Here is a 267,433-nt window from a genome sequence, read left to right on the forward strand (position 1 = left end):
TGCAGGAAATAATACAGACGAGCATTTAAGAGTCTTTCTAATACTTTACTTAATACAGAGTTCATAACTATTGGTCTATATGCATTAGGCGAATTGAGCGGACGTCCTGGCTTTGGTATGAATATTACTTTCCCTCTTCTCCAAGCCTGTGGGAAGTGTCCGATTCTTAAGGCGGTATTGAAGATAAAATAGAAAAATTGAGGATGGTATTCAAATAATCCTTTAATGAACGAGTAGGTTAATCCGTCGTGTCCAGGGGCAGAGTGTGAGTTACCCTGTTTCATCGCGCACTCTATCTCAGATATTGTAAAAGGAGGGTCAAAAGTATGCCACGGGTAAGGACTAGCCGCAATGTTACGCATGATAGTGTGGTGCATGTTATCTTCAGAACAGCTGTCCACTACTACCAATGTATCGAGTAGTAGCCGGGCGGACTCCATTACAGAAGCTGTGCGAGTGCCGTTAGGTAAATCTAGAGGAGGAAGAAAAGTTACTTGGTGGTGTTTTTGAAATGCGGTTTTGAAAACATCACCATATAAACATTTCTTAGTGAGAAAGTCACAAATTTCTTTATCAAACGATGATTTTGCTTTCCTGATTTTGTCCTTGTAGGTTGAGAATGCATCAACGTATAATTTGCGATACATGTCTCGAAGAACGGGGTCAGCTGTTCGCTGGTATCGTCGTCGCATAGCCCGAACACGCTTACGTTCAATAGTCAATTCTGGTGTCCACCAACCATTACCTAAATTACTACGCGATGTTATGCGTCTTGAGTAACGTTGGCTTAAAGCGGAGTATATCGCATAAAACTTGTCTATAACCATGTTTAGGGCTTCAGGTGACCCAATGTTGCAGCCGAGTATCTTTGTGAACCAAGTATCGTCCTTTAATTTGTTAAGAATTTTCATTCTTCCTAGATTAGTCAATCGTTTAGCACTGCTGGTATGTGCTTGCGAAAACGAGAATTCAATGTAGTTGTGGTCCGAGAGAGTAGGAATTTGGAGAACCTTCCAATGGTAAGCATCACGAGTGAGGTCATGCGAAACCATGGTTAAATCTATCCATGAATCTGCATACGGAGTTGTGAAAGTTGGAGGGGAGTTGGGGTTGTTCAATATGACTAAGTCATTCGCCGTCACGAATTGGACTACTTGAGAGCCTCGAACATCCCCTATAGCTGGCCCCCACATTCTATGCTTAGAATTGAAATCTCCGGCTATGATGACAGTACAATCTGTAATCAATGAAACTACACATTGCAACTCATCCAGAACTGGGTCAATAGGTCTTTGCGGCGGTGCATACACAGCAATCAGTATTAATGTTTGGTCAAGGCTTTCACACTTTACTGCAACAACCAAATCTGTTACGTGTAAAGGGAAAAAGTCAAAATTAGTGTTGTGCACTAGAAGCATGACGCGAGGATTGTTTGGTGCGTGGAACTTTGTTATGGTGTGTGGTATGCCTTGAACAGTGCCTGCGCGGATGTGCGGGTCACACACGAAGGCGAAATTGAAGTGTTGTTGCGTCATGTGTTCTATCAATAATTTTGTGGCATCACGTGTATGGTCTAGATTAGCCTGTAAAAATTTTAAGTTATTGCTGTGAGTCATGATAGTTCTTATCAATTTTAAATAACAAGCGCAACGCCTTTCCTAAAACAAAAATGCGAAAAGCTGTAAGGAGCCTTTTTTCATGTATCGCAGTGTGACCCGCGCAACCAGCAAATATCTTGAGGAAAGAAATATCGTGTAATTTTGTGGAATGTGCAGTTACTTGTAAGTGTGTGTCATATGGTGTAATTTTGTGTATGAATATGCCGTAATTAGAAGAATAGCGGCAAAAGCAGCGACCTCCATGTGATCCATATAAATGAGTCGAAAAGGATGCGGGCACTAATGCAGCAAATCGTAAATAACACTGCACGTTATAGAGGCCGCTGCGTCCTTCTTTGATGTACACGCCTCCTGGATTATCCATAGTCTGTTCTGGCCCTCATGCGGGTGACACGTTCTCGTAATATAGGACACATTTCGTGTCCAGTTGGATGAGAACTAGGTCTTGCGACCTTTTGGCATTCGTTGCAAACAATTCCTGGATCGTTCATCCTAAGAGTGCATGCTTCGCCAAGATGTGTACCCGTGCACTTCGTACACACCACTTTGTCAGGTTCGTTGGCGACAGGACAGGACTTTCTTGTATGGCCGTACGTTGCACAATATGTGCACAATGGCACATGAAAGTCCTCACTCACGCTACATGCTGTCCAACCGAGAAGAACTCGTTCCTGAGCAAGCAGTGAGCGACAGGTGGAAGGATCCACTTCGAGCACATGAGTGAAGTTGCCCGATCGCTCCTTGTACGATACTGCCACTCGGCATGTGGTCGGGTCTAAATGTAGGTTCGGATTGCGCATGTTTAGCTGTGAGATGATGTTGGCGGCTGGAATATCGGAGTCTACACCAGTGAGTTTGACGCGAGGTTTTCGCTTTTGGGGCAATCGGACTGACAATGACATGCTTGTGATTGCGTTCTTTTCAAGTGCATTTTTTAACCTAGTAATAGCGTTTTGGTCGTTTGTTAATATTGTTAATCCATGACGTGTCTTTCTGATAGTCAGTTCGCCAATGTTTTCCCTAATAGGGTCAATGTTTGACTTAATAATCTTCGTGACCTCATTGGCAGGATTGGTAGACGGAATGAGTGGGGTTAGAAACATAATATGTTCATGCTCTCGCCTGGTGGTGTGCGTTGTGTGTTGGTCAGCGATTTCAGACCAGTGCGATGGCAGTACAGGGTGAGAACAAGTCTCAGGCCAAACGGGCGGGACCGCGGTAGGACGCGCCGTGCTCCGCGCGGCTGCCGCCGCATAAGTCACGGCCGTTTGGACAGGCCGAGGAGCCGAGAGTGCCGCACCGAGAGAAGCCGAATGTCTCGACAGGGCCAACTGGTGACGAAGTTCGTCCATTCGCCCACCCTGGTTTTCTGCAATTGCTCGGATATCAGCACACTCCTGTACAATTTGTCGGAGCAAACCAATGATCTGGGACCTATGGGTATTAGGTACCTTACATGAGGCATCGAATAAAATATCGTGGATCTGTTTCTGATGTGCGATCACGCGATGAAAAGAAGCTTGCGTCATTTGACCACTTTCGGCAGGCAGCCTTCCATTTTGCGCCTCACCCGTAGCAGCAGGCAACTGGATGTTAGTAACGTCGGATATTGCGGGAACGGAAGTAACTGGCGCATTCTGCAAATCTACATCGAGCAGCGCCCTGTCCCCGTCCGGCGAAAATGTCGAACCATTCGATCGAGGCGAATCCCCCGGACCAGGGTGACTGCCTGCCATTGGAGGCTGTACAGAAACGGCCTGTGGCTCAGACATACCCGAGTGGGTATGAGCCAGCCATGTTGGAACCGGCAGCCGCTGGCCTATAGTACGACTGGTAATTGCGGCCAAATGGCCACTGAGAGAGCCTCGAGTCCGTGTCGAACGGAATCCCAAGGTGTTCGAAAGCAACCCCTGAATAAATTCAGAGAGCAGGAAGACAGAATAGCTGACCTTTCGCAGCAAAAGAGTGGAGCCTGTGTGCGTCAAGCCTCTTCTCTTTCTTCGTCGTCTTCGTGTGTGTGTGTGTGTGTGTGTGTGTGTGTGTGTGTGTGTGTGTGTGTGTGTGTGTGTGTGTGTAAGTGTGTGTGTGTGTGTGTGTGCGTGCGTGCGCGCGCGCGCGCGCGCGCCTTCCGCGTCTTTGGTTTACGGCCCAGTCTACGTGTACATATTGACACGTGCGGTTCTTTTGGTTTACGAAGGAAGCCGCTATCACTTTCTGTTAAGCGCAACGCAGGCCGCGTTTATCTTGTATGCCACTCTGGAACGCGTTACGACGCGTGTATAAAAGCCGGCGCAGTGCGCCACTGGGGAGTCTTTTTTTTTTTTTCCGTCGGCCGACGACTGTTCACGCCGCTGTTGCTGTGAGTTGTGTTTGGCCCTGTTTTGCTGGGCACAAGTTCGCCCAATAAACAGTTCGCCTGACACCGCCCTGACTCCTGCGTGCTTCCTCTCAAGTGCTGCGTGTATCACAACCTCGTGACAATATATACGCTGGTCTCATGCAGCTCATTCAAGACCATGGCACCTTATCTTATCAGCTGCATGCATGCAGGTATAAGTGCAGTGGGTGACACCAGTACATAGCTCGGCATACTCACTCATGAGTACACTCACTCACACTCATTCATACTAATCTGAACGTGGTGAGTGTGAGTATGAATGAGTACTTTCAGTGGGAGTACAAGTGAGTATGAACGTGAGTGGGGGCTTATGAGTGTGAGCAGGAGTGAGTGTGAACGTGAGTGGGGGCTTATGAGTGTGAGCAGGAGTGAGTGTGAACGTGAATGAGTATTCTGAGTGGTAATAGAAGTGAGTATGAACTGAGTGACTACTCTGAGTGTGAGTATAAATGAGTATGAATGTGAGTGAGTACTCTGAGCGTGAGTAGAAGAATTGAGTATGAACGTGAGTGAGTATTGTTAGTGTGAGTAAGAGTGAGTATGAACGTGAGTGAGTACTCATGAGTGTGAGCAGATCTGAATTTGAACGTGAGTGAGTACTCATGAGTGTGAGTAGATGTGAATTCGAACGTGAGTGAGTACTCATCATTGTGAGTATGAACGGGAGTGAGTATTCATCAGTGTGAGTAGGAATGAGTGAGAGCTTGTGAGTGTGAGAAGGAGAGAGTATGAACGTGAGTACTCAGTAGTGTGAGTAGAAGTGAGTTTGAACATGAGTGAGTACTGATGAGTGTCGGTATTCGTTAGTATGAACGTGAGCGAGTATTCATGAGTGTGATTAGGAGTGAGTGAAAGCTCATGAATGTGAGTAGGAGTAAGTACAAATGTGGGTGAGTACTCATGAGTGTGAGTAGACTTGACTGCGAAGGTGAGTGAGTTGCGGTGAGTGTGAGTAGCAACGAGTAGGAACATGAGTGAGTTACTACGAGTGTTATGTTGTAGGCCCGTGTGCTCAGATTTGGGAGCACGTTAAAGAACCCGAGGTGGTCGAAATTTTCGGAGCCCTCCACTACGCCGTCACCCATCGTCATATGGTGGTTTTGGGACGTTAAACGTGAATAATTATTATTAAAATCGAAGATAACTACGCATTCTCTAGCTGCGCTTTAAGTTAGCCAGAGCCAAGCCAGAGCCAAGGGTAGGCATGATGTAAACGTATATATGAACGATCAGCGTATTTGTAAAAGAGAAACCGGGGGAAGTTAGTGTATAAACAAGTGCGGCAGACATTGAAGGGAGAAAGAAGTTATATGTGCGCGTTGTCCTAAGGATACACATACACGAAAGTGGCGAATACTCTCGGTACAGCCTGAATTTTATCCCATGAGCAGTTTAGTACCCGACAGACGTTTGCGACAAACGAAGAGATTCCATACCTGCGCACAGGCGAACACAATTTCTCACCCCATTCATTCTTGCGAGGTGCGCTTGACAAGCGTGACTACTGCGGTCCAGTGTTGCGTAATCGATGCAAAGGCACAGAGTGCCCGAACGGTGCCCTGTTCGAACTGATACAAGCAGATCTTGGGGGGTCTTGCTCCGGTTTAAGAATATCTTAGTTTTCTCCATATTCACGACCACTCCACACATCTCACAAAATTGCTTAGTCTTCTCACACACTAATTTGGTCGGCAGAAAAATACGCTATGTTTTCACTTTCGCAGTGACATATTCAAGCCTAAACGATAATAATGCATCACCATTCGTTTAAACATGCTAATCATGCAAATACTATGGGTAGCGATAGAACTGCCCCTACGGGAATCAGCAGGGTGAGCTATTGCACGTGATTTGTCATCAAGCTACTAGCCCTAGACCTTGGTAACGTGTTTTGCGTGCTTATGCAAACTCAAACTGTAGACCCGGGCGCGGATTCGCGATATCCTTCCCCTTCCAAGGCGTATATATCTGTTCACATGAAATAAACGCTCAAAAACATATAGAGCGCTAACAAACAACGTAAGGCAGACGACAAAGCAATGCGCTCAATTTGTTAGCTCTCAATGTGTTTTCAAGTTCCGTTTACCAACACGCCTAAAAAATGGCAATGCTTATTTTTTTGCAGTTTTTGTTTCATCGGTTGACGTCAGCTTTATGGGGCGTTCATTCTTAAATCAATAAAACTGTAAATATGGCTTTCCGACGTTAAGGAATTACAGGAATGGAATTGAACAGCCTGGCCATTCCCGGAGTGGGAATGGGCAAATTTTTTTTAGTTCCGAGGAATTTATTGGAATGGAATCGCGGCAAGTTTTAATTCCCCGGAACGGAATTGGAGTGGAATGGAGGCACCCATTCCACAACACTGGCGTGTGGAATACGACGAAAATCACGCGGCTGGTGGCATGCTTTTGGTTCGTCGTTCGTCACAGTACCCTGTGCCTGTGAGTCCTGGCGCCACTGCACATGATTGCATCGGCGCCTGTCTCGGCGCGGCGGTGACGGCACCTCCTATCTGTCTCTAGAGTGCGCAGCTTGTTTGGTAGTACTGCGTTCGAGAAATAGTTGTGGAAACTAGAAAGTTAGGAAGGTACGGAATGCAAATACGACACGGGACTCGGTATATTAGAGTCGGTACACCCCTCCTATCTCGTTCGTTGTGCTTTCGGCGCTGCTAACTCCATTAAAAGCATCCAAACACCACGAAGGCCTTAAAAAAAAACTAGTATGCAAGGCGTCACGCCGTATTGTTGCTTGTAAGCCTACGCGTTGTTTACGATGCACCTGCCGATCGAGATAGGTACTTTAGTACAGTCATCTTCTCGCATATCTAGTTATTTTGCCCTCAAACCTATTCCAGGACGCACTTTAAGCAGAACGAGCCGGAGAGGAGGAGCGCTACCACAGACCCGTGCCGTATTTACTTATCGTATTAGCGTAACGTGCAATGGCGTAGCAAAAGTGTAGCAAACAGCCCCCCCCCCCCCACGCAAAAATGTCCGCCTGCATGCCTGGTAACGTGATTTAACTCTTTAATGTGAGCATATTTATTGTAGATGGAGGCTTCGTGACACGTACAACGTGCGCCTGTTAATCTAAAGGCAGCCTGCGCACACATGGCTGTCGAGCTAAAACTGTGTATCGACGAGTTGAAACCGCTTTGCGCGTCTTTTTACAGTGCTCTCGTAATATGAGTGATACAATCATTCATCAAGGGCGTTTGTTTGCTGATTGCATATTTCGTCTGCACTGCTGAAGGTACAATATGTCGCTTTCAAGTGCGGTTATTGTCAGCCTTAATAACATTTGCTGCGTTATATTCAAGACGCAGCATGCGTCCTCTCACTCAAACGTTGAAAAAATTCCGTAAGCGTGCACAAAACCCGGACATTGTAAATAAATTTAATAAATTTTTATAAACTAATTTGAGGCGCAAATAGAGTGCTTAAGGGACGGTGCGTCACTTGTCAGTTCTCCTTTCATTAGCGCACAACGTTTGCCTATTAGAAGACGGGGTTCCGGCCTTGTTCGTTAAAATGTATGTTCCGAGAGAACGTATTGAGCGAGATTGCGAGGACTACATAGCTTTTTTCGAAACAAAAAACATGCACGATCGAATTTTAGTTGGTTTCGATTGCTCGTTCATTAAAGAAGATGCTCACCGAGCTTGGTTGTAGTCTCAACAGCGTAACTAATTCTTCCACGAGGCGGCGGCGTGCATTTGTTGCTGAAAGCGTAACTAAAACTTATGTTGAAGAAGCTGCTTCTATATACTCGGGAAAACAGGCCTCATGCGAAGCGTATGCCCGTGTTCGTTTTCGCGCCTTTTAGCAGCGGAACCCTTTCTGTGGATACTGAACTATAGATGACGAACAAAAATAATTTATGAAGGCATATTTCTAGTCTCAGAGGCTGCGGAATCGCTGGGAAATTGGAACCAAAGCTTGAAGTGGCGGAAACTACTCTCGTGAGAAATCTATATACACCATTTATTTATTGACCTGCTTTCGAACCGATTCTCCAGAGTGTACGAACCCTTATTGAAAGGTCGTGTTACCACTGCTGATAGAGTCAGAATACTTGCCAGTAACTGCTGAGTGCGTCAAATGACACACGCTAAGTAGCAAGTGGTTCTACAACTAATTCAAGCTATTTAGCGAACTCATGCGCTAGCTTTGCGTGAGTACTGTTAAAAATATTGAAATATTCATTGTGAACAAGTCCGATAACAATTTACGTGCTGCCTATAGTTACTGCAAAAAGAGCGACATAGAGATAAAGAGCTCAATTTTGGCATTATTTTAACAAAACACATCCAAATAACTCACCGAGCTATTCGACAGAGTAAACTGTGAAGTGCGAAAAGATTATGTGCGATCTTAAATTAAGCAGTCAATGTATGTCTCGCTTATATACACGTGTGTCAGCATAGCCAACTATAAAGTGAGACTGCAATGTGCGTGTCGAATCCTGCAAAAGACATGGCGGAAATCTGCATGAAGTTTCCATATTTATTTATGGTCATTAGGGATAAATGACAACGTGGTGATTGCTGGAGGCATTAGACTTGTCACTTGATCTGTTGTCTTTCCTACTCACTGAAAGCAGCCATAAAGAATGAAGTGTGTAGAACTGGACGTAACAATTTGGCGAGGAAACGAAACTGTCACAATAGTTTTAAAAATATTTCACTCTAAGAACTTTACTTAGACACAATAAAAAGACAAAACAAAACAACTAACAGACATTCAAGCAACTATGTATTGTCATGAGGCATAAACCATATACCGGGTGACATACAACCTGAAAATTGTAGTTTTGGAACATGCCAACCGGCAACGAATTCGCCGGACACGTTGATGTGGGCGTGTTTTGAATAACAAACGAGGCTTGTTGAGGTTCCTTACCAACCATTTTTCTTCCTCCGCCGTGTTTTCCAACCACGCAAAGTGCAGTGCCTGGTTGACAGGGCGAACGGCCCTTTGTGGCTTTCCCCGCGCGAGTTACCAGACGGCAGACCATGGCGTACACCACGCGGACTTACTACAACCTTAAAACAGTTCCCTTGTTAAAAGTGAATTTATCTGTTTTAGCAACATATGCCTTTCCTTCCGCCATTCTGCCACCCCCTCCCCCGTCACGCTTTAGAGCCCTTGGAATATCATCACTTTATGTACGCTATGGAATCACTGTGCATACCATGCACAGATCCGCGTTCACTCACTCTATTCCATTACTAAGCAGAAAGTCACCACAGATGCAGACAAATCCCCAAAACATCAACCACAAACGAGGGTAAAAACGTGCATGGCGGCGGCCCGGGCACCACGCACCGCCGTTATTGCATAATTGCATAATCAAAGTTCTTTACTTTCCCTGCTAGACATGTTCATTTTATTCAATTTCCCACATACTTACTATGCCCTACTAAGTCATCATTTGGAGCTATATCACCTATAATAATAAAACCATTATATTTATTTAGTATGTCGATGTGTTCTCCACACGGTCTATATTTTTTCCACGTTTGCGCGAGTGCGCGCACGCTGCACCATGATTATTGACGCAAAATTTATTAACGGTTAGACGAAACCGCATCTAAAGGCGGCTTATTGTGCCTTCAACAGTGCAGACCCAATGTGCAATAAGCGCCCAATCACCCTTGATATTTTATTCTATCATTCACACAACGCGGGCTAGTACAAAAACACTACCGCAACTCGTTAATTACCGTTTCATTCGGCTGTCCGCGATAGCCCTGCGTACGCACACTGCCAATGAACGTTAACCGCGTCCGTAGATCTATAAATAAGGCCCCCTGCAATCGTCAGCGCCGGCACGGAGCCAACAAAGTCTCCACGTGAGCGCGACCCACAGAGGAAGGAAAACATCCCCGAAGATGCGCACGATTTCTCGAACGCGAAACTGCCGTACGCAACGCATTCCATCTGAAGGCGAGGCAGAAGAGAGGCGCCGTCTCGACGGTCGCGCCGGGCCGCGAGTTTACAAAGGCGAGCGGATAGAGCCCCCCACAATGCACCGCGGCTCAGAGCTCTTGGAGGCTATGCATTTCCGTCGGCCGAACTGTGTCATCGCGCCGTCGCTCCCTGCACTTTCGCATAGCGTTGCCGGGAGGCTGCTGCACCAGCGGGGGCCTTGTTCGCAAAGCCCTGCCAAGGCTTTTGGACCTGCGCCGAGTTGAGTTGGATACTTGCGAAGAAATCGTGTGCGCCCACCTGTCGCCTCTCGCAACCGAAAGCCGACTCGTTCATGACGCAAGTGGGCACTGGAACGATGTGATCAAGAAAAGGAAAACCCTCTACGATTGACATCTCGCAATCGTTCATGTTTCAAGCAATGCGCGCGCCTTGTATAGCCGCTGCGCTGTGTTCCTCGCTCTGCCCAAAGTTTTGCCGGCCTGTTATCAACGATGTAAGTTTGGATGTTTACTAAGTTGTAAGCAATGAACACAAAACGACGCGATGACGTACTTGATGGAAGCCTTGCCTCGTCGCTGGTCAGAAAGGGGGTTTCGGAAAAATGACACTCCTCTACGTCGCGGTCGTAACTTCAGCGTTAATTAGCTTTAGCTGATCCTGAGCACTGACTTCTAAGCATCTTTGTACACCGTAGGCGGAAATGTTGTAGGCCCGTGTGCTCAGATTTGGGTGCACTTTGAAGAACCCCGGGTGGTCGAAATTTCCGGAGCCCTCCCCTACAGCGTCTCTCATAATCATAAGGTGGTTTTGGGACGTTAAACCCCACATATCAAATCAAATCTTTGCACAGCGTTCGTTGACATGCAGCAAGATGACCCAGGAGATGGTGGACTTATGTGCAAGTCTGAGTAAGGAGCATATACAGGAACTCTACTTCGCCAACCACCTCTCTGAGGGTCATATTATCGCGGTGTACGCTGGCGCCAGCCCGCAGTTTCCACTCCTGTGACCACAGCAGAAGATGGGGCATTTTCTGTGAGTGTCACAAACGGGCGCTGAAGAAGGCGCGCGTGTCTCTCCATTTTCTAACGGCTAAAGAAAACCAGGCGCCGAGCGGATGCAACAAAATCAGGCGAAAAAAAAAAGCGCCAAAAAACGGCGCACTAGCGCCTCCTCCCCACCTTGAAAGCGCCGCCACCACGTCGACCAACTTCCTCGGATCTAACACCGAGTGAACTCTAGAAATATCGAGAAGGAAGGAAGCCTCTTCTCAGGTTGCGTCATGGGGCGCAGAAATTACGAGACATGTCTCGCCCTTTCCCCAGCTTTGGCTGTGCGGGGCGCCGACGAAAAGCCTGGAACGTTCGAGAACTCAGCGGCTAGCGCATGCAAGCAAACAACGGAGGGTGGTGATCAGGAGGTGAAGTGTGTTTCACGCCAGTGGGCGAAGGCGTGTACTGCAGTAGCAGCGCGGGATTGGCCGATGTGTTGCCGCCAAAGAACTTTTGTTAGTGAAGTGCGGTCTGTTGACGACGCGAGAGTTTCTGGGAGGAAAAACGTCGGACGCAGTGGGACGACACCCGAGGCTGGACTTTGAGAGAGTGTTTCCAGCAAGAGAAGCAGTCAACCTTTGTTCTAAACACATCGAGTGAACTCAATTCGCTTGACTAATATTTTAGTCCTTAAGTGCGCTTGGCTTGCTAATGCGCGGAAATGTTGTAGGCCCGTGTACTCAGATTTCGGTGCACGTTAAAGAACCCCAGGTGGTCAAAATTTCCGGAGCCCTCCACTACGGCATCTCTCATAATCAAATGGTGGTTTTGGGACGTTAAACCCCACAAATCGATCATGGATTGCTAATGCATGGGATTGCGTCGTAGCGCGAGTTGTTTGTGTCCGTTTTAGAATGTATGGGAGTACATGGAGATTGATTGATTGGTATGTGGGGTTTAACGTCCCAAAACCACCATATGATTATGAGAGATGCCGTAGTGGAGGACTCCAGAAATATGGACCTTCTGGGGTTCTTTAACGTGCACCCAAATGTTAGCACACGGGCCTACATTTCCGCCTCTACTGGAAGTGCAGCCGCCGCAGCTGGAATTCGATCCCGCGACCTGCGGGTGGGAGTACATGGAGAGTTGTATTTGATAATTACCGAGTGTGCATGATTTTGTTTAGTTGTTCTGCTTATCGGAAAATCTAGCTTTAGTTTTGTTACCAGCTCTCGGCTCTGCCTCGCACTTTGGACCACAGCCGGCGTTGGTTGCGCACGGAAAAAACCAACACCGAATTGTCCGGGCTTTCGTGGTGTGTTTCTAAGTGCTCATACGTCAGCCCTTTGAATCAGCTCTGTTATCGCCTCCGTATTAACGGGAAAAGTGCCAGTGGGACATCGCTCCAAGCAGGTCGAAGAAGCCAGCATATAGGGCTGAGGAGAGCGTCCGGAGGGGCAGCACCATGAGTCCATGTCGACCTCGGCGATGACTTAGAAAAGCTACTTCGTAAATGCAGCATGCTCGTCGCAGCGTGACCCGGAGTACTTGTATTGTTCCAGTTTCAGTGACATAACGACTCGTGCCCGTGGGAATGTCCGTGAAGTGTCACGTCGTCAAAGAGGCCACTTGCAAAAAAGGAACCGAGGGGGCAGATATGCGTTACCGGTATGCTTCCGTGTTGACCATGCCGACGACCGGGAATCCGGCTAGAAGTGAATGGTAAAGTTGGTGCTGAGCCGTGGTAACCGCAGCGGAGAGACCTGTGTTTCTCTCGAAAAGGAGTGAAAGCTCGTTTCTCGTTTCTTCCCAAGTTCGGAACAAGCTCCCGTTAACAGTTGATCGGACACCAAAGGAACTCGTTACTTTTACACCTAGAAAACTGGAACGCGTCATTACATAAACGTTACTCTTGATATTTAGGGGCAAAGTTCCTTACGGTCGAGACTCGCTTGTTGGCGTTGTCGTTGTGCGCCGCGCTGACGATGACGCTCATGATCATGACAAACAAGCCCGTTCCATACCGAAAATTCTCTCCTTGCCTTCATGGCACAGCGTATGCATGGTACCCAATATATACGTCATTATGATGGTGATGACGCTGATGATGATGGAGAACGACTGGCTTTTTCAGTAGGTGACGTCTCGATATGCTCTTCGATGCATTCCGTACGGCTGGAAAGAACCAACAATCACTAGTGGAACGTGTCCAGACCTCGTATTCGCAATCTTCAGGCTAGAAGCGATATCACAAAGCAGTAGTAATTAGAGAGAGAGAGAGAACTTTCTTTGGGAAACAAATTTTTGCCGGTGTCTATATATCGCTGGCATGCTACTCTGTATAGTGATGGGGAAGAGGACTGAAATATTTCAGCACAGAGAAAAAAAAATATGAGAAAAACTCGGCCCTGTATCTGCATGTTTCACTGCAAATGTCGTCGAAATACGATAGTCTTGCGTCTGGACAGAGTGAACAAAACGTTTATTTGTTTTTCTGTGCGAGAAAATTGGTGAAATGTGTTCTGGGGGCGCTGCGTTAGAGAGTCTCGATCTGTGCATCGAAGGCAAACGAGCGCATTGAGGCACTTTAGAAACGAGCGCTATCTGGCAGTCATCTTCGAAAATGAAGGAAAGCGTGTGCGCCTGTCTCGGAGGCGATAAGGTGCACGTATAACGTAAAGTGACGGGCAGGTACCACTACCGTGTCGTCTTAGCAAAGCGTTGGAAACGCTTGCCTTTTTGAGCACCGTGTTGCATTGTCTGCGCAGCGTGATAAACGCTACGGCCCTTAGAATAACTTATGTATGCCTTCTGTAGTGCAAAGACTCAAATACAAAATATTGACATGTTGTTATGGTGCCTCGGATATGCAAAATAACTACTTTTTAATTGACAATCGCACAAGTATGAACGCTGAAACTTGAGCAATATTGATGGGCGTGGCGGGTGGCGTTGACTGTTTGGAAATCGTTACGGCGGACAAACAGACAAACGTAGAGACAGATAGATAGACAGACCGAAATTTTTGCGTCGAAAGAGTATACCAAGAAAGACTATCGTCTTTAAAAAAGTTGTCACCGAGTGAACCTGATAGAACTACTTATAATTTCTGTATCAGATATATCAAAGATTTCCTATTTGAAATATTGTATCATTCCAAACAACACAAGTACAACCTCAGGCCGTCCCCAGTATACCTCAATAAGGACAATATGACGCCCTCAGAATGTCCTCTTATGGTACTAGAATGGCACTAATACACTCCTTTTGTCCATACACATAACGACCTGAGCACATCTTCAAAAAAATTCCTCAGGGCTTTTTCAGTATCTTTTCAGAACAAATATTGCGCGGCCGGTTTGGTCTGTAGGCTATGAGACTACTTACGATTTATATCTTTTGATGATATTGTCACAGTTCGAGCATCGCAGTAGATGAGTGCAACCATTCGCGTTCGTAAAAGCCGCTACACAAGTAGCAAAAAAGCAGCGCCGTGGAACGCCGTCCAGCACGGGCCACGATGCTACGCCACGAGATCGGCACGAGACTCAAGGGGCAGAGGAAGAGACTAACGAAGTTGGAGTCGGCGAGCAAGGGACATTTTTGGCTGACCATTTTTAGTTTTGAGTTTACGGGCACAGGTTCGCCCTAAATAAACAGTTTATATAGTACCAGGTGCTATATTTATTTGTAATATTCTGGTGGACGTGCTGGGTATGACTCCAAGCCCACCACAGGCAAGGGAGAGAAGCCCAGATCCGAGCGCATTGGAGCCAGCAGAATTAACACCTGTGCACCAACGCACGAGTCGCCGAATACGTGGTGAGCAGCCCGAGTTTGGCCCCCTAATTGACCCATCAAGACCTGTCGAGGCCTCAAGCAAAAGCGTCACTGCGATGGCCACCCAGTCGATGCCATCTGCATCTCACCTCATCGCGGATTAACCACGTATACCAAAGGTCTTCCACGGTGACACCATTGAAGATGACGAGGACTGGCTCGAAGGCTTAGAGCGCGTTGCACTTTTGAACGGTTGGGACGAAGCCCAGAAACTTCGTTACGTTTATGTCGCCCTACAAGATTCGGCACTCGCGTGGTTTGAGAACGACGAAGCGTCGTTGCTGTCGTGGGATGACTTCCGACGATAGCTAATCGCAACCTATCCGAACACGGACCGCAAAGCGAAGGCAGAGGCTGCTGTTCAGGCGAGGAACCAACGGAATAACGTGAGCGTGGCCATGTACATAGAAGACATGTCTCGGCTATTCCGCCGAGCCGACCAAAACATGGCCGAGCAGAAGTTGCGGCACCTAATGCGCGGAGTAAAAGAAGATATTTTTGCAGGCCTGGTGCGTAATCCACCGTGAACTGTGGTGGAGTTCTGGTCTGAGGCAACGACCATTAAAAGGACACTACGGCAACGTGCGGGACTGTACAACAGAGACTTCGGCGTCTCTTCAGTTAGGGTGGAGTCAACAACCCTCCCCAACAACGTGGACGTCCCCTGGGAAATGGTGAGGGCTATCGTTAAGGAGGAGCTTCAGAAACGGCAATTCACCCAAAGTCCTCCAGCGATGCCCTCCATCGCGGACAATGTACGTGGAAAAGTGCGGCAAGCAATTCTTCAACCACAGCCTCAGGTGCCCCACCGCACGCAACCGGAACCTCAGCCACAGCTGTCGTACGCGCAAGTCGTATGGCAAGACATCAGACGCCCGAACTTTGCACAAGTTCTTGTTATGCCACTGACGTTTCCTTGCAGTACGCCACCGCCAATGTCAGAAGCGAGACCCCGTAAAAGTGATGTATGGCGCACTGCAGGCTGGCGGCCCCTCTGCTACCACTGTGGGGAGGCAGGTCGTCTTTATCGGACATGCCACTACCGTCGGGTCGGGCTACGTGGCTTCTCAGTGAATGAACCCTGCCCTCGTAACGGTGAGCGCCCTTACGGAATTGAAGAATTTTCATCTTCGCGCTATGCCTGACTCCAAGCGCTCAGCGACATGAATCGTGGTCGATTGTACCAATGCGCTATAGGTTGCCGAGTCCGCGCCCATCATCTACTTTCCCGAGGCGTCGTTCACCAAGCCCGCGACGGGAAACTAGAACCAGTGACCTATGGAGGCAGGGCCGCTAGTTTTCGGAAAACTGAAAACCCTCCATTGTTAATTGGATCAGACGACGACATTGACGCAATAATGAATAAGACGGACAAGTGCAGTAATGGCGACGTGACATCCGAGCTACAAGTCAAAATCGACGACGTCGAGACCATAGCGCTAATAGGCACTGGTGCAGACTACTCAATAATGAGTAGCATGCTCGCAAAGAAGCTGAAGAAAGTGCTCACTCGTTGAACCGCACCGCACATACGCACCGCTGGAGGGCACTTAGTCAGCCCCGTAGGACACCAAATCAGGGAGTACAAGGTGATATGGGATGGACATCATTTGAGGGCAGGGAAGCTAGCAGCAAGATAAAATTTGAGAAGCGATTGAGAGAAATGGGGGAAGAGCGTTGGGCTAGGAAGGTTTTCAGCTACTTGTACATGAAGAATGTCGATACAAAATGGAGGAAGCGAACCAGGAAGTTGACTGGTAAATACTTAGAAAACAGCAGGTGGCCAAACCAAAAAGAACTATCGGTTAAGAAAAAAGTGAAGGAAACGGAGACTGACATGTGGAGGATGGGCATGATTAAGAAGTCCGCACTAGAGATCTATCGAACTTTTAAGCAGGAAATTGCCAAGGAAAGGATCTATGATAATACTCGGGGTAGTTCTCTACTGTTTGAGGCCAGGACGGGAGTACTGCGAACCAAGACATATCGGGCCAAATACGAAGGGGTCGACACAGTATGCAGTGCGTGTGGAGAGGAAGAAGAAACTGCCGAACACTTCATAATGTTCTGTAAAGGGCTTCACCCTATAGTTCAGGATGATGGTGCAGAGTTTTTCAAAGCACTGGGATTTAGGGACAGCGAGGGCAAAATAGACTTTAAGCGGGTAGACTTAACTAGAAGGAGGTTATCTGATTGGTGGCTAAAGTCAAGGCACGAGTGAAAATTAAACCCTTCACTGCGAAGTACGAATCCTCAACTTCATTATTTAAAGGAAAAAAAAAGATAAACGTAATGGTTAGTTCACTAAGTATTATGGCTAGGTGGCGTTAGCCGCCGCCCGATCTAAAGGGTACAGCCACATCCATCCATCCATCCATCCATCCAGGATTGTGCACATCGAGAGTGGGCATAAAAGGTCATGTGTACATCAGCAGTTTCATTGTTCTCCCCGAACTTTCCCGTGAGGCAATTCTGGGCATGGACTTCTTGCAAGCAAACAGTGCCATCATGCAGAAACCCGAAGTTTCTTTCTCTACAGAGAATGCTGAAATCACAAGTTTCTTTCTCTACAGAGAATGCTGTTGCCGTGTGTCATGCGGAGCAACCAGTTGTTTTGTGTCTTCGTATTGTGAATGAAGGTGTGACAGCGCCACCACGTAGCAGCGTGACAGTTGCTATGAAAAGCGATGTTTTTCGTGAATATTCCGGACTAGCTGATAGAAATATCGAACTGTTACTCGCAAAGGAGTTACGCGTGGCGAGAGGTCTAGTGAACCTGCGGAACAGATATATTGATGTGCTATTGACTAACTTTACCAACTAGGTACAGCTTGTGGCGAAAGGAGCAGCCATAGCATCACTTCATGACTACGTACAAGTCTCAGATGTTTGCACCATAAAAAAACCAACAACAACTTCCTCAACAGTGGACAGTGTCCTCCAGAAAATAGATATTGACCGAGTGCTTTCATCTCTGCAGGAAGGCCAGATTGTGGAGTTGATCAAAGAATTCGCACAGTTTTTCTTCTTAATCGAAAGTCGGACGTACTCCCGTAGCAAAGCACCGCATTGTAATCGAAGGACGTGTTAGACAAGTATGTCAGCATCCATACCGACTAGCTCCGAAAGAAAGGGAGGCGATACAGAAGCAAGTACAGGAGATGCTCGACGACGATGTCATACAGCCCTCCAAAAGCCCATGGGCATCGCCGGTAGTACTTGTGAAGAAAAAGGACAACACCCTGTGGTTCTGTGTTGACTACAGAAAACTCAACGTCGTCACGAAGCGGGACGTGCACCCACTCCCACGAGTCGACGATACTTTAGATAAACTGCCCAATGCCCACTTTTTTCATCGATGGACCTTAAGAGCGGGTACTGGCAAACAGAAGTCGACGAACGAGATCGTGAGAAGACGGCGTTTGTGACACCCGACGGACTCTACGAGTTCAAAGTTCTCCCATTTGGTTTGTGTTCTGCTCCAGCTACCTTGCAGAAGATGATGGACACTGTGCTCTCCGACCTCAAATGGTAGTCATGCCTTGTCTATCTTGATGACGTAGTAACTTTTCCCACTACGTTCTAGCAGCACGTACAGAGATTGAGAACGGTACTGAACGCTATTCGCACGGCTGCACTTACGATCAAACCCGAAAAGTGCCAATTTGGATTTCGCGAGTTCCTCGGGCACATTGTCAGTTCTCACGGTGTCCGCCTAGACCAGGATAAAATCACTGCGGTTAAAAATTTTCCTAGGCCAAGAGACAAAACGGCTGTGTGACGTTTTCTGGGACTTTTGGCTTACTATAGGCGCTTCGTTGAAAACTTCTCCAAGATTGCGGAACCACTGACACGGCTTACGAAGGGAGGTGTACCATTCATGTGGCAGCAAAAACAAGAATACGTCTTCTCTGGGTTACGACGGCGTTTGCAGTCACCTCCCATACTCGCTCATTTTGATGAAAAGGCCATTAGAGACATTCATACAGACGCCAGCAACGCTGGCCTTGGTGCTATTCTTGTTCAGTGGCAGAACGGGGAAGAAAGAGTGATTGCTTACGCTAGCCTCACTCTGTCGAAAGCTGAGTATGATTATTGAGCTACAAAAAAGGAATGTCTCGCAGTTACATGGGCCATCAGTAAGTTCCGTCCATATTTATACGGTAGACCATTCCGAGCCATCAGTGACCATCATTTGCTGTGTTGGCTTGCGAACCTCAAGGATCCTCCCAGAAGACTTGCTAGATGGAGCCTACGTCTACAGGAATATGACATCACCGTAGTCTACAAGTCTGGCCAAAAGCACAATGACGCGGATTGCTTGTCACGAGCCCCAGTCCTGACCTAATCTCCTGAGCATGAACAAGATTCCGCATTTCTTGGAGCTGTGAATGTGTCGGAGATGGCTCATGATCAGCGAATGGACCCATATTTACTTCTGCTCATTCAATACTTAGAGGGACAGCAAGTCGAAGTACCATGAGTTTTCGTCCGTGGACTATGTTCCTACGTCCTGCGCAACAACGTTCTCTACAAGAGAAACTTTTAACACACCGGTGAAACATTCATACTGCTGATACCATCGCCTCTGCAAGCGGAAATCTTAGAAGCGTGTCATGATGACCCATCGGCAGGTCACTTGGGCATTAGTAGGACTTTGGCAAGAATTCGCCGGAGATATTACTGGCCAAAATGGATGGATTCAGTACAGCACTATGTCAGATCATGCCGAGAATGCCAAAGACGCAAAGTACCGCCCCTAAAGCCAGCAGGTCTTTTGAAACCGACAGAGCCTCCTAAAGTCCCAATTGAGCAGGTCAGAATGAATTTGCTAGGACCATATCCTATGCCATCGTTGGAAAAGCGCTGGATAGTTGCAGCAACCGACTACATGACCCGGTATCTGGAGACGTCATCTCTCACAAAATGAACAGCAAATCAAGTGGCTCAGTTTTTTCGTTACCCAGATAGTGCTGCGACATGGCGCACCTAATGTCCTTATAATTGACAAAGGAACTGCGTTCACTGCCAGGCTGTGAGAGTGTTATGAAACTAACGCACATCAACCACAGAAAAACTACATCCGCAAACTAACGGTTTAACTGAAAGGCTGAACAGGATGCTTGCTGACATGATCGCGATGTACGTGGACGTCGACCATCGGACTTGGGACACCATATTACCGTATGCTCCATTTGCATACAATACCGCAGTACAAGAGACAACTCACTTTACGCCATTCCAACTTGTTTATGGTCGAACAGTAATAACGACATTAGCCGCGATGCTGCCTGTCTACAGCAGGAATGAAGAGGACCCTGACATAAGCGAATATGTAGAAAGGGCAGAAGAGGCGCGACAACTAGCACGGAACCGCATCATTCGACAGCAGGACGTCGACGCGCACCGTTACAATCTAAGACGAAGGGACGTTCAGTATTCCCCTGGAGACCAAGTGTGGATCTGGACGCATGTACGTGCACGTGGCCTATCAAAAAAGCTTATGCGGCGCTATTTTGGCCCTTAAAGGGTTCTTCGTCAGCTAGGCCCATTAAACTACGAAGTGATCTCTGAAGGTCAAGTATGCACAACACGACGCATGAATCTCCCGGAAGTTGTACATGTAGTGCGAATGAAACCGTACTACGGCAGGAACTCAACAAGCGAACCGACTCACGTCGTCTAACACAAGGACAAGTCATATTGTTTAGAAACTGTCAGCCGGCTGTACTCATCGGGGCGATGCGTGCTAGGAGGGGCACTAATGCCACAGTTCGAGCATCGCAGTAGATGAGTGCAACAATTCGCGTTCGTAAAAGCCGCCACACAAGTAGCAAAAAAGCCGCGCCATGGAACGCCGCCCTGCACGCGGCACGATGCTACGCCACGGGACCTGCACGAGACTCGAGGTGAAGAAGAAGAGATAACGACGAAGTTGGTGACAGCGAGCAAGGGATGTTTTGGCTGACCATTTACTTTTGAGTGTACGGGCCCAGGCTCGCCCAAAATAAATGTATTGTATAGTACTAGGTGCTATATTTATTAGTAAAAATACTTTCACATATCAAAGAAAAAGAACGCCTGTGAGGTCTCATGTATTTTAGCGTATCAAGCAACAGAGAGTGCTGGGCTATTACAGTGAAACAAACAAAGCTTGTTTACAAATATAATTTATTTAACAGTAATTAGTCACAACTGACAGCTTTGTGAGGCATTCGAGTCCGCGTATGGTATGAAAAACGAAAAGCAATATCAACGCAGTCAACACAGCTCAATCAACCATGTTTGTAATGTTCCTTGTGGGTTTGACACAGGGTCCTCGTCACCACGTGTATCGTGCCCAATGCACTCACTATAGTGTTAGAGGCTCCGCTCTGACAGCCTACCAGTACACTCGACACGGGTCTTGAGTTGACTTTCCCGAGGTCGGGCCATGTGTGAGACGCAGAAGTCGATTCCCTGACGTTGAAGCCAGGCTGCTTCGAAGCACAAATAATCGCGATTGGCTGGTGTTCCAGGCTGCTTCAAAGAACAACCCGCCGTGGTCCATGATGAGTCTATGTTGAGCAATCCGGCGCACACACCAACACAGCAATGGACATCCCGTCGTCGTCTTGATTTACACTCTCACGCATATCTCACTTTTAAGCATGCACACAAACAAGAAATGACACGAAGCATCATTAGTACACTGCACTTTCCCCGACAGATCACATATTGACTGTCAGCTGGCTTGGAGTGGCTTGACTGCTTGACTATACAGAGCGGCGTCGCATGGTGAATGGATGCCAGCTGCTAGTTTATTACGTGCTACAACCGTGTAAACTGACTAATTCAAAATTAATATGTAAGAACACACTATTTGAAATGCAGATTTCGCAATACCAGATTCAATACCAAATCTGACTAATTACGCATGTTTCAATCAACGAAACGTTTAATTTGCAAGTTTTCTACCGAAAAGAAGCAAAGGAAGCGAAAATAACTGTCTAGCGAACGTGCGGAGAAAAATTTCACATATGATATGCATCTGCTTGGTGTGCAAAGGTCTTGCGGAATTATATGTAAATGTCCAGTGCAATGGTTTTGCCATCCCCAAAAGGTCGTTGATAAAACCTTTTCTAGACCAATTGTTGTCAAGCACTCGAAAAGACGTTTCCGGCTGAACCAGCTCGTGTCCTCAGTAATTGCCAAGGTAATTGAACTGTGCGAGGATGATTGTGTCATTTGAGGACGACCTCAGGACATCGAATGTTGTCCGGGACTAGAGCCTTCCAACAAGGCCAATTTCAGATAGGCAATTGTTTAACGACAACATGACCCGATGATGTCAGGGTTAACAAAAGCAAAATGAAATTCGCAACTCAAGACAACATACCAGTTATGACCAAGAAACGTGATATATATCTGTACACGACTTGGTACTTATTTACATGCGTGAGTGGTCCCTATCACGCGTGATTTACGGTAACACCGAATGATCCCACTGCTTCTTTCTGCTCATCAATATTCATTTCGTTGATACGCCATCATTTCTTTGTCAGCATAAAATGTCAGATAGTCCTGAGGCGAAATAACGTGAGCAATTGGAAGCTCCCGTTGAACTACATATATCATTAGAAATAATCATTGACGACAGCAGGTTACGTAGATGAAGGAAATTAAATGAACGCTCTCAAGTAAAAATTTTTAAGAACTAGCTGTGACCCTTATAGAAGCATATCTAACTGCAACTTTCGTGATCGTCTATTTCGAATTCAAGACATATACTCACAGAAGCATAGTAACTCATTCCCAAGACTTAACACGTCATGCCATCTCTCGGCGGCGGCCGGTTGCTCCACCGTAACTGAACGGGAAGCGCACGAAGAAAAATCATATCTCACGAACCAGACACGATATTGAAAACGACTCCAAGTTTATAACACTAGGGAACAACTAAAACATTTTAGGCGTAATTTCAGTAACGTGCCACTAAGTGCTTCCTTCCCAGACAATCTGAATATTTTTCCACGGCTTCTGGGAGCGGCCATAATTTAAACACACCTTGGCATTTTAAACATCGATTGCTTAAAGCTTAGAAAAGAGATTTCAAAAATGACTCCCAGTTATTTGTTGGTCAGTAAACGCTTTTTCGATTGATTCACTACGTTATTGTGTAAATGAATCTGTATAGCTTCCTCAGTCGATTTTGTCGGTCTTATAAACCCTTTTCGTAAATCTAAGGCTGGCTTTTCTGCAACGCGCCTTGAATGACGGAGAAGCCAACTAAGAATAGGTAAACAGCGTGTTGCCTTGTTTGCTAACGCTCTGACGAGTGAAACGCATACATGTGCAACTAGGGTCTCATTTCCACTTAAAGGACGTCAGGTGCCGCCATTAGTTTGGCGAATATGCAGTGCAGGAAAGGGAACTTGCGGATTACGAGAAGGGCATATTTGTTGTTTCCATGCCCCTCATCTGCATCGGGGTGTTTTTGAACTGCTCGCGGCTCTCACAATCTTTTTCAATGCGTGTACTTTGCCTCAAGTTTACTTTTTCACGTATTACCAGTATAAAAATCACGAAGTTAAGACTGCGGTTCATGCACCAGATAGAGTACTAAGGATTGCTGCACTAAAAATAGAATAGGTCGTGAACAATATCAATCGGGAACACCGTATCATGCAAGAATACCTTAATTGCGAAGCATTTCTTAATGAACTTCAGCGACTTTGAGCATATCAGTCGATCTATTTAGCCGCCTACGACTTTGTGCTCTCTGGATCAAATCGTTCATGAGGTATCAAAATTGTCGTGGCATAACATAACGATCACAAATGACAGGCCATATTGAAATCATGACTTGCTTGTCATGAACACCATTGTTTATATGCCATAGTCATGGTGCTCTAGCGGCCGTTCTATTTACTTTATATATACCAATTTGTATGATGAGATACTTGTGCATTACTAACATAAATGATATGTATAAAGGGAAAATCGTGACGTGCACGTCATGTAACATGAGCTATGCCATGCACATGTTGTGTACGTGGCTGTTTGGCTAGCTTGCCATGTTTCAAATTTGGAATTGGGTGACGTGGCTGTATAACGTGACTGTATTATTGCAGGCGTTAACATGATAATCATGACATCTATGGGATGTACAACATGATTTACGTGTCATGTTCCTGGTGCGCTCACGACCATGTTGCCAGTTTGTACAATAAAATTGATATTGCGTGATATGACGGTTAACAAACGTGTCTTACCATCATGTCTAGACATGTAAATTATGACATACACGTTATGTAAAACATCACTTATTTCTTGCAGGCTGCTTTGCATTACACCAGTGGGGTATGAATGAGCAAAAAAAAGCTAAATACGTTAATCGTTGCTTCACCAAAAATGAAATGCGTTACCGCCGAGCGTTACACACACACACACGCACACGCACGTACACACGCACCTACACACGCACACACGCGCACAAACACACACACACAAACACACACACACGCACACGCACAAACACACGCACAAACACACGCACACGCACAAACACACACGCACAAACACACGCACGCACACATGCACAACACACACGCGCATAAACAGACACGCGCATAAACAGACACGCGCATAAACACACACGCGCACAAACACACTAACACACAAGCGCACAAACACACATGCGCACAAGCGCACAAACACACACGAGCACACGCGCACAAATACACATGCACACGAACACACAAGCGCACACGCGCACAAACGCACACGCGCACAAACCACAAGTGCACATGCGCACAAACAGACAAGCGCACAAACACACAAACACACACGCGCCCGCAGACTAACACGCACAAACGCGCACACGCGCACCCTTACACACGCGCAAAAACACACACGCACACAAACACACACTGACAAACCCACACACACACACACGCACAGAAACACACATGCACACACACGCACAAACACACACGCACTAACACGCACAAACACACACACTAACACACACGCGCACACACACAAACACACAAGCGCACACGCGCACACACTCGCGCACACGCGCATGAACACACATGCGCACAAACACACAAGCGCACACGCGCTCAAACACATGCGCACAAAAAGTGTTCGAACTCACAAGCGCACAAACACACAAGCGCATACGCGCACAAGCACACATGCGCACAAACACACAAACACACACGCGCACAAACGCACATGCGCACAAACACACAAGCGCACACGCGCACAAACACACAAGTGCACACGCGCATAAACACACATGCGCACAAACATACAAGCGCACACGCGCATAAACACACATGCGCACAAATACTCAACCGCGCACGCGCACAAACACAAGCGCACACGCGCATAAATACACATGCGCACAAATACACAAGCGCACAAACACACAAGCGCACACGCGCATAAACACACACGTGCACAAACACACGTGCGCACAAACATACAAGCGCACACGCACACAAACACACACGCGCACAAACACGTGCACACACGCACAAACACACACGCGCACACACGCACAAACACACACACACACATACACACACACACACACACACACAGAGAGAGAGAAGTAGCGCGTTATCGTTTCAGTTACCGAAAGAAGTGATGGACGGTTACCTCTGCGGTTACACCGCAATCATAAGTTTTAAAATGGGTCTTTGGTGCAGGATCTCAAATAAGAATTTTTAAAATCTCAAATTTATGCTTTCGCATGAAACTTCTAAACTAAGCTAGGATCATACCCGTAATGCACATTTGGTGAGAAATATTTTGACAAATGTACCGAAACGTACCAATGCTATATTTTGGTTGCTTGTACAGTTAAAACTTCGAGTGATGGCTTCGGACTCGAAGCCATTTTTCTCAAGGTGACCTATACACAACGCGAGATCCAATCACGTATCCAAAAAGAAAGCATCATGCAACTCTCAAGAAATTTACTGTAATTGGTCTTTTTCGATTCATAACAGCTTATTCACTGGAGATCACTTCGATATTGTTCACCAGGTGTGCCAGTACAGACAATCAGGGAGGCCTGCATTGGCGCCTTTCATCATTTACTTCTTTTTTAGCTGGGGTATCTTTACTGGTAAAATGAACACATTTTGTAGAAGTTAAGGAATGCGTGAATGTCATATTCACAAAAGACATGTGCTAAACATTTCATGCTTATTTCAACCTGTAACGTTAACGCGAAAGCTTGCGAGCGTTCATGTGAAGGTGTTCAAGCTTCGTACTGTGCTCAGGAGTCATATGGTGGTTTTGGGACGTTAAACCCCACATATCAATAACAATAACTAAACACATAGCTGCCGTAGGAGAGACAAAGAAGTAAAATTTGTTTTGAAAACAAATTTGATAAGTCCTATAAAATTTGTACGCACCAGCTATGAAGAAATATTGCACATTTAGGCATTTATAAAAATACTTTTTTGCACTTTGAAAGTTTCGAACAATGTTGTTTGCTCTTTGCTGTGCATACATTTCATGCACAAAGTGTGTTCCTCGTAACGGTAATATCTAGATTTCATATCGTTTTCACGCATAATATAATAAGCACCAGCGGTTAACCTTTTCTAGAACATATTTTAAATCAATTGTAAAATGACGCTCATGTACTCTAAGCGCACCACATCAATTTGACGTTTGTAACGTCTGCCATACTCCTTGCATAGGTGGATGGTAATGCGAAAATCGAGCGTAACCCACAGACATTCGTCGCGGGTGCTTCAACATTTGTCGCTCTGAGGTCCCTGTTCTTCTCGCACTTGACTCTCAGCCGTAACTGAGAGTCAAGAGTCAGTTTTTTGTTATCAACATAACTTGCATTGACATCACTATTGTCACCATTCTCAGGTAACAGCTATAGTCGGGATGCTGCGTGAACTCTTGCTTAACCGCGTGGAGCAAGAAATGGTGACATCAGATTAGTGCTGAGGCACCTTTTAGTTCTTTGTGCTCCCGCTTGGCGCGGCTAACTAGCGCAAGAAAGCGGGGAATGTCGTCCCTTGCACTGGCGATCTGAAATGCAATAAAAAGTCATGGTGGCCGCCATCTTCTGGTACTCAGCTCAGAGAACCTGTCTGTGACGTCACATGCAAGTTATGTACTCGCAAGGCGCGCCCGGTGCACATGCAGAGCGTTGAAGCACTTGCCTGAAACACGACCGTCCTGGTCGCAGATATATAAAAAAAAAAAGGTTCTCGTGCGGAAAATGTGTAATAAAAAAAGCTTGTGGTGGGTTGGTTGCTACAATCTCGCGTTTTTTTTAGCAAAAATTTACCCCCGGTTGTTAGCATAGTTGCGGCACCTTATGCTCGAATGGAATCTGGATCTGGAGCCTGTTTGACAACGGGAAAAACCGGGCACTTGTGCATGGTAAATTATTTCGTGAGTGTGGGATGCATCTCTCAAACAAGGAAAACTAGAGGCAGAACATTTTGAGCGCAAAATTAGGAAGTCTTTAACGTTGTCGGCTTACAAAGAGAGGTGCTTCTGTCTACACTTGATGCATTTTCGAGAAGTCAAGGTTTACCCCAAACTGAAAAAAAAAAAACGAACACGGACAGCCTTGATGACACCATCTTCAATTTGCATAGTGCAAAACATTTAGTTTTTTTTGCGTAAACAATAATGCAAACGGCGACGAAATCAGGATGGTGTCCTTACACCAAATAGGTTCTCGTTCACAAGTGCAATGTTTACATAAAATGTTTGCTCAATACTAGAAAAACTAGAATGAGGTGTGACAGTGCTGCAGTGGGCATTGAAAAGCCTTTGTGCGGCTCCCGCTTCTTCGCTGGAATGGTGAGGGGTGAATTTTCTTGGAGCTATAAAAGCAGTTCAGGAACTCGAAGTTCTGGTAGAAAACATGTTCATGGGGAAGTATTTTCAAAGCTTACGTAAGTGGGCGCTCGCTATTTTGCAGTGTACATTGTGAGCACCCAAGATTTCATTGTCTCAAATTTGGGTGCACGTTAAAGAACCCCAGGTGGTCGAAATTTCCGGAGCCCTCCACTACGGCGTCTCTCATAATCATATGGTGGTTTCGGGACGTTAAACCCCACACATCAAGATTTGATTGTAATTACTTTTGGCTGTTTCAGGTACCAGGGGCCAATACGAGTGAGCTATAATAGTGTGGCGCTTTCATTTTTACTGGACTCAAAGACAATCTCAAGTAGTGATTAAAGATCATGACCACCGCTCACAGAGCAATAGCCAAGGGTTTACACACCCCTCCGCCCCATTTTTTTTTTGTTTTTTGGAAGAGGCACGCAAGGCCGTAGGTGGCCTGCTCGGTTGGCGTGGTGTACAAAATCCCGCTTAGTTGCAGTAGGGCCAAACAGGCCGGTGCATAAACGCAGAATGAGGTAGCATAAAGTTACTGTGAAAGATAGAATTTCGGCACGTTTGCATGTGCACTGCGGTTCCTGCAAGTGCGAGCCTGGGTTTTCCAGTGCATCCGTTCTTGGAAAGAGCATGATGCCTTAGTGCGTGAAATCACAAAAATGCACCATATTAAAAAGAAGGGAGATATGCGTGTTGGTGATATCTGTTCCTCTGAATGGTGTTGCATTCAATTTCTTCGAATCTCTTTTGTTTAGTGGCTTCTCGTTGTCAATCTTATCGCGTGTATTCTGACGAGCATGTGAGGCGATGAGCGCCTCACATTTTCGTCATGGTTGCAACGGTTATATGTGTCGCTGATGCTCTGAGAATAAAGTAAGGTGCGAGTGATTCCCTTATTGTTCTGTCCTTAATTTTTTTCTTCCTAAATGGTACGCATATTTTTGCATTTCAGTAGACATATACCAACTAGCCTAAAAAAAGGAAGTTTTATTACTAAGCCAAGGATTACACGAAAATTGTTTCGCAGCTTCTCTGGGCAACCCGAAAGATGTCGACGTTTCAAGTTTTCACGCAACTTGTTTGTATGAAATACAATATAGATAGCTCGCTCGTGACGTCATGGTCACAGCTTCATAACGTACTCGTTTACCAACATGGCACCCTTGATGACGTAAAGGCAGCATAATCGCAGCGCGTTCAACCTGCATCAATATATATGATGACGATGCGGCCAGAATTTTGTTGGCCTCTGTCTGTCAATAACCAGAAAATTTGACAGCACTGGAATAAGCACAAAAAGAGAAGCAAGCGCTGACCTTCGTGTTTGTTCCCGCGCAGTCCATGCTTTCCTGATAATGAAATAAATCCCAGCTCGCCGAAACACTCCCTTTAGTCGGTTTCGTCAATAACGAAAACTTGCAAGGGACGTAATGATATCATTAACACGTGACGTCAACAAGCTCGTGTGTGCCATGTGGTGCCCAATATTTCAGTGACGTCGGTACAAGCCATCTATCTATACAAGGAATCGCTCTTCTATGCGATGCCATATGCAGTAATATATATATATATATATATATATATATATATATATATATTCAGCAGGAAGTTCAAGGGGTCTGGTACGTATAAAGAACACAAGCGAGTACACGTACGAAAGAGCAATACTTTTATGCCAACGTTTCAGCCGTGGCACGGCCTTCGTCAGGGAATGACGAAGGCCGTGCCACGGCTGAAACGTTGGCATAAAAGTATTGCTCTTTCGTACGTGTACTCGCTTGTGTTCTTTATATATATATATATATATATATATATATATATTATTTTTCTTTTTTGGAGGCTTCAACCGCATGCGAAAAAAATGTGACTGTTGAAAAAAGAGGTGCAAAAGAGCATCAACACTTCACAAAGCTGGCGGAACCTTCATTCGGGCAAAATACTTCATGTTCCACTATATTTAGGTTGTGAAGATATTTTGTCGTTTCGACATTTTAATGTTTCGCCATATTGATTTTACGGCATTTCAAATTTCGGTTTTTGCTCAATTTGGCTTTCTATATTGTCGCTGTTCTAAATTTCAGCGCTTATTCCGCTTATTCGTCATTTTGAATTTTGGCGCCTTGCATGCCTATCAAAGCGCCGATAATCAAGAGGCCGAATTATGAAAAGGCCCATTGAGAGAGCACCCGAAATTGCAACGAATTAAAAAAAAACGAAATGCCGGAAAGACATAACGCTAAGTATCACGTCATTCATTGATTCTGAGTTCGGAGGAAAATTTTAGAAGACGCAGTGTGGTGCGCTCCCATGAAGGAAAAGCAAAGAGGGCGCTTGAGCCTTGCTTCCCAGGGTAGAACGCGGTAGCGTATCAGGCACATCTCAACTACTAGCCTGGCCTCGGTGCGTGCCTCAAACATGCTATGAGACAGTGAATGACTATGAACGTAACATTAGCGTATCCTAGAATGTCTACTGCAAGTATACAGTCAAGTGCGCGCAAAAATTCTTCATTTGGTGAACTAGTGAAGGGGCCACTACGCATCGTTAGGGTAACACGCGAACCTACGCAGCTGATCACTTTGCTGATGCTGTAGCAGCTGATGATGATTAAATAGGTCTGAGAACTTTATAATGAACGGCCCTTCAGAATGCCCACTCTTTGCACAATTTAGTTCCTTTGACACCAAGCGCGAGTGTACGCTTCTGCGCAGTAATATTACAGGAGTTAAGGAGGTTCTTTTCACTACATGATATTTGTGAAAAGAGGCAGACAGATGTCGGTGTTGTGAGCTAGGCTACGAACTATATATTTTGTCGGAAGCTATTTATACTGACAGGACTTTCTTTCTTGCTTGACCCGTTACATTTGGCTCATGCCCACTACGGGTTTTGGCCCGTAAACCGGTGGTTGATATAAAGGGAAAAAAATTAACAAGAACAGGTGCAACTATCTCGTGCTTGGTGCGTCATGGCCTTCTCCTAGTCGAATTCTGGCAGTCCACGCTATAGCGCGCTACGCATTTTTATACTGAAAGCAGTTTGAAGAAATATTGCGGCTTTGTGGTAGAACACCTGCTTGCCCCACAGAAAGCATGCCTTGCGCCCATTTTGAGTGATTTTTTTTGGCCAGCCGTGATCGTACCATTCAAAATTGCTTGGAATCCACAACTGTTAAGAAAGTATTCCGCTATGTTGACCACTTCTTCGTGTTGTTTCAAGTTGGAACCTCGTCGGCCGTTTCATCTTTGACTAGTACTTTAGAAATTTTCAGTAAGTGCCTTTCTCTGCTTATTATAACACATGATGTTCCGCACAGAAAAACCATCAGGTTCCTAGATTTGCTGTTAACGTTCAGTTCTTCCCAAGTGTGTCGGGCCTAAGAGTTGTGCGCAAACAAGCCAATCCTCCCTTTTGGTTTGGCACATTCGAAAGTGGTGAAGCGCGCTATTGCTAAGACTTGCTATACAAACGCTCTGCGAAGGTCCTGCCTTCACATGATTCGGTCCAGCTTTAATCAGCAAACTAAACGCCTCACTGATGCTGGTTTCCCGATGTACGTTTTGACCGCCGTTGCTGAATGTCTACTCAGAGAAATCAGAATGAGCCCAGAGAGTAGTGCTCGAACCCGTACAAAGAATAAGGGACTGGAGAAACGAAACTTTGTCGTTATTTACTATATCCATGGCATCACCCACAACCTCAAAAAAGTGGCCAGCAGGTGCGACGTAGACGTGGTTTTTTTTTTCTGCCCCAGAAAAGCTGGCTAGGTTGTGGAAGGCCGTGAATCCTGGTTCCAGGGGAGAGCGAGGCTGCAAAATCAAGCATCGGAAAAGTATATGTTTCATGCATAGAAGGGGTGGTGTACTCTCTACCCCTGTTCTGCGGCAAGTGGTACGTCGGCCAAACAGGCAGGTGATTAAATGAGCTGCTGAAAGAGCACGCTCACAATGTCTCTTCTACAGTATTGGGCCACCTCGGCATTCATTGCCGAGACTGCGGTTGTGTCCCCGACTTTCAGCATTGTACCGTCATTAGGCGTCATCGGGACCAGATGATACGAGAAATTTATGAGGCTCCAGAAATCGAAAGGCTGGGCAGTGCTTGTGTCAGCAGGCCTTCGATTGCTCTATCACAAAAAGAAATAGATTTTCTTCAGAACGTTGGCACATGTGTTGTTCATGGCGTGTTATCACGAAGATTATTCGGTTGTTAGGTGAATTCTGTTTTCTTCGATTTGTATTTTATCGTTTTTTGTCAGATACTGCTCAAGTATGTATTGCGCGGTTCCAGCAAATAAGTCTTGCTGTAATTCAGTGCCGCTGTCTGTCTCCTTTTTTTGTCCCTCGTTATTGGTGCTGTTTTTTATGTGAATCATGTCGTACCAACTCGCCCAAGCAACCACGTTAGCTACTTATAACACAATGTTCATAAAAAAACATACAGAAAGGTACATGTCAAGCAGATCGTCACAGGTTCTAAGGTGCCAGCAGATAATTCCATTCCGAAATGGTCCGTGGAAAAAAAGGAAAATTTGTACTTGTCTGTTCTGGCATAGATGGGTGTTAGTTCATCAGAGCGATGTTGCCGTGTTTCCCTTGTGAAAAGAGGACTTACATAAAGTGAAGGGTCGAGGTTGAATTTGTGCTTAACTAGTTTGTCAACATTCCAGGCGGTACATCTGTCTTCTTAGTTGAAGAGAAGCAATGTCATTAGCCAATATTAGTTGGGATGGCAAGTCTTGACGTTTGCGTTTATTATGAATAAATGAACCGCTTTTCTTTGTATTCTCTCGAGCTTGTTTATATTTAGTTTAGTGTACGTATCCCACACAACGCAGGCATATTCTTGTTTCGGGCGAATGTAGGTTAGGTAAGAGAGTAACTTTACTTTTGAAGGGAAGTTTCCAAGTTTATGTCACAGGTAAGTTAGGATGCGGGATGCAGTGGAACACGTGTTTTCGATGTGAAGGTTGTAAGAAATTTGTCGGTGAAAGTTACACCAAGGTATTTATAATACTTAACTTGTTTCAGTGGAAGAGACCCCATTTTGTACACGTAATTGAGGGAATTTGTTTTAAGAGTTATGCAAAAGGAGACTGTTTTGTCGGTTTTCGCTGCCATGCCCCATTTTTTACAGCACTAGGATATGGTGTTGAGGCTGGTTTCTAGAGCAGTCCATCAGTGATGTTGACAAATAAGAAACTTGATTACATGTATTCGCGATAAGCGTTTTTGTAGTTACGCACGGAAGAAAAAAGGGAATAAAAGCAAAAAAGGGGGAAAAGTATAGTTTAGTAATGTGCTGATGCATGTGCGTTGGTTATAATTCATGGTTGTGAGAGCTATATGCACATGTGACGTGTGGCGTTGTAGAGTACTTACACTAGGGGATCTGCGTGTAATAAACAGTTGTGGAAAGTTAGCGCTGTGTTGTCTTGAATGTGCCTTCTCTTATTTGTGTCCTTTCTCTGCGCTACCATGTATTATCATGCTGAAGATACTCTGGGAGATAATCCTGAACTTGAATTGGTGAACACGCTATGAAAGTAGTCCTTGAAGTTTTGTGCGATGGTGTTTAGGTTTAATAACTGCACCATTAATTGTGATTTCCCTGACAGGCTGCTTGCTTTGGCAGATGTATTCCGAAAACTTATCCGGTGTATTTTTATGAAGTCGGGCAATGTTGCAGTGAAATAGAAGCTTGGTCTAGTAAATAATTTGATGCTCCTGATACTTTTCATTTGATTGATCAAAGCTGTGGATGAGCCAACCACGTCGAAATTTCAGTATCGTGTGCACTTTACCACAATCGGGTTCGGTCCATGCAATGGCGTTTTCACGAGCAAGTTCGTAAGCGCTGTTAAAGCTCATTCGAATAATCAAAGCTGTGGTTGAGCCAACCACGTCGAAATTTCAGGATCGTGTGCATTTTACTACAATCTGGTTTGGTCCATGCAATGGCGTTTTCACGTGCAAGTTCGTTATCGCTGTTAAAGCTTCAAGAAGGGCCATCTTGGCTCGGTGCGAGCGGACGCACCTCACATCGGCTCCGTCGATGAAGCCAATTTTCGCAGGACCACTCGACTCCGTACAGACAAAAACTGTACGATCGGTTCCAGCTTGACGTCCGGAGCACGCACATAGCAAATTTGGGGGAGTACGCCTGTTTTTACGGATTTTACGACCGATTTTCGTCGGCCAGCGTGGCGAGACAGCTGAGCCTAACCGATCCGTTAGGCCTAGCGATGGCTTCGCCTCGGACCGCGCCGGCGGCCCCGCCGCGAGCGAAATGACGGCGCCGGGCCCCTCATCTATGGACACCTCCCCACAACGGGACTTTCAACCGATTCTCGACCGGAGTTCGGGACGAATGACCATCACCGTCGCCTGAACTTCAATCGACGAGACGCCGGACGGCATCGCCGGCTGCGTGGTGACCACCCAGCGTGGCAAGAAGACCTCGGACAGCGCAGAAACTCCGCCTCAAGTCTCGGCGCCAACACCCGGTAAGAGGGCAGCCCAGCCAACCCGGGCACAGATTATCAAGAGAGTCAATGCGAACTTCGCGAAGACGGCACGCATGCCTTTCGTGCCGAGAGGCGAGTACAAGATCGTGGTCAGGCCCCGCGGGGGACTGCTTGTCGGTAAAGTAATGATGCCGGAACTCGTGCGAGCCGTAGCGAGCGCGGCAAAGGTGAACAGCGAGGAAATCCAAAGGGACACGGTCTGCCCGAACCTGGCCCAGAACATTATCGTAATAAGCACGCCGGAACAGGCACGGGTCAGCCAATATGCGAGCGTCCGAGCCCTGGGAATCGGCGGGCAGGCGTATGAGGTGTTCGCTTATGCGGCAGCACCGGAAACCATGGTAAAGGGCGTTATTGGAGGTATCCCCCTCAGCGAGATGCCCGAAATGATTCGAGCAAACGTCGTCAACGATTACAACGACACGGCGCTCGAAGCGCACCGCATTGGAACCTCGCATGCGGTGATCGTCCTATTGAACGGTAATAAGGTCCCAGCTTACGTAAAGTATTGAGGAGCCTTAACCTGGTGCAAGATCTCCCGGCAACACAAGGAAGTGTGTAAAACGTGCGGCCAACTCGGGCACCGCAGGGACGTGTGCCCCCCGGCCAAACGTAAAGCTATGCTTCGCGTGCGGGAAGATGAACCCTAGTGACGACCACGAGAAGGAATGCAAGCCCCGCTGCAAACTATGCGGCGAATCGCACCCCACGGGCACGGGAAACTGCGAACAAGTTCAAGACGCCATTCCTGCTGCGCAAACGCGAGCGTGAACGCAAGACGGCGACCGAAAAGGCGGGGAAAACCGGCCAGAGCAAATTCAGATTCTCCAGAAAGGACGACTCTCCCGCGCTCCCAAAGAGCGCACAGAGGGAGAGGAGGAACAGCCGCAGCGAGAATAGGGAGACAGCGCGCCGCCACGAGCGCTCAGCGAACCGCAATATGCGGCGCAGCCTCTCACGCGATCGCGCGTGGACTGACGTCGTCAAAGGCAGTGCGAAGAGCGAAACGAACACGAAAACGCGCCAACGCTCGAGCCCGCCGGCGAGGAAACCGCAAAACGACCCGCTAACAGCCAAGATGTTGCAGCTCGAGAGCATTATCAAGCTGATGCGAGAATCCATGAGGCAGCAGCAAGAGACCATGAGAAAACAAGCCGAAATGATCACGAGACTCACCTCGCAACAGCCCCGGTCGGGCATGCAGTGGAGAGAGAGAATAAACTTTATTGAAGAATTAAAATTACGTGACTAATCCCGGGTGGAGCCTTCTTGTAGAGCCCCACTGGCCACAGCGGCTCGCCGGACCTGGTCTAGGGTCACCAGTTGGCTCCCCAGTGCCAGCTCGGAAAGCCGTGCCTCCCAAGACCACGTTGTGAGTGTTTGTAGTGAGCGCACCAACCTAGATACTGCATTGGCTGGCCGCTCGGTACATTGGTAGGTTATGTGTGTAAGTGTGGCTGTGTGGTTACTACACCATGGGCATACCCCTGTTGTGTATATCTGTGGAAAAATTGCGTGTAGTTTTGATATGTGGGGGTATGTGTTCGTTTGGAGGCGGCACCAATCCCGGGCTTGTTGGCTGCTTAAGCTCGGATGTGGAGGGGCGTACGTGCGTCTTGTAAGACGTTGGTTTTCCAATATCTGCCTGCTTGTTACACTTTGCTCTTCATGATGCCCTGTGAGGTGTCCTGAGGAGAGTCCTGCGTCTCGGCCAGTAAGTCCGCGAGCTACGCAGTTTGCCTCCTCGTTCCCCCCCAGGCCGTCATGCCCTGGGCACCAAGTGACGCCATGTGCCTCCATCAACATGGACCCCAAAATATCAGTGGCGCACCTTGGAAGTGTGCCTCAAGGTATAAGCGACATGCAGCTTGTGAGTCTGTCAAAATATACGCTGAGCGCCCCCTTCTTTCGGCTTCTCTGATTGCCAAGGCTATGGCTGCTGCCTCTGCGGTGGCACTTGATCTGGTGCGTAGGGCCGCGCAGGCCACGACTTTGCTTTGGTTAGTCACTGCCAATGCATATGCTTGTTTTCTGGAGCCTTGTGGTGGCGCGGGATAAAGACTGACGTCGGTAAAGTAAGCGTCTGGATCGCTACTTCTCTGCAGGAGTTTTCGTGCTTGCGCTTGACGGCGCTTTTTGTTGTAGAGCGGGTGCATGTTTTTTGGAACTGGTTCCACGATTATTTGATCACGTATTTGCTTGGGTACAATGACTGTCTCATCGCCACAATATTGAGGGGTGAGAGGGTATCCCAGCCTCTGTAGCAGTGTTCTTCTCTGGAGCGTAGTGGTGAGTCGTTCTCGCTGTGCGATTAGCGTGGCGGCGGCCAATTCTTCATACGTAATATGCATGCCGAGTCCCATGAGTTTTTCTGTGCTTGTGCTGTTCGAAAGTCGCAATGCTGCTTTGTACGCAATTCTGATGAGTCTGTCAATCTGCTCTATTTCGGGCTTGCGTGTTGATTGAAAGGGAAGAGCGAACGTGACTCGGCTGAGAACGAAGGCATGTACAAGGCGTACCGTGTCGGCCTCGGTCATCCCATCATTACTTCGCGCAATTCTAGCTATAAGGGATGCAATACTCTTTACGGTGTGTTTGAGTTCGCCTATTGCAGTCTTTACGCTGTTGTTTTCTTGCACGTGCATGCCTAATATTCGAGCTACTGGGGTCCTGTTGATGATCTGTCCGGCAATTTCTAGCTGCAGCGCAGGTGCACGGTTGGACCGAGTGCGTGGGGGTCTTATTTGCAAATATTCCGATTTGCTAGGTGCGCACGACATGCCTGCAGCAGTGAGGTAGCCTTTAATCATGTCTATAGCGGTTTGCAGTACATCTTGTCGTTCTCCATAGGAGCCCTTTGTTGCCCATAGCGTAATATCGTCCGCGTAAAAGGCACAGCCCAGGTTTGGTACAGTCTCCAGCTGGAGGACTAGTTTCCGGAGGCCGATATTGAATAAAAATGGAGACAAGATGGAGCCCTGAGGTGTGCCTTTCAGTGGGAGGTCATATGGTGATGATTTGGTACCAGCTATGCCAATCTGCGCCTTGCGATTTCCAAGAAAATCAGAGGCATAGTTGAATATGCGTTGTCCGCATCCTATGGCTGCAAGACCGTCCAGTATGGTAGAGTGCGCAGTATTATCAAATGCTTTTTCGATGTCGAGTTTAACGAGTAGATTGTTGAGACTACCTGGCGCTGGGTTAAGCACTTCCTCTTTGAGCAGTAAGAAGATATCCTGGGTAGACACTCCTCGCCTAAATAAAGTGGAATGTAAGCGCTACAGCAACAGCGACGCTCGCCCTATCGGACGCGACGGCCATGTCACCGCCGCCACCACCGCCGCCGCAAGGGACAAGACCCCCAGGCGAAAGAAAGCCCGTCGCAGCTCAGTGAACGAGTCGGACGAGGAAGAGGACCTGAACATGGACAACGACGCAGACGAAACCGCATCCGTCTCGTCGATCTCAACGCAGCTCTCCAAGACCATAGAGGGCCAGGAAGGACTGAACTGCGGAGCTAGATTTATTAAGTTAAGTTTATATTTGACATTATTTCGCCGTACATTACGTATATTCTCAACAAATGTATCATTAAGGCAGTGTTTCCTCGTGGTATGCAGCTTGCGCGTGTATCAGTAATTTATAAAAAGGGTGACAGAAATCAATTGGGAAATTACAGACCAATATCTATACTACCAATATTTTCAAAACTGTTTGAAAAAGTTATTTATAAGCGCTTCGTGAGCTTTGAATCTAAGCATTCCCTAATTAGCGACTCTCAATTTGGTTTCAGAAAACACTGTTCGACAGAGCTCGCGTTACTGGAACAAAAAGAACACATTCTAAAGGAACTTCACAAAAATAAAATAGTTATTGGGATCTATGTCGACTTTACGAAGGCTTTCGACCTAATAAACCATGAACTATTGCTGCGCAAGTTAGAGCGTTGCGGATTTCGTGGACATGCATCTGCACTCGTAAAATCTTATCTTGATTTCCGTAGGCAGGCAGTTGTTGTAAACGTATTCTTATCCGATACACGGCCTGTTCAGTGTGGCGTCCCACAAGGCAGCATTTTGGGCCCGTTTCTTTTTAACATGTTTATAAATGATATTGTGCAGGCTATACCCTTCGCAAAAATTGTATGCTACGCTGACGACACGAGCATATTTCTAGCTGGAGATAATATAGGCGAGTTGACAGAACAAGCAAATGACGCACTAGACAAACTTGATAACTGGACACGAAAGAACGCATTACAGATAAACAGCTCAAAAACTAAAGTTGTAATCTTTAGAGGAAAAAACAAAAAAGTCGCATTAACAAGAGATATATGTTTTCAGCGTATTCCCCTAGAAATAGTGCCATCGATTAAAACATTAGGAGTTATGATAAATCAAAAACTGTCCTGGGACGACCATGTAACCTATCTTGGTAGCAAGCTGTCGCAGATAATAGGCATTGTTTACAGAAAACGTGAGATGCTGCCGCTGAACGTGATGATCCTAATGTATGTCTTTATTTTATTCTCATCTAAACTACTGTCACTTAGTCTGGGGCACCACGACACAAGAAAACCTAAACAAATTACACGTCCTACAAAAAAGCTTCTTACGCGTAATGGAAAACCTTCCTCGCTGGCACACAACAACCGAACTTTTTACCAAGCACAAAATTGTGCGAGTAACTAAATTATATGAGTATCGTCTTTGTCATTCCTTCAAGCGTGAAATCAAGTATAGTACATTTTTACTTCGTAAAATTGCTCTGCTAGAGCCGCGAAAACATATATGCAGAACAAGAAATACAGATATATAGCACGTTCAAACATACAGAATAACTTACGGCACGCAAACCCTGGAAAACCAGCTTCCGCGACTGCTCAATAGCTTCGCAGCTAAAAACGCACCCCTTGACAAATAAAAAGTTATCATTTTTTCTTTCATAATTCCTGTTATCTGTTTGCTCGCGATTTCTGTGCCTTAAAAGTGTACTTCCTTGTATTGTGTCTTTCATTTTTCTTTTTATGTTATGTTATGCACATTTGGTTTTTTATTCTGAATCCTTGCTGTTCGCCAAGTTAGGGGTCAGCAGCTCAGTCAAGCTGTTTTTTGATCCTCGGATTTTGCAGCTTTTACTGCGGGCCCCTGTCATCATGTACACAATGATGATGAAATAAACGTATTATTATTATTATTATTATTATTATTATTATTATTATTAGATTCAAGAAAATCTACAACCGACTAAACAGGCAAGACCGTCGCATTAACGAGATCTCGCAGAAGGGTAGACAACGTGGCGTCGGCAATGACCAAGTTTGAAGCAAGGGTAGAAACCCGCATAACTACGGGCTTCGAAGAGATGAAACTCTTCGTGGTTCAACTACTCAAAGAAGAGCTGAGCTCCCTCGGCCTCGGTAATCGCAACACACCCGGATCCTCTCTTAACCATGGACAGAGCAACTAATCAAGCCTAACTAAAAGTGTGGCACTGGAACGCCAATGGCCTCCGGTGTCGCAAGGCAATACTGCAACAGCCCATACTGTCACGTATACAATACAAGAGGGGGAACACACACAATGATTTATTGAGGGCGAACTTGTGCCCAGAAAAGTAGTTATGTCACAAAGAAGAGTCCGCTAAAAGCGTTCCGCCTACATGTCCCTTTCTGAACAACTCATCCGTCAGTCTTCCCGGCTCGTGCTCCTCCACCCGAGGCATGAGCTGCTCTGCCCAAGATGCGTGAGCAGGCGCGAGACACAGTAGACGCCCACATAGCGTCTCGTTGGTTGCGAGGCACCGCAGACGCCCACATAGCGTCTCGTTGGTTACGAGGCACTGTAGACGCTCACATGCTCACATAGCGTCTCGTTAGTTGCGAGGCACTGTAGACGCTCACATAGCGTCCCGTTGGTCCTCTTTGTAAGATAATTAGTAGGAGCAATCTCTGTGGCATAACTCCCCCTGCGAAATGCGCATCGTCTCGATGCGTGAATTCGGAAGGTTAATAGTCGAGGGGGGTAGATGGTTCATTCTCTTTCGTGGTATGGCTTCATGCGGACAACGTGGACGACCTCCGCATGGTTTTGCCGTTTCGAGTGCTCTTGTCCGTCAGGGATTACTTCATAAGTTAGGTCACTTAGCCGGCGAAGGACCTTGTATGGACCAAAGTATCGTCGAAGGAGCTTTTCTGACAGGCCGCGGCGTCGTATTGGTGTCCAGATCCATACTTGATCACCTGGCTGGTACTTGACTCCCCTGCGGCGCAGGTTGTAGTAGTCCGCATCCTTGAACTGTTGTTGACGTATTCGGTGCCTTGCCAACTGGCGTGCTTCTTCAGCTTTCTGCAGAAATTCGTCAATGTCAGATGGCTTGTAGTGGTCATTGTCGACTGGGAGCATGGCGTCGAGAGTTGAATTGACTGTGCGACCATAGACAAGCTGAAATGGGGTGACGTGGGTGGTCTTTTGGAGGGCCGTATTATAGGCGAAAGTTGCGTAAGGCAGGATTTCATCCCAAGTTTTATGCTCCAAGTCCACGCACATCGACAGCATGTCAGCGATCGTGTGATTTAGGCGTTCCGTTAACCCATTCGTTTGGGGATGGTACGCAGTGCTTTTCCTATGGCTGGTGTTCGTCATTATCATCAAACATTGCATCAACTCTGACGTGAAGGCTGCTCCTTGGTCGGTGATTACTACCTTTGGGGCGCCATGTCGAAGAACTATGCTGTGCATGAAAAACTTGGCTACTTCAGCTGCCGTTCCTCGCTCAAGGCCGCCTGTTTCAGCATACCGCGTTAAGTAGTCGGTGGCGACTACGATCCACCTTTTGCCCGATGATGACATTGGGAAGGGTCCAAGAAGACCCATTCCAACATGTTCAAATGGGGTAGCAGGCGGTTCTATGGGCTGGAGCAGGCCGGCCGTCTTCAGTGGTGGTCTTTTGCGCCTTTGACATTCGCGACATGTCTTCACATATTGCTGCACGGACGCCAGCAGCTTGGGCCAGTAATACTTCTGATGAATTCTGGCAAATGTCCGCCTGACGCCCAAGTGACCAGACGATGGTTCATCAAGACAAGCTTCTAGGATTTCGGGTCTCACTGCTAACGGAACAACGAGTAAGAACTTCTCTTTGTTATGCCCGAAGTTCCTTTTGTATTGCACATTTTCACGGAGACAGAATGAAGATAATGTTCTCTTAAATACACGTGGGACCTGGCCGGCACGCCCTTTGAGGTGTTCGATCAATGGGAGCAGTTCTGCGTCAGTTCGTTGATGCTCCGCAACATCTGAGGCTTCCATCACACAGAGAAGTGTCGAGTCGTCTTCTTCTGAAGGAGTAGAGTCAAGGGGCGAGCGTGATAAAGAATCGGCATCATTGTGTTTTCGCCCAGACCAGTATATTACAGTAATGTCGTATTCTTGAAGTCGGAGGCTCCATCTGGCAAGACGTCCCGACGGGTCTTTTAAGTTCGCCAGCCAGCAAAGTGAGTGGTGGTCGCTGACGGCACGGAACGGCCTTCCGTAGAGGTATGGTCTGAACTTGCTGATAGCCCAGACCACTGCCAAACACTTATTTTCTGTCGCGGAATAGTTTTTTTCGGCTTTTGAGAGGGTTCGGCTGGCGTAAGCTATCACTTTTTTCTTCTCCATTTTGCCATTGTACGAGTACAGCGCCGAGACCAATATTGCATGCGTCTGTATGGAGTTCCGTGTCAGCGGTCTCGTCGAAGTGGGCAAGGATCGGCGGGCTCTGCAAACGTTGCTTTAATTCGTTGAAAGCTGTTTCTTGTTCTGCACCCCAAGCGAATGATTCTTCGTCTTTTGTGAGTTTGTTTAGAGGTTCGGCGATTTTCGAGAAATGTTCTACAAATCGTCTGTAGTAAGCGCATAAGCCCAAATATTGACGCACCTCTTTCTTGTCTCTGGGCTTTCGGAATCCTGCGACCGCCGCAGTCTTGTGAGGATCAGGGCCAACACCTTCCGCGCTGATTACGTGTCCTAGGACACGAAGCTTGTCGGAGCCGAACTGGCACTTTTCTGGTTTGATTGTCAAGCCGGCCGACTGGATAGCCTGAAGCACTGACCGCAGTCTCTCTACGTGTTGGTCAAACGTCGCAGAAAATACCACAACATCGTCCAAGTAGACTAGGCATGACTGCTACTTCAGCCCCGTGAGGACACTGTCCATCATGCGCTGGAATGTCGCTGGCGCACAACAGAGGCCGAAAGGTAGTGCTTTAAACTCGTACAAGCCATCCGGGGTTACGAAAGCGGTCTTTTCACGGTCTCTTTCATCCACTTCGATTTGCCAATATCCGCTTTTTAAGTCGAGCGAAGATAAATATCTGGCGTGCCGTAGCCGATCCAATGTGTCATTAATACGCGGTAAGGGGTATACATCCCGCTTGGTTACGCTGTGTAGTTTCCGGTAGCCTACACAGAATTTTTTTTTTTTTTCAAGTCAAGTCAAGTTTATTTCCAACAACATCAAGTCGGAGGTCCTTAGGCGAAAAGATGTCGGAGACATCTTGAGAGAGCCCAAGAACCCGTTCCAGAGCAGCAGGCATTTTACAAAAATATCGCGTAATTCACTGTACATGCATAAGCCAAAATGAGAGCTTAGTACTTTTTCCTTTTAGTGAACAAAATACATACATAATTTCACGTAGGTCGCATAAATCTTGTAGGCACATGCGCAAAACAACAATTCTTATACAAAAAGGAAAGAAAACATGTAAAAAACATGATAACGAAAGATAGCTAGTGCTGTTTGAGCAATTCCTATGCGTGTAACAACATACTTCGTACATGTTTCTTGAATATACGTTCAGGCAGTTCGAAGTCGATACTGGTTAAGAATTTGTTCAATATTGTTGGTATCTGGTGGTGTAGAAGGCATTCTCCGTAACGTGTGCGAGAAAAGGGAACTGGTCTTAGTTGATTTCGGAGAGCGTATCGACAGGAGCTGTCAATTGAATGCTGATGAAGTTTGTTTTTCTGAATATAAAGTATTAGTTTATATGTGTAAAGGTCACTTGCTCTAATAAGATCATGATTTATAAAGAGCTGATGAGTACGTAGTTCGCTAGGAAGCCCATAAAATTTTTCAAATATTCTAAGAACCTTTTTCTGTAACGTCTCTAGTTTGTTGAGGTTCTGAGCAGACGTTTTTCAGAATCTCAAGTGTTGTCTTTTTTTCTCACGAGAACTACCGGCGATGCCCACGGGCTGCTAGATGGCTGAATGACATCATCCTGCAACATCTCCTACACCTGGCTCTTTATAACCTCTCGTTCCTTCGGCGAAACTCTGTAAGGGTGTTGATACACTGGCCTGGTTGTTTCCTCTGTTATAATCCTGTGCTTCACGATCTGCGTGCGACGTACTTTTGATGAGGTGGAAAAACATTCTGCGAATTCATCTATCAGGTCTTCCAGTATTTTCCTCTCGGTTGGCGATAGACTTCGACTGATTGAAACTGATGTTCCAAGGTCATGCGTAGTTTCCGAAGTAGGCGGCTCTGACGCAATAGCACATAAGTCGGTAACTTCAGTAAAGCTGTGTAGAAAAGCGATGGCAGTGTCTTTTGCGACATGCTGAATTTAATTTCCGAAATTAGTGAGGAGTACGTTGGCAAGCCCATCACGTAAGCGAGTAATGCCTCGAGCTATGCAAATACGTTTCTTTAGCAGCAGCTCGGCATTGCCATCCGCTATTCCTTCAGAGTCGACGAATGCATCATTCCTTACGCCAACCAGGACGCTGCATTGTGGTAGCACGGTTACGTCGCCGTCGATAGCACGCAACGCAGAACTTCCCGTCTCCTCGTCTATGGCCAGCTTTTCCGAAAAAGAAATACTAGAATTCTGCAGGTTTATTGTGGCGCCGTTATCTATCAGGAAATCCATTCCGATTATCATGTCTCTCGAGCATTCTGGCAGAACTAGGAAATCAGCGACATAAGTGGCACCCTGAATGCCGATTCTGGCGGTGCATCTTCCCAAAGGTGTTATCAGATGGCCCCCAGCCGTGCGTATTTTTGGTCCACTCCAAGGCGTCAAACCTTTCTTCAAATCTTTTGCGATTGCATAGCTTACGAGTGAATAATCGGCACCAGTATCAACCAATACGTTAAATTCCCGCCCGTCCATAGTAGCACGCAAGTCTGAAGAAATTTTTCTTTACTTGTATTCGTCGTCATTTTCTGCTCGTCGCTGCTTCGCTGGGGCCTTGACGGAAGATCTTTGCTCGGTCGGACATCAGCGGCCTTGCCTCTCCAGGTCGCTGGCTTCAGTTTTCCTGACGCGGGCATATTGACCGATGGTTTCGTGAATTTGGTGGTGAACTTGAACGTCGCGGACTTGGCGATGGATAACGATTTGGTGCTGGTGACCTTGGCTGGTGCTGGAAGCTAGCGGCTGGAGATCCGTGCCTTGAAATGTACTCCTCTATTTCTATAGGCATTTCACCATTACGCGGGCATGGAGCATACACAGAAAACCCACGCAGACCGACCCTTCGGTATGGACAGTGTCGGTAAAGATGTCCAGCTCCTCCGCAGTGAAAACAGAGCGGTGTCCTGTGAGGTGTGCGCCACACATCGCTTTTCCGTGGTCTCTGCTCTCCGAGAAAAGGTGGGCTGGTCGAAGCTGACTGGCGGGCACCGGGAGTCGCGAACGAGGCATTGTGGACGGCAGGTTGGCGTAAAGCGTCTGCGTACGTTGGTATATGGCGTTCCTGCAGGGGTTGTTGAAGTCGAAGGGGTTGCACTTCTGGTTCCGGCTGAAGAATGGCCTGCCGTACTTCATCACGGATGACGGATGTGAGAGATGAAACTGTCGGCATTACTTGCGGTTGGAGAATGTTACGAAGCTCCTCTTCGACGATGGAACGCACCAGCTCCCTCAGCGTCTCGTTGCTGCTGTCTCGCTTCGCCAAAAGGACGCCCGCGGGCTCACTACCGGCATCCCGATTGTAGTGAGGGGCACGCTGCTGCAGTGCTCTTTCTATGGTCGTGGCTTCTGTGCGGAATTCAGCAACGGTACGAGGAGGATTGCGAACCAGGCCTGCAAATAAGTCCTGTTTGACTCCACGCATCAAATGGCGCACTTTCTTTTCTTCGGTCATGTTCGAATCGGCTCGTTTGAAGAGGCGGGACATGTTCTCGATATACATGCTGACACTCTCGTTCGTGTGTTGGTTTCTTGATTGAAGGGCATTTTCTGCCCTTTCCCGGCGATCCGTGCTGGCATACGCAGCAAGCAACTGCTGCCGAAAGTCTTCCTACGTCGCTATTGCCCCTTCGTGGTTCTCAAACCATATTCTCGCTCCATCCTCCAACGCAAAGTACACGCGGCCCAATTTCCTCGCCTCATCCCAGGCAGTGGTCCTTGCGACCCGCTCGAAATGCTCCAGCCAGTCTTCCACATCTTTGTGCGCGTCACCGTGGAAGGCTTCAGGTAAGCACGGGGAAGACACGATGAGCTGAGATGTTGAAGCTGGATTGGCCATTTCTCTGAAATTGGCGGTTACCGCTGCCCGTGTTGCTGGAGTAGTGAGGAGTGGTCCAAATTCAGGTGACTCACCTCGGAGGCGGCAACTTGAACGCTGGTGTACTGGAGTAAGTTCGCCAGGCTCCAATCGCTGGGGGTCAGGGCTTCTTTCTCTTGCGCCAAGGGGACTGCCAATCATACCCCGCACCTCCACCAGAATGTCACGTATACAATACAAGAGGGGGAACACACACAATGATTTATTGAGGGCGAACTTGTGCCCAGAAAAGTAGTTATGTCACAAAGAAGAGTCTGCTAAAAGCGTTCCGCCTACGTGTCCCTTTCTGAACAACTCATCCGTCAGTCTTCCCGGCTCGTGCTCCTCCACCCGAGGCATGAGCTGCTCTGCCGAAGATGCGTGAGCAGGCGCGAGACACAGTAGACGTCCACATAGCGTCTCGTTGGTTGCGAGGCACTGCAGACGCCCACATAGCGTCTCGGTGGTTACGAGGCACTATAGACGCTCACATAGCGTCTCGTTAGTTGCGAGGCACTGTAGACGCTCACATAGTGTCCCGTTGGTCCTCTTTGTAAAATAATTAGTGAAGCAATCTCTGTGGCAATACAACCCATGGACGCGCCCCCGGACGTGATTATGGTCCAAGAAACACTCATGGAAAAGCTCCCGAAACTCCCAGGGTATCACGTTCACGCGTCGCCTCCCAGTGCATGCACTAGCAACGCCGGTGCGGCGCAGGGGGTCTGCACCTTCGTCCGCAAGGGTCTCGCCCTCATCAAGCTCGACCGCTTCCTCGAATGCGACACAGCCCTAGAGCTGTGCGCAGTCGAGGTCGTGATCGGAAGGAAGAAGCAGGAATCCGCCTTCCTGGTAAACGCCTACAGCAACCCGCAACATCGCGGCCAGCGCTTCAAGACGCTGTTTCACCAAGCCAGGCGGAAAGCCGTCGACGCACCGGTGCTCGTAGCGGAAGACTTCAACTCGTCACACAATGAACTGGGCTAGCCTCGCACGACTGCCAAGGGACGAAGTCTGCTCGAAGAGGCCGTAGAGGCGGAGTTCGAGCTCCTCTCGGACCCGCAACAGCCGTCGCGCATCGGCACCTCGATCACTAGGAACACCACCCCGGACCTTGTATTCGGACACCTCCCCGACGACAGACCGATAAGCTGGCGCAACACGGGACATAACCTGGGCAGTGACCATTATATTGTAGCGCCCTCGTTCGGGCGGCGCGCAAACCGGAGAGCGCGCGATGGCGACAGAGGAAAATAAAGAAGGCGCTAGGCCGTGGCACGTGAGGCCACGGCTCATGTTCCGGGGCTGGCTTCGGTTATCGTTCAGGCGTGTCTCTCTTTCACTCCTGTGGCATAAGCCTACAATATCATAGAAGTGGAAATCCCACTGAAGATTCGGAGCAAACTGCCCCCGACTCGGAAACACAAGCTCACGGTCTAGAACGCGTTTTGCCAGCAAGATATCGCGCCCACCATCGAAGACCTCGAGGAATGGACGCGAAGCCTGGTAGACGCCGCAGAACGTGCGAGCACAGAAATAGAGACGGACGACACGACCTCACCCATGGACACCAAGTTGGCACACCTGATCGAAGCGCGCCTATCCCTTCAACGCCGATGGAAACGAATACGTCACAGCAGGACTCTGCGAAAGCGCATCGCCCACCTAGGCAGGGAAATCGAAAAGTACAGTCGACAGCTCTGCGCGCAGCATTGGCATGCCATCTGCAACGAGGCGTATGGCCAACTCCACACCAGCCGCACGTGGAAACTGCTACGACACCTGCGCGACGAGACGCAGAGTAAATCGTACCGGCAACACAGGCTGGCGCAGATCCTGCACGCAGCGATCAAGGAGCACGGAGAAGACGAGGTGGGCAGACGCCTCAACGACCAATACCTCCCAACCAGCGTGCAGACCCGACACCCAGACTACACGGGACCGGAAAATCCCACACTCGACGTGGACATAGAAGAGTGGGAGGTCTGCCACGCAGTGCAGGCGCTCAACTGCAAGTCTGCGGCGGGACCGAACCTGATACACAAAGCCCTGCGCAACCTCAACGACGTGGCTATCACGGCCCTTACCGGATACTACAACAAGTGCTGGCGTTCAGGCACCCTGCCAAAGCAGTGGCGCACGGCCCGCATGATACTGATCCACAAGCCGAACAAGCCGCCCGGCATCGAGAACCTCCGCCCGATCTCCCTCACGTCGTGCGCGGGCAAGGTACTCGAGCACGTACTTAACAAACGCTGGCAATGGTACATGGAAGACAACAACGCGTATCCGGCGACGATGCTAGGCTTTCGGGCCCGGCTGAGCACGCAGGATGCGATGCTGCTCATTCAACGAGACCTGCTCGAGTCCCCCAGCAAGACCGATTGCATTACGATCCTGGGCCTCGACTTAAAGAGCGCCTTTGATAACGTGAAACACTCGGCAATCCTGGCACAGATCGCGAGACTCGGACTGGGCGAACGGACCTATAACTACATTCGAGCCTTCCTCTCGGACCGAGCGACGTGCCTCTGCGTTGGACACCTGCAACTAGAGGAGCGAATGTTGGGCAGCGTCGGCACACCGCAAGGGGCCGTCATCTCCCCTTTCCTGTTCAACACAGTCATGATACCGGTGGCCGAACGCCTCGCTCGACTACCGCACGTACGGCACACGATCTACGCCGACTACATCACCCTGTGGACGACCGGAGGCACGACCGCCCGCACGGAGGAATCGCTCCAAGAGGTGATCGAGCAGATCGAAGACTGTCTGCGCAGAACGGGGCTCAAATGCTTCCCGCAGAAATTGGAGCTACTAATACTTCCACCACCCGGACACTGACTGGCGCAAGTCAGCAGAAGCGGAGGTGGCCAAGATCACGCTTCGGACGGAAGACGCCACCACCATTCCGCACGTCCGAGGAATCAGAGTGCTCGGCATGCACGTCGACGCCGGCAACGGGAACCATACGGCCCTCAACAGGCTTCTGACGAAAATGGGGGTGGCGACCCGCCTCAGTTTGTTTCAGTTTATTTATTTTTACTTTCGTACAAAACATACATGCTTACATAAACATACAGAAGGAGGTCCCAGAGCACTTGGCTGAAGGAAGACCTCCTGTCAGAAAATGTGATAAATATGCACAAGTGAAATGCAGCAACGTGGAATAAGTTATACAAATAAACGAAATAGACTAAAGAAAACAAATTTTAACAATCATAAGTACAAGAAAACACTGCAAAGAACATATAAAAAATAAAAGGAAAACCCAAATATTATTGACGAAACGAACAGAGGAACGAAAAAAGGAAGAAAAAGATGAGTGGCTGTGGCACCATTAAGAGTACATGAATATGAACAGGTGTAGATAATATTGCACATCTTAGAATTTTATGGTATCCAGCAGAAAAGTAAATAATGTGTTTTTAAAAATAGCTAATGATGAAGACTGTTCCTGGTTGATAAGGACGTGAAATAACCAGAGTGTTTTTCATAATTAGTATGGACTAATGGCAATAATAAATTGTTGTTAGCTGCAAATCTTGTTCGGTTGGTGTTTACTAGAACAGCGTCTGGAAATACGTTTGGAAATACTATGTTTGGAAAGCGTCTGGAAATACTAGAACAGCGTCTGCAAATCTCCACCAAATGAAACGGCATGAGAGAAGCCAACGTCCTGCGACTGCTGCAGTTGTTTGTGACGAGCCACGTATTGTACGTCGGCGCATTTCACGGATGGCTGCAGCACGAGCGGGACAAGATCAACGCAGCCATCAGGAAGACCCACAAGTCCGCCCTGGGCCTTCTCGCAAGCACGAGCAACAACTCCCTTGCCCGACTGGGGGTACACAAAACCCTAGAAAAGGTGAGCGAGGCCCAGCGCATGTCGCAGCTCGCCCGCCTCGCAACGACCACTGCCGGCAGAGAAATCCTCCGAAGAGTCGGCCTGCGCCCGCCCAGAGCCGACGCCGCCAAGCATCAATACCGACCGCACACCTACGTAGCGGTGGTTGTCCGAGCCACGGACAGCAAACTGCTTAACGCCTGCAGCGTCCGAGCAACGTCTGCGGAGCAAGCGGAGGAAGCCGCCATCGCCCTGGCGCTAAACGGCACACCACAAGTCTCCACCATCCTGAGTGACTCCCGCACGGCCATCGCCAATTTCGGCCGCGGGAGTATCGGGACCCTGGCATCAAGCCTGCTGTCGAGAAGCAAGTCGACCACGACACATCTACGGTGGTTCCCGGCGCACGTCGGAGCCATCCCGGGCGGAGCGGCCAACCGCAACCAAAGGGCGGACGCCGTCGTACGCGAGCTCGCGCACCGTGCGGCGCCTCCCCGCCCCTCGGACGCGGAAGAAGCCGGACCCCGGACTCGGACCCATTACTCGACTACGGCAGCATCCTTCAATGGTACCGAGAGGGCCGCCTAGCGCTTCCCGGGCCTCACCCGAGGCTGGGGCGGCTTGAGGGGGTCCTCCTGAGACAACTACAGACCGGCACGGTGCTCATGCCTGCCCTGGCCCGACACGTGTGCCCCGGACTCTACGAAAGTGCGAAGTGCAGTATCTGTGCGCGAGAACTGGCAACGCTGACACATGTGTTGTGGGGGTGTGACGCGTGTGCCGGGGGAGTGATCACCGGCGCTCTACCACCGGACATTGTGAACCACATAGGCTCGCCCGATCACGAGGCGCAGCTCAACGTCATCCAGCGGCTTGACGCGGCCCTGGCTCGACAAAAGCGAACGGAGCAAACTCCTAATAGCTCGCGCTGGGCCTGCCGTCGTTGAGGTCTAGATAGACAGGAGGGTGCGGAATCCTGCGTGGTGCTCTCACCCTCCCCACGCAGGATTGCCCAATAAAGTCTATTTCTCTCTCTCTTAAAGTTTCAACTAGACTCGCAAAGCATCGCACTAGTCTCAAATTCGAGAGCAAACACCACTTTAGTGCTTACAGATAGAATATAACTTCAGATTACCTTACCTTTACGCCCACCGTGACTATTCAGCAAAGGTTCGTAGACAAACCCACTAGTCAAGGATTCAACGATTTCTTGGCTTTGATTCGTTCGTGCGTCACAAAACTTGTCGTATATGCACCAAGCAGTCTTTTATGTTCCAGAGTTCCACTTTAAAAACAAGTCTGGTGTCAAGTGCGACCTTCGTCAGAATGAGTGGGTCAGCGCGCAATGCAGAGAGCCACTTACTGTTTAGCATCGGCGTCTGATTTCTCGGCGTACGTGCTCAAGCGAGCCGAGCATGCATCACCCATGGCTGCAACAGCTTCATGAATTGTTAATCTCGTACTTTCTAAATCCAAATAAAAAAAACGGCATATTCACGGGGTGAATGATGATGAATGGGCGAAGCTCCGGAGGGATTCATCGGTAAACTGTGAATCTTCCGTGTAATTCGCCCAGTCGATCATCATGTAAAGACGTGAGAAACGCTGTGTGTGTATATACACAAATCAACTTTTATTTGTTCTTAGACGATGGATGGCTTGCGATGTCCCTTCATTATGACGGCTTTATGGTCTGTGCCTTGCGCTCTCTCCGCTGTGCAGCCTTATCCAACCGGCGACTCCGAGCGCGCGCCAACAGCGAACGGATTTTATTACAACGCTCCCCCTAGCGTACGTCACCGCACTAAATCGAACGATTGCCTTCAACCAATGACACGCGCCATATGTGACATCATTCCTATTTTATAAGATCTCGCGTCTTTCATCAACTACAAGTACCGCTTTCTAGTTTATAACATCTTGCATCTTTTCATCATCAGGTACAAGTACCACCATCTAGTAAACACTACAAGAACTAAACGAGAGGTGGCTACATACAGGAGACGGTATCGCCATCTAGTGAACACTGCAAGAACTAAACTAGAGGTGGCTACATGGATGGATGGATGGATATGGCTGTACCCTTTAGATCGGGCGGTGGCTAGCGCCACCAAGCCGTAATACCGAATGAACCAGAAACTATATTTTTTTTCCTTAAAAAAGAGTTTGAGGATTCGTACTTTGCAGTGAAGAGTTTAATTTTCACTCGTGCCTTGACTTTAGCCACCAATCAGATAACCTCCTTCTAGTTATGTCTACCTGCTTAAAGTTTATTTTGCCCTCCCGGTCCCTAAACCCCAGTGCTTTGAAAAACTCTGCGCCATCATCCTGAACTATAGGGTGAAGCCCTTTACAGAACATTATCAAGTGTTCGGCAGTTTCTTCTTCCTCTCCACACGCACTGCATACTGTGTATACCCCTTCGTATTTGGCCCGATATGTCTTGGTTCGCAGTACTCCCGTTCTGGCCTCAAACAATAGAGAACTACCCCGAGTATTATCATAGATCCTTTCCTTGGCAATTTGCTGCTTAAACGTTCGATAGATCTCTAGTGCGGACTTCTTTATCATGCCCATTCTCCACATGTCAGTCTCCGTTTCCTTCACTTTCTTCTTAACCGATAGTTCTTTTTGGTTTGGCCACCTGCTGTTTTCTAAGTATTTACCAGTCAACTTCCTGGTTCGCTTCCTCCGTTTTGTATCGACATTCTTCATGTACAAGTAGCTGAAAACCTTCCTATCCCAACGCTCTTCCCCCATTTCTCTCAATCGCTTCTAAAATTTTATCTTGCTGCTAGCTTCCCTGCCCTCAAATGATGTCCATCCCATATCACCTTGTACTCCCTGATTTGGTGTATTCCCGTGAGCTCCTAAAGCAAGCCTACCTATTCCACCTTGCTTAATTTCTAATCTTGCTTGAACTTCTGATCTCATGCACAAGACCGCATTGCCGAACGTCAGCCCAGGAACCATGACCCCTTTCCATATTCTTCTCACAACATCATACCTATTGTAATTCCACAGTGCCCTATTTTTTATGACTGCTGCATTCCTGTTACCTTTAGTCGTCACGTATATTTCGTGTTCCCTCAGATACTCGGTCCCATTGCTTATCCATACGCCAGATATTTGTATTTATCTGTTATCTCTAGCGTGACCTCCTGTATTCTAAGCTCACTACCTTCGTTGTCATTGAAAATCATGACTGCTGATTTTTCCTTACTGAATCTAAAATCTAACCTATCTCCCTCATTACCGCAGATGTCCATCAATCTCTGCAAATCTTCCTTGTTGTTGGCCATTAGCACTATATCATCTGCGTACATGAATGCTGGTAGTGCCTGATCAATAAGTTTTACTAGTTTGACTAAAGAGAGGTTAAGCCCAGTCCACTTCCCTCTAATTTTGCCTCTAATCCTTGTAGGTACATCATGAATAATAAGGGTGACAGGGGGCACCCCTGCCTAAGCCCCCGTTTTACCTCTGCAGGCTTGGATACCTGTTTTTCCCACTTTATAACTACCTTGTTACCTTTATAGATACCCTTTAAAAGATTAGTGACTACATGTTCCACGCCTAGTGTGTCCAGTATTCCCCACAATTCCTCTTGAACCACGCTATCGTACGCTCCCTTTATATCCAAAAATGCTAGCCACAGGAGCCTGTGTTCCTTTTCTGCTATTTCGATGCACTGCGTCAGTGAGAACAGATTGTCTTCCAACCTCTTGTGTTTCCGAAACCCATTCTGCAGTTCCCCCAGCACCCCCTCATCCTCTATCCACGCCTGCAGTCTTTCCTTTATAATCTGCATCGCCAGCCTGTAGACTACTGATGTCACTGTTATAGGGCGGTAGTTGTTTATGTCAGCTTTGTCCGCCTTTCCTTTATAGATCATGCTCATCCTGCTAAGTTTCCATCCATCGGGAACTTCACCATCGATTATTATTGCGCTCACTGCCTCTCTCAAAGCCTGCTTAGACTTTGGACCTAATGTCTTTATCAGCCTAATTGGAATGCCATCTGGGCCTGTTGATGTACTACTAGGAACCCTTTTCTCAGCCCTTTCCCACTCTTGTTGTGAAAATGGAGCCATTGCACCACTTGATTCGTCCTTGTCTATTGTGGTGCATAAAGTACTTCTTTGTTGAAATTTTTCTGTCACTTTTGTTCTTATATATTCAATAGCTTCGTCCCCTTCTAGCCTAGCACCTTGGGCTGTAGTTATAAATCTCTGCTCTAGGCTCGTCTCATTTCTTAGGGAGTTTAGATGGTTCCAAAATTTTGCAGCTGCCTTTCTATCTTTTTTATGTACTTCTGCCAGCTACTGAGCTCCCTTCCTTCTAATCTTTTCATTGATCAGAAGGGATGCATCCCTTCTACAGCTTAGAAAGGTTGCCCATTTTCGTTCAACATCATCTGTCGGTTCACCCCGCTGCTTAGCATGTCTGTGTTCCCTAGAGGCTTCCTGACGTTTTGCTATGGCTCTCTTAACTTCTTCATCCCACCAACTTTTGGGTTTGTGTCTTCTTTTCCGGTGTGACTTGTCACGCGTCTTAGCAAGCTCTAGCTCAAAGAGTCTAATTAGATTCGTGTATGTCCACACTGTCTTATTATCCTCCGCGATTACTTTCTCAATTTGTTTAGTGGCTATTTCAATTTGCCTTTCTGAATAAAAATTTTCCTGTAGTTGCTCATCTTGTCTCCTTCCCACTTTCACTCCTCTTCCAAAACTTAGCTTGATACGTTTGTGATCGCTACCCAGACTTCTGGAGCCACCTTCATCTAAGTGCATTCCCCTGAGCTTATCATACATCCTATGTGACATCAGTGCATAATCTATCGTCGACTGAAGCCTTCCTACCTCCCATGTTATTTGCCCTTCACACTTCTCGGTACTGTTGCAAATGATCAAATCAAGCCTTTCACACATATCCATGATCATTTTGCCTGTCGGGTTGGTATACCCATCTATATCTTCTATGTGCGCATTCATGTCTCCTAGTATAATTATCTCGCACTCTCTTCCTAACTCCTGAATGTCCTTTGATATACACTCTACCATTGTCTGGTTTTCCTCTCTGGCCTTTTCTTCCGTCCACAAGTACACGAAACCAAGGACCGTCCCTACATACAAGGGACGGTACACTGCAAGAACACTGCAAGGACTAAACTAGAGGTGGCTACATACAGGCTACAGGGGACGCACAGCCCACGCCCTAAGGAGCTTCGCCCCTAATAAAACAAGAGCAACGTGCCCGTAGTAACGTGTGGGCACTTGTTTGAGCCACCGGTCTCAATTGCCGGTATGCCGCCGGCCGCCGGTGTGGTGGCCTTCAAAATGGTGGCCACATGGTTGCCAGCGCAGCTGGCGCACTTTTTGCTGCAGTGCCTGCCAAGTTCACGTCACGTGAATACTACCTATAGCGTAATAGTTCGAGAACTCATGTTGCCCAATCGTGGAAAACCACTGTAGCGAGACAGCATCCTTGAGAGTATCACTATGGCAGCCGTAGAGTTTAGCTTCTCGTTGCTTAGCCTGTCGCATTCATTGTCACCGAAGACGAGGGCACGCCAGCCGTGCGCCAGCGAAAGCAGTCGGCAGCCACAGCAGTGGCTATATGCAAATTCTGTGAGCTAGTTCAGCTCTGAAATGTCACGTCAGGGAACAGAACATTAACAAACAAATAAACTACTGAAGGTACGCCCGAGACCACCTCGCAAAAGTGAGCGTTGTCTCGTTGACCTGGCAATTCGCCGAACTAAACTCGGGTCCTGATAGCAGATTGCCTGGATACGCCCGCAATTTATGGCAGTCGACCAAAAAATGAGGCAATCAACCATTTAGCCAAATGTCAGATTCACCGTAAAGTATATTATATATACAATTTTGATGCATGTAAAATTGCGACTATTTGACAAAATAAAGTTGTAATGAGTTTTTGGTTTTGGTTATTTCTCCTGCTCACCAAGTCCCGCTTCAATCGTCGGCGGGCGTTGATGCACGTGGCAATAAGTTTACGATATTTTTCGGCCCAAGTTACACGGTGTGTTTAATTATAATTTGATTATCAATCGGCGAGAGGAAGCCAAAATGCGTTGCCATAGCCAACAACGCTTCTCTAGAAATATTAATGCCCCAGTCAAAAAACGTGGCTATGACATTTTAGGAACTAAAGCTAGAAGCGCGTGCCGCGTTTTCCGCACTCAAAAAATCTTGACGCGCTGCGAACGCAGGCGTTGCTGACGACCACGTTAGTTTTCATTGAAACGGCACTGAAAACATTGAATTAGCGTCGTCCGAGTGATAGATAACCTGTGGCTTCGCCGGAACAGCGGGCGCGCGCCGTTGTTATTAGTGTGGTCGGACGCGCCTCGCAAGCGAGCCGAGTTGTGCCCTAAACCTAAACCCAATGAAAAAGAAAAGGGGGGGGGGGGGGGTGCAGCGGTTCGACTATTTTTCGTCCCTGTGTGAAGGCGTGAAGAACGCTTCTTAAGCCACCTTTGCCGCAGTACACTTGTGTCCTCTGCAAAAAGCATAGTCAGATTTGAAAGGGGCTTTTAGCACTAGTCATGGGACATAATACATTTTAGATGCCAAGCAGCTCTTTGACTGGTCTGTGCAGGTACGTAGCCAGGATGTTTTTCGGGGCGGGGGATGGCAAGGCCTAATTGTTCGAAAGAAAATGTTTGCATGGAAATTCGAAAGAAAGTTGCCCGCAAATGTACAAGGCGCTTAATATTAGAAGAAAGTGAGAACAAAGTGAAATGTAGCACAAGAGACGAGTTAATCAGTGATGGGAAAGAAATTTTGACCTTGCAGTACAGCTTGTGGGTGTGGACCAGAAAGAATGCTTTCCTGCCACATAATTTCGAGCAAAAATGATCATACAGAAAAATCATACGTGTCCGCGCTATCTTGCTGCCAAGGAAATGATACTGACCGGTTGAACTTCAAAAGTAAACATTTAATAACACGAAAAGAATGCAAAAGCTACTCGATACACACTGTGTGGGCACACGCACTGCCCCTAACCTTCACCCCGCCGGGCACATCCTTCCCGCGCGCACTGCGGTCTGTTGCCGACTCTTCAAGCCACACCATGGCTGCTAAAGCCTGTGAGTGCCCCATAGACATCATTGGTGCGCAGCATGTGTCACGCTAGCCGCTTGACGGGCGTCATTCCCCACATTCCCCTCTTGTTAAGAAAAAGTTCGCTGAAAGACTGCGATGGTCGTCACCTTCATAGTCTTTCAAGGCGTCGTTCCTGTATTTGACCTCCGCTGATGCAGACCTTGCTACTGATGCAAGGCTCAAAGGTGATGTTGAACTAGCTGTTGCCGCCGAATGTGGGGACGAAGTCTTCCTTGTCGCCGTTGCTGATGCCTTCATACCAATCACAGGTTTTCCTTTGACGGCGGCCTTGCTATTTTTGTGCCAGTGGCCGTGGTTCTGATACCTTCCGCGACGGCAGCTCCACTGGCGGTCTGCGCTGGGCGGCACTAGGCTGATGCTCCGTGTACTCCACTGATGTAGTAAGCTGCGATTAGGTGTTCCTCATGCTCTGGTAGTGCTTGTTCACGTTTTCGGCGGGGCTTACCTCCCTGGAGCGGCAACAGAGGGGGCCATAGTTCTTTCGGCTGCGTTAATCTTGGCGTACACCACCTTGTCGTGCACGGTGGCTTGTGGGCTGCTCGTGATGTGCTGGCCAGACGCTTCTTCCAACGATTTCGTACAAACTTGATGACAATGGTCACCTTCGCCGCTTTGCTCGCCAAAAGGCCGGCAGCCTTTCTTACCGGCGCGTCTGCCTTTTTGCTCGTTACTTTGTCTATTTCGGTGGCATCGTTTAGACATCGTTGACAGCTACCACTACTGCAGCCTTTTTGGTGATGGCTGTCTTGGCCCCAGTAATCCTAGCAATACTAGCAACTGCTTTACCGTTCAGACTTCGTTCACTTCCGCTATGAACATGATCGAGTCCTCGTTCTCTACAGCATTCACGACCTGGGCCTCCTTCGCTTCGGCGTTGGCGTCTTCATCCTCCCTCGCTGCCGTAATTTCTGCCACGTTTTTGTCCTCAAGCTCACCGCCCCCTTCTTCGGTGGGCCCGCTAGGGTCCACATTACCCTAGTTTCACTTTTCGCCGTCGTCGGCCTGTTCCGGCTTGCCTTCACCGAACACTCGAATCGCTGCCAACTTTCTGCTCGTAGTCCCGTGCAAGCCTGATTGTTTGCTGAGCCAGGAGTGTCGCCCGTCGACCCTCCACCAGGGTAGGGACCACAAGTTTTTTCGCCTCAAAGTAGGCCGCACTCATTCCGTTCATGTGCTGGAACGCCTTACGAAAGCCTTGCATCGCTGCTTCCATCTTGCTGGATGAAGACGGCATCATCCACGTTGGAAGCTAGTCGAGACTGAATATTTATTAACACAAAAAGAATGCAAAAACTAGTCGATACAATGGTGCGGGCGCACGCACCTTCATCCTGCTGGGGCTGACCTTTCCCGTTGCCGACTGTACAGGCCGCACCACGGCTGCTAGAGCCTGTGAGTGCCCCATGGACATCATTGGTGTGCAGCCTGTGTCAGGCCAGCCGCTTGACGGATGTGATTTTCACAAGAGTGAGTAACGGGTAAAAGAAAAAAAGAAGGGATTGTGGGAGTGCAAGGGAATTGGTCTTTCACTTACGCATGCGCGTGAGTGGACGACAGAGTGCTAAGAGTTTTCGAATTGTCTACGAAGTCATGCATTCTCTCGGTATTCAAGTCTGCAGGTGTTGTGGCAGTTTAGGACATAGACCCGCCTTCTGTTAATAGAATGCTTCCTTCCTAGAAGGACGATATCAATAAAAACTGCATAAGCTTTCTGACAATAGTTTTTTACTTCATGTTCTGCTACTACAAGCACACTGTGGTGTCCAGAACAAAAGTCGGTACATGGCCTTAAATGAGAAAAAAAAGGGCTGTAATTTGTCGTACGCTGTATGGCAGTATTATATGCGAACGTGACGAAAGGAAGTATAGTGTCCTAGTCTTTGTGATCCGGTTGAACGTGCATGGAGATCATGTCGGACAAAGTTCGGTGAAAACGCTCAGTCAGACCATTAGTTTCTGGGTGATACGCTGATGTGGTCTTGTGGATGGTGTTAGAGGCCTGGAGGACTTCAGCAAGGACGTGTGAAAGAAATGTCTTGCCACGGTCACTAAGAAGCACATGCGGTGCGCCATGTCGTAAAATAATGGCGCGAAGAAAAAAATCAGCGGCTTCAGAGGTAGCACCAGATGAAAGAGCTGCCGTCTCCGCTTAGCGAGTAAGGTGGTCCACGGTAGTAACAATCTAACGGTGACCGGCTGGCGTAAGCGGAAGAGGTCCATATAAGTCTATGCCCACAAATTCAAAGGGAGTGGACGGGCATGGCAGTGGTTGCAATGGTCCCGCGGGAAGACACGTGGTACGTTTGCGGTGCTGGCATGACGCACAGAAAGCGACGTACTTGGCGACAGAAATGGAGAGGCCAGACCAAAAGCAGGGAGTCTTGAGGTGGTCGTAAGTCTTGTGGAACCCTAAGTGTATTCTCAATGGTTTATTTCGGCCAGACGCTCGTCAGACGATTTCGGCCAGACGATTTCGGCCAGACGCTCGTCAGCCCAGGGACGGGGAACGACCCCACGCTATCGCAAAATACTTGGCAAGTCTACCGTCTCCGAATCTTCAGTGACGCAATCACGCTCTCTGTCTCCTCGACGCTCTGCGTCCACGAATCTATACTCTACTTTCGCCGATGTTGTTGCGGGATGATCAGCTAGGTCCCCAAGTCCACGCTGGGGAAACTAGAATCAGCGGCCTTCGGGGGTGGGACCGCTATTAAGCTATCGTCAAAACAGCCTCCTCCGACCCATCCGCCGACCTTCGACGATTCCTTTCAGCCGACACCTCACATCGCTGACGAACCCGTTTCTGCTGACAATGCCGTTCTTGTCGACAACCATCCAGTGACTGCTCTGGTTGACACCGGCGCCGACCACTCAGTTATCAGCGCTGAACTTGTGGCAGAACTCTGGAAAGTTACGACTTCTTGGGGGCATGGACCAAACCTTCGGGCAGCAGGTGGTCATCCCTTGACACCAATCGGGAGATGCAACGCAAGGCTGCAAATCTATGAGTCGACGTTCGTCGTTTCTTTCGTTTTGCTTCCCGAATGCTCCCGGTAAGTTATCCTTGGCATGGATTTTCTTCGCGAGCACAGCGCTGTTATAAATTATCGAGACTGCCTCGTTACGTTTGCTGACGACTACGGCCCGAAGCCTAGTGATACCGATCCGCAGAAGACTGCGCTTCACATTGTCGACGACAACGTCACACTTCCGCCACGCACCAGTATGTTCGTTACTGTACAGGGTGACATAGATCATGACAGTAGTGGTATCGCTGATGCCAACCCTTCGGTGCTCTTGTCTCGGCAAATCTCCGTTGCCCGTGGCATAATTGAATTTAAATGTGGGACGACTGAGTGGTTGGCCACCAGTTTTAGTGGAGCATACCAACATTTGGCCAAGCGAACAACTATCGCTCATTTCGAGTTCATTGACGACGAAGCGTGTACGTTGATAGCCCCAATTTCTGCAGCCGTTGAGAGTGACACCGTGTTGGCCAATACAGTCGATGTCAGTCCGAAGCTGTCATGCGCGTAGAAAGAGCAAATCCGCTGTATCCTCCTCATATTTAGCGACTGTTTTGCCTCTACATCCAAGATAAAGCAATCGCCAACCATAAAGCACCACATTGTCACTAACCATGCTGAGCGACCCATACGTCAGCACGCCTACCGAGTATAACAAAAGGAACCAGAGGCAATACGTTCTCAAGTGAAGCAGATGCTCGAAGATGGCGTAATCTAACCCTCGAACAGTCCATGGTCATCCCCCGTCGTACTAGTAAAGAAGGACGGTACTCTCCGATTTTGCATCAATTGCCGCAAACTCAACAAAGTCACAGAGAAAGACGTTTATCCGCTTCCGCGTATCGACGACTCACTAGAACGCCTCCGACGCGCCCGATACTTTTCCTCTATGGATTTACGCAGTGGCTACTGGCAGATCAAAGTTGATGAACGCGACCGAGAGACACAATTATTCCGACAAATTGGCATGGATCTACTCGGACCTTTTCCCAAGCCTCGTGACGGCAACCGCTGGATTGTAGTCGCTACTGATTACATGACGCACTACTGCTAAACGAAGGCATTGCAACGTGGCACCGCAATTGAGACTGCTCACTTTTTTATGAAGAACATTGTCTTCCGACATGAAGCACCAGCAGTTGTCATAACTGATCGTGGCACAGCTTTTACCGCCCGGATGATACAAGATGTCGTGCAGCTTAGCGGCACAGTACATCGAAAAACTACTGCATACTACCCACAAAGCAACGGCCTTACAGAGCGACTAAACAGGATGATCGTCGACATGCTATCCATGTACGCTCACCAAGACCACAAAAACTGGGATGACATCCTTCCTTACGTCACGTTCGCTTACAACACCGCTGTGCAAGAAACAACTGGATTCACATAATTCTGGTTGCTTCACGGTAGGGAGGCCACTACAATGCTGGAGGCCATGCTTCTACCAGACAGGCACCAGATTAGTGTCAGGACGAACGAATTTATCAGAGTGGCAGATGCAGCTCGTAAGCTTGCAGTCGAACGAATGCACAAGCAACAACGTATCGACTCGCTGCGGTACAATGCTGGTCGTCGCGATGTCTCTTACCAACCCGGAGAACGAGTATGGTTGTGGGCTCCCATTCGACAACAGGGCCGGTCGGAAAAGTTGTTACACCGCTATATTGGTCCCTATAGAGTTCTCCGTCGTCTCAGTGAAGTGAACTAAGATGTTCTTGACGAGGACATGGCTCGTCAATCCCGCCGTTCACAACAGACACACGTCGTGCATATTTCGAGAATGAAACCGTTTTACCAACACTGACTATTTGTGAAACTTCTTTGAGTAGACTTACAGTGATTTTGAATGCCCCGCCACGGTGGCCTAGTGGCTAAGGTACTCGGCTGCTGACCCGCAGGTCGCGGGATCAAATCCCGGCTGTGGCGGCTGCATTTCCGATGGAGGCGGAAATGTTGTAGGCCCGTGTACTCAGATTTGGGTGCACGTTAAAGAACCCCAGGTGGTCAAAATTTCCGGAGCCCTACACTACGGCGTCTCTCATAATCATATGGTGGTTTTGGGACGTTAAACCCCACAAATCAAATCAAATCAAATCAATCGGTGATTGTGAACACCCCCTTGTGTACTGCTTATTGTATGTGTTTTCTTTTCATCTGGCAATGATGTTGTGACATTGGGACGATGTTCTTTGGGAAGTGGGGTAATGCCACTACTACAAGTTCTACAAATATTATTTTCATAGATGCTGCCAGGATTGTATGTGCCGCTGCTCAAAAGAGGACGAATATGGACTTGCAGAAATAAACTATGAAGTCGTATTGCCGTTTATTGAATCAGCTTGACGTCCTTGTGTGCTATTATCTACAGGTTGCAGTTATGGTGTAACGTGACAATATATATATATATATATATATATATATATATATATATATATATATATATATATATATATATATATAAACTTGTGTGTGTCTGTTATCGGATGGATGAACGTATGAAAACCTATTTGATTCAATGTGTCGACCGGGGTCTGGCTTTTGTCAGAGAAATTGTGGCAAAGGCAACACTGCGGCTGAAAGATTGCTACATAGATGTCACAAAGAAAGCTCTTCAAGAATATGTACGAGCCTGGCACCCTTTAATTTGCGACAAGACTTTTCAAAAAGTTCAGCCCCAAGTGCCTACGTGCTCATCTGTACAAACTGTGAGCAATTTACTAGCGTCCTTTAGGGTTCACGATGTGCGCTCCTCTTAGCCATTTCGTCTACTTTAGCACTGTGGGTTCCCTCACTGCTTTTGAGATGGTTCAGAGGGTCTAGGCCACTACGTTGCTCGGCATTGCGGGACCCATCTCGGAACCAATCTGCAAAGCAATGAGTACAACGCGCAGTTATGACGGAGGCACAAAGTCTACTGGCCGCGCTGTTCATATTCAAGCGAGCGAGAACGAGGAACATCGGATAGATGCATCGGTTGTAGCAGTGGTGATGTTGCAGCTTTTTGTACGAGCTGCGTTCATATTATCGACATTGATGTGCGCTATGGCTCTGCAGTTCTTGTGGAGACACTGGCAGCAACTGATGGCATTGAACATAGCGCACTAATATCATCATTTAGCCACCATGTTGTAGCACCAGAATGGTGGTACGCTTTGTGTCTTGTAACTAGTGCAAGCCATCTTATGAAGTTTTGACCAAAACCTTGTCTACGGCTCAAGATTGCCACTCCGCGTGCGTCTTGACGTGGTCCAGGAGCAAGTTTAGCTGGTTGCTTGATATTCATCATAAATGTCAACTGCTCATGTTCAGTCTCTCTTCCCATCTTTGCTCGTGTGCCAACTTTAGGAGCCCTCATTTTGCTGTGGACATCGAATGTTTCTTCGGGGGTGCAACAGCTGCGCAAATAGCGCCAATTTAGTACTACTTCGTTTTTTGGCGCCTCGTGGCGCCAAAACATTAACATTTTCTCAAGACGCTGCGCCAAAAGGCCCGACCTTGATAAAATATGGTAGCGCAGAGAAAGGACATGGAAAAGAACGTGCCTTCTTTTGTCCAGGTCCTTTGTCTGCGGTGCCATATGTTATCATGCTACCATATTTATTTTTATTTGAAGATACTGCTTGCCTCACATCTGAGGCTGTTGCAGGAAAGGGGGCATCTTCTTATCAACAAGCCCGAATCGCCACCTTTATACCCGACCAGCCTCAAAAATTTTTTCAGTTGCGCCAATTTCAGCGAGAAATGGAGGCCACGTTGGTCACCTGTAGTTCGCTTCACTATTGAATCTAAGGATCCAGGCGCGTAAACCGCAACCCTTAACTACAGTGTCAGATTACACCAGGACACTAACGAAACGCAAGCAACCAGATGAAGTAACAATGCCTTGCGCCCTTCGATCCGCTTACCGCTACGCATATCTACCGGCGGGACGATGAAACTTCACAACAAAAATGCGTTGCCGTAGCCAGAAACATTTCGCGGGGATTATGAATTTCCTAGTCAGCAAACGCGGCTATGGCATGCTAAAAATTCAAGCTGGAAGTGTAGGCTGCTGGTACTGCCCGTGAACAAAGTCGCCGTGCTGCGAACGCTGGCGTTGCTGGCGACCTCGTTAGTTTCCATAGCAACAGCACATGTGATAAATATCGCACACCGTCGCCGGGCCAACGTGCGTGTGCCGTCGTTACATTAGACAGTTATAATATACCGTGCTTACTGGGATACCGGGCGTACCCAGATAGCACGATCGAAGTGCGCACGCACACCTGCGTACGTTACCCGTACCGCTTGCCGAACGGGCGCTGTTTTCCAGATTTGACGTTACCGCGTTCACGTAGGTGTACGTAGTGCACGGAAAAGATGGCGGTGGTGATGGTGAAAAACTCTATCATAAAAAATAGCGTATGAGCCCCCGAAAGGGCCTTACAGACTAGGTGACCTCCTCCGTTCGGGACGTCATTGGACAATACCGACGCCCTTGCTCGGGCAGTCAGGGGCTGTTGGGCCCCAAGGTCAGAGCAGCTAAGCAGCGTCGCCTATCAGTCCTCTCGCGTAAGGTTGGGGAGGGGGAAATAGCTGGGTTTAGCTGACAGACCCGCACCTTGTGGTAGGCATCGGCTGTCTGCCTACAGTGCTTGCACCTACCAGTGACTGTGGGGTCAAAATATTGTAATATCGCTGGGCGTAGCAACGTGTTTGTGTGGAACCGTCGTAAAATTCTTTCTCCCGCCTTATTCAGACCACGAGCAGGGGGTGGATACCGGCGATGCAGGGAGCGATATTATTGCACGATTTCTTTGTACGTGAGCAGCGGTGGTTGTGGGGCCCAGTTCATAGGGCTCGAATGAGATACCTGGGGAATGAGCGATCGGGCAGCCGCGTCTGCGGCCTCGTTCCCTCGAAGTCCTTGATGACCTGGGGTCCATACCACGCGTTTTGGAGTGGGTTCGGCGAAACTCGTGCTCGCGCGCAGAATTTTGTTGACAGGGGGTGAAATTTCTTCTGCCAAGTAGCGACTGCAAGCTTTTCGGGAATCGTTAATGACTATATTACAAGCGCCGTGCGAGAGACCTAATGCTATAGCGACCTCCTCCTCCTGTGTTGATTCGTGAGCCTTAAAAGAAAGGCCATCCATTTGCGTTTTTTTGTGGAATACTGCTGCCGTATAGTAACCCCTCAGTGAAGGTCCGGTGACGTCCACGTAGTAAAACCCTGTGTTACTGCCATATCGTGTTTCCAGCGCCCGAACGCGCGTTTCCCGTCTTCCCTTGTGTAGCTCCCATTCCATGTTTTTCGGCAGAGACTGTACATAAAGTTTGTGCCTCCAGAGCTCCAGTACCCTGAGCGTGTCCTCTGTTTGAAACTCGTAATGCATGTAAAGACGAGCGAGAAGACGCTGCCCTGAAGGTGTTTGCGCAAGGTTTACTAGATGGGCTTCCATGAGTTCTTGCACGGAGTTGATCACGCCAAATGCGGTCAAACGTGCATTAGATGTGGTGATTGGAAGACCCGGAGCCCGTTCGTTGACCGTATTTCTTATAGCGTCTATGCGTTCAGTATCGTGCTTGATAAGCCGGAGATAGGAAATGGAGTGCAGAACTCTGCTAGTGACGAAGGCCTGAGTGAGCCTGAGAGGGTCAGACAGAGGGGTATTTTGTCTTTCAGGTTTGCTATGATATGGATGAATTCAGGTTTAGCTGGCCGCACTGGAGCCCGCACGCTGACGCCTATGAGTCGAGAGTGGAGGCAGCCTGTAAAAACTGGCCTCAATTTCTCCCAAATTTCCCTGTGTGCTTCATACCGGAATATCATCAGCATATAACGCACGTTGGATACCTGAGATTCGATTCAGCTCCCTCGGAAGGTACATCAAGGCGATGTTATAAAGTGGTGAAAGTGCCGCTCTTTGTGGTGTGCCTCTCGTGCCCTTGAGGTAGGGACCGTATTTGTCGTCCTCAGTTCGAAGATATGCCTCCTTATCAGACAAAAAAATTTTTATGTGCAAAAAGGTCCTTACACCGCAGTGTGGTGTTTACATTAGCTAGAATAGCACTATGTTTCACATTGTCGAATGTGCCTTTCTGGTCTATAGGACAAGGATGACCTTATCGTTGCTGCGCATAGTTTCAGGCTGTATTACTTCACGGTGGAGTTGTAGTAAAACGTCTTGGGCTAACTTGTGTGGTCGGAAGCCATACATTGTGTCAGCAAAGGCACCTATGCCCTCTACATACCATGAGAGGCGTTCTCGAATCATGGTTTCCGTAAGCTTTCCTGTGCAGGATGCAAGAGAAATGGTACGCAGGTTATCAGTGTTGATAGGTTTACCTGACTTTGGTATAAAAGCAACCAGGGCGGTCTTCCAGTATTTCGGGATGGGTTGACCTTTGCAGATGGTGTTGATATAATCGAGGAGATACATGTACGCTGAATGGAGAAGATTAGCAAGTAGTTTTACCGTGATGTCTTGGCCTGGCGCCGTGCCCATTTTCATATTACCAAGTGCCGCTTTGAGCTCATAGATTTCAAAGAGAGCGTCCAGTTCGGTGTTCGGTTTGCCTGTGTATTGATATTCGGGTCCTTGTGAATCTAGAATTCGGCAGAGATATCTGTCAATCAGCGTATCTGTGAGTAGTGCATTGGAAACCATGTAAGGCATGGCGGAGTTGGCGTTGCGTTTCCCCTCTGGACTGCGCTGGGTCGATGCAGCTTCGAAAGAGTGTCTACGTACCCCTTGAATTCATCTGTTCACCAATAGTGTTGCACTTGTCCACCCAGTTTGCGTCCGCAAGTTGGGCGGCATATGCTTCAGCTTCTTCTGTGAGCACTATAATGCGGAGTCGGAGTTTATGGTTGTGTTTTTGTTTTTTTTCATCGCTAGGCTAGGCTACGACGTGCCTTCCATAGGTGCAACAAATGTGGATATATCGCAGGGATTGCTTTGGTGGTGTGTGAATTGCGGGTGTGTTGTTTCTGCAAATGTCAAAGTTGGTTGGCCCATATGACATAGCCCTCAGTGTGAAGAATGCAGGGCGTTTGTTGCAGGCGGAAGGTGTGCCAGTTCGTGATTTTTGCTTGCGCCTGTCATCGCTTGGCTGCGCGGGCAATGAGAGTGAGTTTGAGGATGCAATGATCACTGCCTAATGTGTCGCCCATGTTTTCCCACGTGGCTTGCTTCGTATTTCGAACCAAAGTAAGGTCGGGGCACGCTTCTCTCTGAACGGAGTTGCCAGTACGCGTTGGGTTTGTTGGGTGAGTGAGGAGCGCCAGGCTGACCGTGGAGATAAGCTCAGAAACCTTACGTCCTCGCGCCGTTTTCCATTCATAGGCCCAATGTTGAGTGTTCGCATTAAAATTTCCCAAGATAACAAGTTGGTTGGAGCCTGCCACATTGAGTTCGCGTGTGAATATTTCTGTAAACGTAGCTTGCTGCCGATGAGGGGCGCAGTAGATGTTTAGTAAGTGCGTTGCAGGGTCTGCACGCTTGACCAGAAGAATCGTAACCATGGTGTAATTTTGCGGTGTCGTGAACTCTAAATCGACGTTTTGAGCGGTGTGAGTTTTGTGGACTGAAATGCAGGTGGATGGCTTATTATTAAACGTCAATTTGGCCTCTAGTGCAGGTTCTTGTTGCGTGATGACCGCTGGGGATGTTCCCAAATTTTGAAAGTAGAATTGCAGGTGCCTGCGCTTTTTGCGGTGGAGAAAGCCCCTGGAATTCCATTGGAAAATTGTTGGTCTATTTGGAGTTGTTGGTGAAATTTTTTGTTGGTCTTCCGCTGTGTAGATATCATGATGCACTATTATTCTTGAAGGGTATTGATTTAGGCGGAGAAGACTGCGATTCAGCTGTTTCCAATTCGGTGCTTCGTGAGGCAGTGTCTGCGTTGTCCGGGCGAGTGAGTTTACTAACGTGATATGATGCCCGGGGTGAGCGTGCGCGACGTGTCGCCCGTGGGTTGGCAAGGAGCCATTGCTTAAAGGGACACTAAACAGGTTTTGAATGCGCCAATTTATTGCCAATTTGGTGTCCTCGTCCTCTTACATGTCTACAGAGGTTTTTACGCCATGTTCTATTAAACAATGGCGCTATGAGCGAGCAAACTTTGACCAAAGAAACGCCCCCCCTCCCCCCGGGCACGCGCGTGCGCATGGGCGAACCACGGGAGAGATAGACACTTGGGGAGGTGACGTCATGAATAGATGAATGGATGTATCCGGTTGTGCCCTTTAGATTGGGTGGTGGCTAACGCCACCTAGCCATAAAGTTAAGTACTATCATTTTGTGTTTAGATTGAATTTCACTCGTGCCTCGATTGTAGCCACCAATCAGTTAGCCTCCTCCTGGTTATTTTTACCCATTTATAGTATATTTTGCCCTCACTGTCCCTAAACCCCAATGCTTTGAAAAAATCGGCGCCATTATCTTCGACGATAGAGCAGAGCCCTTTACAGAACATTATCAAATATTCAGCCGTTTTCTCCTCTCCACACGCGCTACATACCGTGTCTGTGTTTTCGTATTTTGCTCGGTACGTCTTGGTCCGCAATACTCCCGTTCTAGCCTCGAAGAGCAGAGAACTACCCGCAAATTATCGTAGACCTTTTCGCTTGCAATTTCCTGATAAAAGTTCGGTAGGTCTCCAGTGATGATTTCGTAAGCATTCCCATCTTCCACATGTCCCTCTCTGTTGCCTTTACCTTCTTCTTAACCGATGTTTTAGATGCGGAGCATCTAATACTCGAGGCTTGTAGTGCGGCGCCGTCCGCAAGCTTCCTCCTCCTTCTTCCACCATTTGGCCATCCCTTCCTCCCCTACACACCGCGCGCGCTTCACTCCTCCACCATCTGTGCACCCTTCCTCCTCTACACACCGCGTGCGCTTCTCCTCTTCACGAACATTCGCTAGCTGTATAATGTAGCGCGCATGCGCCGTCACGCTTCGAGAACATCGGCAGCTGACGCGCGCGCATGCGCCGTTGCGCTTCTCCCCCTTCTCGAACATTCGACAGCTGACAGTGCATGCGCCGTCGCGCTGTATATATACTCAAGGTCGGCGCTCGCTCGCTCAGTTGCCACTCGTCGGTTGGTTTGTACGGCGCGTCGACGTCCAAGGTCGTGGTGAAATGAATTCCAACGAATCCACAAACACAATGATCAACGTCCCTTCGACCAGCGCCGCCCTTTCGCATACGTGTGTACGTGTTCACTCATTTAACATCCGCTCCTACAACCACGTTAACCAATTTAGCCATCGACCCAAGTAAGTCGCAATTTAACACCCCATTTCACAACCACGTTAACCAATTTAGCCATCGACCCAAGTAAGTCGCACTTTAACACCCCGTTATATGCTCCGCATCCTCCTCAGTGTTCCCCCGAGGGAAGCTGCGGGCAGTTTTTTTCTTTTAGCTTGGTATTCTGTTGTTGTATAAATACTTGCTTGACAGTTTTCGAGTTCGCTTCCTCCATTTAGCACCAACATTCTTCATGTACAAGTAGCTGAAAACTTTCCTAGCGCGACGCTTCTCTGCCATTTTTCTCAATCGCTCCTCAAATTCTATCTTGCTGCCAGCTTCCCTGCACTCTAGCGATGTCCATCCCATGTCACAATGTACACCCTGATTTGGGGCATTTCCGTATGCTCCCGAAGCTAGTCTACCTATGCCACGTTGTTTAATTTCCAATCTTGCTTGAACTTCTGACTTCATGCACAAGCACGCATTGCCGAACGTCAAACCCGAGACCACGACACCTTTCCAAATTCCTCTCACAACGTCATACCTATTGTAGTTCCACAGTGCCCTATTTTTCATTACAGCTGCATTCCTGGCGCCCTTAGTCATCACGCATCTTTCGTGCTCTCTTAGATACTCAGCCCCGTTATTTATCCATACGCCCAAATATTTGTATTTATTCACTATTTCTAGCGTGACTTCCTGTATTTTGTGCTCACTGCCTTTGGTGTCATTGAAAGTCGTGATTGCCGATTTTTCCCTGCCGAACTTAAATTTAACCTATCTCCCTCATTACCACAGATGTCTATCAATCCCAGCAGATTTTCCCCTTTGTCGGCTATTAATACTATATTATCTGCATACATCAATGCTGGCAATTACTGTTCTATGTGTTTTCTTTGCTTGGCAAAAAAAAGGCTGAAGCCGAGTCGACTCCCCTCTAATTTGGCTTCTAGTTTCTTGAGATACAGCATAAATAACTAAAGTGACAAGGGACATCCCTGCCGAAGCCCGTGTGGTATCTCTATAGGTTCAGATACTTGTTCTTCCCATTTGATAATTACCTTGTTACTTTTATAGATATCCTTTAAAAGGTTAGTTATTCCATCTTCCGCATCTAGTGTCTACAGTATTCTCCACAAGTCTTCTTGAATCGCACTATCGTACGCTCTTTTGATATCCAGAAATGCTAGCTACAGGAGCCTGTGTTCTTTTCCCGCTATTTCAATTCACTGCATCATTGAAAACAGATTGTCCTCCAATCTCCTTCGTTTACGGAACCCATTTTTTAATTCTCCCAGCACCCCCTCATTTTCCACCCATGCCTGTAGTCTTTCCTTTACTATTTGTATTACCCGCATGTAAACTACTGATGTCACTGTTATAGGGCGGTAGTTGTTTATATCAGCTTTTTCGCCCTTTTCTTTAAAGATCATGCTCATCCTGCTTAGCTTCCACCCAATGGGAGGTTCGCCATCTATTATTGCATTGCTCGCTGCCTCTCTTAATGTTTGTTTAGAGTCCTAGTTTCTTTATTGCATTATTGGGATACTGTTAGCGCCTGTTGATGTTCTATGTGTGCGATGTGCTATGGGATGTGCCGCATAGTGCCACGCAACAGTGATATTAGGGAGTGCACTCTGTTTTAGTATCCTTGGTGATTATTTTCTCAATCTCTTTAGTTGCTATTTCTATTTTTCTTTCTGAATAAATATTACCGTGTGGTTGCCCATAGTGGCACCTTTCCGATTTCATTTCTCTTTCAAAACTCAGCTTGATAAGTTTGTGATGACTACCTAAGCTTCTGGACCCATATTCATCTATGTTCATCACCCTTAGCCGATGATACAACTTATGTGACATTATTGCGTAATCTATCGTCGACTGCATCCTTCCCATGTCCCATGTTATCTGCCCTTCGCATTTCTCGGTGCTGTTGCAAATGACTAAATTATGCATTTCACACATATCCATTAGCATCTTGCCTGTTGGGTCAGTATATCCATCTATATCTTCTATGTGCGCATACATATCTCCTCATATAATTACTTCGTGATATCCTCCTATTTCGCCAATGTAATTTCCTATGCACTGCACCATTTGTTCATTTTCCTCTCTGGCTTTTGACCCTGTCCACAGATATACAAAACTTAGGAGGGTCATTTGCCCTGCCATTCTTGCGTTTAGCTATAAATGTTCCTCGCACTCCTGCTTGACCGTTTGCCAGTCTGTGCATTCATGAAGTAATGCCCCAATATCATCCCCCTTTCTGCTGCGTTCTGTTCTATTACACTATTCCCATGCGTAGTCCGGATTGTTTGGTGATTGTTTCATGTCCCTAAGATGTGTTTCTACAAAACCATATACCATCGGCTTCTCCTCTCTTAGCTGTTCTTATATAGCTTCTCACTTCAGCCTATTCCTCCCACCCTGCATATTAATATACCCTACCTATGAATTGGCTCGGCCGTCGTGGCTACGTCGATTTCTGCCCCAGACTCTACGTGTCCTAGATATTGGAGCCACTTTGAAATTGTATTTGTCTATACGACGTGTCAAAGACTCTCCCTGGTTATTTTCCTCGTTACTAGCTATCCTGGACCCCGAAGGGCCCGCGTGCCTCCCCCCCCCCCGAAAACCTACTGCGCGTCCTGCAAGTCACCAACCCTCCTCATGACCTAGCCTCCCATCGAATTCAGTCTCGTTGAAAACCACCCCACCTATGTACCTCTCTGTTTATTTCCACCACCTGAAAGCTTTTATCTCGACTCATCAGCCATATCTCTTGGTTTGCGTTGACAACATTCTTTGCAGGTTGCTGTCAGGCACCGGTAACTCCGGTGTCGTGCATATCACTACCTCTACTCGAGGAGAAAGGCGCTCATGTCATCGACCCTTTCGCCAGTGTGGTCGCTAGTCCTTCCCATATCTTCATTTAGGACATGGTTTAAACCGCCTGCAATTATCACGAGGTTTCGACCATCAGCTGCTGTTTTGAGTTTTGCGCTCGCTTGCCTCGTGACTGCTTCCAGCTTGCGTCCTGAGAACGTACCTACTGCAACCCTCTCGTCACTCTCTTCCCCTCTCTTTGATTGCTTCTGTGCATCGATTTATATTCAAGCCCCCGACAATTATCGCGTGCTGTAACTTTTCAGCTGGAACGTCCTGCACCTGGGGGTTACTTGCACCTCTGACGCCGGCGGCTTTGTCCCCTCCCAACCCCACCACTACTTCGCTGAAGCTTGGTCTTGCGACCATTGAACCGGCTGAACCTGTTTTTTTCCGAACTTGCTTGCTCTTTCTTCTCCGCCGTTTTCGTTGCCGGTGCCCTACCGTTCTCTCCGTCGACCGCTCCTGTGTTCACCTTCGCTAGTGCCTCCTCGGCGGATCTGAGCCTTTGTCTCATAGCCCTCGTTTTTTTCTGCTCTGTCGCCAACACAGTCTCCAGCTCGGTGATTCTCTTCAGCTGTTCACTCTGGGCAACCATCATTTTCTCCATTTTTTTCCTCGACCTCACATTGCGTACACTTGGCGTCAGCTTTATCTCAATTCGCGTCTGCATTTGCGTTCATTTTCAAACCCAATATGCTTTCGGAACATTTCACAGCCTTTTTAACCATGTCTTTCTGACAACAATTGTCCTTATGAATTGTCCCACTCGATAATTACAAAACATGGCGTACGACGAATCCTGAACTAGGTAAAAAAGTCTAAGCTATTCTACAAAAATTTGCGTGTTCGGTGTACGTGCACCTCCCCCACGGGGTGACAAGAGAAAAACACAAACAAAACACACACGCACACGCACAAACAAGTAAATACCTGGTGACTGACCCCAAAAAAGCCGTACTATGCAAGAAGTGCTACAAAGGTCTAAACTGCTGCCTTATTAAATATAAAAGCAAGCTCGAAACATGCAAAGCCTCTTACCTGCGCGGTCGATCGGGAGCGCTCAAAAAACACGTCCATCCACCGTGCCACTCTGAACTGAACGTCACCTTCGTTTACTTCGCGGTTGTGGTTTCTGCTGCGATCTGCTGCCTGGCGAAGCATCAGTTCTGCCAGTTCGTGGGGATTTCTCGCCATTGCACTGTTCTGTTCTTCTGATGCGAGATTTTCGCCATCCGACATTCACTAGTTATGCGGAGTTACGTTATGCGGAGTTACTGCGCGGAATATGGCTGCCGCAGCACTTACGTTCGCAAAGAGGTCGCTTTTCACAAGTTTCCTCGGTATGCAAAGATAGCTGCAAAATGGACCGCTGCAGTTAAATGAAAATACTTTGAACTTACGAGATGAAGCGTGCTGTGGCGGTCGCGAATCTGCCGAATTTCGAGGCAGCAGCAGCACTTCTCCCCATATGCATGGAGTGCGTGCACGAGCACCCATAGCGAAAAGACATGTACAAAGATATGAGTCCGCATATTCGAAATCAGCTATTCTGCACGGCAGTCGCATGCTTCTAGTGCAGCTAATGCACCGTTTGCATTTTAACACATCATCAACGTGGTATTTGGCAGAGTTTAGAAAAACAACGGTATTAATTAAAAACCAAATTGCAATATATGAGCCAAACTATTCTTGCGCTTTTCAGCGTAGTTCAGAGCACATATTACCACTGCGGCAAGAGCGGCACTGGTCTGACTCTTTTTTTTTCTAGGGGTAGCATACTGATTCATCGCGTGCGCCTCGCCCGCAGCGAAGTACGATACTGACTACATTAAGAATGCTTCACTATGAGTTGTGACATTGTGACAAGCTGCCACTCTAGCGTCGCCAGCGCGAAGTCGGCGACGGGAATGACAGCAGGTTAGTTCGTTCCGAACGCAAGCAGAGACAGTGAAGAGATCAGAGACGTGAGAAAACAAAACAAACTTTACTCTAGTGATATTGCAGCACACGGGATCTAGTACAACACTTCAATACAACTAACAAATACATCAACACTTGATACAACTAAAAAATCTATAAAGAAAACAATAAATCAGCCTATAGAGAGAACTATTACAAACTACACAACTAACAAGAATAGAACGACGGAGGAGAAAGTTCAAAGATATAAACAGGTGAAGGCATACGTGTGGTGACCGGCAGCGTTGCGTCCCTGATGATCGGATGCGAGAAGTCGAAGAGAGTTCTGGCACGACTGCGATGTCGGCGGTGTTGCAACGCTGGTGGCTCCGGGAGGCTAGTGCTTGCAGGTGACTTCGAGCAGGTTGAGCTAACTCGAAGCGACGTCCCGATGTCTACGTTGCAGACATTAATATCGCGTCACAACTAGACGAACGGCTAAGTTTACATGGCCAGCCGATACAGAGCCACACTAAAAACTTCTAGAAGAGATGCTTGTTGATCTGTTTCTACACCACGTTGGTCAGTGACTAGTCTGCCTAGCAGGGCAAAATCCTGCGCTTAAATCCCCCTCGTGTCTTCTCGTTCTTTTCCTTGGGGACAAGAGACCTCTACATGGGTCCAATCATGCGCGTTTCATTGATGGAAACTCGGCCCCAAAAATATATTGACCCCACCCCTTTTTAATTAGGAGAGGGCCCTCAACTAGCGAGAGTGACAACCTGTTGGGGTGTTGTCATACGACTTGCCCACCAGAGGTTTTCCCACGGTTTCCCCCGTGGGAAATGGTCAGATTGTTTGGCTCTCAGCTGGTGCGTCCCGTAGTGTAATCCTTGTTCGGGGTACATCGCAGTCTAATCCTTGTTCGCAGTCTAATCCGTAGTCTAATCCTTGTTCGGGGCACTGAAGCAGGATGTGCTCGGTGGTCTCCTCTGGTCGACTGACGAACCAAGTGGAGATTAGTGTCCTGTTGACCTTGCTGAAAAAAATGCAGTGGGGCACAGAACACTGCAACGGCGGATAGCCCGAACACGAGAGAGAAGGAAAAAAACAGTTCAATTCAACCAAAAGAAAAGAGGAAAAAAAAGAAGAATAATGTTTAGCCGAACACACAGGTGAGAGTTCCGAGGAACTCGATGTGTGAATCCCGTCGCTCTAGTTCGCCGGAACGATTGCCTCATGTGCAGTGGTAGCCGCCACACACAGGCCACGAACCGGAGAATCAGGGGGTAGGAACACCATCACTGCGCGGATAGCTGCTACAAGTGCGGAGATCACCGCGTCCATCGGGTTCGCCCCGGAGTCGGGGCAATCCAGAGGAGGGGGCGAAGGGGGACTTGTGGTTGCAGCAGTCGCACTGGTAGGAGAGCGAGGAGGAGGCACCGACGCCGATGGACGACCGGAGGTGACAGCGCCCCGAAAGGAGCGGCCATGGACGACTTCTGCGCTGACTCGCTTGTCGATGGTGTTGACAGCGGTTCTGGCTTTCTCCAGTGCTTGGCGGCGCGTCACGGGGCCATCCGAGGAGGCGATGATGACGGCGCCCTTGCGCTGAATTTGCCAGTAAGGGCAGCGCGGTTCGTTAGCCGGATGCGTGCCACTGCAGTTAATGCAGCGAGGGCGCTCCGCGGGACAGGGCGCGTTGGCGTGGCTTCCCCCGCAGCGGAGGCAGCGTTGGTCCCGCGAACAGGTCGCGGTGGCGTGGCCGGAACCGCCGCAGCGGGCGCACTCGAGGGGCCGTGGCAGGCGAGGGCGGACAGGCCGGCGGAGCTTGAAAAGGGCCACAACCGGCGGGACCATGGTGCCCTGAAAGGTGGTCGTGAGGCACCTGCCTCGTCGGACGCAGGAGAAGACCGGGACAGCTTAGTCGAGGCTGGCCACGGTTTCCTCCAAGTCAAGGGTTGCGTCGACGCCATAGACGGTGCCGACGCAGCTGTTTCCCACGAGGAGCTTCCCCCCGACGTGGGTGTCGCAGATCCGTCTCACGTGGAGCAGGGGTGTGGGATCCGCGAGGGGCTGGATGTCTACAGCGACGACTTTGCGCCGAAAATTGACGCGGACGTGTCGCGTGGCCAAGAAGCCGGAGAGGAAAGCACCGATGGCTTCGCGGGTCATGGCGAGGTAGTTGGCCTTCTTGCCAACTGGGCGGTAAAGGATGGTGCCGCCATGCTCTCCCACTGCTGCAGGAAACGTCGGGGGCTGTGTGACGGGCTCAGGAGCTGGGTCGGTGTCCAGTTGAGCGGGGGGGGGGCGAGTTGGTGAGCTGAAGCGGAAGCTGGGGGGGGGGCGCCAGTTTCCTCCCATGTCGTGTCGTGACTATTTGGTGACGACGACGCTGGTGTTTGGTGTTCCCATGAAGAACTAGAGGCGGACGATTCGTCCGTCTCCGAGGGATTTGCCCGAGTCGGCGCGGCTTCGATGGAGCGCTCTTCCTCACGCGCGCCCGAAGGCGAGCTTTGCGATTTTGCTGCCGACGGTCATGGTCGTCGGTCGCGAAGTGTCGGTGTTGAAGACGCATCCTGAAGCTTTTGCTGCTTTGGGTGGAACTCAGCCTTAAGGTTCTGGTTGGCCCGAGCTCGGTACCGAAGTACAGGCGGGCCCATGACTAGGGGAAGCCCTCAGAAGGGCTGTGCGCCCGAAGGCGTGAAGCGGGCGTCGAAAATAACACACGGGAGGAGCGAAAAAAATGCGACTGTCCCGGAGAAAAAAACTCGCGAGCGACCTCCAGCTGATGTTTCTGCACGCTGCCCGCGCGTAGTGGCAGGCATCTTATACATGCCAGTCTATGTTTCCGACGCGGGTGAAGGTTGCTGGTGGAGACTCGCTTTCCTGTGCCGCTTCAGTCGTCGCCCTTAAAGTGGTGACCGGCTCGAACATGTACGGATGTACAGCGAACCTTGTCCGACTTTCACAGTTCACCATACTTACAGCAACTGCCCGATTTCAACAGATTGTGGTGGTGGTGGTGGTAGTGGTTAGAAGAGGGAAAAGGCGCCTAATTTTTGCTGCAGTCCGGTAGTGAGCACGGCGCAGCGCCTCAATAGATAAACACGGCATTGACTGCCGGAGAGCGCAGTCAGCTGTACTCATCTTCCTGACAATGACGTCAGTAAGATTCGGACAATCACAGCCACGGCGAGATTTGCGATGGCGGCCGCCGTGCCTGCTGCTAGTTTTCGGCAAAATGAAGTTATTTGCGTTGGTTTATGCAAATTTTCGACTTGATTTTCGAGTTCGCCGCATGAAACGACGTATCATGACGTCATAATCTCGATTTTTAAAAAAGTGTTTCAGTGTCCTTTTAAGTTGTGTAGTGACCTGATGTGTCTCCTGCTGAGTTACTTGCTGGATCATAACAGGAATGTGCTTCAGCTGCTTCGTCATGACCTGGAGCTAATTTTCAATGTTAGGGCGGCGCCGCTCATGATTGGCGAGAGTTCTAGCACTTGTGCTTGTTTGGGGACGGGACACAGACGTGCTCGCCGTGCACTCTGACACCGTGTCTTCGGGGTATTTCATGTTAGACTCTAGACAGGAGTTATAAAGTGTGCCTTCCTCTGGGGCCTGAATTTCGCTGATAGTTGCGCATTGTGCTTTTCAAGGAGCTCTATCTCCTTCGCATTTCGAGTTCGAGAGGTGTAAGGTGGGGAAGGTTGGTAGGATGGAAGGCGACCCCTCCGGAGCCGCTCACCTCTTTGTGTTGTTACTGTTCCATTGGAGGGAATTCGCTGGGGTTCATAGCAGCAGCTGTTCTGGTACCCTGGTCTCAGATCTCGGCTGCCTTTGAGGTTTTGTTTCGGTTCCTTCCGAAGGCGGGCACCTGTATTGCTGTTTTCAGGAGGTGATTGACCCCCTTTGCTATGATGTGTCTGCTCCTTGTGGTGGTCAGGTTGCTGGCAGTGAGGTCGTGCAGACTTCCGGGCAGGCCGAAATTTCCTCTTGCATGCAGCTGGTGGTGGTGGTGAAACATTTAATAACCATTAAATGGTTACAGAGAGGTGATTGGGTTGGGGCCTTATTGGCCTCCTACCCTCACAGCACTAGGTGGAACCTCTATTCCGGAGCTCCATTGTCAAGCAACGCCGCCCCCGCCCGTTGAACCAGAGCGTCTTGGGCCTTCAGGTCTTGACAGCCGAGCAGGGCCACCTCCCAGTCCTCTCTCGTGGGGTCGAGGTTGGGGGGGATAGATGGATTAGACTGGCACGCCCAGACGATGTGGAAGGTGTCAGCCACCTCACCACAGAACTGGCACGTGCCATCAAAGGATGAATTGAAATGTTTTAGCACCGCCGGGCACAGTGCAGTATTGGTAAACAGTTTTAAATGGAGGCGCTCGTCAGCGCGATGCAGTCCCTTATAAGGGTCTGGATAGCGCTGGTGCTCCTCCTTGTAGTAATTGGTAATATCTTTGAATGAAAGGGCCAAGTTGTCTGATCGAGAGTAGGCTTCCAAAGACAGGGAAGAGAGAGAATAGCCCGGGAAGAGAGTGCGCGGGCGGCTTGATCGGCCTGTTCGTTACCCCGAGTCCTTGGTGACCGGGTGCCCAAACCAGATTTCGCGCAGTTGGATTAACGTATCGGCAGCTAGGTTCGTGTATGCACTGAGCAAGTGGCGAAGCCCACCCTAGCTGATAGTTCCGACAGGCCCCTCGTGAGTCAGTGATAATATGTTTAGAAGAAGGATAGGTGAGAGCCAGAGCGATGGCAATCTCCTCCGCGTGTGTGGTGCTGTAGGCTTTGAAAGTGAGCCCGTTTACGGTGTTTGTGTTGTGTATGACTGCGGCCGTATACCACCCCCCTTGGTGCGGGCCGGCAACGTCCACCTAGCACACGTGTTCCTTTCGACCAAAGTGTCGCTGAAACGCTTCCGCGCGCGCCTGGCGGCGACCACTGTGGTTTTCTTTGGACATGTTGCGGGGAAGTGGTCGGACCCGGAGGGTGCGTCTCCAAGGTTCTGGCACTCTCACCCGTTCCTCAATATAGTAATCGTGTTTGATGTGTATTCGGTCCAAGAGGCGGTGACCGCAATGGGTCTGTTCAAGGCGCGTGTATTGGTTAACGAGGTGGGCTTCTCGAAGTTTCTGGTAGGTATTCACCACGCCTAGGTCCAGAAGTCTCTGGTTGGACGTGGTGATAGGGAGGTCGAGAGCCCGCTTGATAACTTTACTGTGGATGACCTCAAGTTGATCATCCTCGTGTTTGCGTAGGTGCAAGTAGGGAGTAGAGTAGAATATTCTACTCGTTACGAAAGCATGGGCAAGCCGCATTGCATCCCTGCTTCGTAATCCGCCCCGATTGTTGGAGACCCGGCGTACCATACTGCCGACCTGGTCTCCCACCATGCGAAGTTTGGCTATTGTGGTGTCGGCCTTGTGTTGGTGGTGTATGAAGAGGCCAAGGACGTGGATTTCCTTGGCCTCACGGATCGGTCCCGAGGGAAGACTGATATGGAGCTGAGTTGTGTCCTGAGGAGAGGGACGTACGTGCACAAATTCTGACTTAGCCGGGGCACACTGGAGTCCGCAGTAGGTTGCGTAGCCGTCGACTACAGTCCCTGCTGCTTGCAGGCATGACTCCATGTGACTCGGGTTACCTTGCGTGGCCCAGATCGTGATATCATCCGTGTAAAGAGCGTGATGTATCTCTGGTAGAGAAGCCAATGTGGGGAGAAGATGAAGCATGGCTATATTAAATAGGAGGGGGGAGAGTACTGCGCCTTGAGGAGTTCCCCTCGAGCCGATGACGTAAGACCCATGTTCCTCATCTTGTATGCGTATGTAGGCTTGACGGTCTGTAAGAAACTGTCTAACATAATTGAATGTTTTATAACCACAGTTTGTCTGACTGAAGTGGTCAAGGATTACCTCATGCTTCACGTTGTCGAATGCCCCTTTAATATCCAAGGCCAGGACTATCTTGTCATTGTGGGGGCAATAAACAGGATCTAATATGTTATGGTGGAGCTGTAGAAGTATATCCTGGGCTGACGTCTGAGGGCGGAGACCAAACATGGTGTCCGCAAAAGTGTGCAGCGTTTCTAGAAACTCGAAGAGTCTGTCGCGCACCATCGTTTCCATCAGCTTGCTGACACAAGACGTGAGGGAGATGGGGCGAAGGTTCTCCACGTCAATAGGTTTACCTGCCTTCGGGATGAAGGTCACGAGAGCTGATTTCCATTCAAGAGGGAGAGGAGTTTCTCCGTCCCAAATCTTATTGATGTATTTGAGGAGCGTGGCGTAGGCTGCGTCGGGAAGATTGACCAACAGTTTGACCGTAACCTGGTCACGCCCGGGTGCAGTGCGACACTTCATCTTGCGTAAGGCCGCCTGGAGGTCGTGGAGCTGGAACGGGGTGTCCAACTGCGTGTTCTTTTTGCCTGCGCAAGAGTATGCGGCCGTCCGAGGGTCCTTGGTGGTGCACAGGTATCGGTCCCTGAGCGTGTGTGCCAGCTATGTTGTCGTTCCTGTAAAGTTGTGCATGACCTTATGTAAGGGACGTTGAGTTTCCGTGCGTGTTTGTGTTGGATCGATGAGAGCGCGAAACAGGCACCACGCGTTGCGACCAGACATCTGGCGTGCAGCCGTGTTGCACCTGTCCACCCAGTTAGTGTCGGCTACCTGAGCAGCATATTCCGCAGCTTGCTCCGTGAGCTCTAGGACGCGTTTGTTGAGGCGTCTGTTATGTTTCTGTTTTTTCCATCGTTTGGTGAGGCCGCGGCGGGCCTGCCAAAGATGAAGGAGGTGGTTGTCCACGTCCGTTTGAGTTTCCGTGAGCTGTATCAGCCGTTCGTGTTGTTTCAGTGTAGACGTCAGTGATTTAGACCAGGTGTCATATCCCGACTGGAGAGGGTTTACGATAGGTAGAGAGGTGCGGAAAGTTGTCCAGTCTGGGATATGAGCTTGTGTAAGTGGGCGTTTTAAGGGACGCATGTACGCGGTTGTGTTTAATACACAATGATCACTACCGAGATTGTCCTGTGTGTTCAGCCAGTCGGCATGGCATATGTTGCGTGTAATTGTGAGGTCCGGGCAAGTATCTCGTTGAACAGAGTTGCCTACACGTGTTGGGCTGGCGGGTACAGTGTGGAGGGTGTGTCCAAGTGTTGAAAGATGTTCCGCAAGCTTCCTTCCACGCGTTTCCTCTCGCGGGTAACCCCATAACCTGCTTGGGGCATTGAAGTCGTCGACGATCAGGAGTGTCTCTTCCTGCCACCTGCATAGCTTGTGTGAAAGTTGCGCTGAACGTGACGTTCATAAGCTTTGGGGGACAGTAAATGTTCAAAATATGAACAGGTAGGTCAGATCGCCTTATGGGCAGCACCGACACCATCGTGTATGGGAAAGGCGGTGTTGTGAGGAGTGTGACTTCCTGGGCGGTATATTGCTTGTGAACAAGTATACATGTCGCCGGGTTGTGTTGAAATGTAGTGTAATTTGTGAGTTTGACGTCCGTGCCGGGTTCCTCAAGGGCAACCACGGCAACGAGGAACTCAAAGGTCTTAAGATACAGGCGGAAATAAGCCCGCTTCTTGTGGTTCTTGAGACCTCTGCAGTTCCACTGTGTTAGTAACAACGGCTGAGTTGCTCTGACTCGCCACCTACGGTTGGGGGCCATGTTCGGATATGGAGGGTGGGGTTGTGTCGTGAAGATTACTCAGTTCACTAGCACCCTGTGCTGACGTGCTGGAGCCTTCAGAAAAGTCAGACTCGTCTGGAGTTACTTCGTTAATTTTTGAGGGATGATTAACGTCCGTAATGGGCCCTACGCGCTTAAGGACGCGTGGATTGTCTTGTATTCACTTTTTGATAATGTGAGTTACAGTTTGTGTCACCTGTGTGATGACAGTCTCCATCTGATACGCGACGGTGTCATGGATAATTTTGGGGAGGTCAGCCAATTGTGTTTCTATTGCATTCACCTGGGTCTCCAGGGCCACGACGTGACTCTCTACAGTAGTAGGAATCTCCCTGTCGGTTGTATTTTCCTCTTAGTCGCTCAACGAGGGATGAGTAGTGGGATTGGTTCTGAGCGAGTCAAGTTTGCTGGCTAGTTTTTCGTTCTGAGATCGTAAAAGGGCGAGCTCGTGCCTGAGTTTTTGTGTTTCGGTAGTGCTTGTGGGAGAAGAAGGTGGAGAGGAGGCGACCTCCGCCCAACTCTCTACCTTGGGTTGGTTGCGTGCAGCGTTGCCAGATGGAATGCCGAAAGCTGGGGATTCCGCCGCGCCAGGTGGTAGCGTTGCCGTTGATGCTTTGTCAGGGGTTGGCGCTTTGCCACTTGACCGGCGTTTTGGTTTTGTTGGGGTCCCCGACGTCCTGCACCCTGGTTGCTGAAGCCTGATGAATTTTTCAGTGCATTCGCGGGAGCTGGTGAGGTGCGGACCCCCGCAAACTATGCACATTGGGTTGCAATCGTGGGGGCCAACCCCTCAGGACCAGCGCCCACGTTTTGGCCACAAAAGCTGTATCTTTCGGTGACCGGGTTGGGACAGATATCCGCCCGGTGCCCCAGTGTGCCACAATGGTAGCACGCTGGCACTGTCTTCTTGTACTCCCTGACGGGAGTCAGTTCTGCGTTATAGTGGACGAAACGCGGAACGTTCCTTCCCGCGAAAGTCAACACAGCTACGTTGGAGTTCCTCAACTTGCGCGCATAGACTAGTTCACCACCACGACCCTGCACACTGTGTTTCAGGGACGCACTGGTTTCGAGGTTGTGCACAGAAATCACGCCGCGACACACATCACTGGTGAGCTTGAGGTGACCGCGAAGCGGCAGCGGTCCTTTGCTGGTGTTGATTTGAAAGTCCGACAGCAGTTTCTGAACCACCTCGTTATTATGCGTGCCACAGATGATGATGTTTTGCTCTCAATGGGGAGAAATGGTGATGTCATTCATGTGCTGCCTTCAGATGAGTTGGGAAATGGCAGCGTCGAGCTCACCTTGTTGAAACGCTGTCTTGAGGGCTACTGTGATGCGTGGCTTGAGCACGATCACGTAGTCGCCAGGATTCATCCTGACCGTTGGTTTCGGCGTCCACTTGGAGACTGGTGAAGTCTTTTGTGGAGCTTTAGGAGATGGAGCGCGACCGTCTCCAGTGGTTGAATTGTTGAGAGGAGTTTTCAGTGCAGACGCTCCTTCCGCGTTTCTTCGGCGGCGACGCCGACCCTCGACAAGTTGAAAAATATCGGCTTGCTCCGCCGAAATAGTGGATGGACCGTCGTCTGATTGATTTGTCGGGATATATGACCACGACAGAGTTGTAGGGTCGTAGCCACGTTGTTCAGGCAGCGCCATGTTGAGGAGTTGACTGGAGGGCGTCTCCGCATCCAGCAGCGGTGGAGCCGCAGCCGTGAGGCTTAGCTCGTTCGCTACGTCGTGATGCGAAGTTGCTCGAAGTGGCCGAAAATTGGGCGCACCTGAGTAAGATTGGTGTCTACAGAACCTTGCTGACTTTGCAGATGCAGTCGCACAAGCTTTAGAGCAGCCACATTGAAAAGAGCACAGTTCCAGCCGAAAATCGACGGAGCCAATGGGTGTCGCGTCCGATCACTTCGCGAAGCGCACGCGTCTTTCAGCGCGTCCTGTAAGATGACCGTCTCCGCAGAGGAGACATATTAGCTGACATTCGTGTTGAGCCGCGGCGCTAGAAACGTCTTCTGTGGTTTTACCGCACTGGTGACAGCGGTCATTTTCCGAGTGGCCAACCGTGCTGCATTTGTAGCACGCGGGAATCGTCTTCTTGTAGCGTTGCACCATAACGCACAGTTGATGTAGCGTGGTAGCTTTCTTCCAACGACTACCGCCACAGGAGATTGCCCGACCTTCCGGGCGAATGCAATTTCACCTTCGCGCCAGTATAGTTCGGACTTGAGGGACTCCGATGTTTCATCTTCGCGGACAGAGATGACGCCGTGGCACACCTCCCCGTTGATTTTCAGATGACCTCTAAATGAGTAGGATGCCTCTCCCACTCGCAAATCGAAGTCCTTGATGAGTTGATCGGCGACACGCAGTGTTTGGGTAGTGCACACCAACACATTTTCTTCCCAAATAGGCCACACATTCAGGTCCCCGGCAGTGACTCCAGTGATGCGGCCGGCAATTGCGGTGCCAGCGTCCCCGTGGCGGAACACTTTCCGAATGTCTAGCGTAGTACGCGGCTTAAGCAAAATTATCATGTCTTCGGAGCGCACGTGAGGCGCCTGAGCCGGTCGCCACCGCGCGAGTGTGTTGCGTTGAGACTAAGGTACACTCTAAGGCGAAATGTTAAAAAAGTGTGTGGTTCGTCCTTTTGGGGACTAATGGGGCTGCCACAACCATTAATCGTTTTAAGGACTAACCGCAATGGGTCTAACAGTGAGTCCCCACAAACGAGCTCAAGTGACTAACATTTAGTCCTCTCAATTACACGTTAGTGAGTTACCGTTAGTCTCACAATCCACCTCAGAGGACTAAAGTTTAGTCCTCACATTTGCACCTTATAGGGCAACTGTTAATACCCACATTTACGCCGTACCGGGCAACGGTTTGTCCTCACAGTTGTACCTTGCCGGACGAACGGTTGATCCACTCAAATACCTCAATCGGATGAACTTTTGTACCCAGTTCAAACATTGTTTTTTGTTTATTTTCCGCCAGGCCTAATACTTTTTTCGCCTGTTTTTCTTCGCAGTGAGCAACAAGTCGCGCAGATAAGAACACGCAAAAAAGTAGTTAGCCACCCATCTGTAACTGCTTTCGCAGTCACGGCAACAACAAAAGACAAAAGTGAGACACCGAAATCTTTTATTTTTCTACGTACACACAAACTTTCTCCATTCTCTAAAGTGAATTCATGGTGAAGTGCACAAGTCCAGTCTCGTTATCAAATCTTGTTCACTCCTTGTGGAGCTCCTCCGACGGCAGCGATAGATAACAGGCATTGCAGACTCGAGCACACGCAGCCTTCTGTCTGTTTTGTTCCCACCGCTGCACGTACAATAATGTAGTAAAAAATAGTTAGACACACGTAACAGAAGATGAAGATGCACGCATATGACAAATACCTGCACGTTAATATAGAAACAAGGGTTAAAATATGACACACAAACAACTTTACCTTCACATATCGCACAGTCCGTTCGAAGCTGCTCTGACGAAAGAGACGGATGACATGCATCGCAGACGTCAGCGACACATTCTTCAGCACGGTGTGTGCCTACGGCTGCACAATAAGTATGTAAAATAGTGAGTCACACGTGTCAGAGGATGAATACAAATGCATATGAGAAATACGTGCAAGGTGAAATGGAAACATACGTCAGATATGACATGGTAATAATTTCACCGTGATGTCACACGTCGTCAAAGACTCATTTCGATCCCCGTGGCGCAACAGCTTAGGAGCGGCGGCCGCAGCTGCAACTCCCTGACCTTGCGTGCTGCTAACTAGTCGGCGAGTCCTAAGCGAGCGACGTCGTTCAGCTCGAGCAAGCGAACGTGAGATCAAACACGGCGCTGCACGGAGAGTGTCTGCCGCCAGTGAACTTTGAACAGGAGAGTGAGCGTACGATTGGCCGCCGCCACGAACAGCGCCGAGCTGGTTTGGAGCTAGTGCCGAAGAAATCGACGGTAATGCGGCCCTTTTCCACAAACTCGAGCGAGTGCAGCGCGCAAACGCGAGTCCGCCACCGTGGCCAACGGACGGCGCCGAGCTGCTTGCGACCGACTGACGGGAAAGCCAACTGTATTGTCGACCAATTTTCAGTGAGTTCCGACGCTAGCGAAAGCCCCGCCAGCCCGTGCTGGTGCACTTACAGCGCGTGACATACTACAACCAAGCTCTTTACGAGAACACGCAACGTGTTTTCAATGACTCCCAACGCCGCGACTAGGTCTCAGCTCAATATCGTCAGCCCGGAGCTCATCGCGGCGGCGAAGACAGGCAAGCACACGATGAGCGAGCGCACGGGAGGCCGACGGCAATGGCGGCCAATTTCCAGGCGGTCGCAAAGTGCAGGCGAACTGCTGACGCCGCAGCTGACCTTCGCGATGCATTTCTTTCGTGCGTGCGATATACAACACGACCAAGCCCGCTGCCGGCAAGTGCGATCTGTATCGCACACGCGACAAGTAAAGTAGAATAAAGAATGATAACCTCTTGCTTAAGAATCCAGCGCTGATTTTTGCCCTGAGTCGGACTGAAGTATATATCCGGTAGGCCTGCTGTTTTCTCGGCCGCCATATTGGCCTTTCCAACTGTTGCTGTCGTGTGTTGGTCGTGACTATCCTGAAGCCAGAGATATACAGTGCGGCGTGGTGACGTGTAGAGACTTGCTCCAAACTTCTTGGGTGCAGCGAAATGCAAAGGGAGCAGCCCACGCTCATCCAAGCGTACACACAAGCAACACGTCGTAATTCCAAGATCGTCGTATCCAGGCGGCCGTGGTCGAGCACTCCAAGCGCGACGCAACGTGAACCGTTGCCAGCAAAATACGGAGAAAGACTGAGCCAGCAGAGGAGGAGAATGACGGCCAGTCACCTTGGCAACGCTTTTTGCGCTGCCTGCAATCCCCGGGTGGTTCGTCCCTTTGGAGCGTGTTTGGAGACTAAGTGGTTTCGCGCGGCACGCTTCCCTCTGTGGTTGCTCCTTAACGGTCTATCCGTTCATCGCCCGTGCCTATTGGGCCCCGTTACTCCTTTTTGGGTAATTTTGCCTTAGAGTGTAGGGCACTGATGCCCTTTGCTGAGGTGGCGTCGGTTGAACGCGCTTTTGCAGGGAGAGACCGGCATTATTTTTGCAGACATCTTCGGATCTTGTCGTGCCTGCCGTTGCTGATGAAGGCGAATCAATGTTTGGAGGCATTCATTTTTAGTAGGGGCGTCGTCTTCGGCTGCCGATACTTGAATTTCGGCCCACTGCATTGATGTGGGGTCGTATTCAACGATCTTATGAGCCGCCATCGTCGGGAGACGCCGGCGAGCAGCCGCGCCGTGTCTCCCGTTAAGGAGGCGGCGCGCTGCGTCCGAGTGGCGAGATCTTCAAGTTGGCGTGGAAATTCCAAAATTTGTCTTACCTGCATAAATGTGGTCTCCGCTGGTCCCTCTTGACGTTAGGAACACGAGGAAACTATTTTCATTTGGCAAGGCTTTGGGTCTGCGAAAATATTGAACAGTTGACGGAGCTGACGGGCCGCACGTCCACTCGCGTCATCCCTGGCTAGCTCTCCAAAAACATGGTGGCTCTCTTCGACGCCCGCTCGGAAGTGATTTTCGCGTAGTTGTTGAAAGATTCACTTTGTTCGCAGCAAACGATTGTTTGAAGTGGCTTCGCTTGCCTTCAGTTAGCTTCGACGACCGAATATTACGAATAAGTTGGCGCAGTTTTTGAGACAGCTTCCCATTTTGTTCTTGTCTAGGCCTAACTACAAGATCGATGACAAACAAATCGGCAACACAAATATTTCTCGTTTGATTCCGGCTGCGGCGGCTGCATTTACGATGGAGGCGGATATGTTGTAGGCCCGTGTGCTCAGATTTGGGTGCACGTTAAAGAACCCCAGGTGGTCGAAATTTCTGCAGCCCTCCACTACGGCGTCTCTCATAATCACATGGTGGTTTTGGGACGTTAAACCCCACATATCAATCAAATGTTTCCCGTTTGATGTGTGGGTGATGATTATTTACTTTCATTATTACTAAAATAAACTTGTAACAATGCTTTGCGTGGTGACATAAACAGAATTCTCGTTTTCTTGTTGTTTTTTCACTGATCTTAAGTCTCAACTCTCCGACAGGTGGCACCACCTTGCCTTCTGGTGCACGTAAACGCTATCCCGCTTAACTATGAGACGCTGTCCGCTATGAACGTTTCCTCCATGGTAACGACATTCCCTTAACCTTTGCTATCACGCTAACGTTAAACAATAACTGTCGAATATCTGTTCGAACGCGTCTTGCCAGCGAGCGGAGTTGCGCCTATAAAGGTAACCCGATCGCGAGAAAAAAAAAAGGGGGGGGATAGTGTCTAGAAAATTTCTTGGCCTTGTACAGCGCAGAACGTCACCACTTTCACCGCTGCACAACAGTGCCTGCGAAAAAGCGTATTAAGGTTTGGAATGTGCGGTTAATGTTATAGTCACGAGGTACACAGTTTGTTGAATTACTCATGCGTGTATACGCTGCAGAATTGTGAGTACTACTATAATCGTTGACATCGAAAAAACGGTTACTGGCAATAATTTGGAGCACTGTATGATATTTCTGCAGCCCAAAAAAATGAAGAATGCTATGTTCCAGTGTTTTCCTCTTCGACACTCCTACTCCTCAGTTTTATGAATATCCTGAATCTCAAAACCACTAGCTTGGGAGATCCACATTTTAATTCCCAGGATCGCAAAAGAGTTGACTGGTGACATTGGTGTTAGTTTGGACTTGATCATTGTTTGTTGTAACGGGTAGTTTAGAATATTACTTTTATTGATATAGCAGGGATCACATTCACTGTGCAAGATGTAGGGAGTGTTGAATGATTTTTGGATATTTTTTTTATAAATGTAAGACTTCGTTTTTATGCTGCTCCAAATTTGGACTTTAGTGCTCCAAAAACTGCTCTGAACTATTTTGGCTGTTGCACTCTGGCTGTTTTCATATATACCTAGCCACGCCGCAGCACCCAGACAGGGCTCATTCTGACTACAAATTTTTTGTAATGTTGCAGTTCTATTACATATGATATTGGAACACGTTCCTAGCGCACTCACTAATTTGCCCCTTCTGGAGAAACGGTGTTGACTTTTGCATTTGTTCATTGTTTTGTTCGGCATCGCATTGAAGCAGTGTCTGCATAATTTTTGCAGGGAGTTCACAGTGAGCTATTTGGCACGTGATGATGAAGGAGGTGACACATACCTTGGCCTGCTCTCTGACTGGGACCTGGACGCTGCCTTTCTGAGCTCCTCCGAGCCTTGCCTAAAACTGCGTGTCGAGCCCAAGCCATATGACAAGAGTGTGTAACTGTTTGCTGTTTCTGAAATCCTTATGAACAATTTTCACTTTGTATACGAGAAACACTGTCAGTGTTGCATTGTGGTTTTATTTATACTCTGGCGATCTTTTCACAACTTACTTCGAACTGATCATGAAAAAGCCCTTCAGTAGTTTTGCAAACAAAGTTCGAATGACTTGGTTACCAGAGGTTTTTGTTTCAGAAATAACCTGTCGCAATTTTTTTTCGAATGCCTCAATTATTAGTGGAGGAATGCAACTTTGTCTCAGGGATATGAGTGTTTTGCTCTTTTTTAATTTCAACGAGCATGCTAGAGGCTACACAGGGAACTGGAAAATTTTAATATGAACCGTGAGCATTTTGTCTTTTTTCTTTATGCATGTTCGCATACTGCCGTAATAATTATGAGCGTGCTGCCTGAATCAAGCAGCACGGTGTGGCGGCCGTAGTAGATCTGCACCACTAGATGTGCTATTGTGCCGAAGTCTTGGCGTATGCATTGGTGAGCACATTCGTAGCGTGTTTATAACAAGACAGGTGACCGACGTATGACACGGTTTTTGCAAGCGGTGTGTCTCCTCCTTACACGATTCTAGGAAAAAAGTAAACACACTGATGGAGACCGTAGGTATACTATTGTTATTTTTGAAGACATAGACTTATGTGTTTTTTATTTGGTCAATTCATAACGGACAGTACAAATATTACTGAGAATGTTTTCGTGCCCATGAAGCCGCCGAGTGGTTTTCTTTCCCTCCGCCGTCAGTTTTGTCAACTATCAAATTTGCCATCTGGAGGGCGAGGAATATTTGGGTGCTTTAAAGTTGAAATGGCCTACTTGTTGCTGCCTGCAATATAGCAACATTAGTTCTAATTTCACCAGCTCTTTCTGACTCTTTTGAAAGTGTTTTGTGGTGCCGCATCAGGACACATGTGCTGAAGGGGTCATGACACCCAATTTTCGACCATAATCTGTGTTATGTGGGCTCACCCTTATACGATCGCAGACAAGCTGGCGAAACTGCAGTGCGTCTGACCTCACCGTTAATTTATAATCAAATAATTCTATAAATGATCGAGCGGCCTGTGAGCTTGCAGGATCAGTCGTCGTTCAGCAACCGCAACTTCGTCAGTTGCTGTTCTTAGTTTTCCACACTCTTAGAAAAAAGGTTGGCATATTCACTAAGTTCAAGCCCGTTACTTGTCACAGGTCCACTAGCCAGATAGTAAATGCAGCTAGTAAAAGTAACCCTAGTGAAAGTCACTACCTTGTTGGGCTCGTAACAAGCACTAGCGCAAATACTAACAAGCTGGGTAAAGGCAGTATGTGGTTGGGTAGTTAAAATTACTACCTAGTTAGTAAGTGAATATTGCTGACTCGAGGGATTAGTTCATAACTAAATTGTTAGTAACTCCAGCAAATGAGGTTTACGCCTATTTTGTGAAATGTTCATGTGCATAGCCATAATAATACCATTCCAATACGAAAACATAGGATAAAAAAACGAATGGACATGGCTCTCAATAATATAAATGACTCTTAATTACGCCATGTGACTATACTGGGATAACTGCCCAGCACAGCAACATACTTATAGAGAATCGACGACTTGATCATGTGATGAAGTCAGATTCACAAATGTATGATCATATGTGCATCTCATATACTCATATGAATTCATATCAGCGTATGATATGCTCATATGGATCCACACAGGCATATTATTTTCATACTCGCATGATTATATGCTCATATGAGTATGGGAACTCATATGAGCGGATTACGAGCAAACCCATGCAAATGCATGCACAAGCAATTCTTCAAGACTTGATATAACAGAATTCTACTGTAGCAGCAGCTTGAAGACTATATATACCCCTGCTTTGGAACCGCACACCAAGTACTCGTTAGCAGTCACAGAATTTATATGATAATTTTTGTTTTCTATGCATCATCATGTCCCCTTCTATTTACTTATGTGTGTGTCATTACGTAGCACGAAACTTCTACTTCAGGGTAGTCAATAAAATTAGAGCTTGCCTAAATTTTGCTTACAATGTCACCATTACGGCAAAATGTACAGTGGCATCTACGGTCAATTTGGCAACGTAGGTGGCTTAGTTGTTGCTTAGTTAAAAACACCAAGAAAGGTTCCCTGGTTAGTAACGGCTAAAATTACTAGCTGTACTAGCTGGTAGCCAGTAAAAGTACGCCACGAAGGTAGTAAAATGCTCCGGAAACTAGTAAACACACGCGTTTACTAACTGATTACTAACTTTTTTCTAATGGTGTAAGAATGTACCCTTAGAATCATGCTCTCGGCGCCTCTGTCGTACCCACTGAGGCCCGTGTACTCAGATTTGGGTGCACGTTAAAGAATCCTGGGTGGTCGAAATTCTCGGAGCCCTCCAACACGGCGTCTCTCATAATCATATGGTGGTTTTGGGACGTTAAACTAGCATATCAATCAATCAATCAAGACATGCGTAGGTATCGGTGCCACGAGTGCGCATCGTATCTAAACTAAACTTTTGCATGACACGTTTTCGACCCGTTTTGGGACTTGCCTGTGCCTGCTTTTTAGTTCGAAGTGGCACTTAAAAATGTAATGTTTGTCAGGTTTCATTTGGCCTACTAGGTCATAACCGTAGACTCTGCGCGGCATTATTACGCAGAGGCGAAAAAAGGGAGAGCCGACGATGGAATAGGCAGTGAAAAGATGTCTACATTTCTGAATTCATCTTCGTTTTTTTTTCTCGCGTTGACGCGTCGTAGCGTATAATAACATACCACATATGCTGGCCATAGATCGAAGTGCTCTCGCATGCCGTTCGTGACCAGCGAGCATCGCGTTAAAAACAAAAGTCGTGATCTATGGCCTTCACCATCAGGGCCATCACCATTGAAGATCGATCGAAGAGGGAAGTTTTAAGAGGTTTATGCACGCAATCATACGATGGGGCGTACTAGTTCGGCCACAATCGTCTGCGCTAAGTGCACAGAAAGCAGACGCGACTCCACAAAGTACTACGAAAAAAAAAAACCCTCCAGAGCTGTCTTCATGTGTGCGTACGAACGTGTAGTACATAACATTTGAGGCATGTGCAGGACGCAGTTAGCAAGCAAGGTTCGCCGCGTTGTGGACAGGAGGAAGCTTCACGGGAAACATAACAAAAGCGGTGAACAGTTGCTTCAAACACTCGCCGCCACTCGTAAACGCCTCATCTCGCACGGCGAAACAGGCTTTAAAAGATAACGCCGTGCGTAATGACAAGCAAAGGTGTAGTCCTCAAGCGCCCACATTGTAATTTGTCGAGTCCTCACAAAGATGGTGGCGAGCGCGTAATGTATCTTTTCAGCGTCTCTTAGCCCTAAACCTACCCAAAACCTTCCAGAGAGCTTCCTCGACTAAATTATCCTGGAAGCGTCTGGCGCCCCTCGAGCTCCCCGGAGATCGCCAGAACCGTCAAACCCGAGAAAAACGAACGCCGACCTGAAGTGCGCCGCAAGGGGCACGGAACAGCTCGAGAAAAACGAGTGCGATCTGGCTGGCTGTTGCAGCCCGTGGGTTGCCAGAAGTGGAAAATCGAGAAGTCCGAGTGGTAGGAACCTTAGCATAGTCGGCTGTGGTTTGGAGCACGCCAAGCGTCGGTATTTCTCGGCATGTATCGCTGGCCGGCTGCCGGGTGGTATGACAACGATGGGGGCGGCGGTGTTTTCTGGCGGTGGAACTGCGGCGGTGCGGCCTCATGACGTGAGCGCGGAGGGGGGCCTGAGTGCGGGTTGCTGGTGTTGTGATCGGCCTGCCCAGGTCGACGCCGCTTTGTCGCATGAGACATTTGGGCTGTGCCTACCCTGATTTCTTCAGAGTCAGCGCTCCCAGAAATGCACCAAGAGCGGCGACAACGGAGAAATCGTTCTTCCAGTTGTCACAAGTCGTCGGCGCCATCGTAAAACCCTTTGGACACGCCTGACCGACTGACGGATTAGGAAGAGTTGTTGGCCGTCGAGGTGGCTTGCTTTGTCGTCAAGGTGCCCTGGGCAAAGGGCCCAGCGTCTGACAACCGTCTGTGGATGCATTTCCCACGTTCTCCGTGGCGCCTTGATGCCACTGTTTCCACAATTCGTGGTCTGCCTGGCGCCACATGCTCACCACTGCAACAGACTACGAAATTGACTTCCACGTATGACTCAATGGCTTCCTACTGTACTGTGTCGTGCGTGGTGTGCAGTGTTTTCTCTCTCGCCATAGGCTGAACTGGGCGTGCATCTTCCCCCTTTCGTGGTTTAGGAAGGAGGCGGCGTTCACCTTCTTCTTTCGGAGGCGGAGGTGAAGATGACAAGCTTCATTGGACTGTCCTGGCTTCCATTGTTTTTTTCTGCAGGGAATCCTGGGAAGACCATGACATGAAATGCGAGTGCCGAGGCGCTTCTGACAAGTTCTCACAAGCTCGCAGAAGCTCGCATCATACTTCCGTCGAGAGCTTCCATGATGCTGCTCTCATCGAGTAATAACGCGCTACCTGTATATAATGTAATTAAAAGTTACTGTTAGCAGCTCCCGGCTCCTCTCCTCGACTCTCCCCGAGACTCTGGCTGGCTCCGGTCCTCTGGGCAGACGCCGATCACATCACTGGAGGATAGCTCAAGGCCAGCAGCTGCGGCTCTGAAAGCTGAGAATTGCCCAGAGATTGCTGTATCTCCTGACTGGGCAAGTTGATGCATAATCAAATGATATTGCTTTAGCGCAACTCAGTTTGAGCGTGCAGAAAAGATGCTTACCAAGCTTTTTCCATTGACATCAAAGATCTTTTTTACTCGATTCCTCATAAAAACCTGCTCGATGTAGTGCAATAGTCCATTGATGAATATGGTGCCATAAGGTTCCAGAATTACGCCTTGATATCTAGTAGCGTTTTTCAGAGCTTTTTACACGTTTATCTCCTGTCAATTTTTAATGAATGGGACGATGCTGTTTATCTACAGAAAATGGGGGTATATATAGGATCGTGCATTGAACGCATACTGAGTGATCTTTTTCTCGTCCGTCTTGATGTTATGTCCGATAAGCTCGCTCAGACGAAGGTTCCCAAGCCTTTTCGTTACGTACACAATTTTTTATTGAGTGTACTTGAGTTCGTGTTTAACTGCAGGTTGCAGAAATCCGGCCAATGATTGAGGAAGGTATGGTACCACTCGAAGTTACGTATGAACTACCGCAAGAAAGCACAATCTGCTTTCTTGACCTTCGTCTCTCTTGTTCGTTTGAACGCACTTGCTGGTTCTATGAGCCGCGGTCGAAAACGCCTCTCTTGCAGAACGATTCGGCGCATTGAAAGCTGGTAAAACGAGGGATTGCGAGGTTATTTTTATATATGCGCTGATGAAGTCATGCCATCACACTATGGCCGCTAGTTTTGCACGACAAAGCAAGCGATTATTCTTGGCAGGCTATTCACTACGCGGACACTTCTTCTCAGGGCTATCTTTTTCAAATGGTATGAAATTGGACGTACATACGGTATGACACCTCGGTAGCTGAGTGTCTGTTGCATGGGCCACGTATACGAGGACGGCCGCAGAACAACAGTGATCCCTATGCTGGGAAAACGAGTGTCATACCGTATGTACATCAAATTTCATACCATTTTGAAAAAGATAGCGCTGAGGGGAAGAAGTGTCCGCGTAGTATTCTCTGCTCCAGACAAAGTTGACTATGTAAGCTTAGGAAGCCCAAGAAGGAGGTGCGACCCATCTGTGGAAAGAAGCATGTAGCTAAGTTTGTTGAATGTTCCCTAGCTGTCGCTACATGTTATTGCTGTCGCGTGGCGCGGTTTACATAGGACAGACTGGTAGGTGTGTGAATGACCGCTTGCGCGATGACTCTTACAATGTAACAAAAACAATGTTTCTTCTGGTGGTTTCCTGGTTATGCATTGTAAGACGTGTGCATGCACTCCATGCTTGGACCAGTGTCATCTTGGGCCGCAGTCGTAACCAGTTGACGCGGGGAATTAAGGATGTCAACGCTATGGCAAATTGTACAAAGCTGTGTGTGAGTACGCTGTCTGTGCTCTTATCTAAGCTCAATTTTCTGGAGCGTGTGCTGTGAAGCGTTGATACAGGATTGTTGTTTTGAGATCACATAACAATTAGGTTTCCTTGACAACGTGGGACATGCCCCACGTTTACGGTTTTATCATGTGTGCGGCATCACGTGGATTGAGCTATATAATGTGGTATAAGGGTACGCAATAAACATGCGTTGGAAGTTAGCGTTGACACTGTCGTTTGTTTTTGCACTTCTTGGTTGTATAGCTTCTTCTTTTCCGCTCAAACTGAGCTGCGCTAAAGCAAGATCATTGTATCTGCTGGCGTACGACGTCCGCGTTTGACGATAGTTATAGCGCGAGAACAAAACGACGACACAGACACAAGAAGGACACGAAAGACACGAAAGACACGAGCGCTGTCTCTGTGTCGTCTCTGTGTCGTCGTTTTGTTCTCGCGCTATAACTATCGTCATGCCATACCAACTAGCCCAAGCTGCCACAGTTCCGCGTTTGAGTCAGCTTGAGGTTGCTCTGAAGGTAGCAATTTTCGCAGCTCCTCTTGCACAATCGTTTTGATCGCCTCAGCGAGTTCGGTGGTTCTTAGCACCGTAGCTTGTAACCGAGAAGGTGTGGTCGTATTGCCGTTTCCGCATCTCGAAGCTCTTCTTAATTGTGGATGCTTCCGAAGCGGATTTAGCGGCAGTCTTCGGTGGGTTCCTGATCAATCAGGTGAAGAGCTCTTGCTTGACACTCTTCATGAGGAAGCTCACTTTCTTCTCCTCAGTCATACTGGGGTCGGCCTGTCGGAATAGGCGCGTCATTTCCGTGAAAATAGTGACATTTTTGTTTGGTAGCTGCACCTGGGTCTTGAGCAAAGCAGTGGCCCTCTCTTTGCGACCGACACTCGTGAACGTTTCCAAGAATGCTCCGTAGACGATATCCAATGTTTGAAGTGCAGACTACTAATTTTTGAGCCAGGTCTTTGAGTTGTCTTCCAGATAGAATGAAGTAAACGTGACAGAGCTTATCTTCTGTGTCGCCGTGTTTGAGGCTGGTCACTTGGTCGTAGATCTCCAGCCAAGACTCCGGGTCTTCAAACGATGACCCAGGAAAAGTCGGCGGCTCCCTTGGCTGCTGCATCACAATCGCTGGCTGTGGCGCGGTGGTTTCCATCGTTGCCGCAGTCGAGGTCATGGCTTTGGTCTTCCGAGTTGTGTCTTGTAGAGGCCCGTAGTCTGGTTGTAGACCTTGCTTCCAGCGGCTTGTTTGCTGCTCGTGGCTTCTGTTCTGGGTGTCTTCTCAGCCATGTGGGCTAGGTTAACGGCTTTACGGGGGTGCCACCGAGTCTCCATGTTGGTGAATGGATCAGACTGGAGGTAAGAGATGAAAGTGTTTATTTTGCTGAACTTGTGGCCGGGAAACTGAAGGTTTGACTACTGCAATACAAACTAGCACTGATAGCGGCGAACACAACGTCGGTAGTCTATCAATTGACAAGTGGTGAAGCACGTCGGCATTTATACACGCGCCGTGGAATATTCTAGCAATATCGCTATCGGCCGCGTAGGTTCCCGAAAAATCTGTAATGTTATGGAAGTGGGCATAATCTTAACAAAACGATCTACTACAGTCCTGATGATTCTCGAACACTGCAGGCGGGGTTGGCGCTCAGAATTACCAACAGTGTAACGGGGCGATAACAGAACTTAACGACGGAATGTGGCAATATCGTGCTCGAAATCAAGAAGAAATATGCACATGGGCTGGGCACTTAGTACGTGGGCAGAATAACCACTGGTCATGATGGGTAACTGACAGGATTGCCAAATTAAGGAAGTGGTTGAGGGGGACATTCAAAGTTAAGTGGGTAGATGAGATCGGGAAGTTTATGGGTGTAAAGTTGCAGCAGCAAGCATGGGACTTAGTTCACTGGCGGAACATGGGAGAGGCATTTGTCCTGCAGTGGGCGTAGTCAGGCTGATGATGATGATGATGCACCAAGTATAGCTGGTGGTACGCAGACTTTGGAGAAGCTGTAGTGTGTTTTCATGGTGGGAATATCAGCACGACCAAAAGAAAGCAGAAGCAACTGAGACAACAAAAAGAGACAGGAACAAAAAGGATGCTAGACAACTTATTTTATTTTTACGTAAGAAACGGGAAAAAGAAACCGACATGAGCAACCAATTGTGCACACTGCAATCACACAGACAGCTCCTACCCCTTCCAACCGCATGCCTTACAATGCACGCCTTGCGATGAATCAATAGAATTCCACCCGTCCTCGTAGGAAAGTAATTGGCGTTCTCGCGTACAATATCATGATACACCTTCCAAATTGCCCAATATATTCTTTACCGCAGGTCGACGGAATGCTGTAGACAATGCACGTCTCACACCTCCTGAATCAGCGTGCAAACACTCACATACGAGTCGTGTTTAAGACTTGGCACTTTTCATTAGGACATGGCGATCGTCGTCGCTTTACCTACCAGCTAGCTCAGCTCTGTTACTATAATAGGTCGTTTTCGAGCCTTTCCGACGTTGCGCACCATTTCAGTTGACAGTCGGCGTCTTGCATTCATGCACATTAATGTGACAACGAATTCCTATAAAGTAGCTGAACGTTAGGTCTTACTTAACTTGAGTGTCGTTTACTATCGCCACGTGCGGCATGTATTGCGGTAACTTGTCTGAGTCGGTTGTGTAATATTATGCAGGCCTTGCAGAATGGGACGTGGTCACTCCAAGCGACATGGCCAAGGCACCATCAAAGCCGTCGCTTACCGGCACTTTCCTCAGCCAGGTACGCTGCCTGCTTCCGGGCGAGCAGTGCTGATGTTCTTTTCTGTCTAGATGGAGAAGACGCTGAGTCGGTTTCAGAAGACACTTAACTTGGCTGCCTCGCAAGAGTCTGACAACTGCGTCGCCCCGCTCGGAGACCGAGAGTTCCGAAGCTACTTGGACGGTGAGGGACGGCTACTGAAGCCGCGCGAACTGCGGCTAGCTGTCTACAAGGGCGGAGTTGAGTCATCACTTCGAAAGGTCAGTCGCACCACAAACATTATTACTGCATAGTACAAAGATTTTGCCTAACGTCTCTTTTAACAGCCTCGACTGTGTTGAGGAAAAATGGGAAGTTTTAGGGTCCTTTAGATGCGAAGCAGCTCCTTGATTAGCCTGCGTAAGACTGTCCCTCCGTATAGCTTCACTGCGCATGCTAGCGCCTGGGGCCGGCCCATGGAGACACCCGCAAAACTGTCGCTCCCTTCTGCCTCTCTCATCTCGCAAGGCCGACGCAGGCAGCGTCTGCTAGTGTAAAACCGAGTGATCGGGCTGCAGAACCGTTAACTGGCCAGCCCGCGGTATACGTGGGCACTGGACTGCGCGTTTGGAATGCAGTCAAGGGTGTCTTTTTTGAATTTCGCTTCATAAGCGCCAGCGTTCACGTAGCGGCCAGTGTAATCGTTAGCGTGCACTGCTTTGCATCTATACATGGTTCTCTTTTGCAGTAGATGGTCGAATTTCTTTTTTTATCTGACATAATAATAATAATGAAAACTTACAGGTAAATGCATTCTTAGCTCTCATCGTGTGCAGTGATTCTTTTGGTTCTTGCCAAAGCTTTGCCAGATTTCTTTAAAGGAATGGCTTAGGAGGCACAGTGTGCACTTTGCAATGTGGTGAGCGGCCAATTTTTTTAATTGGGCCGATCCCACGCATTTTGGGAATTGGTTGATTGACCAGGATCAGCTGATGGTGTTATCAGTGGCCAGCGTCAACACAGAACATCCGTCTCCTCTTTGTTCGAATGACTCAACAGTCAGCTGACGCAAATGCGGTGTTCCGAAGCTGTTAAAAGTGTTTTTCGCGAACGCTATAAGTTCTGTGGGGCTGGTGGTTGTACACTTTTTTTTGGTGGTACTTCCTGAGGAGCTGCTATATCGCCCAAGAGCAGCTTGGCTGTTGGTTGCTCGTCAGGCTCGCCGTGATCATATGTCGGGCTGCATAATGTCACTGCGTAAAGGACGGACGGAAACACGGAAGGAGAAAAAAAGAACACAAAAGCGCAGACTAACAACTGAATATTTATTTATTTATTTATTTATCACTTCTAATATTAGACTATTTTCCGATGAGTGCGTGCTGTATCACCCTGTAAATAGTGTCTCACATTCCTCCGTTTTACAGCCGGACCTTAACACTATACAGCAATGTCGTGAAAATTAGCTAACGTACCTAGAAATTAACGAAATCTTCCTAATGACTTTGTATCGATGTAAGGACTACATCGCCTACACTTACATTCTACACAACTACCCCATAGAAACTATGAACACTACCAAATAATTAGATGTTCATATCTCATTTGATCTAACATGGACTTTACACATTATTTGCATCACCAACTCAGCTAATCGAGTTCTTGAATACCTTCGTCGCAACCTTGCTTCAGCACCTGCTGCAAAACTAATAGCTTATAAAGCAGTCGTCAGGCCTAAACTAGAGTATGCTAATACCATTTTTGATCTTCATCAAGCTCACCTTTCCACTATGCTTGAATTCATCCAGAACTGTGCTTCCAGATTCATCATCTCAAATTACCCATATAACATAAGTGTGTGAGCAGTGAAATCTCAGCTGAATGTTCCTCATCTTGCCTCTCGCTGTAAAGTTCATGCATGTTGTCAGAGGAAACATTGTCGCAAGACTCAGATTTCCTCTGAATGTGCCCAGCCTCAATAAACTCGCGCGTTCTTGTTCTGATGCTGGAACAACATGGAAGTGTCACTGAAGAGCGTGAAGAGTGGAGCGCAGCCGCATCACTTACAGTGGGCTCCTAGACGAAAGCCCGAATGGCCTTTCAGGGAATGAAAATGTTCTCAAAGTCTATCATTTAGACAGCGACTTGTTTGGCACACGTATACACGTTTGCATGACAGAGGTATTGAGTAGACAACACTGGTGACACAGGAACATGAATAACATCTCGCTCTACATTTTGCTGACTGGCGGCTCGTCTGTCTACTTCGGCACATAAAGGGAATAACTTGTTCCTGGCAGAAATAACCATTTGTACGTCATATCCTGATGCAACCTTTTTTAGGCGGCTGGCAAAACCACGAATATAAGGAAGAACAGCAAATTTCTAATGCTATGCCTTTTCACCCAAGTCACAACCATGACCAGGATCTCTTTCATTTTTTATTGAGCTTCTTGCGAACCTTTAAGCGGACATCCCGTGGTTTGCTTCCTTGTTTCAGTTTTAGCATTTACTCAGAAAAACTGTTTTCAACTGAATTAGTGCAGGATTTCTTCAGTGCAGAGCTAACATGCCAGTGTAATTGAATTTTTTACCAGCTCCGTATCGCCCGATTTGTAGTTCCATCGGGGGCGTAGCACCAACACACATGGGTGGGCGAGATCTGCAGCTGTAGATCCTGGACAGTTATGAAGCGAATGTAGAACTAGGAGCCCACGTTGACCACCCCCGCTTTTGAGAGCCCGCAGTCGTACAATACCTCTGCTTTCCGGTGCTGGCCTCCTCCGGCCTCATCTACCGCCCGCTTCCCTTCACCCACGACTTCCCGGTTTCTCGTGAGTCACAACAGGTGGTATCAACCTGCATTCATACCTGCCTAGACCGTGACGTGACCACACCAGCTACGACTAACATCTCAGATCTGGTCGCAAGCACATCTATTCCTGCTTCTGGCCACGCCGACGAGATAGGCTATGCCCCCACGACAATTGCCCTCACCTTCAATAGGAGTGATCTCTCGGAGCCCATGTACGGAGGTCTGTCGCACGTGCCTGCCTCCTGCACGTCTTCCGTGACATCCACGGCACGTGACACCTCGGTGCCGTGAGACCCCACGACAGCCACTAGCGACGTGAGTCCTGCTCCCGACTGCCCATCTGCCGAGGTTCCCGACATTTGGGCAGAATGCGACCAGTCCGCCACGAGGGGTGTTTCTTCGACTTCCCTGGCCGACGGTCTTCCAGGCATGCTCGCCACTCGCACGTCCTGCCCGACTTCCATGGCCCACAACCCCGGTGACATGTCAGACCCCACGACCACTACATCGCTGCACGCCCTGGAGTCTGCCATGACCCCGGACATGGTGACTTCTGCTATCAGCCCCGTGTTCCTGGAGGCTTCGGCGTCGACGGTGTCCCGAGGCTGTATTCTAGTGACCTCGGTGCTCTGCGCGTCCTGCCACCAGCCACTAACACCACCCTTGATGTGTACCGCAAAAAAAGTTCGTGCCCCTCGCCTACCACTGCTGTACGAGCCGGATGCTGCAATCATAATCGAAACTCTCGAGGACCGGCCGTCTGGCTCACCGCACGTAAACCAGACCACGTATGCCCTACTGGATACGCCGGCAGACGACTCACCAGCCACCCCGCATACGCGCTTTTCTCCACTACTATACATCCGAGTACAGCTGACGTGCTTTCATTAACAACTGCTCGGAATCGCAGTACGACTGGTCATGCCACGTCCATTTTCCGCACACTATTTGCAGCTCGCCTGCATACACGACAGACAAGACAACAGCAGCTAGCAATCTGCCGTCACCAATGCTGCTACCAGCACCGTTGACATGCCATTTACTTCGCCCATCAGTCTCGGCTACGTTTGCACCGACGTAATGCTAAACCAGCTCGTCTAGACATGCTAGGCAAACGCACCACTCGGTTTTCCCGACATCTTGGCCCAAGTGTGTGCAAGAATCGCCAGCACCGCATGAGATTATTTGTGTGCCATTTTCATTGCACAGCACTGCAGAATTTCTCGGCCCACGGCTCATTTCCATGCTCGCTCCTCCCAACAGCGTGCTTTCGTCGTGGCCTTCGACCGCTAGGCCATTCTCAGAGCCGCCCACCAGGGACCCGGTTCCCGATGGCCCACTTATGTTGACAACCTGGCATTCCCAACGGGCTCCTTACGGAATACCAATTTTATATACAGTGTTTGTCGCACTTTCTTTTCCTATATACCTTCACATCTCGCAACGCGCTAGGGGGGGGGGGCGGTGATGCCATCATTATTGTCGTCGTCGTCGTCATCATCATCATAATCATCATCATCATTCCCTGAGAACCGTGCCGTGGCTCTCGCAGAGCTGATTCTACCTCGAGCTGCGCTAGAAGAGAAGGGCCTAGCTTCGGAACCTGGCTGAATGCTGCAGCGGTGATTTCACCTACGCCTTCGTACCAAATAAACCTGTGACCTCGGCACGGGCTCGTCGCCACCGTGCTGCCTCCCATTCCTCTACAATAGAAATGAACTAGGGGTGGGTTTTTTATACACAAGGATATCGCTGGCAACATTGAGGAATACTGTGTTTTATTTATTTATTTATTTATTTATAATTACTGCTGGTCTGATCTTTTGGTCTTAGGCAGGAGTGGGTACAATTGAATACAAAAATAGTTACATAAGGGTATTGCGGAAATAATTAAAACCTTCGTTAGCGAATACATAAAGAGATATGCCACAACGCGGAAATAATTAAAACCTCTGTTAGCGAATACATAAAGAGATATGCCACAAATAGGATCAATTAAAAGAATATAAAATATTGAGAAGAAAAAATCGAACAAACTCACACAAACAAGGAAGCAACACAATAACAAAAAAATAATAACAGTGACCTAACTACACATGAAAAAAAATTCAGTGTTCATGTATAATACGTCAGAGTCATGAATTAAAGGGCCTGAATATACAATGATAGCGACGGGCATTCCCCGTCAGTCAGAGGGTGGCAAGTATCATAATTATGTTTTGCAAGAGGTAGAAGATAAAGGTGGTACAGGCCTACGTGCCTACATCAAGGCATGGTCATTTAGTGGACGCTTCTATAAAGACTTAGAGTCAGCCAATAAATAATGTAGTAAAAACGCAGTAGGCTATTCTGATGGGCGATGTTAATGCCAAAGTAGACAGAAAAGAGGCCGGAGGCCATACAGTGCGATAATATGGCATCGGCTGTAAAAATGCCACAGGAGATTTATTGGCAGACTTCGCAGAAAGTAATAATTATGGATCATGAATACCTTATTCAGAAAACGGGCTAACGGTAAGCGGACGTGGCGAAGTCCTAATTATGAAGCTGAATTAAAATAGACTTCATTCTGTGTGCACACCCAGGCATTTTACTGCATGTAGAAATAGTGGGAAGATCCCATGCACTGATCATAGCATGGTAAAAGCTCGTATTTACCTAAACTTAAAAAAAGCAAAGGTGTAAACTTATACGGAAAAGCCTAATTAAGGAGCTAGTGGCGATAGAGAATGTAATATTGTAACGGGTGCAAGAGACGAAAAGTCAAAAACTAGTTTATTATGGGCGAACTTGTGCCCTGAAAATTAGGTGCGAAAAGATGGAAGAGTCCGCTAGAGCGTTCCAAAAACAAAAAACTGTTCCTCTGCCACGCACCTTCTTCTTCTTCGCAGCTCCAACCCACACTGGCTCGTGCCTGTGAACAAGAGGCATGAGTCGTGCGGCCCCAAGCAAGAGTGCGCACAAGACTGTGGACGCTGATTTTTCATAATGTCGGATATTGTAAACAGTCTCTGTGGCATTAGTCCCCCTTCGAAATACGCATCGTCCCGATGCGCGATGGAGGGAGGCAAACAGAAAAAGGGAGCGCTTTGATTCCCTCTCATAATAGGGCTTCATACGAACGACGTGTACGACTTCTGCGCTGTTTTGCCGCTTTGAACAGATGTTCAAACAACAGAACAGAAGCCTCTCTTTTTTTATCGTCGGCACTCGCCCAATGCTCCGCACACTTCCATGTGTGTCTCGTACTGTTTGATACTACTAATTTGTCTCAAGTATAAGGAGCTGTGCTTCCCAAGCAGTCTTGCTTTATCGATTACCTTAGAGTGTACAAAAATAATGAATTTTATCGGTGTCGACATACTTGGTAAGCCCACTCATTTTTAGTTTCACACGGCACCAACAGCACTCATGAATTCAATGAGGCGCGTGAAAAAGCATCACACTTAATTTTTCAGCATTCTTGCAAACCTGATACCACTCTACAGTTCATGCGTGAAAGCACAATCTTATACAATTGATAGAGTTATACGTGCCACTACCGCCATATGGATGTTGTTTGCAGTTTACCCCCATTCGAATACGGCCGCCGTGGCTGAAGTCGAACCTGCGTCCTCCAGCATAGTCACACGACACCCAATAAGGCTATGCTACCACGGCAAGTGAAAGGACACTGGGAAACAGGCTGCGAAGTTTCACCGAGCGTTTATTCGCCAGACTAGGTTACAACCATCAAAAATGTTTTAAACATCATCATAACTAAACATTTGTGAAAAGTAAACCAATGACTTCTGTCAGTTAAACCAAATTCTCAATCGCATGCATTTTGAATTGCCCAGCACTGAGAGGTAAGATGGAATTATGCACGCGTGCAGTATGCCTTTCTCGTCCATGATCTTCCTCTGTCGTGAGAAACTCAACACAAAATGCACTTCTAGTAACAGCGGTGCACAGCAGGCAAGTACTAACGCTCACTCACCTTTGTGAAAAGAGTTTTTCAAATCCAGAGTAATAACCACCGTAGCTACAGCGCTAACAACGAAATTGTAGCACGCACTGTGATTGCAAGTTGACACGCGAGGCGAATCGCGAGAGGCATCTGAAGCAGAGAAGTATGTAGGCACAACATGCTATAACGTTGTAGTAAATTTGCGCACTGCAGCGATTGTTCCTCCACTCAATAGAGCTGCCGCGACGCCAACAGCCACTGCCATAGCTCACGAAAGAATACCGTCGGATGCGAGGTCATCGCTTATTTCTCTCGCAAGACCCGTGTTGTAACGCACGTATACACTGCTAGAATGGTCGTTACCGCATCATAAACATAGTCATTGAAGGGCTAGTGGTGTACTGTATTCATTGCTAACGGTCACACTTGTGGTAAGCGCATAAAAATAATATAGGCAAACGTTAACACGAAACAACTAAACGAGGTCGACGTGCCCACAGAACACCTACCACGACGGAGACTAAGTTTGGTCTGCATGCTGCGACCTCTCCGAGTAAGAAGAAGAATAATAAAAACTTGATCTCCGAAATGGCTAGCGCGTGGCAAGCGTTTGCATTCTCGGAGGCTTCAAGAAAAAATAAATAAATGTGGCAGTGGTCGATAGATGGCGCAGCGTCCGGAATGCCGTGGGCATTCTATGCATGGTTTGGGGGTATTCGCTTTCGTGAAAACCAGATAAGCTCTAGTAATTATTCTGTTCATTATTGTGCAACCGTTTATAAACTTCCGTTTGTCTAAGCATCATATACAATATATCTGCCTGTGCGCATATTGTGGTACTGCCACAAAACGTAAAAAAAGTGTAAGAAAACCTACTTCTAACTTGGGCCACTATGGTCAGTCGAAATTCATCACTATATAAGCTTGCGCGCTTTCGTAGCAGGGTGTGATTAACACGTCTAAGAATTCTGCTTTCGGCCACGCTAGTGAACGGACGCAGGATGCAGGGCTCCGTCGGAGTGGCTTCAGCGGCCCTGGAGGGCCGCGGTAACAGGTCAACTGAAGAGTACGAAGTGATTCTGCCTCATCTGCCAACAGGACGCGTTGCCTTAAATACTGTGTTTTTGCACGGAGACGTTCGAGCGAGACCCTACAGGGTTGAAGACTTCAGAGACGCGTTGGGCCCCACTGGAGTGCTAACAGACATCATAGCACTCGGAGCGTACCAGATTAATCACGTCTGGGCGGTTACACTGAACGGAGAAGACGCGACGAAGAAACTGCTGGCCTTCAAGGAACTTCAGGAGAAGGGACACCGGTGTCTCATCGTTGATCCCCAGGACCGGCAGATAAAACTGCGGCTTCATTGGCTGCTTTACGGAGTCGCCGATGAGGATGTGCGGACGGCGTTCGCGGCCTTCGGCAATGTTGTCGAAGTGAATCGAGAGCGCTGGAGAGTCGACGGCGTCAGCGACAAAGCGTCGACGACGAGAACCGTGCTACTCAAGTTAAAGAGTGGAGTTACGTTAGAGGACCTTCCGCACCAAGTGCGCGTTGCAGGGGAATTGACCCTAGTTGTGGCGCCGGGCAGGCCTACAATGCTTGTGGTGCAAAGGGACTGGTCATGTACGGCGAGACTGCAGGGTGCCACGGTGTTCAATTTGTCGGCGATTTGGACATCGAGACGCTCAGTGCGTCCGGTCATATGCAGCAGTTACGAGCGCTGCAACGTGCGATGAGATCGAAGAGCAGACAATGGACGCCGCTGAGGCGGAAGACGCGGCTAAGGGGGCAGGATTGGATTGGATTGGATAAACTTTTATCTGGTCCTCCAAAACACAGATTACTGTGTTGCGGGCAGCTCCCACGTGGGGACTGAGATGCCAAGCTCCTCAGCCGCCTCACGGGCTTGGTGGACAGCCCAGAGCTGATCTGCCAAGGACGAGCTGCGGATTGCCGCCTCCCATCTGGCAAAGGTGATGTGTGATAAATGAGCGAATTTGGTGCACTGCCAGAGCATGTGTTCTAATGAAGCTATTTCCCCACAATGTGGACAAAGATTACTTGGGTATAGGTCAGGGTACATGATGTGAAACATTTTCAAAGTAGGGTACATCCGCGTTTGCAAAAGCCTTAATGTAAGTGCTTGGCAGGAGACGCGGCTAGTTCTCTGGTTGAACGTGGGCCGGTTTCGCTTGAAGATTACGATACAGCGTTGGAACCCGAGGAGAAAGAAACGGCTAAGGCGGACACCAGCCAAATGGTCAATTTGACCATTTGCGGAAAAGTGAGCGCCCCCTGTCGTGTAAACAGGAAAACTTCGCTTTTGGTTGGAAAACAAAACGCTTGTTTTGTTGCTTTAGGACCAAAAACGCATGCCCGTTACTGAAACAAGAAGGTAAAGGAGAAAACATTCTGTTGACGTTTGTATACACGGTGTAAAACAAGAATTTCTCGCGTTTCAGCCTGAGAAATAACCAAGTGAGGTGATACCTGCACTCCGCTACCTCTACGGTTCGCCAGGCTCATTACGCCTGATCTTTTAAGAAGAACATTATGTTATACACTTGAAGTTGAACCTTCAAATGTCTGTCGATTAACTATAGGTTCAGTGAGGACGGCTTGTGCACCGTCTGTGAGGTACGGTGTTTGCGTGAAAACGGCAGTGTTCGCCGTTACTACGGGTCATATTGATGGAACGCCAGGCTGATGTTTTCCAACCAAAACCAAAACGCCTGTACAGGAACGCTACCTGTGCGGTTACTGCTCATGCGCATTGGTTTTCCCGCAAATGGTCAATTCCACTGAAGACGCACAAAGCGTCTTCAGTGGAATCTGCTTCACCTGCTTGGTCTTCGGACTGCAGTATGTCTTAAATAAAATAAAGCCAATTGGTCGCGTCCTCTCGACGCGTCGAGAGGATGTCGCGTCCTCTCGACGCAAGCGGTGAGAGGACGCGACATGCCAGCGCACGGAATGACCCGCGGGATCAACACGAGCTCAGCGGTCAAGCGTTCAAGGAGAAGAATGGCTATTTGGGCTAGTTGGTTTGAATTCATGGTAATAAGGGCTGCAGCGCGAGCACGAATGTGCTAGAAGAAACGGACAAAAGGCGAGGCACGGAAAGCAAAGAGGACGAGAAAAAGGACACACAACGCTCGTGTTGTCGTCTTTACTTTCGGTGCCTCGCCTTTCGTCTGTTTCTTCTAGCACATTCGTGCTCGCGCTGCAGCCCTTATTACCATGAGGTCAAGCGTTCGCTGGAGCAATCTGCGAGCACTGCTCACGAGAGCAAAGTTGAGGGACCACCAGCGAAGGCGACACCGGGGCGGTGCTTGGACCTCAGAGCGAGGTCCAATCTACCTGTGGACCGACCGGTCGGCACTCCAAAGGACAAGCAGCTAACTGATGCCGGACCACCGGATAGTCCCGGAGACGTCTAGCAGGGAGCTAGACGTACACGGTAAGCACCATGCTCCGGGCCTACCCCCTCCTTTTAGGGGCGAAGCTCCTTATGGCGTGGCTTGCGCGTCCCTCGTAGTACGTAACCACCAATGGCATATACCCGAAATAGTTATAGCATTTGACCTCCAAGGTGGTGCCGGTGAGAGATTTCTTCTGTGCGTTGTTTAACAGTAAAAAATAGTGCGCAATGTACATGCCAATGGCTGCTAATGGGGAATGAGAGATAGGAGCATTCGGCTTTTAGTCAACGCGCACGCTGCGATCCCCATTAGCAGCCATTGGCATGTACATTGAGCACTATCGGACAAGAAAGGGTTGCTACATTATACTCGCTGGGTGTAACCTCCTTAGTTTTAGAAAGGTTTAGCGAGCGTTGAGCCGCAGGGTCATGAATAAAATGAACTAGTATATACCATGATTGAATTCGAGGTGGTTAAAGGGGGGGGGGGGGAAGCAGATACGAAGCGCAAGCCGTAAGAAATTAAAAGCTGAATCCTCCTGTCTATCATCTCACATTAGCAGCCACTGGCATGTACATTGAGCACTATCTGACAGGAAAAGGTTGATACGTTATACTCGCTGGGCGTAACCTCCTTGGTTTTAGAAAGGTTTAGCGAGCATTGGGCCGAAGTGCCATGAATACAGTGAACTAGTATATACCATGAACTCAAGGTGGTTGAAGGTGGGAAGTAGACCCGAAGCGCAAGCCGTAAGAAAGTGTGCGTGTGCCACCTCTCGTTTAGTCCTTGGAATGTCCACTGAATGGCGGTGCTTCTATATGGGGAATATATGATAAAAAGATGCGAGATGGTGGGACTTGGAGTGTTGAATAGATGGACGAACGGACACACAGACAGATGCATGGATGGACGCATGAACGGACGCAGGGGCGAATGCATGAACGAACGCAGGGACGGGCGCACGAACAGACCCATGGACGGTCACACAGACGGACGCATGGACGGACGAATGCTTCGCCCCACTCTCCATCATTCACTCCGTGGATATGCTGCCATTGTTTTTAGTGAGTAACGATGGCTAATAACTGGGCATTGAGCTTTGCAACCTTAAATGTCCGAGGTTTGGCCTCCAGGAAAAAGCAGGCTCAAGTGTATCCCCTGTTAATTGACCAAGATATTGACGTGTTAGCCGTGCAGGAGACAAAAGTGGAAGGTGAGGAGGAGACCCGGAGCATGATGCTGCGGTTTATGTCTAAATATTATGCCATAGTTAGTCACGCAAATGGAACTTCGGCCGGTTGTGTGCTTTTTGTTAAAAAGATTCCGGGATTGATTGTTGAAAGTCACTTTTCTTGTGACTCTGGTAGAACAGTGACTTGTGATTTTAGTACTAGCGAAATTGAATGGCGCGTCATTTGTGTCTATGCGCCGAACGTGGAGGCAGACCGAGAAACTTTCTTTTCGTTAATTAAGCAATATTTAGGGACACCAAAACAGTTTGTTTTATTGGGGGATTTCAATTGTGTATTGAGCGCGAAGGATAGAATTAATAACCGCCATGTGCGAGACAGAAGTGTTGAAGTGCTCTATGACTTGCTGAATGAATCTGACTTGGATGATGTTGCGGAGTGCCTCGAAGCAGGTCGCGAAGTTCGATTTACGCATTTTCAGGGAACCAGTCACGCACGTCTTGATAGGATATACATGGCAGGGGAGACGCTAGCTAAAAGCAATAGTTACAGTCTTACCTGTCTCTTTCTCTGACCATTGTCTTGTACAATGCAACGTGGGACTTAAACGAAAAGAAAACAAATTTAGTTGGCATTTATGGAAGTTTAACGCTAAACTACTTCGGGATGACATTTTTAATAATTTTGTGATTGAGGGAATTAAGAACACTAAAGTGATCGGAGCCCGTAATGTTGGCGAGGAATGGGAGCTTTCGAAGCAAAGCGTTAAAATGAAAGCCATATCGAGATCTAGTACTTTAAAATATCAAGAAAGAATGAAAGAAAATGAACTCAGAACAACGCTTAAGAAATTATTAGCATTAGAAAGCAAGGAGCCCGGTGCATATAAGGAAGATATTCGAACGGCGAAACGACAAATTGAGCTAGTAGAGCAGGAACGCTACAGTGGAGCCCTTATTCGAGCGAGAGCAGAAGTGTGGGCTATGGGGGAGACTCCTACCAAGCGCGCACTTGGAATCGAAAAAGCACGAGCGCGTCGTAATCACATCGACGAAATAGAGGAAAATGGAATTCTGCTAAATACTAACAGCACTATCGCTGAAGCCTTCTTTCGGTATTACAAGGGTCTCTTCGCAGCCGCATTAGTGGATGTTACGAAGTTCAAGGACACTTTCTTGAGCCGGATGCCGCAATTATCCTTCGAAACGAAAGAAGCGTTAGAGAGCCCTATAACCGTTTCTGAAATTGAATATGCAATAGATAGTCTCGCCGCTGGGAAGTCGCCGGGGCCTGACGGTCTCGGTGCGATGTGGTATAAAGCTTTTAAAACAGAAGTTTCACCAGTGTTATAAGCTGTGTTCAAGGAAGCCTACGCAATCAAAGCGTTACCACCTTCATTTGCCGAGACGCACACTATTCTAATGCCTAAGACGGATGACAAAGCAAAATTAAAACTAGTTTCGTCATATAGTCCCATTTCGCTAACCAACACTGACTACAAAATACTCATAAAAGTATTGGCAGGTAGATTGCAGTCCGTAATCACCGGAATAGTTGGGGAGCACCAAACGTGTGGCATCAAGGGGCGCTCAATATTGATGAACACACACACAATGCGATGTGTCCTTGAGAGTTGCGATGCTTTTAATTCTCATGTTGCGATACTCCAGCTTGATTTAGGCAAAGGCTTTTGACTGCGTTCCGCAAGATGTTTTGTTCTCCCTACTTGAACTTGTCAATGTCGGATCGGTGATTACAGAGGGGATAGTTTTGGCGTATAAGAACTCTACTACACGACTAATTAATAACAAGATCCCGGGGTCTCCCATTAGGCTGGAACGTTCTGTACGCCAGGGATGTCCGGCAAATCCACTCTTGTTTGCATTGTACATAGAGAGCTTATGCTTGGCCATAATAGAAAACGAGACCATCCATGGTTTCAGACTACTTGACGCCGAGGTAAAGGTTTTAGCATACGCTGATAATGTAGCAGTGTGTTGCACCACCAAAGAGAGTGTACAAGAGACAGTTGCCGTTGTTAAAAATTTTGGAGAAATTACAGAAAGTCGGGTTAATTGGGGAAAGTGTCTGGGGTTGTGGCACGGAGACTGGACATCAACCCCAGATACCTATGCTAACGTTCACTGGTTTAATACTCCAGTAAAATATCTAGGCGTGCCTTTCCAGCACTACAAAGACACCAATGATTACTGGACTGATCAAATAAAAGAAACGCGCGAAAGGACAGCGCAGTGGAATGGCAACTGTCTCTCAATGTTTGCCAGAGCCACTGTATGCAACATATTTTCAATGAGCAAATTATGGTATGTGATGCAGGTTTTGTGTTGCTCACGGGTGCATGTGCAAAAGCTGCATAGGATATTTGCTGTGTTTATATGGGGGTCTACTTGGGAAAAATGTAGTAGGACAAATCTGTTCCGAAGAGTAAAACAGGGGGGGGGGGGGGACTAAGCTTGTCGCATCTGTTCGTGCGACAAGTATTTAATCGTTTTATTTTCTTTCGAGATGTTCAACACCCCTTCTTAAGAACGGTATGCCAGTTACGCCTTTGTCGTGTTCTGCCTAACTTCGTGGTTAGCACCGCAAGCATGCCGGGAGCTACGCGAGGTTTCTTTAAGGAAGTTGCGGACAGTGTCCGGTTCTTGTCAGTTCGGTTTTCCAATGAATGCCTTTTTTCGGTCGGGCGAAAGAAATTGCATAAAGATATATGCGACATGATTTTTCCAGTTCCTATGTATAGGTTAATTAATAGCGGGGGAGAAGGCAATGATGTTCTTAAGCGTGTTAAGAAAATGAAAATTGAGCCTAGTGCAAAAAGCTTTTTCTTTAAATTACACTCCGGAACACTACCGGTTAGGAGTTTTTTAGAAAATAGAGGAGTTTATATGCCATGGGGTTCGCACTGTTTGATCTGCCGAAAGCCGGAGACAATAGGTCACGTTTTTCTGCATTGTTGGGAAGGGGTTTACTTCTGGGATGTTTTACAGAGAACTCTAAAAAGGAACTTTACAGAGAACTCTAAAAAGGAACTTCCCTTACATTCACTGGGTATCAGGTTTTTAACAGTAGAGAAAGAGGAGGGACTGCCTTTTGATCTTATAATGCTGCTTGGCCTCCATTGTCTATGGCGGGCAAGAATGGCCGGTTACTACTGTGACCCTGACAGGCGTCCGGCCCGTATGCTGTTCCGTGAAAGCATTGCTCAGTACATTGATATACTCAAACAACAAGATTTTGTTCCGGAATGGCTCTCCAGGGTCGAACCCCTGGTGAACCTGAAGGAATTTTAGCACTGTAATCACTAATAGTTCCGCGACTGTTTTGTCATCACTTCTGTTTGTATGTTACTGTTTACAGTGACTTATATTGATGTGTGTACCTTGTGCAAAACCGGTAATAAAGAAAAAAAAGTAAACACTTCGAAGTGTGTGCCGCTGTTGTGAATGGTGAATTGTGCTCTTGTTGCGTGTTGTTAGCGTATATGTTAGCGTACTTGTTGCGTACTATATGCGTACCATGTGTAGTATGTTTCCTTATGTGCATGTGTAGCTATATGCATTGCATCAGCACATATTAGGCGTCCGGTGTCAGTGAGTAATCTTGAATGGGCTGAGGCGTAAACAATCCGCAAGGGTGATAGATGGTAGCGCAGACAACGAACACGGACAAGAGAAGGCACATAGACACAACACAGCGCTAACTTTCAACAACAGTTTATTACACGCAGATCTCCGTGGTGTATGCGATCCACCACGCCAACGTCGCACGTGCGTAGCTCTAAAAACCATCAAATATAACCAACGCGCGTGTTCCAATACTTTACAATTTTATATTTTTCAATCTTTTTTTGCTTTTTCTTTCTTCCTTTTATCCCATGTTATCACAAACCCTATCGCGAATACATGTAATCAAGTTCCTTATCTGTCAATACCACTGATGGGCTGCTCACACACGTGTCACCTAGCTCTGCAATTTTGCCGGCCTCCAATACCAATCGCGTCATCTCGTGCCTACTTCTATTGATTATAACCGTTTCCTTGAATTTCGGTGTGCACTTACATCTCAGGCAATGAAGGGAAAGAAAACCATCAGGAACAACACTATTTACTTTGTTATTGTGCTCGCGCAAGCGATCGTTTATGCATCTACTGGTCTGACCGATATAACACTTTCCACAAGTAAGTGGAATGAGGTATACCACACACATGATGCACTCCACAAATAGGTTTCTATGTTTCTTTTGGCATACATTTGATTTTCCCTTGTCTGGTCTTGTGCTTCTGCAAAGACTCACCAACTTATTGGGTGCCGAGAAAACTACGTTAGTGCCACATTTTTCCGCAATCTTTTTTATCCTGTGAGAAACCTTATGCATGTATGGAATTACGGCAAAACTTACCTTTCTTGAGCTCACCCTATCCATCGCTTCACATCTTTTCTCCAGCACTTTTCTGTGCAATCCTTCAGCAACGGACACGACGAGGCTCTTGGGGTACCCGGCATTGCTTAGCCTCGAGACCTGTTGTCTGAAGCTTTCATTCATGAGGCACCGGCAGGACTTCTTTAGTGCCTCACTCAAGCACATCTTCGCAATGCCTCGTTTTACCAGTTTAGTATGCGCTGAGTGAAACTGTAGTAAAGGCTTACTTGCTCTGGGCTCGTAACACCAGCATGTCTTTTCATCTGAGAATTGAAAGTTAATGTCAAGAAATCTGAGCCTTCCGTCACATGGCATTTCAAAAGTCACTTCAAGTGGGTTAAGACCCTCACGAAAAACGCTACACACGCTACTACATTGAGTAGTAAAATCTACAGTTCTGTCATTGATAAACACTAAAAAGTCATCGACGTACCTAAATACGTGCACAACATTGTATTCATTTAGGCGTCCTGATAGCCTCCTGTCCATTTCAGCCAAAAACAAATTACTTAAAACTGGTGCTAAGCACGAGCCAATGCATACTCCTTGTTTTTGCAGATACAGGGTACCATTGTTTTCAATAAACGTTGACGACAAGTAAAACCTAAGTAATTCTAAGAAATTGTCGACGGACGTACCTGCTTGTGCGCTAAATCTAACGGCACCGTACTCATCGATGCATTCGCCAACACATGTTAATACTGCTGATTGTGGCAGAGAATAGTACAGATCTTTTATGTCAGCCGAAAACGCTTTTAACCCTATGTTTTTTCGTTCCCTGACGAAACTTATCACCTGTTCCGAATTTTTTGTCAGGAAGGGGTCATTTATGTCAAGCAAGTTTAATGTTCTTTGCAGATACACAGCTACAGCTTTTTGCCACGTGTCCTTCTCCGACACTATCACTCTGAACGGTACTCCTTCCTTATGCGTTTTAGCACTAAAGAACACATCCAGACTGTCATTTTTACTTTTTCTGATACCGCTAAGCACACCTTCTAGATTCATCCTCTTACAAAGTTCTATTGCTTTTCCCCTCACTTTTTCAATCGAAATACTTTTCCTTTCGCTGAACACTGCCGTAATAGCACTTTTAGCCTTTTCTTTAAATTCATCATGCGAGAAAACCGCAAACCCTCCTTCTTTATCGACTGGAAGTACACTCAGAGCATGCTGTGTCAAGTAAGTTTCCACGCGTTTGAGAGGCAAACTGCGGCATGGAGGCCTACACAATTTTAAAGCGTCCACACCTTCGTTGATGATCCTGGTGGCTTGATCCTCGGGAACCCGCTTCGACACTTGACGTACAATTGATACGAGTTCCGGCTTGTTCTTTTGAGGTTGCACGGCAAACTTTGGCCCAAGTCCCAATACTTCTAGTACAAAGTCCGGTAGGCAGATGCCTTCTGCCACATGAACGTTGGAAGTTGCACTCACGCGCACTTTGTCCACCAAATCACGTAACAGTCGTAATTGAAGCTTCCAGTGGAATTCTATCATTTGGTCTGCCAGACGTAGATGCTTTCGAAAGTGAATCTCCGCTGCATACGACTCGTAAGTTCGATGCATCTGCGCCCGTAGGTAGGCTCTGAAAAGGCGTACCTGTCGAAGCCATTCTGAGCGCTGAATTTTCATGATCCTCGTTCTGTGCCCATCTGAAGGGGTACACCCTCCGAAGAGCGCTCGAACATCCTCTGGTAGAATCTTGTTCCTTATGGAAAAGCTGAGCGTTCTTGCCTTGCACACGGCGTTGACGATGAGGGCTACAACACCCGAAGGATCTCGCAGTACATGAACGAAAGAGCCCGTTGAACGAGAAATGAAGTCAATGAGGGTGGCGACTTGGGCTTGTTGGTATGGTTGCATGATGATAGATGGTAGCGCAGACAACGAACACGGACAAGAGAAGGCACATAGACACAACACAGCGCTAACTTTCAACAACAGTTTATTACACGCAGATCTCCGTGGTGTATGCGATCCACCACGCCAACGTCGCACGTGCGTAGCTCTAAAAACCATCAAATATAACCAACGCGCGTGTTCCAATACTTTACAATTTTATATTTTTCAATCTTTTTTTGCTTTTTCTTTCTTCCTTTTATCCCATGTTATCACAAACCCTATCGCGAATACATGTAATCAAGTTCCTTATCTGTCAATACCACTGATGGGCTGCTCACACACGTGTCACCTAGCTCTGCAATTTTGCCGGCCTCCAATACCAATCGCGTCATCTCGTGCCTACTTCTATTGATTATAACCGTTTCCTTGAATTTCGGTGTGCACTTACATCTCAGGCAATGAAGGGAAAGAAATTGGTATTGGAGGCCGGCAAAATTGCAGAGCTAGGTGACACGTGTGTGAGCAGCCCATCAGTGGTATTGACAGATAAGGAACTTGATTACATGTATTCGCGATAGGGTTTGTGATAACATGGGATAAAAGGAAGAAAGAAAAAGCAAAAAAAGATTGAAAAATATAAAATTGTAAAGTATTGGAACACGCGCGTTGGTTATATTTGATGGTTTTTAGAGCTACGCACGTGCGACGTTGGCGTGGTGGATCGCATACACCACGGAGATCTGCGTGTAATAAACTGTTGTTGAAAGTTAGCGCTGTGTTGTGTCTATGTGCCTTCTCTTGTCCGTGTTCGTTGTCTGCGCTACCATCTATCATCATGCAACCATACCAACAAGCCCAAGTCGCCACCCTCATTGACTTCATTTCTCGTTCAACGGGCTCTTTCGTTCATGTACTGCGAGATCCTTCGGGTGTTGTAGCCCTCATCGTCAACGCCGTGTGCAAGGCAAGAACGCTCAGCTTTTCCATAAGGAACAAGATTCTACCAGAGGATGTTCGAGCGCTCTTCGGAGGGTGTACCCCTTCAGATGGGCACAGAACGAGGATCATGAAAATTCAGCGCTCAGAATGGCTTCGACAGGTACGCCTTTTCAGAGCCTACCTACGGGCGCAGATGCATCGAACTTACGAGTCGTATGCAGCGGAGATTCACTTTCGAAAGCATCTACGTCTGGCAGACCAAATGATAGAATTCCACTGGAAGCTTCAATTACGACTGTTACGTGATTTGGTGGACAAAGTGCGCGTGAGTGCAACTTCCAACGTTCATGTGGCAGAAGGCATCTGCCTACCGGACTTTGTACTAGAAGTATTGGGACTTGGGCCAAAGTTTGCCGTGCAACCTCAAAAGAACAAGCCGGAACTCGTATCAATTGTACGTCAAGTGTCGAAGCGGGTTCCCGAGGATCAAGCCACCAGGATCATCAACGAAGGTGTGGACGCTTTAAAATTGTGTAGGCCTCCATGCCGCAGTTTGCCTCTCAAACGCGTGGAAACTTACTTGACACAGCATGCTCTGAGTGTACTTCCAGTCGATAAAGAAGGAGGGTTTGCGGTTTTCTCGCATGATGAATTTAAAGAAAAGGCTAAAAGTGCTATTACGGCAGTGTTCAGCGAAAGGAAAAGTATTTCGATTGAAAAAGTGAGGGGAAAAGCAATAGAACTTTGTAAGAGGATGAATCTAGAAGGTGTGCTTAGCGGTATCAGAAAAAGTAAAAATGACAGTCTGGATGTGTTCTTTAGTGCTAAAACGCATAAGGAAGGAGTACCGTTCAGAGTGATAGTGTCGGAGAAGGACACGTGGCAAAAAGCTGTAGCTGTGTATCTGCAAAGAACATTAAACTTGCTTGACATAAATGACCCCTTCCTGACAAAAAATTCGGAACAGGTGATAAGTTTCGTCAGGGAACGAAAAAACATAGGGTTAAAAGCGTTTTCGGCTGACATAAAAGATCTGTACTATTCTCTGCCACAATCAGCAGTATTAACATGTGTTGGCGAATGCATCGATGAGTACGGTGCCGTTAGATTTAGCGCACAAGCAGGTACGTCCGTCGACAATTTCTTAGAATTACTTAGGTTTTACTTGTCGTCAACGTTTATTGAAAACAATGGTACCCTGTATCTGCAAAAACAAGGAGTATGCATTGGCTCGTGCTTAGCACCAGTTTTAAGTAATTTGTTTTTGGCTGAAATGGACAGGAGGCTATCAGGACGCCTAAATGAATACAATGTTGTGCACGTATTTAGGTACGTCGATGACTTTTTAGTGTTTATCAATGACAGAACTGTAGATTTTACTACTCAATGTAGTAGCGTGTGTAGCGTTTTTCGTGAGGGTCTTAACCCACTTGAAGTGACTTTTGAAATGCCATGTGACGGAAGGCTCAGATTTCTTGACATTAACTTTCAATTCTCAGATGAAAAGACATGCTGGTGTTACGAGCCCAGAGCAAGTAAGCCTTTACTACAGTTTCACTCAGCGCATACTAAACTGGTAAAACGAGGCATTGCGAAGATGTGCTTGAGTGAGGCACTAAAGAAGTCCTGCCGGTGCCTCATGAATGAAAGCTTCAGACAACAGGTCTCGAGGCTAAGCAATGCCGGGTACCCCAAGAGCCTCGTCGTGTCCGTTGCTGAAGGATTGCACAGAAAAGTGCTGGAGAAAAGATGTGAAGCGATGGATAGGGTGAGCTCAAGAAAGGAAAGTTTTGCCGTAATTCCATACATGCATAAGGTTTCTCACAGGATAAAAAAGATTGCGGAAAAATGTGGCACTAACGTAGTTTTCTCGGCACCCAATAAGTTGGTGAGTCTTTGCAGAAGCACAAGACCAGACAAGGGAAAATCAAATGTATGCCAAAAGAAACATAGAAACCTATTTGTGGAGTGCATCATGTGTGTGGTATACCTCATTCCACTTACTTGTGGAAAGTGTTATATCGGTCAGACCAGTAGATGCATAAACGATCGCTTGCGCGAGCACAATAACAAAGTAAATAGTGTTGTTCCTGATGGTTTTCTTTCCCTTCATTGCCTGAGATGTAAGTGCACACCGAAATTCAAGGAAACGGTTATAATCAATAGAAGTAGGCACGAGATGACGCGATTGGTATTGGAGGCCGGCAAAATTGCAGAGCTAGGTGACACGTGTGTGAGCAGCCCATCAGTGGTATTGACAGATAAGGAACTTGATTACATGTATTCGCGATAGGGTTTGTGATAACATGGGATAAAAGGAAGAAAGAAAAAGCAAAAAAAGATTGAAAAATATAAAATTGTAAAGTATTGGAACACGCGCGTTGGTTATATTTGATGGTTTTTAGAGCTACGCACGTGCGACGTTGGCGTGGTGGATCGCATACACCACGGAGATCTGCGTGTAATAAACTGTTGTTGAAAGTTAGCGCTGTGTTGTGTCTATGTGCCTTCTCTTGTCCGTGTTCGTTGTCTGCGCTACCATCTATCATCATGCAACCATACCAACAAGCCCAAGTCGCCACCCTCATTGAATCCGCAAGGGAGCCATGATAGTGGGTATGACAACGTACGTCGCCGCAGGCGACTTTTTTTTTCTTTTGTAGTATCGTTCAGTTTCTCCTCATGGCGCCAGCTACCTCCTACTTCACGGCTATGACGCTCTCACACGTCCAGCTACTTAAATAACGTTGAACATCTATCTATCAAAGCTGCACTACGGAGTCGGAATGGTTTCGTAGCGATCGAGTCTACGGTTTGGAGGCACATCTCGTGACCTGCGGTCTCGTAAACGCATGGATAACGTCGTTACACTATGTGAATCTGCGAGAAATAATTACAGCAAGCCTTCAGGTGAGGACTCTGTAGTATCCGTGTCTTTCGGAGTAGACGTTGCTTCGCTGACCGAACGAAACCTTCTTGCTCCGTCGTTCTCTTTCGCGATGTTTTCATCGCCACAGGTTCGTCTGCTTGTTTTTATAATCATTTCATTCAATATCAAGCCCAGCGAGACCGTTTTTTGTAACTTTCAGTGCCCTATACTCCTTATCAGTCGAGAATCGTTGCATTTGCTAAGCTTACTCGCTTCGCCTGGGGGCAGCCATGTTGATTTTCATAGGGAGGAACATGTTTCTCCGTGGCAAAGGGAGCAACGTTTCTCTATTTAAAGACGAACATTGGGGACATCGCCGTTTCTCCCTAAATGGAGAGAACGTCATTCCATATTTTTAAGAGTGTAGTCAAGGTGGCGAAAGAGCTCTATGGAGAGCTGTGTAGAAGCCAAAACAACCAGTATGATATTGTGAGAAACAATAATTGTCATGAGGAATTCTACAACCTACGAGTAACGACAGGAGAAGTAAAGAAAGCCCTAGGAGGAATGCGAAGAGGGAATGCCACTGCTGAGGATGTGTACTCCTCTTGTTTCCCAACAAGAGGAGTACACTTGGAAGTTACCAACGATTTGTCATCGTCAAGTTTTTTACAACATTTCGACGATTTACAGCTCGACGGGGAATACCAGCAGTAATATACTCGGACAACGCCAAAACATTTATAAAAGCTGGAAAGGAAATCAACAGAATGCTCGAAACAATTAAAAACGAGGTCTTAAAAATTACTGCAGTGGCCAACAAATTCAATGGAAAACAATAGCCGAGTGCGCGCCATGGTGGGGAGGATTTTACGAGCGCCTCATAAGAAGCTTGAAGACGTCGATGCGAAAAATAATATCGAAAAGCACAGCTTCGGTAGAGGAGCTACGCACTATTGTAGGAGAAGTTGAAGGAACACTCAACAATCGACCATTGACTTACGTATATGGAGAACCTGACGAGCCAATGCCACTAACGCCGGCAGACATCATAGGTGGACGGCGACAGCTTAAAGACGGACAAACAAGACTGTACAACGGTGACATTGAAGACGCTTGGCGACGCAGATGCAAACTCGTGCGTGCTTGGTGGAAAAGATGGCATCAAGAATATATCAAGGAAATAGGAGCTACGGTCAAAGCCAAGACACGGCAAGCAAAACCACTCTCACAGGGTGACATCGTGTTGGTTGAGGACAAGGCTCCAAGAACATTTTGGAAAATGTGTCGGGTTGAAAAACTCTACCCTGGGCGAGACGGAATAACAAGAGCTTGTCTCCTTCGCACAGACAAAAAAGAGCTTCGAAGAAGATCGGTGAACCACATGTGCCCAATGGAAGGTTGTTTCAAATAGCCCGCGAGAGCTTATCACATTTCAAATTGGGCGGGCGGGAGCCTATAAAATATCATCATCAAACGCTGGAAGAAGAAGAAAGAAGACTGCTGCCTGGAGCGAGCGCGCGCTACTTCACTTCTTCCAATAAACCGTATTCGTTCGAAGCAGCCCCTGGTCTCGATCGTCTTAATAGCCGAGGAAGCGTCGGCGTCTTTGCTTTATGGGCGGCTACGGAACGCTCAGGACGCACGATCGCAGGTGAGGTCCACCTTAAGGCATTGCCTTCGGCGACTGTGCCATTTAATTACCGAAACAGAGAGACAACGCCCGTTCGTTAGACCGGTGGTTCTTTATCTCATCGCCCTCCTCTACTTCACAGTCTAGCCTAGCGCGCACCAGCGCTCCAGTAGCAGAGTTGTCATCATTACAATACATATTCATATACTTTATTGACGGTGGCGGCGACAGCAAAAATCAGCCGATAGTGTCCATATAATTGCGATAACAAACCAGAGTGCAGGGACCACGGCCTCAAAGGGTGGCAGCTTACCATCGAATGAGGTGACTATAGGCGTAGCATCCGTTGTGGACATCACCGTCATAGTCGCGGAGTTAGTCGTCGACGTCGAAGTCGTAGCGAGGATGGTGCTCAAGCCCGGTGGCTGCATCACAATTCCGGATCACCAATGTTGGAACGCACTGCTGGGCGAGCAGGTACCGCAAGCGAAATAAGCCACATGCGTCGCAAACAACTGAACGTTTATTTCGCTTGAAGTGCATGGAGAAAAGTCATGTGATTCTCGGTGCTTACTCTTTTGGTAATCACGCATAAAAGGCGCTACAGCCTAATGTTCCGTTCATCACGGGCATCTTGCCCGATCCTGCAAAGTGGAGCACACCAGGAATTCACTGTAGTTTCTGATAATCATCACCATCAGCAGTAGCAGCAGCCTGAATACGCCCACTGCAGGACAAAGGCGTCTCCCATGGACCTCCAATCAGCCCAGTCTTGTGCGTTCTGCTGCCACGTTACAACTGAGAATGTTTCAATCTCATCGGCCCACCAAACTTTTCTATTTCCCCTTCGTGCATTTAGCTTATTCTCTGGGAGTCCAGTCAGTTACCTTTAATGACCAGGGGCAATCCTGCCAACGTGCTACATGCCCAGCCTGTTTTCATTCTTCTTCAAGATTTTAGTTATGATATCCTTAATTGCGGTTTCTTCCCTGGCCCACTGTGCTCTCTTCTTGCCTCCTCCGGTTAAACCTATCATTTTCCTCTCCATCACTCGCTGCGTCATCCTTAATTTAAGCTGAACTCTCTTTGTAAACCTCCATGTTTCTGCTCCAAAGGCAAGTACCGGCAAGATGCAGCTGTTATATACTTTCCACGTGATGGTTAGTGGCAATCTACCAGTCATGAATTCAGAATTATTGCTGAACGCGGTCAACGCCATCCTTATTCTTCCAGTCATTTCACCCTCATGATTCGCCTGTGCGGTTACTACCTGTCCTAAATATACATATTCCTTTACAACTTCCAGCATCTCTACACCTATTGCAAAGGGCTCCTTTCTGACGAGACTGTTGCAAATTAATTTAGTTTTGTGCATATCAATTTTCAGACCTACTCTTCTGCTCCCTGTGTGCAGTTCACTATTCATGAGCTGTTATTATGGCCCGCGTCACTCATCACGGTAATGACATCAGTGAATCGCAGGTTACTAAGATACCCTCCTTTAACTCTTTCCAATCTAGGGTCCTGAAAACTTCTGTAAACATGCGGCGAATAGCATTGGGGAGATCGTGTCTCCCTAACTTACACGGTATACGCATCTTTATTGGGTTTCTGTCACTTTCTTTGTCGAGACCTATGGTGGCTGTGGATACATTGTTATTTTTTTCAGCATGTTGATGTAGGGTTCGTCAATACGCCGATTCAGTAGTGCCTGTATTACTATTGATGTTTCGATTCAGCGAAACGCCTTCTAACCTATGAAAGCTATGTATATTGGCTGGTTTTATTCTGCGAATTTCCATAATAACTGATAGTATAGTGGAAGAGCCTGTACGAACTCCTGCTTAATCCTTTGATTGATTGAACTCTGATGTGGCCTTGATTCTATAGGCTATTGTCTTTGTAAATAGTTTGTACAGAACGAACAGTAAGCTGATCGACCTGTAATTATGCAAGTCCTTGACGTATCCTTTCCTATGAATTGAGATTATGATGACGTTTAAACAAGATTCTGGTACCCTGCCCGCTTAGAGAAACCTTGTATAGAAGGTAGCCAGTTTTCGCAACGCAATCTCTCGGCAATCTCTGCAGGTCCGTTGTTACCGCGCAGGTGAATATCACTACATATTGCTTCACAATCTGGTACTTGTCCTTTGCGTAAAGATGTACTGTGAAGTCAACTCCCGTAACTTTGAATGGCTCTGCTTCAGTGACTCTGTCTGCCGGAAGTGGAGGTAAGTCTTGAGTCGCCGGTCTGGAGTTATGCCTCTTGCAGACGACACATTTTTTTAGAACTCTTTTCACTGCTTGTCTACCCTGCAATATCCAGAACTTAGTTCGAAGTTGCGCTAGCGTCACTTGAACTCCTCCGTGTGATACCATTTTATGCACGTGACGTATTAGCAGTTCCGTGAAATGCTCATCCTTTGGAATTACTATTACGTGCTTGTTGAATTTTTGGCTGCACTGCAATTGTCCTTCCTGTCTGATGATTCCATCGTCATCAAGGTAGACTTCGTGTCCATTAATTTCAAATGATCGATTGTTTGAATAGGCCTCACCATTTGTTTGTCTCAGTAATATTTGGGTCTGTCTTATCCAGTATTTCACTGCATTTGTTACCTCTTTTCCTGTCAACGGCCCTTTGTTATTTTGCTTTCTTGTGTTGTTTATGAATCTGAACACCCATGCTGTCACTCTTATAAGCCGTCCGTATGATGAAATCCTTTCGATTTCCAAGATTGGCGCAATTTCAGTTTTTCCCATGCATTGGTGACATTGTGTTTTATGCTGGTCTTCCACGTCTGAATTTGTGCCAATTATGCTTACTAAGTTCTTTTCCAGTGATGTTATCCATTCGGGACCGTTCCACCATAACTTTGACGTTATCAATGCCTTTGCGCTTATTCCTCGTGTAAGTAGGTCAGCAGGGTTGTCGTCACTTTAAACGAATGACCAGCTTGCTTGAAGTGTTTTTTTCTCTAATTTCGGCGATTCTGTTGGCAACAAACGGATCTTTTTTGCTTGTTCCCTTGATCCAGTGCAGCACAATCATCGAGTCCGTCCAGCAGTGTATTTCCTGAAAACTTTTGTTGAAGTGACCTTTGATGTAGTCGCACAATCTTGATGCTACCACCGCTGCCATCAGTTCAAGTCGCGCCAATGTCAGCTCTTTAATTGGAGCTACGCGGCTTTTCGCTGTTACCAGCCTTGATTCTTTGCTTCCATCGTGGTGTACTGCTATCAAGTATGCTGCCTCTCTGAACACTTCCTTTGCCTCTTTGTACAACTTGACTGCTTCATTAAGCGTTGCTGCTCCCAAAATGACATCATCCACGTAGATCGCTTTCTGCAGTGTCCTTGTCGTATCAGGAAACTGGTCTTCCACTTGTTTCAAATGGTGTTTAATTGTAGCTGCCAGTATAAACGTGCTTGGTGTTGTTCCGAACGTTACTCTTGTCATGCGCCATGTTTGCACTTCATTCATTAACCTTCCTTCAGCGTCATGCTTCCTCCACAGAAATCTCATTGCATCTCTATCCTCTTCATGTATAGAGATTTGTAGAAATGCCTTTTCAACATCTCCAACTAACGCCACCTTTTCTTTTCGGAAATTAATGAGCAGCGATAGCATGTCCTCATTCAAATTGGGTCCTGCCTCTAGGTTCTCGTTTAAAGACATGCCTTTTCGAGAATGTGATAAGGCGTCAAACACTACTCGAACCTTTGTTGTGGCTCGGTCCTCTCTAATGATCGCATGATGTGGCATGTAGTAGCAAAGTGCATTTGGCAGTTCTGATGGCTCTTGGACCTCCTCTGCGATTCCTAATGCCATATACTCTGATATAGCTTTGTCGTAGCGATACAGCCTGTCTTCATTTTTTGCAGCCTTTTAGTCAGTTGCTGAAGTCTTTTTATTGCATTTTCCTTGTTGCTTTCCAAGTTTACGTCCTGTTTCCATGGCAAGTGGACTTGATAGCGACCGTTTTGTTGTACAATCTTGCGCTCTAATTCTTCGACCACTTCATTTACGGTGTTATTCAAACTATTTCTTGTGATCCCCATTGACTCCAGTCTCCAGAACTTTTGTAGCTCTTGCTGGAGTTCTGTCTCCGCAGCTTCGACCTTCAGAACCATGACTGCTTGATTATGTGCTAGTTTTGTCTTGCTTTGCTCTGACGGCCTTTGCAGTACCCATCCCAGTATAGTTTCTACAGCCATCAGTCTGTCCTCGATTCTTTGAGTTCTACCAATAAAGAATTCCCAATAATAGTCTGAGCCGATCAGTAGTTCTACAGAATTTTTTGCAGTCGCCTTGGTCGTGTGATCAGCCACTTGCATATTTAGCTGTTTCATTTTCTCGCTGAGTTTCTTAGTTTGAGTGGGTATACAACTGTGCGAGATAACGTCGACTTGTAACGTTTCAATCACTGTTGTCGTGCTTGTTTCTCGAGATCCTACAGTCACTTGCACCACGTTAACTAGTTTGACCTTTTCGTCTCCTCCAATTGAACCAATCGTCAGCCTTTTCTGTCGCAACACCTTCGCACCTATTTCTTTCGCTAATCCCGCTTCAATAAATGAACGTTGACTTCCGCTGTCTAATAACAAACGGCAATATCGGCCACATGTTTCTTCTTCTACGCACGCTACAGCCGTCTGCAAAAGCACAAACTTATGCTTGATATTTTCGGTTGCTTGTAGCGTAGACGTCGTCGCTTCGGCTTGCGCTGTTGAGACCAGCTCTGCCCTTGTTTTCTGCATCACCGTTCTACATACTGACGTGGCACGTCGTCCCTTGCATTGCTTGCATTTTACTTGGGTGTTGCAAATGCGTGCAGTGTGGTTTGGTCGCGTGCATCTGAAGAATGCTCTATTTTCGGTAAGCATAGCTTTCTTTTCATTCATTGGAATGCTCCTACGACAGTTTTCGGTTGCGTGGGTTTTCAGCTTGCAGAATAAGCATATTCTGTCCGCTGAGCTATAGAAGCTTGAAGTTCTGCGCATCTGTCCGCGGTTCTCTCTTGGTTTTGCAGTTATCCTCTCTTGTTCACGTTGTGTTTCTTCACGAAAAGCCGCTTGCTCTCTTAAGAATAACATAAGCCTGTCCAGCTTTTCCTCGCACGCTTTTCCCGTTGCGTTGTTTTGCTCGCCGTTTTCTGAAGCTGAGCTGTTTCTCATAGCCTCTTTTGCCTTGAACTGCACTGATAATTCTGGTGGAATTGCTCTTTTTAATACCGGTAACAACATCGGCGCATAGCTCTCGGTTTCTACTTTTAGTGACTTGAGTGCCAATATGTTAACTTGCACTCTCTGTACTAGCCTATTTAAGTCATCGGTATCTTGAAGAGACCTCACTTTCTCCAAACTCAATAGCTCATTCATGTGCATTTCAATGGAATGTTCTCGATTGCCGAACGTTTTTTGCAGTATTTTGATTGCGTTATAATTTTCCTCTGCCGAGTACTGAAGTCCTTCAATAGCAGCCGCAGCTTTTCCGGTTAGTGATGCTAACAAATAATTGAACTTCTGTCCCTCGCTCATGTTCAGTCTCAGGTGAACTGCCGACTCGTACTGAGACCAAAAGCGGTTCCACTCCAAAGTTTTCCCCCCAAACTTTATCATTTCAAGCTTTGGTAGCTTAACTAGTTCTGTTGTTTCTTGTCCCGTACTTGAGGGCGTCACCTGCCTTGTCCTATCGGTTGAATCCGATTGTTCAGGCTGTCGAAGTCTGAATTCTATTGCAGATAAGATCGCCGTTAATTTCATGTCGTACTCTATGACGCTTTCGAATTCAGCTTCGGCATTGTCTTCTGTTAGAAACTTTTTGCTTGTTCGCGCTCTTGAGACTGTCGCTTATTGCTTTAATATGCGCCTGCGTTGTAAGCAGCTGCTCCCGGTTAGCTCCATCATTAATTTGCTGCTCGGCTGCGTTAATCAGTCGCGTGATCTGGGAGCGAAGCGCTTTCCTTTTCTTCGTTATCACTTCTTTGCTCATATTGAGGTGGTTAACAATGACTCCTTACTTGTCAAGCGTTCGTTCTGGTGCTCGTACTGTCCACCGTGGTCTCGTCGCTCGATCCAGGTTGATCCTCTGCTCCTCCGCCGTTTTCTTTTCTGCTGCTCTGTGGCAGGTTGACCTTTCTTGCCGGTGAGGAGGTAGTATCCTAGTCACGGCACCATTATTAAGACGATCGAGACCAGGGACTGCTTCGAACGAATACGGTTTATTAGAAAAAGTGAAGTAGCGCGCGCTCGCTCCAGGCAGCAGTCTTCTTCTTCTTCCGGCGTTTGATGATGATATTTTACATCGGCCATGGAACGCGTCTACCAACCACCGCACCAAGCACAGTTCGGGGATGGTGTCTGTTTTCCCTTGACTGGAGAAAATACAGTTTATTAAGCACGCTATTTATGTCGACGATGTCACACTTTAGACTACAATGTGATCCCTTGGACAGCAAAAGGAGGCGCTATAAAAGGCGCTAAATACCGTCGATAACTTCACCAGAGAGATTGGCCTTATGCTAGCCCCCAGAAAAAGCCGAGTTTGTAGTCATCGATGGAGGTAAGAAGGTCAAAGGGGATAGACGACAAAAAGACCAGCGTGAATCTCTTCATCAGTCTGGCACCAGTTTTCAAGAAGCGTGTCATCCGCATACTCGGAATGTTCTTCGACGAGCAGTGCATATCCACATCAGGTTTCAATCAAACTGTAAAAACTACAAGGCAGGTCACTCAAATTCTGCAAAGGATTGCCAAACGCACGAAGAGCGTGGGAGAGAACGAAATAAGGCACTTCGTGCAGGCATTCATACATTCTCGTATTATTTATAGCGCCTTCTATCACCCCATCACCCGAACACAGCTGCAGTCCCTTGAGCGTCTCAATAACAGGGCCAGGAGAGTCATCACAGGATTGCCAAAGTACGCTCCCCTGGCTGCATTGAAAAGCTGCTTTGCTTTGGTTGACATCCGTGACCTTATGTCTATGCATGGGGTGACGCAGGTGAGAAAACTTCAGTCTATGCATGCAGGCAGAGCGACCTTGTCTAATATTGGGCATGACGTATATCATCTTTCTGTGCTTCCGCACATATCTCTCCCTTGGGATCACATACAAATTGCAGACCCCAAACCTCTGCCCAAAAACGTGGGAAACGAACATCCAGCAAAGAGGCAGGCCCTCGTCCGAAGCCCCGAGAAATACACGGAGGAGGTACGCAGTGGAAGCCACCCCCATAGCTCCCTTCAGATAGTGTAGGTGGACGCACTCATTGGGCCATGAGAACAACCACTGATGTTCGCTACGGCATGGATCAACCTAGGGGCCACCGAAAGGGGAACCAAACTGCATATAGCGCTTAACGTTGTTTATACATCTACGGCGGAACTATATGCTATCCTAGACTTTGTCAAACATGCTGAGTCCACCACTCAAACATAACCGATTGACAAGAAAATTCACTACAGAGTATTTACTAACTCCCAAGAGGCATTTTGCCATTTCAAGCACACTCGCACTACCACTTCTGTTCTTCAGCAACTGCGTTTTTGCGTGCACGTCTGTGGGAACAAGGACATGATTTGCATTTGTATTAGATTCCGGGACACGCAGGTATACTAAAAAATGAACGGGCACATTGACTAGTGCGCAATGGTACTATTCGCGCAGTCGAAACCACCCGAACGCATATTGCACAGCGCACCAGAAGAAATTCACCAACAAAGCGATTGGTACGATCCCACGGAAGCAATAACCCAAGCAAAACGCCACCGGTGAAGCCACCTTCTCGATGCATCTAACCGATTAGTCTTTCTTCAAGCGCTGATACCTGCCGGCAACAGGTACTGTTGCGGCAGGTACAGACGGGAACTCTCTTTGCCCCCTTCCTCGTGCAGTGTCTTTGCAGAGAACCTCTTCCTCGTGCAGCGTTTTTGCAGAGATCGAGACCTGGGCACCCTGAATATGGACATCTGCGGCCACTGTAACACCCGAGCAGACCCGGCGTTCCTTATCTGGGACTACCCGTTGTACTCTGGCACCAGGCAACGGGTCATTGCACCTATCCCACCGGAATGGCGCTGGACTTCATTCCTGGCCTAGGCACAACCCCGGTGCATTACCGGTGCCGCCGCCAACGAGCTATGACGGTCGCTGCTCGATTACCTGGACGCTCTCAAGCCTCCAGCCGTTATCACCAGGCTCCGTATTGGGTGTGACAGCCAGATCGTCGACTCGCAAGGCGCTCGATAAGACTGTATTTTTCGTGTCCCTTTTTTTCTTTTTATTTTCGTTTCTTTATCCCGTCTCTCTCCCTACATTCACCGCAGCCCTCAAATGGCATGGAATATGAATAAAGACGTTACAACAACAACAACAACAACAACAACAACAACAACAACAACAACAACAACAAACAACAGTAAAAACAACAACAGTAACAACAACAACAACAAACAACAGTAAAAAAACAACAGTAACAACAACAACAGTAACAACAACAACAACAAACAACAGTAAAACAACAACAGTAACAACAACAACAGTAACAACAACAACAGTAACAACAACAACAGTAACAACAACAACAACAACAACAGCGTCGCCTCACACACTCCCGGCGCTGCGAACGTCATCCGAGGATGGCGTCCAGGCCTCATCGGCGGCTCAACTTTCCTCCATCGGCGCCGCGACACCTGTTCACGCCAAGGCACCACACGGGTTTTCCTCGTTTGAGAACTCGTCTACCGCTCTCATCTGCGTGCATCTCGTGAACTGAACTTTGACATTACACCAGCCTCCCACGGACGCCGCCCATGCGTCCTTAGCTATGGCTTGTGCTGCCATGTGTACCAGAGTCGCTGTATTGTCAGCAGATACCGACCCTGTCTTTCCAACTGGATCGTACGAGAGCAGCACGGAGCTGTAGCACACCATCGCGCAACTCCGCGTCAGGACTAACGCCCTAATAGCGTCGAGCTCCAAGCTCCCGCCTGCCACCTTGCCCAAATCGTGCGTCATCGATGCCATGTTGGGTGTAGCCGCCTCACACGACCTTGAGGCCAGCTCACTCTAGAGCCGCCGTGAGCTCCGGTGTTCCATCACAGGGCTATCTGACCAATTGGGCTACTTGGCGTCGGTACAATCCGGATTCTCGTTTCTTGTTTCACCGTCGACACCTTTTTCGCCGGTACCGGAGTTTTGCGGCTTAAAAGACGATGTCTTTAGATGGATGAGGCCGTCATTTCGCTTGCAATCCTCCACGCCTAATCTGAAGACCCGGAAATGAATAATTGCCATCGATCGCTTTCGTAGTGCGGCCAACCTTGGCACAACTACGAAGGTGCGCAACAACAATCCCGGCTTCAGTGCTGTGCGAAGATGATTACGGTTTTTCGGCCCCTTTCCGACACTTGCGACCTCCTTCCTGCTGACCCATTTTATACCGCGTATGGAAGATAGGAGGCTCACCATCTCGCGAGTGCACCTCAACTACGTGCCACCCCGCCAGCTCTGGTCTCGTCGAACGACATAGGGAGGGGCACGGCGTAGCCCGGCTGTTTACCAATGTGCCTACTCCCACACATCTAGCTCACGAACCGTGGAAGCTTGGGCAAGTTGGTAGGACATAACTGAATGCAGGAACAGCGCAACCTAGAAGTAGTTACTTTGTAATTACGGAAGCGAAAAAACAAGGAAAGAAAAGAGCGCTGACTTTCAACAAAGATTTAATATCGGAGTGGTGTACATATATACGTGAAAAATGAGAAAAATGGGCATGCGTAGAAGGGTGCAGGAACAACTACTGCGATACAATGTCAGCAAAACTCTTGTCTCTTGTTGAATGGGCTGAAAAAACAAATACATAACTTAAAAAAGATCGAGATACGCAATCTCATTTTGCGACAACGCAACCGATGGGCAACTTACACAATTACCGTCAAACTTGTTTATTTGATAAGCTTCAATTATCTCACGCGTGGCTTGACAGTGAAAACTGGCACGCAGCCGCAGTCTCGGCAGTGGATTCCGAGGTGTCCTTGAACTACGTTGTGTACATTGTTATTGTGCTCTCTTAAACGGTCATTAAGGCACCTTCCGGTTTGCCCTATGTATACCATTCCGCACGAAAGCGGAATGAGATATACGACACCAATAACACAAGGTACAAAGCGCGTTCTGTGCTTTACAGTGCATCTTCCATGGCTATAAACTCCATGGCTATAAACTCTGTTTTCAAACCCAGCCAGTCTTCTATAGCAAAAGCTAAGTTGAAAGCGAAAAGGCTTTGCAGCTCTCTCGGCCTAGAAAAAGTTGCTAAATGTATTGACAAATCAAAGAAGCTGAGTCTTGACATCTTTTTTACCGCTAAGACGCATAAGATTGACTGCCCACTACGGGCTATAGTTTCTGAGAACGGGACCTGGCAAAAACAGGTCGCCTTGTATTTAAAAGAACAGCTCAGCCTTTTAACTATCGACGATCCTTTCCTGGTAAAAGACTCTGAGGCGGTTATTAAGTTTTTAAGGTCTAATGACAAAGGACTGAAGGCTTTTTCAATAGACGTGAAAGATCTATATTATTCACTTCCACATAACGAACTGCTCCAGTGCTTAGAAGAATGCATTGATTCGTTTGGGTCGATAAACTTCCAGAATGCGTCAGGTATGCCAGTTCATGGTTTCCTGGAATTGCTTTCATTTTATTTAAAGTCAACGGTTGCATCTTGGAATGAGCAACATTTAATTAAAAAAAGCGGCGTTTGCATAGGTTCCTGTTTGGCACCAGTCCTGAGTGACATCTTTCTCGCGCATAAGGATCGCCACATTCAAAAAGATCTCGACTTGTCTCTCGTTGTGAAGGTCAGTAGGTTTGTTGATGATTTCATTGTATTTATTGATTGTTTGGATACTGTTTTTGAAGTAGTTGTCCTTAGTCTTCTAGATTTGTTTAAGAAGCACTTGTATCCTCTTGAACTTACGCATGAGTTACCGTCTCGAAATTTGATTAGGTTCTTAGACCTAACACTCTGTCTTAGAAGTAATCATTTGTGCTGGCTGTTTTCACCAAGATGTGGTAAACCCCTTTTACCTTTCCACTCAGCTCACTCAAAATTGGTGAAAAGGGGTATCAATAAACGTTGCCTGGTAAACGCTCTCAAGAGGTCATGCCCGCACTCGATGCAATGCAGTTTCAGCCGGACCAGTCTCAGCCATCTGTCTGGACGCTGCAGTGAGGAGACGCCTGCGCCCATGCTCGCCATTCTCCGAGAGACGTCTTTCGTGAATCTCCGATTGTGTCCAGAATGTGGCGACAGAATTAAGCGACAGCGGGGGCTGCGACCTTCCGGCGACAACCAATGCTGTCCACCTGAATTGCCGGCAACAATACGCCCAAGAATCAAAACTTAAAACGACCGCCATGACACAGCCGGTGTCGTCCACCGGAGTATGTGGCGGATTTCCGCACCCAATCGCAGCGTGGCCGACGCCGACCTCAGCGATGCACCTAGTCATGCCCTGCAGATATACTTCTGAGAGATACCCGGAACGAAACTCAGCGTGGCCGAGACTTGCAGCCATGACGAGGCTGCCAAAGTGAGTTGCCATGCAGAGTGTGTAGTCGTGCTAGAACTAAATGCGGTGATACGCAGCCTTGCCAACGCTTCTGCTTGAAGCGCGCGACGCGAATATTGCCACCTGGCCATGAACTGCGGCGAGCACGAGCCCGCATCGAGGAGAAAAACGAGGAAGAAGTTGTTGGGCTAGCGCGCTCTCGCCGAGGCTTTTGTTTTTTGGTTGTGGTGTCCCTGACCTGCGCCTCTGTGACTACGCGGTATTCTTTACCTGAAGTCCCTCTTGTTCACGCGCGACAACTGGTGGAGTCGCTGGGTATTCCCAGTCAATGATCCAAACGCCTCCTGGGAGCCCTATACCCGCAGTCGCAACACCTGTCCACCGGGCCAGCCGGAGAATCCGAGGATTGTCCCCCGAGCGTGAACCTCTACCGGAGATGGCATCAACTGCACCACCCCAGAGCGGTACGGAAAATATTCCGATGGCTAATTACACGCTGCAGAAGCCACGAGTGCCGAAGGTGTTCCGTGGCTCCATGTTGGAGGATGTTGTGGACTGGTTGGCTCACTTTGAACGCGTTGCGGCTTTCAACGAGTGGACCGACGCCAACAAGCTGCGGAATGTATATTTCAGCCTTGAGGACGGAGCTCGTACTTGGTACGAGAACCGCGAACCCTTCTCGTCGTGGACGATGTTTTGCCGTCAGCTGCTGGCAAGTTACGCTGACCCCCATCGCCGTGAACGAGCGGAACGGGCCATCCAATCACGCATCCAAATGCCGAACGAGAGCGTGATGGCGTACGTGGAGGACATGACGAGCCTTTTCCGTCGCGCTGACCCAGGTATGGGAGAAGACAAGAAGTTGCGCCACCTAATGCGAGGAGTTAAGGAGCAACTCTTCGCTGGTCTCGTGCGAAGTCCCCCGAATACTGTGGCAGAGTTTTTAACTGAAGCAACGACAATGGAAAACATGCTGCAGCAGCGATCAGCTGTGTACGACCGCCACGTGAATGTTGCCTCGCCGGTGGACCAGATTGGAGTTGCGGGGAGTAACGTCAATCTCGAAGCTCTCTGCGACCTCATCAGATCGGTGGTACGCGACGAGCTGCAGAAGATTCACGGGCCGCCTCCACCTGCTGCGGGATCCATCTCCAGCCTCATCAGGAGTGAAGTACAGCAGGCTTTGCAAGTCCCGCTGTCCAACGATGCTTCCCCGCCTGTACCGATCGAGCCTCACCGTGCATCTTATGCCGAGGCTGTGAGCTGTTACGTCGCTCCTGCATCGTACGCCGAAGCTGCGAGTCGTTACGCTCCTCCACGCCGTTTCGTACACCCTGCACATCGCGATCCACTCCCAGCAGTTCAACCAGTCCAGCATTTCGAGAATCGGCAGCTCCTCCCGCGGAAATCGGACGTATGGCGCACACCGGACAGGCGGCCGCTGTGCTACCACTGTGGCGAAGCCGGACACGTGTACCGCGAATGCCAGTACCGTCGCCTCGGACTTCAGGGTTTCGCCGTCGACTCACCCAGGCCAAGATTTGGCGAAAGACCCAGAGCGATTGAGGAGTACCTGTCCGAGCAGCGCATGCCACTGCTCCCGCGGCGCCAGTCACGATCACCATCTCCAAGAAGGTCTTCGTCAAGTGTCCCGAACTACCCAGGGGCGGCGCCAGCACGGCCGCTCAGCCCTAGGCGGGAAAACTAACGACAGCGACCTTCGGGGGCGGGGCCGCTGATAAACGACACGAACAAGGGCCCCAATCCATGCGAGTACGTACCAGCAGTGGTTCAACGACGACAGCTCCCGAATCAGAAAGCCGACTTTCCCTAGATATACCTGTAGTGCTCGACGGCCGCCACGATATTACAGCTTTATTAGACACAGGGGCCGACTACTCCATCATGAGCAGAAAACTGGCGACGCATCTCAAGAAAGTGGGTACGCCGTGGTACGGGACACGAATCCGTACAGCCGGCGGGCACGTCGTCACCCCTCTCGGTATCTGCACGATTAGAGTCGGCATTCGCAAACGCACATTTCTCTGCAGCTGCCTTATACTTCCTGAATGCTCCCGAGACCTCATCCTAGGCATCGACTTTTTACGTGAATACGGCGCTATCATTGACCTCCGACAGCGCACAGTGACGTTCTCTACAGACAAAGCAGAAAAGCCTGATGACAGCCATCTCAGTTCGCTTCGTGTTTCGGCCGACATAATCACGTTGCCTCCACGTTCAAGCATCCTGGTTGAAGTCGTGTGTGACGAGATACGTGACGGTGAGGCAGTCGCCGAAGGCAACTTGACACTTTTGTTTAGCATAGGTGTCTGCGCAGCCCGCAGCCTCATTACGCTTCACGACAGACGTGCCACGCTGCTTGTGACAAATTTCAGTAATGAGCAGCGGCACCTGTTTCGACGCACCGCTATCGCTTTCGCCTACCCCATCGAAGACGTTGCTGAATGTTTTTCTGCCGCATCAATAAATAGTGGGCTACAATCGACATCGACCGGCGTTTCTAAGGCTCTTGAAAAGGTGGACATCAATTCGAGCCTCACGCAGAAAGAACGCACAGCGCTGCAGGAGCTGTTGCTTGAATTTCAAGAGTGTTTCGCTTCATCCTCAAAGGTGCGTCAAACGCCCCTTATGAAACACCGGATTATTATACACACCGATGTCTCGCCCATAAAGCAACAACCCTACCGAGTTTCTGCCAAAGAACGTGACGCGATCAATGCTCAAGTCGAAGAGATGCTTCAGGATGATGTTATACAGCCGTCCAATAGTCCATGGTCATCGCCAGTCGTTCTTGTAAAGAAAAAGGACGGAACGTTGCGTTTCTGCGTGGACTACAGAAAGCTGAACGACGTGACAAAAAAAGACGTGTATCCTCTGCCACGCATCGATGATTCACTAGACAGACTACGGCGAGCAAGGTATTTTTCATCCATAGACTTGAAAAGCGGATACTGGCAGATTGAGGTTGATGAAAGAGACCGAGAAATAACTGCTTTTGTTACACCGGACGGCCTGTATGAATTCAAGGTGCTTCCCTTCGGCCTGTGTTCTGCACCAGCGACATTCCAAAGAATGATGGACACTGTTCTTACCGGTCTGAAGTGGAACACCTGCTTAGTTTATCTCGATGATGTCGTCGTATTTTCGGTCACTTTCGAGGAACACTTGAAACGTCTGCAGGCTGTTCTGGAAGCACTCCACTCCGCGAACCTCACGCTGAAGCCAGAAAAATGCCACTTTGGCTATAAAGAACTTAAATTTCTGGGGCATGTTGTGAGCGCAGACGGTGTTCGACCTGACCCCGACAAGACAACCGCCGTAGCCTCCTTTCCCGTTCCCCGTGACAAGAAAGCAGTACGCCGCTTCCTCGGTCTGTGCGCCTACTATCGTCGCTTCATCGCCAATTTTTCTAGAATTGCCGAGCCTCTGACTCGTCTCACACGTGACGACGTACCATTCGTTTGGAATGAAGAACAGAACGCGGCTTTTATCGATCTACGTGAGCGTATGCAGGCACCACCAGTTCTCGCTCACTTCGACGAGGATGCTGCCACGGAAGTTCATACCGACGCGAGCAATGTAGGTCTCGGCGCCGTGCTTGTCCAACATCAAGAAGGCACCGAGCGCGTGATAGCTTACGCCAGCCGTGCCCTGTCTCGCGCCGAGATGAACTATTCCACCTCGGAGAAAGAGTGCCTAGCAGTAGTGTGGGCCACTATGAAATTCAGGCCTTACCTCTACGGTCGTCACTTTAAAGTAGTTACTGATCATCACTCATTGTGCTGGTTAGCCAATTTACGAGACCCGTCTGGGCGTCTGGCACGATGGAGCCTTCGTTTGCAAGAGTTTGACCTTACCATTGTCTATAAATCAGGCCGCAAGCACGAAGATGCTGATTCCTTGTCACGTGCACCTACTGGAGTTTGTGATCCCGACAATGACGATGACTGCGGCTTCCTCGGAGTCCTCACTGCAACAGACTTGATCGCACGACAACACGATGACGTCGAGATTCGCGCAATCATTGACCAACTAGAAGGACGCAACACACCCGTACCTCGGCACATCTCTCGCAATCTCTCTTCGTTCTGCCTGCGGAACGGTGTCTTGTATAAATCAAACTCGAACGGCAATGGGAAAGCCTACTTGCTAGTGGTCCCATCTGACATGCGAGACGACATTCTTCTGGCCTGCCACGACGAACCCACATCCGGGCATCTAGGTTCTTCACGAACTCTCGCCAGAGTTCAACAGGCGTACTACTGGCCGAGACTTGCTATGTACGTCAAGAGATATGTGAAAAGCTGCCGTGAATGTCAACGCCGCAAATCTCCGCCACTGAAGCCTGCAGGCCTGCTGCAACCAATCACACCACCAAGGTCGCCGTTCGATCAAATAGGCATGGATTTACTGGGGCCGTTTCCTCTGTCATCTGCCGGTAACAAATGGATAGTTGTAGCGACAGATTATCTAACGAGATACGCCGAGACAAGAGCCCTGCAACGAGCTACAGCTTCCGATGTTGCCCAGTTTTTCGTCGAACAGATCGTTCTTCGCCATGGCGCCCCGTCTTGCGTCATCACTGATCGCGGAACAGCTTTCACGGCTCAGCTCATTGACGATGTATTCAAGCTAAGCTTCACGAGCCATCGCAAGACGACGGCGTATCATCCGCAGACTAACGGCCTGACGGAACGACTTAATAAGACCATCGCCGATATGTTGTCCATGTATGTAGACGTTCAACACAAGACGTGGGATCAGGTTCTTCCATACGTAACATTCGCCTACAACACTGCCATCCAAGAAACGACACGATTCACACCGTTCCGTCTCGTCTATGGGCGTGAGGTCCAGACCATGTTGGACGCTATGTTGCCACACGATTACGACGGGTCGCTCACACCTGACGCTGAGCAGCTTGCTCAGTTTGCCGAAGAAGCTCGACAGTTGGCACGCCTGCATATCACGCAACAACAAACTGCAGATGCACGCCGCTACAATCTTCGCCATCGACAGGTCGAATACCACCCAGGAGATCTAGTTTGGGTATGGACTCCGGTTCGCCGCCAAGGGTTGTCCGAAAAGCTCCTGAGTCGCTACTTTGGACCCTACAAAGTAGTGCGTCGCATCAGTGACGTGAATTATGAGGTGGTTCCATATGGAACCATGTCACCCCAGCGTCGAAAGCACTACCCAGAGATTGTTCACGTTGTACGGCTCAAGCCGTACTTCGTACGTTAGTGGGACCGTGCCTCAGCCTTGTTCTTTTGTTGTTGTTTTTTTCTTAAGTGTGCCCACAGTGTGCATGTCTGCTTTACTTCCGCTTATCCACTACCATTCGCGCGAGCATCGGGGCGATGCTTTTTTTTTTCAGTGGGGGAATAATGCCACCTGGCCATGAACTGCGGCGAGCACGAGCCCGCATCGAGGAGAAAAACGAGGAAGAAGTTGTTGGGCTAGCGCGCTCTCGCCGAGGCTTTTGTTTTTTGGTTGTGGTGTCCCTGACCTGCGCCTCTGTGACTACGCGGTATTCTTTACCTGAAGTCCCTCTTGTTCACGCGCGACAATATGGGCTGCAGCGCCATCTCTCGGCTCCCTGCAAAGTGGCATGACTGATCGGGCGTGCTAATTTCACTTCCGCATTTTAGCCACTGTACGGTGGTGAAAAAGAGCACGAAGGTCATTTCACTCGCGGCCGCAGCCGCGTTTATGAATGGAGCGCGCTGCTCACCCATGAAAAAGTAAGAATCTTGACCGTTGTTCGCGTTCGTCTTCTCTATAGCAGTGCGTTCATTTCGTGCGTCTTTCTCGCTGCTTGCTGAATTTGCCACGTTCATCGCACAAGAAGAAAAACTACAGGTGAGCGAGCTCGTGAGTTGTTAGAAGACGACGAGAGAGAGAGAGAGAGAGAGAGACAAACATCTTTATTATGTAGGTAGAACAAAAAGCATGGGAGGGACCCCTAGTCCGGGGTCCCTAGGACGATTCCGGCGACGTGTCGAGCCCGTTGTATGATGGCTCGCAGAACCTCGGGAGGTCCGTCGCGGAGGGCGTCGTCCCACAGCTCTTTTTTGCGCAGCGGGCGGAGGAGGGGTGGTAATGGAGGGAAAAGGTTTGCCGTGCACTCGATAGTGACGTGGAAGATGGAGGGTGACCCGCCGCAGCCCGGACAATTGTCGGCATAACAGTGTGGCCAGAATTTGTTCAGGGAGACAAGATTAGGAAAAGTGTCGGTTTGCAACTGGCGTAGTGCCACTGCTTCCTCTCTCGAGAAGGATGGTGGTGGCGCACTGTGAGTGCAGTGAACGCTTCTATAATGACGGAGAATCTCTCCGTAACGCAGCAAGGGATCCCGCCACCCTGAACTGGTCATTTCACCACGCCGGGCCGCCCGGAGGGAAATATCGCGGGCTACTGCATGTGTGCGTTCATTGCCCGGCAGCGAGGCATGACCAGGGGTCCACATTAAGTGGATGCGAAAAGGTGTGACTGAATCATTTTTCGGGATCTGTTTGAGAATTTGTTGTGCCGCTCTCGGAATGCCATGCCCTGATAGGAACGCCCGGCATGCCTGTTGAGAGTTCGTCAGTATATACTTTCCCCTGGGACACGAACGGCGTGTCGAATGGCGAGAGCAACGCCGAGAATTTCTCCGTACGTGACATTAGTGCCGCGCATTGCAGCAGAGTCCTTCAGGGATTCAGTGCCATCTAACACTACGGATGTATAGCCCTCTTGAATGCGCGCCGTGTCTGTGTATAGAGCCTGGGATTCTGGGATGTTTTCGAGCATGCGGTTAAGGTATCGCACACGAGCTTTACGCCGTCCTTTGTCATGCACTGGGTGCATATTACGCGGCAAGGGATGAATATTCAGTACCTTACGTAGGGCGGGTGATAAGGTCGTTGGGCGGGCTTCAGGTTCAAGTGGTGGGACAGAGTGCCCTAACCGTGCAAGGAGATAGCGGCCAGTACGTGTGAGCAAGAGGCGCTGGCGGTGTCTGACCCAATGCGCCTCTAGTAGTTCTCCTAGTGTGTTATGCGTTCCTAAATTAGGGAGACAGTATGTGGAAGTATAGTGCGGTAGGCCATGGGCTAGCTTCGTCGCTTTACGAATGAGGGAATCAACGCGAAGTTGTTGCGCTTGGGTCAACCGCTGAAAGGGAAGATGGTATGTAAGACGGCTGATGATGCATGCCTCCACCAAGCGCAGCAGGTCCTCTTCTCGAAGACCCGAGCGCCTGTTAGGGACCCGCCTGATCATGGCCGGAATTAGCTCAGTTTGTCGGGATAGAAGGGAAACAGTATAGTTAGACCTGCCATCCGCCTGGACGTGTAGGTTTAGGATGCGAGCACGGCTGACCTGTGGTATGGGTATACCATCCACGTGTACAGTGATGGGCGGCATAGGTGAGGGGCTGCGGGAACGAATGATTATGAGCTCCGACTTTTGCGGAGCACAATTTAAGCCCCCTTTTCTCGCATACTCAGAGACAGTGTCGACTGCTTGCTGCAGTCGCTCTTGGATAGCACCGTCGCAACCGCGTGTACACCAGATAGTAATGTCGTCCGCATAAATAGCGTGAGCGACATCGGGGATCTGATCGAGAAGCCGGGGGAGCCCTTCAAGCGCGATATTGAATAGGGTGGGGGAAAGAACAGAGCCCTGTGGTGTCCCACGCCCTACAAGGCGGATTGTACCTGATCGATGCGGCCCGATTCCGATGGTAGCTGTGCGATCTCGAAGAAATGCGCGGATATAGTTGTACATACGAGCCCCACAATGCGACTCTGCAACATTGCGAAGGATACGTTCATGTGCAACATTATCGAACGCCCCTTTGAGATCTAAAGCGACAAGTGCTCTCGTTTGGGCGCGCGACGGTGGTCCTAAGACTTCCTCCCGTAATTGTAAAAGGACATCTTGGGCAGACAGATGAGCTCGATATCCGAATTGTGTGTTAGCAAAGAAAGAGTGTTCTTCCAGGAAAGGTTGCAGGCACCGCAAGAGTACGTGCTCCATTAGCTTACCGATGCATGATGTTAGAGAGATGGGCCGTAGATTTTAAACTTTTATAGCTTTACCCGGTTTGGGGATAAGTGTAATGTCAGCATGTCGCCACGCTTGGGGAAGTGTGCCTTCGCGCCAGTATTCATTAAAGATATGGGTTGTAGATGATATCCGCGTCACTCAAGTTACGAAGGGTGGAAAGTCGGATTTGGTCCGCTCCTGGAGCCGTGTTTCGTCGTAGGTCTTGTAGAACCACCCTCACCTCGTCCGGGGTTATGTCGGCATCCAGCAATTCATTTTCCTCACCCACATACGGGTAATCGGGGTATTGTGGTGGCGGGCCTATGGGATTGAATTGATGTTCTAGTTCCGTGAGGAGCAAGTCAGGATCCTCCCGGTACTCGTGCATTAAGATGTGCAGCTGCTGAAATGTTTTTCTCTTTGATGTGTTGGGGTCTGTGAGCGAACGTAGAATCGACCACGTTTTAGCTGTGCTTAATGTGCCTGAGAGGCGGTTGCAAAATTGTCGCCAGTTATTACTGGTGAGGGACGCTGCGTACTCCTCGGATTCCCGTGTAATTTCTTCTATACGTTTCCGAAGTTTTCTGTTGAGGCGTTGTCGCTTCCATCGCCGCGTCAACCCTCTCCGGGCGTTCCAAAGATGAAGTAAATGCGGATCTATGTCTGGTGTCTCAGTTGTGGTACGCACTGTACGCGTGGTGGCCTCAAGATCGTCAGCGAGAAACTCAAGCCATCGTTCGTAGCCCTGGCCCTCAGGCGGGTCTTGGCGGCGTTCCCTGAATTTTGTCCAATCTGTAATGCGCACATTTCGCTCTGGCCTGCGAGCGCCTCGTAACGACAGGATGGTTGCGACAATATAGTGGTCACTGCCAAGGTGCTCTTCTAAAGGCCCGTGCGCTACGACTGGGCCAGTATTGCGGACAAAGGCAAGGTCAGGACAGGTGTCGCGAGAAACACTATTGCCTATACGAGTGGCGTGCTCTGGGTCGGTGAGCAGTGTGTATCGCATGTTACAGATGGAATTCCATAAGCGGGTTCCCTTGGCTTGCGATTTAACGTAACCCCATGCGACATGTGGAGCGTTGAAGTCACCACATACCACACAAACCCGTCCAAGGCTGCCAAATTCTTTTAACAGACGGTAAAAACAGTGTGTACGCGAACGAGGGGAACTGTATACATTGAGGATAAACAAACTGTCGCCGCATTTTTCTTGCGTAATAACTTCCAATATTTGATGAGGAATGTCGCTACTCGTCGTATGCATGCGACATGTAACGCGTTTCGAGATCAGGGCTTTCACAAGAGGTGAGACACCCGAGAGCGGGCTGTAACCGGATAATGAAGGGGTGCAATTGGGTTCCTGTAAGAGGATGACATCCGGAGGATTTGTGGATGTGGCAACGTACTGTTGCAAGGAACCTCGTTTTTGACGGAATCCCCTACAATTCCACTGCCACACCATTAGCTGTGGTGGGTCACGCGGCGCCATCATCACGAGAGGAAGCAGAGGGGCGTGTATAGGGATGCGCGCGTCGGTTACCCCCGTTAGAGTTACCCACGTTAGAGTTACCCACGTTAGAATGTTGCGGCCGAGAGATGTGGTCGGGTGGCAGGCTGTCGCTGTAACTGCTAGGTTCAGGAGTTCGTATGTTATTATCTCGCGCCAGAGTACGTTCTATACATAATTTCACTTGCTCCGTAATTCCTATACGAAGTTCTTCCATCTGCTGTTCGATTCGGTCGAGGGCCGCCTGCATACTTGTACCCATGTCTGCCACCAGCGCGTCCATTTGTTTTTGCAAGTGCTCATAGCGTGCCTCCATGTCACGGCGTAAACGGGCGATTTCTACCAGGGGATCGGGAGCAGAGGATGAGGTAGTGAGAGGGGACGGAGTAGAAAGTGAAGTATGGGCTATAACGAGCTGTGGGAGATCCGCCGCTCGACTTACCTCCCGAGGTGCCTGTGTGGATATTTTTTGCGCCGAGATTCTCTGCGTCTCCGTGGGGGCCTGGGCCACCTTGGCAGAGGCGTTGGTAAGCAGGGCCTTCTTGTAGGGTTGTTGTGAGGGTGGTGCAGTTTGGTCAGGAGGGCGTTTCTCGGGCGGCCGCATTGATGCTCCGCGGGATCTGGACCGAGACTTGGAACGGGTCTGGGATTTGCGACGGGATCTCGAGTGAGACTTCGAACGCGCTCGCAGTGTCCCCTGAGTCGAGACTTGTGAGTGTCCAGTTGTTGCCATATCTTTGGAAGCAGTAGATGTGCTGGGGAGCTGCAGTTCACGCTGTTCTTTCTTCAGAGCTTTGCGCACCCACGCCTTGTTCGGTGTCTGGCGAGCGCGCCGTGGGCAGTTTGGGTCGGATGTAGGATGGCTTCCGTCGCAGGACCTGCAGTGAGGGGTGCACGGATGCGACGGGGCTGGGTGGTCAGTCCCGCATGTTGCACAAATAAGCACGTGTGGCGTGGGACAGTGGTCAGCCCAATGACCGAGCCGGTGACATATCTTGCAAACCAGTTGGCGAGGGCGATGAGGGTAGCAGCGGAGTTCAGCGCCGTAGAATCGCACATAGCGAGGCACTTTCAATCCTTCAAAGGTGACTAACGCAACGTTGGTCTGCCCCATCATACGTGCTTGAAGAATCTGGGTTCCAGGTGTCAAAATCGTGTCCACTAGCGTGGACGACGGCGTGCCGGGTACAAGACCGGGAACAATGCCCTTGCATGAGCTGTCTGGGGCAGCAAAATACGTCGTGATAGGATACACCCGCTGACCAAGCCTCAGTTCCCGCACCTTGTATAATGCGTCGGCAACATGTGACTTGGGTGTGCTTATGACTGCCAAGTTCTGCTGGGGCCGCAGGCGGAATATGATGTTCTGACGATCTTCGGTGCTCAAGCCTGCCGCGCTTCATAAAGCGTTGGCGAGTTCTGGGCGCGTCCAACTATCGAGGCAAAGTCCGCCGTGGGGTCGCAGAATTATCTTTTCATCGTGTAAAGGAAGCGGAGGCGGATTCTGATTCTGGCTCCGCTTGCGTGTGGTTTGCTGAGGGGCATAAGGAATTCCCGATGTATCTTCGGGGGGTTGTGCCTCGGCGTGCATATGGCGGGCGCGTCGCCTGTGTTGGACCGTCTTCCAACAACCTCCCGCATCGTTGTTCGTGTTGTCGCAAAGAGTATTGTCCTCCTCCATCCTTTCTCCGGGTGGAGTGTCGACTTCAGGTTGTCGGGAGAAAGAATTGGAGACAGCAGGATCAGTTGCCGGTCTCGCAGTATTCGCCTCGGGTATCTGCGCTGCTACCGAGGGACGCGCGTCGGCGTTCGCCGTTGACCACAGCGTTTCATGTTCGTTGGAAACTGTCGTGGAGGCAGTCAAATGCTCCATCGAAACAGAGCGGGTAATAGGCCGAACGCCCTTGGTGCTCAGGTTGAGAAAACGTACCTTGGACGAGCTGGTGGATGGGCGTTCCTGGCTCATGGTAGGAAAAACACGCCTGGACAGCTATGGCCCCACCAGAGGCGGCTGCCTGGGAACCGCTTCAGAGCTGCAGAGACGTGGGCAGCGGCAACAAGCAAACGCACAGCAGCGAAGTCGTTGGCTGCTTGCGACGAGGAACGCGGCAACGTCGTAGATTCACAGCTGGGGAGTGGGCACGGCGGAACGCGCCGTAGTCGAAGGAGCCGAGAGACGAGCGTCCGCACTCCACGGTTGCCAGGGCTAGAATCCCTAGAAGGCGACGAGAAGTCATTTTTTAACGTTTTGGTTTCATGCAGACGCTAATAAACATCTGTCTCAGTTGATTGATTGATATGTGGGGTTTAACGTCCCGAAACCACCATATGATTATGAGAGACGCCGTAGTGTAGTGGGGGGCTCCGGAAATTTTGACCACCTAGGGTTCTTAACGTGTCCCCGAATCTGAGCATATGGGCCTATAGCATTTCCGCCTCCATCGGAAATGCAGCCGCCGCAGCCGGGATTCGATCCCGCGACCTGCGGGTCAGCAGCCGAGTACATTAGCCAACTGAACAGCGACCGCCATGAACAAGCTCAGATCACGAGGAGTACGCGAAGAGCTCAGAACGTCAAGCTCATTCAAGAGGCGAGTACCATACTTGACAATGATGACGCGATGGTGCGACAAATAGAATAAGTTTATGACAGACAAAAGAATAGTTGCGGCAAGCTGAAAAAAAAAGTCGTAGCTTCGCCGCGAAGGCGAAGAAATGAGTGCAATGGCAACAAATTGGAAGGTTATGCGCAGAATGGCAAGCAGATCGAAACATGCCCCGCGTTTCTTCTGCACAAATGACGCACCAAACGTACCCACTGGAACAGATGAACGCGAATAAGATTCTCAGTTAATTGTGTCTTCGCCATGTCTGAAAACGCGCCCTTTTCGTAAACGGAGACTGTGCAGCGATTGAAGTCACTTTTGTGCGCCCGGTCACTACAGCAGAATCGTTCCGGTGAAATCCCAAGGCAAGCCAAGACGTACGATTGTATCAACCGCGAGATAAGCGCGCGCTTCGGCGTCCACCCTGCTCACTCTCCGCGGGAAAAAGTACGTAGGGGAGATGAGAGCGCGCCGCCGCGTTTCCCCCCAGGTTTCCCCCCAGATGCGCGTCACCAGCGGTAAGTGGTAGATATAAATAGCTTGCTGTTTGAACGGTAAAGGAGGGGCTCCTTCGGGGCTCAGTGGTTAACGCCTCGCACTCACAGTTCAGAGGTGCCAAGTCCGATTACGGGCGCTGGAGTCTTTTTGTGAATAATATTTTTCCTTGCGTTTTCCTATATATACAGATACGTATACATTTACGGTGAGTGGCGGTGACATCGATGGCAAATCCAGCTGAGAGTGTTCATATAATTGCTATGGCAATAAAAGATAAACGAAGAGATTGAAAACTAGATAAGTTACGAGGCCTTCGAAGCGGAATACGATATTGTCGTCGACTATGAGGATAACGGGATCCGAACATAAGGCGAGTTTCAGAGTAAGCGGCGACAGTACAGTGAAACATCCGTGCTCTCACCACCCGTCGAAGTTCGCGACGTACCGGTGGCTACGGCACCTGCTTAAAAGCCAGAGGCCAAGTTGCCAAAGTTGACATCAGTCTTTTTGAATGTGACGTGCGTGTGAAACGGGTCCTGGGGGCGATTCGATCGGCTCTCACCAGAAACAAAAATCTCACCTCGACGGAAAAAAAAATTATCTCAGGCTCTTCATAAACGGCAACGGGGAGGCATCCACAGCGGGGCTTCCCACTACTAAAGCATGTTACGAAGACGCGTTGGCGATGGACTTAGACAACACTCTGTTAACAAGACAGTACGTTTAATAAACACCAGCACGGCACACACTGTATATACAGATATACAAAAAAACTAATATTAATAAGTTCCCATTCAAACTTGGACCCACTAAGATTTCACTCCAACTGCACTACTAGCTAAACCGTTCTAGTCGGCATCGGGCATCTCTAGCGTTGTAGGACCGCTTAAGATTCGGGCCTATCTTACTCGGCACATTGGATGATCTTGACATCAAGGTCCTGATTGGTTGTGTCTGGTAGCTGTCGGGGATCTCGATGTTCTCTACGAATGTCGCCGTTGCCGCCGCTACCGGCGTGGTCGTCCGTCGTCGTCGTCGCCTGTTGTCGGTGACGTGGCGGATGTCTCGGTAGTTTCGCATAACGGCCGCAGGCGATACCCGATGCTTCACGGTGACGTGGCCACAGGGGGACTGTCTTCGGCGGCTTGCTTCGAAGGGGGCTTGCGCCAGGAACGATGGTGCTGGCTGCACGCTGCTGCTGCTTCCCGAGCAGTCTTCCTTGGAGCAGGTCGAGGTCTTCGTCTACTTCTCGGGATGCCCGCGTGACACGTTGCCTAGTCGCTGTCTTGACGCTCTTGTCGCCAGTGCGCTTGCTGGTGATGCGACCTTCTCCTTGCAAGTCCACGTAGACAATGCCAGCTCGTCGCTGCTCGCGCGCCGATCGCAGCTCGGGTCACGCACCTCATGCCTCGCTGTACAGTGCGCGCGCTCGTGCCATTTAGAATGTTGTCCGCTCCCGTTCGTCTTTTTTTTCTGCTATGGATATTTGCTCGTGACATACGTCCGCCTTCCAAGAGCTTTTTTTAAAAAAATCTGCTTCTTGCCAGCGTCTTTTAGATGCGGAGCATCTAATACTCGAGGCTTGTAGTGCGGCGCCGTCCGCTAGCTTCCTCCTCCTTCTTCCACCATCTGTGCATCCTTTCCTCCTCTACACACCGCGCGCGCTTCACTCCTCCACCATCTGTGCACCCTTCCTCCTCTACACACCGCGTGCGCTTCTCCTCTTCACGAACATTCGCTAGCTGTGTAATGTAGCGCGCATGCGCCGTCACGCTTCGAGAACATCGGCAGCTCACGCGCGCGCATGCGCCGTCGCGCTTCGAGAACATCGGCAGCTGACGCGCGCGCATGCGCCGTTGCGCTTCTCCCCCTTCTCGAACATTCGACAGCTGACAGTGCATGCGCCGTCGCGCTGTATATATACTCAAGGTCGGTGCTCGCTCGCTCAGTTGCCGCTCGTCGGTTGGTTTGTACGGCGCGTCCACGTCCGAGGTCGCAATGATCGACGTCCCTTCGACCAGCGCCGGCCAAAGTGTTGGCGGAACCGCAACCAAGTCGTCGTCCGAAGACAAGGCAGCGCGGAGAAGAGCTTGCGACGCCGAACGTAAACGTCGGCGTCGCGCAACGCACGACGACTGCAAACACCACCAGCCGACCACCATTCGCGGAACCTGCATCGACCACGTCTTTGCAAATTTCGACCTACGACCGCTGCAACCCGATCCACTCACTCTTCACTTTACCGACCAAAAAGCCATCGTGCTCAAAGTTCGTCGCAATAAATAAACACCGCCCTTTCGCATACGTGTCGTACGTGTTCACTCATTTAACACCCCTCCTACAACCACGTTAACCAATTTAGCGAGCGACCCAAGTAAGTCGCAATTTAACACCCCATTTCACAACCACGTTAACCAATTTAGCCATCGACCCAAGTAAGTCGCACTTTAACACCCCAATTATATGCTCCGCATCCTCCTCAGTGTTCCCCCGAGGGAAGCTGCGGGCAATTTTTTCTTTATCTGTTACCTTTTGTGCTCTCCTATTTTTTATTGCCTCCTCCGTTCAACTTACTTTCAGGCACCCACATCATGACGCTACACTAAGCTGCTTAGCGTCCAGGAGTTTATACACCGAAACTCTGCATGACCATCCTCTCAAAAAGAATGACTAGAAGCACCACGCAGCACTCACTGTTGAAGAATGCTCACAAACTCTGGGTACAAAACTGTACTTCAACAGCAGTCATTGTTCTCCTAACACTTTCTACACAGGAGCCACCAGATTGATAAGGTATTCTCCAAAAGGTGCTTTTTGTTGTTTCGCGTCTTACCGTTTTTCAGGGCCTATTCCCGAACCACTGTCTAAGACACTCAATACAGCTGTGGCCTCTTTTTGCTATCATCCTTCCGGCGCCTCTTCAGAACCACTTTCCTAGGTAGCGTCCGCCCTCTGGTGACTTCGCTGGTTCCTCACCACAGCGCTTTCAAAGTAGTCTTGTTCTTTTGCCTCTCGCGCCTACCGCTGCCAACTTTCACGGCCCTCTTTGTGTCCTGATAATTTAGATCAATTCTCCTTGCTTTTGGGACTGTCTCGTTCTGTTTATTTCTACGCGACTTACATCCAGTGTCTCAAGAATATCATTCTTTTAGGCACTCTCTGCAATTATCTTTCTCGAATGCGTCCTGCTTTCACTTTCAATATGCAGGCCCATAAGCGAGCGGCCATTCTTCGCCTCTAGGCTACCTGTACAAGTCGCCTTCGCTTCTTCTCTGCTAGAAGCTCTTGATCTGAGAAAGTAAGGACACTGAACTCCGTGCGCGCGTTTCCTCCTCTATTCTTCTCTCCCGCCCCCGGCGCGCGCTGCAGCAACACCGACTAAATTCCAAGGCCGAAAGGCTGCCGCAGTGACGTCAGAGGGTGGAGGCCCAGTTACGCCGCGAACGCTGCGGAAAGCCGGTGTTTCGTTCGCGTTTTAGAAGAACAAACGCTCCCGCTCTCGCAGCTGCTGCGGCTTGATTGGGCAGAATAAAAGATGTGGAAAAAAAAGTCTTACTGAGCATGCTCAGTTGGGTAACTGGGCCTCCACCCTCTGACGTCACTGCGGCAGCCTTTCGGCCTTGAAATTTAGTCGGTGTTGGCTGCAGCCGGTGCCACTTTCACCGGTGCTCCCACGGACGCGCCACCAAATTCAATGAAGGCGCGTGATTTCGTGCCACTTGCGCACCCTGGGATTGTAGCTAATTTGGAAAAATGGTGATCATATGATAGAGAACACTGCAATGAACGTTTATTAAAGATTAGTTTCTTCCGAAAGCCCTGTAAATTTAGCGTGCTACTTTAAAAGCAGCTTCATGGAGAGTTCTAGGATGCAGGTTTTGTTTTTTTTATTGCGATAGCAAATATAAGCACACCCTCAGTTGGATTGTGCTGCTGGTGTCGGCGTCGTTGTCATGCACTGTATATGTATACGTATCTATATATATATGAAAACGCAAAAAAGAAAAAAAAACAGAAAAACACTCCGGCGCGCGGAATGGAGCGTGGGATCTCTGCGTCGTGAAAGCGAAGCGTTAACCACTGAGCCACCCCGGAGCACATCCTTCACCGTTGAAACAGCAAGCTACTTATATTTACCACTTACCGCTCATGAGCATCTCGGGGGTGGAGGGGGGGATTGTGTTTTCAGTATTACCAGCAAGATTCAATATTACCAGCAAGATGGCGCAGTGAGCTCGTGTCGACACATCGCGCGGTGGCGCCTGCTCTAATCTCCTACGCGTACTTCGCCCGGCTTAAAGAACGGGAGCGACGCTTCCTCATGCGCCCTTATCTCGCGGCGGTGAGGAGGGAAGGTCGTATGCCTTGACTGGCCTCGGGTTTTACCTGGAACAATTCTGCTGTAGTTACCGGGTGCACAAAGGTCACAGCAATCATTGCAGGCTCCGTTTGCGAAAAGCGCGCGCTTTTCAGATACAGCAAAGTAACAAATGAGACACTTATTCGCGTGCATCCGTGCCTGTGAGTACGTTTTGTGCGTCATTATTTCGTGAGGAACGCGGGGCATGTTTTCACATGCTTTCCATTCTGCGCGTGACCTTTCAATTTGTTACTATCGCGTTCATTGCTTCTCTTTTCCGGCAAAGCTGTGACTTTTTTTTTCAGATAACATGCTTTACATTCGCATCATATGTGGTTTTGCTTGTGTCAACTGCTAAGGGTTTGAAGATTTTTTACCCAAATCATTGCAAACTATGTGGCTCAGATTGGTCTTCAGTGCAATATAGCGACAACGTAGAGAAAGCAGCTGATCACTAAGACACAATGTATGATTTCGTTCACAAAATTACAAGTGACTGGCATGCAGCAGTGCTAAAGATAATTGGTAGATGACTTCTTGAAATTATTACCTAACAATCATGATCGTAACTAAATCTTCGTGGCCAAACTCATCGATGCTATGATATGGGCTCATGTGACATCAATAGAAGAAGGTCCCCAAAAACACATTAAGGTTATTTGAAAGCACTCAATGAGCGAGCGAGGCTTTTAGGCCTCTGCCTCGAAGTTGATATCACCGGAAAGCGAATGCGATCCCGTGAACACCCCTTGCACGTCACCCGTATGCGCGAGAAAACCAAACAATAATCGGCACGCAGTCATGCGCGTGCTGACACTCAAATTCAAAGTAAATTAAGGATCTAAAAAACGCCATTCTCGCCAACAGCAATAAGCAATATTACGGACGTGCTTGTCGTTTAGACGAAAGCCTTAGATCCCTCATCAAACGTGAAATATGACTGTCACCGTCTCGCGTCGAAGGGAACAGGCGATGGAAAACAATCATCTTGAGATGGCGTCACCATATCACAGAAATCTATTACATGCCGCAAAATTTGTACTGGCATAATGACGTCACAATGCCGACACGTGACGTAACATACGCCACGGGATATAGCGGCTCATTTTCGCTATCAGGAAGGTACTGTTTTTTTTTCGACAATTTTTTTCCGACAGAAGAACAATAACCGCTTTATTAATTAACTCAAGCGAAGTTGATTTGAAGTGGGCCTCAGCCCCAGCTTAGGCATCGGCCACGAGCCCTTGGGCTCGGGCGGCTTCTTTGGCTCGCTGGACGGCTCACAGTTGTTCTAATAAGGAGCTAAGCAGGACCTCCTTCCTGCGCGTCTTGCGGTCTGAGACTGCCTCTTCGTAATTTTTGTCTGTTGTGCCGTCTAAACTCGAGCATTCCCATAGCATGTGGGAAAGTGTTGCCCTGTCATCGCGAACTTTGCATTTATCTGTAAAATACAGATCCGGGTAACAGAGACGAAAGACAACTGGATCTGCGTACGTATATGTTAGCAGTTGTCGTCACGCAACTGCATGTTTTTAGGGTCGAAGCTCTTTATGGCGTCGCTTGTGCGTCCCCCGTTGTAGTGTGCAACCTATGGCAGATACCTCCATACCAGTGGCACATACTCACCATCGGGCACATATTCGCACGTCTACATGTTACGAAAAACGTAGCACGACGTCGTTATCACACTGACGGTGTTAACAAAGCGCTGACAGCGGAAAAGTGCTACATACTCTCGTTTACTCCTTGGATTGTCAGCTGGATAGCAGTACATGTATGTGATAAATATATTGTAACAGACTAGAAAAAAGGTAGAGAAGAGAAGCAGAGGAAGACGAAGAGTCTTGGCACGATCGCAGTGTGCATACAAAAACGCTGAATTTACTGTTAAATCGGCGAAGAGAATACCCTATAGCCCCTGGTGTAATTCCAACTGTTCACGAGATCACAGACGAAGACAGGCAGCTTGGAAGAAGCTAATACATTATCAGTCCCCTAAGAACTGGTCAGATTATAAATTTCTTGCCGCTGTATTTAAACACACGGTGGCCCAAGCTAAAGAAGATTATGATAAAAGACATTTCGATTTTCTCTCTAAATCCAAAAATAAGAAAGTTTTATTTCAATATATGCGATCTCGCAAAATCCTGCCGTCTACATTAAATACTGATTATGAAAAACTATCATTGGAAGAAACGAAGAACTCTTTAGAGTCAATTGGCAGAGGTCTAGAAATTAGATTTTCTTCGATTATGGCTTTCAACTGGCAAAAGTCTAGCATAAGCACTGACTTCGAAAACGTAACGCTGTCTGAAGCATCAAAAGTCATTCGAGATCTACCATCGTCAGCTTCTGGTCCAGATGGAATCACAGTTCCTATGATTAAAATTTTATTCAAGCTATCCCTCGGCGACGTCCTCAATCTTATAAACTACTCTTTAAAGAATGCCTGGATACCGTATGACTGGAAAATATCTAAGGTAATCCTATTAATATAAAAGCAAGGATTAGGTTTTACCATAGAAAACATCAGACCCATCTCGCTAACTTCGAACATGGTGAAACTCATAGAGAGGGTTCTAAAGGGCCGAATAAACTCCTGGATGACGAATAAGGTCATATTAAAGCCAAATCAAATTGGTTTTCGTTGTGAATGCTCAATTTGGTGCGCCCATGCGGATTTAAAGAGTCGAACACAGCTTGCTCGTAAAAGGAAACAGTACGCCGCATTAGTAACTCTCGACATAGCTAAAGCGTACGACAGTGTCGAGCACTCTATTCTACTGACCACCTTGCATAGTCTAAAGTTTCCTCAGTATATTACTGAGTGGATAGCAGAATTCCTAAAGTCAAGGGAATTGTATTGCGTGAAGGATGGCTGTTGTTCGCATAAATTCAAACAGAAACGTGGTGTTCCCCAAGGGTCCGTCCTATCTCCAGCATTATTCAATATACTGATGAGCTCTATTCCAATTGTTAAGGATGTCAGTGTGTACATTTATGCAGATGATATCGCGTTCTTCGCTGCAGAGAGCGACATTTACTCACTACATCAAAAACTGCAAAGATATAAAAATACACTAGAAATTTGGTTGCAATCCATTTCATTGTCATTGAACATCAGTAAAAGTGCGCTCTTGGTGTTTTCTATAGCAGATACAGTTTCAATTTCTGTATTGTATAATCGGGAACCTATTCCACAAGTTGATTCAGTCAAGTACTTAGGAATGATTTATAATGAAAAGCTAAATTGGAGCCCACACATTGAATATATAACAGCAAAGCCACAACGGGCGTTAGGTTTATTACGCAGGTTAAGCAACAGAAAATACGGGCTGCGCAGACACACGATGTTAATGATATATAAAATGTATGTGCGACCAATATTGGAATTTGGGTGCGTATTATTCTCGTGGGCCGCTGGTTATAAAATTAAATCACTAGTAATGTTAGAGCGAGAAGCCCTGCGAATATGCCTGGGACTTCCCAGGTTCGTGGCGAATAATGTATTGTATCAAGAAGCACGATTGCCAACACTCCTCTGTCGATTCCGCATTCTAACGGTTCAAACCTTCTTAAAGTTCTACAGTTTACCGGCGCGAAGATCAGAGTACGCATTTATCAGCGACCCTGACTCTTTTTTTCTTGCACATTGGCCTCGATTTCATACCCCTCAGATAATTTTCGTTAAAAAGAAACTGGCTTGCATAAATGTAGACATTAGCACAGTAATTGAAACTAATTCTTCAACCATCAACATTAGAATAGAGTACGATGAAATCTTCCCCCCACAAGCCAAGTTGCAATCTCTTAGATTTTTGACCACTTCGTTAAACGATTACTTGGTACATGCAGAAACAAAAAATGTAATAGCTACAGATGCTTCTGTCAACAATAAAAAGGCAGGCGTAGGAATTGCGTCTGATTTCCTCGGCTGGTCTTTTTCAGTAAGGCTTCCAGATTTCACTCCTATGTTTGAAGCCGAGCTAGTAGCTATTATTTAAGCTCTTCGTAAAATTCCTACGACCGAGACCAGTGCAATCATCCTAACAGACTCACTTTCAGTGTGTGCAGCTCTGACAACCTCTGAACAATCTCGTGCCCTAGCAGCGTTCCAGACATTAGCACCGCCGCATTTAAAGCTCCTCAAATTAGTGTGGGTCCCAGGTCACTGCGGATTACAATTAAATGAATTGGCAGATGCTTTGGCACGAGTATCACTCGATGAACCAGTAATTTCAGTTGTTCCCGAGTTAGATTACTTATCAGGGGTTAGATATAGGAAATTCGCTATTTTTACAGATAGTTTAGAAAATATCACACAATGGACAATTTATCAGCACCTCAAATTTTCATGGAAAGCCCAGTAGAGTCCGCCAAAAAAACTTGAAATTATAATCTCCAGATTCCGGTGCCGTGTCCCCCCATTAAATTTTTATTTACACAGAGCTGGTCTGACACTTTCCCCCCTTTGTCCGTTCTGCGAAGAATCAGAAACTATTCAACATTATTTTGGCTCATGTCGTAACTATGCATTAATTAGGAAACGACTTTTAGATATTCCATTTGCGAAGCTAGGTTTAAATTTAATTACAGAAAATGTTCTAAGTTTTGGTGCCTCTGTTTTGGGAAATTGCCACAGAGATGCATTCGATTCAGTGTGTAATTTTATTCAAGACTCTAAACGTTTTTCAACATAAAGCCCACGTTAACAGATAACCCCCCCCCCCAAAAAAAAACGGGTCGAAAAGTAATTTTCAATTCTGGATAAATCCGTGACATACCAAATTAATCGGGTTTGGAACCAGCTGTCTGGTCGGCTTCTAAAATCAAGTTGTAGCTATTAGTGTCTACTTTGTTGTTGATTCTTTTTTCTCACTGTCGAAATCTTCGGTTTCTTTCTTTTTAACATACTGTCTTCACTATACAACTCCCCCAACCCCCCCCCTTTTTTTTTTTCGTTGTAAGCAATAATGCAGTTATCGTCCATATGAGACTATATGTTCTCTTGGCCAATCCCCCAAAGTGGGTACGAGCCATGGATTAGAGGATACAAACAAACAAACAAACAAAGCTGCCGCAAACGAGCATCGTTCACCTCCTGTAAATAAAACCATCTTATCACAGCTCGCTGTTACAGTTGTGGTGGACGTGCTGGGTAATCGACATCCGAAGACGGAAGGTGAACCGCAAGTTCTTCGACGGAGCCGTCGCATTGCTGGACTTCCATCGAATCCATCTGGTCTGGACATGTCCCACAACGCAATGTTGAAATCACATGTCCCACAACGCAAAGTTTTAGATGTTGAAATCTTGCCTCCGGGTTATGTAGTTTTACGCAAAGACAGACTATGTGGTCGTGGAGGGGGTGTAGCACTTTTTATCAAAAATCACATTGACTTTTCTTTGCTTCCTGATCTGCCAAACACAGAATCTATCTGGTGCAAGTTAAAAATTTCTGGCCAGGCTATTGCTGTAGGAGCTATTTATCGCCCTCCAAACGAAACTTCTGACGTTTTTTCTGATATTACCAACTATATTTTAGATCGCAAGCTTCACCTAGGCAAATTAATTTTGAGTGGCGATTTCAATGCCCCGTGCATTGACTGGAACAATTTTGCATCCTACGGTCGTGACAAAAAAGCTTTGTGACTCGCTCGTAAATATGGCACTGTCATTTGACCTCACTCAAATTGTCACCTCCTCTACCCGTGAAAATTCAATACTTGACCTTGTCTTCATAAGCGACGAATTTTGCAAAAAGGGACACCACAGTGAGGTTGTCACAGGTTTGTCTGATCACAATGCTGTAATTGCGTGCCTCAACATAGTGTGCCCGCCAAAACGACCTGAATTTAAGCGTGTGTTTGATTTTAGTCGTGCCGATGACAACTCTATTATCGATACGCTGTCATTTAGTTTTGAAGATTTTTTTCCTAGCAGTGAACACAGTGATGCAAATGTACTCCTTGGTCATTTTCATGGTATTGTGCAGGAGTGCATATCAAAGTTTGTGCCTCAAAAGTGCAATAAATGCAATCCAAAACATCCGTGGTACACACGGGAAATCATTCAACTAACTCGCCGTGTAAAGCGACTTCGCAAAGGTCGTCCTCTTTTGTCAGCTGCGCGATCACCACTGCTTAATCCTTTGAAGTGTACTTTGAAGGCGGAAATGCAGGAAGCGAAAAATTTCTATTTCAACAATACATTGTCACGGTTTATGGTAGAAAACCCGACCGAATTCTGGAAGTCCATTAACCCGAAGTCATCTGTTCAGTCTTGCTTCCTTATAAATGACCAATCATGCTCTGATTCTAACACTATTGCAGAAAGCTTCAACAACTATTTCAAGTCCGTTTTCTCTCGTGATGATGGCACTATCCCAGATTATGCTTGCAACTTTGTTCAGTCTACAATTCCAGACATCACAATCTCTTGTTCAGGTGTTCACAATTTGATACTAAAATTAGATGTGACTAAAAGTTTCGGTCCTGATGGCATTCCTAATACGTTCTTGAGGCGGTACTCCGAATGGTGCGCTCGTTACTTGACTGTCATTTTTAATAAATCGTTTGCGTCGGCCACTGTTCCCATACTTTGGAAGACAGCTAATGTAGTCCCGTTATTTAAATCTGGCAATAAGCAGCTCATTCCAAATTATAGGCCAATTTCCCTAATTTCAACAAGCTGTAAACTACTGGAACATATCATTCATAAACATATTGTTGAGTATTTGGACGCAAACAACCTTCTGTCCCGGTGTCAGCATGGCTTCCGAGCTGGATTTTCTACAACAACGCAGCTCCTGGAATTCACCCATGACATTGCCACATCACTTAACAAAAGGGGTCAAACAGATGCAATTTTCCTAGACTACTCGAAAGCTTTCAACAACGTATGCCATAAAAAACTTCTTCTAAAACTTAGTTCCTTTCTTAAAGATTCTAAATTACTCAGTTGGATTGCGGATTATTTGCGTTCTCGATCTCATTTCGTTACTTTCAACCAGGTGCAGTCATCCCCTGTTGAAATCACATCCGGTGTGCCGCAAGGCTCTGTGCTAGGGCCTCTCTTGTTTATTATATTTATTAATGATGTTGTTAATGTCATCTCTGGAACCCCTGTAAACATACGTCTGTATGCCGATGATTGTGTACTGTATAACTGCATTACTACCTTTCAAGACCAGTCAGTCCTCAACAACGTATTCTCGTTATTCTGCGATTGGAGCTCAACGTGGCAAATGCCCATAAATTACAAGAAAACTGTAGCTATGACTTTCTCAAATGAAAAACAGCCTCTCAGTTTCAGTTATAACTACAATGGGTCCACCCTAGCACATGTGAGTGAATTCAAATACCTAGGCATCACCTTTACACATGACCTTAAATGGGGCAAACATGTTGATCAGATAACTTGTCAAGCTCTAAGGAAACTTGGTTACTTAAAGCGAAGATTGAAAAACTCGACAAAAGATTGTAAGTTAACTGCCTACAAGACACTTTTGAGACCGATGCTCGAGTACGCCTCTGTGGTTTGGTCGCCTCATCTTGAGCAAGATAAAAACAGGTTAGAATCTGTGCAGAATAAGGCTATACGGTTCGTTTTTAACCGTTATGATCGGGACTTCTCCCCGTCTTCACATGCTCATTTGTTGTCACTTCATTCACTGGAACACCGCCGTACACGTGAGAGTACTATCTTGTTGCACAAGATTGTACACAAAATGACCCGCGTTCACGCGCCCTTATCTTTCGCTGATATACCAGCGCGTACAACACGTAGTACAGACGCTTTGAACCTTGTACCTTTCAGGTCTCGTTTGAATTGTTTCAAATTCTCTTTTTTTTCCGCTTGTGGTGGAAGTTTGGAACAAGCTTGATGGTGCATTGCGTAGAATGAACACTGTAGAGTTCGGGAAAAATTTTATGAGTTAGTCACATAAATTTGTGCGCACTATTGTTTGTTTCTGTGCTTTCGTTGATTTTTCTGTACCCGCTGCTGCAATGTCCCAGGCATGGGACAGCAGTATTTGTAAACAAATAAAATAAATAAAATGAACACCGACCCCTCTAGACTTCTGCGCCGACCAGTTCGGCTCCACAACTGAGAGATGCTCGTCCCTTTGCCGGCAGACCAGATGAAGACGTCGAGGGTTGGCTCATCCATTACAAACGGGTGAGCGCCGCTAACAGATGGGATGCCGCTTCTCAGCTTTTGTACGTCGCGTTCTTTCTGCCGGATACGGCATTAATGTGGTACGAGAATCGGGAGGAAACGCTAACGACGTGGGACAGATTTGTTTCTGAAATCAAAGAGCGTTTCGGCGACCCAACAACGATAAAGAAAAGAGCAGAACAGACGCTAATGCAACGCGCTCAAGTGCCAGGTGAAACTTGCACGACCTACATTGAGGAAGTCATAAAGCTATGTAGGACCATTGACTTCGGAATGTCTGAGGAAGACAAAGTCGGGCACATTCTAAAAGGAATCGCCGAGGATGTTTACAGTTTCCTCGTCGCGAAAGACACCTTGACATCTGTCACCGATGTCATTCGTCATTGCCGCAATTTCGAGCAACTAAAGCCGAGGCGCATCACGCCAAAGTTCGGCAGGCTACCCAATGTGACGACCATCGCGAGCATAGACAACAACCAGGCGCTTGATCTTGCAACAACAATCCGGCAGATAGTACGTGAAGAACTCGGCCTGTACGCGCAAGTGGCAAACCGCCCAAGCACTCATCCCCCCTATCAGCCACCAGAGTTCGAGCGAAACGTTGCTTCATTCTCTTCGCACCGAGTGTCGGAGGGCTTTGAGGATTCTGATGCCACACCTCAGTATCAGCCACGTCTATACGATAGAGATCCTGCCTATGACGCACGATCACGACGAGCACAGCCACATTCTTATACTCAGGGCTCTCAGCCGGACTACGTCCCGCTGTGGCAAGGACAGTATCAACCCTACTACCAAGATGTAACTTACGACGAATACAATGAATTCCAGAGAGTGGCAGAAATCCGTTCTTCGCGTGATAACGAACTTCCTCGCCGACAGCAGCGGCCCAGGATTTGTTCCAATAAATATGGTATAAACCGTGACCCTCCCGTGTGCTACAACTGTGGTTTCATTGGGCATATCGCTCGGTATTGCCGCCGACAACGCCGCTAATCACGAAGGACACCAGCCATGTCTTCGCCACCAAGACCCGGTGCTTCATATGACCTGCGGACAACCGACTTGTTTCCAAGGGACCGTTTTTCGCGCGAGACCAGACGCAGTGATTCGCCAGCATACGAGCGGAGTTTGACACCACCATCCAACCGTTCTCGTCGCTCGCCGTCTCCTCTGCGTCGTTTTTCTCCGCTGCCGGAAACTACACTGTAAACCAAATTACACCCAAATAGGTGTTTTATAGTGTCTATAACTCACACCCCAACACCCCACGAAATGGGTGTATCAAGCAGGACTACACCTATATACCGTGGGCGGATTTCCGAATTTACACCCTATGGCACAAACATTTTTGGGGTGTAAAAGCAAATGTACACCCAAGTGGCCTTAAGGGAGCGAGGGTGTAAAAGCGAATGTACACCCAAGTAATCTTAAGGGCGTAAGGGTGTAATATTGCTATGACACCCTAACACCCTTAAAAAACAAAAGTAGTGTAGGGGTGTAATTCGCCCAAACAGCAAAAAGGGTGTGGGGGTGTTCATGCTGAATAATGCCCCAACACCCATGCGAAAAATACCATGATTCGAGTGTTACCCCTTTCCAGTAGGCTCCTGTAGAAGCACGTGAAAGCTTACCCTTTAGCTAGACCTTTCATGTTCAGATGTCCTATTGTAGTGGCTCCTGCCACCGTGTGGTAATCCTGGCCCTAGCACAGCTTTTCGGGTGCATATATGAAGCACAGCATATAAGGCTCTCACATATAACATGTAATCCTAGCTGAATCCGAAGGCATCACTCAAAATGAGCTGTCACACATAACAGAATGTTCACAAAGTCATGCCATAGTGCAAAATGAAATCAAGCTTTATTTTATTAGAAACAGAGCACATACAGGCTTCAGAGACAAATTGTACCTTAATCAAAAGCCTTTTTCAATTGTGCAGAGCAGAGTGCCAATTGCTACAAAAGACCGAAAATCAGACGTGAATGGTACGGCATGGAGCTCTAACAACCGATGCATGCATATCGAAGTACCACAGAAGAGCCTTTATTTGCACTTAAAAATGAAGAACTAATTTTAACACGCTTCAATGCAGCACAAAAGCACAATGCAGTGAAGCATACAAACAGCAGGAAGAGTAGTGCAATGCAGCATGCCTTATTTCTCCAATATACTGAAATAATATATCAATACACACTACAATTGCCTAGTTTGCATGTGTTGTCACATGCCTTATGCATAATATGCAAGGCTAGTGGCATTCTAATGAATGTAATGACAAAACAGTCTTAAAATGGCATTTTCAATTCACAATAGCCCTTGTGTGTTGAGACATTCAGAATACTGGAAAAACAATAATACAGGAGTGAAAACAATAGGCAAAAATACAATAGCCTAACAATGTCACTAGATACTAACCATGCAGAATAATTGATTTAAAGATGTAAAATATCAAGCGCATCACATAATATGTCCCCCTGAAACAATGCAACATCAAGGAACATAAAATGAACACACAAAAGCAAGGTGAAAGATTAACCACCTACAGCTAGCAGAGGTGGAGCAGCCAAGCTATCATATGAAGCAATATTTTGGAGCATCATATCTTGCTTTTCCAGGGAGAAAATTCAAATTTGGAGCAGGTTTCAGGAAAAACAAACGCAGCATTTTTGAGCCTGAAATTTTAAATTTACAGCATGGATTGATATGTGCAGTTTAGCGTCCCAAAACCACCATATGGTTATGAGAAACGTCGTAGTGGAGGGCTCCAGAAATTTTGACCACCTGGGGTTCTGTAACGTGCACCCAAATCTGAGCACACGGGCTTACAGCGTTTCTGCCTCCATCGGAAGTGCAACCACCGCAGCCGTGATTCGATCCCGCGACCTGGGGGTCGGCAGACGAGTACCATAGCCCCTAGACCACCGCGGTGGGGCTCCAAATATACAGTAGTACAACAAATTAGACTGAATCACACAAAAAGAAAAATATATGTAGAAATCATTTGATATCCGCTAATTCATTCAAAATATACGAAAGTGCAGCTATTTCAATAAAAGCACTCTTGAACTGTCTCACAGTGCAAACAATGCTAACCTCCCTATTTACGAACGCTCCTCGACTCTAATCTCGTCCTTACCTTGAACTAGCCGAGCACAGCGCCACCGCTTGTCTAAAAATGACGCTGCGTTTCTCGAGAATCGCTGCAGATTATCCCTGATATTGGGTGACTTGCTCTGCCTAGAGGCTGCGCTGGAATCAATTTTTTGAAGTCAAGATGAAGCATTTAGTGAAGGGACGTTCTGAAATACGGGGGTAAAACTCACAGTAGTATTTGTCGAGGTTGTCAAACTAGTTCACAGGCGACCCAGAAATTCCAGATATTCGTAAAGAAGGAGCTCAAGGGGGTGGCCAAAAGAAAAAAAGTGGCATATGATTTTCTTTATCGTCGCTTAAGGCTGCAAAAACCTCATAAATCACTCTGACAGATGGCAAGCACTCATACTAGTACTCGTTATTGATTGGCATCTGCATGGCAGAGTAATATAGGGAAAAAATATTTTGTGTCCTGTGACAGAGAGTACTAGTAGCCACTTCCAAATCATAAAGCACTTTTTCGCAGAGTGAAAGCACACTCTGGCAAAAGCGACTTAAAAAGCGTTATGGACGTCATAGAGAGAGGGGGAGAACTTTCTTTCAAACCGTTCTACTCTTTTCTTTTGCTGTGAGGTTAGAATATAGCCAATTAAAAGTTACAATTACGGTTGGAACATCTGTATTAGATTGGATGATGATGACCCCGCCTCGATGGTTTATTCGCCAAGGTACTCAGCTGCATTTTTCATGCAGGCGAAAATGCTGTAGACCCATTTGCTTAGATTTGGGTGCACAAGAACCCCAGGCGGCCGACATTTCTGGAGCCCTTCCCTAAAGCGTCTCATAATCAAATAATGGCTTTAGGACATTAAACTGCACACATCAATCAATTGGATGGTGATGCACAAACATACATTGAATAATGAATTTTATGTTTCTTGATAAAAACAACAATACTGAGAAATAATTGAGGCTGTTTGGGCATTTCATACTGGTTTTATGCAAAATTAGGAAATTGTATCCAATTGACACAATTGACGTGGCTGCTGTTCTCTTGAACATGCAAATATGAATACGGAAATAGCATGTAATATTATGCTACAGACATTAAACATGTGCTGTAAATAGACATGAATGCCTGAATTGAACAGTCAATTTCGCGACGGAACGACCGCACAAAGAAAACACATGGACAGGACGGGTGCTCACTAGCAGCTGTTTGTACCATATATTCATAATATAGCATATATTCATACACACAACCTTAAAAAGGTGGCGAGTTGGCATGAAGTACTGATGGAGTTCGTGCCCCTAACAAACTAGCAAAGTTGCGCTGGTGCATCGCTGGAAATCATGCTGAGCAGCTGAAAGGCTGTAAAAAGAAGCATGCGTGGCCATTCACGAAGTCTGCCACTGAAGTGGTTTACAAAATGCCCTTATCGTGCAGAAAGAGACATGTTAGCCAGACGACAAGGCACTGCGTCAATGATCGAGCGAGGGAACACGCCCTTACAACAAACAATAACGACGGTGCCCATTCAAGAGCGCATGTCACTTCATGTGGATTCACACCCAGAGCAATTTCGAAGGGCTTTCACAAAAGAAACGGGGTATCAATTGCGTTAGCAAAACTTCACTGATCATGTATGAGCTGGAAGCACGGTATATAGCGATCATGTGTCCTATAGCGTGATTAGGTAAGGGACGGCTGGAGTAGGTTGCACATGCGTTGACGAAAAGTGGGTTTATATCAGCCTGTTTCCTCAATAAATAAACAATTGCATATGAGTGCCCATCCCGTTTGTGTGTTTTATTTGTTTGTGTGGTTGTCATTTTAGCACAAAATCGACTAATATTTAATGCAAACATGCACCAACTATCCCAACAGCGAGTTCTACTAAATATGAATGCCGCTGCTGCACATGTAAACAACAATGGCACGTGCAGCCGCCTTAGAACTGTGAAAAAAGCAGCGTTATACAGTGCCTCAGAGGAGGCACTTTCAATATATTTCAGGGTAAATAAAGGGCTTGATGAGCATAGGACCTTTTTTCTGTGTTCATGACATGCTGTTAGGGTGATTTCATGCCAAACGCCCAGCCATTTTGGCGACCATCTCAAATGCATTCGAAAAATATTGTGCTAATTAACTCTATTGAAAGCAGTGAAACAATAGGATATTTCGGAGAGAAAAAATGTTTGGTCACGTGGTTGCCTTCGAAATTTTCCGGAATGTCGTTTGGGTGTTGTTTGTGAAAAAATTTATTTTAAAAGTACGTTCTATATACCAAACGCGGTCTATATGTTGAGTAAAGGTTCTTGTGTAAGGTGTTTGAAGCTCAGTAATATTATTGCAATAATACTGGCACATATGCTTCTAAGAATTTATCGAAAATGTGTTATGTTTGCAATTTATTATTGCAATACTGCAGTTCGTATGAATATCTGAGTAGTGAATGCTTACTCCACGCAAGGTATATTTTGAGAAAAAAAATATTGTAGAACTCTCAAGCTGGTAAACTTTATGAGAAAAAATAATAAATTCTACAAAATCGTAATTTTTGTCCATATTGAGATGCGATTTACGTCATGTGGTGGCTCAACTAAAAATTACCTTTACACATAAATTGAAAGCAAATAAACAGTTATTTTCATATACCATCATTACATTTTTTATTTTAAGGAAGATAATATTTTTTTAGCATTCCCATTGGCGCCTATCTTCCCATTTGGTCATACGATAGCTGCCGCTTTGAAACTCCCTATTTTCATCAATGGGAAAGTTCAAAACTTATTTTCTTTCTTAAAACAAAAAAAATGTAATGATAACAATTGGCACACGAAAATACCTTTTTTTTCCCTTTCGATTTAGGTTTGAAGGTCATATTTATTTGGACCACTCCACAGTGCAAATCGCGTCTTAATATAAACGAAAATGACGATTCTGCAAAATTTGTAATTTTTTCTCGTAATGTTTAGCAGCTTAAGAAGTCTCTTAATATTATTTCCTCAAAATATACCTTTTGTGTAGTTAGTATTCATTAGTCAGACATTCATAGAAAGTGTAGTATTACAATAGAAAAATACAAATATAACACATGTTGGCTAAGTTCTTGAAGACGTAGTAGACAAAGAAAGTGCTTAACAGCGCAAATAACAAGAAAGAAAAGAAGAGACGAGAACAGAGCCCTGAACAAACAACCAAAGTTTACTGCAAACCAACTGCAATATATAGAAAACAGAATCTGCGCGTAACCACGCACCATAAGCACAATTGCACATACATGCACCATAGGCCTACCTTATCAACAACCGGTCATACACGTGGACCCCAGATAACTAACTTCACAGCACTTAAGAAAAATTGAGGGTACGCTAACACAGGAAGCACCAAGTTTTTGAATATAGAAGGCTTCACTAATCTCGTGCTCGTGCCGATTTTTATATCCCCCGTGGTCAAACACTTGTCAAGAATTGGCTGACAACAAGACTTATTACAATGGTCTGGCAAGTGGCTGGGAAGGAAACCTTTTAGAAAGTTAGGGTGCTCCCTCAACCGATCATTCATGCATCGCCCTGTTTGGCCAATGTCCACAAGTAAATAATATCTTGTAGAAAATCGCTAAAACACATTCAACATGGCACATAGCGTGTTTCTTAGTGCCTGCTTCTTTCTTAGGTCCTTCACTGTTGTCCCTGCGACATAGGCCAGCGTGCTTGTCGCGTGCGCAGAACGCAACTCTTACACTATTTTGTAGCGTTAGCTACACTGGCCTCGCTGAGCCGATTTCGCGTGGCACTGGTCTACGCATGCGCAATGATACTCCGCCGCCGGTGTGCGCGCAATTGGATGCGCTGCGCAGGCGATCAGTGGTGTCACGCATCGGAACCGGCACCTTTTCCAGCGACCTTCTTTAGCCTATGGAAAATTTCGTGTACGTAGAGAATAACAGCCTTGCTAGAATGGGGCTTGAGTTAGCGGTTGATTTGTGTCTTATCAGGCAATCTTAGTGACGTTAGGAGAGCCTCGGCAATACAAGTTAGCAGGGAATTAGAAAAGCCTGCTTGTTGAAGGTGGTGAACTTAGAGCGAGAAACTGCACTCTATCTGGCGGTGACAAGAGCCAGTTAGAATTGCCTTTAGGCATGAAAAAGCGATGCTTCACTTGACTAGCTTAGAATGGGTGGACGTAAAAGGAAAAAGGTTTTTCCTTGAGCAAGGTTCGTACCTCCAGTATACATGGTGAATCAAAAAAAAAAAGCATTTCCAAGTCTAGACATCGTAACTTGTCGTCATGAATTAAACTCCAACTTTAATTTCAGTTGCTTCATTTCACGCTGAAAAACGTTAAATATCTCACCGGCGCAGATGTGTGCATTGGCTCATGTTTAGCCGGTTCTTTATGACCTTTTACTCACGCGGTATGAAAGAAGTCTCATGGCTAACTTTGATCAGACGAGTAGAGTTAAAGTGTTCGGCTACGTTGACGACTTTTTAGTGTTTTACCGCATCGATCAATCTGACCCTCGGCGAACCACCGATGAGATATTTGACGTTTTCGGGCGTGAAATGAAAAAACTAGAAATAACGTCGGAGTTTGTTTCTGACGACAACCTACGATGTCTAGAATTAGAAATGCTTTTTTTTGTTGATCATGTATATTGGTGGTACGAACCATGCTCAAGAAAGAACCTGCTTTTTACGTCCGCCCATTCTAAGCTAGTCAAGTGAAGCACCGCTTTTTCCTGCCTAAAGGCAATTCTAACTGGCCACCACCAGATAGAGTGCAGTTTCTCGCTCCAAATTCACCGCCTTCAACAAGCAGGCTTTTCTAAACCCGAGCTAACTTCCATTGCCAAGGCTCTCCTAACGTCACTAAAAGTGGCTGATAAAAGACAAAGCAACAGCTAACTCAACAAGCTTCATTCTAGCAAGGCTGTTATTCCCTACGTACACGAAGTTTCCCAAAGGCTAAAGAAGGTCACTGGCAAAATAGGAGTAAAAGTTGTGTTCTGCGAACGCGATAAACTCGCTGGGCTATGTCGCAGGGTCAACAGCGAAGGATCTAAGAAAGAAGCATGCACTAAGAAACACGCTACGTGCCATGTTGAATGTGTTTTAGCGATTCTCTACAAGATATTTTTTTACTTTTGGGCACGGTTACATTGGCTAAACAGGGCGACGCATAAATGATCGGTTGAGAGAGCACGCTAACTCTCTAAAAGTCTCTTCCTAGCCACTTGGCAGACCATTGTAATAAGTCTTGTTGTCAGCCAATTCTTGAAAAGTGTTTGATTATGGGGGGATATGAAAATCGGCGTGATCACGAGATTAGTGAAGCTTTCCACGTTCAACAACTTGTGCTTACTGTGTTAGCGTACCGTCAATTTTTCTTAACTGCTGTGAAGTTAGTTATCTGGGGTCCACTTATATGACCGGTTGTTGATAAGGTAGGCTGTATGGTGTATGTATGTGCGATTCTGCTTATGGTACGTCGTTATGCGCAGATTATGTTTTCTAAATATTGCAGTTGGTTTGCAATAAAATTTGGCTGTTTGTTCATGGCTCAGCTCGTCTCTTCTTTCCCTTCTTGTCGTTTGCGCTGTTAAGCACTTTCTTTGCATACCATACAGCACCAACCAGCCGTATCGAGTACTTTGTTAGTCTTGGAGGCGTATGTGCCAGTGAAATCGCACTAATATTACTGCGCTGCAAACACTTTCCACATGAACTTGTACTTAACATGTAAACTAATTTTGGTATACAAGCAAGGAGCAGTACTTTTAAAATAAAATTTGCACAAAGAAGATTAAAACGACATTCTGGTAAGTTCACAAGGCAACTACGTGACCAAAAAGTTTTTCTTTCAGAAATACTTTACTGTTTCACTGTTTTCAATGCAGCAAATCATCACAATTTTTTCGAATACATTTGAGATGGTCGCTATAGTAGCTGGGATGTTTGGCGTGGAATGACCCATTAGTGAATCAACCTTTTAAGCTGGAGACATCTAGGCCATCTGCAGTTTATCATACAACTCTAACATTATGCATTGTACACAGTTTTCTACACGCACTGCTGTTAATCTGATGGCAAACTGATACTCATATTGGAAAAATAAATAGGTATATAGGACGCATAGCTTGAGATGAAGCCTTCCCATCAGAGGAATGTTCCTAAAATGTACAAGATAATTGGTGCACCCTATGAGTAGCGTCCACCACTGCTGCAACCCTTTGAGTGAGGTCGTGAGCCCGGAACAGCTGCTTTCATGTTGTGATGAAAAGTGCACCGCACCGTCAGCACCCAGTCCATCGTAGAAGACGTAGTGTGCTTTCCTTTCAACATTCTGCATGTAAGAGATGCACAACATTCAACTAAGCATTTAAAAAATACTTGGAACAATCAGAACCTCATTATGATGTGTCATATAATAAAAAGTTCCAGCTTCCCCACTATTCACTTTTACGTGTGCAAGCATCTGTGCATATTAGTGTACGAATGCAAGTGCCATGTCTGAGTCTACACCATGGTGGTGGTGAAAAAGTGCTTCTCTCTTGAATCATGCACCTACCAAGAAGTTTGAAATATACTGGCATGCTCAAATTTCAGCATTTTTACCAAGTTTTCTTGCTTAGCTAGAATACCCTAACCAATAGGCCACTACAATGGGTGACACAAAAAAATTATATAAACCCATTCAGACAGAAAAGTAGCGATATTTATCATTTACTTTGAAGGATCGTTTTGTAGACATGTACACATCACAGATGTACAATCTACTGTGTGAAACTAGTGTAAAACATCGAGAAAGTCCCAATCTGAAAGGATCAACTGCACTTATTAAATGACAACTGCTGCTGGAAACACAGAACTGTGTATTTGTGGAAGCTCACCTCTAAATGTCTTCTCAAATTACATAAATTTGGTGTACTCGATAATTTTATGTCTTTCACAGGTTGCTTATTGGTCAACAAAATGATTACTTTAGGCCACGAGTAAAACTGACTACTCTCAAAAATAAATAAACGTGCTAATCCTATTCTTCGAGTGCATGCATAAGCAGTTAATTCGCAGTTGATTTTTTTTAAATTCGATAAAAACAATCATGCAACAGATAATGTATCACAAGTTAAATATATGCTCAATAAGCTCTGAACTGTTGGACTATAAATATCTATAATTAAAAAAATGCAAGACTTATTGGAGAAGTAGCTAACAGGAATATATGCATGGAGGGCTTATTAGTTAGATCAGTGTGTTTGCATTTGTAAAGATGAAACCTGCACAGACAAAATGCATGAAACAGACAAGAACTGTTAGGTCTGCCTGCTTTCATTTACAGCCACCTGTGTCGCCGTCCTCATCTCGTTTTTCGCGAGCGTGTTCTTTAGTGGCTAACTATGCCTACACCATTATCATCTGTGCTGTATCAGCTTAACTGAAAGTTTTGTGTGGGTGTTTGTACACTTTGGCTAAACTTTCCTATGTAACCACAGCGCCAAAACCCTACACCAAAATATACAGAAATATTCTATTCTACAATATTCTATGTGCCGCACTACAACGGTGCAAAAATGCAAAAAGATGTGTGCAAGTGTGTGTCGCTGTTCAATCCCTTATTAAAACACATCAATATTTCTATATCCAGATTATCAACGATATACTATTATATATATAAACAAACCTAACAAGGCATAAAAAGCGCAAATCACTGACCAAACAAGGCACACCTAAAGTATTTGGTTGGCTGCGAGATTTTTAACAAAACACATGTCACGCCGCTGCAAAGCGCAGGCATGAAAGGGGTACTGATACCAATTTTATGTATTTTTGAATTGTTGCTTTAAATGGCGTATTTACTCGCATTAAAAACGCACCCCTATCTTCAGTCATTGAAATCTGTATTTTTTTCTCCCGCGTAATAAACGCGCCCCATTTGTCCACTGCAGTCCCGCTAACTGACAACTGGCGCCTCCTTTACCGTTGATCTGCTTTGTTTTTTTTATTGTGATTATTATTATGCCATTTCTTTCGCCCACCTCGGCTCGCTCACACTCCCCCCCCCTTTTTTTTTTCTCACCCGCTGCCGCATGCCGTAAGGTCTATCTGCGCGCGGCACATCCCCCCGTTTTCTTTAACCATGCGCCACAGCGAGGTTCACGAACACTGCGGCTGTTGAGACATCGCAGTTGATAAGCACGCAGCGAGCGAAGGTCACGAAGCTACCGGCGCCAAGAGACGGTCACTTCCTGCAATTACGAGCATCGTGGGCAAGTCGGGCGTTGGCAGGCAGGCACGCACTTCTGCACTTCGTTGTTCGCATGCACGAAAGCTTACCTTTTCAGCAATAGCACGAAATCCAAAAGCGTTCTCCGTGTAGCTCTCAGCGTACACTCCGTTGATTGCTTGATCGGAAACACTCTGCTTGCGGCGTGCACAAGCTTCAACGAAAGCCGTTGACAGAGGACACACACTCCGCCGCACCGAAGTTGTTCTGTACTTGCCGACGCGCCACAGATTGCAGTGACTCGTACTGTATCTACTGTAAGCGCGAGTTGAACCGTGCAAGCCGTATAAGTACACATCCTGGACAAAGCAAGTGAATAGTAAAATAATAAACCACCGTCAGCCTGCAGCAAACACGCACACATGTTACCACCCAATTCAAAGTCTGCCTGTTGACGATGGCGATGCGCAGTTGCCCCGAGACCTCGAAACCGAAACCGAAATTCATAGCAGCACCGTTTTATGATATAATTTCCAAGCTACGTCAAGCCTCCAAGATATAGTGTAAATTTTATGCTTGACAACATAATTATTTGCTAGCAGAGCTTCAAAGTCGTTTTTTTTTTGCCACTGACGTGTGCAGGCGGCAAATGCGTAGCCTTCTTAATGCACATTTTTCTTTTGCCGAGTGAGGCGTGATTGTGGCATTGTTTCGACATTTTGGAGTCAAAATTTGTTACTTGTGCAACATAGATATAAATAAAAAGTTAGGGAAGGGCGGCGGGGAGGTTGTTTCATATTTGACACATCTCCACCCCTTTCTTATGTTCGTTTGAAGAGCTTTTTTTATTCAAAATGGGGCAAATCTAGAACCGAAAAAAGCTCAACTAAGCCGCCTTGGCATATACATGCTATCATCGTTTTTCTAGAACAGTGACAAGTATAAATAATGCTTTAATATTACTGTTTTAGAGGAAAGGTGAACGTATGTATGAGCCAATTGAGTGTCATTGGAGCTACTTTCGGGTCAAGATTTGGCCCATTTCGCACAAAAAAATTGAAAGCTCACGATTTGGTTTCCCAAGTATGCAACCACAGGCAAAAATGTACATGCGAATGGGTCAGGCCCCCCTTTTTTTTCTCTTTCTATCCCCCTGCATGCATAAATCCTAGCAAGACCCCCGCTGTGCTATTAGCTTTTTTTAAATAACACTCTGCCATTCAGTAAGAGCCTGGGGACTATGCTTTTTTCACCGACAAAGTATGAATGACGCTTGCTTTTATTTCAAGTCTTAAACTGTGTGTGAGCATAGCAATGTGCCATTATCAGTGCATTGTAACGCCACAGTAACAATTACTATCAATTACAATGCTGCAACTAGTCAACTATTCTCCATTCTTGTGGCACGGGTACAGTGCGCTAGTGTTGTCTACGATCGTTCGCGTGTATATTAAGTGACGCGCAAGCGTTCATATCAAGGATATAAAAAAGAACTAAGTGCCCAGAGTGGTGCATACCATTGTACGAGTTCACCTGTGCTTAACGGATGTGCGCTGAGCTTGTCCTGCGGCGCGGCATGCCTGCACAGCAGCTGCATTAGAGTAAGCTCAGCCTGTTATTTGTAAACATACCTAGTTCCACGGCAATGCGAGTGCTGCAAACATTCAATTTGAACTCATCCATGCTCATAGATCTAAATATACCTCACTGAATAAATCAGGGACTTGTGTATTGATGCGAAATACTTCAGTGTGAGGAAATATGGGGACCCCCGTTAAAAAAATTGGCCCCGTATCTGCATGTTTCTGCAAATGTCGTCGAAAGACGATAGTCTTGCGTGTGGAGAGAGTGAACAGGAAATTTATTTGGTGTTCTGCGCAAGAAAATCGGTGAGTGGTATTCTGAAGGCACTGCGTTTAAGTGCCTCGAGCGTGCAGCGGAGGCAAACTAGCGCATCAAGTCACGTCACACATGAGACATGAGTGTCATCTGGTAGTTTTCTGAAAAAAAAACAGTAAAGCGCATGGCTTTGAGACGGGTGTGCGCGCCCATCTCAGAGGTGATAAGGTGTAGAACTCAAGGCGACGGTAGGTGCCACCACTATCTCGTCTTAGCAAAGTGTTGGAATTACTCCCTGTTCCGTGCAATCATTGCATGGTCAGCGCAGCCTGATAAGCGCTACGGTCCTTAAAATTACTTATGTGTGCTTTTTCTAGTAAAATATGCACATGCAGAATATATACGTGTTGTTATGGTGCCCCAGACATGCGCAATAATTGCTTTTTAATTGACGATTGCACAAGCATGAACGCTCAACCTTGAGCAACTTATAGGTGGGCATTGTGAATGGGGTCGGCCGTTTCAAGTACCAGATGCCGTATAAAGTGGACAAACAGACAAATGTGCAGGCGGACAGACAGACAGACCAAAATTTTTGCGTCGAAAGTCCCCAAGAAAGACTATCGTTCTTAATAAACCAGAAGCTCTGGTACGAACAAATTTGTGTGATTTCAAATGAGAAAGCGCGCACGATAGCCTGTCGAAAACCGTGTGTAATCGTTTCATGTTATGTTTAAGCGCAACATAACCTCTTTTACCGATATCTCTGTGAGAATTAGGGAAGAATTGACATGAGCAGCAGCAAAATATTTTAAGAATCCCAAAAACGTAACCCATGAAATAAGTTGTTGAACATGTGAGAAATGCTCTGAATAATGTAAATAGGGGGTGGTATAATAAATATATTACATAGCACGATATATTTTGGCGAATGATACGGGAAATGAAAACAAAGGCCCAAACATCGATATTTTTACCAGAACATTGGCATGCGGTTTGATTGCATCCGTTGAGAAGTGATATGTATTGATGCTCTAAACTATATGCAGATATGATAGGTGTAACATTCAAGGAAACACCCTTGGGTGTAATTTGCTAACATACACCTATAGTACACCTAAAATGATAAATGGGTGTACAAAAGGTGGAATTGCAGAAGTTACACCCGTGCGGATAAGTTTGGCAGAAATAATAGGTGTAAGATGGGTGATTTATTGAAAAAAACCACCCTTAAGGGTGTGAAATGATTTGCAGTATCAGCGACCAATGGAGGTGAGGTCGCCGGACGGTCTTTTCAAGATATACCTCTGCCTATTGTTATGATCAAAAACAAAGTGAATGTGTTGATTGATGAAATACCGTCGATGGCGTTAGTTGACACTGGGGCGACTGTGGCTGTGATGAGCCTCGCCTTCAGAAACCGTTTAGGTCGCAAAGTTATGTTTTCATGAGACGATACAATCACCTTTCGTGGTGTTGGCGGCGAGTGGCTTAATCCTCTTGGTGCATGTGCTGTCAGTGTTTCATTGGCTGGAAAAGTATTTGTATCGGAATTTCTGGTTCTATCTCGTTGTTCGCACGATGTCATTCTTGGTATCGATTTCCTGGAGCAATGCGGTGCTTCCGTTGACTGTGGTAGTGGGGAAATATCACTAAACAATTTGTTTCTACCGTCGCTTTCTGAAGAAGACTACCGTGGCGAAGACAGGAACACACTTAGTGTGATTGATGAAGTGATGGCACCATCTTGGTGCCTGACACCCGTTCGAGTCTCTTCCACGGCGGTTGATGATGCTTGTGTTGACCTCGTAGTGGGGCCTCTACGCAAGAACTGTTTTAAGAAGGACATACTTGTGCCTTGTTCTCTTGTGTGCATGACAAAAGGAGTAGCAACATTGTGGGCGCTGAACTGTTCTGCCACGCCGGTTGTGCTTCCTGGCGGGATGAAGATAGCTCTCTTTGATGAAGCCTCATGCAACTCGATAGCAGCAATAGCTACGGACCTCCCCACCTCTTCCTCTCCTTGTGATATTCGCCATAATGAAGGTCTAATGCTCGCTATGATCAGCAAGACTCTCAGTACGACGGAACGGCAAGCGCTGGTGCAGGTCCTTTCCCGGCATGTTGCTGCTTTCGACTTCAAACATAGAGATGCACCCTTCCAGTTACCCTCGTCCCGCGCTCGTCACAGAATAGACACCGGCTCTACACACCCCATCCGCCAAAAGCTCTACCGAGTGTCATCCTCTGAGTGCAAAGTTATCACCGAACAAGTAAAGGACATGCTGAACAAAGGGGTCGTGCAAGAGTCGTCCAGCCCGTGGGCAGCCCCGGTAATTCTTGTCAGGAAAAAAGGATGGTTCCTGGAGATTCTGCGTATATTACAGGCGTCTAAACACTGTGACGAAGAAAGATGTATATCCCTTACCGCGGATTGATGACGACATAGATTGCTTGCATGCCGCTTCCTATTTTTCAACGCTTGATTTGCGGTCAGGTTATTGGCAAATACCTATGGAACCCGGCGACAAAGCAAAGACTCCTTTCATAACTCCGGATGGCTTATTTGTATTTAATGTCATGCCTTTTGGCCTTTGTAATGCTCCAGCCACCTTTGAAAAATTTATGGACACAGTATTACGTGGTCTAAAATGGGAGATATGCATGTGCTACCTTGACGATGTTGTGATCTTTCGCCGTACGTTTGAGGAACATAACAACCGTCTCAGTCTTGTTCTCGACTGCATCGAAAAAGCCGGGCTGGTTCTGAATTCTAAAAATTGTCGCTTTGGCGAACGTCAAACTCTCGTGCTGGGGCACTTGGTCGACAAGGATGGCGTCAGACCCGATCCTCGCAAGATGGAAGCAGTGAGCTCTTTTAAATCACCGCAGTCCGCACCAGAACTTCGCTCATTTGTCGGCCTATGCTCATATTTTCGTCGTTTTGTTCCACGATTTGCGGAGATCGTCTATCCGCTGACAAACGTCTTGCGACAGGATGCAACCTTCAAATGGACACCAGAGTGTGACGCCGCATTCTCACAACTTAAGTTTGTACTAACGTCAGCACCACTGTTGCGTCACTTCGATCCATCTTGCCCGACTGAGGTCCACACGGACGCTAGTGGTATCGGTGTAGGCGCGGTGCTTGTACAACGTCACAATGGCGCAGAGCATGTCGTGGCATATGCCAGCCGTTGCCTGAGCAAATCAGAACGCAATTACACAGTTACGGAACAGGAATGTCTGGCAGCTGTTTTCGCTGTACAGAAGTTTCGTTGTTATCTTTACGGGAGGCCATTTAAGATAATTACCTATCACCATTCGCTATGCTGGCTGGTCGGTTTGCGTGACCCCTCTGGCCGCCTCGCACGTTGGGCGCTGCGACTTCAGGAATACGACTTTACGGTGTCGTACAAGAGTGGCCGTCGTCACGCTGACGCAGACTGCCTCTCCCGGATTCCTCTTGCGTCTACTGACTGCGATGCTGAGAATTTTGACGACTGCCTTGCTGCTGTTACAAGCACGTTCCCCAACGCGGCTGATTTCCAGAGAGAACAACGCAACGATCTCAACTTGGATCCTCTTTTTGCCGCCGCACGTGCCTCCCAACACAGCGGTCGCTTTACTGTCCGAGACGAGTTGCTCTATAAAACTAACTACTCCAGACCTGGAGCACGTTTTCTTCTAGTTGTCCCCGAGAGCCTTCGCTCTGGTGTTCTACGCGCCATGCATGACGATGCGACGTCCGGTCACTTCGGCTTCATTAGAACGCTGAACCGCACGCAGGAATGCTTTTACTGGCCCAAGATGTACGAAACGACGAAGCGTTACGTCGCTAGCTGCGAGACGTGCCAACGTCACAAGCGCCCGGCCACCGCTACACCAGGTCCCCTTCAGCCGTTAACACCGCCCAGCACACCTTTTGAACAAGTAGGAATTGATTATATGGGTCCATTTCCGTTATCTAACAATAAAAAGCGTTGGATAATCGCCTGCGTAGATCGTCTCACGCGGTATGCCGAAACCGCAGCTATTCCCTCTTCTACCGCTGCATCCGTGGCGGACTTCTTGCTTCACTCCTTAGTCCTTCGCTATGGCCCACCGCGTGTTATTATCAGCGACCGTGGCCGCCAGTTCACTGCCGATGCTGTTGAAGAATTACTACGCATGTGCACGACACAGTTCCGTCATTCCACACCGTATCACCCACAGACGAATGACCTCGTTGAACGGACAAACAGAACGCTGACCAACAAGCTTGCCATGTACGTTTCTTCCAATCACAAGAACTGGGATGAAGTGCTGCCTTTTATCACGTACGCGTACAACACGGCAAAACATGAAACAACGAACTTCAGCCCATTTTATCTGTTGTACGCCAGGTTGTCACTAAGCCCTCTAAGACACTTTCTTACCCTTCATTCTACACAATGACGACTCTGTATCAAACACCCTGTGCCTCGCGGAAGAAGCCCGTCGAATCGCTCGTCTTCGTACTCTGGCCTCTCAACGTCGTTCGAAGGAACAATACGACGACCGTCACGAACCGGTTTTATTCGAAAAAGGTGACTTGGTGTTACTTTGGACACCGCAACGCAAGCGTGGATTGCGTCAAAAGCTTCTGTCACGATATTCAGGCCCATTTGTAGTTTTGGAGCGTCTAAGCCAGCTCACTTACGTAATAGCTCGTCTTTTGTCCAATGGTCGGCGATCGAGCAGAACGCAGCTCACTCACGTTGCTCGCCTGAAACCTTTCTACCCTCCTTGTGCATCATAACTCGCCCTACGGGCTTCGTCTGCTTGCGGGGGAATGTAACAGACTAGAGAAAGGTAGAGAAGAGAAGCAGAGGAAGACGAAGAGTCTTGGCACGATCGCAGTGTGCTGCCGCAAACGAGCATCGTTCACCTCCTGTAAATAAAACCATCTTATCACAGCTCGCTGTTACAATATAATAAAAAGAAGCGATATGGCAGTACTTGAAATGTTCACTAGATGGACGGAGGGACGCATGAACGGACAGACAGACAAGCAGAGAAACAGACAGAAAAATGAATGAACGAACGCACGCATGGACAGACGCACGGACAGATGCACGAACGGGTGCACGTGCGGACGCATGGATGGATAGATGGACGCTTCGCCCCACTCATCATCATTCATTCCGTGGATATGATGTTATTTTTTATTTAACCTGTTGTGTGGCGGAGGGTGCTTTCGTCTTCCTAGCTTGTCGTGCTGGGTTATTTCGTGGTAACTAATCATGCGGTCATCCCATTCCCACTCTTCCATGCGTAGAACTTGGTCGAGGTGGTGTGAGCGTTCGCAACGGGTCGGTTCGTGAGTGCTCGAGCCGCCGCGTGCGCTGCCTCGTTGCTGGCCAGCGGGGTTTGTGTGTGTGCGGGGGTCCATATCACAAAAGTGTCATTTTTCATTAGAATTTTTTCTTCGTTATTCTTTAGGATTTGCAGCGCATCTCAAGAGACACAGCCGTTAGCATAGTTACGTATCGCCGCTTGCGAGTCGCTCATTACTACATCGGCTTCGGCGGTTGCCACCGCGAGGACGATGGCCACCTCCTCAGCCGTCTCGGTGAGTGGTGTTTGCACCGTAACGCTCGTCCTGCATGTCCCTTTACAGTCAACCACCGCGGCTACGTAACCACGCCTGCGCGCGTATCTGACCGCGTCCACGAATACCGCTTCCTTCTAATGTCCGAATTTCCTTTGCAAGTCTGGCGCTCTCCGATTTCTTCGGCCGGTATGATATTCCGGGTGCATAGTTTTGGGCAACGGTGGAATCACTGTTTTTTCTCGCACCATCGCGGGTCCGTCTGCGTTTTTCACATTGCTGCGTGTGATAGTGTATTCCCAGTTTTTCGAGGATGTACCTGGCCGTTTTCGCCTTAGAAGGTTGTTCATACGGTGCTCTGTCGGGTGTTTCTATTAATTAGTCGAGCGTATTGTGCAAACCTAGTTTTAATAATTTCACCGTGCGTGTGTACTTGGCTAAGCATAGGGCTTGCTTTACACTTTACTGATTACGCCATCTAATTTTCTCTTCTCGGCGACGTGCCAATTCAGACGAGAGGCAACGTACGTGATTTTACTGAGGACGAAGGCTTGCACTAGCCTAATAGTGCTGCTTTCCACTATGCCTGTTTGTAATTCGCTTCAGAGGTCGGATTGTCTGATTTACCGCGTTTTCTAACCTACGAACAGTTTCGCCGTTGTGCCCATTGGCTGCAATATGCAAGCCTAATTCGCGCATGACGTCTACTTTGGGAATGACGAGGCTGTCTGAGGTTTCTAGCCATATCGCTCCCTCTGCGTGATTTGCGCTTCATTCGCTGTAATCGGGCTTTCATCCTATGCGCTTAGGTTTGTAAACTATAGTAGTTACGATTTCTCAGCAGAGCAGGGGAGGCCTGTGCCGTCCAAGAAACATAGAACTGTATCGATGGCTCGCTGTAGCGTCTGTTCGATTTGGCCGTCGCATCCCCGAGTTACCCACAGAGTAATGTCGTCTGCTTGCAGACTTAGTCGTACATATGTTTACCGAGTCCTAATTACATTTTTTGGGTCAGTATAGCTGAGTGCTTGGCATGGTCAAACGCCTTCTTTAAATCTAAACCTAAGATTGCTTTGGCGGATGTATTCATGCTGTCTATTATGCGGCGCTTGACTTGTAGCATGGTGTCCTGTGTGGAGAGGTTCTTTCTGAAGCACAGCATGGTCTTAAAAATCAGGTCATGATCTTCGAGAAAGTTTGTTAGTCTTGCGAGGACTACGTGCTCCAAGACCTTATCAACACAGGACGTCAGCGATATCTGTCTTATATTTTTCAGCTGTAGGCGCTTTCCCCGTTCAGGTATCATAATAATGCAAGCGGTTTTTCACTGTCGTCGGATACGTCCTTTTCCCCTGCATTCGTTAATAAAAATCGTGAGTTGCTCTATCGATGTGTCATAAAAGTTTCGAAGTGTTTTATTAGCAAGCCCGTCCAGTCCGGGTGCTGACTTTGTGTTGAGTCTCTGCAACGCCACGCGTATTTCAGCTATGCTAAGGTGTCTGTCTAAGCTTTCGTTCGCAGTGCGTTTGTATTCAGAGTGGGACACGGGTCCAGCCTGATTTGTGTATCTCAAATCGAGTTCGTGCAGAGTTCTGCATTGGTCTCTTTGTAGTTGTTAATTATCTTATTGACTTTTTGCCTATGTGTCGTTTTTGTCTACTCTGGATCCAGTATGAACCTGAGGAGATTCCACGCCTTGGTGAACCCTACACGACTATTCATAATATTACACGGCTCTTCCCACTCTGACTTGCAAAGCTGTAACGCGTATTCCTCGTTTTCTCTGTTTAGCCTAGCTATCCACCTACGTCAATTCCTATTGTGGCATTGTATTTTCCTCCGGGCTTGTAGGCTACGGTTAGCCTCCCACATATGCGGAAGCTTACTATCTACGACCCGGAGGTGCGCCTCGGGCGGGGCCTCGTTCGTTGCGCCGCGAAATCATGCGTCAGACTCGTGGTCCATTTTTCTATATCTTGGATATTTTCCGAGTAAATAATCCTATTTTCTTTGTTCTGCCTGAACTTGTCCCACTCTAACAAGTTTCAGTAACTTGCTTTTCGTTTTGCACCGTGCTTGAATTTCTACAGTGGTGTGATCGCTCCCCAAATCTTTTTGAGTATTCGTCCAGCATACGCTTGTTATGTTTTCAACAAATCTGGTGAAGTATCAGCGCAAGCGCCATTTCCTCTTCGCGTAAGCGTGGAGGGGTCGGTAACGAGACTGAGACCCTCTTGTTGAGCACCCTCCCATAGGTTTTTGCCTTTCAAGTTTTCGTATTTGTAGCCCCATGCGGAATAATGAGCCTTAATGTCTCCCGCTCCGAGGAGCGCTCAGGTCCCTGCGATGCCGACCGCCTTCGTGAGCAACGCGCGGAAGCGATGCTTAAGTTTAGGGCTGCTGTACACATGAAGAATGAAAAAAAAAAAAACTATTGTCTCGGTTCTTTGTGGGTACTATCTCTACCAAGAGGTGCGGTATCGCGTTGGCCTTAATCTCATGCTGCGTTATGGTGGGTGTTACTCTGAAATGACGTGTAACTTTGCTTTGACATCAGTTTCCTCTAACAGTACCACGTCTTGTTGCTTCTTCTTAATGAAATTCTGTTGTAAATGTCCCCGCTTTCTAAAGAATTCTCTGCAATTCCATTGCCGAGTGACATAATTCTTAGTATTGTGAGTAGGCGTAGTGACAGAGAATATTGACGTTTTCCAGTGTTCTCTCACGTCTCTGCGTCCACTGTCCTGTGATACGGTTTTTCAGTTAGTTTGAGGGGCCCGCAGCTGCTAACTGGTAGCCTTCGCTCGTTGGTTTCGACCCTCGTCTGCAGGGCGACGAGTGGTTACAGTATTTGCTGCATTGTAGTCGTTATCTGTTGTATCGCATTTGTAAGCTGGCTAAACATTTCTTCCATTTCTTCCATTTCTGCCTTACGCGTGTTCTTTTCATCCTCTATTTTTTCCCTAATTGCATTAATGTATTCTTGGACATTAGCTTATTATCTATCGTTTCGTTTCCTATTCATTTCCTCTGTTTTCTGTGTTTGACTCTAGGCTGGCGCCGGGTACGCTTCTACTGCCCTGCGTTTCGAGGGGGAAGGCACCGTTTCGTCCTCAAATAGTACCCCTTCTCTATTTTCCGCAAATTGAATCACTGCACCCTTTTTAGCTACCTCGTTTTTAGGAGCGAAGCTCCTTAAGGCTTGGGCTGAGCGTCCCGTCGTAATTGTATGTAGCCACCTCTCGTTAGTCCTTGAACTGGCCGTAGACAGTGGTACTTGTACATGTAACAAAATGCATACACGCTGAAAAATGCAAATGGTACAATACTAGAGGACGTTACTTGTAGTATGATAAATAATAAAAATCACAGCATATCTATGGAGTGAGTTTATTTATTTATTTACAAGTACCTCACAGGCTCCAAGTAGGAGCATTATGTGAGGGAATAATGATGAGTGGGGTGAAGCGTCCGTCAGTCCCTCCGCGCTTCCTTCCCTCCGCTTGTTTTTGCTTCTGTCTATTCGTGCATCCGTCCGTGCGTTCATGCGTCCTTCTATTCGGGCATCCGTTTATGCGTCCATTTATCCGCCCTTTCGTGCGTCCATCTGTGCGTTCGTCCATGCGTACGTCCTTGCATTCGCCCAAGCGTCCATCTGTTCATCCGTGCGTTCGTTCCTTCGTGCATCCGTCCATGCGGTCATCTGTCCGTACGTCCTCTCGTGCGCGCACGCGTACGTCCGTCCCTGCGTTCGTCCATCCGTCTATCTGTGCATCCGTCCAGGCGTTCATCGGTTCGTCCGTCCTCTCGTGGGTGCACGCGTGCGTACGTCCGCCCTGCGTTCGTCCATGCGTTCATCCGTCCTTCCGTGTGTTCATCCATGCGCCCTTCTGTCCGTCCGTTTGTGCTTCAGACAGACAAGCAGACAAACGACGGACAGACGTGGCCAGCGGATGTTTCACGGTTTGCCGGTAAAAAGTATGATACGCACAAGGAGGTTCTATAGAACCTCTGGAGTGGCAGTCCCAGCCACCGCCTACGGGATCAAGTGAAGCCGCCGGCGGCCATATTGCTAGAGGAAAAACAGGGCGGAACCGCCATAGACCGCAATAGAATAGGCGTGTTGCGCGCGTCGGTTTGCAGTTCTACGATAACAAAATGAGATGGAAACCACTTTTAGGTTACACCAACGAATAAATGCCTCTTTTTGTTTATGTAGCAAATTATCCCTTGCACCCATTGTCAGCTGCACGCTTTCTGATCAATCTGTTGTCGAGGGACGATTCGCATATCCAGCTTGCTGGCGCACTACTGCGGTACAAAAGGGTTGTAATATATGTAGGGGTTTTAAGAAATGTGCCTTCAGATACTCAAGGTCAAGGGAAACGACATTTTCTCGCCTCTTTCTCATATGTGCTTGTGTGTGTGTCGGCAGATTACCAAAGAATATATATAAGGAAGTTGAAGTAATTAAAGCTAAAGTTAGAAAAGAGAGGTTTTTAAATAAACTGGGAGTCACCAGTAATTTTTTTTTAGAGTTATCGAATTCTAACCAATTTACAGGCGGAACCAAAACCGAAGCACTGATGTCGCGTGCAACCGACAAACTCCAGGAGACGTACCCCAATTTAACCGTTTATAGGAGCGACTGCAGTGGCGTTAGTTATGCATATTATTTATCAACTTCCGTTGGCGAAGTGTGTTTGTCACGGCAAGCGCAGCCTTCAGAGCCTAACAACGAGGTAACTTGATGTTTGATATAACGCCACTCACTCATTTTGGCAACTTCGTTTATTGGTGTTTTGGTTTTGGTTTCATCGGCAAAATAGAACGAATTTCAAAGGTGTCTCCCGTTGTTTTAGACGCAATTGCTTATTTTCGTGACTACATTCTACTGATCTACGTCAAGGAGGTAGAAACTATTAGGTTTTCGCAGATGCGCTCGGAAAGCAGGAAAAATTGAAGGTACACTGCCAGGCGGCAGTCTGGTTGTCTGCCCCGTTCTGTCAAAGAAGCATTCTTCGAAGTGAATAAATAGAACAGAGGTCGTCACCGTCTGTAGCCCTCCAACAATATATTCGAACAGCACGTTCCCAGGCAGAACGCAGCGCACTGTCTTATGGAAACCTGTAACACGGATAATCATGGTATGAAATTGTTCTCTACATTTGCGGATTCTTCGATAAACATGCACCAAATTCGATATTCACTCGCCCCCAAAAAAAATATTCATGCACGCTGTCAGTCTTGCCTTGTAAGACAACACCAGAAAATTTGGAATTCAAAGGGCATTCAGACGTCTTACTCGTTCCAATGTTTGATACACGCAGCCACAGACCGCAAGTCCTTCGTCCATGAACATAAAACTCAGGGACAACATCGTGTCAGCGAGCATTTAAAGCTTCAAGTTACCTTCCATACAGCTATACGCATGTATTAGACGCATGCGCACCTTTGATATTGTTTCTAATTTAACAAAATACGCGGAAAAGCAGGTGATCGTCTGCGAACGAAGCGAACGAAACAAGATCCCTGCGTACAAGAACGGGAGGCCGAAGCGGCGTGCGGACACAGCTTCGCCACGTTCTCTATCATTCACCCCGTGGATATGCTGTCGTTTGTTAAAGCTAGCATTTTCTTTCCCGAGTTTTTTCATTACGTTTTTGTAACTAATGTTATCTCTCTTCGAATGCTCGAGTCGTTTTTGGATTTGCATGATCATGTCGTGTTTTCCTTCACTGTTAGCAAAGGCAGCGCCAGACTGTGCACGCTCACCGGAGGCGGCTTCCGCCCAGCTCACCTTGAATGCTTTTGGTGGATGTCGTTATTACCGGGTCTGGACGCTCGCGTAGCTGTGGTGCAATCACTGGTGGTAGACGCGCTCTGGGACTTGGGTCTGTCCTTCACTCTTAAAAAAAAATAGAGTGGCGTTCGCTTCATTTAGGGAGAAACGGCGATGTCCCTGATTTTCGTCTTTAAATGAAGATGCGGTGCTCCTTTTGCTACGGAGAAACGTGTTTCTCCCCGTGTGGATCAAGATGGCTGACCCGGGTTAGCGAAGCGAGTAGGCCTAGTGAATGGATCGATTCTCGACTGATAAGGAGTACACGGCACCGACAATTACAAAAAACGGTCCGCTAAGCTTCATATCGAATGAAATGATTATGAAAAGCAGACGAGCCTGTGTGATACAAATATCGCGAAACAGAATCATGGAGCTAGTAGGTGTCGTTCGGCCAGCGAGGCGAAGTTCACTTTGAAAGACATGAATACTGCGGAGTTCTCACCCGCTGAGTGCGTGCTAGGCTTGGTGCATTTATTTCTCGCAAATTCTCACAGTGTAGCGACGTTGTCCACGCGTTTACGGGGCCGCAGGCCACGAGACGTGCCTCCAAACGGTAGACTAGATCGCAGCGCTACCATTGCAGTTCAGCAGTGCAGTTTCGATAAATAGAACGTTCAACGTTATATATTTAGCTAGAGGTGTGAGAGTGTCACAGCCGTGAAGTAGACGGTAGGTGGTGCCATCTGGAGGGATTGAATAATACTGAATGAAAAAAAAGTTTCCTGCGGCGACGTACGCAGACACACCCGCACGGCTTCCTAGCGTAAAGTTGGCGAGTCAGTCCATTCATGAATTACTCACCGACGCCTAATATATGCTTATGCAATACATATAGATACACATGCACATAAAGACACACAGTACCAGACATACATACAAAGTGAACTCAATGAACAAGACTACAATCAACAATTCGCCAAAGCGGCACATACTTAGACGTGTTCACCCATACCCAACTACGAAAACGCGCAAGCTCATACAGCAAGGAATTTTGACTGACCACAGCGGCACAACTGACAGTAAGCCCTAATCAACTTTTTACGTTTTGTGGCCGTACCACAACATGCGCACACATAAATATATTGTATCTAATTCTTAGACATACGAAAGTTCATCAACAGTTGCACAATGATGAACGCTATATATTACTAGAACTCATTAGGTTTCGCGAAAACGATGACCCCAAACCATGCATAGAATGCCAACGGCATTCCAAAGGCCTGCCATCTCTCGACCACTGGCACAGATAATTTTTTTTTCTTGAAGCTTCCGAGAGGCAAACGCTTGCCAATGCAGAGGTCACGTCTTTTTTTTTTGTTCTTTCACTTGTTACTCGGAAAGGGCGCAGCATGCAGGCCAGACTTAGTTATTGTATATAATCCCTACGGGAGCAGAGTTGCGCATAGGTCCGCCATTATGATCCACGGCTGTGTAGTTAAGCCACTCGTAGCGTGCGCAGAAGAAAAATACGGTGCAATGTTCCGGTGCCAGAGCGTGCCGCAGACGTATTGGCGTGCGCTGAGCAATATTGCACTGTTGAAGTGAAGTGGTTTATTGCTATAGGTTGGGGAAATGCTTAAGACCCGTGTGCTTAGACTTAGGTGCACGTTAAGAAAACCCCAGGTGGTCGAAGTTTTTAGAGCCCTCCACTACGACGCTCTCATTATAATGTGTAGGTTTTGGGACGTTAAACTGAACAATCGAATAATTTAGGTAAATGATTGAAAAGGCATCTCATTCGAAATAACGCCGCTGCACGGCATCTACACCGGACGTACGATGCTCAATGTTTCTGGAAAAAAAAAGAGATTGCTCGGTACATTTTGACCAAGCTAGATGGCGCCACCTATTCAGTCTGTCGAGGGCAAACACATTTGCGACTTTGATGTTCTGGCCATACTAGCTTTGGTAATTCGTGAAGTGGGGAAACTTGGGCAAGTTGGTAGGGCATAACTGAATGTAGGAACATCGCAACCTAGAAGTAGTTACTTCGTAACTACGGAAGTGCAAAAAACAAGGACAGAAAAGAGCGCTGACTTTCAACAAAGATTGCGCCGCCGTGGTGGTATAGTAGCTAAGGTACTCGGCTGCTAACCCGCAGGTCGCGGGTTCGTATCCCGGCTGTGGCGGCTGCATTTCTATAGAGGCGGGAATGTTGTAGGCCCGTGTGCTCAGATTTGGGTGCACGTTAAAGAGCCCCAGGTGGTCGAAATTTTCGGAGCGCTCCACTACGACGTCTCTCATAATCATATGGTGGTTTTGGGACGTTAAACTCCACATATCAATGAATCAATTCAACAAAAATTTAATATCGGAGGCGTGTACGTATATAGGCGAAAAAAGGAGAAAATTAGGCATGCGTATAAGGATTCAGGAACAACCTCTGCGATACAATGTCAGCAAAACTCTTGTCTCTTGTTGAATGAGCTGAAAACAAATACACATGTAGCTTAAAAAAGGTCGAGATACGCCATATCTTTTTGCAATGACGCAACCGATGGGCAACTTACACATCTACCGTCAAATTTATTTATTTGATAAGCTTCAATTATCTCACGCGTGGCCTGCTGATTTGAAGCTTATGAAATAAATAATTGAAGCTTATCAAATAAATAAGCTGGACGGTAAATGTTTTAGTTGCCCATCAGTTGCATTGTTGCAAAAAGAGATTGTGTATCTCGACCTTTTTTAAAGCTATATACATGTGTATTTGCTTTCAGCTCATTCGACAAGAGTTTTGCTGACAATAGAGGGTTTTAGTGTTGGGTACCCAAGTGGCTTGCGTACGCAGGACGTTGGGGCGGCGGTATTGCGCATGCGCGAAACCCCAAACAGATGCGTCGCAGGATCGCTGGGGCGATGGGGCCATGCGTCAGCGCGGTCCACCTTCGCAAGAATTCACGGTATCCGCACTCCAGATACTCTAGCCGCCGAGTTAAAATAAGCCAAAGTGCGAGCACTTATAGCGATTAGACGGTTTCAGCCACAAAAAAAGAAGTTAACTTCTTTGGCGCAAACAATACGGAAAAATTGTATTGTTTGCGCCAAAGAAGTTAACTTCTTTTTTTGTGCTATGTACCAACTAGACCCAACGCAAGTTTTACTGGTTTCAGCCAGATTTCCAAAGCTAGAATGGCCTGGAACATAGAAACTAAAAAACATATGCCAGCCCCCGACCAGCTGAACAGGTGGCGCCATCTAGCGCGCCCATAGTGAAACAGACAACCACAACTTTGTTATTGCAGAAACATTGTGCATTGTACATCTGGTGCAAAAACTGCACAGCGACAATATTACAAATGAGTAACATTTTATTCATTTTCACCTCAAAAACATTACGCGTAAGCTAACATGTTTATGACTGCGGTTGCACAAAGTGTCACAAGATGTGGACACTGTCGTTACAATAACCTTGTATTTCACTTTTTTGCGTATACCAGATTACTGTACACAATAAAAAAGTGTCCTGATCACTATGTATGTTTAATTTAACATTTTAAATCATAAAAATACTTCAATAATACTTAGGCGACAAGACGCTATGGTTCTGCGAGCGCGTGTAAACTTCGTGCGGCTTGCGTTTGTGTGCGTGCCACTTTGGCGCCAACTAAAAGGCATTCCGGTTGGGTATGGGTTGGGCACGCAACGCCGCGCGCTCCCAAGCCCGCAACGCCCCAACAGAATGCGTACCCAGCACTAAAACTCCCTATTGTATCGCAGTGGTTGTTCCTGCACCCTTCTACGCATGCCCAATTTTCTCCTTTTTTCGCCTATATATGTACACCACTCCGATAATAAATCTTTGCGGAACGTCAGTGCTCTTTTCTGTCCTTGTTTTTTCGCTTACGTAGTTACGAAGTAACTACTTCTAGGTTGCGCTGTTACTAAATTCAGTTTGGTAATCCGGCTGAAACAATGTACTCGCTATTGGTGCTCGCGCTTGTGCTCATTTTGACAGGATGTGTGAAGTATCCGCAGTGCGGATATGGCGATTTTCTACGAAAAAAGGTGAATTTGCGAGATAGCGCCACAAACGTAAAGGCTATCTGGCGGGTGGTTAACGTTACGTAAAGACTTTTGTTCTATAAAGACCCGAACATGCATAGATTCTATCTGCTGACACGGTAGCGTAACGAAGTATACGTACAAGCTGAGAACACTTAAAAGCGGTAACGATGAAGTCGGCGTGGGCAGAAAACGCGTGGTCATCGCACCATCGTACACGTAAAACTGGCTTTGCCGCAAAAAAAAAAAAAAACGCAAAATTGGACGTCACTTTGCACCACGTTACAGCGCTCGCCGAATAGCGGCGAAGGAAAAGGTGCGCGCAACTCTGCTACCTAAAGGTAGCATGTACAGTATCTCTAGCCAAACCTGGTCTCCTTCGTCGTGTTGAATTCGTTTAGTTGTTTCGTGTTAACGTTCGCTTACAATCTATTTACGTGCTTCCCACAAGTGTGACCGTTAGCCATGGATACAGTACGTGGCTAGCTCTTCAATGACAATGTTTTTGATGGTGGAACGAGCGTCTGATTAGTGTATACGTACGATACAAGGCGGGCCGTGCTAGAGAAATAAGCGACGACCTCGCACCCGACTTTCGTGAGCGATGGCAGTGGCTGTTGGCGTCGCGGCAGCTCGATTACCTTATTGGAGGAACCAGTGCTACAGTGCGCGAATTAACTATAATATTATAGCATGCTGTGCCTACATACTTCTCTTCTTCAGATGCGTCTCGCCATTCGCCTCGCGTGTCCACTTGAGGTCAATGTGCGTGCTACAATTGTGTTCTTAGCGCTGTGGCTGTGGCGGTTACTATTACTCTGGTTTTGGAATACTCTTATCACAAAGGTGAGTGAGAGTGTTAGCACTTATCTACAGTGCATAGCTGTTACTAGAAGTGCATTTTGTGTTGAGTTTCACACGACTAAGGAGAATCATGTGTACGTGAGAGGCATACTGCTCGCTTGCATAATTACGGCCTAACCCTCAGTGCTGGCATGCGCAATTCAAAACACATGCGATTGAGAATTGCCCCGCTGCGGTGGTCTAGTGGCTAAGGTCCTCGGCTGCTGACCCGCAGGTCGCGGGTTTAAATCTCGGCTGCGGCGGCTGCATTTCCAATGGAGGCGGAAATGTTGTAGGCCCGTGTGCTCAGATTTGGGCACACGTTAAAGAACCCCAGGTGGGCGAAATATCCGGAGCGCTCCACTACGGCGTCTCTCATAATCATATGGTGGTTTTGGGACGTTAAACCCCACAAATCAATCAATCATGCGATTGAGAATTTGGTTTACTTGACAGAAGCCATTGATTTACTTTTCAGAAAAGTGTGGTTATGATGATGTTTCTGATTATTATCACCTAGTCTGGCAAATAAACGCTCAATGAAACTTTGCAGCCTGTTTCCATGATCACAATGTCCCTACGTAGGGGCATTGTGATCACACCAGGGCTTATTCATTTCTTCGATTGGTCCACTTACCTAACTGCCTTAAATCAAACCCCCGAATCTTTACTGCTCCATCGTGGCTCAACAGTATCTTGCGCGGTCGACAGTGAGCCTGTTTTGATTGTTACTCTCCCGAACAACAACCACAATGGTGTCCCAAAGTCACCATCACTTCTATTTAATGCCTCTTCCACACCTGTGTCGGCAACCATAAGCACTGACATAACACCTGCTCAAACTGAAGATTTGCTTGCCCTGTTGAATAGACACCCTTCTCTATTTGACGTGAACTCGCCCGCCCTCAGCATGACTGCCACCGCTACTGACAGAATCCAAACTGACGGCTGTAGTATTGTACATCGGCGTCCATATCGCGTGTCTCAGACAAAACGCAAGATCATCGAAGAAAACGTCTCAGACATGCTACAAAGCAACATCATACGTCCTTCCTCGAGTCCCAGGTCATCCCCAGGTGTTCTCGATCAAAAGAAAGATGGGGCAGTTCGTTTCTGCGTCGGTTACCATGCGCTAAAAAAATAACGCACACGGATGTTTATCCTCTCCCTCGGATCGACGACGCACTGCATTCATTACAGGGCGCCGAGTATTTTTCTAGCCTCGACCTTAGGTCAGGCTACTTGTAGATACCAATGTCGGAGTTTGATAAGAGAAGACTGCCTTTTCAACGCCAGATAGGTTCTACGAGTTTAATGTGATGCCTTTTAGACTCTGTAATACGCCTGTCACATTCGAACGCATGATAGGCAACGTATATTGCTTGGTTTGAAATGAAAAACGTGTCTGTGTTATCTCGATGACATAGTAGTGTTTTCATCCACGTTCTCGCAGCATCTACAACTTCTTGACGAAGTCCTCACATGCCTTGCAGAAGCCGGTCTACAGCTTAACGCCAAGAAATCTAGCTCTGATAGCTAGCAAGACAATCAAGGTTCTCGGCCACCGAGTCAGCAAAGGAATTCGGCCGGATCCCGAGAAACTTGCCACCGTCCTCAATTTTCGTTGTCCACTACGCCTAAAGAACCTGTGCTGCTTTCTTGGGTTAGCTTCCTACTTCAGGCGCTTCATACGTGGCTTCACGGAACTTGCCTCTCCGCTCCATCAACTACTCGCAAGGAACGTCCCCTTCGTTTGGTCCGAAGACTGCGAAAGCGCTTTCACAGCATTGAAGCAAGCCCTCAAGTTGAATCCGGTACTGTGCCACTTCGATCCAAGCGCACCCACCATCCTTCACACCGACGCCAGTAGTCAGGGTCTAGGTGTCGTACTCTGGCAGTGCGACAACAACTCACGCGAACGCGTCGTTGCTTACGCAAGTCGTGCTCTAACTGCTGTAGAAAAGAACTAAAGTATCACCGAGCAGGTGTGCCTTGCTGTTAATTGGACAGTGCAAATATTTTGACCATATCTTCACGGCCGTCACTTTACCGTTGTTACCGACCATAACGCCCTATGCTGGCTTTAATCGCTCAAAAACTTATCGGGTCGCCTCGGTCGTTGGGTGCTTCGCTCGCAGGAGTACGATTTCGATGTCACCTACAGGTCTGTGAAGAAGCACGAAGATGCTGATGCTCTATCGTGCGGTCCTTTGCCCAGTGGAGGCCACTCACCATCGCCACTCCAAAACGGGACCACCCCTCCGATTGCAGCGCCAAGTTTATCACCCGGCACTTAATCCGTCCTTGTTTCACAACAACGTATCGACCCATACTGCCGCACCATTGTTGACCGCTTGACCGGCTCTGCTACTCCTCCAAACGCCAGACTTTGTCAACTACTTAAACAATTTAAGCTTGTCGGTGGTGCTTTATACCGCTACATTTACCACATCGATGGCAACAAGTGGGTACCCGTCATCTCACGTTCTCTGCAGTGTGAAGTCCTGGAAGCCTTTCTTGGTGATCCAACCGTTTGTCATCTAGGCTATCACAAAACTTACGACAAAATATCAAGTTGCTGTTTTGGGCCTGGCCTCGCTTCAGCCGTCGCTAAGTACGTCGTCTCCTGTGTCCATTGCCGACGGTGAAAACGACCGACAACTGCTCCGGCTGGATTAATGCAACCTTTTCCTTGTCCTCCCTATTGAAAATCCTGGGTTGGCGGATGCTGGAATCATTGGCGGATATGGTGGAAATAATAGTGAATATGGCGGAAATATTAGTGTATATGGTGGAAACTGTAGTGGGCATAATGGCTCATGACGGCGAGAATAGAAAAAATGATGGAAGTTTGGTGGTGGTGGTGGTGACAAGCCAATGGTGATGACGGTGGAAAACGCCGACTGATGACGGCCAGGGGAGAAAAATGATGGCAGATGGTGGTGGTGGTCGCAAACCAATGGTGGTGACGGTGGAATATGCCAGCTGATGTTGGCGTGGCAAAACGTCTTTGGTGGAAGGCTTGGTGAGCAAGGTAGATGACGGTGGCATGATGTAAGCTTGGTAGATGATGGTGTCATGATGGAAAAGCACATGACACTGTGCGAAATCACTTATTTTTAGCGTTTACGTCTTGTATGCGCAGAGATATATCTTTGTGGTCAAAAGAAACCAACGCTGCTCATTATGCTTTCTAGCACGTTTATTTTTTATTCCAGTGGTGTCAACGCTTCAATTTTTGTAGAGTGTAGAATATGCGGCCGTGAATATATGTCTACATTTCGCGCACGTACTTACATCAGTTCGACATCCGCGATGTGTTTCTTTGTTGTGATGTTTAGAAGACTAGAGTCGTGACTGTGAACAGTGACGATAAATGTTTTTCATCAGCGCGCAGTTGTCGAGAAATAAATGAGCTCTTGTTCGCAATTGCCCCTTTCAATGTGAGAGCAAAACACAAGCGGTTACTTGATGTCGCCACGCTAGAAATGCCACTCGGGCAATTCTTACACACTCTATTGCTTGAGCCGTGCCTTTAAGTTAACAACGTGCGTGCGAATATGCATAAACTTTCACTTTCGACATGCGTCGATACGAGCCCCAGCGAATTCGGCTTTCACCCTTCTGTTCTACTACCATGCATGATTTCCACCAAAAGTTAATCCTACTGACAGAGACCGTACAAGTGTTATCGGTGCTTCTGAGTTTCAGAATGCACGATGTTGACGAGTAAAAATGACAATACAGCACAGCTGTGGCATCATTCAACCTAAATGGAGCTTTTTTTATTGTGTACGGAATCCGCGCAAGAAGCGACAAATATCGATGCGCCGCGCTTGCAGCACTTCCACCAAATGCACGCTTTTCCTCTCCGACACCCGCCGGTTGCACTCGCTGTCCGTTGAACGTGTCTATGTTCTCGCTCTTATGCGAGAACATAGACACGTCAATTCGTATGCTTACTGAACCATTATGATAGCATGACATTTCTGGCGCACTGCGTTAGTTTTGGCCAAGCCCTTATGTAGTTGTTCTAAACTACAGGGCAACAGCGGTGCGCTGCCACGACTGCGCTGTGCGTTGCGCGAAAAAAAACATCAGAATCAATTGTGTGGGAGTATCTGTCGAATGAGCATAGACGCGTCATAAAGCCTGAACAGATATCGCCTCTTGGAAGGAGCGAGAAACGAATATTAAACTTGGCAGTAACCGCCGCTAAACTCTACCTGCTCCTCAGTCCACTGAGTTATTTTCTTGCGGTTGTAAATTGTAACAAAAACATAGCGCTGTTGCCATTATCGCAGTGGCAATCGTTACAGTCAGCACTTGTTCGTGTTTATCAAATGTGCAAATGCTAGTAGCAGGTGCGAATTCGTCAATCTCAAGTAAGCGACAAACAAAATTGAAGTGTAAAAGTGAGTGTATGAGTTGACTACTGCTTTAACATCACTGTTGCCATCTGTCGGCGTGGCGCAGTGATTCGTGTGCTCAGTTAGAAATCCGAAGGTGGCAAGTTCGATTCCGTGCTGTCGCACCTTTTTTTGCGGGTGCTTTCTACATTGTTTTTATACAATTATTTGTATTATTTCTTTAGTGGCAGCTCGTCACGATGGTTCTGACGCTGCTTTGCGCTCCAGCGCTGCCGGCTGGAGCGCTCCATCCACCATCCGCTCCACCATACACCATGTGGCACAGACATTTCCACCGCTATAATCCACCAAAATGGTATATGGTGGAATCCACCATTCCTATGGTAGACGTTTTTTCAATAGGGTTGCCTCGCCTTTTAATGTCGCTGGAATCGACTTGTATTGCAGGTTTCTTCCTATATCATCCAATCTAAGTTGTTGAATTGTCACGGCCGTCGATCACCTTACCCGCTACGCAGAAACAGCTTCTATACCATCTGAGACAGCCACTGAGGTCGCCGATGTCTTTCTTCGCCTCATCTTTTTGCGCCATCGAGCCCCACGCGTTCTCCTGAGCGATCGTGGCAAATTCTTTCTCTCTTCTATTGTCGAAGAAGTTTTGCGTTCCCCCAACACATCTCGCAAGACCACTTCCAGCTACCACCCGCAGACCAACGGATTGACTGAACGCTTTCATCGGACCCTATCGGGCATGATCGTGATGTACATTTACCCCAACCACACGAACTTGGGTGCAATCCTACCCTTCGTGACATTCGCTTATAATACGGCTGCTCAATGCACTGTCGGCTTTTCTCCATTTTTTTCTCGCCCATAGTCGCTCGCCGAGTTTCGCTCTGGATGTCTCTTTCGTTTCGGCCCTTGCACCCTCGACAGCTCCTTTCTCTGAAGAATTTTTATCTCGTCTCGCACAATGCCGTCACCTGCCTCGCGTTAACACCGGCCTCTCTCAAGACACTCGAAAGTCTCGTTACGACTCATCTCGCCAAGTTGTGACTTTTTCGCCTGCTCACGAAGCTCTTCTATAGACTCCACGGCGCGTACCCGGCTTATGCGACTAATGCATCAGCGGCTTCATTGGGCCGTACATGGTGGTTGAACAGACATCTCCTGTCAATTACCGCGTTTCGCCTCCTGGCACTAGTCCTGATCATCGTTGCTGAGGGACAGAGATAGTGCATGTATCTCGTTTAAAGCCTTATACGCGACGCATTTCATAATACTCTCAGGAGACCAGGCGGCCGCTTTCACCCCGCGAGGGAATCAGTGTGAGCGCGACCAGCGAATGACTCTTCATCTTCATCCTCTTTAAATATCATCATCACCTCTACAGCTTCATCATCCGTAAATATCATCACCAGTGTGATTTAACTCGAGCCTGGCCGAGTGGGCCTAGCCAGGTGACGCTGAGTTTACTCGCGTCTATTGTGGACAGAATAAAGTTGTTTCACTCACTCACTCACAATATGGTGGGAGCGAAACGTTCAACTCCAGCAATGGTATATGATCGTGCCCTCACGCATGGGCTATGCAGTGGTATCACGTTTTCTAGAATGTTGAAAAACTAACTGTGATGCTTTTTTATGCGCCTCGTTGAATGGATGAGTGTGATTGGTGTCGTGCGAAACTAAAAACGCGTATGCTTATCAAGTATGTCGACACCGAAAAAATTCATTATTTGTGTGCAGTCTAAGGTAATCTATAAAGCAAGAAGACTGTTCAGGGAAGCAGAGCTCCTTGTATTTGTGACAAATTGGTAGTATGGAATAGATGTTCCCCACACACGGAAGTGTGGCGAGCATCGTGTGAGTGCCGGGCGATAAAAAATGGGCTTTTACTCTACACCAATAAAAAGTGTGAACGTCACTTCTGCATCGCGTGCATCAATCGTAGGTAAAAAGTACCCGCACGCGCCTGGCCGCGGCCGGCTAGGCTCGGCGTGTGCATGCGCGCGTGCAGGGCCCCCGTGGTTGAGGCGGAACTTGAACACTGTAGGAGAAACGTTGCTCCTTTGGTCCTTGCCGCGAGAGAGCGCGATGGGTAAGGCGCCCGAAAGGGAGAAAATCGCTGCGCTGAAAGAGAAACAGAGCCTGTTCCTCCATTCTTGCTCTCCCCCCGCTCTTTTTTTTTAAAGGGCCACTCACTAGGTTTGACAATTTTCAGCTGACAAGCGCAATGCGTAGACGACGCGTTCATGTTGACGTCTGCTCAAATTTACAATGCTAAGCGCCGCGGAAATGGGTCAAATTTGAAGATAAACGCTGTTCCCCCTCCTCTCTGCTTGCGCACGCATGAATGGCCCTACGTACACAGGAATACAGTGACGTCGGTCCTCTACGTGGACGGCTGTGCTCTCACGTTGCAAACACTGGCCCGTGACATAGCGAAAATTATTTAACACGGCATGCTTTGTTTGTGTAATTTGTTGCTTGAAGAGATCAATAAAACTCTAGACAAATAATGAAACGCAATAGGGAATGTGAGCGTCTTTTTTCCATTTTTCAACCGCGAATTGCAACGAGATGCGTGGCTAATGTGTCGGTGTTTCGCATGAGTTCGTGTCCCCGTGGTCAGCGCATGCAGCAGACGACCGTCGTGGAGCGCTCCCGCTCCGCTTAGCTTCTAAGCGGAGCGTAAAAACGTCAAACTAAAAACCTATATTGTGCTCATCTATTCTCCCGCGTCTAAGCCAGCGTTTCCAAACCATCCCACAGAAACAGGCAGGAGACCACAAAATAGCGCTGGTCAACAAAGCAACGCCACTCGCATGCTCGGTGGTTGGACTTGTTTGGCACGTCATACACACGTCATCTCTTGGTTGGATGCCGCAGAGGGTGGAAAGAGATTTGGCTTGCGAAGGCTACGCGGAGGAGCGGCAAGGGTTTCGAGCTCGCCTCCTCTGATCCTCGTTTCGCGCTACGCCGACGTAAAACGTGTCCGCCCCATCTGGCCCCCTATTGGCCACCCCTTTTCCGGCAGTACTCGTTTTTATTTTTAGGGGCGAAGCTCCTTAGGGCGTGGGCCGTGCGTCCCCTGTAGCCTGTATGTAGCCACCTCTAGTTTAGTTCTTGCAGTGTTCACTAGATGGCGGTACCGTCCCCTGTATGTAGCCACCTCTAGTTTAGTTCTTGCAGTGTTCACTAGATGGTGGTACCGTCTCCTGTATGTAGCCACCTCTCGTTTAGTTCTTGTAGTGTTTACTAGATGGTGGTACTTGTAGCTGATGATGAAAAGATGCAAGATGTTATAAACTAGAAAGCGGTACTTGTAGTTGATGAAAGACGCGAGATCTTACAAAATAGGAATGATGTCACATATGGCGCGTGTCGTTGGTTGAAGGCAATCGTTCGATTTAGTGCGGGGACGTACGCTAGGGGGAGTGATGTAATAAAATCGAGTGGGCAAAATGTACAGAGGATTCATGGTTTACCAGGTTTACCTCCGGAGCTTCGCCCACTCATCATCATTCACTTCGTGGATATGGCGGAATTTTTTTTCTAGCGCCAGATCGCACTCACTTGCGTCGTATTTTTCGTGTGAATAACCGCCCCCTACGTAAAAAAATTACCCAATTTGGTGACCATCGCCAGTGTCACGTAGATATACTCGTTCATTCACTTATTTTATCCGCATTAATATTTTACAGATCCTAACGATCATGATAGGCGCAATCAGGAAGCTGTATCATAGCACGTAGCTGTTTGCTGCGGAAAGCAGCTTCAGTGCCTTGTTTCAGACTGAATTACAGTCCGACGTGCGATTTTATGGAGTCTTGGTAGAATATTCAGCATATTCACGAGAGTCCCATTTTATGCAACGCACAATTAGCAGCAAGAAAACTATTTATTATACAAAGAAAATATTCATATACATGCAGCATTTGGTAATGCTTTCATACGAGCAATAAGAGAAGCGCCGTAACTCGCAAAGAACTCGCACTTATTGACGGCAATAAGTGCTTTCAGCCGATGTGCTTCAGCGGCTGCTTCTGGATATCGTAAAAAAAGCAAAGCCACGTGTAATAATGTTGGAACAGTTATAGGCGCAACCATAAGGAATACCCAGGCAACCATGAAGAGAGTGCAGAAACAGCGGCAGGGAACGTGATGAACTCAGAAGGGGAGAGGACGCCACCATACACTGTACGGTGAGTACAGTGGATGGTAGTACTTTTCCAAGATGAACCAAGATGAAAGTAGTGAAGATGCGCTCGCTTCGCGTTCTGGATTTTCATGGTTTTTCAGTGATTCTTTCCGTCTGAAACCGCCGGGAAACTTTACAATCAGTCTCACAAAGTTTTGAGGAACACCTGGGCACCTTCCCAGCGAATTTTCTGCGACTTAGAGGCACCAAGGGATTCGGAAGCTCTCGACCATCTAGGACGCCCCTGGAAAGCTGACCTGGGGAGCCGCCAGCAGCTGCACGGATGCTAGGTATTCCTGCATCGGAGCTTCATCTAGCCATGGCTCTCGACGCTGTGACTGACCAACAAAACCACCACCTAGAACAGGATGGTACAGCCGATGACCAAATGAATGACGATGACACGGTGCGCCGAGACGCTTCTGATGATCAATCGCATACAGAAGAGGACGCTTGTTGGCAGGTGGTTAATATCCCAAACAACACAGGAAAGAGGCACTGGAAAGCAGGCGCAGCAACGCAGGGCTCCAGGACCAAGTTAAGACAGACACGTCGACTTTCAACGAACTGCCAAACTACCACCAATTCCGAAAGATTACAAGATCGTCATTCATCTAAACCAGGGCCTCCCGCTGAGAAATATTCTGACTCTTACGCTTGCGCAAGCAATCATCGAGGCATGCCAAACTGCCTTCAGAGATGGGCTGCGGCGGCTGCATTTCCGATGGAGGCGGAAATGTTGTAGGCCCGTGTGCTCAGATTTGGGCGCACGTTAAAGAACCCCAGGTGGCCAAAATTTCCGGAGCCCTCAACTACGGCGTCTCTCATATTCATATAGTGGTTTTGGGACGTTAAACCCCACAAATCAATCAATGCCTTTAGAGATGACCAGTTCATCCTTAGAATCAATCCAGGGTCAAACATAGCAATACTATCAACCAAATAGGGGGACGTTGCGGACAAATAGCGTCTCATACCCACCCTTGCGCTAAACGGCAGGGCTCACGCCGTTCGTGCCTACGCTGCCAACGCAGATGACACTCTCAGAGTGATTCATGGCGTACCGATGAACACCTTCACCGAAAGGCTCATGGCCCACCTGCGTGTGAGAACGCACGGTGTGAAGATGATCACTGCCAGAATGATAGGCACAACGAAAAGCGCAGCCGTTACATTTATAGGACCAGTGCTACCTTGTACCGTCTACTACTACGGAGGTGAACTCCGTTGCCACCCATTTCGACCTACGATTCAAGTGCGCAAGGTATGCCGAGAAATAGGACACCGCACGGACGTTTGCCCGAACCCGGATCGCCCTATCTGCCGGCTGTGTGGACTGTCCAATCCAACGGATGGACACCCTTGTTCTCTCAATTGCGCCTCGTTCGGGGAGGCTCATATCACATGGGATCCAACTTGTAAACAGAGACTTAAACCACCTAAACCTAAGTAGCCCCAATTACTAGCAGGCCACAACGATTAGATCCACCAGTACAATACCAGCGACCCACCCAGGACCAAGAACATCTGCTGATTCTGCACTAAAGAAGAGGAGGACGCCTATGAATCGGCCGATGACAAGCACAGTTCGCAGTCGCACTCGCCATCTCCGGACCAAAAGCCGTGCGCGCCACCCAAGAGGAGCGCACTAACATCGCCTCGAGCGAACCTCCACCCCAGTCCTTCCGGAGAAGGCGCCAAAAGCAACGAAAAGAATCAAGGACACACCCAATAGGCCTCATCGAATCCGGTAAGCTGGGTGGAAGCCGTGGCTCCCAAATCAGCATATACTCCCCCAATCATACAAAACGCACAATATCAAGCAGTAATCGTAGAAAACAAACATCTTCAACAATGCCTTGCCAAATACGAGAAGAAAATAGCATGGCTTGAAAAGCAGCTTGCTCAATTAATGGTAACGTTCCCAAAACCTCCAGCACAGGCCCCGCGAAATCTGACGCCTATGAATCGGTCGATGACAAGCACAGTTCTCAGTCGCACTCGCCGTCTCCGGACCAAAAGCCGCGCGCGCCACCCAAGAGGAGCGCACCAACATCGCCTCGAGCGAACCTCCACCCCAGTCGTTCCGGAGAGGGCGCCAAAAGCAACCCAAGCGACAAGCCACGAGAGAATGGGCACATCCAACCACAATCGACACCACTACAAGATCCTGTAGTTAATACAGGACAACAACCAGCAACAAACCTTGCTCTACAACAGCTACAGCAACAGCAGCAGCACATTCTTTAGCAAACAGAAGCACAAAGGAAATAGTTCTTTGTCGAATGTCAAGAACTGAAGTGCTACCTTCATGAAACGCTCAACAAAGAACCGAAGCATAGACGTAAGCAGAGCCTTCGGAGGTCCCAGGAGTCCGACGACAAAAGCATGCTTACCTCTGACACCGAAACCGCAACTACCTCCTCGCGTCATGGCAATTAATCGAAGAAGAGTGAAAAATAATCTTGTTATATGGTCCGGGAACTGTCGTTCCGTGCACAACAAGCATGCTACACTCACACTGTACATAAAGGCGGCGCTGACCCCTCCAGACATAATGTGCTTACAAAAAGTGGGAGCCAGTTCTAAGACAGTTACAAGCTACAGACTGCACATAAATCCAAACAACCCTGAGGTTTTGACACGCGTCCGTAAAGAACTGGCAGCTACATTGACAACGGTACCGCATGAAGAGACACAACACCTTATCGTAATGCTCTGGCCAGTCAAGAAAGAACGCCCGAGGCAAGTTATATGCAACATATATAGTCCCCCACAAGACCGAATAGCAGACTTCAGCAATATCTTCGACTATCTGAACAGCACGCTTCAGACTTGCGATGGCTTGATCATCACTGGCAACTTTATTGCTTGGCACACCACTTGGGGTTATCGCATAGATAGACTCAAAGGTTCGAGGCTTTTAGAGCTGATACAGCAGTATGACTATACACTCCTGACGACACCGGGCACTCCGACTATAGTATAGGAGTAAGCGTCACCAGGGACACCACACCCGACCTTACCATAACTAACAATGCCACAGCAGTGCACTGGAGTGTATTGGATGACAATCTTAGCAGTGATCACAATATTGTGGAAATAACATACGAAACAACTCAACTGCGACGCCCAGTAGGAAAAGCTCTACTGACTAACTGGACGAAGTATTTATATATTTATCATAGTACCCACGGCGCTCAAGGGCATTACAGAGGAGAGCAACAGGAAGTAGACGAGCAGAAAGCGAAGACAATAGCTCAATGGACACAATACAATAAAGGCACCTATGACAAGAACACTAAGACATATCAAACGACTACTGACGCACCTGCTATCGACACCCATTTGGCACATCTTTGGAAAGCTCGCAGAGGCTTGACGAAATGATGGCGCCAACAGAAGTTAAACAAAAAGCTCAGAATCCGAATAGCGAAAAGTGCAGCTGAAGCAAACACATACACAAAAGAGCTATCTAACAACAACTGGCGCACCTTTGGCGATTCTTTGAAAGGAACATTGAGTACCAAGAAGACCTGGAACATCTTACGGGATCTCTTTGACCCCTGCGTGACGAAAACTGAAACAAGTGTTGCCCTTCAACGACTGGCTGGGGAATTCCAAGGAGATTAGGATAAATTAATAGAATACCTGAAAAAATGCTATACAGGAGAAATCAAGCGAGCCGGAAACCCAACAGCTAATCAAGAAAATGGTGAACAAAACACTGAGCTAGACGCACCCATAACCTATGCGAAGGTTTATGCAGCGGTACAAAGCTTCACCAGAAATACAGTGCCAGGCTTGGAAGGCGTTACGAACACCATGACATGGAACCTGGGCAGCGAAACACTAAAAGCCATCACGGACCACTTCAATATGGAAGACTGGACGCCGCATGGAGATACATGCTGAATGGATGCTGGCACAGATAGTAATCATACCTAATCCAAGAAGACAGCGAAGCCTTGATCAACTAAGACCAATTTCACTAACGTCATGCATTGGTAAGCTCTTCAAAAAGGTTATACTCACTCGTCTTGGCCAATGCACAGAGGAACGGGGACTTCTACCAGCACCCATGTACGGATTTAGGCGAAGGGTGTTTACCCAGGATATTTTCCTATTGCTCAAAGAAGTGCTTCATCCAGCTCCAGGTAGTCTCTACAACTTACTCTTTGTGCTCAATACCGAAAAATCATTCGACAATATTGCGCACGTCACCATATTAGACTGTCTTACAGCGATAGGATGCGGAGAACGCATATTCTACTATGCCTTCGAATTTCTTGGAAATCGCACGGCACAGATTGGCATGGCTGGTATTATCTCACCACCCTACCACCTCCCACAGAAAGGCACACCTCAGGGCTCGATCCTGTCTCCATTTTTGCTCAATATCGGCCTACGGAAACTAGTCCTACAGCTGGAGGCTATGCCGAACCTGGGCTGTGGCTTTTGCGCCGACGATATAACGCTATGGGCAACAAAGGACTCTTATGGAGAACAGCAAAATGTACTGCAAACTACCATAGACAAGATTCAAAGCTATCTCAGTGCAGCAAGCATGACCTGCCCCGACAAATCAAAATACCCTAAAATAAGACCACCACGCACTCAGTCCAACCGTGCTCCCACTCTGCAGATGACAATAGGCAGACAGGTCATCAATAAAACCCCAGTAGCCGGAATACTGGGCATGCACGTGGAAGAAAGCAACAGCATAAAAACCAATAGACAAACTTAAACACGCCGTCAAGAGTACCACAACTCTCAGCAAGAATTGCGAGAAGTAATAATGTGATGACGGAGGCCGACACGGTGCTCCTTGTACAGGCCTTGGTTCTCACTCGGGTCACCTTTGCTCTTCCATATCAAGCAACACACAAGACCGAAATAGACCAAATTTACGAGCTCATAAGAATAGGGCACAAAGCTGCTCTGCGACTTCCGTACAGCATGGGTAAATAAAACTCATGGCAATCGGCATGCCTAATACATATGAAGAACTGGCAGCCGCCATGCTAATCACGCAAAGAGAATGACTCAGCATTACGCAACAGGGACGAAAGCTGCTTCAGGGGCTAGGATACCCCCTCACTTCTCAATATTGCCGCCACGAGACCGTAATTGCACACCCGCAAATACGGGAACAAATTATCATGGAACCAGTTTCAAAGATAATGCACCACCTCTACAACAACAACAACAACAACAACAACAACAACAACAGCAACAACAACAACAACAACAACAACAACAACAACAACAACAAACGCCGTCAAGCGCGCGCACGCGAACTCTTTTGGAGAGGTGATGACCTTGACACCTACTTTACCGACGTGAGTTTTTATGCCATGATATCTCAAGGCCCCAGAAAACAGGCATATGTAGCGGCAGTGACTATAGCCAAAACAAAGTCGTGGGATGTGCGTCTATACACACGAGATGCAGCGCCACCGCAAAAGCATATCTATTGACGCTCAGCGTATATATTGACGGACTCACAAGCTGCCTGTCGCTTATATCTCAAAGGCACACTTCCCAGATGTGTCATTGATATTGTGGGGCCCACGCTGCCCGAGGGAGACATGCAGGCCTGAGGGGGGACGAGGAGGCAAACTGCGTAGCTCGCGGACTTACTGGCCGAGACTCAGAGCCTTCCTCAGGGAACCTCTGAAGCCCCATGAAGAACACAACACAACAAGTCGGCAGATATTAGAGAACCAACCCTTTATAAGACGGAAGTACGCCCCTCTGCACCCGAACTTAAGCAGCCAGCAAGCCAGGGGCTGGCGCCGCCTTCAAACAAACACATACCCACACACATCAAGACTACACCGGATCTTTTCTCAGCTATGCACAACAAGGATCGTGTCCCTGGTGTAGCGACCACACAGCCACACTTCCACACGTCGTCTACCAATGTACAGAGCGACCAGCCCATGCAGTATCTACGCTGGCGCGTTCGAGCAAAACACTCCCTACGTGGTCTTAGGCGGCACGGCTTTCTGAGTTGGCACTGGGAATCCAACTAGCGACCCTAGACCAGGCCTAGCAAGCCGCCGTGGCCTGTGGGGCTCTACAAGAGGGCTTCACCCGGGATTAAACCACGGACTGTTCTATTGAAACAAAGTTTATTCTCTTTCTCTTTCCAAGATCAAGGTGCATAATTCTCTGCAGTTTTCACCAGCGCCCCATTCGCTAAGTGTTCCCCTACTGAAAGTGCGTGCAACATGTAACTCATCTTCCTGGCGTTCTCTGGTAAAAAACTTAACTTCTACAGAAATATGATGCCCACTGCGCATTTTATCAACTGAAGCGCTGGTGTCAAAGTCGGCCCAACTAACCTTTCTGGATAAAGCTTAGGCGATGATTTTTTCATCTTCTTTTACACCGCTTTTGGCTTGTACCAATCTCAGTTAGCGTTTCAGAGTACTTTTCTCTAGCACGGATTGCCTGCATTTCTGCATGCTTTGACTCTATTTTGGTATTCTGCTCCCTTCTCGCGAGCTCTCGCTTTTCTCAATGGCGTTGTCTCTCTTCTTCAATGAACTTTAAACCGTCTTCTTTGATGAGCTTTTGATCTCGAATAACCATTAACATTTTGTCCCAATCCATCACAGCAACACATAAGTCTTCGAAATGGCACGATTGCGCGCATCGTACAGCGAGGCCTGAGGCGTGTGACCCGAAATTGGATCAGCGGGCGAGCAGTGACGAGCTGTCATTGTTGACGTGGGCTAGCAAGGAGAAGGTTGCATAGCCACACGCGCAATGGCGACGGGAGCGTCAGGACACCGACTCGACAACTTGTGACGCAGGCGTCCCCAGAAGTAAACGGAGACCTTGATCTGCTTCGAGGGAGACTGCTCGGGATGCAGCAGCCGCGTACATCAAGCGCTGAGGTTTCTGGCTCAAGCCTCTTTTGAAGCAAGCCCCCGGAGACAGTCACTGGGTGGCCACGCCAGTGTGCAGCTTCGGGTAACGCCTGTGGCTGCTAGGCTCAACTACCGAAACATCCGCCACGGCACCGACAGTAGGTGACGACGGACGACCACGCCGGCAGCGGCAGCAATGGCGACATTCGTAGAGAACGCCGAGATATCCAACAGGTGTCGGACATGGCCAATCAGGTCATTGACGTCGAGATCATCAGAGGTGACAGTAAGATCGGCCCAATACTTGAGGTGAACTATGACGCTAGCGATGCCCGATGTTGACTAGGACGGTTTAATTTGTAGTGTGGTTGGAGTGTAAGCGTAGTGGGTCTCAGTGAATTTGAAGTTTTCGTACATTTGTCTATAGAGGGTGTGTTATGCAGGTGTTTATTAAATGTGGTGTGTTGTAAATAGGGCTCAGTCCATCGCCCGCAGCAACTACCCGTAATCTGTGACAATTGGCGAGCCTGACAAGATTGTACTTCCTGCCCGTCAAGAATTTAGGAGGTCTCGACGATGGACTTCGTCATGATTCTTAGCTTAGCGGGATATTGAGGATATTCAAAGAGAGAGACACTGCCGTTTCTCGAAACGCACCTACAGCGCGTTAGAAACGACAGGGAACTAGCGCGAATAGAGATCGAAGCGAAACTGGAAATCAAACGTGCTGAAGCATGGGAAGCACACGCTAGAGAGATGAGACAGAATGAATCCCTTGAGCATAAATTGATTTCGGTGCAAGCTACAAAGGGCGTTAGAATTAAAGGCAAGAGGGCCAGGAAGGATTTATTAAAAGGAGTTTCATATTATCGTTGTGAGGTTGAAGGAGGGATTGTTATAGCAAGCTTGATAGTCATGAGATCAGCCAAGTAATTAACAAAAAAAAAGGAAGTGGACGCAGATGCGATAGTCTAGTAATTCAGTCAGTAGCGCACGTTGTGCTGATGCTTATCAGTGCGCAAACAAAAGGCTTTTGAACGAGCCGGTCGAGAGAGGGGGAGGTAGTAGCTTCTCACAGAAGGTCAGATCTGTGGTAAGACGCATAGAGCAATCACGAGAGACGGACATGAGGATGTGTGAAGAATGTGTGAGTGGGTGAGTGGCTTGGTCCTATGGCGGTCCATGTCAAGCGAAAAAAGAAAAGGAAACAGTACCTAAAGCACCGAGATTCGGTCGTGCACATCCAGACACCAGGAGTGTCACGCAATTGCTTAGATGTATACGCTTACTTAGGACGCAGCTTAGGCTAGTTGCTGGGATGAGGCGTTCAACCATTGCAAAGTGAAAGAGCAAAGGCCGTGATTGTACTGAGCGTTTGTGACGTGCCGCCGTAAAAAGACGCAAAAGAATGTAGAGACAGCAGAAGTAAAGTTAAGGCTTTCATTAGGACAATTAAGCTATCAATAAAGTTTGGGTGAAGTTCCCGTTACTGAGTAGTTATTATGCGCATTTGTATATAATGTCGAGTGCCATTCCTTTTTTCCATAAATGGGTTCATTTGACACTCTGGTCTTTGACTGAGTCCATCGTGTGAGGCCGCGCAGGTTATCCGTGACAAAACCTCGTAATAATTGCGGGTGATATAAACGATATCCTAAATGAAGAACCGGCTGGACTAGCCACCACATTGGCAAAAGAAGTCGTTGACATGCGCGTCATTTCCCAGGTACAAATGGTGATGTGCATGATACCGGAGGTACCTGTGCATGACGGCAACCTGAAAAGAGCAGTTGTCGACGGAAACAATGAGATACGTGGCGGATGAGTCGAGGAAAAGGCTTTAAGGTAGTGGAAAAAAAACCAAAGATGTGTATAGGTGGGGTGGTTTTCAACGAGAGAGAATTACCTTCGAGTGGAGGCTAGGGCATGAGGAGGGTTGGCGACTTGCAGGACACCCTGTAGCTTTTATAGGGAGCACGTGGGCCCTTTCGTGTGTAGGATAGCTAGTAACAAGAAAAACTACCAGGGTGACTCTTTGACAGGTGATATAGGGAAAAACCAGAGAAAAGGTAAAAGAAGGGACAAGGTGCGTGTTGCATGCTGACCCGCAGGGCGCGGGTTCGAATCCCGGCTGCGGCGGCTGCATTTTCGAAGGAGGCGGAAATGTAGGCCCGTGTGCTCAGATTTGAGTGCACGTTAAAGAACCCCAGGTGGTCTAAATTTCCGGAGCCCTCCACTACGGCGTCTCTCATAATCATATAGTGGTTTTGGGACGTTAAACCCCACATATCAATCAATCAATCAATCAATCAAAGTGCGTGTTGCAATTACTTTAACATGCAGGGTGGCAGAAGAAAGGCAAAATAGTTAGAGATTAAAGAGCAGTTAAACAGGGAACATATAGGTGTGTATGCGGTTACAGAAACAAACCTTGAAGGCTTGAAAGAGCCATTACAGATTCTGATTTATACTTGTGACTGATGCAACAGGATGCAACCAGAAAGGAATGGTTGGGGAGGGGTGGTTGGAATGTTAACTCTTATCAAAGCAAAATGGGATAGAGTGAAGCAAACATGGTCAGAGAACTTCTGGGTTTCGGGCACAGTAGGAGGAAAGAAAACGTGGCTAGGGCTAGCTTGCTTGTGGATGGGGAATAACTGCAAGGAAAAGAATTTGGAGATAGGGAATTGCATAGGCACCAATAATAAAAAACTTTAAAAAATAATTCGAGTGCAAACACGTGACACACACAGAAACACACACGCGCACACACACACATGCGTACACGCACACACACACACTCGTGCGCACACGCACACAGACACACACACACAAACGCGCACACGCACACACAAACGCGCACACGCACACACACAAACGCGCACACGCACGCATGCAAACGCGCCTGTACACACACACACACACACACACGCGCGCACACCACACACGCGCACACGCACACACGCACGCGCACACCACACACGCACACGCACACCACACACGCACACACACACAAACACAGATACACACACACAAATGCGCACACGCACACACAAATGCGCCGACGCACACGCATGCACACACTCACGAATGCGCACCCGCACACACACACACACACAAATGCACACACGCACACACATACAAACGCGCACACGCACGCACGCGCACACCACACACGCACACGCACACCACACACGCACACCACACACGCACACGCACACCGCACACGCACACCACACACGCACACACAAACACAGACACACACACACAAATGCGCACACGCACACAAATGCGCACACGCACACACAAATGCGCACACGCACACGCATGCACACACACTCACGAATGCGCACCCGCACAGACACACAAATGCACACACGCACACACATACAAACGCGCACACGCACGCACGCACACACACACACGCGCGCGCGCGCAGACATAAAACACACACATCACTGAATTTCGTGATGTGACCGAAGTAATCTTTCTAGGGAACATGCATGCTCGCATACAGAACCTTCACAGATATTCAGACACCAATGACAAGTTATTGCTAGATATCTGCAAGCAATATAGTCTAGAGATAGTTAACGCGGGGCCTAAGTGTGAGGGGCAGCTCATGTGGGAAGTTGGAGACAGGCAATCGATTCTTATGACAGAGGGAGTTATGACAAACTTAGAGAGATGAGAATTGACAAGGAAATCATTAACAGCTTGCTAGTGATCATAAATGTATAAATTTGCTAATGGGATATATAAAACTGAAAATCAGAACCTAGAATAAACGTTTGGAAGCTCGCATATAAATGATACACAGATAACAAATATAGCCGCAAAAGTCGAGGACCAAGTAGGAAACAAACGGGCAAAGACTGGACGTATAGTGAGCTGTTACATGCAATGACGAGGGTGCAGCTCACAGCCCTTGTGGTAGGTGGTAAGTTAAGGTAGGTGCCGTGGGGAATGTATCTATACTGCCAGCCTACTGGCAAGTGCGAATGCCTAGTTAGAACTCCTGGAAACGTTTTCTCAGTGTCATACACTAAATTCTTCTTCAGTATTGCATAGGCTCATGTGGAGAGTATTTTGCTGTCATCGAAGACTGCGACCACTCGGTGGTCGCGAGGTACGCGAAAAATCTGCTGAATGAGTTCCGCGGAATTCTCACCGTCACCTCTGATTTCTGCTCCGCCTGCACTGATGGGAGCGTCCGAGTGCATCTGAGCTGACATTTCGGCGTTGCCGATGCTCGAGTCAGGCCCCTACCAGCAAACTTTGCTCGGGCCAAGCATGGTAAATCATCAGTGGTCAAGTTGTGCATGCTTAGATAGTTATTGGAGGCCAAGAAAAGTATGTGCTTGGGAAGTGTGACAAGCCTACCATTAGCCAAGCAATGGAAGGCCGTGCTTGGAAAATCATTGGAAACACCCCTTTCCATGGTTGGCACTGCGTTGGAATACCACAGAATAGCCAAGCATGTTTTTTGCATGGGAGCAAAGAATTTTGGCCAATGCAATTTCCGGCTGAGTTATTTTGCTTTTTTATCTTTGCTGCGATTTGATGCCCCAGCTACTCTTTTGTAAAGTTTTCATGCCCCGCCCCCCGAGAAGTAACAAGACGAATATTTTTAGTGCTTCAGGTTTATTTTACACGTAATATGTAGAAGGCAATATTCAATTTTTCCATTTCGCAAACTATTGTGATTCTGAAGTATTTCTTGGGCTTCGGTTGAAGTCATCAATCGTAGCGGCATGCCTTCTCGCATAGGTGCATTTTCTTGATTTGAAGGAAACACGAGCCATCCTTTTGTTACGTCCGAAACAGCTGCATCAGTTGTGGTGAATAGGATATGTCTCATCTGGAAAACTGGGAAAAAACATCATGAGGTCCTGTTCTTTAATAAGCCATCTCTTAGGCAACCGCTTTCCCCAATTTTCAACAAAGCATGCAGTAGGAACATTTGTTGGGAAGTAAATTTGTTATGCATGATTTTGGGAATGAGAGCACCTGCACAGACGGGAAGAAAATACTTGTTAGACTGCATGATGCATTTTTATTACTAGTGTGCAGTCATGCGATATCCCCATGAAAACGAGAAAATGAAGAGAAACAAATTAAAAATTTTCTTTGTCCTCGCACATTCTAGAATATATATTCTCTCAATTAAGAAAAGGTAATATTTTACTGATAGCATTCTCGAAGCAGTATTGTCACAGAAGCACTGTTTAGTGTCCTTGTTTTTTCCTTGTATGCACGTACATTAATAATTATAAACATTACTGAGGTAGTCAATGCACCTTTATTTATGAAGGTTATTTTCGTCGTGGAGCTTTTGTTGTCAATGCTTGATTTTATTTGAATGGTCAATATTAAGCACTCTTGCCGCTTAGTTGTCCAGCTGACTGTTTAAATGCTGAAATTGGTTATGTGGGCTGGCTCCCAGCTCCCACAAATCAGCAAGCTGATAGAACAAGAAATAAGTTTATACAACATTTAAGTTGGGAATATGGTGCCAGTGCAACTGTGTCAATGCTCAGTCTTGGTCCAGGTGGCAGAAGTTGGCTTTTTTCAGGAGGGCAGCTTATATAAACAAAAAAATGTATTAGTAGGTTAAGTTTTCAAAGGAACATCAGTGATGCAGCATGTGCAACATTCTGGTCCTAGTGAAACATTTTCTAAATAATAGCAACCGAAATATCACAGCGTCAAGAAGTCTATATAACAAAAAGTCATAAGGATGTTGTAAAAGGCGAAGCAAAACCAATTTATTTGTTTTCTGTTGATGCTCACCAAACAGAAGCACTGGGACATTTACAGGCTTTTAAATGAAAAATTGTTCTCAGCGGCCCAGCAGTACTTCTTTGTAACCACATTAGTACAGTATGGTGGAGCTTTCTGTGCACAGCATATTCAACACTGCTGACCTTTTCTAGGAACAAATAGCTGACCTGTAAAAAAAGCAACGCATACATTAGAAAGCTGATAAATGTAGCACGTGTTTAGAAGTTATGGAAAAGTCTCTACTATATGCAGTGGTTGTGGTGCTAACAAAAGTATAATCTTTTCATAACAAAACAGCATCAATTCATCAAAATATTCATTGCACATTGTACGAAGTACTTGTAGGACTTGCAGAAGTATGCCTTCGTTGTAGAAAATTGTGATTAAAATTCACAAAACTCAGTATTTAGGCCCGATTATTTCTTGTAAAGATAATTTTTTCGTGTAAATTTCATAAACATTCTGCTGGACAATAGAAAGAATTGTGTGTTTTTGTGTAATTTATAAATAGTCTGACTCACTGCATGCAAGAAAATAGAACAGATGCTTGTAACTAATAATACATTTAGCGGACGATAGATCATTTACGACAGTATGTACAAGAAAGCTTTTGAAGAAATTCATTACATTCAGAATAGCATCGCTCGCCAACAGTGCATACCTATTGACTAACCACAACTTTCGAACTGTGCCAACATCTCAAATAACAACTTTCTAAATATCGATAAAATCCCGAAGTCGCTGAAGCTAAAATTTTATCATAACACCTTTTTCTCAAAAATAGAATTCCACTAAAGTATACCCAACAATACCGAGGAACCTTATTGTGTCAAAGCATTACGTAATAGAAAAAAATATAACAGGCGCGGCTGAATTTGGACGGTAGATGACTTTCTCGCATTCGGCAACAGCCTTCATATCTATTTTACCTTTTAAGTATGACCGCACGCAGACGTTTATAATTTCGAATTAACTAACAAAGCACTGGTGTCAACCCTAAATTGCATGGCGCGTTTGCGAGATGCACTCGTCGTCAGCGAGAGGCAGTCCCGCCAGATGCGAACAAGAAATGGCCGCGCACCACGCGTCAACATACACAACCGGCGGCTGGGCGCCTGTTCTTAGGAACCGGGTCATTTCAGTTAATTTCAAGTTTTCCCCGAAAACAGTGTGTCTTTAGTTTGAAAAATACGCCAAATTGAATCGGTGCTCGAACACTGTAACAAAGAAAGTTTCGAATATGTCGGGTTTTTACTTGTAACAAGAGACTGTAAATATGCCATGTGCGATGTCGCCGAGATGAGCTAGGACTATAGCTAGGAGTACGCAGCGCCCGCTTCTCAACACATGCGCTTTTTCCACCCCGTAAACCTGACCGCCAATTCGCATATGGGACTGAGAGAACAAGGGCAAATACAAGTACTGCTCATATTTACTCACCTCCTATTTCAACTTGTATAAACAGCTCGTCGCTGCACGGCCGTGACATGCATCCAACGTGCGAAGCAGGTGAAGACGGCGCGCAGTCATACAAGTAACACCCGGTGGAATGTGAAAGTTAGCATAAACGGTGCATGCGTGTATACTGTCTTAAAGCTAATTAAATTGCAATATTTTTGATGATTTTTGTACTATTACTTATAAGCTTTACAGACAGTCGTTCCAGTTTGTGGGCTTCTGAAAATTGCCTATCTAGATGTCATGCAATAAGGGCTGCAGCGCGAGCACGGAGGTGCTAGAAGAAACGTGAAACGAAAGGCGAGGCAAGGAAAGCAAAGAGGACAAGGTGAGCATTGACTACCAACTGAATTTTATTTTTCGCAGCACACATGATAATATATACAATAGGCAACCTTTTAACAGCAAACGTGAGCAACGTGACATATTGTCACGATGAGTCACAAGTACTGGGGGGATTTATTTAACGACCGGGTAGCTAGCTCTAGGACGATGCGTCAGTCGTGGCTGGCTCTCGAGCAGAGAAGAACGCAATCTTCTTTTTTCTTCCAGATTTAGAGCCGCTCTTGCTGTCAACCCACTACGTGCTGGCGGCATTATCCCCCCTTCCGAAAAGAAAAAAAAACAAGTACCAAAAAGAGGAAAGGAAAGTACATAGCAGCACCGCGATGCTACTACATAGGCACGTGAAAAAAAAAATGGAAATTCGGATGAAGTGAAAGTAAAAATTGAAGAGCGTGCCAACATAGGAAACGTCAATGAACGAGAAAGTAAGTTCACAAAATAAACAAAAAACACAAAGAACGCTGTACGGTAAAGGAAAAGTTACGAACAACGCGCAATAAATGGCTTCATGCGCAACACATGAACGACGTCCGGCCTCAGCCGTGTCCTGCTCCGTGCATGGGGTGTTGAGTCCGGAACCACTTCGTAGTTCACGTCACTGACGCGGCGTAACACTTTATATGGGCCAAAGTACCGGCTCAGCAACTTTTCACTAAGGCCACGGCGGCGGACGGGCGTCCACACCCAAACTTGATCTCCGGGGCTGTAAAACACTTCTCTGTGGCGGGTATTATAGCGTCGTGCGTCTGCCTGCTGTTGCTGGCCGATGTGCAGTCGCGCGAGCTGCCGGGCTTCCTCGGCACGCTCTGCGAATTCTTCGGCGTCTGTTGCCAACTCGTCTTCGTCCTGACACGGTAGCATTGAGTCTAGCATGGTCTGCACTTCGCGGCCGTAGAGAAGCCGAAATGGCGTGAATCGCGTGGTCTCTTGCACGGCGGTATTATACGCGAAGGTCACGTAAGGCAAGATCCGGTCCCATGTTTTGTGCTGTACGTCGATGTACATTGAGATCATGTCTGCGAGGGTCTTATTCAGTCGTTCAGTAAGTCCGTTGGTTTGCGGGTGGTACGCAGTTGTCCTTCGGTGTCTGGTGTTGCTCAGTTTGAAAACTTCGTCCGTAAGCTGCGCCGTGAATGCCGTCCCTCGGTCCGTTATTACACTGGAAGGAGCACCGTGTCGTAACACGATGTGGCGCATGAAAAATTGTGCTACCTCAGAAGCCGTGGCTCGTGGGATCGCCTGGGTTTCAGCATAGCGTGTCAAATGGTCGGTCGCGACGATCACCCATTTGTTGCTGTCCGCAGACATAGGAAATGGCCCGAGAATGTCCATGCCGACTTGGTCGAACGGCGTGCAGAGTGCTTCAATGGGCTGAAGCAAACCAGCTGGCTTAACAGATGGTTGCTTTCGGCGCCGACATTCCCGACAGCTCTTCACGTACTTCTTTACGCTTGCTGAAAGTCCTGGCCAATAGTACCTCTCGCTCACTCTGGCAAGTGTCCTTGAGTAGCCCAGATGACCGGATGTGGGTTCGTCATGGCAAGCAAAGAGGACGTCGTCTGGCATGTCTCGAGGAACCACCAGGAGGTAAGCACGATTGTTCGAACGAGCGTTCTTCTTGTACAGCACAACGTCTCGTAGGCAGAACGACGTAAACGAGCGGGATAAATGACGTGGTATGATTGCGCCCTGGCCCTCTAAATGATCAATGATTGGACGAATCTCTGCATCATCTCGCTGTCGTTTGCTCAAGTCTGATGCACTAACGGCGCCCAGAAAGCCTTCGTCTTCTTGTGCTTCCTGACTGATGACATGAAGGGGTGCGCGTGACAGTGTGTCAGCGTCTTCTTGCTTACGGCCGGACTTATGGACGATGGTGACATCAAATTCCTGCAGCCGCAAACTCCACCGTGCTAGCCGACCTGAAGGGTCACGCAGGCTTGCCAACCAACAGAGCGCGTGATGGTCCGTCACTATCTTGAAGGGACGACCATAAAGGTACGGGCGGAACTTGGTGATTGCCCACACGACTGCGAGGCTCTCTTTCTCCGTAGTGGAATAATTCGCCTCGGCACGGGATAGAGAGCGGCTGGCGTAGGCTATCACTCTTTCGATGTCCTCTTGACGCTGAACGAGCACTGCACCGAGCCCAATGTTACTGGCGTCGGTATGGACCTCCGTGTCAGCATCATCGTCGAAATGAGCGAGAACGGGCGCTGATTGCATGCGCTGTCGCAGCTCATCAAAAGCTGCTTGTTGCTCGTTTTCCCAGACAAACGGCGTGTCGTTCCTTGTGAGACGAGTCAGAGGTTCTGCTATCTGTGAAAAGCCATGAATAAATCGGCGATAGTAGGCGCACAAACCAAGGAAGCGCCGGACGGCTTTCTTATCGACAGGAGCTGGTAGTTCGGCAACAGCGGCAAGCTTGTCCGGATCGGGACGGATTTCTTCGGCGCTAACTACATGTCCAAGAAATTTTAGTTCTTTATAGCCGAAGTGGCACTTCTGTGGCTTTAGTGTGAGGTCCGCCGATCGGATAGCCTCCAGCACGCTGCGCAGGCGGTGAAGGTGCTGCTCAAACGTGGTAGAGAAGACCACCACATCATCAAGGTAGACAAGACAAGTCTGCCACTTGAGCCCTGTGAGGACAGTGTCCATCATTCGCTGGAAAGTTGCCGGTGCTGAACACAAGCCAAAAGGGAGCACTCGAAATTGGTATAGGCCGTCTGGAGTCACAAAGGCTGTTTTCTCACGGTCTCGCTGATCTACTTCGATTTGCCACTCAATACCCGCTTTTGAGATCAAGAGAAGTGAAATAATGGGCACGACGAAGTCTATCCAGCGAATCGTCGATACGTGGCAGCGGATACACATCCTTTTTCGTCATGTTGTTAAGCTTTCGGTAGTCGACGCAGAAGCGTAGCGACCCGTCCTTCTTTTTGACAAGTACGACTGGAGATGACCACGGGCTCTTAGATGGTTCAATAACGCCATCGTCAAGCATCCCGTTGACTTGCGTACGTATTGCTTCACGTTCTTTGGCCGACACGCGGTAGGGGTTCTGGTGTATCGGACATGCGTCCTCGTACGTGATGATCCTGTGTTGAGTGATGGACGTCTGGCGGATCTTTGAGCAAGTTGCGAAGCAAGACCTGAACTCGAACAAGAGCGCTCGTAGTGCAGTCTGGTTAACGGTGGACAGATCAGGATTGATGTCAATATTACTCATTGACGTGTCGGCGGTATTCACTATTTCCGACGTGAAACAGTTGGTGACGTTTGCTACTTCGTGGGCAAACGCTATCGAAGTGCCACGGAAAAGATGTCGATGCTCGTTGCTAAAGTTGGTTACGAGCAATTCAGATCGACCATCACGAAGGTGTATTACACTTCTAGCTACACAAATGCCTTGCTGCAGGAGTTGTTCTAAATTTGTCTCAGCCACCACATCGCCATCGCCCAAACCACAGCATGTTACGTCGACTAGAACACTTGTTCGTGGAGGAAGCGTCACACTGTTCAGAAATACGGAGTACGTCGACACGCCTTGCACCATCCTGCACGTTGATTGCTCGCTGGGCTGAGAACGTGACGCGGCGCTCTTGCAGATCAATGATAGCTCCATTTTCTTGTAGAAAGTCAACTCCCAGAATGACGTCACGGGAACATTCGCGTAGAACAAGGCAGCTTGCTACGAAAGTGTACCCTTGAATCTGTACTCTAGTTGTGCAGGCACCCAGTGGAGTAACGACGTGGCCACCAGCTGTCCGAATCTGCGAGTTATGCCACGGCGTGATGACTTTCTTCAGCTGCGTTGTCAGTTTCCCGCTCAGTATGGAATAGTCTGCGCCGGTGTCCACTAACGCATTAACTGCACAACCATCAATTGTCACTGCTATGTCGAGTGAAAGTCGGCCATCCTTTGCAGCAGTACGTGATGTCGGACCGGTTTCTGTACAGTTCTGCGTCAATAGGAGGTCTTCAGCGCTTCGACGTTCAGCGACCCCGCCCCCAGAGGTCGCTTTGGCTAGTTTTCCCGGCGAGGGCTGGGAGACCGTGTGGTAGAATACCGCTGGGGCGTTGATGAAAATCGCCTCGGTGATGGCGAGCGCGACTGGCGCCCGGCAGATGGTGGTGCATGCTGCTGGGAGAGGTAGTTTTCGATGTCGCGCGGTCTCTGGCCGTAACGGGGTGGCGGTGAGTACGCAGAGAAGCCGCGAAGCCCAAGACGGCGATATGGGCACTGGCTGTACAAGTGATCAGCTTCTCCGCAGTGAAAGCACAGAGGCCGGCGATCAGGTGTGCGCCAAACATCAGACTTTCGAGGAGACGTGCGCCGATCGTCGATGTACTAAACTGGTTGCACTGAACGATGGGCGACAGAAGCACCAGGGACAAAGGCCAACGGTGGTGGCGTGTACGTGCCTTCGTAGTACGGTATGTGCTGCGCTGACTGTAGTGAAACAGCAAGAACAGGATGGACGAATAATGGTGGCGTTGCAGCAGGGCGTTTCAAGGCTTCCGCGTAGGTTGTCTCACGGCGGTATTCAGCAGGAGCTGGCACAGCTGTATCATGAGGCAAGGTGTTCCGGAGGGCCTGGTGCAGCTCATCCTTGATCACAGTTGCAATAGAGTTGACTGTAGGATGAGGTGTTACACCAGCCTTTTGTAACTCTTCACGTACTATATCACGGATGAGTTCACGTAAACAGTCGTTGTTGGTTCTAGTGGCGGTGAAAATGTCGGCAGTAGACATGCCACTGACTGGCCTGTCGTATTGGTTGGATCGCTGCTGCAGCATTTTTTCCATTGTCACGGCCTCGGACAAGAACTCCGTGACCGTCTTCGGAGGACTTCGCACGAGGCCGGCAAAAAGCTGGTCCTTGACACCGCGCATCAAGTGACGCAACTTCTTGTCCTCCGTCATTCTTGAATCGGCCCGTCGGAAGAGGCGCGTCATGTCTTCGACGAACGTGGTCACAGTTTCGTTTGGCAGCTGGACGCGGGCCAGAATAGCTCGTTCAGCTCGTTCTTGGCGATCAGCACTGGCATATGTCTGCAGAAGTCTACGAGAGAATTCGGGCCACGTCGTCAGCTGTTCCTCTCGGTTTTGATACCACGTACGTGCCCCGTCTTCGAGATAGAAGTAGACACGACCCAGTTTCGCCGCGTCGTCCCACTGATTCAAGGTGGCTACGCGCTCGAAATCCGCCAACCAGTCCTCAACGTCCTCGTGCTCCGAGCCATAGAACGTCGCCGGTGAGCGTGGGCTTTCCAACGTGTAGCGGTTCGACGTCGTGCTTCCCGTGCCGGTTGCCGAGGTTTGCACCGAAGCGCTGGTCATGTTTATCGACGTGGTGGGAGCAGTATCGTCGGCTTTCGGAGGCAATCCCCTGATTCGGCGGCTGGTCCGATGCACAGGAGTATTGACTGGCACTGGACTCGTATTACGGCTTCCTGGGGGGGTCTGCAGCATCCGTGAGACTACCCAGCACCTTCCACCAGTTTGTCACGATGAGTCACAAGTACTGGGGGGATTTATTTAACGACCGGGTAGCTAGCTCTAGGACGATGCGTCAGTCGTGGCTGGCTCTCGAGCAGAGAAGAACGCAATCTTCTTTTTTCCTCCAGATTTAGAGCCGCTCTTGCTGTCAACCCACTACGTGCTAGCGGCAATATTCTGGGGAAGGGTCTGATAAAAAAAAGTACCATGGTATAATGGCTAATCCTTATCTAAAAGCGATAACTCTTTGTCATGCAAGGCCACCGAAGGTTAGCTCACGCATCCATCACCATGTTTTCTAATATAATAAGGGCTCGCGCTGCAGCCCTTAATACCTTGAATTGCAACCAACTAGCCCAAATAGCCGTTCTTCTTCAATGCATATCTAGATGTTTTTGTGAACTATTTTTCATGAGCGCAGTAGGGTTGTGCATGGGCTAAACGGCTCGCGTGCGGTATAACACTTGCTGCTAAACTTCGGTCCTTTAGATGAGAGAAAAAAAAGAAGTATTTCGTAGAGAAGCCAGGGTGAACTGAAATAATGAGCGGAACAAATGGGCGTCTGTGGCTATTCGGTAGCTGTTCGTCTGACTTCACTACAAAGAGCTACAAAAAGTCGTAAGAGCTTGGACGCACGGCGTCTTTTTGCACGAATTAATTTGTAAACGTACCTTCCCACTCCTTTGCGCATAAGGACGATGAATAGACTGCTGGAACGGGCTCATTATTGCCGATGCTTTTTCGCGCTTAGTACGACAGAAATAAGGCTGGAGTGCACCGCGTAACACGTGGAGTATTCGCAGACAACTGCTTCTCTCGCGCACACGTTTTCTTTTCCTGCTATTGTCAGCTGATTGCTTCATCACTCGTCACGTATTAGAATAGATGCGTTTCGCTCGCGCACACTTGCACACGTTTTGTTTCCGCGTTATTGAGCATAAGCTGATTGCTCTCAATTCAATGTTTCAGCGCCGATGAACTCTCATCTTGGAAACGTAACGAGAATACCAGGATATGCTAGAGGCATTTTGACAACGGCCAAAAAGCACCATTGAGTATCATCCTGGTTATCTTCCTACAATATTTCCTCATGTATACAAGAGGCTCCTGCTGAACCGTTTTCGAGGTTTTCGAGTAATAAAACTACAATTGACAGCTGATTGAGAAATATATACGGTCGTATTTGTGCACTTAAGTGGAATTAAATGTCATAAGCATGCTTGCTGCGACGCTTAGCATCGCAGCGCAGCGAAGTGCTGTGACAAGCACTTCACTGGGATGTCGGTGTTCACTTCTTTAACACCATACGCATGGCCCCGCCACGGTGGTCTAGTGGCTAAGGTACTCGGCGGCTGAGCCGCAGGTCGCGGGATCAAATCCCGGCTCTGGCGGCTGCATTTCCAATGGAGGCGGAAATGTTGTAGGTCCGTGCACTCAGATTTGGGGGCACGTTAAAGAACCCCAGTTGGTCCAAATTTCCGGAGCCCTCCACTTCGGCGTCTCTCATAATCATATGGTGGTTTTGGGACGTTAAACCCCACAAATCAATCAAATCAACACCATACGCATGGTCTTTGTCATACAATGCACATCCCTTTCCAAGCGTCGGTGGTCGAAAAAGGGCATCGATGTTTTCAATCGCTTAAAAACCGCAATACAAAACCGCCGACATGCCTCAAACAGCACGGCAAACTCATGGCATGCACGGTAATAATGGCTCGTTGGCCGCCTCGACGCTTCGCAGAACCTACCCCGTGGCGCTGACGGCTGGGCCGATCACTGTGCCATCTAACCATTGTCGGTTGCCTATACCATGAACTCGAAGTGGTTAAAGAGTGGTTAAAGGTGGGAAGTAGACACGAAGTGCAAGCGCCCTAAGAAAGTGTGCGTGTGCCACCTCTCAATTAGTCCTTGGAATGTCCGCTGGATTGTGGTGCGTCTATATGCGGAATATATGATGAAAAGATGCGAGATGGTGGTACTTCGAGTGTTGACTAGATGGACGAACGGATGCACAGACAGATGCATGAACGGACGCAGGGATGGCTGCACGGACAGATGGACGTATGGACGGACGCAGGGGTGGATGCATGGACGAACGCAGGGATGGACGCACGGATGGACGTGCGAAGGCACGAACAGGTGCACGCACGGACGGGCGTATGGACACATGGACGGTCACACAGACGGTCACACAGACGGACGCATGGACGGACGGAAGCAAGAACGAATGGACGGACGGATGCCCCACTCTCCATCGTTCACCCCGTGGATATGCTGCCATTGTTTTCCTTCTTGCGACCGCTCTTGCCGGCTATAAGAAGTACTTCCGCGCCGCACGGCTGTCACAGGCATTTGATACAGGGGGTTTAACGACCCGAAATCATTTGAACGATATTTCAATGCACCGACAATAGTTGTGTCACTGATTGCGGTATATACTGCCAACAAACAGGTTCCTTAGAGACACTTAAGCATCTTATAAGAATCCGCAAATAACAGAACAAGGTGTCTCGCACGTGAATTCTAGTTCCATTCCTTTGTCTTTAAACACGTTTAGAATGTGTTACTTCTCCATTTTTCAGCGCATCACTTGTTCATAAAAATTTTCAAATATTCTGTAGTTGTAAGACTTCTTTGCAGTCTTGTTTTAACGAGCTGATCCAACCACGATGGTATTCAAATGCATAGTGCTTTATGAGCAGTTCATTGTGGAATCATCATGAATTCAATGTTCCAGCTTACATTCCTCATGATAGCATGTTTTGACCACATGTATTGGTACGCAAGAACTCGCATACAGCTCATCTTCCACGTTCAATGTATACCCGTCCAATGCTATCTACACTGACCGCGTTATTCATTACCCATTTCATGCGTAGATATACATACACGTGCATTCGGACAATATCAATCAGCGGCGGCATGTTCTTTTCGTTTTGTGCTCGCACGGAACGAACGAGCAGCGGGCGGAGTAAGAGCCGGTTCTCTCGGCGTATCAATTTTTCTCATAGTGCTCCGGGCGCCCGTGGGGCATCGGAGTATTGCTTGGAAAAGGTCTATCCTGCTACGACTCCGCTAGGTCTATTTGCTAATCTGGCTGTTTCCAAGGCTTGGAGCCTGAGTTTGAGTTTCGCTGCCATAGCTGACATTGCCTCCTCGAAATCTTCGCGTTCCACCACAATTTGATTTCTAAGTTGCTTGTTTACTTGAGGTAATTTTCTATTCTCTTCTATGATTTTCTGGTAGTCAGGACTATCCGTTACGGAAGCAGTGGGGATGCACACTTCGCCCAGCAAACCTTATTTGTTGCCTGGCGAGAGTCGGAGGCTGCCTCTTGCACACAGGGAGACGTCTTTGTTCGGCGCCCCAATCTTCTTGAAGGTGGATTTTCCAACGTTGTTGCCTTTCGTGACAGGGGCGTAGCCCTGAGGTTGCGATTTTGATCTTGACCTCAATTGGCAGCTGGACTGTGACCTTGACCGTGACCTCGACCGTGACTTGGAGCGTCTATTGCTTGTAGAGTGACGTTTCATTTTCCGGGCAGAGGTTTGCCTAAATAAAAAAGTTCTTTCATGAGAGCAGTGGCTTCTGTCTTTGTCAACATCACTATTCCATGACAATACGAAGGCTGACAGCTAACCCTCTTCGATCGGGACACCCAACAAAATGCTGGTATAAGAGAATAAGTGCCACTGCTCCTGGGAGAAATGCTTTTATCGCACAATATCACGCAAGGAAAGATTTGAGAGGGCATGCCCAGCCGGTGCTACGTGAAAAGTGTGGAGGAATTGACAGCATGGCGGCCATATTCACTGGGCACAATGGTAGCGCTGCTATGGTTGTGTGTTGCGCAGTGTAGCTGGACTAACAGTAAGCGCCTGCGGCTGCCGGCGGCATGTCTGCCTCCGGAGATCTCGTGCTGAGCAATGGCAGACAACATTCGTGCTCTGTGCCGCGTTATTGGTTACACAGTGTTCTCCTTGCAGTTACTGTACTCTTAGCAACATTTACAAAACCTTTCGTCCACCGAGGAGCCTGAACAGTGCGAAGAATGAGCGCACATCCATGTGTCGTGCGGTGGGTGACGCGGATGATACATTTGAAGCCTTCAGCGAAATCGCGTTGGGCATCATGACGAAGTGCAACGACGACGAACAGCTTGCAGGTCAGTGAAGGTTGGGCAGTGCTCCTGCTTGTGGCAACGGACGAAACTGTTGTGCCCAGCAAGACGTAGCGAGGACCGTGTGCACATACATAGTTTCGTGTTCGGTATGCGTACAGTAACAACTTGCATGTGCGTAATAAAAAAAAACATTTTCTGCTGCACTTGTTATACTCGCCCCAGCATTGTAATCTCAACGTTAGAGCAACCGTGTTCAAGTGTCACTCGCACCGTGCTCGAAGTCACCACGGTCGCAGAATGATGACGCCGGTGAATTCATGCAGAACACGGGCAGAGTGGCCAGGTGCTGCGTCGGCCTCGTGTCGGAATGCAACCATAGAAGGCGCATGACCGATCGTGATGTCTGTACAGTTGCTGAATTAATGACGTGAAAACACTCGCCGTTGTCAGTGCATCTAGCGCGCGTTCTCTTGTACTTGTTTCGTTGTCGGTGAGCCATTACTCGCTGTCAATATTCGGACGAAATGATTTCGCCGAAGGCGTCGCGCTGGCCCAGAGTGTTGAATGACGTTTCATTAGTTTCGGATCGTCACGACACACGCGCTGCGCAGCCCACGTGCTTTTCGAGCCAGAGAGAGAGTCGTACCTTATGCATTACATTCGGATGTAAACAAGAGAGAATTTTTCCAGTCAATATGGCCGACTTCCGGCTTCACAACGAGTGACGCCAGGGCCTCTCCTAAGTTTTTTTCTTCCTCCATGCACAATATTCTTCCGTTGAGAGCGCGCCACGTACACTTAAAAAAATTACTCTGAGGTCAGAGCAAAATGCTTGTCCTCTAGGGACCCCCCTATTCGGAGTAATTTTTGCTCCGGACCTGCGGAGCGAAGTTGTTACTCTGGCTGACCAAAGCAATCGTGTGTATCATCCGGAGCATTTCTCACTGATATTTCACTCAGAGGGATTGCGTGGCGCCACCGGAGCATTTTTTACCGGTCTTTCGCTTCGGATGGCCGGAATGATTACGTGGAATCTCTGCAGCATTTTTTGCAGGTTTTTTTACTCCCGCTACCCGGAGCTTTTGCTGGGCTCTTCAGGAGTTTTTTATGCATGTTTTTACTTCGTCAGGACGGAATTTTAGTTAGATGTGTTCGTATTTTTAAACTGTTTGCTGCTCTGTTTATTCTATGCTGATGGTGTCATGCGTCAGTTATATGAAGGAATTCTCAATTCTTATGCAAGCACTGCAGAGTTACTGAGTATTTTTTTCCCACAGAGCTCTAGCAGATGAAATTCATGAAAACACAGGAGCTCTTTGATTTATTCAAAGTAAGCTGCCATTTCTGCTTGATTGCCCATAATTTGGGAAAAGAAGACAAAATGAAGCAAACATGCAAAAATCCACCAGAAATAAAACAAAACAAGACAGATCACATCAAATCAACACCACTCAAGTTTGAAGCGCAGCACTTAGAAATTTAGACCAGAATGCTCTAAAACTATGTGTGGAAAATGAAGTAAGCGTGGCCACCGAGAAGAACTGTTCACCATCCCGAAGGACCATTCAGCAGCTTCATTGACGACACAAGGGTTCCACTGTTTGTTTCCTACGTAAGTGAGCAAAAAATATTTACACATGGGAGCTGCAAATAATGCGAGTGGCACGAAATCTGAAGACACTGAAGCCACGGATGCTCATTAAATTTTGTACAGTCTGCGAATACGTGAGAATAACTAGCCTCGTAAACTGACTACACAAACACGAAAACGCAAGACCAGCGTTCAATATCAGGAAGTTATTTCTATGTACTCTGGTGTCAGACAGCTGGTACGCCATAAAAGCACATCTTCGTGACGCGAGCGAGGTTCAAAACGGACGAAAGTTTCACATATATCTTTAAATCGATAGCCCAGCTCTTGCTAAACATTCAAAAGAATTTTTTTCTAAAATGAGCCAGTTTAGGTACTGTCGAAGACAACATCGGAAATTCCTCTCCAGATCATTTTATCAAATAATATTGATGATATTACTTGTGCATTTTTGTTGGCACTCATCGTCATACTTCAAGAAAATTAGACCCTTGCCGTTTGTATGTTTGCCGCCTGTCTTTAAAAAAAAGTGTACCTTCATTCTGCTTTGCAAAATAACCTTCGAGAGAAGTTGGCACTGTTTTTGTTTTCTTTTTTTAGTTAGTACTACCCACTCTGTTTTGCTACTTGTCGTAGTGAAGTTTTCAAAGTATAGTTATTGCATGAGCATGTATTGCTTTAAAACGAACAGCCTCAATGACAATATAAAGAACAGTCCACCATACGTAACAAAATAACTTAGCAATAAAAGGTACTAACATCACGCCGCCTATGCCAACTGCACTTGCATCATATTCGCAATGCCCACAGCCTATAGGTGGCGCGCCGTGCAATCTAAGATTGCTGCGGAGAGATGATTAACCCGTGAACTGGCATAGGAAAAGGTAGGATGCATGAACGTAATTCCCGTGCCACTTTCACTGGATGAACTCTTGATCGTCAAATGAATGTATATCGGACAAAAATACTTTCCCAAACGATAAGAACTGCTGAATGTTCGCTACCTGATTTCGTGCCACAGTGCGAAGGTTGGTGGTGTCAGCTGATCGACCGCGTATCAACAACGCTTTGCGTAATCCTGTGCGTTCTACAGAAAACTGTGCGAACTAGAATTGATTTGTGAACTGAACGGCGTTCCGAGATAATTTGTGCCGAGCCTGCCTGGCGAATTTACCGCAGTAGTAGGCTACTAGCAAGCAGTGCGCATCGCGACTGCACAGAACCGAATGCTTACCTTAGCAATGACTTGCAAACATATTACGTCGTTGTCGTTACTTGCAGTTTAAACATCATGCAGCTGCTTCTTAAACGGAACGCAAACATTTAACTTACCATTAAGTAGCGCTTGTGTCACCGCGATGATCAGATTCCAATAGTGCGCAACTACCTCGCTGCACTCGGATGTTGCAGGTTCCATCAGTGCGAGCAAAACAAGGATATCAAAACGAATACACGCATACGCTTTTCGCAATGTAAAAATTGTGAAAATTTGTCAAACAAGAAAGTGGTTCGGATGGCACCAAGTAAGGCCAAGGTTTGGAAGAACAAATCGTGAGTCTGCGCTACTTTCTGCTTTTAATGAATTTCATGGGATTCATGCGCTTGCAAAAACACTGAAGAATGCTATACACACGTAAAACAAGGTGAGTTTCAACTACACAGGTCAGACGGTAACATTTAAATATCCAACGTAGCTACAGAAAATCTCGCGAAGCTGTACTTTGTGGGCTATAATCCAAATCGCGAATTGCCACGTATTTTCACTAAAACTTCAGATCTTGCAAGGACAAATCAGAGTTATTCTTGAACAGTCTGGCATTTTCACTGATGCACGCAACATACTAAGTGGTTTGTGTTCGTTTCTTGCTAGATAGCACCGCCGAACAAGGGAGCATTGGGAGCGTTTGCCTACTGATCATTCATGAGAGGTGAGGATGTTCCTGAATTCCACTAGGTGGCGCGACAGTCCATGAACATTGCTAATACTGGCAGAAATGAGGGAAGGTTAACCAGTTTACCCAACTTACAGGTCCGTGCAAATGTGGAAGGTCATGGAATGTGATTAATAGAGGCGTCACGACGAGTTCACCTGCATTCGAGGAGTTCTCTTTTCCCCTATCCTGTTCACAGGCCAGAGTTGTTGCTTCAGGTATTTGCGCCCTGTTCTTCAAAGAGAGATAGAAACCAGTGTTTTATTTTTAGGGAGAAAGTAGACAGGACAGCGAAAATTTTGAGTTTCACCTTTTTAGCCAGAAAAACTTCACTCCCCTTCCCCCTAAAAAAAAAAAAAACTGAATTCATGGCCATGCCACTGGGACTAAAAAGAGAAAAACAAATCTGCAGCGTGGCACTACTTTCTCCCATGAATAACTCGAGTATGCCTTGTTTCTAAAGACAGTGCCCTCTTTTTATCTCTTACTCTCATAACCATGCCTCTCCTTCCAAGGTTGTGCTGTGCGGTCAAACGGGCTGCAGAAATAAGTCTTTACCCCCCCCCCCCCTTTTCCACAGAAACTTCGGGTGTCCTACAACCCTTGGGGACGGCATTTGGCGCAAAATATGGACAAAAAAAAACACCGGGTGTGCCTGTCTGTGCTATCTTTCGTCTTGTCCCCCATTTTTTTTTGCACGAAAATTCATCTAAAATAAAATACCAACTCGGCCAACGCTTCGGTTCTTCTAAGCTCTACAACCTTTTTTTGCCCAGCGACACGACCATCCCTTCTTTACGTATTACTTGCCACTGGTCTCGTCAGCTGCTTTCCTTCCTTTCTTTCTTGTTCTAAAAGCAGGACGACCCCCGAAGGTAATATTTCAGATAACACTTGTGAAATAAAAAAATCACCGAAATGATGGCGTGTATAAGTTCTAAAAGTCTGTACCAAACCAATTGCCCTAGGTCAATTTGCTACATTCAAAGATTTCACACTGATTTCAGTTATTCATGATTTCTTTGTGCAGCTTACATGATAGATCAAAATAATTTACACGCAGTGGTAGACTTCGACCCGGGGTTTGTTAATATCGAAAGCGGACAAATATTACTGCTTTTGTATGATGACAATATCAGAAAGATTTTTTAATCTGTTAGGTTTACTTATAACGATTGCTACCTATTTATAGAATAAACCTACAAGCATGAAATTTTCCTCCAGTGCATATCTAATCAGCTCTCCAAATATTAGAGTGGTGTCAATAAAATTACCGAAGTTGTGTTATGAAAAAGACTCGTAGACCAAAAAACGCATTATCTGAATTTCCGCTGACGTTCACTGACGTCCTGTAAAATTAGCCTATTATATATAACCGACACAGGCAATTCAAGAAGAGCTCACTCACCAGTTTTGCACCGCACCAGCGACTGCCGAGTCTCTGACCACTCGGGAGATCACAATGTGTCGTTACTGCCGGGAACCATCACACTACTACCGTTCGCACAACTCCCTGCTGTCGATGATAACCTTCGTTGCTGCTTGTAGCCGCTTGTGATATTCATAAGGTGCGCAAAACGATTTCTTTTTCCCGAACGCTGCCGAACACTTCTCACAATCCTGACTGCACCGGCTTGGTTTGCGCCATGTTGGTTTATGGGGAACAGCCTCCCGGGGGCGAGACTGCTTACGTGACTCCTTGAACAGCTAATCAATGCCGCTGAGCGATGATCCGGAGCGATTGGGGAGCATCCACCGGGACAAAAGCGATGTGCCAGATCATTTCCGGAGCAACCGCGGGAGCATAATCAAGGAATTGGCCCATTTTCCTCTAGTTTTTTTTTTCGTCTGGCACTCACCGGAGGAAAACTGTGGAAAACGATGGATTTGCTTTGGTACCAACCGGTTTGAGTGAGGCCACCAGAACAGAGCGGGTGCATCTTCCCCCGATTCCTTCCAGCTGAGTATATTTCCGTTTGCAGCGTAGAACTGTTTACGAGCCGTGCACTGATGCTCGCCAATAGCGTGCGTGCGCCAGCTATCGCAACCAAGTCCTTGAAAGTAAAGTTCGAGGCGGCTGCTCGAGTGACCTCCCCCTTTCCTTAGTGTCTCTTTACGCTTGTTCAAAACGGGCGGCGTGTTTCCTCTCTGCTTGAACATTCGATGACACGTCTAACACGCGGAGGGATGCTTTCACGTGCACCCTCCGAGTGACAGAGATTGGCCACCTCGTTTAATATTTGCTTGAGCAGCGCTCATCCCTCCAACTTGTGCAATTTTGCGCGCGGGTAGAACATACGATGCGTAGGGAGTGTTACCAACTTGAAGTTTACACGGCACATGGCACGGACGGTAAAAACCCTTCGAGTGTATAATTACTGTCGTAATAAAACATTTGCTGTTTATTGCCTAGCAATGGTGTGGCGAGCACATCTAAATTTTGTGGTGGTTCTCATGTTCGCTGTGGCACTTCAATTACCGGAACACGAGTTTTTTACATTTATTTTTATAGAGCCCTTCCTACAAGCAAAATGTGCTAAGACCAAGCATGGTAAATCATGAGTGTGCGAGCTGTCTATGCTTGGAAAGTTATTGGAGGCCAAGGAAGGTACGTGCTTGGCCAGTGTGACAAGCCTACTATTGGCCAAGCAAAGGAAGGCTGTGCTTGGCAAATCATTGGAAACACCTGTTTCCATGATTGGTACTGTATTGGAATGCCTTGACAATGGTATTCAGTACTTGGCTTGAAAAGCAGGTTCTTGGAATACGAACCAAGCAGTTTAGCAAATGCAAATTCTGGAATATATATAGAAGTTTTTTGGCTTGGCTACAATTTGAAGCCCAGCTACTTTTTTCTGTATTCTTTCATGCTTTTCTGCTCCGCCCAGATAAGTCACAGCGCAAATATTTGTGGAGTTTAGGGCTTATTTAACACAGAGTACATAGAAGGAAATATGCCCTTTTTCCATTCTTTCTTGAATTCTTGTAATTCTGAAGTGTTCCTTGGGCTTCTGTTGAAATCTTCTATCATATCGGCATGCCTTCTTTGCACAGGTGCACATTCTTGATCTGAAGCGTCCGACACAGCTGCATAAGTTTTGTTGAACAGGGTAAGTGTTTCACCTGTAAAATACGAAAACAAATCATGAGCTCCCTTCTTTGAAAATCACTCACTAAGCCAATCGCTTTCACGAATTTTCTACAAAACACACAGCAGGAACATATGTCGGGAGGCTAATTGTTTATACATGATTATGAAGATAGCAGCACCTGCACAGACAACAAAAAAAGCTGCTGGACAACATGATGCATTTCTTTTCTACATCGAACTACAAGTTTGCTACTGCAGTAGCATGCATAGTTATGCTAGAGCCCCATCGACACAAAAGAAACAATAAAAAACTATTAAAATATATTATCTTTACATTTTTTTCCAGAAGATGTTGTTACGTACAAAAGTGTAACGATAGAGGTTCGTTTTGTTTTGTATTTCGGATGTAATAATTGGAAGCGCAATCGGTCCCAACAAAATGACGAGGCTGCTTGCAGGTTTATGAAGAACACTTTATGAAAACATGGAAAAACCAAGCACACACACACACAAAACAAACAGAACAAACACGGAAAACAGATAGAACTAACAAGAGAAAGTTTCCCAAGAGCAAAGCGTCCTTGCTAAAGTCTCTCGGCAGATGGAGGCTCACCCTTCGGACAGATGGACACGCCGGGCGATGCGAGTTGAAGAACAATGCGGGATCTTCAAAAAGTTTGGCAAGCTCTTGTGCGAGGTGACGAGAAACGTCTTGCCGCAGGGAAGCGTCGGAGGTGGAGGACGTCAGCGGTCACGTGAAGCCCGTAGCACCAACTCGTATATCGCGTCCAAGAGCGCCGAGACTCGGGCCTGGTCACCCAACTGAACCGAACCCCCAGCTCCGTCTGTCTCTTCCTTTCGTTTATTGCGCACTCTACTCCTTGCATTCGTGCCTCTCTTGCGCGAGGATCAGCGTCCTCGTCCTTCTCTTCGAACACCACATACACTCACAGGCCCACTCACTCCTTGGCCCCCACACCACAAAGAGCAACTAACCCGAACGCAATCCAGGACCAACGCCGTCTTCCTCGTTCTCTTTCACTGCACTGCCCCTCACGCGTTAGTCACTACGTCGGTGTGATCGACTACATTCACCGCCCCCCTCTCTCAAAGTCTGAGCGAGAAGATGAAGAGCCGTGAATACAGAATCACGCGGTGCTTAAGTTTTCAACTGGCTTGCATGGGCGGGAAAACGAGGTTTCGGTTTTCGGTGCCCAGTTCGGAAATAACTTCCAAGTGGAACTTGACAGGGTCTAGGGCTTTCACCACTCTAAATCGGCCGGCGAACTGGGGAACAAACTTCTGGCAATGCTATCAGCACGAGGTCTACTGGTTTGAATGGAGTGTGGTTCACGTTGGAAGGCGAGTGGAATTTGATCTGGTGATATGCTATGGATGAGTGTACTCTAAAGCGAGCTTTCCGAAGGAGCTCCGAAGTTCTGGTATCCGGATAACTGGATGGATGTGGTGTGTTGAAACCAAAGAAGCTCTCTTGCGGAAGCCTTAGCGTCCTTCCATAGAAAAGCTTGAATGGTGATTCCGGTGTGATTTCCTGCTTTGACGTATTGAGGGCGAAGACAGCTGAGGTGACGTATTCGTTTCAGTTGTTAGGACTAGGACTCGCGTATGACGACAGTATGTCCTTCATGGTATGGTTTAGACGTTTGACCATATCGTTTGTTTGTGGGTGCTGAGGAATAGCCGCGGCATGTCGAATTTTATGGTCATTCAGTGAAGGCTGTGCCGTGGTCTGTGATGAGCAGGCGTAGCGTGCCATGTCAAAAAAAACAAAAAAAAACAAAAAAGGACGCACTCGTTGATGAACGTGAGGACGGGCTACGTCAAAGAGTCAGTGACGGCTCTGACTTGGGTCCACTTCGTGAGATAATCTGTGGCGACAATGAGGAACACGTTCCCGCGCGATGTACATGGAAGCGATTCCATATGACCAAGTCCCACTATCTCAATAGGTGTTTCCCTCGGGATGGGTTGCATGGGGACCAGTTGCAGATGTGTGTTGGCCTTCCGTGCTTGACACACCGTGCATGACAAAACGTAGTGGGAGATGTCACTGTGCATGCGCTGCCACCAAAGCCTCTCTTTGATGCATACCAGCGTGCCTCTCTTTGATGCGTCCCAACAGGCACGCACGACCCATCCTAATAATTTCGGTGATAAAGCATTCCCTCTCGGACGACATACGACGCAAAAAAAAAAAAACTTTCACGACGACGCTTGGGAGTGCGCACTTCCCCCGATAGTCGCCTGGTTATTTTGACGATTTCTGCATCTTGTAGCTGTGTAATTCGTAAATCAAGCGCTGGAGTGACTGGGGAAATGTCGCTGAAAGCGATGGGGTGGCGAGATAGATAGTCAGCGTCTTGATTGCGAGTACCGCTGCGATTGACCATAGAAAAGTTCTAATCTTGCAGTTTGAGAGCCCACCTGGCGAACTTAGCATTGAGATCTGTTTCGTTCGAACCCAGCGAAAGGTAAAGTTGTCGGTAACGACCGTGAAGGTTTTACCACAAGCGTACGGACGAAATTCTCGAGTGCCCAAAACTACCGCCAAGCATCGCTGCCACCAAATGTTACGTACCAGAGCAACTAACCCAAACACAATACAAAACCAACACTGTCTTCCTGGTCTTTTTTTTTAAATCACTGCCTTTCACGCACTAGTCACTCGTCAGTACGATCCACTACAATAGTCTCTCAATTGAGAAAAGGAAATTTTTCTTTGATAGCAATAGGAAAGCAGCATTGGTGCACAAGCACTGTACAGTGTTTTTTACTGTATGTACGTATCTTTATATTTATGAAAATTACTGAGTAAGTCACTTATCTTTATTTACTAAACTTTTTTTGGCGTGCAGCTTCTGTTGACAGTCCTGCCGCTTAGCTGTTCAGCTTACTTTCAAACAAGTTAAACGAGGAAATTGGTTATGTGCATATTTCTCAGCTCCTACAAATCAGAAAACTGATACAGCAGAAAAATAGGATTAAACAATAGTTGAAGTAGTGAAAAAATGGTAGCAGCGAAACTGGTTCAATGTTATTCTTGCTCCAGAGTGCACAAGTTGACTTTATTGAGAGAGGCAGCATACCGTATAACAACAGAAAAAAAAACAGCATCAGTAGGTCAAGTTTCCAAAGAAACATCATTGGTCCACTTGAATGTAAACATTCGACAGAAGTCTGCCTGGTTGGGTATGAAACTGGGAGATGATTTAGACGCCCAAATATTGAGGCAGTGTGTGCAATATTCTGGTCTTGGTGAAACATTTTCTAACTCGTCGTAGTGAAACATTTTGTAACTCGTCTTAGTGAAACATTTTCTAAAGAGCTGCAGTCAAAATATCACAGCATGGAGAAGGTTACGTAGTGAAAACTCACAATGAAGATGTTGCTAATAATACTAATGTTAAAGTTCGGGTAAGTCGGTTTACAGAGTGAAAAAAACAGCGAGAAAATGACAGAAAAGAAAAGGAGGACACATAACAGAGCGCTTACTTTGAGCTAACCTTTAGGAATGTGAACACATATCATGGCAAGCAAAACGCACGTGGCTACCACAACATCCGAAATGTTGCTCTAACGTCAACATCACCGTATCACCACTCTGTCTCACAACGCACGTGTTCATCTAAAGATAAAACATCAGTTGCATTCTGATAGGGTATTAGACGCCCTACTAACGCATTTATCTTTGTGGCGTGCAATTTCATCCACTTCATATTTTTCCCTTGTTTTTGTTTCTTTGTGCCTAGCAAGGACCTTAGTGACTCAAAACTGCAGTGTGCAGCCACAATCCCTACGGTGAAAGGCAAGCTGGGCATTAATAGAGTTTTTCTTCTTCTTGTGCTTTTTCAACCTTATTTTTACGCACCCTCCTGTTTGTCCCACGTATCGTTTCCCACAGGACAGTGGGGTCGAATACGCTACACTTTCCGCGCATTGTACGAAGCTAGATTTTGTGATTTATTGCGAAGAGCTGCTGCTTGATTGGGGGTTTGTTTAATTGCGCACACTTGGATGACATCTTTCTCGGTGTGGAGAATAGCATTCAGACGTTGGCATGCTTCCTTGTCTTTTTCAAGTTATGCGCGAACCCATGCTTATACAGTAATAAACTTTTGATTTTTGCTGCAATGCGATACTGATTGACAGTCGTGGGTATTATTTATCTTTTTTAGAGATTCTGCAACAAAACGTAACAGATGTATGGAAAAACCAGCTACTTTGAGGCGTTTTAGCTGTTTGCTGAAGCGTTCTGAAATCAGTGGCGACACGGTTTCCTTAGGGCACTAATAAAGCTCATCGTGGCAAAAGATCTCTTCACCACTTAGAATGGCTGAAATTTAAAGGTAGCAATGGTTTGCTGGTGCAAGTAAACAAACCCGTAAGCAAAAAGCAGCTCTGCGCAATGAAGCATAAACCTAGCTTCGTACAATGTGCAGGTAATGTAGTGTATTTGATCCCGCTGTCATTTGGAAAAAGATACGTGGGCTAAAGAGGAAGGTGCGTAGTTATAAAGGTTTCTGGAGGATCACGAGTATAATGTGAAAAACACTAATAGCGGCCGTGTTGGCATCCACTGTAGGGATTGTGGCTCCACACTGAAGTTTCACGACACTAAAGTCCTGGCCAGGCTCAAAGAACCAAAAAGAAGATAACTAATTGATGCGGATGGAATGGCATGCCTTAATGATAAATGTGTTGGTAGGGTGCGTACAACTCTCTGTCAAAAAGAGATTAGTTTTTTATTGTTGAGTTGAACATGCACGTTGCAAGACAGTGTTGATACAGTGATGCTGACGTTAGAGCGATGTTTTTGATATTGTGGTAGTCACAGGTTTTGCCTGTGATGATGTAAATGTGTTCGCATTCCATAACAAAGATTATTTGTAAATCAGCGTCTGTTCTTTCTCCTCCTTGACATTTTCGCGCAGTGTTCTTTTTTTTCAATAAAAGCTTGAGCAAGAAACAAATTTGTTTTCTGTTGATGTTTACCAAACAGAAACAGCAATACATTCGTCAAACTTTTATATAGAAAATTGTTCTCAGTGGCCCAGCAGTCGCCACGTATTTTAGATACAATATTCTGGAGCCCCCTGTGCATGGCGTGTTTGAAACTGCTTGCATTTTATAGCTACAAATAACTGATATATGTAACAAAAAAGCAATACATAAATTAGAAAGCTGATAAATATTACATGTTTAAAAGCTTTGATTAAGTCTGTGCCGTATCTTCTGGTTGTGGTGCAAACAGAAAGATATTCTTTCCACAATGAAACAGCATCAGTTCAACAAATAATTGATTGCACATTCTACACAATGCTTGTGCGGGCAAACAGAAAAGCGACGGGTTCATTGTAGTAAATTTTGATTAGAATTCGTAAAACCCAGGAAGCATCTACGCCCTATTTCGTTCTTGTAAGGAACATTTTTTGTGTGAATTGCATAGTCTTTTTTGTACTGTTGTAAAAATCGCGTGTTTTTGTGTTATTTTTAAATAGTTTAAGGAAAGGCACTCACTACAAGCAAGAAAATAGAACGGATATACATAATTACACAGCGCAAGCCTGCGAGTATTGATGCCATAAGTACTCGTAGTCTACTCGTAGTCTTGCGCTAAGCAATTATGTTTATTCGCAATCACCTACCTGTCTTGTCAACAGTATACGTTACGAATAATGTATTTGGCGGATGACAGCTAATTAATTTACGACAGATTATGCAATGAAAAATCAGAAAAAATGCATTAATGCCAGAATAGCATGGCTTACCAACAATGCGTACTTATTGATCAACCACAACTTTTAAACTGTGCCACCTGAAATGACAACTTTTTCAATACCAATAAATGAAATCGTTAAGTAGCTGAAGCAAAAATTTCAATAAGACGTTTCAAATGTTGAATCCACTAAATTAGACCCAACAGCACCTAATAATGTTATTGTGTCAAAGCTGTACGCGAATGAAAAAAAAATAAATACACGCGCTGTTGAATTTGAAAGGTACACTCTGTTAGGTGCGGGATAACAAAAGGCATATAGGCGGCGCACTCCTGCGTATTGACTGAAATCCTGTCTGTAGGGAGCCCAGCGACAGCCACGAAGCGTGGAAATAATACCTATAGCCAGTAAGAGCAGGCGCAAGAAAGAAAAAAAAAGAAAAAGGGGAGAGCCGCCTGGCACCAGGAGCCCAGCATCAACTTTCGCAGAACCGTTCAGCGACAAGCGTGAGCACGATAAAAAAAAAGAAAAAAACGCCACCCCCCCCCCCCCCCTGCCACCGCCTCGCCAGTCGGTGCCGGCATCACGTTCACCGTCGCCTGCATGCCGTGGCATTTGTGCGTCACCGTTTCGTCCCTCTGTCTTGTGATGTTCGTTTTTCTACAAGATGGTCTGAAACGGAAACATTTTTACTGCCTTACGGCACACTTTGTTCAAGATATCATACATCTCCCTGCATTTGGTCAAACACTGGGATGTGCAGTCCCAGTGTTACTCTTTAGATTTCAATACAAGAGTACAAAACTTTCCGTCTATCAGTTGTCGAGGTACGACATTGTTTCATGTTCTAAATAAAAGAGTACTAGTGCATGGGCGACAGCTTACCTAAATACTGGCCTATGTATGTTGATGCTCGTGTTCTAAAAACAGCCCCGCCGCGGTGGTCTAGTGGCTAAGGCACTCGGCTGCTGACTCGCAGGTCGCGGGTTCGAATCCCGGCTGCGGCGGCTGCATTTCCGATGGAGGCGGAAATGTTGTAGGCCCGTGTGCTCAGATTTGGGTACACGTTAAAGAACCCCAGGTGGTCAAAATTTCCGGAGCCCTCCACTACGGCGTCTCTCATAATCATATGGTGGTTTTGGGACGTTAAACCCCACGTATCAATCAATCAGTGTTCTACAAAACAAGTTAAACTGATGATTTTAGGAAAGCATGGCAAAAAAGAAACAAACTGAAGCCAGCGAGACAGAGAAAGATCAAATTTGAAAATCAATTAGTTGATGTTTGATTAGTGGTTGCGTAATTTGATGATGAACATCAAGCGCAGAAGTCGGAAGTCATGTGCAGAAGTGAGCAGGAGAGCGTATGTCACCGACATTTCCTCACTCTTTTGAATAATAAGTACAGTTCTCATATTCCAGCATGGATCTGTAACAGTGAACCATGACCAAGACAACCAGTGCGCTGCTGTGGAGACAATGCACCAGCTATAAAAATCCCCATTTTCTGAAGAGCAACTGCATGCACTAACAATAAATATTTTGAGGTTCGTTCTGCACCATTTCTTGACCCCAACTACATGCGGACATTCGCAGAAGAGATATGCAGAATCATTATATATTTGGAGAGAGACCGACCCGTCCGTCGCTAATTTGTGTACGTCATACTTGACCTAGGCGCCTGTTTCGGCACTAAGTTGAACAGCGGTGTGATGTTGAATAAATGTAAGAGAAGCCACTCCCCATAAATAAGATCCGTTACAGACTGAAAGTGTGTAAAAACCACTCTATATTGCGAATAATGCGCACAAATTCTAGTTGCAGAAAGAAGTAATGGTCCAAATGCTAAAAAGGTGCTGTTGCCTCCGCGTGCAGCTCGCCACAGTTTGCACGCACGCAATGCAAATGTTAGAGTAGGCACGCTAAAACACCCATGCAACGTTTACGTGCGAAAGCGCTTTGTCTTGAAACAGCTGAGAATAGGCTGATGTCACTGACACGTATGTACATTTCGACACAAATCAGCCAAATTTCTCGCAGCACACGCACATGCAAGAAACATACGCAGGTTTCGACCGCCGAACACAGCCTCGTCCGCGAATTTCGGTGAGCGTAACTCCTGGGGTTCACTGGAAGCACTAAAAAACGCACACACACATTAATCGTTCTTGCGGAACGGCGCACCACGAACCGAAGTCGGAGCCGGAAGCAATCACCGTGGTTGTCTCGAGTTCATGAAGCCCTGCAAAATCTTTGCTGATCAAATGCATGCATATGACACAAAAACAGTTGAGGGTTCTGCCGACGGTTTGCAAAAAGCCACTTAGGAGATATATACCTCCGAAAAAAGACTAGCTGTCATGCGGTGTCGCTGTGGTGCATCGTAGTGCGATTACTTGTACATGCTGATGATGTGGCAATTTTCTGTTGAGATCGTGACCGTGTTAACGAAGTAGTCCATGTTGCGAAAGAGTTTTGTTCGGCCAGTGGGAGATTGGTAATCTGGGAAAAGTGCTTTAGATATTGGCACGGGGATCGGCCTTCCACTCCAGACGATTTTGCTAACATGCCATGGGTGAATCAGCCTGCAAAATATTTGGGTGTACCACTAGAATTTTATCGTGACAGTGAGCCGTACTGGCTGCAGCAAGCCATCGAAATGAGTGAAAAAGAGGATAATGTTAGAGGATGGGACTTTTTGATTTTCACGCGGGCCACCATATGTAATCTTTTCTTTTTAACTTTGGTACACATTGCAGGTTTTACATTGCTCGTGTATAAACGTGCAGAAGCTGCACCGTGTGTTTGCAGTATTTATATAGGGATCAGTGTGGGAACGGTCTAGCCGCACTAATCTTTTTCGTCGTGTTCGGTTCGGTGGTCTCAGTCTGTCACATTTGTTTTTAAGACAGATCGTTAGGCGTTTTATGTTTCTGCGAGACACAAGAGACCCGTTTCTACGTTCAGTTATTCAGCTGAGGCTCGGAAGAGTTTTACCTTCACTTGTTGTCACCACGGATTATGTGCATGGGGCGCTTTATGGTTATCTAAAAGAAGTAGTTTTTGCATGCAATTTTTTATTGGCACGGTTCTCCAGCGAATATATAGCGAGATTAAAACGAAAAAGGTTGTATAGAGACCTTATCGACATTGGTTTACCGGTACCACTTTACAGGAGTTTGTATCCTGCTGGACGGTGCCAAAATGTACTGGCCCGAGTAAAAAAATGGCTGTCTCACCTAGTTCAAAATCATTTTTCTTTATGCTTCATACAGATACTCTAGAAGTTAAAACGTGGATGCAATAATAGGGACTGTTTGTACCATGGGGAACGCACTGTTTTCTCTGTCGTAAACCTGAAACCATCGAACATGTCTTTCTCGATTGTTGGGAAGGGGTGTTCTTCTGGGACGTTCTGCAGAAAACCATCAAAAAAAATTTACCGATTGATGCCTATGGGATCAGGTTTTCACCAGTCAATGAAGAAGACGATGGAGCCCCTTTTGGTAATGTCATGTTGCTCGGTCTTCACAGTATTTGGAAAAAGTACAAGGCAGTCCGCCATTCCGACATTAATACACTGCCCATTCGTGAATATTTCCACCAAAAGATCACGAAGTTTATTCAAGAGTGTAAAACTAAAGACCCTATTCCAGAGTGGCTCGAACATCTTGAGCCGTTTATTCGTTTAAAGGAATTCTAGTCTCTATCTAACCATTTTGTTTGTTACTGCTGTATGTACTGTTTATGCACTGTATTATTATTGAATGATGTGCAAAAGTAAGTAATAAAAAAAGTGACGCTGTTTCACGTGCGTGCTTCACGTGAAGCATGCTTGTGAAGCATGCACATCTGCTTCACGTGCATGTGGTTTCGAGTTCGATTCTCAGGGCTGTGTGTGCTTTGCATGTTAATCTCGCAGATGTAGCTGATTGTGATAGTAATGGTTTTCTAATTACCTGTAGTCATAATATCCGTCGCATTATCGGCTAGAAACCGCTCTCAAAAGTGTAAAATATTGCTTTTTTTCCCGCCACCGCGTCAGGGTCGGGCCGCCTACGCAAATGTCATGCCTAACTGCAGGCCGTGTCTTGACAAAAAAAAAAAAACGGCTGTGGCGGCTGCATTTCCGATGGAGGCAGAAATGTTGTAGGCCCGTATACTCAGATTTGGGTGCACGTTAAAGAACCCCAGGTAGTCAAAATTTCCGGAGCCCTCCACTACGGCATCTCTCATAATCAAATGGTGGTTTTGGGACGTTAAACCCCACAAATCAATCAAATCAATCGATTGACAGAAAAAATTTGACATAAAATTGCGGCTAATCCTTGTCCCTGCTATTCTGAAGGCCACTTCGAATCGGGCCAGTTTCTCTGGGACATGGCGACGGAGCCGCGTAGAAGCGGCGATAATTTGACTTGATTTCCTGCCTGCAGGCTTGTAGTCTAGCCAGGATTTGACCAAGAGTGTTGATTGTCTCAGGGCTTTTTCGCATTCGGCACCAGCTTTCGTATCTATTTTACTTTTTAAGTATGACCGCATGTACAAGTTTATAATTTGCAATTAAAGCGCCGACATCAACTCAAAATAGCATGGGGCGTTAGCGAGATGCACTTGTCATCAGCGACAGGCGCTCCCACCCGAAGCAAACTGGAAATTGCCGCGCACCGCGCGTGAGTCAGCATACACAGCTGGTGGCAGGGCGATTGCCATTCGGACCGGGCCGAGACGTTTCAGTCAATTTCAAATTTTATGTTTTCCCGGAAAATGGTCTATCCTTCATTAAAAAAAAATACCAGAATGGAATCGGTGCTTGGACACTGTACCGAAGAATGTTTGAAATATGTCCGACTTTTGCTTGTAAAATCAGAAAACTACGCGATGTGCGATCTCGCCGACTGAGAGGAACTAGGACTAGGCGAGGAGCCAGGCGCTTATGCAGCGCCCGCTTCCTGAACATCCGCTAATTTCGCCGCCATAAACCTGACCGTCAATCTGCATATGGCATTGAGAGAACAAAGGGAAATACAGGTACAGCTGATATTTACTTACCTTCTATTTTGACTTGAACGAACTGAACACTGAACATCACAAACATTGTATAGTTAGGTACGTCTAATATAGAATCGTCATGCATTGCTAGAAGGCTGGCAGTCATTTTTGATGAATATATGAAGAGGACAGATCATGTGAATGCCAGCTAAATAAACTTTCAAAAACTGAACAGCTATTATCTAAATTTTGTTTCATCCTGCCACAGAAGACAAAGATGTTAATTTACTAATCATACCAACTTACTTTATTGCAGCTTAGTCGGGGGCAAGACCACCAAAACCAATGTTTAGAAATGGCACAAACTCCAAAAAAGGGCTATTCGAAACATCGTTAGTGTCACATACGATGACTACATGAGCTCTATCGCACAAGTTTACACCAACGCTACAAGGAATGACGCATTTTCATTGAATGGTCAGGGCGACCTCATGCTGAACATGTGTCGGCATTGAGGGTTTGTGAATTCTGGAGATTACCTAGAACGTGAACCCATTACGGGAGTCAGATGTTGAAATACCAGTTACGCCTACTACTTAATAATTTCGAGCAACATACGCAACACGTTCACGTAACTAATTGGCATCTGTATGATGATAAAAGTATCTCTGAATCTCTTCCTCCCCCTTTTTGTTGTTTATCGAGTGTATCTCAATCAGCTTCAGCAGAGCATTTCTTCTTTTTTTATTGTGTACTTTTTCAGTTTTACTTGGTCCTTTATGTTGTTCCAGTGAAGGAATGCGCCCGTTGTGCCTTTCTGTCTACTCTGTATACTATATCTTTGCCAAGCCCAGGAGTACAAACCCTGTCAAGCCAGACCTATTGGTTTTTGCTCGTACACACCAAGCTCTATTGAGTGTAGATGTAGCCGAAACGAAATGCTGATTGATTGGTTGAAATGGGCAGGCTTTGCCCATTTTTTTAATCGATCTTGATACTGGTCCTACTCGTTCCTCTTTTGCATTATTAGTAGCGAATCGCTTCTGAGGGGTCAACCCCCCCCCCCCCCAACACGCGTGGGTGTTCGTCACTGAAGGACAGGTGAATCACTACAACTTTCACATTGGGCTAAACTGCATTTTTTTACTGTTATGAAGCGGCCCACGCCGCTGCCCGCGCGCACGTCAGCCGGACTGCCCGGGGACCAAAGAATACCCGATCCGTGGCTGCAGAGATGGGGGTAGTAGAAAACACCTACTCGTCGCTACTTCAACACTACAAATTAGAGCGAGGGGTGTACACTCTACCCCATTTAAAACCAACCAAAGAAAAGAGCGTGATTTCCAGACCCCTGCAAAGCAACACTTACATATATGACATATTATTGCACCGCCTATACTCAACGACACATGGCCACATGTACCCGCTCTACAGCATACCGCACACCCTGGCACACTTTCTACTGGAATGCCAGTGCCATGAAAACCATGACGTTCAGCTGGAGCGAGACTAAGCCCCAAGAATAAACGACGCTCACTTAATGAAAACGTGGGAGGCCAAACTTGTCCTCGAGGACCTGGAAGACCAGCGACAACTCGTCGCCAGGGCCAAGCGGACAATCGAAGCCAGAGGGTTCCAGGACTAGGAAACCCTCCCACCTGAGAGTGATACCGGGCCTCGCTTGGAACACTGTTTCTAAATCAACGTTTATTTCCCCCACTCTCTCTCTTTGGCTAGAACATACATTTGATTGGCCAGGTTGATACTGTGACCTCAGTCCCAATTTTTCATCATAATTATCAAAAGGGACAACAAAAGCATGACATCATTAGGTATTCTTCCTGATTATTTATTAAGAGTATGCACTATGGAAGTGTGGAACACATCTGGGACAGCTGCGGTATAGTCGCGTAGATACGGCAAAGAAAGCTGCGCTTTCAGATGTGGCATCACTCGAAGAAGGGTTCTGAGTGGGCATGGTATGTGGCACTAACGATGCTTCGACTGGCTCTCTTTTGGAGTTTTTGCCATTTTTGAACGTTGGTTTTGGTGGTCGTGAGGCAGAAGAAGTGACAATAAGATCATGCATTAACATTTGGCCATGCGTGTCCTTACTTTATCAGCGAGCATTGTAGTCTTTCAAATAAGAGAGCTGGGCTAGTTGGTAAGTATTCATTCCAGAAGGCGGGAAATGCAAATATGAGACACAATAAGTCACGACACCACAATCACCCCGCGAACAACAGATGAGCACAAGAGCTGAAAAAAAAACAGGTTGAAAACTTGTCTGTCCATTCCCATGCAATTAACGCACGGACACGCATGGGAACCTGCGTGAAGGATTATTGTTAAGTCGTTTGATTAAATCTTCATGCAAGTTAGCTATGTATGCGTTAGCCAACCGTACATTAACTTGCATAAACACGAACTCAAATATTAACGGTTATCCGCCCCGCGCAGGCGGGATCGCCTTGCGCGTGGCGATCCCGCCTTCTTTCGTGCCTTCTTTCTTTTCCGCTGTTGTGTACTTCATCAGTTGTTAGTTGCCTCGCGAAGAGTGGACTTCGTTCTTATGCCCATGTTTGCACGCCATGACTTCTAGAATAAATTGTAGTCTTTGCTCTCATGTGTAGAACTGCTTACTATTACCATTGTAATTCACACGATGGGCCTCACAATATGCTTCTATTGCTTGCAGGTGGTCTGGAAGCACATTCTTAATGTGTACCCAGATGGGCTGACGGGTCGAGAGCGGCTAGCATACATGCGCCGCAAGAGCGACCAGTACTTACAGCTGCGCGCTGCTTGGAAGGCGCTGCTGGACAACCCGGATTACAGTGGTGACATCCAGCTGGTAACCAACATGGTGCGCAAGGACGTTCTTCGCACTGACCGCACGAACCCATTCTATGCGGGTGGGGATGACAATGCCAATGTAGTCTCACTCTTCAACTTGCTGACTACATTTGCACTGAACCACCCGACGCTCTCGTACTGTCAAGGGATGAGTGACTTGGCATCCCCTTTGTTGGTGGTGATGCGCGATGAACCGCACGCCTATGTGTGCTTCTGTGCACTGATGCGGCGCTTGGCACCTAATTTCAACCTGAATGGAGAAGCCATGACGCTCAAGTTCCAGCATTTGTCTGACCTCGTAGAGCACTTTGACCCACTCTTCTTCAGGTGGGTCCAATCCACTCACTTGTGTTTTCTTTGTTGAGCCTGTCCTTTGCAGGTACCTCAAGGAGCATGGTGCCCAGGATCTGCTCTTCTGCTACCGCTGGCTTTTACTGGAGCTGAAGCGGGAGTTTGCCTTCGACGATGCGCTGCACATGCTCGAGGTGCTGTGGAGCTCCCTGCCACCATCGCCTCCACAGGCCGAGTTGCCATTGTGCGAACAGCCTTATCAAATGAACCCACCACCACCACGTTCCTCAACCAACCCATACTGCAAAGTGCGTGCAATTCGACGCCCCATGGTGCGTGAAGGGTCAAGCAGTGACGAGGACGAGGCTTGTGAACGTGACTTGGGCTGGTGCAATGGTGACTCTGAAGACAAGCCTTCGAATCACACAAGTGAAGGCTACGTGTCTGAGGGTGCATCATCTCGGGAGGCCTCAACGGAGGACTCACTGCCACCGTGGACTGCTAAAACCAAGATGCTGCCACGGCCGCAAGAACTTGGTGGCGGAAACCCCTTCATGATGTTTTTATGCCTGACATTGCTTATGCAGCACCGTGACATAATCATGCGCAATACCATGGACTACAATGAGCTAGCTATGCACTTTGACAAAATGGTTCGCCGGCATAACCTGCAAAAAGTGTTGCATCAGACTAGGGCTCTGTACGCAGAGTATCTACGTCTTGCATGGGAAGAACATGTGTGATTTTTATTATTGCAGGAGCTTTATACCCGGTGATGAGTCTGCCATGACACATTTAGTCTGTGATAGTGAGTACATATTGCAGTCGTGCCTTGTTATTGATATTATTCAGTAGTGAACATTGCTTTAGACACTAGGCATTTCTCATTTATTTTTCTGTCACAGACATGCACACATGTAGACACATACATAAGTGGACAAGGCACAAACATGCACTTCGTATGCATGTATTTGCCTAAGAATTGTTGGCTTAACGACCCCATTCTTTTCTCTAAAGAAATCTGAAGCTTAGGACGCCATAGTAGCAAGATAGTAGCTGTAATTATTCAACAGCAAGTACACATTTTCTCAAAGGTAACGATTACAATGCTTACTATAGTTTGGTGCTTAGTATAAATAAAACACTCTTACTGAATTTCTTTTCTGTTGCATAATCAACTTTATGGCAGGTCCAGTAATGTTGCAGCCCTTGAGTAACTTTAAACTGTACTTTGAACTCTTTCAATATGGCCGCAAGAACTGTAACATGCTTCATGTTCGTGCATATTGTGAATATTTTTATTTAAACAGTAGTTTACACTGTAACAGCATTTTTCAACAAATGGGTTGTTATTTTACATGATGATTCATTAATAGTGACCTAAACAGTAACAAGACACGACTGTACTTTCATAACTATGGTTTGATTTAATGGGAAGCAGGACCTCTGCCTGTCCAGGCATTTACCTCATCTCATTTTGGACTTTTTTCTCAGAAGTGTCAAGTCATTGTATTTGAATTGGCGTATTACGTTGTCTTGTGCTTTATTGCAGCACCAACATTTCATATTTTTTTTAAAACACAACGCAAGGCACTGAGACAAGCAAAAAACAGGCTGGCTATTTCATGCCAATGAAATATGTGACAATGTAACCGTAGTATTCACAATTTGCCGTCTTTCTTCTGTTCAGGTGCACGTCAATAATTTATTTGGATAATTTTTTCTCAACGAATATCTTAAAACGTTAAGAAACAATGAGCTAATTACGGCAACACGAGTATGCTCGTTATGACCTTAGCTTGTATTAGCGCGGTACATATAAAAATATAAAGGAAAAGATGAAACAGACATCAAGAAAGGCAGGCGTCAGACTTCCTACTGTTTATTTCATGGCCTTCACACCATTTTTATGCATGTATAAGATGGGTGAGTAGGGCATGAAATAAGCAGTTCGATGTCCAGCGCCTACCTGTCTTGATGTCTGTTTTGTGGTTTGCCTCTGTCTTTCACATGTGCCATGCTAATACAAGCTAAGGTCATAAAGAACATACTCGTGTTACTGTAATTAGCACATTGTTTTTGAAGCCTTAAAGTACAGCAAAGAAAAAGTCATGCAAATAAATTATTAACGTGCAACTGTGCAGAAGCAAGACTATGAAATGCGAATACTACTGCTACGTGTTTGACAAGATTATGTGTTGTGTTTTTACGCATGTATAAGATGGGTGTGAAGGACATGAAATAAAAATTCGGATGATGATGATCTATAGCGTTTCCTGGCGCAAGGTTCATGTGATGGCCAAAGAACGCCAGTACATGTGGCAGAAGGTATTGACAATGGGTATGCTAACCGGCTGTATATAGACCTAAAATTCCTCCCCCCTTTGCGGGTAAAACAAACGTATTAAAATCAACGGACTGACATGAAATGTCTGCAGTGAAGATGAGGGGCAAACAGATGTGATGAAACTATGAAAAGAAAGGCCACAGGAGGGACACCTACTGAAGCATTCTGCCCCGCCGCGGTCATTGTGCCCCGCCGCGGTCAATCCCTGAGCTTTCGTTCTAGGAAGTGGTTCAGGTCTAGTGTCGGGAACGCTATGGATCTGTTGGTAGCATTATCGTGCACGGATGCAGCTAGCTGATCAGCTAGCACGTTTCCTTGAATTTCGCGATGACCTGGCACCTAGCATATCACTGCATGTTGTTGAGATGCATAAATTGTGCACAGAAGTGAATAAAGCAACTTGATTAGAGGATTTTTATGCCTTTTAAAGGTTTTCAAAGCTTTTACGATGCCTAGGGAGTCCGTGTGTATAACAGCGTGATGTATGCTCATTTTCTTAATATTTTTAACTAGAGCCAGTATCGTGAAGGCTTCTGTTGTAAAAATGCTCGAGTTAAGGTGAAGCACACCGGCATTCAAAAAAGGGTGGACGACCGCCGCATACAACACACCAACGAGGGACATAGACGCATCTATGAAAAATTCACGACAATTATATTTGTGCTTTCTCCCACCTTATGACCATATGGGGGTCGCCATCTTGTGTGGGACCAAGCCACTTTGAGGACAACGAGTCATATCTCGGCTTTTACACACCCCAGGACGACAAATCAGGTCTCAATTGAGTCGTTAAAATCCGGAGATAGCCGCAGAAAAAACCGCGAGCGCCCAATTCAACTGAGAGCGTCAAAAAGACTTATTCAGGAGACACACTCAGTGTTGCCGGACTGCTGTCGCTGCTTGAGCTGGGTTTGGCGAAATAGCTTCCACAGCGAATTAAGCCCACCGGAACTGCTCCTCCACCTCTTAGCCAATAAGCACAGATTATTCCAACTGCGGGAGCGGGAGCGGCCGCGTCAGCAGCATGGGTAAGTGAGCTCTGCACATATCTACCTATAACATATCTACCTATAACCTTAGCAATTTTGGTCCTAGGAGGGTCAGAGTGGTGTCTATTTGTTCGTGAAGATACAAGGAGTTCAACCGCTACAAATACTGCTATTACAAACAAAAATTTTAAATTTTAGGAACGGGAAACAGTGTGAATCTGAAAACAACAACAGTCGGACCACGTGCCCGGTGCCGCGCAGTTCCCAACCGGAAAAAAAAACGCGTGTTGATGGAACTACAATAAGAGGCCTGAGGTGCGGTCTCACCGGTATCCACCGCCGGGAACGCACTCCCTCACCAGAGAAGGATTGGCCACCCTGGTGCAGTATCTGGCCACTACCTCCCACATGGATACGCCAAATAACTCACGGCCCTCAGTCCTCAGCGGCTGCGAAGCAACTGACTACGGCGGCGGTCAGATCTGCAACGCAGCTGAGGGTGCTAAAAATCTCTGGACTACAGGCCGCCATTGGAACTTGAACTTGGCAACGTTTAACGCTAGAACCTATCTAGTGAGGGAAGTCTAGCTGTACTATTCGAAGAGCTAGAGGGTGTTAAATGGGATATAATAGGGCTCAGTGAGGTTAGGAGGACAGATGAGGCCTATACAGTGCTACAGAATAGGCACGTCCTTTGCTATCGGGGCTTGGCAGACAGAAGAGAACTGGGAGTGGGGTTCCTAATTCACAGAAACATAGCTGGCAACATAGAGGAATATTATAGCAATAATGAAAGGGTGGTAGGTATTGTAATTAAACTGAATAAAAGATACAAGATGAAGGTAGTACAGGCTTACGCGCCTACATCCAGCCATGATGACGCTTCGGTTGAAAGCTTCTATAAAGACGTGGAATCGGCATTGAGTAAGGTAAAAACACAGTATACTATAGCGATGGGCGACTTTAATGCAAAGGTAGGGAAGAAGCAGGCTGGAGACCAGGCAGTAGGAGATTATGGCATCGGCACTAGAAACGCCAGAGGAGAGCTACTAGTAGAATTCGCAGAACGCAATAATTTGCGGATTTTGAATACCTTCTACCGAAAACGAGAAAACCGCAAGTGGACATGGAGGAGCCCTAATGGCGAAAATAAGAACGAAATAGACTTTATAATGACCGCACACCCAGGAATAGTGCAGGATGTGGAAGTGGTTGGCAAGGTACGATGCAGTGACCATAGAATGGTAGGGTCTCGAATTCGCCTAGACTTGAAGAAGGGACGACAGAAACTGATACGCAAGAAGCCAATCAATGAGCTAGCACTGACAGGGAAAGTACAGGAATTCAGAGTGTCGCTGCAGAACAGGTACTCGGCTCTTAGTGAGGAAACCAACCTTAGCGTAGATACAATGAATGATAATCTGACGAGTATCATTACGGAGCGTGCAATGGAAAATGGAGGCAGGGTAGTTAGACAGGACACTGGCAAGCTTTCCCAGGAAACGAAGAACCTAATTAAGAAGCGTCAAACCATGAAAGTGTCAAGTACAACAGACGAAATAGAACTGGCAGTGCTTTCGAAGTTGATTAGTAGACGTAAAGTATGCGATGTAAGAAGGTATAACATGGAGATAATTGAACACGCTCTGAAAAACGGAGGAAGCTTCAAAGCAGTGAAGAGGAAACTTGGGATAGGCAAAAGTAGGATGTATGCACTAAGGGACAAAGAAGGCAAAATAACTACCAATATGGATAGGATAGTTAAAAAAGTGCCGCCACATCCACGAAGTGAATGATGATGAGTGGGCGAAGCTCCGGAGGTAAACCTGGTAAACCATGAATCCTCCGTACATTTTGCCCACTCGATTTTATTGCAACGCTCCCCCTAGCGTACGTCGCCGCACTATATCGAACGATGACACGCGCCATATGTGGCATCATTCCTATTTTATAACACCTCGCATCTTTCATAATCAACTACACGTACCGCCGTCTAGTTTATAACATCTTGCATCTTTTGGACGGACGGACGGACGGACGGACGGACGGACGGACGGATGGATGGATGGATGGATGGATGGATGGATGGATGGATGGATGGATGGATGGACGGACGGATGGACGGATGGATATGGCTGTACCCTTTAGATCGGGCGGTGGCTAGCGTAATACTTAATGCCGTCAGCTACAAGTACCGCCATCTAGTGAACACTGCAAGAACTGAACGAGAGGTGGCTACATACAGGGGACGCACAGCCCACGCCTTAAGGAGCTTCGCTCCTAAAAAGCGGAGGAGTTTTACAGAGATCTGTACAATAGCCGAGACAACCGCGACCTTAATACTATAAGAACTAGCAGTAACCCAGACGACACCCCACCAGTAATGATAGAAGAAGTCAGAAAAGCTTTGGAGAGCATGCAAACAGGCAAAGCTGCTGGTGAGGATCAGGTAACATCAGATCTGCTGAAAGATGGAGGACAGATTGTGTTAGAAAAACTAGCCACCCTGTTTACGAGGTGTCTCCTGACGGGAAGGGTACCAGAGTCTTGGAAGAACGCTAACATTATCTTAATACATAAGAAAGGAGATGACAAGGACTTGAAGAATTACAGGCCAATCAGCTTACTCTCTGTAGTGTACAAGCTATTTACAAAGGTAATTGCTAACAGAGTAAAGAAAACATTAGAATTCAATCAACCAAACGAACAAGCAGGATTTCGAACAGGCTACTCAACAATTGACCACATTCATACTATCGATCAGCTAATAGAGAAATGCTCAGAGTATAACCAACCACTATACATAGCCTTCATAGATTACGAGAAGGCGTTTGGTTAAGTAGAAATATCAGCCGTCATGCAGACACTGCGGAATCGGGGCGTAGATGAAGTATATATAAAAATTCTGGAAGAAATCTACAGGGGATCAACTGCTACCATAGTGCTTCATAAACAAAGCAACAGAATACCAATCAGAAGGGTGTAAAGCAGGGGGACACAATCTCCCCAATGCTATTTACCGCGTGCTTACAGGAGGTTTTCAAAAGCCTAGAATGGGAACAGTTAGGGATAAGAGTTAATGGAGAATACCTTAGTAACCTGCGCTTCGCCGATGACATAGCATTGCTGAGTAACTCAGGGGACGAATTGCAACTCATGATTACGGAGTTACACAGGGAGAGCAGAAAGGTGGGTCTTAAAATTAATCTGCAGAAAACGAAAGTAATGTACAACAACCTCGGAAAGGAACAGCGCTTCGAGATAGGTAATAGTGCACTTGAAGTTGTAAAATACTATGACTACTGTAGCGGAAGCTGCTCAGCACCACCGCATTCTTTTCTATCCCGTCTGCAGCCGGCAGTCGACAGCGCGCCTACTCGCGGCGCGAGCGCCTCCTCCTCCGTGTTCGGGGAACAACGTGTTGTCGGGGCCGGCTCCGGGGATTAGCACCGGCGGCATGCTACGTCTGCTCGCTCGGGGGCCCCCTTTTCCTCTTTCTTGTAGAAGAACGCGGGGGTGCCTCCTTCTCTCCCTCGTCGAGGGGAACTCTCGTCACTCACACGGAGTGGAAATAAAGAGTCTTGCCCTGCAACTCCAAACCAGCTTCACGTCTCCTTTCTCTCTGCCTCCGGCAGCCGACATTCCCGGCCACTACACTACTTAGGACAGGTAATAACCGCAGAACCTAACCACGAGATTGAAGTAACTAGAAGAATAAGAATGGGGTGGAGCACATTCGGCAAGCACTCTCAAATTATGACAGGTAGATTGCCATTATTCCTTAAGAGGAAGGCATATAACAGCTGTATCTTGCCGGTTCTTAGCTACGGAGCAGAAACCTGGAGACTCACAAAGAGGGTTCAGCTTAAATTGAGGACGACGCAGCGAGCAATGGAAAGAAAAATGGTAGGTGTAACCTTGAGAGACAAGAAGAGAGCGGAGTGGATTAAGGGACAAACGGGGGTTAAGGATATCATAGTTGAAATAAAGAAGAGGAAATGGACATGGGCCGGGCATATAGCGCGTAGACAGGATAACCGCTGGTCATTAAGAGTAATTAACTGGATTCCCAGAGAAGGAAAGCGGGTTAGGGGGAGACAGAAGGTTAGGTGGGCAGATAAAATTGAGAAGTTTGCGGGTATAAATTGGCAGCAGCAAGCACAGGACCGGGTTAACTGGCGGAACATGGGAGAGGAGGAGGAGGTAAAACTTTATTAGACCAAGGGATTTGGGCACTTACGCCCCAGGGTCCCCACACGACCCTTTGTCCTGCAGTGGACGTAGCCAGGCTGCTGCTGCTGCTGATGATGATATTTGTGCTGGCGTTCCAGGAAATACAAGTATGCGCAAGAGGCAAACGTTTTGTAACTTCCTCGAGGATACATCGCAGTGTATGAGCTTCCGCTCCCATGGCGGTAGCTATAAAGCAGGTGCAATAAGGTGGTTTTGAAAGAGTGATACCTGATTTCCTCGGCAAGACGTCGTACACGTGGCGAATGTGGATGTCTCAATGAAGGACCGTTGTGAAACAGCTGCGAGTTGGATAAATCATTCACACCGTATGTGGGATGTTCATGGTTCGCGTTGGCTTTTACAAAATATATGAAGGAGGCGTAGCACCTCTTAAGCGAAGGGACCACTCGTTTGATTCTGCGTAAAGGCTTTCTACAAGACTTGTTCAAAATACACTTGTGGAAAGGTGAATGCCAACATGGTGGATAGGGTACACCATCTTCAGTGCGCTCCGTGTGGCAGATTCGTAAACTATGGCCCTGTAGTCTAGGTGCGTGAGTATGAGATTCTTGTAGAGGTTCTGAAAACATTCTTGATCACTTCCCCATGATTTACGTGACACAACTTACAAAATTGTTATAGTGTTGAGGTGGTTGTTTTCAGGCATTTTATGTGTTGTACAAAAGATAATTTTGTGTCCAGAATTACGCCTAAAAACTTGTGTTCTGCTTGTAGAGGTAGCGGAGGGCCCTGCAAATATATATTGAGATCGGGGTACAGTCCTCCTTTCCTTGAAAAAAGTATGCAAGCGCTCTTTTGTGGATTGAGGCTGGAACCATTTTAACCGGCTCACTTTGACACTATATTAAGCGCAAGCTGAACTTGCCATTCACATAGTGCGAGATTGCAGGATCTAAAACCAATTTGTACAACAACAACATAGACTGAAAAGAAAATATTGCTTGGGATACACAAAGGCAAAGAGTTCATTTTCATTATAAAGAGTGTACAACTTAGGACACCACCCTGTGGCACTCCAATTTAATGGACAAATGGAAGAGAGGGCATTGCCAACACTAACACAGGATGTTCTGTTCGACAAGTAGCTTTCTATTTTATCTAACATTTTCCCATGCACACCCATTTTTGATAGGTTCTGCAATATGCCAAACCGCCATGTCGTATCATATGCCTTCTCCATGTCAAGGAAGACGGACAGAAAAAATTGCTTGTGTACGAAAGCATCGCGGATGCATCGCGTATGAGATGGTCAGTTGGGGATCGACCTTCTCGAAAACCACAATGATGCAGGTCAAGCAACCTGTTTAATTCGAGAAAGCGTAGTAGCTAACAGTTAACCATCTTTTCAAAAAAGTTTGCAAAGGCAACTTGTCAAAGCTATTGGTCCATAACTGGACGCGGAAGATTGTTCCTTTCCGTGTTTCAGGTTGGAAATAACGATCGCCTCTTTCCAAGAAGCAGGGTTTTCACCAAAAAATCAAATGTAGTTGTATAAGGCAAGGAGAGTTTTTTTGTGTTTCTGAAGGCATATTCCTCAACATTTTATATGCCATATGGTCAGAGCCTGGGGCAAATTTGTTATAGTAGTTTAGGGATGCGTGTAACTCTGGTAAGTGGAAAGGCTCATTTTAAGCCTCGTATTTTGTACTTTTCTGTTCTATTTTTTGTCTGATTCTTGTTTTGTGCAACTGGAATGTTGTGGAGTAGTGTCCCGAGCTAGGAACAAGCTTGAATTGTGCACCAAGAAAGTTTGCCTGGTCTTCCAAGGTGTCACCTGCCATGTTTACTAAAGGGAGTGAATATGCTTCACATGCTCAAATTTTCTTGAACTTGTTCCGGGCTTTGGATTCGTCCGTATACGAGTCTATACTACACAAGAACTTCTAATTTTTTCTTTTTGCCTGTCGGGGCGTCCTCCTGCCTTGGACCTTTATGTTTTTGAAATTTGTAATGTTCTCCGCTGTGGGAGAGTCGCTAAACACTTTCCATGCTTTGCTCCTGCACGTTTCAACATTTATTGTTCTACCAAGGAAGACGTCGTTTGCCGGTCAGTGCAGATGTTTGTAGAAGGAATCGGGTTGCAGTGTCAGTCAGAAAGCTTCTTTTAAACTTAAGCACCATATGTCGATCCAACTTAAGCAAGTAATCTTACGAAGCTGTTCCCAGTCCACTTTATCTCAGAGCCATGTGGGAACCTGTGGAGGACATTGATTTATACCAGTGTGCTCAAAACTACGGGAAAGTAATCACTTCCGAAAGGATTATTGATCACATTCCATTGAATTAGGGGTAGACGCGATGGGGACGTGTTACTTGGGTCTATGGATGAGTAGGTTTTGTTGGCGAGGTTAAAGAATGTTGGCTCTTTTTTATTTAATAGGCAGGCACCCGAACAAGAAAGGAACTGTTCAATAAGGCAACCGCGTGCATCGCAGCGAGAATCTTCCCATAGACTCTATGGGCATTCAGGTTCCCAAGGACCAGATAACGTTCTGGTAGTTCGTTTACAAAAGACTGGAATTCATGCTCGTCAAGACTGTGATGTAGTTATGTAGAGAGAGCAGATGGTGACAAATTTATTCACAAGAACTGCTCGAACAGCCATTGCCTCAAGGGTTGTTTATAGTGGTAGACATTTACACGCTATTCCTCGATTAAGAATAATTCCACCGCCAGATGGCGCCACAGCATCATCTATGTCTTTTCGAAATACTATAACATATTGACGCAGGAAGTTGGTGTTCTTAAGCTTTAAGTGTGTTTCTTGTACGCTCAGCACTCTTGGTGAATGCTTGTGTAAAAGTTCTTGGACATCATCGAGGTTTCTCAGAAGTCTGTGGCGTTCCATATCATATTTTGTGCATTTATATATGCAAAAAATAGCTGTATGCACTAAGGGACAAGGAAGGCAACGTAACTACCAATGTTGATAGGATAGTTAAAATAGTGGAGGAGTTTTACAGAGATATCTGTGCAATAACCGGGACAACCACAACCTTAATATAAGAACTAGCAGTTACGCAGATGGCATTGCACCAGTAATGTTAGAAGTCAGAAAAGCCTTGGAGGGAATGCAAAGAGGCAAAGCTTCTGGTGATGATCAGAAAACATCATATCTGCTGAAAGACGGAGGATGGATTGTGTTAGAAAAACTAGCCACCCTGTTTACGAAGTGTCTCCTGACGGGAACAGTACCAGAATATTGGAAGAATGCTACCGTCATCTTATTACATGAGAGGAGATGACAAGGACTTGAAAAATTACAGGCCGATCAGATTGCTCTCCATCGTATACAATTTATTTACAAATGTAATTGCGAACAGAATTAATACAACATTAGAATTCAGTCAACCAGAGGAGCAAGCAGCATTTTGAACAGGGTACTTAACAATCGACCACATTCATACTATCAATCAGGTAATAGAGTAATGCTCAGAATACAGCCGCCCACTATATATATATATAGCCTTCATAGATTAGTAAAAGGCGTTTGATTAAGTAGAACCATTAGCAGTCATGCAGACACTGCAGAATTAGGGTGTCGACGGAGCATATATAAACATCCTGGAAAAAATCTACAGAGGGTCAACTGCCACCATTGTGCTCCATAAAGAAATAGACAAAATACCAATGATGAAGGGTATCCAAAATCTTGATGGGAGCCGGCAGATCAAAACAACTTAGTGGGATAATCATAAGATGAACACGTGAAGTGCCTCAGACTGGCTGGCTGACGTTTTTATAGGAGGACCTACATTTTCAAAGACGCCGTGTCATCCTTGGCGTGTTAGTTTTAAAGGGGTTAGTGATGACGTCATCAGTGGTGACGCTTGTCAGAGGCGCCATTACCCTGAGATGACGTCACCACTAACGACACACGCCACCACCATGACATGAAGTCACCACTAACCCCGTTAAAACTAGCACACTAAGGATGACACGGCGCCATTGAAAAAGGTAGGTCCTTTGATCGAAACATGGGCCAGCCAGTCTGAGGCACTTCACCTGTTGATCTTATGATTATCCCACTTACAATGAAGAAGGGTGTAAAGCAGAGGGATATAATCTCGCCAATGCTTTTTACTATGTGCTTAAAGAAGGTTTTCATAGGCCTAGAATGGCAAGATTTAGGGTTAAGAGTTAATGAAGAGTACCTTAGTAACCTACGCTTCGCCGATGACATTGCATTGCTGAGTAACTCAGGGGACGAATTGCAACTTACGATTGCGGAGTTAGACAAGGTGAGCAGTAAGGTATGTCTTAAAATTATTCGGCAGAAAACTAAAGCATCGTACAACAACATCGGAAGAGAACAGCTCTTCCAGATAGATAATAGTGCTCTTGAAGTTGTAAAGGACTACGTATAATGAGGACAGGTAATAACCGCGGAGCGTAACCTTGAGATTGAAGAATTAGAAGAATAAGAATGGGGTGGAGCACAATAATTGGAAAGCACTCTCAAATCATGACTGGCAGATTGCCACTGTGCCCCAAGAGAAAGGTATATAACAGCTGCAACGCAACTTGCCGGTACTTAGCCATCGAGCTGCAAACTGGAGACTTGCATTGAGAGTTCAGCTTAAATTGAGGACGACACAGCGAGCGATGGAAAGGAAGATGATAGGTGTAACCTTAAGAGACTAGAAAAGAGCAGAGTGGATCAGGTAACAAACCAGGATTACGGATATGATAGTTGAAATCAAGAAGAGGAAATGGACATGGGCCTGGCATATACCGCGGAGGCAAAATAACTGCTGGTCATTAAGACTTACTGACTGGATTCCCAGAGAAGGCAAGTGGTTTAGGGGGAGACAGGAAGTTAGGTGGACAGATGTTATTAAGGAGCTTGCGGGTATAAAGTGGCAGCAGTAAGCACAGGACGGAGTTGACAGGCGGAACATGGGAGATGCCTTTGTCCTGCAGTGGACGTAGTCAGGCTGATGATGATCATGTTGATTGAAGCTAAAATAGTGCTGTGCGTAGGAAATGCGAGTGATTCATGTCTGAAAGAAAAAAAGTGACTTATTTTCCACGGCCTTTGCGAGGCCTTGCAATCAACGTTTTGTCTTTTTTGGAGCGGTCGAGGGGCTCTCGCTGCTCCTTTGGCGCAGTTTGCACCGTTAGACACGAAGCGTTCATCGCGTCTGCCGACGCGGCGGACAGTCGATAGCTCTGCCGAACTGTGTTTACGTAAGGTTGGCTTCGTCAGGGCTGACGAAGATTTCGGCTTCACCGGGCCAGCGTCGAGTGGACCTCTTTGGCTGCTTCTGCACTACCCTGGCTGCTGCCCGGGCATGCAGTGGCTGCTGGTGTTGTGGTTACATGGACAGAAGGCAGGGCAGTGGTGGCTGCTACTACTGCGGGGGCAGGAGGCAGCGGCATCACTACGCTGGACATAGCTGGACTGGGCCGGCCACCTCAAGTCCCCATCGTTCACCGAAGTGGGGCCCCCCGTTGCACCACTTCGGCGAACGATGTTTTGCCCCACTTCGGCGAACGATGTTTTGCTAGCGTAGTAAGGAGACGCGAGCTGTCTCGCTTCGCGAAAGTTATAATTGTTTTGACTTTGCTGGTTATGATTCCTGTTCCTTTATTCCACGCACTGCAGGACCTAAAATATTCTGGATGGTTTTCGTCTCAGTTAACGCAGTTTACCTCGGCATTGCAGCGATTATGCGCGGAGTGTCCCGTGGTACCACATTTCGCACAGGTTAGCTGTCTCGGCGAGTCTCGGATGCATGGCCAAATCTTCGGCATTTAAAACACTGCCGCGGATTCGGTATGTAGGGTATCACTGGTAGTTTCAAGTAGCCAGTCACTATTACTTCCGGAAGTGTGGAGCACCCGAAGGTCCCGACTATGCTCTTGGTTCGTATTTCTTTGTTGTCTCTCCTGATTACGATACGCTGCACGTGCGCGACATTTGCATCCTTCCAGCTAGCCAGAAGTTCATCAGTTAGGACTATTAGGTCGTCGTCTGACACAACGCCTTTAACGGTGTTCATCGTTCTGGGAGGAAAGATGGTTACAGGCTTGTCCCCGAATGCTACTAGGTCTTCTAGTTTCTGACAATGTGTCTTGTCTACAACCTCTACTGGAAGATCCCCACTGGCCGTTTTGGTGGCCTCAGAGAAACATGAAAAAAAAGGAAGGCAGGGAAGTTAACCAGATGATAGTATCCGGTATGCTACCCTACACTGGGGTTGGGGAATAGGGGGTTCAAAGAGAAAGGGGGAGTTAAAAATAAATAAGAGAAAAACACCGACACACACGCACACACGAAATCAGTCCACTCAGAGGCGTTCCGACAGGCCAGTAGTTCGCAGGAAGCCCAGTAGCGCTTGTACGGCTTTCTTGTGTGACAATGAGTCATGACGATGGCGCAGTATACTTTCTTCTGACAGCGGCTGGTCATCTAACCCGTTTAGTTTATTAGAAAGCTGTTGCCTTTCCAGGTTGTATTTCGGGCAGCCACACAGTATATCTCGAATGGTTTCTTCATCTCCGCAGTGTGCGCAGTCGGCGGTGTCGGCCATACCTATGCGGGACGCGTACACACGGGTAAACGCGACTCCCAATCATAGTCTGCACAGAGCAGTAGCGTCACCTCGTCGAATTTTTGTTGGAAGCTGTATGCTTAACGTTGGATCAAGGGATCGTAATCTTGCATGCGTAAAAGGAGGCTCATTCCAAAGAGCCATGGAGCGTTGGCGAGCGAGTATGCGGAGCCTCCTAGCAGCGTCCGTCCTTGAGAGAGGTATTGACTGGTTGTTGTCTTCTGTATGGGCTAAACAGGCAGCTTGATCAGCTCGTTCGTTACCGATAACTCCACAGTGGCTTGGCAACCATTGAAATATAATGTGGTGTCCTTTCTTTGTTATATGGTGTAGCATTTCTGCCGTTTCAAATACCAACTGCTCGTGTGGGCCACGGCGTAGATTTGACAGAAGTGACTGCAGTGCCGCCTTGCAGTCGCAGAAAATCGTCCACCGTTGCGTGCTTTGGTCGTTAATGAAACGCAGTGCAGCGCGAAGCACTGCAAGCTGTGCTGCCGTTGTTGTGGTTTCATGAGCTGTTCTGAATTTGATGGTTGTGGCGTGCGTTGCAATAACGACCGCCGCAGTTGAGCTGTTTGGCAGGACGGATTGATTGATTTGTGGGGTTTAACGTCCCAAAACCACCATATGATTATGAGAGACGCTGTAGTGGAGGACTCCGGAAATTTTGACCACCTGGGGTTCTTTAACGTGCGAAAGTTTGGCAGGACGGAGCCGTTGGTGTAGACGTAGGTGCAGTCTTGGTACTTCTTGTACAGCAGAAGTAAGGCGAGCTGCTTGAGGGCTGGTATTGAGAAATTTCGTTTTTTCTGAATGCCTGGTATTGTCAGGTTGATGACTGGCTGTTTGAGGCGCCTTGGAGGAACTGAAGGTCTCACCACGGGCGTAAAACCAGTTGGTAGAGAGTCACTATGTGCAGTTATTGTTCGACAAAGGAAGTATGAGGACTATCCGCTGGTAGAGAGGCTAAGTGGTGATGGGGAGTCCGGCCCACATGGCTTATGTGTGTCCTCAAAGCTTCAATTTCAATATGAGTCTGCACGAGGTGGTCTTTGGCTATAGCTATAGTCGCCATTGTTGAGGAACCCTGAGGCAGACCTAGACATATTCGAAGAGCCTGTGCCTGAACGCTTTGTATCATGCGTCGACTTGTTTTGCTGGCGTTTTATAATGCAGGCAGAATGTATCGTAAAAAGCCAAGGAAAAGCACCCTGTACAGTCATAACATAGCATTAAGTTGCATTCCCCAAGTCTTTCCAGCGAGAAACTTGAAAAGATGGCATATGCCTGTCAATCGCTTTTTCAAATACGACACATGAGGGCTCCGTGATATGTCTCTGTCGACTATGACACCCAGAATATCGTGAGATCGACGATATGGTTTATTTTGACCGTTAATTGACACTCTGTAATTTGACATGGGTTCGCGCGTAAATGCCAGAAGAACGCACTTTCCGGAGGACATTTCCAGGCCTCGATTGCATAGATACAAAGCAGTTGCAGTAGCAGCTCTCTGTATTCTCGCTCGTAACTGCAGGCGAGTTACCGCAGATGTCCAGATGCAGATTTCATCAGCGTATGTTGATAGATAAATATTGTTTGGTGAAGCGTATGGAGAGCGATTAGTGTTATATTGAATAGCACGGGGCTCAGTACACCACCTTGAGGGATGCTACGACAACTGAAAAGTGCAGACGTGTTCCCGGTCTCTGTACTCACAAAATAGAATCGCATTTGGAGATAACTGCGTGTCCACTTAAACATTCGGCCACCCACTCCAATCTCTTCTAGTACGGTAAGGACGGATTCATGTGTAACGTTATCATGGGCTCCTTTGACGTCAAGGAACAGAGAGGTGCAAAGACGCTTATGGCCTTTCCCGTGTTCAACGTACGTGATTAGGTAGATGACGCTATCGATCGATGATCGACCACGTCGAAAGCCAGCCATGGCATTTGGGTAGATCTCATGATACTCCAAGTACCACTCGAGTCGGCCGAGAATCATTCTCTCCATCACTTTACCCACGCAACTAGCCAATGCGATCGGGTGATAGGAGGAGAGTTCCAATGGTGATTTCCAAGATTTTAGCAGTGGTACTAGACGACTAGTTTTCCAACTTAAGGGGACAGCGCCCTCTAGCCAACAATCATTATATAGCTGAAGTAAAGCAATTCTCGCGCGCTCACCGAGATGACACAGGGCTCTGTAGGAGATTCCGTCAGGTCCTGGTGCGGAGGTACGTTTGTATGAAGCGAGTGCTGCCTTGAGCTCCTGAATGGTGAATGGGAAGTCCATACAGGAATTACGTGGTGGCGGACAACTGCTCGAAAGTGGTGAGCTGTTAAGTGCTGTAGTTTGCCCTGATAATCCGGCACAGAAATCTTCAGCAACGTCCACATCTGGTCGATTTTGGTGAAGGGCTAAGGCCTTGAATGGTGACTTCTGAAAGGGGAATGACCGCAAACCTCTAACCGTCCTCCATATCTGCGAATAAGGCTTATGAGGGTCGAGTGACTCGCAGAAAGTAATCCAGGGTTCGAATTCTAGCTTGTCCAACCGACGTTTGATCTTCTTCTGCATACGTCTAGCAGTCCGTAAATCTTCTATGTCCTTCGTGCGCCGGTACCTTCTTTCAGCACGTCATCGCAAGGCTCGAAGCCGCTCCAGCTCTATGTCGATGTCCATGATTCTTACAGGACATGGGATCGTACACACAGTCTCTTTTACAGTGCTCTTGATGGCCTCTTGTAAATCGGATATGTGTTCTTGGCATTGGTCTTCCTGGCCTCATTGCCACTTCCGATAGTTTTGGTGAATCATATGGATACAATAAATGAAGAAATGTTCCGGGCTTTTAGTGGTGAAGCTTCTGAAGGTGTGGGCTCAGCGTTTCGACGTAATCGTATGTATCGACCTCTCATTAGTTCTTGCACTGGCCGTAGAGGAACTACGAGATGGATATAACAAATGCCTATACGCTGAAAAATGCAAATGGTACTATACAAGAGGGCATTTGTTGTAATATGTTAAACAGTAAAAATCACACCATATCCATGGAGTGAATAATGAGTGGGGCGAAGCGTTCGTTAGTCCGACCGCGCTTCCATCCGTCCTTGCGTTCGTCCATGCATCCGTTCATCTGTCCGTCCGTGCGTTCATCTGTGCGTCCACTCGTGCGTCCTTCCATGCGTCGGTCTGTTCCTGCGTTCGTCCATGCGTCCGTCCGTCTGTGCGTTCTTCTGTGCATCCACCCATGCGTCCGTCCATGATTCCGTCCATCGGTCCGTGCTTCCATCTGTCCTTCAGTGCGTCCGTCGTCTCGCGCGTCTGTCCGAGCGTTCGAGCCTGCGTTCGCCCATGCGTCCGTCCGTGCGTTCGTTCGTGTATCCATGCTTCTGTCCATCAGTCTGCTTCGCCCTACTCCACATCATTCACCTCGCGGATGTGCTGTGATTTTTTCTGTGAGTCCTCGCTGTGATGACGTCGTACTTGGGGAGCAGGTCTTCTATTGAAAAAGGTTGTGCGTTGTCAACGGAGTGCCACCTTTTCAGGGGGCGATCAGTGAAGAAGGGGTTTCGTGATCCCATGGAAAAGAGCAGTTCTTTTGTTAATAGCGCTAGCCGCGCATCACGGAGCCCAACATGGGGACATGGCAGATCATGTAAAGTCTGCTCAATGCCAGTAGTACGCCACTACTATAACCTAACGTCTGTGCATGCCTATATATACGAAATCACAAGAATTAAAAAATCCTGAAAAAGACTTCGGCGCGCGGAATCGTATGTGGAACCTCCGAGACGTGAATGCTCTGCGGTGGCTCAGTGGTTAACGTCTCGCAAGTTTTCCAACGTTCAAACGGCAAGCTATTTGTATCTACCACTTACCGCTGGTGATGGGATTCCCGGAGGGGTGGGGGAGGGATCGTGTTTTTAGCATTACCATCAAGATGGCGCAATGAACGCATGGCGGCGCGTGTCTCAGGGGGAACTACAGCGTTTTCAGCATTATCAGCAAGATGGCGCAATGAGCGCGCGGAGGCGCGCGTTCGCATTCCCACGCGTACTCTGCCCCTCAGAGTAGAGAACCTAGATGCTCGCCCACGCACTCTTATCTCCTGGTGGGGACGATCGTACATCTTGGGTGGTGGTGGGCTTTCGCTAGAAGTTTACTGCTGTACACACCGGGCGCACAAAGGTCACTGCAATCGTTGCACAGTCTCCGTATGCGAAAAGGGCGCGCTTTTCAGACTAAGCGAAGTAATGCCTGAGGCGCTTATTCCCGTTCATCCGCACTCGTGAGTCCGTTTCGTGTGCCATTTGTGCGTGAGAAACGTGGGCCACGTTTCTATCTACTTGAAATTTGGCACGTGACCTTCCAATTTGTTGCTATCGCGTTCATTTCTTCTCCTTGCGACAAAGCTGTGACTTTTTTGTATGCAAGTATCATGTTTACTAGAGATAATGAGATCAGCTGTCTTACTCTGCGTAGATAGTCGACTACTGTAAGTAGTATAGGTGCAGCCTTCACTAAACGAAAATGCAGTGTTGAGAACACATTTTTTCGGGGGCAATATTAGCCACGTTAGAAAAAATAGCCAAGCTAGTTTGTAGGTACTGGAAAAGAAAGCGTGTAAACAGCCATATGAGAGGAGTCCGCACACCACAAATGCTTAATGTAAAAGGCGCCCAGCGGTGGAAAAGAACGTTGGCACAAAAATTTATCGGTGCACGCCCAAGCGTGATCACTACTACAATGTGTGATCACTACTACAACTATGGTACGCCTCAATCATTAGGCGTGTTTCTTCGTTCCCGCGCCGGCATAATTTGAGAATTCATATAGCTTTAGCGTTCATGAGCACTCGCACCAATGTAAAAAGAGATTACCGTACCTACTGGCATAGTTCGCGCACTTTTGAATGCGAAGCATTTTTAAGCGAACTTCGGCGACATTGATCGTATCTATCTATCTATCTATCTATCTATCTATCTATCTATCTATCTATCTATCTATCTATCTATCTATCTATCTATCTATCTATCTATCTATCTATCTATCTATCTATCTATCTATCTATCTATCTGTCTGTCTATCTATCTATCTATCTATCTATCTATCTATCTATCTATCTATCTATCTATCTGTCTGTCTGTCTGTCTGTCTGTCTGTCTGTCTGTCTGTCTGTCTGTCTGTCTGTCTATCTATCTATCTATCTATCTATCTATCTATCTATCTATCTGTCTGTCTGTCTGTCTGTCTGTCTGTCTGTCTGTCTGTCTGTCTGTCTGTCTGTCTGTCTGTCTGTCTGTCTGTCTGTCTGTCTGTCTGTCTGTCTGTCTGTCTGTCTGTCTGTCTGTCTGTCTGTCTGTCTGTCTGTCTGTCTGTCCGTCCGTCCGTCCGTCCGTCCGTCCGTCCGTCTATCTATCTATCTATCTATCTATCTATCTATCTATCTATCTATCTATCTATCTATCTATCTATCTATCTATCTATCTATCTATCTATCTATCTATCTATCTATCTATCTATCTATCTATCTATCTATCTATCTATCGATCTATCTATCCGCCTACGAGTTTTATCTCTCCTGACCATTCCGATAATGGTATCGATACCAAAGTTGGTATGGCATAACACGAATGTATGACAAGCATTAGTGAGTAGTCATATGAAAATCTTGAAATGTTTGTCACGAATGTCATGATTTACAATTAATGGTCTTGCTGCTCTTGCAGTGGTTTCGTTCACATAGAATGTTGCAAAATTGCTACAGTACGACATGACCGCATGGAGAAAACAAGCGACAGACTCTAACATGAAACTCATGACATGCGTGCCATGTAACAACATCACTACACGCCACACTCACGATGCACTCGTGGCCGTTTCCCTAGCTTCGCATATACCAAATTTGGTATTACGGGAAGTGAATGGATGACCAAGGTATGTGAATGACCAAGGTCTGCCCATTATCAGGGACCATTCGCTGCTTACGTTTCACCTTAAAATGCCACCTCCCAAATGAAGTAATGAGAAAAAGGTGATATGTGATTCTAATAGAAGAAATTTTGATGCCATTATAGCTGAATTGTCTAATTTCATTGATTCCTTTTTTCTCAATTCGATGATCGCTGTGTACAAGCAAACTAGGATCTAATTGCTGCAAATGTAGATGAACTCACCAAAAAATGCATTCCTAACCGTATCATCCTCTCTAATCGGAAGGCACCATGATACAACGCCTACATCAGACGACTATCTGACCGTAAAAAACGACTTTACAAATCTGCGAGACTAACACCCACTGAAGAACATTGATTTACAAGGCTGCACACAACGCTTACGTTGCTGCCCTGAAATCCTCCACGTTTCACTTTGTTTCTCGTACGCTGCCAGAAACGCTCTCAACCAACGTACGCAAGTTTTGGCGCCTAATTAACCCTTGCCAGATAACAGCACAGTTCTAGTAGATAATTATGACAATCCAGTTCCCACTAACATGTGTGCTGATCTTCCTAATGACACTTTCCAAAACAACTTTTCTTTATTTGGTAACGTTATTTTGCCTCATGCGCAGAACTCCGACTATATCGTCATGCCCCCTATTTCTATTGATCCTTCTGTTATTCCTAAACTTAAAAATAACATGCCCATTCACTCTCCTCCTGGCCACGACAATATCGTTTCTAAATAGCACTGTTATTTACAGTTCATTGATACTAACAGAAATGTTTCAACATTCCTTAGATACATCAGCTATTCCTACACAATGGAAAATCAGGAAGGTAGTGGTAATTTTAAATCGGGTAATAAACACTCTCCGAATAACTATCGCCCGATTTCTCTAACAAGCACTTCCTGTAAACATTTAGGACATGTAATGTTCACAAACCTCATTACTTTTCTTGAATCTAACTCTTTTTTTACACCTGCAGAACATAGCTTCCGCAAACATTTTCATGCGACACACAACTCATATCATTCACTCACAAACTGCATCAGATTTCGGACCGATCATCATACGCCGACTGTCTTTTTTTAGACTTCAGTAAAGCTTTCGACAAAGTCTGTCACCAACTGCTACTTTTCAAATTGAGCCTACTAAACCTTGACCATAATTTATTGAAGTGGACTGAGTGTTTTTTGTCTAACGAAATTCAGTACGTTACTGTTAACAATCACAATTCGTCATTTGCTGCGGTTCACTCAGGAGTACCGCAAGGGTCGTTCCTTGGTCCACTTCTCTTTCCTATTTATATTAACGACCTCACGTCTTCTATTTCCTCTAAAATTTATCTTTATGCAGATGATTGCGTCATTTTTCGTGAAATAACCTGTGACCATGACATTTCGTTCCTTCAATTTGATTTTAACACCGTAGCAGCCTGGTGCAGCACATGGCGAATGGACTTAAACATTGGCAAATGTAAGGTAATGCGCGTAACAAGATCACCCAACACCCGGCTAACATACTACATAAACAACGTTCCACTCGATCCGGTCAACTCGTATAAATACTTCAGGTGTTCTTATTACGACAAACCTATCTTGGGCACCTCATATCGAATAGATTACTGATAATGCCAATCTCATGTTAGGCTACGTACGTCGTAAAATTTACAAAGCACCAATGGCATTAATAATGCTCTTATATAAAACATTGGTGAGATGCAAACTCGAATATGCCTCTTCTGTGTGGGATCCTTACCACGATAACTTGATCACTTCACAAGAACTTGTTCAGAATAACTCCGTCCGTTTCATACTGTCCAACTATAATCGCATTGCCAGTATAAATTTAATGAAATTCAACCTCAGTGTTCTACATATGCAGTAGTATATAGTGTTAGCATGCATGGTATATTAAAAAAGAACACGACTGATCTCCCTGTCAAAGGAACAAGAGAGTAAAACGTTCTTTCTGTGAAGTAGCTGAGCGTTTATTGTGCATTCTCTCACCACAAGGGTGAAGGAATGAATGATATACTAACAAGTTGTAATGTCGCGCCAACAACAGTAAGCAGCTTCAAACATGCAATGGTCTGCTCAATGGAAGACGACATATGCAAAGGACATACGTGGGATGAGTGTGAATTAAGAACTGCCACAACTTGACACTTAAGGCGCACTGATCAAACACGAAAAAGGACGCGCAAAAGGAACGCACAAGTGTGCACAAGACGAGCGCGAACTAATAGTGTCAACTTCCTTGTGTGAGCTGCGCGCCCCTTTCAATAAGCAGCCATTGCAGCGAGTGAAGTGGCCCTCGTGCTGCAACTTCCTGTGAGAGCCCAAAACGTCGCGAGATCCCATCGCGAGTTTGCGCACATCGTGCGGGGTGGCCATCCTAAAAGCGCACCCGTCGAGCGCCGTCGCGCCATCTCGCTGTAACGAACGAAGAGCACCACAATCGAAAAATAGTGTATTAGATCCGAAGCATCTTATGGGCCAATTATTTCGGTGTTCGTACGACGTTACCACCCTTACTGCGCATGCACGTACCCTCCCTCTCTCTTTATACATTTCTCCCGCTTCGCAATGCCTACGCAGGTAAAGTTCACTTTAACGCAGGCGCGTATGCTAGCCTACGCTAGCTCCCCTTCTCTCTGCTATAGGCATCCCTCCCCGCGTCTTTCGTTTGAACCCCATTGCGCATGCGCGTCCACGCCTCCTCTCTCACGCAATGGTGACGCAGACAGCGTTTGCTAGCAAGTGGTGCGGATTAAAAAAAAAACCGACTGCTCGTTGTGCACCCCATATATATAGGCTCTGAAACTTGACCTCCAAGGTACGGCCGGTGGGAAATTTCTTTCGTGTGTTGTGTAACAATAAAAATTCCCAAAGTGCGCGCTAACTAAAAGCTGACTGTGGAATTCTGTGCTCAATCTGAATCTTCTTTATCTCATTGCTCATTAGCAGTGATTGGCAAGTTTTAGTAGGGAACACTGGTCCATCACTGTGTTCTCTGCGCCTCCCCAGGTTTCTCTCCTGCGCAACGCGGCGATGGGCGCCAGCGTAAACACCGCCTGTGTGAAGCAGCGAGCGTTAGCACCCGCTGCTTCAAATCTACACATGGTCCACTTTGGCGACAGATGATGCAACTTTTTATAATAGCTTGCCACTAGTAAGCTAAACAATGTGTCCTTTGTGGCCTATAGTCGTTTCACGCCGCGTGTTTAGGAGCGAGATCCTATGCGCGACTCACAGCTGTGCAAATCTTTTTTTTCTTTACCAAGTTTAGTGCGTGTTTCAACATAATATCCGTGACGGAGATACGCCAGTGGAGTCGTGGCTGACCGCGGCCTAAAACACATTCGTGTTAATAAAAGAATATAAATTAGAAAACAAACGTAGTGTACTGATTTAGGCCGTACTTTAATCAGCCAGATCCAGTCAAACGCGGTAATTTTCAAACCACTGGCCGAGAAGTCCAATCGGCCAAGGTTTCATAACTGGTGAATGTTGGAATATATGAGCGCACAAGGTAGAAGGAAGAAAGCACTTGACAGGAAGCACTTTATTTCTTAATTGGGCTGGCGGGTTCATAAATTTTGTGGCGAAGCAGCGTAGACGGCGAGACTAAAATAAACAGATTGCTGTGTCCTGTGTATTCCTCGTGCCACCGTTCACGCTGTTTTGCCACAATGTTCCATCGAACGTCATCGTCGTGGCCGCTGCCATCACCCTCCCGAAGCGCGTCGTCCTTCTCATTCATCGAGTGCGTTTAAATGTCTCCTTTTCTTCAAGCAAGCGCGCACTGTTATCTTTTCTCTGGCGCCGAAATTCTCACGTCGAAGAACTCCATGCTGATGTGCTTGGCGGTAGCGCGGTCCTCGTTTTCTTCGGCAAACTCATAACAGCAAGCTCGAATTTTGCCGTCTATATAGTTTTCGGGGCGCATCGTAAAGGTACAGTGAGAACGCAGTGAACGGATGGCGATACCAAAACTTCCGAAATCAACCAAGCGTGCGTTTCAGCGCGGACGCAAAGAACTGGGGGGGGGGGGGGACAGTTGGGATGACAGACTCTCGCACGCCTACGCCGCAAAAAATAGTCCGTGCGTTGTCGTCAGTGTGCGCTCTCGCGATGTTAGACGCGGGGAGATCATCATCATCCTCACCATCATCATCATCAGCCTGAGTACGTCCACTGCAGGACAAAGGCCTCTCCCATGCTCCGCCAGCCAACTTGGTCCTGTGCTTGCTGCTGGCAAATTATACCCGCAAACTTGGTAATTTCATCTTCCCACCTAACCTTCTGTCTTCGCCCAACCCCCTTGCCTTCTCCTGCAATCCAGTTAGTTACACTTAATGACCAGTGGTTATCCTGCCTACGTGCTAAATGCCCGGCCCATGTCCATATCCTTTTCTTGATTTTAACTATGTTATCCTTAACCCCGGTTTTTTCCTTCTCCACTCTGCTCTGTTCTTGTATCTCAAGGTTACACCTACTTTCCTTCCCATATCTCCTTGCGTCGTCCTCAATTTAAGCTGAACCCTCTTTGTAAGTCTCCAGTCTCCAGGTTTTGCTTCGCAGCTAAGTACCGGTAACATGCAGCTGTTATACATCTTCCTCTTGAGAGATAGGGGCAAATTACCTGTCATGATTTGAGAGTGCTTGCCAAATGTTCTCCACGCCATTCTTTTTCTTCTAGTTACTTCAGTATCGTGGTTCGGCTCCGTGGTTATTACCTGTCCTAAGTAAACATAGTCTTTTACTACTTCAAGTGCACTATTACCTCTGTTCTCTTCCGAGAATAATTGTTATACACTACTTTCACTTTATGCATATTATTTTAAGACCTACTTTTCTGCTCTTCTTGTCTAACTCCGTAATCACGAGTTGCAATTGGTCCCCTGAGTTACTCAGGAATGCAATGCCACCGGCGAAGCGCAGGTTACTAAGCTACTCTCCATTAACTCTTATGCTTAACTGTTCCCATTGTAGGCCTCTGAAAACCTCCTGTAAGCACGCGGTAAATAGCATTGAGGAGATTGTATCTCCCTGCCTTACTCCTTTCTTGATTGGTATTCTATTGCTTTCTTTATAAAGCACTATCGTAGCAGTGGATCCCCTCTTTATTTCTTCCAGGATGTTTATATATGCCTAATCGACGCCCTAATTCCTGAGTGTCTGCATGACTGCTGATTTTTCTACTGAATAAAACGCCTTCTCGTAATCTATGAAGGCTATGTTTAGTGGTTGGCTATACTTGGAGAATTTCTCTAAATTACTTGATTGATAGTGTGAATGTGGTCGATTGTTGAGTAGCCTGTTCGAAAACCTGCTTGCTCCTTCGGTTGATTGAATTCCATTGTTTTCTTAACTCTGTTAGCAAAACATTAGGTAGTGACGACAATGAAGATCGCGGATTCGCTCGAGAGGCGCAGGGCAGGCGAGTGAAGACGACAATCTTAGCGGGCTTCTTTTGAGAGTGTCTCTCGGAGTTGCACAGTCCGTGTTTTTAAATAAAACCTCGGTATATTATAACCCGTGACAATATAGTCTGACGCCAAGCGCGACCGGTGCGAGCAGCGCCCGTCGGCGCGGCTCGGCGGCAACCGGCGCGAAATGCGACATGCTGCATTTCACGCCGACAACGTTACGCAGACAGCACCGCGTCTGCCTCTCTTCGTGACGCAGAACACCAAGCGTGCTCAAACGCGCATGCGTCAAAGCAACGCAAGGCAGATCAATGCCTGGAGTAGCATCGCTGGCCTGACGCGACGAAACGAACGCCGCCGCGCACGTGCGCCGGATCACGTCGAAGTATATTGGCGCCTTGAGTGTGGCGTGTAGTCATGTTCTTCTTGAGTGTGGCGTGTAGTCATGTTCTTACATTAGACGCATCTCATGATTATCATGTTTGCACCAGTCACATACCTTCGTCATCCATTCACATCCCGTAATGTGAAACTGATAATACTCGGGGTACTTCTCTAATGTTTTAGGCGAGGACGGGAGTATTGTCAATCGAGACATATTGGGCAAAATACGAAGGCTTAGACACGGTATGCAGTGCGTGTGGAGAGGAGGAGGAAACTGCCGAACACTTGATAACGTTCTGTAAAGTGCTTCACCCTATTGTTCTGGATGATGGCGTAGAGTGTTTCAAAGCGCTGGGGTTAAGTGACAGGGAGGGCGAAATAGACTCTAAGTGGGTAAAATTAACTAGAAAAAGGTTATCTGATTGGTTGCTAAAGTCAAGGCACGAGTAAAAATTAAAACGGTCAGTGCAAAGTACCAGTCCTCAACCTCACTATTTAAAGAGAAAACGAAGATAAATCTAGTTTTTAATTCGCTAAGTCTTACGGCTTCGTGGTGTTCGCCACCGCCCGATCTAAAGGCTACAGCCATATCCATCCATTCATCCATCCACCCATCCATCCGTCCGTCCGTCCATCCGTCCCGTTATTATTCGTCCATCCTGTTCCTTCTGTTTCACTCCAGTCAGCGTAGCACATACCGTACTACGAAGGCACGTACACACCACCGCCCCTGCCCTTTGTCCCTGGCGCTTCTATCACCCATCGTTCGGTGCAACCAGTTCAGTATATCGACGATCGGCGCACGTCTCCTCAGAAGTCTGATGTTTGGCGCACACCTGATCGCCGGCCTTTGTGCTTTCACTGCGGAGAAGCTGATCACTTGTACCGCCAGTGCCCATATTGCCGTCTAGGGCTTCGCGGCTTCTCTGCGTACTCACCACCACCCCGTTACGGCCAGAGACTGCGCGAAATCGAAAACTACCTCTACCAGCAGCATGCACCATCGTCTGCCGGGCGCCAGTCGGGCTCGCCATCCCCGAGGCGATTTTTATCAACGCCCCAGCGGTATTCTACCACACTGTGTCCCGGCTCCCGCCGTGAAAACTAGCCCAAGCGACCTCTGGGGGCGGGGTCGCTGAACGTCGAAGGGCTGACGACCTCCTAATGACGCAGAACCGTACAGCAACCGGTCCGATATTGTATATATATATATATATATATATATATATATATATATATATATATATATATATATATATATATATATATATAATTATATATATATATATATATATATATATATATATATATATATATATATATTGCTTGCTGCGTCGTCCTCAATTTAAGCTGAACCCTCTTTGTAAG

The 267,433-nt window shown here is 47.2% G+C and overlaps 1 protein-coding gene across 1 annotated transcript; it reads left to right on the plus strand.

Annotated features, from left to right (window-relative positions):
* Nucleotides 1–84,033: 84,033 nt before the first annotated feature.
* LOC142783962 (TBC1 domain family member 25-like) lies at nt 84,034–242,410 on the plus strand. Its single transcript, XM_075882586.1, has 6 exons — nt 84,034–84,050; nt 88,695–88,843; nt 97,618–97,703; nt 97,754–97,942; nt 239,699–240,183; nt 240,236–242,410. Exons 1-6 carry the CDS (start codon nt 84,034–84,036, stop codon nt 240,888–240,890), a joined length of 1,581 nt encoding a protein of 526 aa, XP_075738701.1. The 3' UTR covers nt 240,891–242,410.
* Nucleotides 242,411–267,433: the final 25,023 nt, after the last annotated feature.

Source organism: Rhipicephalus microplus, unplaced genomic scaffold, assembly GCF_043290135.1.
Source record: "Rhipicephalus microplus isolate Deutch F79 unplaced genomic scaffold, USDA_Rmic scaffold_13, whole genome shotgun sequence".
NCBI classification, from domain to species: Eukaryota; Metazoa; Arthropoda; class Arachnida; order Ixodida; family Ixodidae; genus Rhipicephalus; species Rhipicephalus microplus.

Coding starts and splice junctions, on each gene's coding strand:
- LOC142783962 (XM_075882586.1), top strand. Junction 97,943..239,698: donor TTGAGTCATCACTTCGAAAG/GTCAGTCGCACC, acceptor TATTGCTTGCAG/GTGGTCTGGAAGCACATTCT. Junction 240,184..240,235: donor TTTGACCCACTCTTCTTCAG/GTGGGTCCAATC, acceptor TGTCCTTTGCAG/GTACCTCAAGGAGCATGGTG.